Below are 288,358 nucleotides of genomic sequence, written 5' to 3' on the forward strand. Positions count from 1 at the left end.
CGATTTATTACAATTACTTGAACCTTTGCCTAAACCTGAGCCAAGTATAACCATTGACACCATTGACAACTGGTTGCTGAGCGTAAGTTTTGTAGATCAGCAGAAAAAACGCCGACAAAAGAAACGGAAACATGGTAGTTTATTTTCTCAGGCTTTGGCTGCTCGGGCCAAGCCGCCAGAATTCTTTTCACAAGCCAATCTCATCCGTCATCAACTCATTTCCGATTATCTATCTCGTCTAGCTGAAAATTATCGGGTACTCCACGCATTAAGCAACATCAATCCAATTTAGAATTTCATCATCACGCACATTCCATATTGTCAGATCAGAAGTGGAGGCATCAATCCAATTTCATCAGAAATCCGTCACGCACACATTCCATATTGTCACTGAGAGTCAGATTTGTTCTCAATTTCTCACATTCCTTTTGCAATTCCTCGTAAGCCTCTTTCAAGTCCAAGTTTTCCTTTTTGCATTCCAAATATGCAATCTCAGACTTTAAACACTTTATCCTATGTTCCATTTCGAGTTCTTCACTATCGACATATCGGTTCTTTTGCAAAAACTGCTCCTTGCAATAGATGGCATGGATGGTGTTGTACGATCTCTTTCCCATACAATACGGGCATCGTTGGATATGTAATCCGTGCACGCGATAAACGTGATGCGTATAAAAGTCTTTAAACCACATGAGTTTGTCACAAGTTGGACACGTTACGGGCAAGTAATCGTCAGACATGATGAGTAACAGTACGTGCTGTAGAACGTTCACTAATAGTTTGTAAAAGTGAAACTGAAAAGACAAGTACAAGAGTAAAGTTAAGAAGAGAAAGAAAAGAGTAAAAAAAAAAAAAAAAAAAAAAAAAAAAAAAAAAAAAAACACCGTTTTTTTTTTTTTTTTTTTTTTTTTTTTTTTTTTTTTTTTTTTTTTTTTTTAACTTTCTCTTCTTCTTCTTCTTTACACTAACGTGAAACAAAAATTTTCTTGCCCCTCTGAGGGTACATACTTTTACTTTTAACATGGCATGTTTAACAAAGAGATAAACAGTCATGAATGTCGAGAATTTTATAGATAATGCTGACAAAACCGTTCACGATGCCATTCGTGACATGTCCCAGGCTGACAAATACCAGTTGTGGTATCGGTTAAACACCCTTTCAAAAGTATTGGAGTTTGATATAAGATCCACCCAATTGGGTTGTGAAGTCAACCCCTGTTTGATATCTGACTGTGGGTGGCATTTATCCTCCTGTGTTTATCCAGACAAGAAAGATTGCAGTTGCAAGTTTCATCTTTCACATCCCACGCGTTACTTTTTACGTGAGAAAACGTTGGTCAATAACGTCTTGAACCGTGGACTTCATTGGGATTATTGTCCCTTGTCCAAAATTGCATGTGAAGATTTAATTATGCTGAATACCAGTCGGCCCTTTGAGTGTGAATGTCGCATCGCTATGAATTCTGTGAAAGATGAAAAGGTAAATGAAGAATCTCTGCAGGAAAATGTCATTATTTGCACAGGTACAAAATTTACATGTGATGTGTAGCATAAATTTTGGGTAAAGAAACATTTTAAGAGCAAAAAGAATCCAATAATGGTTATGTGAATTCATAATTAATAAAAATATGGACATAATTAATGAAATAATCTTTACGATAATCTTCATGTTTGGACGATAATTAATGAAATAATCCTAACGATAATCTTCATGCTTGGACGAAATGAATGAAATAATTTTTATGTCATGAAAATATTTTCATGCTTGGAACCGGTTTAGAAAATAGTTTCGGAAGAGTATAAAAGGCCGGCCCGAGTCGCTGTACTCTTCACTTTGCTGAAAGACATGGATTCGTACAACACTCAATACGATTGGACGCCCGTGATGTGTTCCCGGTGCCAGCAACTCATGTTTTTTAAGGATTTCTACCTGCACCACGTTCATCAGGTGCACGGTGTGGAGAATCGATGCCCGTTCTGCTTTGGAGAGCATGAATACACGATCGAACACGCCACCGATTGTTGGAGACTCTTCCTCCTGGCCCATTTTTATGAGATGCCTTCCTACCCCCGAGGATGGAAAGAGACCCGAATTTGGGAAAAGAGGGTGCTCCGTCATAGAAGAAACTACCTTCAGGTGGAAATAGATATGATGGAAGCTCGAAAGAAGCAATTGGAAAAGGAAAAAGTCAAGGTAAAGAGACTGTTGAATCATAAATTTGGAGAGAAGAGGCGTCGACACAGAACAATGTAATTGAAATAGAATGATGTGTATAAATAAGCAAAGTTTGTTTCTAAAAACTCTTTGTGTGTTTCTTGTAAACACTACTAACACTTAAAAAAAAAAAAAAAAAAAAAAAAAAAAAAAAAAAAAAAAAAAAAAAAAAAAAAAAAAACGTTTTTTTTTTTTTTTTTTTTTTTTTTTTTTTTTTTTTTTTTTAGTGTTTCTGTGTCAGTGGGAGTATTGAAAAATATTTTCGAGAGAGAATAAAAACTATGTACTTGCTATGCACTGACGGGATTTTGGCTCAATGAGCTTTCCCCGCTGGTTAGAGTAGACTTTTGTCATTTCCCAGCAGCATTTTCTTTTTATTGACGAGACCCCCTCAGTATTATATGACTGAGGTTCCTATAGTAGATGACGTTGTCCGGCTGATATGATAGCTCAGCAACCGCTCTCTCTATAGATGATTGGCTGTGTATGCAGTCGAATCCACAATTGGCCTTACCTCCCATCGAGCCTCGGTTCGGTGAATGTATGATTACGATCATCCATGGAGGGAACCCCAGTGGATTCACAGGTTTCTGAAAAAAAAAGAACATGCTGTTTACAGAATTTTATTGACGAGACCCCCTCAGTATTATATGACTGAGGTTCCTATAGTAGATGACGTTGTCCGGCTGATATGATAGCTCAGCAACCGCTCGCTCTATAGATGATTGGCTGTGTATGCAGTCGAATCCACATTGGCCTTACCTCCCATCGAGCCTCGGTTCGGTGAATGTATGATTACGATCATCCATGGAGGGAACCCCAGTGGATTCACAGGTTTCTGAAAATAAAATTCTGCCCTTAATGAAATTAACTTTAAATTTTCCCTTCACCAGGTGATAAATTTAAATAAATGAAATTAACTTTAAATTTTACCTTCATCAGGTGATAAATTTAAATAAATGAAATTAACTTTAAATTTTCCCTTCATCAAGTGATAAGCAAATCATTTAGGATATATTTCCTCTCATCCTTTTAAATATTTTTTTATATTTAGTGGAGCCAGTTTAATTAGATTATATTTTAGTTTTAGATGAGTTTAAGCAAATTAAATTGAATGGCTCTCAATTTAAATATTTTTTTATATCTAGTTGTAAGTTTAAATGATTCTATTTATCGGCTTCAATATCTAGTTGTTAGTTTAAACAATTTTTAAGTAAATAATATCAGTTTAAATATCTAGTTGTAAGTTTAGATAATCTCATTTTAAATATTTTTTTATATTAGTTTAAGTAAATTTTAATGACATGACATTAAATATTTTTTCTATATTTGTTTAAATATCTAGTTGTAAGTTTAGATTTAAGATGCATGGCTGCTTTGCATGTCCGCTTTGCATGTCCGCTTTGCATGTCCGCTTTGCATGTCTGCTTTGTATGTTCTAGTGTCTGCTTTGCATGTTCTAATCAAAGGTCTAAGGGAAATTTATTTTAATAAACATATCCAATTAAATAATTATGAATGTGTATCAATAAAAATATCAAATTGGTGTTTCAGTATAACTGTCATATAAATAAATAAATGTATATGTAGTTGTAAGTTTAGGTTAAAGATTGTTTACTTTCGCATGTCCCAAAGCAATTCTAAATGTTAAAGAAAAATGTAATTACTAAAACAAAGAATCAAATTCAACTAAGCAAATTAAATGCAACTAAGCCAATTAGATTAATATGTTTTGGACATGGAGGTAAAAGTGTTTTGGAGTAAAAAAAGGTCATGGAGTAAAAAAGGTAATGTTACTATGCAAGGAGGGTGGGCATAGTAACATGAAAGGTTATAAATGAAAAAAAAGGTTATTCATGGTTATAAAAGGTAAAAGGTTATGCATGCAAAAAAGGTTATTCATGGTTACAAAAGGTAAAAGGTTATGCATGGTTATAAATGAAAAAAAGGTTATTCATGGTTATAAAATAAAAAAAAGGTAATGTTACTATGCGTGGAGGGAGGGTGGGCATAGTAACATAAAAATAAAATTTTATTTATATTGTTAATCAGGTTATTCATGGTTATAAATGAAAAAAAGGTTATTCATGGTTATAAAATAAAAAAAGGTAATGTTACTATGCGTGGAGGGAGGGTGGGCATAGTAACATAAAAATAAAATTTTATTTATATTGTTAATCAAATTTATATAGATTGAAATGGTTATTTTGTAATGTATGTGATATTTACTTTGCTTTTTGCGAATCTTTGTGTTTTTTGGGGGAGTTAAATATTTTTATGTCTTTTGGGGGTGAAACATCTTTATGCTTTTTGGGGGTGAAACATCTTTATGCTTTTTGGGGGTGAAATATTTTTATGCTTTTTTGGGGGTGAAATATTTTTATGTTTTTTGGGGGTCTTTATATCTTTTGGGGGTGAAACATTTGTATGTCTTTTGGGGGTCTTTGAGTATTTTTGGGGGTGAAACATCTTTATGTCTTTTGGGGGTGAAACATCTTTATGCCTTTTGGGTGTGAAATATTTTTATATCTTTTGGGGGTGAAATATTTTTATGTCTTTTGGGGGTGAAATATTTTTATGTCTTTTGGGGGTCTTTAAGTATTTTTGGGGGGAAATGCGTTTTATGTCTTTTGGGGGTGAAATATTTTTATGTCTTTTGGGGGTCTTTAAGTATTTTTGGGGGGAAATGCGTTTTATGTCTTTTGGGGGTGAAACATCTTTATGTCTTTTGGGGGTGAAACATTTTTATATATTTAGGGGGGAAATTCGTTTTATATCTTTTGGGGGTGAAACATTTGCATGTCTTTTGGGGGGTGAAACATTTGTTATATCTTTTGGGGTGAAACATTTTTATATCTTTTAGGGGGTCTTTGATATGTTTTGGGGAAATGCGTTGGTGGATCTTTGAGTATTTAAATTGGAGAATGAAAAGGTTTCTTTACATAGCAAAAGATTTGGAAGTAGTATCCAAATCTTTTGAAATGTGAAAAAACCGTTTAAATATTTAAATGACCTTGACCTAGTTTTTTTTTTAAAAATATAAAAAGAATGTATTTAAATTGGGGAAATGAAAAGGTTTTTTTGCATAGCAAAAGATTTGGAAATAGTATCCAAATCTTTTGAAATGTAAAAAAATCGTTTAAATATTTAAATGACCTTGACCTAGTTTTTTTTATAAAAATATAGAAAGATAACATCATATTAAAAAATTTGGAAATCTAGTTTTTTTTTTAAAATATAGAAAACAATGACAAAAATTATTCTCCAAGCATGAAAATATTTTCGACCTAAAAATAAATGAGGATTATTCCAATTTCTGATAAAGTCTCTCTTCAAGGTTGGCATACTCTTCAATCCAAAAAAATGGGAGAGAGCCGATACGACTCAAATCGTATCGACTCTCTCCCATTTTTTTGGAATAAATAACGACACATGGGTTTACACATCAAACAAATTTATTAAATCTAATATTTAAGTACAAATACCAGCACGGGTGGAGAAGTAGATGCCGGCACAGGTGGGGGAATGTACTCTCCCGGGTCTTTCATCCAGTCGTCGCAGGCTTTACTCCAGTCGTCGCAGGCTAATTTTCTTTCCTCTTTTCTTCTCGATTCCAAAAATTCAGCGTATCCCACTGCAATTACTCTGCTGCACCGCCCGAGGATCAAATGTGCAAAGTGGTGGTTCTCACCAGTGGTGGACTTTAGCTCTCTCACCTTAGGGCAGTCTCCGGCAATCTGTGTTTTTATTTCTATGACTCTTGGGAGGCCAATACACTTAAAATATTTCTTGGCCTCCTCTCCCTTGACAGCCACCAGTTCCTGGCCCACAAATTGCCGGACCCGTCGATGCGCCTCCTCCATTGTCATCTCTCCCTGGAAATCAACCGGCAGCGTGGAGCTATTTGCACTCGCTACTCGGTTGACTCTCCTGTCTTGCCTCGTCATGTAGTTACTGTGATGAATGGTCAGGAGCAGGGTCTGGCGCTGGCTTTCCATCTGTCCGTCTTCAAGAACTTCAGCAATTCCAATCTCCACCGGGAGATGTATTAAACCGTTGAAATTGAACATATGCACATGGGCGACGTATCGCACAGCTTGTAAGTATTCAAGAGCCATCAGTAACAGTAGGGTACACGAGGCAAAGTGAGCTCTCGCTTCGACTGGAGCGATATTTATACTGTTCAGTCACGTGACAGAACCAGTTAAAACAACAAAAATGAATCTCTTGAGAAGAGACCTATAGCGATTTCGTTTGTTTCATATAACCATTATTGGATGCGAGGAGAAAATGATTCTCTATACCGATTTCGTTTGTTTCATATAACCATTATTGGATGCGAGGAATAAATATTCTCTTGAGAGGACCAAGAATGGAAATATTTCAATTAATTACCTATAGATATTTCGTTTGTTTCATATAACCATTATTGGATACGACATTAAAACATGAATAGGAAAAAATATTTTCTTGAAACTATTTTAGAGAACACAGAACAAAAAAAAAAAAAAAAAAAAAAAAAAAAAAAAAAAAAAAAAAAAAAAACCGTTTTTTTTTTTTTTTTTTTTTACTTTGTTCTGTGTTCTCTGAAATAGTTTCAAGAAAATATTTTCTGTCGGCTTTAAATTGGTAGTGTGTTCTAACTGCTCTATTCTCAACCATGTCTGACGAACTCATTCTGACTGTTACCCTTTCCGATGGAGAATTGGACGATGTTACCCCTGATGTTGTGCCGTCTTCCACTGAGGTCATGTCATCTCCTAATGCTGTGCCGCTGTCCACCAAGGTCCCTCCCATGCGAAAAAGACCATTTTTCCAGTGCCGACGTCGGCGAGGAATGACTCGTATTTCTCCTTGGAGATCTATTCAACAATACCATCACCGACATGCTATGGGAGTATTATGCTTCCGGAACCAATCGTATTGTCTGACGAATGGTATCACTTCCTACGTCGTAGAAAATGATCCAGATTTTGAGAGGAAGCTATTGCAACATGTGGCCGATATGAAGATAACAACCTTATACGTGACGGATACGGCGACCCAAGTTCGTTGGAGACTGGTAAACAAAACCAATGACATATCGGTCATTGTATTGAATAATGATGCTGGAGATTGCCCCACCTGTAAAAGGAATTGTGTGAGATGGGTGGCTGTTTGTGGACTGAATTTCATTAGAAAAATTCCAATTGAATGCATTCCACATCATTGATCCATGATATTCATGACTCTTTGTCTCTGTTAAACATGCCATGTTAAACAGTTAAAGTATGTACCTTCAGCGGGGCAAGAAAATTTTTGTTTAACGTTAGTGTGTAAAGAAGAAGAAGAAGAAAGTAAAAAAAAAAAAAAAAAAAAAAAAAAAAAAAAAAAAATTTTTTTTTTTTTTTTTTTTTTTTTTTTTTTTTTTTTAGTTGTTGTGTGTTGTCTTTTCATGTATATATATTTCTGAAGACACTTTCATCACAGCACTACTTGTTTCAAGAGTTTAACATTGAAATCAACCATGCTGTTGGATCTACCTATGCTCGTCGTTCCACCTCCTCTCTCTCCTATTCCGGAGCCATCTGCTAAGACCAACCAAGTGCTGAAGCCGGCTCATACTCAAGAGTATAAGCATCAAATGACTATGATGGTTCTATGCATTGATGAAAAGGGATACACTTTGACAGATGGACATGTCTCCCATTCGTCCGATAAGCTGCACCCTAAGCGCTTGAGAAAGACATTGGCACAGACCCATGGTACGCATCTCTTCTTTGCAGACTTGAAAACAAAACGGTACTACAAAAAATTCTTTGGCAGTTTAAAATTAAAGCATCAAACTTTTATTTTAAACAGCCGAAAGAAAATTGAAAAGTGCCTGTATTGCAAAAAGAAATGTCATCGTTGGCTGGCGGTAGTACGAGGTATTGAGAATTTTTATAGAATAAAAATGGATCCCATTCCTCACTGAACCAGCCTTGGAGCTTTGTGCAGATATTATTCAAAAGGGATCACACTGAGCATGCGCCAACTCACAGTATATATAAAAGCTCGTGCGACTGTCTCACTTCATTTCTAGCAAAATGTCTCTCTCTTTATACACACAATTGCTGCGAGCAGTGCTGGAACAGTTGCCGGAGCCAGCAGAGGTTCATGTGGGTGAGGCCTACAGGGAAGAGATGGTGAAGCTTGCAAAAGAGATGGTACCAACTATTGATCTGAAGTTGGTACCTATCATCAGCGAGGAGTTGAAATCGTTTGCACGGAAAAAGGATGGACTGCAATGGTTTTTGTGGAAGACAGAAGGGATCCCCCGTCTGATGGAATTTGCCATGACACTCTATTGCAATTACGATAAGCATATGAGTGAAATGGACAAATGGACCAGATTGGGGGAACTAACCATAGAGTCCATCTACTCTTCCCCAGGGCCAGAAAGTTGTTTCGGAGATTGTCCGATATGCACGGAGCCTCTGCATAGAAAAATAACAACTTCATGCGGGCACAACTTTCATGGAGAATGTTTAGAAATGTGGATGAGAGAGAACTTGTCTTGTCCAATGTGTAGAAAGAACCTCTGCGGGTATGCTTGGCATCGTTCATGAATGTCCTCTGAATGCCTCCAAAAAAATGGGAGAGAGTCGATACGATGCGAGTCGTATCGGCTCTCTCCCATTTTTTTGGGTTCAAGAGTGTACCAACCTTGAAGAGAGACTTTATCAAAAATTGTAATTCTAAAGTTAATTTTAGCAATAGACCAGCTTTGGGAAAATTTGAATAGACTAGCTTTGTGAGGGGGTAATGTTAATTTTAGAATATTGAATAAACCAACTTTGGATAATGTAAAAGTATAAGAAATAAACTGTAATCTAATGTAAAAGTAATTATATGTATATCTGTAAACTAATGTTAATAATGTAAAAGTAATTATAACAAATCTAAACACCATTTTTTTTTTTTTTTTTTTTTTTTTTTTTTTTTTCAACTTTTGAGTGAATATAACTTCACCCTAATATTGCAGTCTTTCAAAACTATATCATTATGTGGTTTCAAATCGCTTTAACTCCCTATCTTCCTCCGGTGGCCGTACTCATTAGCGAAAGTGGGCAGATGATGTTTCGACTTTTGGACATTGCACAGCTGTTGAAGAAGAAAAAACCATGCAGTTACAAAAATCAATTTAAATTCCTAGCAGTTCAAGCACATGAAATATTGCCTTTGAAAGGTTTCACCATCCCTCCTCAGACCCTCAACACCCATGTCGTCAACTTTCAAGTGGCTCAAAATTTGATCGCTGCAGAAAACCCGGAAATGGCTCAATTATTTGTAAAATGTCTATTTGATGGCTTTGCTTATAAATATGGCATGAGGAAATTTGTGACGACTGTTGGAAAATCACCCCTGCTTATATGTGTGGAAGAACCAGGTGAAAATGCCATCATTGTCACTGACTGGATTAAACATTTTATAACAGATTTGCAATTGTACCGATTAGAGGTACAAAAGAGTCTCTTACCACAAAAAAGATTGTCAACAGAAACTCGACAAGATTCAAAGAGGAACTCTGATGCTGGACCCTCTACTACCACCCCCGAGTCCGATGCTGGACCCTCTACCATCTCTGAATCTGATGCTGGACCCTCTACCGTCTCTGAATCTGATGTTGGACCCTCTACTACCATCCCCGAGTCCGATGTTGAACCCTCTACTACCCCCGAGTCCGATGTTGGACCCTCTACCATCCCCGAGTCTGATGCTGCACCCACTACTACCCACGAGTCTGATGTTGGATCCTCTACCACCCACGAGTCTCCTCCAATGATACAATTTTGCAAATTTCGAACATTTCCTGAACCTGGAGATTTAATCGTGAAATGCCATAATCCTCCAAAACGTGTTTGGTTTGTCCTTGGCGACTGTGATACCATGTACTGGGTAGGAAACCGGTTATAACTGGTTATAACTTCCGGGTAGGTTGAGTATAAAAAGGGATGCACGCCAAGCAGTCGGTACCAGTCATCAGCTTAGCAGTCAGCATGGACGTGTTTCCCGCAACAAAATCGTCAGCCTTGGTGTCCGTAGCCCATCCTGGAAAATGGGAACCCTTCGAGAGCCTCATGGTGCAAGATAGAGTGGAGGCGTTCATATCATATATGGATCTGAGCACTCTGAGGATATTTCAACATCCGATACCTGACTGGACGAAGAAAGGACTGTACGTCGACAATTTCAAGCGGGCCGTGCTAGAGTCCAAAAAAGTGAACTTTTTTGAGCCCCGGAAAGTGAGCTGGAAAAAAACAACAATGAAGCTAAAGAGGAACCCCATCAATGCAAAAAAGACTTCAGATCAACGCCTGGGGTTCAAAATGGACAATATAATGCTGGTAAAACAACATTTCTCGTTTGGATTAAGAAATGTGGCACAGGCGGAAGGCCACGTATACCAGACGTCCGATGCGCCCATCATGATTTACCACTTGCCTGCCAAGAGCCTTCAGTGCAAGGCAAAACCCTGCATAACACGGAGAAGTTTCTGTGAAATTGACCAGTTTCTGTACGACAGGTATGTACTCAAACCAAACTCTACATACGTCGTGCCTCCTGGAACAATGTACCTCATCCTAACGGTACAAAAAACTTTGTTTGCTGTCGACATTATGGAGTGGGATCTGGTGAAACATTACCAGAGCTTTAAAACACACAAGGAGTTTACACTCCAAGTGTATAATCTACCACCTCCAACACCTGCCCACGAGTGTGAACCGCCAAATAAGAAACTCAAAACCACCTTTGTGGAGCCTGCACCTGTGCATCAAACCTTTGTGGAGCCTGCACCTGTGCATCAAACCTTTGTGGAGCCTGCACCTGTGCCCGAGACCTTTGTGGAGCCTGCACCTGTGCATCAAACCTTTGTGGAGCCTGCACCTGTGCCCGAAATGGACTTTAGTTTAGAAAGAGAGGAGATAAACAATTTCTTGGAGATATTTGGGAGGGACTTGTTCAACGACTCTCCAGCAGCAGTATTGCCTCCTTCTCACGACTCTCCAGCAGCAGTATTGTCTCCTTCTCACGACTCTCCAGCAGCAGTATTGTCTCCTTCTCACGACTCTCCAGCAGCAGTATTGTCTCCTTCTCACGACTCTCCAGCAGCAGTATTAAATCCTCAGGATAATTTTTGGAATTTTAATATAAGTAATCAATGCATATTACCTCCTCCTACAATATTACTTCCTCCGGATAATGAGGAGGAAGGCCAACTTTTAAATTTGACTATAAAAAAGAAAGATGTGTATTGTGTGCCAATAAGAACTAGCATTTTTAACGAAGAAAACAATTGTCCATTAAATTTGAAAAGACTTTGTCCCCTATAAAAAAAAAACTTGTATATTTGTTTAAATGTAAATAAAATTTATTTATTTATTTATTTGAATGGTTTTGTTTTTTTTTCCAAAAAAAATAACCCTAGGAACTCTTCTTCGGAAGGGTTCCTAGGGTTATTTTTTTTGGGTTCTCTAAATGACCAATCTTGGACAAGGGCAATTTGAAACATTTCATTTTAAATTATTTAAATGGTTAGTTTCTAATATATATAATTGCTCTATTTGTTTTAATGTAAATAAAATTTATTTATTTCTTTGAATGGCTTCCAAAAAATAACCCTAGGATATAATACCATTCTTTTAAAAAGTCATCATTATTGGACAATTTGAAACATTTCATTTAAAAAATGTAACTCATGTTTAAGAATATAATACTAAATAACTCTAGGAATTCTTATCATTATTGGATAAGGGCAATTTGAAACATTTCATTTAATGTTTAAGAATATAATACCAAATAACCCTAGGAACTCTTATCATTATTGGACAAGGACATTTCATTTAAAAAATGTAACTCGTGTTTAAGAATATTATACAATTCTTTTAAAAAGTCATCATTATTGGACAAGGACATTTCATTTAAAAAATGTAACTCGTGTTTAAGAATATTATACAATTCTTTTAAAAAGTCATCATTATTGGACAAAGACATTTCATTTAAAAAAATGTAATTCATGTTTAAGAATATAATACCATTCTTTTAAAAAGTCATCATTATTTATTATAACTCATCTTTATTAAAAATAATGGCTTAAATCAACTCAAAATATTAAAAATAATGGCTTAATGTATTACAACTCATCTTTATTAAATAAATTATTTATTGTAACCCACACCATTCTTTCAAGTCATTTAAATTATTTATCAAACCACATCTTTATTAAATTATTTATTATAACCCAAAAATTGTCGTTTTCCATTTTTGAAAAATTTTTCATACTGTTACGGTGCTCATATATTTTTTCGAGCGACTGTAGAAGAAAGAACATGAAACTCAAATTAGTATATATTGAACAAATTATGTTTACAATTTCAAATTATGAAATATAAAAGGTATGAATACCTTTTTTTAAATCTATGCAACTTATGAAGAAATAATTTCATTTTAATTTGTAGAAATCATTAAAGGAAAACAAACAAAATCACGCTTTCATAATTTTTATTTACACATTACAAATATATATTTTGGACTAAGGCAAGGAGAAAGATGGATACAGCTAATGTGTTCTAATTGCTTTTGCCCTCAACGCTATTCATTAACGTTTTACTGGAGAGGCGGATGGGGGAGGGGTAAAAGAATGGTGCAAAAGAGAATTGTTTTGGATCATAGCAGGATATACAGAAAAAGCTAAGAACCCTCCTCAACGCTTCTACGACCTCTACCCTCTACCCTGCTTCTTCTTCCCCCTCAACAAATATACTCGGAACGGTGGAATTCTGGTGGGGTGAGGGGGGGCAACGGGGAGAACAGGAATAGCTAAATGTAAGTACTAAAATAATTTTCTTGGTTATTTTTGATTCCAGATACTGAAAATGCGAATGAAGCCAAATACAATGGATGAAGTTTTTCGCTACTCAGCGCTATTTCTTTGGGCTGTGACTCCAGTTTGTTTCCTGAAAAGACGTCATTTGTATATCTTCAAATGCGTAAAAAAATTGAACAACATATTTCCCAAAATTCTCGGCGCTCACAAAATGACTTGCTTTTGAACTGAGCAGGATGGATCTGTCCGTTAACATCACTTCTATAACTTCGAATTCCGCTTTTGAAATTGCATTGCGCTTTATTTCGGAGTGGAATCAACTATAACCGCAAGTAAATATCTTGTTACTTTTTAACCGTTTCCAGAAATGTGCATTGAAATGGTGTTTCCTTATTGTGGTTGAATTCAATTAAGTTGTAGCAATAAAGCTACAAAATAAATGAGGAAATTCATTTATAAAATTGCAAAATACCAATGCATATGAATATTAAAATGAGTTTTTGTAAAATCTTATAATACATTTTAAAAAAAAGTTCACTTTCATTGATTTTACTAATATATATAATTACTGTATATTTTAATGATTTCGACATTCCTTAACTTCATTTTTTATCGCATGACTGGATATTGATTGATTTCTGACTTATTCCATTAAACTATTTCATTATTACAATTTGAGACAAGTATCGATTTACATAAATAAAAATGTGTGAATTATATTGAACAGTAATTTATTTAAAACTGATGAATTATTAATGCAATTGAAACCTTCTAAAACACCATACTAATCAAAATTTATTCCTTCATAATGTACGTTTGATATATATGTATTAATTTATTTTTTATGAATTTCCTTTTCCTTTTTGTATCAAACATGCCTCTGCGGAGTTCAAAGCTGTCATTTGTTTTGGATTCATGTTAATTGTAATTACATTGAATGCATAGATTTTTTTTTTAATATCTTGATAGAAATGTTGCAAATGCAATTAGCATAACATAACTGATCTATCTGTTATAATTGCTTATTTCTGACATCCTATATTTACCAAGTATTTATTAATCTGAAACTTTTCCATTGGTTTGATAAAAAAAAAAATAATTTTTTTTGAACATAAATAATTTTTACAATTACTTTATGAAATGAATTTCCCTACTTGAAAACGAATGTTATTATCTTTATATGGACGCAAACAGTTATAATCAACATAAATATCTAAAATGTATTCTGATTTAGATCAAAGAATAGTATGTAATTCTAAGTATTGAATTTGAGTTTTATATTATTTTTTACCTACAAAAGTATTCTGAATTGAATATTTAACAGTGAAACAGTTTTGGCTACAATTCAGAACATGATAATGATTATAAATATAAAAAAGTTATGCAAAAAAAAAAAAAAATCAAATAATTTATGAGAAGGAAGATAGTAAAAATGCATAAAGAATATTTTTAATCTTAAAAAAGCTTTGTAAAGAAAGAAAAGAAGTAGAATGAAACTTTCAAATAGTATATTTGATAAATAAAGTTTTTGTATATTCTTAAGACAGATTTAATTGAAGACAAAGATACAGGAGTATTAAAAAAATTAATGGGTGTGATGGACTCATCAGCAATTTTTATTATAATCTCTTCATTGAAAATATATATTTTTTATTTCAGCCTTTAGCACTATTGGTTACAACAGAATTTTATATACAACTTGTTAATTTCTAGTAGAATTCTGATCATAATAAAAAGGTCAAATTATACATTTTAAACCTAATCTGTTTAATTGTATTCAAACCAAGGGATATTCCAAATAGGCATAATGTAGCTTTCAACAAATACATAACAATTTCTTTTTTTCAAATGAACATAATTTTTTTGAAATATAAAAAAAATACAATGAACTAACAAAATTGATATGTTTTTGATGAACTTTATATAGTAAAAATGTTGAGCATATTATTAAGTTTCAGCAACATTTTATTATTAACCAGTTTCCAGGAAACACTAGTAAAGAAATACTTCAAGAAGCTCTTCTAGTTATGTGTGGTTGGGTACATTTCATTTTAATATCATTCCTTTCAATACAGCTAATATAATTTATTCCTGAAAAAGAAAAATTCCAAAAATGTCCCTTCCTTTGCATAAATGTTTTCCCTTTCCTTTATCTCCAATTTGTCACACAAAAATTACCTTATTCTTCTTTCCACTAAACTCTACAAATACAAAATCATTTATTTCTAATATGAAATTTTTCATTTTCAAAATCCATAATTTCTCTGAATCCAATGTTACAAGAGAATTATAAATGAACTTCTTGTTTACTACTCTAAAATTCACCGAAGCTAAAACAGATTTTAATGAGTTATCACGAGGATCAACTGTTCTTATTTTCTTTTAATGTATAAATTAACATAATATAGTTATTTTGTACAAGTCTGAATTTTTTTAAGGACATGCTATCTTTTAACTACTTGCATGGTCTTTGCAATCTTTTTTCTTTTAATTTTGATTTATTGTGCTTCTTTATGTAGGTATGGTCTATTCTATCTACATTTGAAAAGAACCTAATTAAACTAAAACTTCCCTTATGTGAGAATTGTGTTTTAATTATGTTAAAAATATATTTCCAGAAATTTATTGAAATCACCACTTGCTATTAAGTTCACTTCATTTAAAATGAGGAGTCTGGTTTTCTTTAGAAAAGGAATTTTTAATTATTAATAATAATGTTAAATATAGAATTTCTTAATTAATTTGATGTATAAATACAACTTATCTCAATAAATAAGTTAGCAAAGAAATTCAGAGCTGAAAATTCATTTCATTTTTTTTTCCTTCTTTTTTTTCTTTTTCTTGGCAGGTCATGGAATTTTCAACAAATTTCAGTAGTGGTGAAACCTAAGTCCAGACATTTTTTTCGAAATTTACTTTTAATGTAACCATTAAATTAAGATTTTACTACACTCTTTAGAAAAGGAATTTCTGGTTAATAATATTTTAGATGTAGAAATTCATGACTAGTTTGATGAATAAATCCAACTTTCTTCAATGAATAAAAAGTAAGAAAAATTCAGTTATGAAAACAACTTTCAATTTTTATGTAAAAGGCAAATAAATAAATAATAAATAAATAAATTTTTTTAGCAGTAAAATGCATGTACTGAAAAATGAAGTGAAGCCATTGTCAGATGATTTTTTTTTCTAAAACTTGATTGATCATGTGTTAAATAATGATATAGCAATTCTGAGAAATTCTAACTGTTGTTATGTGTCTCATTTTGAAATGTATTGCCCCCTCTTACTTGTTCTTGATGTACATAAAATGCCACATCAATTTGATCATGGAATCCTGTATTTTTCAAGAACTGAATTAGTGTATCACAATGTATGCATTAAATGATATAATGTACATTTGCCATGCAAATTAACTCCATTAAAATCCATTTTATTTGCAAAAATCTACTAGTGTTGATAAAATTCTTTTATTTTAAGAAAGATATTCAGTTATAAGTATTTCATACTTTAATGGAAAATAAGAATATAATATATTTATAAAATTCAATAACTATATTATATTAATTCTTTTCAATTAAATTAATTAAAATTTTATTGTAGCAGTACGTATTGCTGTAGGACTTCCTTAATGCAACCTGAACTGCAATTAAACCATGCAAAATGGAACTTTGATATAATTATGGAAAGTAGAAATAAATGAAATTAACTTTGAGGATCTCTTTCTTTTGAGGAATACTAAAAAAGTTAATGGATAAAAGAGTAAAGAACATAACTGTACATCAAATATTGGAATTTAAAATTTTTTTCCTCTCAATTTATAGATAAAGAACAGTTTGCAGATACGAAATGGTTTTACTTGCAACTGTAAGAAAATATCAGCTGTGCAATCGACTACCATGTATGAAAAGGACAGCACAGACAATTTTACTTTCAACAATGCAATCAAAGAAGCTTGACAGTTTTCGAAACCTATCAACAATTGATGACTCTGATAAAACTCAGTTAAAGGAAGAAATATGCTCCATAAATAAGCCACCTGAAAGACCTGATATTGGTATGTGTTGCGAGAGTGGTTGCAAAAACTGTGTGTGGCTAGAATATGTGGTAGCAGTTAGGTTTTATTATGGAAATGATAAAAAGAAATTGCAGAATGCTTTGAACTCTATTCCCGAACCAGACATTAAAGCTTTTGTAGAAATGGAGCTAAAGAAAGCAATTAAATGTGATACTTGATAAAATAATAATCATATTTATGTACTTAGTATAACTTTATTTAGTGCCTACCTCACTTTAACTAACCATTTTTAGTACCTACTATTAAATATGATCTTGTGCTTTTAATTCCACAATAAATATAATATTTTGATAGAGGTACCTTCATTTGTTGTGGAAAATTTTGCTATTGTGCCATCTGTATTAAAATATAATTTTCTACTATTCATAAGCATGTAATTTATTGAGTGAAATTTTAAGGAAAATAATTGTAAAAAAAGGTGTTATTTCACTGTTAAAGGTGTTATTAAAAGCACTAAATATCTGAATGTCAAATTCTAAACTGTTTCTCAAGTATGAAAATTAATTAAATTTATCAGCATAACTAGAACAAAGGAAAGAAATTTCTTTACATTATTATTTGGAAGTTATTGAAATCTTTGTTTTGAAACATTATCCTTCTCCAATCTAAACTGCTGTTTGATAATAAAAAAAATATCCATGTTTAAAATTATTTATTTCATCTATATTAATTAATTTTATTCAGATTAATTTACATTATTTATTTATTATTTCTTAATCATGTCATCTAATAACATGAAAGTACAATGACGACATGTTGGTTATTAAAAATAGATTATTCTGGTAATGCACAATGGACTAAATACTTTTGAAAGTAATAGTAAAATATCAGTGGCTATATCTCTAACCAAAGAGTTTTTCAGTAGTAATAGAAAAATGTGTCAAAGGGGTAAACTATAATTGTGACTCGATAATTTTATCCTTTGCTTGTTTCCACATCATTTAATTTTTTTTTTAAATTTAACTTTTAGTAGTGACAGATATTCTTCTTATTAATTTCTTCTTTTTAGAAAAAAGAAAAAGAGAGAGAATGCTATGCTTTTCAAAAATTACATAGTAAACGTGTCTTGAGAAATTTAAATTTAAAATTACTGAAAAGTGCTAGTGTTTACAGTAACTTTTTAACCTGTGCATGAAAGTCATATTATTTGAATATCAGTTTTTTTTGTGTGATATCTTCATAAAATATACAAATGTAATTTTGTTGAATAAATAGTTTTTTAAAAGTGTATTTGCTTTCAATCAATTGATTAATTTTAAAACAATGTATTCAAAGTGCAGAATATTTTGTACCTAAAATTCTTATAGAAACATATTTATAATTTCAAAATAGATGCAAGAATATGTTATCATTATTAATATTTCAACAAATGCTTTATTTAGTTATTAGTAATGATGTAACTTGTATCTTGAGATATTTTGAAAATTGATGTTTACACAAAATTTGAATTAAAACTTCAGAGAAAATATTCTTTATCTCTGGATATTGTGCTATATATTTCTCTAATTTTAAATTAATATCTTTATACATTCAATTATATCAAAAAGCTGAAGCATGTTTAGAAATGGGCAGATTTAAAAAAAATAATTTTACTATTAATTACTATCTAGTTCTGAAATTAAACCTTAATTGTAAATATAACAAATTAAAAAAGCAAACATGCTATTTATAATGAAATCTACATTACATTGAAAAATAATACAAATCGTCTTATTTTGATTATCAACAAAAAATTCCTTGGCAAAATATTAGTATTGACAATAAAAATGTTTTGAGTTTCCTATAACAGTTAAATACATTGTTATAAAATAAGCTTAGAACATTAATTAAAAATAAAAATATACATAAAAAAAATTAATGTAATTTGATGAATAATTTTTTGAAGCAATACTTTCAAAAGTTATGTAGAATATAACATCAAAGTTTCACTTAATTTTGAATTAAAATTTCAAAGCAATTGATCCTTGTTATGTATTTCTGCCTTAAAAGTATATATAAACCACATTTTGTAGTTCTTGGTCAACAGTGTAGATGCAGACTGTCAACACTTGTACATATTTATCTTTATAATAAGTAGAGATTTCAGCTACTATATCACAAAAAAGTAAATTTGATAATATTAAAATTATGAAATTTGATAGAGAGAATAAGCAGTAAATTACTATTGGCCTTTTAAATAGTCTCCCAAATTATTTTGAAATTCATCTATCGTAAAGCATCTTAAACTATGAAGATAAAAGAAAAATTTTGAAATGCAAAAATCTGCAGCATTTTCTGTTTCAAATCTTTTAATATTAATGAGTAGAAATAATTTATAAAATAATCTTGACTTAAAATATTCCACATTCACTTTAATATTTTTTCCCTGTTCATAATCATAATAAATATTTCATTTTATTATATTAAATAATAAAAGGATAAATGAGTTCAATTTTGAAATCTTGAAATTTTTTCCCCATGAAAATAAGAGACTGAATAGAAAAAGTTTATGCACTGATTTATCCTATGTTTTAAATTGCATTAGACCGAAAATGTGTAATTTAGCTGCCTTTCAAAAGATATTTCCAAAAACTCTTCAAGATTTTAAGACGTGGTATGGTGAGCCATCATAAGATATTCAGAAGTTTTAAATTTAAAATTGGATATTTGTATACACATATATACATTCATCTTTATATGGTAGATAAAGCAAAGTCTTGCATTAGCCTCTAATTTGTAACAAATTAAGGTGATGTTAATATATCATTCCACATCAAATGCCTGTTGTAAAATAATTTCATTGTGAAATGTGATGTTATTAAAAATATTTTAATTGTGTGTAATACTTATAAAATTTATTTGAAAATCATAATTTTAAGACTTTATCTAATGATATAAAATAAATTAAGTAAATAACAAGGCATGAAAAAATTAGCAGCGAGAGATGAAGCTATTTATTTGCAAAGTGAAATATGAAACTTATACATTTATATAAATTCAGGCAGATTGCACATTGGCTTTTCTATGGTTCAATAGTCTTCAAAATGCCTACAAAAAAAAAAAAAAAAAAAAAAAAAAAATCAGAATCAAAACAATATTTAGTAATATGGACTCAATTATGAAATTATTATTTAATTACTTACTCTCTGAAATAGATTTTAAAATATCTTTTGCGATAAAATCACTTTCTTTGGTAAATAAACGACCTTCATCACAGCCTTTTCCTAAAAAAAGGAAATAATTTTACTTGATTATGAAGTAATCACTTTTTGGCATTGTATTCTCTCTATTACTATTATGTTTATAATATTATGAAACAAATATTGAAAAAAAAAATGATGTGGCACCAAAAATAAATGTTTTAAAGGGAATGCTTTTTAGGAAAGAAACCTTTATATAATTTTCTTAAAGTCATTTGTAGAATAGCGATATTTTTTTCAATAGAATGATTAATACAGAAAGTAAATCTATATATCATATGAGTACAATCTAGAATAATGCTCAAAATGTTGAGAATACAAAACATATAGAATTATAGAAATTTATATAGTTTCAAATGCATAAAATGTTGGTTTAACCGAAAAAATGCAAAATTTAATTCAAATTCTAGGTTTTCTGTCTGGTAAGTTTACAACAGATTGATTAGTCTGAATTTTCTGTACTTAATAAAAAAAGTGTCAAAATTTTCCAATTCACTATTTTCTTAAGCATTATAAAGAAAACTTTACAATGTTACTATCACATCTTGTAAAATTGAATGTTGGGATGACTGCAAATAAAAAATACAAGTATTATGAACCATGTATAATAGATCTATTATGTACAGAATTCTCAAAAAGGAAATACATCTTCTCTTGAATAGTAGGATCAATTAGCTATGCTCATTTATTACACAGCCAAGGGTATTGAGAATCTGCTTACTTATATAGCAACTTCTTGTGCTGAATGCACATCTTTTGAAATATATAATTTTGTTTGTTTATTTGCAGGATGGAGAATAATAGATCTTGAACTGATCACATCTGAGCAACTGCCAACACATAATATTTAATCATTCACATTTTGAGTATCAATGGCACTTTGCCCTTTAAGCCCATATTACTACTTTCAATAATTTATAAAATTTATTATTTTTTTTTACAATACCTGTTGGTTCATTACAATTTATATTTCAGTGGCAATTTGTATGTTGTTAGTATTTGTTAATAGCCCTTTATCCTGAATTAGGTATGAAAATCTTCATACAATACAAGCTACAGCTTGATATTGTATACACATGATACAATGTGCATACAATATGCATGACTAAATGCATTGATACATTCACTGAAATTTACTAGATTGTACTAGATATGAAAAGCAATTCAATTACTTCTGTTAAAATATCAAAAATTTAACATCTGATTCTAAATGTAAGACTTTTGGTTTAATAAAGGGACTATTTGAAGCAAAGTATAGTTCAATTCAAGAAATGTCTTTTGCAACATTGCTTTAAAAAAAATTCTTGTTCATCTTTAAAAGAAATCTCAGTTGATCAACAGGTGGCACTTGTTTTCTTTTCCCCTTTCCTTTGAAAATGGTATTTTCAACATTTTATCCTTTACTCAAGTACTTTGTACTGAAAATTGCCTCTCAAAAATGTTTGATAAATGTTAAAATTTACTTTCCGAATAATTTACTTGATTGATTTAAAGAATAGTATTAGTTTTGAAAACAATAATAGAGAAAGTAATAAGAACATCAATTTTTGCACTACAATTTTTCTTACAAAAGTGGTTAACGTGATCTGAAAAAGAACATTCCGTAGAATGATGAAGCCCCTATTTTTAATTCAACAATTGTGGGTGTTAAAATGACAAAACAATTGTCAAACAATGGAAAACACTCACAATATCCAGAAATAAACCTCATTCTGAAAAAATGACAACATTGTGTGATTTCATAGCTACTTTTATCATTGGACCATATATATTTTTTAAAGAGATAACTGCAAATGGAATCCGAACTTGTTCCATCACAGGACAAGGGTAAGGAGATATGATGAGGAATTTTGTAATTTCACAATTTTAACATTGTGGATGCCTACAAGACATTTTCATGCAGGATACTGCACCTTATATTCACTATCGTGTAAAGCAGTTCCAAGACAGCATTTCATAGATGTGCGGGCAATCAACCATTATTTTTCAATAAATGGCTTACTCATTCACCAGATTTCCCTCCCTATGACATAAGGTTGTGTGTAGTTTTTGTGCATTACTGCACCACCTATGCCTAGATTTTTATGCTAATTTTTCTTTAGTAAATTTTAGCACACATTATTCTTTAATAAATTTTAGCACACATTATTGTTCAATTAGTTCAAATTTTATCACATTTGGAGTTATAGAAAGTATTCATAGCTATCTGAAGAGGAATATTTATATACTGCTAATCAGCACATGCAGTATGTTAGGAAGTAATGCCAAAAGTACTTTCTTTTCACTCCTGCATTCTATATTAATGAGTTCATAAAGTAATATTCCCCTTTTAATGGTCTAACCTCATATGAAATTGTATAGATATTTTTATAAAATTAATAATCTCATTACATGGATTTCAAACATGTATTTTTTTTCAAGTGATTCAAGTAAAAATTGAAATAGATGGCATTAATTTATAAAGTTTCAATAAAAAAATTACATAAAAGATAATTCCTATTTAAGTTTTAATATATTAATTATCAGAAGTACACTAACCTATTTGAGAGTTTAAAGGAATTTTTCCCAAAAAAGGAACCTGCATTTCCTCTGCCATTTTCTGTCCACCGCCTGTGGTTGCAGGGAATATTTCTGATGAATGCTGAAAAAATATAAAATCCATAAATAAATTCAATTTTTACTAAATATCTTAAATAATTGAAATTTAATATTGTAATATAATAAGCTAGAATGGCTTCAGAATTAAAAGTACATTTAATTTTAAAAACAACATATATCATAAGCTTTAATAAAGATACAAATCAGCACTATAAATTCATGAATGCTATGGATTTTCTGATCCTCCTCCCCTTCTAAGACAGAAGAATTTTAACAATAAAAAAATCACTTAAGAAGTTTTTTTATTAAGAAATTTAGAATAAACAAAATATTTCCTGATTAGAAGATTTTATTATAAATCAAACATCAAAATACAGATACTCTTTAAAAACATCTGAAAACAATATGTTTCTAATAAATTATATCGGAAGCCTAGAAGAGAACTAAAATATTTGTATATTGAGAAGTTAATCATTACATTGTGCTGAAATTGGTAAATTGCAATTTTATGAATGTAGAAATAGCTTCTCATTCATGCAATATAATGAGAAAAAAAAAACTAAGTTGCACTTTCTGCATAAAAGATATCTGGTCTCACCAATTCAACAAGAAAGACAAAAATAGAATATTAAATTATTATGTTTTAAGCTTAAAGAAGTAATTTAATATATATATATATATATATATAAAATAAATTGAACAAATTTTGTTTACCTTGCACTTTGGACACACAAACATATTCATATTTTCTACTACACCTAGGATTTCTAGTTTCACCTTTTTGCAAAAATTTATTTCCTTACGTACATCTAATAGTGATGCTTCCTGTAAAGGGAATATTTAAAAAGAAAAAAAAAAATTATTTTTCTAATAATACATGGAAGTGTTCAAATTTTTATATAAAATATTCGTGTTTTGTGAACAAATTTCATTCAAACAGCTTGCACAATCCACTTAAGGAAGCAAAGTGGGGGGGAAAAAAGCCAAGGTTTACAAAAATACATTACAATTTTTATTTTCAAAAAAGCAAATTTTCTATAGAATTCCTTTTTAAAGATTTCAACTTTTTAAAGAAGAATGTTTAAAAACAGATATCCTTGTAGTAGAGAAAGTAAAAATAAATAAATTACCTGTGGTGTTGTAACAATGATAGCTCCTTTCAAATTAGTATCTTGGAGATACTGAGAAATTGAAAGGTGTTCATCTGATGTTCCAGGAGGTGTATCAATTAATAAATAATCCAATTCTCCCCAATCAACATCTTTTAGAAACTGTTTGATTAGACCTGTATAATAGAAATGCATTGATTTTTCAAATTTCATCTTCAAAAATTGGGCACAGTAAAAATAAAAGTGAAGAAGCAATTCATTTTTTAAAATTAAAAATGATCATACAGTGTCAACTTTACATACATTTTTAAAAAAAATATATACTCAAAGTAAATAAATAGAAATAAATTGAAAAAAAAATTTAATTATGAATGAAAAAAAAATTGCTAACTATAGTTACGCTAGCGTTATAGCATAGCTATATATGCTATAATAAAATTTCTAAAAAAAAAAGCATAATATTATTACAGGGTAATAATATTAGGTTAATAATATTACAGGTTATTACAGTATCATAAAATATAAATTAACAAAACAGTAATTAAAACTTTACATAAAAGGAAAAAAAAACAAAATATACAGTATCATAGCTCTATTACAATGTATATTAATTGCATTTTTTCAAAACTTTACATAAAAACGCAGTACAAAAATTTTATTTAGCAAGTTGAAGAACATTAAAATTCTATTTAATTGAATATATTTTGAAAACTGTAACAGTTTATGTTTCATCTACATGAAAGAATTCTCTAGAAAGCTCACCATTTTTTTTAGGTCCTCGCCATATAACAGCTTCTTCAGGACTTTTAAGTAGGAAACCAATTGACATCACACATAGATTCTCTTCAACAAACTAGAGAAAAACTGAATGTCAGTTTTACAATTAACTAGAAGTCAATATTTATTCCTAATTCTTTTATCATGCTTGTCCGTAAAGAAAAACAATTTAAGAAAATATAAAATTAATACATGACCAAAAACATTTTGTATTCAATAAAAATAACTGAATCAGTAAAGTTTAGAAAATTAAAAACAATTCTGAAATTTAATTTAAAAAACCATGTAAAATAAATCAGTTATAATAATAATAGAAAGAAAATTATTAGAATAAAAGAGTGACTTTAATTTGATTATTCTTAGGTAGTCCTTTTGATGACTATTTTAATTTTGTAAAGGTTACCTAAGCATAATATTTTTAAATTTCAAATTTTTGAAAGATACATTATTTTTTCTTCTTCTATTTTTCTTTTCATTGTACTAGGCATCCTATATACTATATTTATACATCCAATTAAATCACAGGAAAGAGAAACAGTATTTAAAGATGAGCATTCTTTAAAGGCTTCCTGCTACTACTTTCCATAACAATATGCTAATTATATTGAAATGTACTCAACATAGAAAAATAAGTCAAATTATCTGATCTTGATCATCAATAATGAGAAAACAAGTCATAATTTAGTCAGGATGACATATTAGTAACAAAAAGGAAAACAAATTGAATTCACTTCAACAATGAAATGGACTGTTGAGAAATATGCTTAAAACATTTCTTAAAATTTATTTTAAAAGAGAAAATAATTATACTGAAAAATAATTGGTATCATGGAAAAGACAATTTTTTTTTTTTAATTTTATGATAATGCACAAATTATTTTTACGGAGAAATATTTTCAGAAATTATCGCAGAAAAATGTCAAAATATCGCTTGATTTTTAATTGTAAGTAAATTTTTTAAAAAATCACAATAAGATGCATATTTCCATCCTTCAAAGTATATCTATGCCAATTTGATAGCTTAGATTGTTTAAAAATATACACTAAAAATTTATTTTTAAGAAACTGATTTTTGATTTCTTTTTGAAAACTTTTAATGGTTTTACTTAATATTGCATTAATTCATATTATGATAAAATCTAATATCCCAATAGTATATATTAAAATAAATCAATAAAATTGTGCTTCAAGAAAATGTTAAACAATATTAATAGAAATTAGAAAGGTTTATTATATACATATATATAACTTACTACAGGAGACCAACCAGAGCCACTTAGATGAACCTGAATAATAAAAAAATAAAATAATAATGTGCTAAATTTAATAGGGTATTTATAAAATATTTATGAGCAGTGATGCTCTCTCATTTAACAGCATCTGAGAATACTTATAAAATTAAAATATCGTCTAAATTAATTCTATGAGAACTGAAAAGAAATGGCAAATATCAACCAGGAGAAAATAATGTTTCTTTATTTTAAAATATCACTTAAATGTTGGTCATAAACAGCACTTCTGTACTTTACAAAATTTAATATTTTAAAGAATAATATGTGTCAATGAAAACTTATTTTGAAAAAATATTCGAAACATAATCATACCTTGAATTTATAAGTGATACAAAGGTGTCTTTATAATCGTAATTCTTTTCTTTGTTGCAAAAGAATAAAAGATACTATCGATATTTCTCAGTTACAACTAGTCATTAAAATCAGAATTTTACTGCACAAGGTCATTAATTATTCATTTTAATAAAAAAATAAACAGTTAAGAGGCAACAAAATAATCTTCTACTGTTTTTTGTAATGAAATTTCCCTTAAAGTAGTTCTGGCAGCATGATAGCATTTCTATTTCTTTAAAAACGAGTTATTGTGTATTTTTTAGAGTAAAAATATATTTTTCATAGGGATTTAAAGATAACGTTTAATTACAGTTCCGACATATTTTGAGAATATTGTTAATAATACATTTCCAAATGCTGAACATATCAATCATAGAGTATAATAAGTTTGCATTAAATAAGTAACTGATCTCTAAAAAGAATTCAGCAATTATAGAATTTTTTTATTAAGGAATCTTTAATTATTTCCAAACATTGGGTATAATTAGATGATTAATAGAATAAGTAATTTTAAAAATGTTGGTTATAAAATGTTTAGTTAATTATCAATGCATTTAGTGGCAAATGTTTGCAATTATGTATATATATATAAAAAAAAGGATTGGAAAAACAAATCTAAATTTGAAAAATTTCTGCCCTTTTTTAAACTGACAAGTAAGCAAATTTAAAATCATCTAATAAAAAATATTCTTAGCTCCCATTTAAAATTGGGAAGACAATGAAAGGTTCAAAGTTAATTCTTTATATGGTGAAACAAATAATTCGTAAAATATAATTATTAATAGAGGAAAATATTTTTCATTGAATTTTTTCATTTCTTAAAATCATATTTTGATAATGAGATAGAAAAAATAAGTTTTAAATATTTGTTTAAAATGATTTTGGAGTATTTATACATATAATTATTAATAAATATTATTAGCAATAACAATCAGATGTCTGTAACATAATTTTGATAAGAAAAGAATAAAATAGTACAATTAATAACATCTAAATAAAAACAAAATATCCTTCAATTAATTATTTCATTATTTAAATACCTGTTCTTGTTCTACTCCAAATATCCTAGGCATTGATGGTCCACATAAATCAATATCCATGACTCCAACCTAAAATGAAATATTATACAATTAATATTATAATGAACAATGATTTCATATTTAATAAGATAAAATAATAGATCATGCACTCTAATTTTATGTATAATAAAGCCAAGTCATAAATAAAGGCCGTGTTTTTACATTTCACACAATAAAATATCTTTAATAAAACTGTAACTTTCCAATTACTGCTATTCCTCAACATTTCTAGAATTTTTTTAAACACCGGAACTGCATTTTTATATTTACAAATAATTCAAATTATTCTTTACAGAACCGAAATTTTAGAACACATTCAAATAAAAAAAAATGGCTAAGATTAGTGGAAATTCTAGATGCAGATGACCTTGCTCAGTTTCAGAATAATCTTCAAAAAAAGTTTTTTAAAATATATTTATAAAAAAAAAAAAAAAAAAAAAAAAAAAACATGGTCAAATGCTAAAAATAATCAGGCACAAAATATATAGAAGAATATAAGCAAAAGAAATAGGATATACAAAAGGAAAGGAAGACATATACTTCAGAGGTATCTGTTAGAGTAAGAAAGATTTCTTAGTATTCAGAAGAAAGAGGTTTTCTTTATGCATACATTTCAGAAGATATGAACATATTACTGCATATAATGACTGCACATGTGTGCACATAAAGGGCTCAAATTACCCATTCAAATAAAATGAATATATTATTTGTTATTGTATTCACATCTGAATTCAATTATTTCTTTAAAAATAAATCTTTTATAAAATCTAAAATTTTTGAATAATATTTGGTCTCAATGAAGAGGCAGTAGAACTGAATATATACAACAACATCAAAAATTAGAAGATATAAATATTTAAAAATATTTGTATATAGATTTTTTTACTTAACTTATGCAAAACTATATAATGTATTTAAAAAAATGACAATCTACCGGCACACAGTGATTGAATTAACTGTGCAGATACTATCATTTCATAATAAAGAGTCATATGCTACATATTTAGATCTACGTTTAAAAAAATACTCCAAATAATTAGAAATTTCAAAATACAAGGGGCAAATACCTCAGTCTAAATCTAGCTAGATGGATACTAAATAATGTGTTGAGATTTAAAGAATAATGCACTGAGTTTTAAAGAAGCTTGTAAAGTATATAAAATAAGCATGCATACATACATATAACAATAACCTCAAGAAGGAACAAATGTTAAAATATAATATTAAAAATCAACAATTTCAAATTTTTTTTTTCATATTTAATTTGTTTCAAATTCATCACTTTAATAAAATTAAAACCACACAGTGTACAACAAAGCAATTTAAAAATTATCTTTATATTTAATATAACAAAAAAAAATGAACTTTATAAAATTTTTTCTTTACAATGAAAAACATAATATTTAAAGTGTAAAAGAAGATGAAGAAAAATTTTCTTCAATGGATTTTATATAAATTTAATATTTACTTACTGTTTTGGTATCATCCTCTGATAATATTTGAGCCAACATAGAAGTAAAAGTGCTTTTACCAACACCTCCTTTACCAGATAAAATTAAAATCACATTTTTAACTGAAGACATTTTTTGTTTTATGACATCAATGTCTGAAAAAAAAAAAAAAAAGGAATGTTAACAATTAAACACTAAAATGCAATGTTCAAAATGTTTACAATTTCATGATTGATTAAAAATTTCCTTTGAAATGAATATTGATTATCAAATTATATCACATTATTATTTCAAATCAAATCCCCAAGTTTTCCAAAGATAAATATATATTACATATCAGCCAACAGGCTTCATTTACAAACATTTGAATCAATCATGTATTTATTACATCAAAAAAGAAAATTATGGGAACCTAATATATATATACTATACAAATTCAGAGAATGTGAAAATTATATATATACATATAAAAAAATTAAGTTTTTTTTTTTCTATTACTGAATGCAAGTGAAATTATTAAAAGTTTCAATAGAGATACTAACATCTAAAATTTTTCTATTTTTAAATGTCTTTTCATTAAAAAAAAGCATCAATATTTAACACAGATATATCAATATTATACACAAAATGAAAAGGAATCAAATATTTTATCTTTTTAATTGGAAGCATATTATTTTAAGTGCAAGTTATATTGATTTCAATTCTAGGTACACACACACACACACACACACAAAAAAAAAATGTGGAGTTATCCAATACAAAAAGTTTTACCTCTGCTAAAAATTTTATACTGAAGACAGGCATCAGTGTATCATATTATAAAGAAAAATAACTTTTAATTTTTTTGAAGAAAAAAAGAATAATTTAAGTTGCTAAGAATTGGGGAAATAAAGGAAGATAAGAAAAATAATTTCAGATTAAAGAATGAATATTTAATACAAAAATAGGAATTTAATACCAGGATCAGGTTCACTAGGTTTTGCTGCTGAACATATCTTTTGGTTTGGGCAACCAGCACATGCTTCTGCTTTCCCAGCAATTTCACTCTCAACACCAGGACAATCTGTAAGGAAAAATAGAATATTTCTTATTTCCACAAATGCACTCTTTGGTTAATATATAATAATGAAAGTTCTTGTAGCTTATTTGCCCTTGTTATTACTTATTTTATATATATAAAAAAATCTTTTCTAATATGACATTTTAAAAATGTAAGCAAAAAAAAAGTAGTTTTTTTTTTTAAATTTGTTGTTAATTTTGATCTAAAAATTAATATTATGAGAATAAAGTCTAAAATAATTTCAAACAAATTGATGCAGAAGCAACCTATTTATATTTATTTACATATTTTTTAATTTCTCAGATAAAATATTTTTTTAGATTTTTAAAGCTCCGATAACAAATGCTTAAAAGCTTATTTCTTTAAGTTTAAAGTTATTCTATGAAAATAAGTGGCCACTTGGTAAATTAAAGTAAAAGAATTAATACTTATATATAAAAAATATACAAAATAAATTAGACAGCAGTGTTAAAAAGTTCCCAACCAAAACTAATGCTTCACATTGAAATTTGTCAAGAGCATACAAATCTGCAAATCCAGACCCTCTTAAAATTTCAAATTAAAAAAAAAATCGTAATAATTTTTAAATGAAAATTAAAACTTAATAGTTCCTGCTAAATAAGATATCACAGCAAAATAGGACTAATCTTCAATAGAAATTTATATAAAAATCCATTTTAATAAACTTTATATTTTTTTTTTGAAAACTCAGTGATCATAACTTTGAAAAATTATGGAATTTACTTCCTTCCACATAATATGAAAATTATGGCTAACTGCATTTATAGAATCTCTCTCTTTTTTTATCACAATTAAAATAGAAAAGCAACACATCTGCTAAAAAATTTTTTCAGATTATTTCATAAGAAAAATAAATTATAATCACAATATCAAAATTAATTTGTAACAGAAAATTTTAAGTTTCTATTGTTTTAAAAATCTTTATTTTTTTAATGTAATTAAAATAATAACTATCTTTTTCATATTACTTTGAAAATAATTCACATAATAAACTTCTCAATTGATAATATATATATAAGCAATGTATTATATTTGAAAGGCATCAAATATAAATCTATATGCATTGGTATGGATTTTTAATACTTTAAAACCTGTATACATTGATGTCCAAAATTAAGGATACAAATACAAAATATATATCTCGAATAATGATCAGCATATTATAATGAAATTTTTCAGAAACAATGAATTAACAATAATATAATGAAATGAATAGGAATAAAGAATTTTCATTCATACATTTTTCATTATTATCAATCAAAACCAGCAAAATACAACAATTTGTTTCTATAATATGAAATGTAGAGAAAAAAAAATGCTTCACAAGTTTTCATGCAAATAACGGATTAGATCAAATTTTATAGTGAAAAAATCTGAGACCTTTTAACAGGAAAAAGCCTAATGGGTAGTGTCAAAGTAGAAATTGAATAATGGCTTTTACTAGATCATTCAAATATACTCTATGGGATTTAAGTCCAAACACATTGATAGTAGTCACATTATTTTATGAACACTTTCTGCTTTGAGAAAAACCATTCACAGATTTAGCAAATAAGCAATGTTTCAAAATAATACAATTAAGGCTCCTAGAACTTTGTGTGATTTGCTGATATTGTTAAATAACAATAATAATAATACTAAAAAAACTCAAGCACCTCCCAGATAAAGCCTAACACAGAGTTTAGAATTTCATCCATGTAGTGCTATGCATTAACAGAATAGCGGCATCAAAGCCATGCAGTATTCAACATAATGTATTTTTATGCCAAAATGTCACTTCCATCAAAAGGATTACTTTTCCTCACGCTGATGGACTGATAGCAAACACCAATTTTTCATAGTATAAATATAAGTAATTGCATCTTCATTAATAGAAAAAAAATTTCTATAAATTGAATTTTGGTTCATCAGTGAAGATAACTTGATCATTAGGAATAAGGATACACACATTGCTGGTGTCCAAACCTAAAAATGCAAAGAGAAAAATTTCTATGCAAAGAGTCAGTTCATAGTTAATTAGGAAAATATTTGAAATTTAAATGCCAGTGCCCAACAAACCATTTCAATCATCAATTTCCAAGGCATTGTGCATTTAATGATTTTTTTGTTGCCAATATCTGAAGTTTGGAATTAGTTATATAGCTAGCATTCAAAATACTCCTAATCATCAATCATCATCTGTTTAAAATTGCTTTGCTTCAAGCCTATCGATGACAAATTTATCTCAACCAATTGATTAAATAATTCCAGTTTCTTTCTTTTTGTTGATAGAAAAACAATTTTCCAGATGAAATTCATAAATAAATTGTTTTTACAAAAACACATCATCACAAATGTCTATTCATTTACATTTTACAAATTGCCTATAGCTTCACTTTTTAAAACATTTAATAAATAATTTTAAAATTATTTGGAAAATGTAATTTTGGACACCAATGCATAGTAAACATCTGATATATAAAAATGCATTAAAAATCAACACATATATTTTAAAAAATTTATTATAATATATATCAAGAAAAATGAAACAACAGAATAAAGTTTACAGCTTAATATTTTTATTTCAGATAATAAAACTACAAATAAATAGTTCAAAAATAATACATTTAAAGTCCTTCATATACATTTATATTTGCATTATATCAATGTGTCATGGCAGATTTAATCTTTCAAACTTTTTTAAATAATAATTTTTTGCAATTTTAAAAAGATTCAAGGAACAAAATAGATAAGTAGATTAACATGATATTTAACAATAATAATGAATTTCAATAGCAATTACAAAAATAAACAATAACAATAAAGTTTTTCATTTAAAAAAATCCAAATGTATATCACCTTGTTAATATAATATTTTCAACTATAAAGAAAGAAATTACCAATAAACAATATTTGTTCACAACAAATGAACTAATTCATATTTGTGTAAAAACTTTGAAACATCACAATGAAAACAAATAGGAAACGCAATATAATCACAAGTTGAAAACTATTTAAAAAGAAAAGCATTATAATATAATAAAGAAAAAATTGGAAATTAACTAGTTAAGAAATGAATTTTAGCACAAATAGATGCTGCAATATTATAACATTCATAACAAGTAGATTTTCTAATTTTCCCAATTTTAATGATTTTTTTCACAATGTACAAAGATAAGCCTTAATGCAATTTTAATTTTGCATAATATTTCGTAAGCATACTCTCCAAAACTATCCTAGGCTTTATTTTAAAGATGTTAGAAAAATACTATGAGATTAAAGTTAAATCTCAGTTTGAGGAAGAAAAATTTTTAATAGGAAATTTGTATATTCTCTTAAAAAAATAGGTAAATTCTAAGCAGCTGCAAATTAATTATAGAAAGTATTCAAAGAAATGCTTATTTAATTAAATTATAAGTAATACATAAACTAATCTACCAATAAGGGTAAAAACTATTAGCCATCTTAACAATCCATATATTTTTGCAAGTTATTACAAAATATAAATTTTTTTTAAAGGCCTTAGTAATTAAGAATTTGTTGTATCCATAAAATCAAACACTGTTTTATGGCCTTTATTGAAAAATGAAAGATATAACTGAAATTCATTATGACTTTTCACGTTTCACAAATGAGATTCAATAAAATTTGTTTCATACATGCATTTAACATCAAACATGAAGGATGTTGTGAAAACTCAGAAAAGTACTTTTGATTGCTATACAAAATGACTTAAAAAGAAATAAAAACAATCAGGTTTCAAAAAGGTTCAGTTCAATACAAAACTATTTAGACAGAATAAATAATACAAGAAAATATAATCCAGAAAAATCATTTTGAATTCAGTAAATATTTTATTACATTGGTTCTATTGCTTAATGAAAATATAAAATTCATTTCCAAAATACATGCATTGTTATGACAAATAGATCATATAATTAGCTTTTTATATTAGTAAAATTGAAATGTTGTAAACTGCAATTATTAAATCTCTTGTTCTGATTTACCCCTAACTGTGATTCTCAAGCTCCACTCATGCATTGAATTATGACATTTTTAAACATATAATTTAAAATTAAGCCATTCACAAACATTACATTATTACTTGGATTAAAAACAGTTTTTAATCAAGGAACATTTGAAGTGACCAATGGATTATTAGTTAATCAAAACAATAATCTCCCAAAATAGAAGACATTTTATTAGACAACAAAGAAAACACATAGTTAAGGGATTCAATTACTGTTTTTTGTTCTACTTTTCTCCTATAGTTTATAAAATAAAGCAAAAACAAACATCAATAATTCTTAATGACATAAAAAAAAGGAGACAGAGTTATTTTAAACTTTTTAAACTTATAATAATTGAGCAAATACTATTAATTTCAGTCATCTTCTGATTTTTAAAAAACAATAACTAGCTTCATTTTCTTAAGATATCCTAAAATGCTTTTACATAACATCCAAGAGACCCTATTTCTTAATCACTGTCGGTGATGTTTACACAAGATTTTAATTTTATAAGTATTTATTTCTTAAATAATTTTTATCAGACAAACTTTATAAATTGATGAAATACTTCATTTTCTTCTTCTTTTTTTAGAAAGATGATCAGAGAATGATCACATTTAGAATGGATAAAAGGAATAAATACCTCGCACAATAAAGTTGATACATAAAAAAAAAAATGTTAATATTCTCTTTTTAATTAAGTTTTTAATAATATGGAATTTTTATACATAATACTAGGGATGGAATTTAAAATAACTCAAAATCTGCAGAAAGAAGTTGTAAGTATAAGAACAGTTGCTTTTGCAATCTTTCAAACACAATGACAAAAAGCAGATTTAATTAATTTGATTTATCTAAATTATGCCAATGTATCTTATAATATTCTTCATTTCTATTTAATTGCATATCTGCAATAGGATTGTTAAAAAAAGCAGAACATAATTAATCAGAATTGTTTGATATTGCATGATATTCTAAACCAGTACTTATATATAAAGTAAGACCTTAGTGTATATAAAAATCTTTTATATTTGATCAGATAAATACACCACTTATTGAATTTCTATTATTAATTAAAAAAAACTATTAGTATTACAAAAAAAAAAAAAAACCCCTTTAAACAACTATTTTTAAATAAGGCAAATTCACTTTATAAGCTAAAAATCCTTCAGAATATAAAAAAAAATTTTTAAAATTAGAATATTAATCAATCAGAAAAATAATTTTTTTTAATATTAAGATAGAAAATACAAATTTAAGATCACATTTGGAAAGGGAACAATGAAACACTTACAGCAAAAAATGCATTAAAAAAAAACTATTAAATTTAACTAAACTGCATTTGACACACTAAATAATTTTCTCCTGATAGTGGAATTCCTCTTCTCATAATTCATAAAAGACTTGTATCTATTAAAGCATGCTTTTTATTGGTAACAGTTAACAAATAATAATTAATGTTTTAATTTCATCTGAATGAAATAAAAAAAAAATTGTAAATTATATTAGACTGAATACAAAGGACCCACCATTCTGAAACTTGTCAATATTTTTTATCATAAAACTTTTCTATAAATTCTAGTATCCATTAGTGTAATTAATTATAAATTAAATATTAATTTCATCATGCTTTTGTCAATGATTAATGCAAACTATAAGAAATAGTTAGCAATTATTAAAAATTGTTATAACAATTAGCATGTACCATATATCCTCATCAAGAAATCTTTATAAGCTGCAAATGATTTGTATGCAAGAAACTATAATGCATCAAAAAATATGGAGTTTCCCAAATAATAAATAGAAGATTTATTCAGTTGCTATCAAAAAGTACACTGAAATTTTAGAATTATACATGTAAAGAGAGGACAATAATCCACAGATTATTTTTCCGCAATAAATATTCTTTCAGCTTTAATAGATAAAGTTTATTTAGGATTCAAATATCAGCAAATTCAAATCATAACATTTTTTTTTTTTTTTTTTGATTCCCCTCTCACTTTTTAATCCGATATTTTAAAAGCAAATAACTTTGAATGAATGAGCTTAAAAACAATAGCAGTAATTAAAAAATTATTATTTTTCAACATATAAGAAGGAATTTTCAAAATATGCTAACATGAATAAAAAATGGCCGATGGGGGGGGGAACTGCAATAAAATTCATGGGCTGAAATATAGAACATAATTTTAAGAAAACAAATAAAAAGGTATACAAATAAAAAAACAAAATATATAATTAATAAATCTTTGGTAACCTAAAAATAAAATCACATACATAAAAATATTGTAAAAGAACTTGCAATGTTTTAAACTACCCTTCTTTTCAGAATTTCCAGCGTTAGTACGAAAGCAATATCTTTTTCAGCAGCAGCTCTTGAATATCACAAAGAGTTAAAAATCCTTAAAATTTATAATGCATATTAAACATTCCAAGTAATAGACTTCTAAAGGCAACATATTATATGAATGAACTACTATTTGGCATTTTTATTCATTTCATCATGTAAAAATCATTTTTTTCTTGAAAGAATTTTACTGTTGTGTTTAGAATTTTTGAAAGCTGTTTCTGTTTGATGATCTAAATGTATATTTTACTTTTGAAATTTATTAATTCACTAATAAAAGTAAGTATGGTGTTTTTTTTTAATTATTGAGAAATAATTTATTTAAATATGCTTATTTCATTCTTATTTTGATCCCTATTAAAAACAAAATACAGCTAAATTACAAAATGAGTAGGAAAAAATCTGTAGAATTATCATATTTCTTTTGGATGAAAATTTGATTCCACACTGAAGGTTTTCCGAGATATTTTAACTAAACCATTATACCCATGTCATAAAAAGATAATATTAAATGTTTAAAATTTTAATAGATCCAATATTATAATTTTTTTTTCTTTTAAGTACCAAACAGACATAAATAAATTATTTACATTTAAAGTGAAACTATTCAATTACTGCTCAAACAACCACTATAAAAACAACAAATAATTCTTTCCTTTTTAATTACATTTTAAAATTTATCACATTAATTTAAAGTCCAAGGACAATAAAAGCAAAAGGTTGTTTGTTCTAAAGTCAGCAAAGCCCAATTAAAAAATTATTTATTAATCAATTCTTTATTATAGATATAAAGATCAATTCTTCCAATATAAGATCAATTCTTTATAATAGATATAAGAACAAAAAATAACTATTTTATAAAATACAATATATAAATGAAAAATCAAGAATTTTTTAAAAATCTAACAAATAAGTAAAAAAATTATGTCTTTCAAATGTTTATCCAATAGCAGGTTCGATGCAAAAAAAAAAAAAAAACCACTTTGGTGTATGTATGATCTGTTGATCATTTTAACTTCCCTCGAGGGTGCATTATAATTTGTTACCAAAGTCCTGAATAAAAATCTTATATATATAAATATAAACCATTAATGCATATCAATTGTAATAATTTTGCAATCAATTATTTACATTAGGGTAATAATGTTCTATATTTTAAATGAAAATGTTTACTTTCAATAGAAAAATTTCTACAGCCAAAAATTAGTACACACACATATATATATATGACTTCCAAAGGAGATCTGGAAAATTTAGCCTTTCCCCATATTATCAATTATTTTAATAATAGAAATGCCTATTCATTATAAATGAGGTGTGCCAAAATGCATATAAATGAATTAAAATAATAATAATAGGAGTTTAATAAATAATTCATATTGAAATATATTAGATATAACAGTAAAAGAAAAAAGTTCTTTTTCACTTCGGGAAATTTACTTTAATAATCTTTGAATTCAAAATAAATATTAAGGCATTTAAAAAATATTGAAATAACTCTGACCCCACATTAATGCATCATACATGTATATTACACTACATAATAAATGATATAATATGAACAGAGGATAAATATATTAGTAATCTTGTTTTACTTCGACATAGTTATCAGTATAAGCAGGATGTGGCATGTCGGGAATATGCCTACGGCTCAAAGTGTCACCAATCAAATTGGAAACCATCTCTTTATCCTCACGGTTAATAAATCCATGATAGACCAATTCTTCCGAAAGACCACATGAAGTATCTTGCTGAGTAACCTCACATGACAACTGTCTATTCATTTTATCATCCATTCTTAATAAAATAGTCATTACAAAGTTTTGGCCTTGTTCTTGGGGTTTAATGTTGCACATAATATTTACAATTCGTCGAGTTTCCACTTCTTGTGCCTCTGGTGATGTCGATTTTGCAGAATCAGTCATTTCGGGAGACGTAGTCCTTCGCTGAACAATGGGTGTATGAGTAGCAGCATATGCGGTCAATGGATAGATCCCAGTACGAACATCATCCAAAAATTTTTCTAGCTCAACCTTCTGCATTTCAGACATCTTGATTTGTGGGCCAGTCTTCTTCCCTTTCAATGGCACAAAAGCAACGATTTCCTCTTGAGGCTTGAACCTATTACGCAATGCTTCATCTGTGAGCTGATCTGACTGGTAAGAAGCAAAATTTATGACAGAATGAGCAGCAAGGAGCTTTAAAGAATGAACTTCAAAAATGATTGGATGAAACAACAGCTCACGGACACTAGGTCGATCAGCTGGATTTTTAGAAAGGCACTTTCTGATGAAATCCTTCTGTAAAGGATTCTCAAGAGATTCAATTGTTTTATTTATCACTTCATCTGTGACCTGATTTCCACTATCACCATTTACTGGTATCTCCAGAGCTGCCATTTCCAGAGCACACATCCCAAATGAATAAACGTCAACAGCATGACTTAGAAGAGGAAGAGTTTTGATACCATATTCAGGAGCTATAAAATGAACATTTTTCAAATCCTTTCGGTATGTCTTCACGTGATGATGTATGGCATCAGGAGCAACAGAACCAATTTTTATCAAGCCATTATGCTGAATAAATATAGTATCACATGTTAAATTTCCATGGATGATAGGAGGTGAACAAGAGTGCAAATAATTTAGAGCTGAAAGAATTTGAGAACACCAACGCTTCCATGACGGGAGAGGAAGCTTTATTACATTATGCTTTGTCTTCTTCAAAAATTGCTTTAGAGAGCCACTTGACATGTACTCGGTGATGAAAATTACTCTAGGTTTTTCTGATTCCATGTCAATCCAATATTTGTGGAGTTTAACAATATTTGGATGATCCAATTGGGTCAGACTATCAAAAACACCCCTTATTTTCCCCTCTTGATATTTAAAATTCTTTCTTTCTGAGAATTTCACTTCATTCCAGACAACTTCCACTCCTTCTTCAGTGTCCATTGCGAGATAAGCAGCATCGACGCCTGGTATATCTCTCTGCTGAACCTCTTCTCTTCTTTTTAACCATCGGCCACACGGACTTTCTTCTAAATTTTCGCTTTCATCTTCAGAATCATCACAACTTTCGCTCTTAGCTTTTATTTCTTTATCCTGATCCATACCAATATTAGTAGTAGTCATACTACACTTTTATATAAAAGTTTCAAGGCAATGTTAGATCAAAAATAGAAAGAGTAAACCTAGGCGATACTAAAGTTAGAAACGGAAAAACATTCAAAATAATAAAGCCGAATTAAAGAATCTTACGTTGTGGTACACTGTTTTCCATCTATAGTCCAACGTTCAAAAGTATTATTACAAATATTAAAACTAATTTGATTTCTTCGTCTCACAAGTTAACACAACGCAAACAAGACTAGTGCAGATATAGAAACTGAAAGAACTCTAACAGTTAGCGATTTCATTAGATAAAGAAAATTTCGATTATATTGAATATTATTATTCCCGTAATTTTAAGAAAAAAATTGTATTTATTTTAAAATATGAATAAATAGTATTTATTCTTTAGAATAAATGCAAGACATATATTTTTTAAAGATGTATCTAGACTGTTCACAAAGACATTTTAATTAAAATTTTAAGAAATAAAAGAACACATAAAGCATTTAATACATTAAACAATTTTAATTGATTGAAACTGAAATTTCAGAATTTAAAATAATCTGGACTAAAAAAAATTGTCTCTATTTTAATAAAAAAACTTTCTTGTGCTCGTAATTAATATTTTTTATTGGCAACATAAATTGTGTTTACTCTAATGTTTAGTTTTAGTTTAAGTTTATCGTTATATTTTTTCTACGGCATTAATTCCCGTAATTACAGGAAGTTGTATGAATGGTATTTAGGAAACTTTTTTCTTCAAGCTAAGCACTTCACCTCTATTTATTTCTGAGTTTTTTTCAATATATATATACAATGTATATGTATTTCCAAGAGTGATATAATGCCCGCGAATTTCAAAAACTTAAAAAATTGTAGAATTTTAAATCCCCATTGATATTTCTTAGTTAAATTAGAGAAGATTAAAAAAGATGGAGCAAATAACAGCTGATGATCCAATTAGGCGATTGCGAGAAGAAAATCGTGCTGAAGTTGTTGGTAGGAATTCACATGGTCTTTTAAAAACCATATATATATATTGCATACAGTATATTAATTTTTGTAATTTGTAAGAGTTTCTTATAAAAAAAATCTGTTTTTTATTAGGTTTTCAAAATTTTTTGCTCCTTAATAAATAAATTAAATTAAATATGAGGGGTATTTTGTGTGTGTCATCATTGGATCAAACTATTCTGTAATAATTGTTTTTATTTTTTAAGAGAAAATAGTCATTTAATATTTTTCATGTCTTTAATTTAATAAAAATTACATTATATAAAATATTATTTCATTATCATTTATAATCTACTTAACGAGTTCTTGGGCTTTTTTTCTAAAGTGTATGATTTTTTTTAGCTTTTTATGAGTTTTTTAACTCTATTATAATTTTTAAAAATTGTTTAAATGTTAGAAAAGTTTTATAAATTTGCATTATACTTTTTTGTAATAAATATTTAATAAAATTTCTGAACAGAATACTTTTTTTTTCTGCATTATTGCATGAAAAATATATTTATAAAATTATATAATAAAGATAATAAAAAAAAATTAAATTCTTTTAGTTTATCGGAAAGAAGATCGAGACGCACGTTTCAAGCAACAACGACTTTGCTTACAGGAAGTTAAAGAACTTATTGCTGACATTACTATTGATGAGGTTGCTAATTATTATTTACAAAATGCCTTATATAAACTTTGTTTTTATTTTAACAAATAGTTTAATTTTATTTCAAAATATATCCTTTGAACTGTATATTTTAATATTAATATTTTGTCAATTTTTAGTTATAAGCAATTATTTTTTATCTATGAAAAAAAGCAATTTTTTAAGAAACTTTTATTTTTTACAGATTATTTCATTACAGTTTAATCTTCAAATAGAATTTATATAGAGGTAAAATAAAATCATCTGCTAATTTTTAATTATTTTAAATAACATGTTTTTAATATCCTTTGTATTCAAATTCAATAGAAATGAAATATAAGTATAATAATATTTAATTTTTTCAATACATTATTCCATTGCTGTCTTATTGAATAGCTGAAATGGCATTTTTAGTGAAACATTTTATTTTGCTCTTTAAGTTATTTTTTATTATACTCAACTGTGCTATTATTTATATTTTCAGTTTAAAGAATTAGTTTTGCGATTTAAAGAAAAAAACCCAAGTTTGGATACAATAAAAGCTATAAAAAATAACTGTTGTACTTCAACTCGTGCAGAAGCATTTTTCAGGTTTGTTATTTAAATTTAATTTATCATCATTATTTATTGTCTTTAAGAAAAATGTGGCAGACAATACTAATCAGATTTGCATAAAATGCTAATCTCTCTCTCTCTCTCTCTCTCTCATTTAAAATTGTGTGAGCATTTTTGATAGTTCTTACTAATTCTAAAGTGTAATATATGAAAAAAGTCAAAATGCGTTTTTGTTTTAAAATCTGACTAAGACTTCAAGATTTGATCTTAAAATTTGACCTAGACTTTAAATGTAACTTCATGTTCAATATCTGATTTTTCTTATTGTATATATTTTTTGTCTTTAATGTATAAAGTATAATTTGTTATTTCTTCTGTTTTTACTTTTATATATAAATTTTTTTCTCATTATACTGTTGTAAAGGATAAAGATAATTAATATTGTCAGTATGATAAAAATCTGAATTGTTATATTACATTATATTCAAAAGTTTCTTTTTTTTTTTAATCAAAACAATTTTTTTTTCAAATCCATTGCATACAAAAATAATTAATTCAATGATTTTCCCAGCAATTAATATTTTAAACTCTAAAATTTGGCCTTAAATTATATGCAATAGAGATAAAAAGTTTTTTTTTAATAAACATTATTTTATTTAAAATCCTAGATACTTGGGAAATATTTTTACTTTTTTCCCCTATTGTTCTAGTTTTATTATTTTAAAGTATGATTTGTAATCCAATTTCTGTTGTGCTCAAAGCGTTTTAACTAATTATTGTTGATTCTTTACTCAGAACTGAAAATTTAATTGTTACTAAATTTCAACTTGAATGTAAATTGATACTTTTATTGTACATTGTATTAAATAAACATCTAATTTATGTATTAATACAAACATAATTTTTTGAAATGCTTTTTTTCATTTGAATGTATGCATTTTCAGTTGACTTTTAAGTTACTATAATTTTACATTGCTTGATAAAAATTGATATCAATTTTCTCTATATATTAATTTATTTTATAGAACAGATGGGGCTTTTGAAGCATTAATAAGTATCTTCATTGGAAAAAATGCTAATAAGCAATTGGAAGCAGCAGCTTGTTTGACAAATCTTGCCTGTGGTTCTCACAAAGCTGCACAGCGCATAATAAAAAGAGCTGGTCCATATTTAGTTTGCTTCATTGGTAGTGGAAGTTGCTATTTGCAGGTGAGAAGAATTTAATATTGCAATTTAATTGATTTGTGTCCTTTTATATTTTTATGAGAAATATTCACAAAATAAAAAAAATTATATATCCTCTACAATTATGCATAGTTTTTATAAATTATTATTATTATTATTTTTTTTTTTGTATTTTTTTTTTTTTTTTTTTTTTTTTTTCCTATTTCTACTAAAATAGAATTAGAATTTAAATGCAAACTTTTAATGAACTTATTCCTAAGAATTAAAGAAAATTTTTTGAAAACTTAATAATTAGTATTTTCAAACTAGTCATTTAGCTACAGATTTCTGTCTATTGCTATAGTTTTGTGATACATTTTGTAGACTTCATAATATGGTTTCAGTTTATTCCAAAATCTTTACGAGCAACATACTGATTTTCTTCAAACTGCAGATTTCAATATTATTTAGTGATGTGGCAGTAAATATAAATTATCAAAAAATACAGGACTGTTCTTATATATATTATCTGCATTTCCTTTAAATTAATTTGTACATGTAAGAAAAAAAGAAAACACACCTTAAAAGTTCATGATGATAAACAAAGAAAAAAAACCCACATCTCTTAAATGATAATCTATAATGAATTCTGGGAAGTAATGATCTATAAAAAGGGTTTAGAAATGGGAGGAGGAATGATAGTAAATTTCTCTTTTACTTGGAAATTCTTCTTTCAAGTTACTTGCTGAATCTGTTTGTCAAGATCAAAGCTTCATATTACTGATTACAACCTGGTTAAAAATGTAGAAATAATTTATTACTTAATGCTACAAACATTTTAAAAGAAAAAAATGCTGTATAAAAATTTTTTAATGTGGAGTAATTAAATTATGTTCAATCTTGATTTGAATGTAGGATCAATGTGCTTGGGCTGTTGGAAACTTAGCAGATGATTGTTTTGACTGTTTTTCCTTACTTAAAGTTCAAGGTATAATGCCTGTATTGTTTACTTTATTAAAGGTAAGCAGTTTATTATGTACATTAAAAGACACAGATGCAAAAATTTTGGTATATTCTATAAATATTTTTTAATTTAATTAAACACTAATATGTTTTATTTAAATGTGAAAAATAAAATGTGTTTGAATTATTGATTTCATTTTTTTTTTTTTTTTTTCTATTTGGTGTTTTAACTGAATGTCTGACATATAATTTAACAATGTTTTGTTGGCATAGTGCAATTAAACTTTTATGAAGAAAGAAAAATCTTTACTTCCGATTAAAAATTTTCATCACTGCATTTCATATTGTAATTATAAATAATTTTAATAATGTCTTTTCAAAGTGATAATATTTTGTACTTCTTTGTGAGAAAGCGTAAGTGATTGCCTGATAGAAATTTGCTTTATATTTTAAAATTTTTATATGATTTATTGTATCACTCTGGATAATGCATATTTTCTTTTAATTTTTAAGTCACCTTCAAAAGAAGTAATAAAATCAGCCGTTCATGCCTTACATGCTTGTACAAAATATGGAGATCCAGAATTGGGGTATGTTATTTTGGAGTGATTTTATACTCATATGTATATATTATTTGCAGTGCTTATTTTCTTTTTTATTATAGTCTTGTTTTGTATTAATTTATGTTCAATTTGCTAAATTTGTCAGTTTTTTTTTTTTTTTACTCCTCTAAATTAGAGAAGATATTTATTATTTTTATTCTAAAAAAGTTTTACAGTTTTTTAAGACAATTTTTGTAATTAAAAAAAACTTGTTAAGATAATTTTAATTTTGTATCAGTTATAACTAAATTATATTGAAATTAATTAGTATGTTTATTAAGCTATAATGGGATTATCTAAGAGCTGCAAGAAAACTCTGTGCAAAATAAATATATTATATTGAAAATAATACAAGATTTATTATTACAAGAATTATATATATGATATTATATGATAGTACTTAAGAATGAAATACAACATTTTCAGACATAAATAAAATTTATTGATGCAGGTGAAAACATAAAGATATTTATGATAAAATTTTTATTTTAGTAAAAGTTAAATCGAAATAAATATTTCAAATTAATCTACTTTATCCCTTTCATTATTTCTAGATCCATTATTTTTGCTGATTCTGAAAATTTGAAAAATTTGTTAAGTCTGTTACAACAAAATGATGTTGAAAAAATTATTCTCCATAATGCAGCCTTTACATTATCTAATATTTGTTATTTGTAAGTGAAATGATTTCTTTTTGATTTCAATAAGAGTGTTTCATTTTGTTTTTGTAATAAAAATTAAATAGTTACTTCATATTATGTTTTAATATAGAATCTTATTCATTAATGCATTTTGTTGTCTGAAACTTTTAATAATTATAAAGTTAAATTTTTGTTTTACTCATTTATTTGACTTTATTTGTAAAGATGTAATTTTTAATTAAATTTCTATTTCTTTATAATATTACCATAAATTAATTATCAGTATATGAATTAGTTTAATAAAATTTATTTCAATGAAAATTTTTTCCAGGTTATTATTGGTTAAACAAGATGTGCTTGTATTGAATACTGTTCAGGCATTTTTTTTCAATAATAAAACTAAATATTATTAATAAAAATAATCACATCCAATGACTGCTAAAAATAAAAATGAAAACAAATATCACAACATTAGAGTAAATATTTTAGTGAATGAAAAATATTCCATTACTTTTATATATCAATCTTAATTGACACTTTCTTCTTTTTTTTTGTAAGCTCCATCAAGTTCTTATTAACATTCTTATTAATAATAATAAATATTTAAATGTAGGAGCAAAAATGTAGATTTTTTAAAAATTATTAGAAAGTGCTTATTAAAACACTTAATGCATTAGTACTATGATGTTTTATTTTGAAAGAAGTAAAATGATTTTTTAATTACATTTGTTTCTTGTGTTGTTTAAAATAGTACACATCAAATATAACTTATATTGTAATTAATATTTTAAATAGTTTAAAAGTAAAATTTTGTTCTAAACTGATATCATTTGTTTTGAAAAAGTATATATTATGGCAGCCAAATTTGCTCTGATAAAATGTACATATTTTTAAAAGTCTTTTATATTTATCTTTTTAATGATGTGATAATTTCAAGGGTTTTCAAATATTATAGAAGTATTTTGTGACATTCTAATTGTTTCCATTAAGGATTAAGTTCTAAAATAAAGATGGTCAGTAGCAACAAACTGTTTTAATTAAATTTTTGGTTTGTCAAAACATTTTAATGATAGTTTGCTCTTTTATGTGCTAGATTTTATCTATCACATAATTTAAAAAATTATTTTTCAATTAAAAAATGTTATGTATTTTATTTTTTAGATCTTCTCAGCATTTTGAAGTTTCTAATGAAGAAATTCAAATCATTTTAAATTGTTTACATAAAAGTATTTCAAATTGTCCAGTTGATATTTCAGTAAGATTTTTTACTTTAGTCTTTTATATCTCTTGTATCATTTACTGTTTCTGTTTTAACTTTTACATATATTATTTGTATCTTTCTAGATTGCATTGCCAATGACTCGATGTTTAGGATTCATGACTACAAGATATGAAATTTGCCATTACCTTTCAGAGCATTCTATGTTTAATTTTTGTGCTACACAAATATTCCGTTGTGAATTTGACTGTTTAAAGGTTGAGTTTTTATGGATCTTAACGAACATTGCAGGTTAATATTATGTTTTAAACGTATTTTAAAGTTGACCTTATATAAACCTAAATCTAAAATCCCATTATATATGTGGTCAAAATGTTTTTAATTTGTTGTTTTTTAATAATTATTTTGCATTTATTCTTTTAGTGTCTGGAAAGATAGTTCTTGATGTTATAAATATGAATAGTTTACTGAAAATATTAGATACCTCATTATTTTTTTTGGATTGCTCAGGTGTGCAAGTGAGTAGTTTTATTGTTACTATAATTCCTTAAAATAATAATGATGATGTTAAAACACAAATCACTAACCAGTTAATTGAGATGGATAATTGGTTTGGATCATATAAATGGAAGGAAATTTAATTTGAAGTCATTATAAAAGCTAAGAAGATATATTCAAACAATGCTGTTACAGTGATTGGATGAATGCTAAAAAATAAAATTGATGGGTAAGGTTTTTAAGAAGTAGATAACTTCTTGGAAACTTCACAAATAAGGATTTGTATACTCATTTAGTTGGTGCATTGTTATTTTCCCACAATGGCATAGAATGCAATAAGAAATCAATTACAAAAAAAATATCTTAATGCTGCCTTTTTCCAATCCTGCATTTTAAACACTGTGCTGTATAATGGATAGTAATAGGTGAAATTTTCCATGGTAAGATACATATTATTTCATATTGTTTAAAAAATGCACTATAATTAATGATGAAATTTTTCGATTTACTAATTTCATATATTGTTCTATCTGTTTCAAAATTTCCTGCATTATCATTTGCAAAATATATATTAAGGAGAAATAATTTCCCCCTTCTTTTGTTCTTCATTTTCAAGAATTATACACTGTACTGATATAGAAACATTTTTACAAATTAAGTTATGTATCAGATTATTCTAAAAGCAGCAAGAATTATCAGAAAACTTGTAGTTTCTCACTTTTTGGTAGACATTTTTAAAATATGCAGTAAACATGTTATTTTTTTCAGTAATAAATATAGTTAAATGCCTAAAAGACAATCATACAATATCAGGGTGCTCGAATTAAAAAATAAAACACTTAATATTTATGAATAGAAATAGTTAAATGCCTATTTGCATATGCATAAAGAAAAAAATTTCAACCTTAAGATAGTTACAGAAATACGAAGTATTTGATAAGATTGCAATCTTTTAAAATAAAAACCGAGACTTTTTCAATATGAAAAAATTTAGGCTATCTGTTTTGATATATTTTAACTAAAATAATTGGGAACATCATAATAAATTTCTTAAGAATACTTCTAACATTTTGAATATCAGTTTTATGTTGATTATATGTCCTACTCCAGATCATAATTTTTAATTTTACAAATAAATATGGTTTTATTTGTGCATGAGAATCTTTATATACAACAGAAATGTATCTTTTTAATCCTACAGGTTTTATATTATTTATCTACTTTGGCTACTAAGAGTGAAGACATTATTAAAATTCTACAACAAGATGACATAATTCAAAGGATTTCACCATTTTTAATTTGTGGTGAAAAAACTCTGCAACAGGCTGCTAAAACATTCTTCTGTGTCATTAGGAAACAGGAATTCCTTCATAATATGTAATGTGATTAATGTATATAGAAAGTACGAAATAAATTTAATATGATTAATAAAAAAAAAGACTTTTCTTATGTAAACTTTAATAAATAGTATGAACAACCAGAAACTAGGTAAGAACATAAGGTATTTTCAATTTATTTTAATTACAACTGCTTTTTAAATAATCTCTCAATTACTTACAAACAGAACATTGATGAAATTTGCATAAAAGCAAGCAAACCTGTACATCACACTAATAAAGGTCTCATTCAGAACATGCATTTCCTATATATTACATTCATACCAGAAAATGATACATGGTTTTCCAACAGGCAAATTGTTTGAAAAAAATTAAATTAAAACAGCAACAAAAACTGGCCTACATATTTTATAAAATCTATTATAAAAAAGGATTGGAGTTACAAAATTGCAAATATATTGATCCTACTTAAGGTATTAAAAAAATCTTGGAACAGGTAAAATTATATCAAAGGCACAGTAAATTAAATATCAATACAAACATATTAATTATACAAATGATATAGCTGTAATTTTTCATATTTTTAAGAATGTTAAATGCATTAAGTTACTAATTATGACATAAAATTAAGTATTAAGCATGCTATTAATTCAGTAACATGGTTTATTTTCAAATCCAAAATTTACACTTGCTATAAAATCTTTCATTTGATACTTTCAGAGAAAAATATAAAAATTACTTCTGAAATATATAGACAATTACAGGCTAGATCACTTTAATCGGCACAAAAAGGCACTTTATAAAATTAAATTAATGTGCGCTACATAACTTTGCCACAATTAACTCAGATGAGCTAATACAATATCAACTTTTTTCAGATATTTACAATACAAAATTACAAATAGATAGCAAAATGGCCAAGAAAAAACATGCTCATAGAATGAATTTTCTATCAACTAAGAGGATAAAGTTGCATGTATTTCCATTGGATGTTTGATGTGCACCTGTGAATATGCATCAAAAGCTATCGGGAAGCTCTGATTATTCAGTTCTGTTATGAGAATTTTTTTTCTTATAATATTTTAATTATGTGTCCTCTTTTTGAATTATCAAAGCTATTTGATCATAAAAAATGCACGACTTTATTTTTTAGATAAAATATTTTATTAAAATTTTCACTTTTTCAAAACTCAACTCAACAATTAACAAATATTAAAATATACATGAAAAACTTTAAATGATTAATTTTTCAAACAAAATATAAGCACTGAAATTATTTTCGTTTCTATAAAAGCCGAGTCATTGTTTATCTTAACGGTTTGGTGTCATTAATTATGGTTTTTTTTTTCTTTTCCTTTTTGGTCTAGAACTAATGAATTGTTTGCATCTAGGCCTATATGTATGTAATACTATAACATTTAATGAATGCCGTTTAAGAGTTAAGTATGTATTTTTACAGAACTGATTTTGAACATATAAAATTTCATTTTACAAAAAAAGTTTATACAGTATTCAAATGGATGATTTCATATGATTTGAATATAATGCATATGCTTTTCATTTTTACATAGTATTATAAAGTGGATTTGGGTGCCTTTGTTTGATTAATTTACTTAGAGGATGGGTACTGCCCTGTTGTTTACGCATCTTTCTGGGCAATCCAATCGGTGGAATATCACTCATACATGTTTTGGCAAGGAGATCAGAAGAAGGGGTAGCAGAAGGTACATCACATGGAGCTTTGCATTCTACACTGAAAGTAGTCCGAGAATTTGGCTTCACATTAGGTACTGTTGGTTGAGAACCAAATTTGATATTGAGCGGAAACCTTTTCTGCATAAAGCTTAGATCCAGACTGGTTTTTCTGTGGGGCGTGGGAGGAGCTTTCTGTTCTTCCAATGTAGTTTTCTTTCCAGTAGAGGAACATGGGGATGTTCTTAATTTAGGAATTAGAGGATCTGAACCAGGAGGTAAATTATGTTTTTCTGCTGAAGAATATACATTAACATTAAATTTACTTCCACATTGTTCAGTGTCTTCTGCTTCCGGGAGACCTGCTCCCATGTTTCTCTCTTTCTTGCTAATGTCTGAAGTGGATTTTGCTTCCAGTTCTTTCTTTAGTCTTTTAACAATCCCACTCTCTTTGATAGCTTCACATTTTGATGCATCAGATATGACTAGGGAACTTCCTTGCTCAGAGGCGAGTAACTTTAATGCATCTTTTTTTTTGTTGCTTTCAGCACTAAACCTATCAATTAAAGGTTTGGTAGCCTTGTTTTCTAGTATTTCCCGCTGCAGCTTGACAAGACCAGGAACAGGACTCTCTCGATGTGTAGGAGGGCTCTTAGTTGGATCCCTGGAGTCAATGTCTGGCAGGGAACTGGCACTCCCAAAGTCAAAGTCAGAATCTGAGCTTGAGGATGCCTTTTTTTGGTGGGGCATAAAAGGAATGGCACTGGAGAGGACTTCCTGCGTTCCACAGATCACCCTGTTGACTGCTTCAACCACTGATGGAGTACTCACACTGAGATTCACAGTGTTGTTTTGCAGACATTGCGAGCTCCTCTTGAAAGATAATGGGGCATCAGATGCAAGAGCAGGAAGTGGATACCATTTGCCACAAAATGAAATGGTTGATCGGCAATCATTGCGGAGACTGTGAGAACGCCGGATGAGCTTTCCAGACTCGGATTCTGGAGGAGTGGACGGCGTGGAGCGAGTTTGTAAAGGAAACCCACTGTCGAAAGACATTGTTCGAGTTAAGTTCTTTTCTTCAATTTTCTGCTTGGTACGCAAAACTTTACCAGGAGTAAAAGGAATATCTTCTTTGTCATAAAAATAGTTAGGTTGAGGCAGCATATCACCATGATTGGCACAACACATTGCAGGCAAATGTGCTTGAGAAGAGGTGACCAATGAATTGTCCAGGTTTTTAAATGGGTTTTTGATGGGTGAAAGGGGCTCCAAAACTTTATTCACATCTTTCATATTAATAATTAAATTTTTTTCAGTATTTAGACAAGGAAGTTGCATCCCAGCAATTTTCTTATCACTTAGGCTAGAATAAGTTGCAGTAGGCTGACAAAGATCTGGCAAATTTTGCTGAATTTGACCTGGCCTTTTGTCCATTGAACCTCGTGAATAGGAGTTTGTGTAGGCATTCAAAGGCATGAAAGCCAAGTGACTAGTTTTAAGAGAGGATTCATCACCAACTTTTTGTGCAGAACTATCACAGGATTCATCTGATGACCTGCTGCTCATACTAGATTGGATATGTTGAGGCATTTTGGAATTAATTTTGACATTTTGAAGAAGTATACTATCACTAAGCTGGACAGATTCTGGCATTGGTCTACTGTCTTCAGGCCACTCAGGCTTCACAAGAACTGCATGGTGTTTGCAAACAGGTGGTTTCATTTGGGACATAACAGGCTGAACTATTGCATCCTCTAGAGATGTTTTCATAACTAAACCTTCATCAACAGGCGAGGAAGGCTTAGATCCAGACTCAAACTGATTTGCTAAACTAAACACAAGGCCTGAGCGATTCTGAGATGTTGGGGATTTCAGTTCACTTTTCACTAATTTATCACTGGTGGATGTCACTTGCAATTCCAATTCATTTATTCTATCCTTTATGGATGATACTCTGGGTAATGGTGCATTGCTATTTAGAAGTTCTTTATTACTTTCAGTACTCTGTTTTGCTTTGGATTGCACAAAGTCATTCAGAGAACTGGTAGTTTTTAAGTTATAATTTAAATTTTCAAGATGCTGTGAGCTAAAAGTTTGGCCACTAGAAAGTTTTTCATGATTACCTATAATGAGAAATTAAAAATCTTATTTTAAACTGCATACAATAACTAAATTAATAAAGAATCAAGGTATTAATTATATACATTTTGAAAAAAGTTCACAATGAACTTCACTGAAACACATTTAAATAGTAAAGAACCTGAAATGAAGGGAATTATTTCTGTTTGGTAGTTTCTACTAGATGAGGTAATTGACCGAAACATTTTCAAAGATGATAATAATAAATATATAAAAATTTCCCAAGTTAAGCAAATAAGATTGAGAAAGTTATCTTTTAAAAACTGCAGTATTTTTCCAAATTTACTACTTTTAATTGTTTTTATATCCAATTAACAATTTCTACTATTTAGGAAAGGAACCCCTGCTGAACTGGCACATTAAATTTGACTCAAATCTACAATTTGAAAACTTTAGAATATTTTGCAATTTTATTGAATTTTTTTCAAAAAAAGAAGGAACAAGAAAACCAAACAAGCATAAAAATCACTCTCATCACTTTCTTAAAATTCACCAAAAGAATAAATAATTTTTTTTTTTTTTTTTACATGGATAATTTAGAACAAGCAAAACCATATTTATTGATAAATTTCCTTAAAAAATCTTTTCAGGGACTATATCAAAAATAGTTTCTAAAATTTTAGTGGTAACTGCAGAAATTGAGAGTTATAAAATAAAATTAATTAAGTTAGGTTACAAAATTCAAACTGCTTCACAAAAATGACAAACAACAAAGAAAAATATGGCAATGACAGCAAATTATGTGCATACTTTTTGTAGGAAACAATATGTCTGCCACAGCTTCACTGGGTGACCAGGATTTGGGTCGGGGTGAAAAGCTACTGCTTATAGTCAGATGGTGAAGGGATTCACTTTTTTCAGGAACTTTTTGCTTCTTCTTATCATCATCATCTTCTTTTTTCTTTGATTTAGAAGCAGATTTCAGGTTTGTTTCAGACTTTGAACGCCACAGGCTATTATGACGTTGCTTGCTAAAAAACATTTAAAAGAAAATGGAAGTATGATTTGAATATAGAATAATGAGAGTTTTATGTATAATATAGGATGTGCCCACATTAAATTTTGTACAATTTTTAAAATGTGAAAAATTGCTCTTTTATAGATATAAATGATCCAAATCCTTATTTTGAAACAACACACCTAAAAAATACTGAATATGAGTGCATACGAAGTGAGCAACTTTTTTATATTCTAAAACTTACTTTTACACATGCTCTTTATAAAAATAGGCATGTTGTAAAAATTTGGGCATTTTTTGACAATAACTTTAAAAGTCTGAAAGTGATAATACTTTAAATTATTGTAATGAACATTCTTCCACTAAAATTAAAAACATAAATAATTTATATAGTTGAAAATTTAAAAGATTATTCATTTATTTTTAGACATTAAGCTGAAAGAATAAAATGCTATATACATATATAAGGATCAATGCAGTTTTTTTTTAAACAATAACTTTTACAATTAAATTTGTGTTAAATGGTGTAATGAATTAATTTTATTTGTTTTAAATATATTTGTTTTTTTTCCAAAACTTAATTTTTTTTTCTCATTTCAAATTTATATAATCTTTGTACTTCAAATACTTCTTAAATTTAGAAAAGTTTTGAAGATTTCTCTTTCATGAAGTAGTTCTCTTCCCTCAGAGAAAAGGCTCATAATTTTTTGAAAATAACATTTATGAACACACATTTTATGTTGAATGCGATCGATTATTATTAATAATAACAGGTTAATGTGATAAATCAATCATTTTACTGATTCTTACAGTAGTGGATGATTAATCACATTAACAGTAATTTTAGAACAGTTTATATTTTTGCTGTTACAATGATTAATCAAAAATGGCCACTGATTCTACAGCCTATAAATCATTTTACAGTTGTTCTAAAATATGTTAGTCCAACACAACATGGATTATAGACATCCATTTCAGATTTAAGTCCAGGTTGCCATTTGTTATAACAGGTTTCTCAAGTTATGAATAATTTAGTATGTGAGTAATATTTATTTTGTTCTAGAACATCAAAATATTCCTCAGAAAAATAAAAAATTTAATGTCTTTTCTTATTTTTATTTTAAAAATTTTATAAAAATATAATAATATCTGAAATAAAATTAAGGCTTATTCAGATCATTGCATCGAAGTTGAATTTTTGCTAGCATTCCAATTGCTGGCTAAAACACGACCAAAAATTACTAAACACAACCAACAATGAAGTCTGATCTCATTATTATATTATTTTTCATTAATATATTTATTGTCATCAGTTATTGAAATGAAATGGGATGAAATTGACAAGAGTAACAAAAGCTTTTAGAATTTAAAATAAGAGGTTTAAGTCAATTTAATCATCTGACATGTATTTTTTTTAATAACAGAGATAAATGTAACAAACACATTTTGATTAGTTTTTTTTTAATTTCTAAAACTATTATAATTCTACTATCATCTTATAGGCCTATAGCATTTTACAGGCTATAATAAAGCTCTGAGTTAGAACATATACAGAATAAATAAGCTTTCATAACAAATACCTGGCATCTAAAATTCCTTGATATATTTCTAGCTGTTTCAAAAAACCAGAATTTGGTTTGATGCAACCTCGTTTAGTTTTCACAAATTCCAAAGCTCTTTGTAAATCCCAGTCATATGCTTTCATGACATATGCAATCACAACTGATGCAGAACGACTGATTCCCATCTTACAATGCACTAATACTTTTGAGCCTTCATCCCTTGAAGCAAAATTTTAAAAAAAATTAACACAAAGTTAAAGTAAAGGATGACAATGATAAAAGAAATATAACAGATATATAATACTTTTAGATTTAAAACTTACTTCGCTCTCCTAATATATCGATAGGTCTTATCCCAATAATGTAATATTTCAGTGGATTCATCATCATATACCCGAATATTTTGATAATCAAACATACCAGGAAAAAAGTTATCAATTTCTCTTGTAACATTCAAAATGTGTCCAATACTGAAAAAAAGTTAAAAAATTTTATGAATTCAAATGAGAAAAAACTAGATAGAGAGATTACACAACTAATTAATTTAATCTCTTAATAACTAAGTTTTCATATGCAGTATAGAGAAAGTGTAGTAATCATCAAAAAATTCGAACTTGAGATTTTAATGAATCTCCACATTTTAAGACCTGACCGAGTTTGAAAAAAACATTTTTTTGAAATGGTCTACTTGTGACAAAGATAACTCAAAAACACTTTGAATTAGATAACAGAAATTTGAAATATGGTCTTTAAACCAAATTTGCAGATTTCTATCAAATTTTGAGTAAAATCTGTTTGGAGGAAGTTCATCTGTCTGAATATAATTTAACATGATAACTAAAAAATGAGGAGACATTTGGCACACAGATTTAATATCTATAGTGTAGTTACCTATTATATTTTCAGTGAAATCTAACAAACACAGTGCTGTTTATCTAAACTTTCAGAAACATGTAAATGTGATAATTCAAAATCACAGTGCAAAAAACAAATTTAGTATAGGATTTTGTTACTAGTGCAGTTTTGTGTCACATCTTTGTTCCTATTAGTTGAGAAAACATATCTAAAGTGAAAATTCGATTTTCAGATAATATTAATGGCATGCCAGGGATTAATAGCCAAAGATGGCAATCTAAATTCAGTGAAAATGCTAAATTTATACCAAAAGCTAATATTTCATAACTACTGTTCGCCAATACCATGCAAGCTGTTCTCTGGCAAAAATTTGTTACAGGGTATGTACGAAAGTTTCGGGGCGACCACTCTTGCTGCTTATTTTTAAATATTCTAAACTTCAGGATTTAGATCCTATAATTAAGCTTAGGAAGCCTATATACGATTCAGATACAGTTTAAACTGAAGCTGTATCTTTATATAGTATAAAACATATACAAACATTCATGTTTAATACACTTAGACTGATTATAATATGATTTTTTTTTTTGTAATTTTTACTTTATTTAAATTACAAAATTATTTTGTTTTTATTCTGCATTTGAATTTTTAAAAGAATTTTTTTAAATTTATTTTCTAAACCTATGTAGCTGAAAATTCCTTGCTCCTCCTTAAATTTGGAAGGAAAAATCATTAAAAAAAATCCATAGTTGTGTAATTTTTTTTTTTTTTTAGCAGTCTGGTACAAACGGCAATTGTAATTTCAATATTTACGTATTAAAAAAAAAAAAAAAATGAAATGTGAATTATGCAGTGTAACATTTTTTTCCCTGTTTAACAAATATTATGACATTTAGTTAATACTAAATTAATTTTTTATCATAATCATTGAATTAGTAAAAAATGGAATATTCAATGCAAATTTTACAAAAAATTACAATTATACAGAAGCTTACCCATTAACAACTAATTCTTCCAAGTTGGAGGCATTCCATTCAGATCCTAAGTAGAGATATTGGAAAATTTCAGTTGGAGAATCCATTTGACCCAATATTGTCAGCATTTCTTGGTCAATGAATGGTTTGTACTCTTTCAAATCCATGTCCAGAATTTCTTCAAGTCGAGTACGAATCTACAAATTTAAAACTTGATTTGCAAGCGTTCTTAACATTGAAATCTTATGAATGCATCCATCCAAAAAGACCCAGAATGTTGATCATAATTATTTTTTTTATTAATCTATCATATAGCCTCTAATTAACAGACAAATTTGCTGAAACACTGCTACAAAAGTGAAAGTGAAATTCATTTTGTGAATGTCATTAAGATCAATAAAATATTCTGAATGTTTTAAAAAATAAATAGGCTTGAAGGGAAATTAATATTAGACAAAAGTAACTGTTGGAGTATAAATTAAAATTAATTTCACAGAAAAAAATCCCCACCTGGTTTTATCAAGAACTTTCTTTTCCTCTCAGATGCTATTCTCTTCTGTGTTGTCAGTAGTAGTTAAATTCAATAATCAAATTGTTCTAACAAATAATTATATTCTGTGGAATTTTAGACCATTTTCTGTTCAATAAAGTTTTTCACTCACAGTTAAAAAAGTTATATTGACTATAGAGCTACATTGGATATCTGATCTTTTGCACTTAAAGCAATGATATAACAAGTTCTTTTAAAAATTTATTCTGTTTCTCTATTTGCATATTTTATATTTATATATATATATATATATATATATAGTAGATTGATTTTTGAATTTTTGGAAGAACATGATTAATTATAGAAAAGAAGCAAAGAAAATTGGAATATAAAAAAATTTCATTGGCAAGTAATATAAATTCTGGAGAATGATGCAATTTGAATGTTATGTTTATATATCATCTATTCTGGAAAGTAACTAAATTGCTCTTAAATATATTTAAAAAAATCAATAGCATTTCAGGTGAAATAAATTATGATTTGAATGCTTCATCTTAATCATTAAAATTTGCAAAGAACTACCAATAGCGACTTACATATTTACTAGTGACTTCATCCAAATCCACTGACATCATGATTTCTTTCAGTTTCATTCTGATATGTCTTTCTGTCTCTTCTCGCTCTGTAGGTCTACAGTAAAAAAAAAAAAAGAAATCAAATTAGAAGGGATAAAATTTATCAATAGTTGTATATTTAATATCCTATTTATTGCAAAGTATCTACAAATGTGATGTGTAATTTAAAATAGTTATAATTTTGTAAGCATCTGCAAAAACGGATCGATAAACTTGAACACAGTAAAAAAATTTTTTTTTTATAAGCCTTAAATTGATTATATATTTATCACAGTCACTGTTGATTTATGAATCCACTGGAAGTTATTTATTTTTGTTTAGTTGCCAGAAACTTTTTTAAACCCATTAGCATATGGGATTCCTATATGTTGTCTTTATGTGATATTGGATTGTAAAAACAGCAATAGGTTCAATAGTTTCTTAAGCTAAAAACAAAAACTAATGCACTAAGCTTTCTTGCCCTTTAATAAGATTATTTTATCATATAAATTTACATCATTACAGTATTGTAGATTACACAATATTGTAAACTCTAGGCTCTTTTAATATTCTTCTTGATGTACTGAAACGTTTGCACCAAACTAATAAGTTTTATATTTGTTTGGGATGCCTTGGTTGACATAACACCTTCATATTTGAAGGATATATATTTCAGTCAATAATGGAAAACTGATTGGTTCAATAACAAAAAATTCATAAAAGGGCTGCTAGATAAAATGTGGTTCCGTGATACATTTAAGATAATGAAAATGAAACATGATACCAACAATAAAGGATGGAATACATTGTAAAAATGTAATAAACTTTACTACACAACACAGATTTTCGTTACTAAAGAAATTTCAATGATAGTAACAAAAGAAAGATAGCAAACAGAAGTTTGCTTCAGGGCTGACATGTTACACCATGTTTTAACATGATTCACTGTGGCATGTAACAGATCAGGCTCAATGTTATGTATGTGCAAGAGAATGGTTCTTCAAATCTGCCAGATTTTCTATGGTTTTTCAATAAACAATCTTTGAGGAATCTCAAAGGTTTAGGTCAGGTGAACGTGGAGGAAATGCACAACTGATAATGCGATCCTCGGTAAAATGACGTTGCAGCAATTGTTGAACCATAAATTGAACATCAAAATGGTTGCGAAATCTATTGGGAAATTTTTCTGATTCATAAATATTTGTTTAAATATATATTCTATCATTTTGGTAGGAGTACCGATGTTGCATGCCATTTGTTTTAATAATTACTCCAAGACTTTTCAACTGATAAGAAAAATCATGTCATAAAATATAAGAAAATATCTAAAATATAATAAAAATCAGAATATTTACATTTTACACATCCTGCAAATATTATTTTATTGAAAACAAAACCCCATCAACTTCGTATAGAATTTAAGACTCTGAAAATTATATAAAAAATATTTTATCACTAAAAATAATTTAAATTTTAAAAATCTGCATCAAAATATTTCTGGCAGATAGATATGTTTTAAGAAGTTATTTACTTACTGTAAACGAATAGTGTCAGGAGAAGGTGGACGTCTGGATTCAATATCATCCATTGCATGCCTGGAAATGAAAGTAAATATCAAATTAATACTAGTTATGTAATTATTAAGATTGCATAATTATCTGTCGCTAATAGTGGCTTATTAGCAGTTATTTAAAAAATTTATATTTAAGCTCTATTTAGTAAATAGTTCATATTTCTTATTCTATATTGTCTTAAAAGGTAATTAAAATTGCTCTTAAGTCAATCATGTAATAAAAAAAATATAAATAAGCATTAGACTCATCTTTACCGCCCCCCCTCAATTTTTTTTCTTAATATATATATATATATATATACGCACACAAGTATTTGTTAGACATAGCATGATAAAGTTTTAAGGTAGAAAAAAAATTCATAAAATATAAAAAATTAAGTAAAAAATAATTCTGAAAAGTATAAAATAAGATTCATACCACTCATTGAGGCAGGACCTATCGGATGCAATTCTTTTCTCATAATATTCCAACCAGTGGTGTGTTCCACCGCCTTTAAAGTAATTATTTTCTCTAGCTTTGGAACTAGCTTTGTGGAGAGTCTGCAGAGCAGACCTATGGACAAAACAGATAAAGTTAATAACTATAAGAAATCAGGTGAAGAAAAATTAAATCTTAACAAATTACACTTTTTTATACTATAATACAATTATAAATCATACAATACAAGAATTTTTTTCTTTATGAGTTATGCCTTTTGAATTCTATATATATTTTTTGTACCATGCTAAGCATTTATATATCTAAATTCAAACATACTTAATAATTGTCAACCAATGTTCAAAATTTTTATTTTCCTTAAGCAAAGAGAAATGTTGAAACCAATTATTTCTAATGTTGTTGTATTTAAAATGAAAAGTGCAGAATATGCATTCCTCCTCCCCCATAATAGGAAATTAATGACAAAAAATTAAATAATTTCTTTAAATAAATGTTTTCTTTGAGATTATACATTTTACAATGCACCTATCAGAAGGGGGGTGGGGAGGAATGTTGAAATGTAATATTTTCTCCATGGTTTTTTTAAATTATGCATATCATTTTACTGTCAAGACAAATTCGTTCCTTATCTGATAGTAAGAAATTTTAAAATTTTGATGAGAGAACTATTTTTTCGCCATATTGACAATTTAGTTATGTCAAATAATAATGACAAACAACATCTTAGCACAATAAAAGAACATTTTATAATCTTACTTGCACTAAAGGCATGGATCATTCTGGTTTGTGAGCTCCATTTGCCAAATGGTAAAATTAACACCAATAGAAGAGATAGAATGGTTCAATTTGCTACGATTGGAGGCGCTGTCAAAGTTTAATTCTGCAATATCTTTTGAAACTTGAGGATGGTTGTGAGCAATCAAATACTGATGACATGTATAAAGGCTAAGAATTTTTATGTTAACAAATTGCCACAGCTGGTGCAGTGGTTGTGGGAAGGATGTTTGTGATTTTATTTTTATTCTCATACAGAATGTACAATCAATTAATATTTTTCAGATTACCCTTGAAAACGAAGATATGGAGGAGGACGGAAATCACTGATAACATGGAAGAGTCACGAGTTTCCATATGAAATGGATTTAATCAGATCAATGGTTAGGGATTGAGGGACCAGTTTTTTCAGTTCTACCAATTACTTTAAGTATGTAGAATGCCATCACATTTTTAATATAAAAAGCAGTGAGAGTGGTCTCCTAGCAAAATACCTTGCATGGCATTGGTATACAGCAGTCATGAAATAGTAACATTTGGTAATAATTTAGCATTTTAACTGAACATGCTGTATGATCCTTGATGATTAATCCCTGGTATGCAGTGAATGGTTTCTGTAAATCTGAATTTGTGCGTTTTAGATGCCTTTTTTCGAACTGATTTAAACAAAAATTTGACATAGAGCTACACTTGTAATCATAAAACATATACCAAAATTGATATATTCAAGTAATTGCCTTTTTGAATTATAAATGTTAAATCTGTGCACAGAATTTTATCTGTCTAGTTCTCATCATTTGGTAGTTATTGTATAACTTATAATTGAACAATTGAAAAGACATTCCTCTTAACAGTTTTTGCTCAATATTTGAAAGAAATCTATGAATTTAATTAAAGAACATATATCGGATTTAATCTATCTAGCTGAAAGTGTTCATGTTATCTTTGCCACATATATAAAGACAAAACTGTGTTGTGTTTAAAACTCAGAAAAGGTTAAAACATGCATCAAAATCATTAATTTTTTTTTGATGATTACAATACTTTTTCTATAATTCATATATGAGAAAGTAAAAATCTGAAGGAATATTTCACTGATTTCACTTCACCAAGAAAAGTTAAAAACTTTTTTTTTTGATTTAATTAGCTCAGATATTAGAGTAAATGTAAAAATCTTGAAATATTAAATATTATAGCTAATTCTATTGATAGGTAAAATTTTATTCTTATAACAAATGTAAATAACATGAAAATTTCTTTTTTTTAAATACATATAGTTTATTATCTAAAAAATATTAGCAAATGATCTTATTTAATAGTAAGTCGATGATCATATGAGACAAATTTTAAACTGCTATTTAGAGTTAATATACATATAAGATAGTTTTGCCATTCAAATTTCGATTTGTTTTTAAGTCATATATGGATTTTGCTTTATATGTATATTAATGAAAAGCAACAGTTCAAACACATTTTATAATCTAAAAGACATAATATGTAAAAAGCATACAAAATGTTAAAGATAGAATTTATATCACAAAAGTAACAATGTTTTTGTCTTAAATTACACACAATTTAAAAATGATAAATTAAACAATTCAAATTAAAAAAATCTAATATAATAAGGGAAGATCTTGTACTTTTAAAATGATACTTTGTAGCACATGAGAATTAATCTAAGATTTAATTTAACTTCATTTGCTAAAAGATAATTTGTTAGAACATTTAAAAAAAATTTAAAATGTAACTGGATCAAATTATTTAATTAAATTATATCGATTTTATTTATTAAATTATCATCTATATTCTTAATGGTTAAAAAAGAATGTTCTCAAATTTACAGAACAATTCAATTCCAAGAAGTCAACAAGCAAGTAGTTCACATTTTAAAACCATTTTAAAAGTGAAATGCCAAAAAATAGATTTAAAAAAATTACCACATAGCTTGGACAGATACAGGTTTAAATATATGATGATTTCCACTGGAAGTAACACTGAAACCCCTAAAAATAAATAATAAGCATTAGGTCTATGTTACATCCAGTAATCAAAATTTCAATTATGAAACTTACTTTAACATCAAAGTTCAAATTTCTGGAATACAAAAAGAGAAAAGATACACAGAATTAAAGAATCAACTCTTTGTAGCAGACTACCCTTTGAAGGTTCAATTTGACAAACAAAAATTGTAGAAAACTTATTTAGGACTAAAAAATATGCAGATTTCATGAAGACTGACTCCTCAGTGTTTGTGGATATTCCATCAGCTGCATCACTAGAGCTTTGAAAAGGGCAACTAAGGAAACACTGGAGTGAAGTGTGAAAATGAGCAAAATTTGTTGAATGAAAAAACACTATTTTGTACATGTGTAGCAGATTTAGCATGACACAGGAAGCAACACTAGGAAGCTTGCTCAATTTCCCTAATTGAGGGTAACTCTTGAAGTATTTTCAGCGCTTTGGAAAGACTTGATAGACTTCTCTGTGCAATATCCAATAAAAGTGATTTACAGTAAACTTTAACTTTAATTATATTAACAATAAAACATATACATATGTATGTGTGTAATTAAAAAAAACATTTATGTAATTTTATAGGACACACAGTAGTGAAATTCAAAATCAACTGCAAAAATTCCATGCAGCTCTTGGTAAAGATGACTGAAGATACAGATAAAAAAAATCCAGAACATTTCAGAGGCCCTGAGAAAGGGTCAGTCATTACCAATAATATTTTGCCTACCTCTACAATATTCTTTCAATTGAGTACACTTTCTCTGAAAAAAAGAAAAAACAAAAACAGGCATTCACATTCACCCATAACATACTGCCATATAACATGATTGGCAAGGTTCCAGTTGCTGAGACACCTAATTTTATTCAGCAGTTATACTTTTCTCTTTAAGAAAAAATAAAAACAGTGCAATCTCTAAAACTTTACAAGCAGAAAAAAATAGTTTAAAATACTGTGCATATGCAAATATGTTTCCATGCCTTCAGAGCCTTGCCTCATTAGTATGAGAAAAGAACCAGTAGCCTTTCCCAATTAGTATAGAAAAAGAAAGATATGAGGCAGAGGTATAAACTGTGAAACTGTATAAAAGAGTTTTTAATTGATAAAAAAAAACTATTTGGTTAATTATCATGAAACTTTATAGGGGTCTTCTTAGAGCTTCAATAAAATCTGTATCCAAAATTTGGGTAAAATCTGTCCAGTAGTCTTTTTAGTCCATAGAAAACACAAACAAACGAGCATTGCCTTTCATATTATATATATATATATATATATAACGAGAGAGTGGCAGACTTAATGGAAGAAGAAGAGAGTGAATTGTGGTATTCCATGTTGTGGAATACTGTAATGCAGAAGGTTAAATGGCATGTATATTTATAAAACAACACTATGGAATGGGTGGGAGAGGGGCATTATGCAGTTATATGGTACATTAAAAAAAAGAATTTTAAATAAAGAAATTTTTTTAATTTGAAAATAATAAAAATTAGGACTAAATTAAATACTGTTATCATTTTTATTTCTTCTTTTAAAAACAAATAAAACAGACTTTACCATTAATATTATATTATTTATATATATATCACATGCATGATTTAAATTCATTTTAATTTTCAGCATAAATGCCTCAAAACTATTAAATAAATGCTTATCAAATAAAATACAATGCCTTTACCCATGAAGGAATTGAAAGAATGAGATACAGCAATATTATGTATTTCTAGGTATATGTCAAATACAAAATTAAAAAACTAAATCCATGCGAGAAAAATAAATTAGAATTCTATCAATTCAATTTTTTAATTCAATAATGAAATCTGTGCATTAATAATAACTGTTGTTAAGAAATGTGAATAGTTTTTATAAGATGAACCAGGAAAGTTTATTTCATAAAAAACATAAGGAATTATAAATTTCAAAATTTTGATGAAAAAAATGATAATAAAAAAGCTTTTCTTACCCATCACCATCAAGAGTTATTCTTGTGTCAGCCCATACTGGAAGTAGTAGACCTATGGTGGTTTCTTTATTGCAATCAATACCCAATAAACAGCTCTCCTCCCCTTGATGTTCTCCAGCATTATGATAAACAACAACTAGGTATCGAGTGCGGCCACTATGGATGCTTTCAAGTTTAACCGCCTAAAATAAAATTGTGCACAACTTAAAAGAGTCATTTTAAAACTTGAGATGAACTTTATTGTTATGATGAAATTAATAAAATAATAATAACTTGATATGGTAATCATTTTAAACTTATTTCACTATTGTATCTCAATGTGACCTTATTTTTGTAAATTGTTAACAATGTTTTTTAATAATAAATTTTATAAAATGCCGGGCCTTTAACTATTAGCTAAATAAATGAAAAATAACTATGAAAGAATTGAAGTAATAATTTATTTCAAAAAATTGAGCATTCATATAGCATATTGCATTATTTATAAAATAATTTACTACGTACATTTTTACATTAAAAAAATAATAATAGATTAAATTTTAATTTTTTGCTTTTCTTTGTTACTTAAAAGTCCTAATTATGCATCAATAAATGAAAAAAACTCAAATAGTTTACATTTAACAATATCAGCTTCTCAGATTTAATCACAAAAAATGGCATTTAAATAAATCACATTTAAAATAGTTATAATTAAAAAAAAGCACCAATAAATGTTCTGAAAACCATTATAAAAAATTTATAATAATCACAGAAAAATTGAAAATTGTCATTTCAAAGCAATTACATAATTAAATTTAGTAAAAAAGTGAATGTTTTTTGTTATAATACTTTCTACTAGAGATGCTGTTTTTCCAGAGATTAAAAAAAATTAGCACACATATAAAAATTCTAAAAGTAAAAATTTCACTTAACAGACAATTTTTTTTTTGATACATGATTAAATATGAATGAAAAGTATTTTAGAAAAATAGTAATGCAAATAATATGGTTCTGCAATTAATAACAAATGTGTGAAAGTTACAGACTACGCATATAAATATTACACAGTCAAAAGGGGGGGGGGGGAAGCATGAACATAAAAATGCAATGTTTACCATTTTAAGAATGTCATCTGCATGAAGTAAGTAGAGCATTGATTGCAAATGTTGTTGAATATCACAGGCTGTAAAAAGCAATATATGTATAATTAATTAATGCATGAATTAAGAAGAGCATTGATTGCAAGTGCAATTGAATATTACATGCTATAAAAAGAAATATAAATATAATTAATTAATCTGAAAATATGTAATTCAAAATATTGATAAAAGAATTTTACCTCCATTTGCAATATTTTTTCTGTGGTGGACATGCAAACATTCATCATGAGGTAAGACAAGAGCAGCACCCTTCACAGCAAAATAACACTCACTGATCCTAAAACAATCCAAAAATTTAAATTAAGAAAAGAAATATTAATCCTATCAATCATTTGTAATTATATAATATTTAGGACTATTTCAAATGTTTGAGAGATTATTATTTTTAGAGTCTTATTAAAATCAGTAGTCCAATAAAAACTTAAAACTTCTAAGTTATATTCAATTGTTGATAATAGATAATAATTATGCTACTTCATCTTATTACTCATTTAAAAAAATGAAGGAATTAAGTTATTTTATTTACAAATTTACCCTTTCTTATCTGTACTTTCTTCATCCCCATCTGGTGAATCGGGACCGTCCACTTCGTTCTGAAATGAATAAAACATGTCAAACATTTTGTAGAAAACTGAAGTACTTTCTACAGAATAAATGTTTTATATTTAATACTGAATGCTTAGTTCTATTTTTTAAATATTTAATAAAAGCATTTCAAACATTTTAATTCAGTTAACAATTTTGCAGATTTTAGGATATTTTAATATATTGGCTAATTTTAATAAATATAAACAGTTTCTAAAGACATCCTTTTTTTAAAACTCAAATTGAAATCGACCATGATTAATAATGATAATGATCACTTTTTGTGATCAAAATTAACTGCAATATTTTATTTATTTATTTTGTATTAAGCTGAAATTAATTTTTGATTATTATCAATATTAACAGAAAAGAGAAATGTCAGAATAGGTAAATAAATCCTATTTCTTGATCATTGTTTATGATGAAATAACTAAATAATTATAGAAGATAGGCAAGGGAAAAATAAGGTGAAAATAACAGTATTTATATAGGATAGATGTCGAGACTGTAGCCATATTGAATTTTTAAATTATAGATGATTTTTTTTTTAATATCATCCATATAAATTGACATAATATTTCAAATTATTTCCAAAATGTTGTAAGTATTAAAATAGCTGCTGTCTGCATATAAATACCATGTTTTGCAATATTTTAAATCTGAATAAGTTTTTCAAGTAATAATTTAAACGATCATGATAAATGAATAACATTTATATTGATGAGGTTAGAAATACTTTGCTATATTGCACTGACAATGAGATTTCAAAATAATTAATAGAAGAAATATATTCTATATATTAAAAAAAAGTAAAATTTGTAAATAGTTTGCACACAACAGAAAAGAACATTTTCTTCAAATTTTACTCACTAACGCTATCAAATATAATAAAAGTCATATGACAGTTAAAAATTTTTATACTAATTAAAAAAATTTTCATGAGAAAAAGATTATTTTAATTTTTGTGCAACCATTCCTATTAAATTCAAGTATTGCAGACTTTTTAAATCTATTCAATCTATTTACTTCTAAAATTCTACTTGCAATGCTTGATTATATTTCATATCAGTCTTTAAAAATTATGTATGGAAAATTTAACTTTTGGAGGTTAAAGTAAAAAACTTGTATGTAGTAACTCGTTTTAATAAAATCAAAGTTGTAGTGATATTTAAATATTATACATTATGATAATTTAAATAAAATGAAAATGTTATACATATATATTTAAAAATTTCTTTATTTGCATGAGAACCACCATGTAGTGCTAACAAACATACCTTTACTTGTTTGTATATTGTCTAGTTTACACCACTTTATCATTAACAAATTATTTGATTAACAGTAACTTTTGCTATATTTCTAATTTCCAATATAAATACTGCAGAATAAGGACAATTTTAATGAGGATTTCAAAACAATTAAATTACTACAGTAAAAAAAAAAAAATATTTTCATTCTGAAAAATAGCAATTTTTTTTAGCTAACTATATATTAAAAGAAAATTATGTAAATTATTATTATTATTTTTTTTTGTAAGCCAGAATTTCTTATAATATTTTCCACATGTTTCCTTCCTGGTTGTAAAAAAACTTTATCTTAAGAAAAAAAAAAATTAATGACTGAAGAATTAATGACAAACAAAAAGAAACTGAGCAAAATATATTTAAATAGGAAACTACAATAAAATATTTCAAATGTAAATACTTTTCTAGAATGATTTATATTTTTTCAATCTGTTTTTTAATTTAGGATACAACATCAATAATGACTATATTTGATTAACCTCATCTACTGAAAATTACTTATTTAAATAAAAGAAAAGTAAGAAAAATAAAGAGGAGAACCTCATTTAGAAAGGAAGGATTAAAGAACACTCCAAGCAGGAGCCCAAGGTAACTTTACTAAGTGTGCTTTTCCTTTCCCTACACATATATTGTTTATTACAAAAGTCAAACTTAGATTTACACAAATTTTATATACATATATAAGTATTTGTATATGTATGTACGTAAACATATTTCTTTAGCAGTTGCATGTATGAATGGAAAAAACTTTTGAAATTTTAAACTTCAATTTATTCCACCTCTGGAGGAATAATTTATGTAGAAGAATAAGTGGCAAGAAATACCATATATTTTTTAGCAGTTGCATGTACGAATGGAAGAAACTTTTGAAATTTTAAACTTCAATTTATTCCCACCAGGAAGACATAATTTATGTACAATAAGTATTAAAAAATACCATTTATTCTTGAAATCTACATTGTGCCACAAGAGCAGAAAAGCAAAAGAGGCCAAAATTTTCCCTCTGATTTTTACAATAAGATTTTGATAGGGATTTCTTTGACATATCTGGATTTAGGGAAGGAAAATTTAGTATCTTTAAAAGAATGCGGTAAACAATACGGATTTTCATTCCTTCACTTGGATTCTGAAAACCTGCTGAATTCAGCAGTTTTACAGAATTAATTAAATAAAAAAATAGGTATTGGATCAAGAAATAAGAGAACATTTTAGAATGAAATTAATATGAAATTTACTTAATTACTTAAATTAAAATATAAGTAAAGAAATTAATTAGGATTTTAAATTAGATTAAAAACATCATTACATTTATTAACATATTTTAGCAGTTGCATGGACAATAAGAAGAAATTTTTGAAATTTTAACTTCATTTTATTTCATACAGGGAGGCATAATTTATACAAAGTGTTTAGCTATGAGTCAGTCTGCACTGTAACACAAGAGCAGAAGTGAGTGAAAATTTTCCCTTCAGCAATTTTACTATGAAATTTTGATAGGAATTTCTTTGACATGCATTGCTTTAGGAAAGGGAATCTTAAGTATCTTCGAAAGATTGTTATAAGCATTAATGAATTTTATCCCATCCCTTGTTTTTCACTTCAGAGTAATCACTCAGAACATAGAATAATGCTGAGACAAGAAGTTTTATAGAGAAAGTGTAGAGTTACATAAAAAGTGGGAATTGGATCAGGAAATAAGAGAACTACATTGTGTCTGTGTATAAATATATATATATAACCTTAAATAAAACATTCATTTATTAGACTACCAACATTTGTCAATATTGTAAAATCAAGATTGTTCTATAGTGCTTATCATAGGGAATAAATGATTATATTAAGATATACCTGCTTATTAAGATTAGCTGTAATGAGATTAGTATAAAGAATATTAATGTAATTAACACCTGTCAGATTAACTGTAATCACTGTTTGATGCATAGTAATAATGTGTAGAAACTTGTATCATTATTATAATCAACCACATGTAATTATTTCTGATAACAGATGGATTAAATCATTAGAGATAGGCATATATTTAACATGGAAAAAAACTTAAATAATAAATAGAAACATATTTTCTGCTATTCGATTGAATAAATAAACTGCTAAAAACATTGTGAAGTCTAAATTTTTATACAGTCTCTCAATCATATTAATCATTCTGTAAAATATTACTCGACACACTAATAATTTAAACAATGAAGTCCCATTCTCCTGTGATTGAAGCTGTTCAAATCACAAAACTTATCACCCCCCCCCCTTTTAAGATTATCAATGGTCATGTTGAGTAAGCATTGCTTCTTGAATGATCAGTTTTAAACTCTCTATTATAGAAATAATCTAAAATAGATATATACAAAATTTCATAAACTGATCAGTTTCAGTTACAGAAGAGTGAAACTTTCTTTCTTTAAAATGTTAGTATGTCAAGAAAATTTTATTAAACATGATTTATAGGATCAGGGAAATGTATAAATATTTAGATGATAATTTTTTAGAAGTATATTTATTGACTAACAACATAAAATATAAGTCATTGTGCCATTTAAAGCATATGAACTTATATTCTATCTCAAACATTTTAGAAAATAGTTATTGGACCATGAGTGAACACCTACATTTCTTACCCAAAGGATGCTAGCAATATTTGATGCACTTTTTTCATAAGAATTTGTATAATCTCTTCAGCTAAGAAACACAGAATGACAAAACATATCAACATAGACACTTGTAGAGTAAACATTTTTAACATTCAAGATTCCAAACACCAATTTTTACTTATTTTCTGTATATTTATCACTAGCTGCCTTTTGCAACTAGCTAATTAGGCAGGAATGTTGGTTTTATACCAATTCTAGTTAAATGATATATTTAATTAAGTTAAATCACAAATTGCCAGACATTAAAGTTATTTTAATTGTCCTTCTTACTCTTTGTTCAAAAAGAACATTACCTATCTAATAAAGATCAATCCTATTACATCATAGCTCTATTAAAAACATAAATGTCCAATTTATTCATTTTGTAACATTCATGATAATTAACAAAATTCTACTTCTTTAGCTTCAAAATGGAAGTAAATCATAAGATTCAATATTTGATGAAATAATGAAAACAGTTTGAATTTCAAAGCAGTAAAGTAATATATTAGTGAAAATTAAGCAAAATTTTTTTAAGAAGTAAAGGCAGCATTATTAGTATTTTTTTTTGTAAAGTTCGAAATCAGTTTCATCAATATGATCACTGTTGTTCAAAGTTAAATAAAGATTTTGGTAAATGTCTATAATATTTTTTGTTTTCTTGATGCTGGATTAAACCTCAAGTTTTTATTTACACCATTTAATTGTCTAAAGCATTCATGTAAACATTGATTGAGATATCTTGAATATTCTTTCCCATCACATTTAATGCTTAACCATTAAACATAATTTTTTTCCCCTGAAGAAAGTTCAATGAAGAGTTAAGAATACAAAGAAAGTGTAAATTCTGTGTAAATTACTAAAGAATTCCATTACTTCCAAACAGGATTGTATAGTATCATTAACAACTAAGATTTGAGAACATGTAAGGAATGGGACATCAAATGCTCTCAGTTTTAAAGTAAAAAATCTTTTTTTAGCCATCAGAATTTTTTGCTCCCACAATGGCCTTACTATAACAGCTTTGTCCACATATTTTTTGAAATTAATTTTCATCTCTTTCAGCTTTACTAAACATATTTATGTTAAAGGAAACTGGCTGGATATTCAATTAAAATAAATCCCAAAAAGAACTCCTTTATGCAAGGCTCTTTATCTGCAATGCACAATACATCTTACAAATTAGTGGATATAACTGCTTTGCTCACTGCTTTTCAATGTCTCTAGTCGATTTTTATTTGCTCTTTCATTTCATTTAACTCCTTGGCCAGCAGCTAAAATCTCTTTATCTTCATGGTTTGAATTACATAGAAAGAGTTTCGATATCCTATGAATTTCATGATTGCTACATCAAAACTACAATAAATGTAGTATCTTCATTAATGGTTTTAATTACAAAGACCTAAAATATTTTCTTTTTTGCATTCCTGAGTCTAAGAGGGGAAAAAAAAATACTGCAAGCACTTGTACTTCTCAGGCCCTTTCTCTTCAGTTTGAATGGGATTCAACAATCATGAATAATTTGATGCATATTATAAATAAGGAATATTTAAAAATTGGTGAAAATAAAATAAATTATTGTGAAGGAAGAGAAACTAATGTTTTGGAATTATTGGAAACTATGAAGTAAAATTTCTATTTTTTAGTAGTATTTAAAGAATATATTTTTTTTATCAAACTTTTTATGTTTTATAAATGGACGGATAAGGAATATTAAGAAACAATAAAATGTTTTAAAATTAAATTGCAACCTTAGAAAGCAATATTACAAAACAAGTTTAAAATGAATTTTGAAAATATATTTAAAAATTCTTATAATTATGGTATTTTTTAAAAATGTAAATTCATTCAAATTGCTTTCTATAAAATCACAGAAAAAGGACAAAATATAAATATTTGAAATGCTACAATCAAAGACAGCATTTAGTATATATTTATTTCTTGTAATGCTGATTTTTAATCCTATTTTATGTTTTTTCATCATTGTATTCTTTTCATAGAAGATCCATCTATGGAACTTCATAAAATGTTAATGTATAAATGATTTTAAATTTTTGAAACTAAAATTATATTAATAAATTTTCCAGTTTGTTTTGCAATAAGACAATGAATTTTTATTAGCAGCCAAATAAAGTTTTGTGCAAAACAATCTTTCAAATTTTTTTTATTTATTGTAGCCGTTTTTCATACAAAAGTATTATACAGTGAAAGAAATACAAGATAGATGAATTTATCACTGACTGATTCAAGCAAGTATACTCAAAACTAATAATGTATTTTCTTTTCAGGGAAAAAATTGATGGTTGCTATTTCATTATACTAATAGATAATTACACCAATTTATTTTAACAGAAGTGTCCAAAAAGCTTTTCCATTTTATTTAATAATTTGCTAAATAAGTGTGGAACTATACTACTTTCCAGTATTCTATAAATTACAAAAGATTTGAAAAATTGTATTTCATTAAATTTAGCTAAATACATTAGGTTTCACTTTCTATTTAAACACAATAGAAATATTTGCAAGTAAATTAGTTATGAAATCACTCACTGTTATCAAAAGAGATAAGAAAGCAGATACAATAACATTTTACAAAAGGCTTTATTTTTTTTTCGAAAAAAAAAAAAAGTCAAATGCAAATTGAACTGATGCACAAGTATACTATTAATCTTTTTAATAATGAAAAAATTCATACACAAAATTTACACTATTTATTTTTCTATATTAAGCTGACAAATTTTAGATACAATATAATTTTAAACAGAGTTTTTTATAGCACAAAAGATAGAGATAAAAACTATTTCAAAATGAAAATTCAAAACTGTAGTAAAGTCATATTTATACTGACAGTTCCTATTACCTCATCTCATTGGCAAATAAGAAAATTATGTTAATATTTCACATATTCTTGTTTCCCTTGCTTTATAACTGTTTGTTAAAAAAATAAGCAATTTTGCAACGAATTATAAAATACGATTATATGACAATAATTTGATTAATAACTATTTTACATTAGAATAAATACAAAAATCACAAACTGAAAAAGCATATAATATATTTAGCTAAAGTTTATATTCAAAAAAATATTACGATCAATCAATCCAAGATGTTTTAATTATAAATTAAATGCCACTAATTAATCTGCAAACTTATTAGGAAAAGTTATCACTAACATTTCCAAAAAAAGAAGTTTTACGATGCCTAAAACGGTAAATATGAAAAATAAAATCGAACCAAAAATTTGCTGTCAACATAAAATCTTTAACAGGCTACTATTTTAATAAGGCACGAAATTTTAATGAAAATATTAATTTAATATAAATAATTGCGTAATACTAATGGTATATTTACTTGTTTGTAAATCAAAACAAATCATTAAATGCAAATTATAAACAATGCAAACAATCATCTTTCTGATATTATCAAAGTTATGCATCATAAAAGAAAACTGCAATAAGAAAAATCATTTTTTAAGATTCTTCTGGACAAGAAACAGATATTTCAAAGCAATTTAAAAAATGTCAACAATCTCATTCAACTTACAGTGGATGCACCAGGGGAGTTAGTTCCGCACGGTGACCTCTGAACAGTGACTAAAGCCATATTCTCCCACAGCTATATATTCCTCATGAAATTCATGTTAATCACACTTACTCATCCAAAAATCCCATATTTTTATAAAATCCTTGTTAAAGAGTCGCTCCTACTTTGTTTACGTTATATATTTGTTATCCACCCAGCGAACCCATTGTAGCATCTCTTTAACAGAAATGCGCATGCGTAATTCGAAGGATCTTAAGGTACTTCCGTTTTCTTCTGCTTCTATTTCAGGAAATGGGAAAAGAGCAGAGAGCTGCATTTGGATTTAGCGAATCTCACAGGGTAATTAATTCATTTGCATTGTTTGAATTTAGTAAAAATAACATATTGAAGGAAAATTTATGCGGGATAAATTAACTTCTGTTATAGCACATTATAAACATGCAACAATTTGAGTCTTTCAACTTTCGATTTCTTTGTAATTAATTAAAAAAACAATTATTGTAGTCTTCCAAAATAATTGAAAAGCAAAAAGTTCTAAAACAACTTAATATCTTAAAATAAAGAAACAAGCCATGCTCTATTTATAAATGCATTATTTTAAAAGTTAAACTATTTTGTTTTCAAAGTAAGTTGAATTTCTACAGAGTTGACTTTAGTTTAAATTTGAATTGCTTTTATTATCGTTTACATAAAGCTAATGGATTAAAAACTTATATCTTATTTTTTAATAGGTTTTTGATAGCAAGCTCGGTTTATTTAATTTTTAAACCATGATTAATTTGACTGTATCCGTATCGGAATAAACAAAACACAGAAAGATGGCTGCTCCCATTCGCGATGTTAATCGCACTCTCAAGGATGCACTTTTTGAAACATTAACTTCTATTTTATCACCTATTCATGATGTTCGAATCAGTGCAGAACAACAAATTAGTGCCCTTGAAGTGACTGATGGTAATTTATTCTTTTTTCATATATTACTAGTTGATTTCTTCCATATTAACTATTTAGAATATAGGCGGGAAATACATACATTCCAAATGCGAATCGATTATTTATCTTTGTGTTATAGAAAATGGCAAGAGATATCCTCTAAACACAATAAAAAAATGTGCATTTCATAGAATGTATGTTATATTATAATCATTCTTTAAATGTTAAATTATGAACCGGCAAGATAACTATTTCTCGATCAGCAGCAAACCTTCCACATGTATCGATTGCTTGTTTTGCATATAATTCACAAATAAGTTTGGAAATCTTTTTTTTTTTTTTTTGTTGTTGTTGTTTGTTTAATTTCTATCGAGTAATTTTTTTTTCTTACCCTGATTATTTGTTCTCTTTCATATAAGACGTTCAAAAATTGGTTAATTTGTTAATTTCTTAACTCGGAAAACTTTTGAGAGTTATCTCCAAAAGCATGTCTTCTTGATTCTCATGTAAGTTTTCCAATTATAGATGGTAAGAACCGTCTGTGCAAAAATTCTGCTGGTCTCTTTCTACATGATTGGCATTATTCTTTTCTATTTCATTAAGTATTCAAAAAATTTTGATTTTTTTTTTTTTTTTTTTTTTTGATTTTGCATGGAAATCCTGCTGTTGAAGGAATATCAGAGAATCTTTTTATAATATTATGATCACTACTTTTATGTTTGAACTATATAAGAAATCTCAAACCATACCTCAATGTTATCTTTTGGTATGTTCTTGGCTTTTGGATTAGATTATTCCTATTCAGTTCCACCCTAGTTTTGTTGTATATGTGGGCCTATGGACATTTAAACTTTCTAGGAAGAGCCAAACATCTTTTTGTTTGTGTGATTTGAATATTTGAAGTTTTGGCCACATTTTTACTATTTTTTTGTTGTTGTAGTTAGTTGCTGTAGTACCATCTAACATAGTTTAAAATTATGAGGCCCTTATTTAATCCTTCAAAATAGAACTCTATTGCAGCAAATGAAAAGTGTTCATGTGATTTCTTTTTCTTTCTTTCTTTTTTTTTTTTCTTCTGGTAACGTGAATTCAAGCCATGTAAGTTATGGTTTAGAATTATTTGCATAATTTGTTCCAGTCTTCTTGTAAAGGTTCTTTTTTTATTTTATTTTTGTATGAAGTTTTATAATTTAAATAAATTCTTACACCAATATTGTATTAAATATTTGTATATTTTACTGTTTCTAGTTTTCAGTGATCACATTCCTTATTTGTATTTTAATTAATAACATCAATGACATAATGATTTCCAAAATTGATGAATATTTCTAACTTGATAAAAAAAAGTTCCAGCCTGTGATGCATTATTATATCATGAAAATAAATAATATGGGTAATAGTTTTCTTGTCATTTTTTAGTATATAATCTGTGAGATATCAAAATATTTAATGGTGAGTTAATGATTAAATATTCATATAAACCAGTGTCTTAGTTGTTTTTATAATTTCATGATTTTTATTCTTTAAATTTTTGTTGTTATAATTGTGAAGCTTTTTGATTCCTAATGTTAGCAAAACTATAGAATATTTTTATAAAGTTATAGAAAAATTTTTGACTACAATTTAGATGCTCTAACTTTGTATGCACAATTTTCACTCCAGAGCTTGCAATAAACTATCTCTAAATATTGTTAGTGTAGAATAATAACTTTCTATTTTTAGAAATCACAATAAGCATGACTGAAGGTTAAAGCAGTGGCAAATCTTTCCTGTTCTAAGAATACAAGAGTAAAGGCAGATAAAATTAGTGATCTTATTTCATTAAGATATCTAAAAAGATTTTAAAAACTTTCAAATATGTATTTAATATTATTAAAATCAAAAATTATTTTAATTATATGCTTTCTTTGTCCTTCTGTATTATTTAATTATCTGGAAACTGAATTATTTTGAGGTTTGGCTAAAAAAAAGAAAATAATTAACAAATTCTATTTAAATACTATGTCAGAACTACATTGCTGATGAATTGATAAAAATATTTCATTTAAAAGTATCACTGAGTATTTTTTAATTCTTGGTTATTGTTAAAACTCAGAATAAGTTGACAGTTATAAATGTCACATTGGTGCACTTACCTTCAATATAAGAAATGTTTTTGGCAAAATATTAATATAGAATCTGATCTGTAAGACACATAATTGAAAAATTAAGTTAATATCAATATGTTTTCTAGAAAGTTGTCAATTAAATATTTTATTTCTATACATTAGATACTAATTGCCTTATCACAAGCTGCCCACCCACCATAATAATAGCATTAATTTATTGATATCAACCAAGTTTGCTGAACTATTTCTTATAATAAAGGTAGAAAGTTTTATTTTAAATCATGCTTGTACAATAAACATTGTGCATTCTGATTAGTTAAATTATGTTTGTAAAAAGTTAAAATCACTATTTGTTGAGATGAAACTATCAAAGTTTTATTTTGTGATATACCTTAAGATTGGAGGGTGGTAAGGGCAGGAAACCACTAATGATATATCTAGAGATCATGTAAATTTACTATATGAGTACTGTAGTTGTAACTGGGGGCTAAAGTTCAACCCTCTCCCCCATTGAGAGTGTACATTAAAATAGTGTTGAGATTTTTTTCAAAAATTAGGTGGTTGTGATCATCAGGCAGCCATTATTGACATATCAATGAGCCATAAGCTTTCATATGAAGTAGAAATCGGCAAAATTGACCCTGCAGCTGGTAATTTGATTTTATCAATTTTATATATCAGCTACTTATGTTTCATAATTATGTTCAATAGTTAATAACAGTTTAAGTACTAAAAATTTTTATTCCCTCCTAAAGCTATCTGTTATTTTAATTCATGTTTCATTTTTATTTGATTAATTTTCTTTCAGAATTTGCTGTCCATTTGACAGAATTAATGTTAGATCAGCATGCACCTCTTGCAATACGACAGCTTGCTTCTGTTCTCCTACGGCAATATGTTGAGTCCCATTGGTCCAGAGCTGCTGAAAAGTTTAGACCACCTGAAACTACCGCAGAGGTATACAACAAATTAGAAATTTTGATTATTATTCATCGTAAAATATTTTACTCTACCATGGGAAAAGTCTTAGTTCATCCTTCTCTTTCACTTTCTCTTCCCTTTATAATTGTACTTTAAAATCCAATGCTCACTTCTTTGTATTATTATATAGAAAAATAACATGTGAAGCTTTTTGATATTCATCAAAATAATAAACTAAATTAAAAGTCGACTCAAGAAAAATTGATTTGTTTGAAATAATTTATTGATAATGCTATTTTGGACAATATTGCAAACCACACTATTACATATAAAATAAATGTCATTTCTGTTTTTGAATCCATTTGACTTTTTGCTTCGGATACCATTGGATTATCATAATTCACATCAATAGATTCTTCTAGGGCATTACAAGTTTGTTCAAACTGTATACTGTGCTTTAACTGAATCTATTTTGGCCTCCCAACAGGTGTCATATACTGGTTAAAAAGTAATGTTTAAATGCTTTTGTCGAATTTTCTTCTTTTTTAGATGCAAAAAATAAGTAATATAAAAGTTGCAATATCCTGAAATATTTTTATAATATATATTACTGGAAGCGACATCACAAATTCATAAATTAAGAGAGTGTGGTAGGCAAGGCACATAAATTCAATGAGGGTTTAGAGTAATTATTCGTGATTGTACATCTGTATATTTCCCTTTCATGCTAGCATTGTCGTATATCTGACCTCTACAATCCATAATATCTAAATGAAGTTAACTTAATATTTTCAATAGAGTTTTTTTGCTAGCCCTTCTCCAGTCACAATCAGTTACTTCTATAAATGACTCATTTAAAGTTCATCTTTTCCATATGAAATTTGCTTATCTAATAATGGCTTATTGTTCCTTATGGGAAATATCAGGGGTAGAATTCATTTGGATACTGTAGTACATGGCTGCTTTTATATTGCCTTTAATTTTGTTAAGAACTTCATTTTCTAATGCAGGCATAACTTGTACTTGTGCCTCATGTGTTAAATGATGCACAATTGTATTTTTTGAATTTGTTTTATTCTGTTGGTATATTCCATAAGCACAGAGTCATATTTACTTCATAATTCGACTAAAAATTTCCATTATTAGAGGTTCTTATTATTTAATGGTTTCCCAAAGTGGAAAATAATTACATGCTAAAAATAGAATCACATCTACAATTCTTTGAAATAGTAATTTAAATCATTCTGTTTCTTTGTTAATTTTAATTTGATTTGTTTTAGCAATAGTCAAACATAAAATTAGTCATTTTAGTAATTCTTTTCAAGCAATAAAGAACTTAAAGAAACAAATAGAACTCTCATGATCTTGAATTACAGTTGATAGGTGTCTCTAGTTATTATAGCCACCTATAGATTGTGCAGACTTTTCATTTCCTCTGGAAAATAATGTATGTAATTACAGTTGATAGTTGTCTCTAGTTATTATAGCCACCTATAGATCGTGCAGACTTTTCATTTCCTCTGGAAAATAATGTATGGCAAAAATAAAATATGGGGTCTCTGATATACAAAATCTTTTGAATAAATTAATTAGCTGCAAAGCAGAATTTCACATTTTGGCACTATTTTTAAAAGTAGTACTTAGTGGAAAATTATCTACCTTCAGCATTTTTGACAAAAACAACTTTGTGTTGTTCATGTCCAGTTTTAACACAAAACATTATAAACTTATCAATTATTATAATTGACTATAAACTTGGATCATTTATATTCACTTGATCATATTTGTTATATTCATTTGATTATATTTGTTATTTTCTCTTGATCATATTATTTTCATCGCTATTTTCTCATTCGATCATATTTGTATAAATATGCGGTTCTTCAAATAATTTCATAATTTTTACATTTTTACTGTAAGAGTGAGTAGTTTGTGGAGTAGTTTAACTTTCTTCTCCAGTTGAAGCTTGTAACTTCTGAAGTGAAAGCAATTTCATTGCCAGAATTACTTTGTAGACAAGAAAAAAGATCTACTTGTCACTTATTAAAAATTAACTTTTCTTTTTTCTTTTCTGCTAATTTTCTTTTTTGACACCCAGAGAGACATTTCCCTTGGCAGGACATGATTAGATCTAACAATATTAAACATTTTATATATGAATTATCATAGTATTATATGCAATTTAACTTAGTCTATCTGGTAATTGTGGTAAATCTACTTATTTTATGTTTATAAAATTTCACACATTTGCACCAGACTATAAAATATCTGTAAAAAAATTCAACTGTCCAGTTAAATTTCTTCCTCTCTTCTTTCCATCCCGCTATTATTTTTCAGAACTTTTAGTTCTTGATCACATTGGGTATCCCTCAATATCGGGGCGCCTGTGCAAAGCATCCACTGCACGTCCCAGATGGCCGGCCTTGTTGCCCACAGATATAATATATAGAATTTGCAGATACAGTATGCCAACAACCACCCATTGGGTCTCACTTAATCCCTGCAGCTGAGCATCTTCAGCATTAGTCAATATTTGAAAGGATTATCATTGAAGAACTCTGCATTTTTGTTTTAAATCCAGTTTGAAACAAATGCATTTTGACATCAGTTGATTTTGTTATGTCAGGAATCAGTATAAAATTCTATCCATTGATATCTTATTAGTCCCTGTAGGCCTTATATTAATTAAGTAAAAAGAAAGATGGCAAGGGATATATTAGATACAGAAACTGTAAATGTTTTTAATGAACATTGTACTATTATTTTAATATACCAAATATGAGATAAAATTTTACAACTCGCATCAGATAACATAAAGTTCAATTAAAAAAAAATTGATTTCATTTTAGAGCTGTAAAATTTTTGATAGAATTAAAAGCTTTGAAAACTATTTAATTTCTGATGGTTATTTGGTTTTCATTTACATAACATAAGTTCTAATTCTGTCATACTGTACTAAATATATTGAAAGAGTTCAAAACAAATAGAAAAACTCATGTATTTGTCAACATGAAACAAATCTTTAATCAACAGTATAAAACAAAAATTATTTTTAAAACGATCTTAATTGTAATTTAAATCAAATTTTCAAAGCAGAATCCAATTCAAAAATTCATAATCACTATGGATATAAAGTATAGATTCTTTTATTATTATTATTATTAAAACAAAAAAAACGATTATTATTTTTTCTTTCATGTAATTGATTTTGAATGGCTTTAAAATAGCAGTGTTATTTTAACATTATTTTGGTAAGAAATTCAAAGATGATAGTTTTAAATTGCCTATAATTTTAAATTAAATATGATACAATTTACCATGTTCTGTTTTATATATTGAAAGAAAAGGAGCAATTATGTTATGTGTATTTTAAGTACAAATGAAATTTTATGAAGATTTTTTAAGCTGATAATTTAAATTTATATACTTGTTCTTTTCAGTTTCTTTTTTTATTGTATCTAAATAATTTTTGCTCAATATATTTAATAATTTTATGTTTTAATCTTAGGCCAAAGTTGCTGTACGAAATATGTTGCCAATGGGCTTACTTGAATCTATTAGTAAGTTGAGATCAAGTGCTGCATATGCTATATCAGCCATAGCTCAATGGGATTGGCCAGAAGAATGGCCTGAACTGTTCGACATACTGCTTAGAAGCCTTGTTAGCGAAAATAGCTGTGCTGTGCATGGAGCCATGAGGGTGCTGAAAGGTGAGTTTTTTTTAAAAAAATTATTTAAAGTATAAGATTAAATAAAGATTTTTAAACTAAAGCGGGGAGGGAACTTAATTTTTTACTAGTATCTTTTATTATTGTAGATTTGTTTAACTTCTCAAGTTATATAAATTAAAAATATCAGGGGAAATAGATACAAATGTAATGCAATGAAGGTTGCTTCATGCCAGTCCCATAAATATGAAGCAAGCATGAATTTATATTTTAATTACATTGATTAAAATCTAAATAGTTTAAAATTAAGAAAATAAACTTATTTTGGCTCTATAAATGGGTAAACACATCCAATTAATAGTCCACAATTGCCATAATATCATCATACATCTGATCACAAATTTTTAGTGTTTGTAATTTCCTACCCAAGTATTTTAATTGATAAATTTGTACCTTTTTTATTTGTTTATTTTCATTCAGTTTACATTACAGTGCAAAAAAACCTTTCAGGTTTTCAAAATATTTTTCTTCCCTCAGTAAATTAGATTTTTGGTTTATAAATAATATGACTTTTTGGGTTTTTTCATATTGAGCTTGGCTCTGCCCTTTGTTCTGATGTGACAATGCCTATCTACATTTTGCCTCAGAAAAAAATCTGTACAAAAAAAGAATCTTAAACTTGTAATAAGCCAAATGAAAGGAAAACTCAGTTGGTATTTTATTCTTTTGTATCAGTTTTTTTTTCTTGTTTTAATTTCATTAAAATTATATTTTGTTCTTATATTTCAGAAATTTCCAATGAAGTGTCGGATTCACAAATGCCACAATTTGCTCCTGTTATTCTTCCAGAAATGTTGAAAATTTTCTTACATGATGAGGTAGCTAATAATTAAGATTTTCTTCTCTAAATATTTTATAATTCCATTTAATTGCTTCACATGTTAATACTTATGAATAATCCTACATTAATTTTACCTTCTTTTGAAATTTGCACATATTGCAGTTTATTGAAATTCCATTAACCATGAAATTTTCTACTACAAACTTGCTGAATTAGTGATTGAAATTTTTTAAATGTGTTCCTCAAGGTGGTTCAGAGCAATAAATGCATGATTAGTCATGGGATTGAATTTGGTCATGGATAGTGATATAAAATATCCAGATATTTATTTTTAAAGTTATTACTTTTAAATGTACCAAAAGCAGATATTTACCTGATTCTTATGTTTTTAGTTAATTTTATTCATGTAAAATACTCACATTGTTATTAATATATTATTGCTATAATATATATTGAATATTGGGTAACATAAATGAAAATTCAAACATACAAAGGAATTTTTTGCAGCTTTTTATTTTCATAAAAACTAAAAATCAGACCTATCAGACAGACAAATTCAATATTGCATTGAACATTTTACATTACATAGCAATTGAAGTATCAAATTTTTTAATTACAGTTAGTAAATACATATTAATATATTAGCAGAGTTTTTACTCCAGAAAAAAATAAACTTTTAATTTTTTTTTTTAAATGTTAGATTTGGTTTTAACATGATAATAATTAAAAGGCTGATAATGGAAATTAATATAAAAACATGTAATTGTTTACTATTCTTTTATAAATTTTAGCTTATGATTTAAATATTAATCTGAATCAATTTCAGTGTCAGAAGGTTGAACTTCCCAACAAATTGCACAAATTATCCTTTTCTTTATTGTTTCCTACATTGTAAATGATTATAATTTTTTTTTTATTTTGTTCTTTCATTCTCTTGTATCATATTTTCTTCATTCATTTAGTCTAAATTTTGTTTCTTTCATTTGATCACCGCAGCTTCCAATTATATGACTCGTATGTGAGCTTACTTGTTTTTTCAACTATCAAATAATTTTTTAATTTTTTTTTATGGTAGATCCAATTGTAAATGCCGAGAATTCATTTTTTAATTTATTTATTTTTGTAGTATCTGTATCAGTCCCGCTTAACATGCACAAAATCTCTTCATCTGTAACACTGGTGCCATATGAATTGTTCCTCTTATAACAGTGGTTTCATGCCTCTAATTTTTTCCATATTTCTTTCAGTTTTTGATAGCACATCCTTTGTAATGAACAAGATCTGTCTTTAGCTGAATACCATCTCACATTTGCTGCCTAATTTCATAAATGAAAGATAAGCTGTCAAATAGGTTAGATGGTTTTAAACTACCTCTTGGTGTCATTTTAAATTTTGAACTCCTTCATGGATTTAAAATTTCTGTTTTAAGGTGAATTGGACCTGAACTAAATTTTTTTCCTTATCTTAAACTTATTGAGAATTAGTTTTTTCTGAAGGAAACAACTCAAAAGTATTGTCCAAGTTGTTAAATTACCTATTTACCAGATGATGAATCTGTGGATTATTCAATTCTGAACATGTGATTAATTTTACTAGCATTATTCTGACTACTACAATTTTACTAACAATTTTTAACCATAACATAAAAAAGTGTTAAAGATTATTCTTAGTAAAATGGTAAAACATTGTATGTGTTGTTTTCAAACCAAAAATAGTAAATTATTATCTCATTCGTTATAAATTCTAAAACATTTATTTCAGAATCTAGCAATTTTTAATAGCTTTTTTTATAATTTGATCAAACTTTAATTTAAAATATTATAACTTATATATAATATTTATTCCTTTTAGTTTGAAACAATATGATCATCCTAAAAAATATTTTATTAAATGCTCATTTTTAGATATTTACCCTTATTTTCGGTAAATATACAGAAAATATTTACCTACTCAATGAGTATTTACCCAACCATCATCATTAGTCATGGGCAGAATACTTTTATGAGTAATATAGACATTTTTGTCTTGGATGGTAAGTCCTGTGTTATCTATTGGTGGTGCTATTATCTAGGGTTTTTTTTTTTTTTTTTTTTTTTTTTTTTGTCTGTAAATCTCTTTTAAACTTTGAAAGACTTATTGGGTGAAAAACTTTATTGTTTTCAGCCCATAACTGTAATGTTGTTTCTAGATTTTTGATGCAAGTTATGTCCTATTACATTTCAGTCTGTCTACTCATCAAATTTTACACCATTAAAAATGAATTTGATTCTTATATTTGAAGTGCATCCATTTTTTTAAAAAAAACTCCCCCCCCCCTTTAAAACAAAACCAAGGTATTATTTTTATTTTTGTCATAGTGTGTGTTCTTATATTAGTTTTTTTTTTTTTTACTATTAAACTGTAACATATCTCTATAATATTACAACTGTATTAATTCTCATAAAAATTACTGTGTGTAAAAAATATCAGAAGTTTGTAAAATGATTTAATAGAAAATGCCTAAATTAGTGCTTATTTTCTGTTTTTGCCATACAAAAATTATTTTTCTGCATGGTGAAAAGCAATTTATTTTTAAAAAATAGCTTTATTTCGGTTCCATTTGAAACATTAAATCATAATTCCATCATCTAAAACACTCTGTCCCTTTGACTGTTTATTAGGACAGAGGATATATGAATATTACATAATTTGTTTATAAATCTCCACATTTGTTAGTAACTTATAATTAATATACTTTTTATTTCTTATTTTTTAGAAATATGGAATTCGAACGAGAGGTAGATCTGTAGAAATCTTTTCTACTTGTGCTGAAATAATTGGGTCAATGGCTCCATACAATAAGGTAATTTTTATTCTGTAAATAAGTGGCAACTTAGGTAATTTATGTTGTCACATTAAAAATAAATTTGTGTAAGTGAATTTATTGGAAATTAATTAAAAAAATTTTAAAGAAAAATTCAAATTTTGAAAAGTTTTTAATGTAATAAACTGTTAATTTTTTAAAAAATGTGTCAACCAATCACAAAGCACTAATTAAAACTAAAATTTCTATAACCTTCCTATAAAAAGTTAAATTTGAAATCTATTCTTGCATTTAATTTGTTTTTATACTTTTTTATTATCAGCATTCTCATGAAGATGCATTAAAAGGAGCAATGCAATTGATTTTTCTAAACTTTTATTTCTCTCATTCTTCTGATAAAAATTATGCTAAAAAATGTACAACATCCCAAAAACACAAGATGCAAAAGTTGAAGTTTTAGAATTCAAATTAAGTATGAACATCAAAATTTCATTTTATTTATTTTGATTTTTTCTTATACACTTTTTTTTTAATTGAATGAAAACAAAACTTTAAAAACTCTGTTTTCTTTTTTAAAAACAGAGCAATCAGTGAAAAACATTAAACTCATTGCCTGATTGATTTTTTAAAAAAATTTTTTAATATAAACTTGTGATTTCCAAATCAATATTTGTTGTACTTGGATTTAATCTGTTCCAAAAGTTAGCAATAAAAGCAAAAATACAATAAATATATAGCTGAATCTCCAATAGATTTATAAATATGGTTGAATGTTTTTAAGTCTGATTTTTTAAAAATGTTAAATACTTTAAAGTAATTTATTTCCTTATCAGTTATTAATTGTATAACTGATTTTATCAAGCATTTTAATTTATATTAACTAAAGTTACTTTCAAATAATCTGACTCGTATATTTGCAGTCTGCTCCAAAGACTCTGCTGTTTCCTATTTTGACTCCATTCACAGAAGCCTTAGTAAGTGCCTTAAAAACACCTGATGGTCATACCTCTGATGGTGGCTTGAAAAAGGATATCTTAAATGTAAGTGTGATCTTCTTTGCTATGTTTTTATATAAAGTATATGCTATATTTGAAGACACACCAAAAGTAACATTTTTAACTGTCGAATTAAATTGGATAAAGGAATAAAAATCTTATTGAAGCTTTTGTCATCCATAAATTTTGCTGCTGCTTTTTTTAATTGTATTTTATGCATAATTTTTAGTTTTTTTATAATCCTCATAAAATTTACTAATTTTTAATTCATCTAAAATTTCTCTTTTATATTCAATACTTTTCACATCCTTTTTATAAATATTTTGTTTAGTTATTGACTCTTGTAGTGTCAAATTATTATTTTCTAATTTAAAAGTGATATAATGTAAATCATTTTCTTCTTTTCTTTTTAAAAAATTGTCAAGGAAATGCAGAAATTATCATTCTAGGCTTTGTTGTAGTATAAATCTTTTGTCATACACTATTGTAGTAAAATAAAAGATTAATAATTAGAAATTCAGGTAAAACCTTGAAATTGTATATATTTGAATACTTAATCATAAATACAATAACATTTGTTTGAGAGTATGCCTGACAGATATATGACTGTCCAGTAATATCTTTGATTATTCTAAAAATTGATAAATTTACACTGTAAAAAAAAACTTATTTTATGATGCTATTAAATATTACAAATTAATAATAATGCTATTAATAAATACAAATTCCATTATTTAAAAGATATCATTTACTCTCTGATTCAGAATTTATGGGGACAAAAAGGATGAATGATTGAATTAGAGATACAACTTTTCAATAAAGTAAAATACAAACATAGTATATTTCTGTTGATTTCAGTGCTTTTGGAATCAAATTTTATTAACCTTGACATCTTTTAATTTTCTTTGGTGTAGTATTGTACAATATTTTTTTATATCTCAACCACTTTCTGAATAAATTTATCTATTTTATTGTTCGATTAATCATTTTTATTTTACTTCTCTGTTTTTATATTTAGAACAACTCATTATTTTATGAAATTCGGTTTTTTTTTTTTTTTTTTTTGCTTTGCTTGAATTTTGTGTCATGTCTGAAAATGTTATTTACAATTCTGCTTTGGATATAATGGGGGAATTCAAAATTATACAAGGTTGCTACAACACCTCAACATCTAAAGAATAGGGAAAATAAAGAGAATTTTGAAATTTTCCTTAAAAACTGGAAATTTTTAATTTTTTAGTTTTTTTCATTTAAAAAAATGTTGATATTTTTAAACATTACAAATATAAAAAGATCCTTGCCATAGCTTTACAAATAAAAACAGTGCTATTTATGATTGTTAAACTGCAGAAGTTTGTGTCTTTTCTACTTCCTACCTTTTCTTCTGCATATATTAGTCCAATTTCCAAGTCTGAAAAAAAGTACGCTTACTGGATAGTGACTGCAAGTTACTATTCAAGTACACAATTTATGTTAATTCAACTATTTGAATTGAAAAAGTACACTTTTTAATAGAATATTTTATATTTTTTAAGAATACTATAAAAAATATTTGAATGCATGTCCTAAAATTTTGCTTTAAAAAATAACAAAAAGCATACAGTGTTGTGAAAAGTGAATAGTTAATTTGCTTTCACTTCTTTATTCCAGAACAAATTTTCATTGCATGTTCAAAATGTACAAAAATCCAATTTAAAATTTTCCTGAAAGAAACTGATAAGCAAATGCAAAGAACACTTCATTAATTTAATTTAATAAAGGAGTCTGTGTAGATGATTTGTGTTCTACTGTTTTATGGTCTAAAGAATTTTCTGATTTTTAGGAAACAATAAAAATAATTCTTGCATTGCCATGAGGTAATGCAGTTGTGGAAAGTGGTTTAGTATCAACAAGGATATACTTGTTGAGGATCTAAAAGGTTTTTTTTAAACGATTAATAAAATTGTATATGATGCCACTAAATTTTTATGAAAGTGTCTTCAATGCTCTGATCTCAATAGATTTGCTTCAATATGCAAAATTAGTTCATGTGATGTAATATGAAGCTTTAGAAAAGCAGAAGGAAGTTTGGGGAGGGGATCCTACAGATGGAAGGAATATATATATATATATATACTGCAAATTAAAATGTTGCAAAAAGGAATAATGGAACTAATGACTGAAAAATCTGCAGAAGTTGCAAAAATTGATGTTCAAATATATAAATTGGTTTTTAAAAAACTTTAATGTTTTTTTACTAAGTAATCATTAAATGATTTGTATCATGATATAGAAAGTTATAACTAACACGTGAGTGCTGTTTGAGCATTTCTTCTTATATAGGGAAAACATAGGGAATTATTTTTCAAGTGGCAGACTTGTGAAAGAATGTTGCAAAAATTCATCAAATTATTATGTTATTAGGAATATAATTATTAATATTGCATTAGTTTAAAAAATAAATAAATAAAACCATTACTTTTTATAACATGCTTATATTATATTATTGAAATATTGCACAGGTTGAATATATTATAAAATATTTTTAAGATCAGGTTTGTGTAGCAAATTATAATTCATTAATTCTCCTTTCTTTTTAGGCATTGCAAGTGTTGGTGAAATATTTTCCCAAACAAATGGGCCAATGGTTGCCTCACATATTAGCACCTGTATGGAATTCCCTCACATCAAGTGCAAATACGTATCCTTTTGTTGTGTGCATTATTTGAAGTTTTGAGGTATTATACATTTAAATGTATATATAATAACTACTTATATGTATTAAAAAATAATTTTGATAAAATGTGAAGTTATATATTATTTTAGACTAGTCGCCTCAGATGACCAGCTGGTTCACCAAGAGTATTATTTATATTTGATTTCAGATAAATTGTGTTTTAAAGCACCATGTTCATGACTCCACCAAATTATCTTATATTACAGCTATGCTATTTAAATTCTCTTATTTAAATTATTTTATGTTATTCTCTACAGAAATATTTGGTTAATCTCTTTTCTAAATTTTGTAATATTACAGCTTACTTTTTTTTCTTCTTTTATTATTATTATTATTATTTTTTTTTTTTTTTTTGTCTTACAGATTACACATATATGAAACAGAATCTTTTTTTATTTATTTATTTCCCAGCAATGGAAGAAAATCATGCAATTAAGCATTTGATGAAACAATGAAAATGGTTTGAACCTCAGGGTATCTATTGCTGGTAATTAGGTTTTAAAAAATTTCAATTGCAGAATTCAGGAAAACTTTGCACATCTATTAAATCAATATCATTAGAAATACAACTTTTTTAAAATAGTACAAATTTTACTTTTGTGTAATAACATTTTTAGAAGTTATTGTAGCAAAATGTCAAAATTCAGCTTTAACTTTTAATTAAAAAAATTAAAAAACTCTTTCTTGTGTGCACATTTTTATCCGCCTAGGTAATAAAAGTACCAAGTTTGATATCTGTTGGTTAAATGGTCTAGCCTGTAGAGAACCAACATACACATACATTTATCTTAGATAGAAAGATTAATTTTTGCAAAATTGCAATTTATTTTGATTGTAGATGCTGTTAATCACAGTAATTGAATATTTTATCTAAACTTTTATCAATTCATAATAAATGCAGTTAAAAGATGATAAATAATTTTGAAGTAATGTTTTTAAAGAGTGGAAAAATATAAAAAAAATTACATGGCGATTCTGATGTTGTTGTTTTTTTTTTTTATTTTCAATATTTTTTAAATTAATATTTCTATATAACCACATGTTTTATGACAAATTTTGATTATCTGTATGTTTTTGATTGCATTACAATCTTTGTCTTTCATTAACATTCTTAACTTATTTACTCAGTTATGTCCAGACTGTAGTTAATGTTTCTGAAGAAGCAGACAATCCTGTGGACTCAGATGGTAATGATATTTTTGTATTATATTTATTATAAAATTCTTCTAATAATAATTCTATACTGTGTGTTTTTTCCTCCCATTTATTATTGTGCTTAAGATTCAAATTTGTGTCATGGCCATTACTTTATGTGCACGGTCACTGTGGCTTAAAACATTTAAATAATTATTTGTGCTAAAATAGCATTTATAATTGGCAACAGCATTTCTCACTTTGTTCTGTCAGAAAAATAAATTATAGGCCATCTGTATGATTTTGTTGGTGTTTTAAATGTTGTTATTGTAACAGTTATCTTTTTAATACATTCAAGAATTAGTGATTATTTATAATTAAGTAATATTTCACAGTTCAAATCATTTTGTGGATTGTATAAAAATCAGTTTTTATAAACCTTTGTTTTGTAAATAAATCTGTAGCTTTTTTTTTTTTTTTTTTGCAGGTGAAGTTCTTGGTTTTGAAAATCTAGTATTTAGCATATTTGAATTTATAAATGTTTTAGTAGAGTCTTCCAAGTTCAGAAATTATATTAAAGATGGGATGACAGATTTAATTTACTACATTTTATTGTATACACAAATAACTGAGGAGCAGGTATGTTTTATTGAAGATAAAAGTTTAAATTTGTTTTACTATACTCTGTTTCACCCTAACTTGGCAGTATTGTAAAAGGTAGAAAATGTGACGCTCCGCGTTGGGAAAGAGTTCCCCATCAATTCTGACTTTAAAATAGTTAAAATGCGCAGAAATTTATCAAATAATATCATAAATTACAGAAATCCTTTTTCTATAAGTATGTATTTAAAATTATTCTCAAGTTAGAAGTGCTTATCTGTTAAGTATTTTGTAAATTAAGCGAACGAATAAAGCTAAAAGATTGAGATAATGAATTCCACTTTGGCTAGGACCGGTCTTCAAGGTCAAATATTTGGCGCGCTTTTCTTTTACGTCTCCGCCAACTCAGCTTCATTCAGTTCGCAACCATTATAATCTTTCGTACTTTTTTTATTCTCGCTTTTTTACCAGCTGATATTTTTGATACTATTAATCACATTTGTAGTTATTAGTTTTGATTGTTGAATATTTATTCGGTTCGTTATTTTTATTCTCTTCTAAAATCTCTGAAAAAGAGAAAGTGTTATCACCGACTGCGCTGCGTACACCTTCAAGATGAGTGAAACCAACAAAAAGTGCAGCATGCAGAAACATATTAAACGTTTACTCTCGACTCCGAGGAAACCCTCAAGATTCTATCAATCAAATTGTCGATAAAGTTTCGTACCCCTGGAAAGAAATGACCAGGCTCAGTAGGTAAACATTCAGGTCTTGTAAAATATGATGATTTTACATTATCCTATATTTGACGAAAAATCCATGCATATTTTCGTAGAAATGAGATCCCAACATTAGATAAAGTTTTAAAAGATGTGAACGATGATACAGATATCTTTTCGAAAAACATTAGCCGAACTATGCTTTACCGAATATTGAAAGATCTAGGGTTTTCTTTTGAGAAACGATGAAACGAAATGAAATAACATTAATGATTTATTAAAATAATGCATCAATAATATTGAAAAAATAATGAAAATAAGGAAACAATTAAATCTCCGATAAAGTGATAATATAATAAAGTAAATAAATATTTACTATTTGGCGAAAAATTTGCGAGATAAAGTTTCGCCAGCGATCTGCATTTCTAGTAACTTTGTACTTTAAAGTAACCCAGTTCCCCTGACAACGACTGTGATTCGGCATGCCTAGAATATACACTACTGTCAAGTTAGGGTGAAACAGAGTATAGTTGTAGTGGTTATTTTCTGTTATCAAATGTACTGTTAATTTATTTATGATAAATGCATGGATATTGCTCTGATTTGATTTTTTTTTCTTTTCTTTTTACTCAACTAATATATATATAGCAAGTACAATATATTGGAATTTTTACCAATGCAAGTGCAATTTTTGGCATTGTATAATGCAGTAAAAAATTTCTGAAATTGTTTTTATTATTATTATGAATGAACTGTCTTCAAACTATATAAAATCCAGTGAATTGGTAACTTGCTTTTTATGCTTAATTTAAAGATATGAGTGCACTCTTATAGAACTATTATATTCCAGAAAAAGATAAATTTTCTAAAATTATATATACAATATAGGATGCTTATCACCCCTTTCATTTAATGAGTATTTCAAAAATCTTATATATTTTTAATAATTTAATGACTAAAAATTAATTTAAAACATACAATCTTTATTATATTTTTATTCTATTAAATATAAAGTGTTTTAAATAAATTTATTGTGGGAGTCAATATATGTTATTGTACATATTAGTTAATATTTTAGAGCTTCTAAATTTAAAAAAAAAAAAACTAATTGGACAAATTTATATACAGTAATGAAGGAAAAAAATGTTCTTTTTAAACTGTTAATGGGCCATTATTTTTTCTAGTAATGGTAAACTAAAATAATTTTAGAGTTGAGACAGACTTAAAAAAAATTAATTTGTTCAGTTTACTAGATAAATATAGTTTGAATCATTAATTAATTAATAATTAAATAACAAATCAAGACACATCATTTTGTGTGAGATAAGAAACTGCATGCACTCCAATATCTATGGAATTTCTGTAGTTGCTATGGCAGTTAAGTGAAAACACCAGAGTTGCAGATATACAGAGAAAAACTATTAAAAATCTTTAAAAAATAAATTAAAAAAAAAAACATCAAAAATATCCTCTTTCTGAATCTTTGCTCACAGCATTGCTGGCAATAAACAAATTTTTAGCATGATTAGTGAAAACTAACTGAATCTTATTCTAGCATGAATACAAAAACACTGGAGTCACTCTTCATTACAAAAATGAATTTGGGATTTTGTTATGTTATTAAACTGAGCAATGATGACTTAAGAAAAGTAAAAGTGCTTACTATTTAATGAAATAAAATTGTTTATATCTAACAAATAGTATTGATTTATTTTATCAAAAAAACGTGTTGTGCGCGTGTGTGTGTTTTTAAAATAATTTTGAATATTTGTTTTATGTAATTAAAATTCTTCGGAAATATTTATTCTTCAATAATTTGTTGATATTAAGTAACATGTAAAATGACTGGGTAACCAATGTTGAAAGGTATGAAACTGTTTCTGTTTTTATTGAAAATATTTATGGGTATCTGTATGGGTAAATATACTTTCCGTGGCCATAGAAAGGGTTAATACTAAGTTTTATATTCTAGACCTTGTAATTTTTTAAAAATAAAACAAGATACACAAGTTTGGATATAGTAATGGAAGAATTTTTTTAAAAATAAATAATTGAATTAAATTTTTTTTCATTCAATAAATAATTGAATATATATAATATGATATGTGTGTGTGTGTGTGAATTCAAACATTTTAAATGCTGATTTGTATTTTGATCAACCACTTGTATTTTTATTATAATGGTAAAAATTTAGGTTGCAGTAGATTGAAATACTATATTCTTTTTAATAAATTTTATGTATTTAAAGATTTTTTTTATTGCCATGCAGTTATCTTATAATATACAGTACTTTGCTAATTTTTTTATAGATGAAATCTTGGAGTAGTAACCCAGATCAATTTGTTGAAGATGAAGATGATGATACTTATGCTTACTCTGTTAGAATATCAGCACAGGATTTACTCATGGTAAACAATAGGTTTTGATTATTCTTTTTGTTAGTTTTTTCTTTCATTAAATATATTATGTGCATTTTTTACTTAATATTTTTTTAAAAATATCCATGGAATTTATTGTTTGGAAAATTAAGCCTCATATTTATAATATACCTCAAATGTTTTTTTAATGAATAAATAGTGCCAATTTGCTACAATAATCAGAATCTCAAATTTTTTTCTTTGTATATACATGTGTATTACAATTCTTATACTCTTACTTTTTTCAAGTAGTTAAAGATGTGTTTATAAAAGATTATAAAATATTATTTTAAGAGATAATATTAAGATTATAAATCTAATAATATAATATTATGATTATAAAAGATGTATTGGAAATATATAAACTGTGTTTGTGCAAATTATTTGCTATCATTTAGAATGTATATCAAAATCATTTATCTTTTTTATATATAATAAGCTTTTGCAAGTAGTACATTATCTTTTTTATCCCCCCCCCCTTTTTTTTTCTTTTAATCTTTTTACAGTAATTAATATATTGTTTTTAATTGGAAAGTTTTATTTTTTATTAGAACAAAATGAAAAAATTGCAAAAAAAGAATTCTATCTGTAAGTAATTAAAATATTTACTTACTTTTAACTTTCCTTCATCCTTATTTTTTTAATCTTGGATTTGTAAATATAAACCATAATTTTATGAATTCTAATAACTAGTTAATCAATTTTTTTTATTTATTAAAATTTTTTTTAAGATTTGTTTTTATATTTTAGTTACTAGCCCAAGAGTTTGAAGACAAATGTTCTATGAGCTTATGTGCTGCTATAACTCGACATATACATGAAGCTAACAAGAATTCAAATCCTAATTGGTTAGTTTTATTATTTGTTTTATTATTTTTTTTTAAATTGAATCTTCAGAATTTATTATCTTTTATGAATCATATAAATATATTTCTACTACATTTTAGTTTTTGAATTAAAATTTTTTATGGCTTCAGAATATTAAATATAAAGAGAGGGAATGGAGGTAATTTCGATATGTAATTTAAACAAAATCTTGATTGAATTCTCTGATTCTGAATAAATTTTTGGAAATAAAGCAAATTCATAACCAAAATTAATATCGAAGAGAGCCTAGCTCTGCAAATGCATAGCATCTATACATGTATGTTTTTTTTTTCTTCTCTCTATTGAAAAGAGTTTATTTAATTCTTTATTAAGTTTATTACTTTTATTTTTTGTAAATATGTGGTTGGTTTAAGCACAAGCTGTGTGGCAGAATATTAAAAATATCAGGCTTAAATTTTATTTAGGTAGAAAACTTATTTTTGACTTTGATGACAAACTGAGTTTTCTTTTTCTCCTTCTCCTTCTTTTTTTATTTTTTTTATTTTAATAATAATATGTAAATATTTATTGCAATTTTTTTTTTTGTGTGTGAACATTTTTTGAAACATTTTTGTCCTGAGTGTGTTTGTGCAAAATCAAATAGATTTACAAGCATCACAATCCTTATTTTAATCCTGCAGGTTTTGATGCATATAATTGCTTATTATCAATGTTATATTCAATCTGTAGATCATGGATTTCACACTAATCTCAAATTACTCTGAAATTTCATGTGATACTGTAGCATCTTTATTATTTTTTAAAGATGATTCTAAAGTGAACTTTCAAATGCATTCCTTTATATTACTGCTACACAGTGATTTTATGCATTCCATCGTTAGTTCTTATGCATACTATCCACTTGTTGTCACATATTTTGATTTTGCCTATGATAGCAACACCGTTTTATTAGTGACCAGGCATTATGTCGAATTAAAAGTTTATTCTAAGTTCATCGTGTTCACCTTCACTTTTTTGCGTATACTTCTGGCATCCTGCTTTAGATAATGTTATCACCTGTAATATATTTTATTATTAAAGCAGCTGTGATTACTATAACTCCGATTATGTTTTTGAAGCCATAACTTTTTTATGATTACTGAGGCATCTACTAATATTAATATCATATAGATATTGTATGTCAGTGTTTTTTTTTTCTTTTGATCTAAATGCTTTCTGTTGTTCCAGGTGGAAAATACATGAATCCTGTATGCTTGCTTTAGGGAGTGTTAAAGACCTCATCATATGTGGGATTCAGGGAAACCACTTACAGTTTGATATGCAGGGATTTATTCATTCAGTTGTAGTAGAAGATCTTAATACTGCAGGTATTGTTTTCATTATTTATGTAAACCATTTTAGTTATTATTTTCTGTAATTGAAAGGAATTACATTTAAATAAACAGTACACTAAGCAAACAAAGGAAAAATCAATTTAAAGTTGAATGTTTTTCAATTTATAAAAATAACTTGCAGATAAACCGAATAATTTTTTACTGGATTGCAAAGATTAATTTTTATTTACTATCTATGTTGTCAGTGTGATATATTTAATAATGGCTATAATTATTTAATGTTAAAGTGAAAACTTTTTAAGTCTGAGCTGATTTCTAATTCATCTTAATGCTCACTTTTTGAAAAATTTGTTTAGAAAGCAGATTTTGTTTGTAAATTATAATTTTTTATATTGAATATTAAAAATTGAAATGCAATCCTTTATCTCCATCCTGTTTGTCATACTTCTGGTTTTGTGACAATTCCTGTTGCTGTTGAAATTTTAATATATATTTTTTAACTAAAGATACATTTTCAGAATCACCATTCTTATTTGGTAGATGCCTTTGGTTTGCTAGTAGATACAGTAAAATGATGACTGAAGATTTAATGAAGAGGTTAGTAATAATTATAATTTAATTGTGGTTTTTATTACATGAATTGTTAAAATTATCATATATATTATAATTATTCATTATATATTACAGATTTTTACAAGCCACTGTAAGTGGATTGCAACCTACACAACCCTCCACTGTTCGTGTTTGTGCTGTAAGAGCTGTTTGGGGGTATGTTTACATAAATGTGTGTGAAAATTATAGATTTGATTTAGTATTTATTATTTCATGTATTTTATTTTTCATGAAATTCAAAAAACTGAATTCTTTCTCTCAATTCTGATTTTGAACTATTAGAGGTGGGAGAGTGGAGATTAGAATTTATTTGTTTTAAGAACTTCTATTATAATATAGTTTCTTTCTTTTCACCCTCATTCTTTTTATAAAAAACAATGCTTCAGTAAAAGAAATGAAAAAAAAAGTAAATTATTTTGTAAAGTAGCAAAATAATATAAATTTATTAATTAATATCAAATTAAAGGTTTTGAAATTGAAAAAAAAAATATTCTTTACACCGGTTATCTATTGTTTTTAAAGTGTGAAATATTTCTGAATACTGAGAATGTTATTAAAAATATTTTAAACGATTGCAGTAAAGCATCTCACTTTTATATCGTTAAAACATGTGATTATTTTCAAAAGATATTTGAAAAGATAAATGCTTAATGTTTCTTAATCTATAAGGCATTTTTATTATGTTTTAGCTTTCAAATAAATGGTTCAATTAAATTTTCAGTATAAAAGCCAGCTTATGGAATTGAATTAATCATCACACTATTTGTCTGATTCTTGAAAATTTTTGAAGCTGGAATTTATTTTTATCCTTTTTGATGTAATTAAACTTTACTGTGAAGGTTGAAGGAAATTTTTTATTTAATGTAAATATTTGACATTTTTAATATGTATATTATCATGTTCAATTACTGCATCTGGTTTTGTACCATTAAAATCATTCTAAAAATACCTTACAAAAGTCTGTCATAAAAAAAAAATGTATTTATTTTATTACAGATTTTGTGACCACTTGAAAGGTACCGATCAAGTTAGCATATTGGGGCCTTATTTAGCTCCCATGTTAGAAGGTCTCATCTCTTTAGCAATTCAATTTTCTTCTGAAGTGCTTGCTTTGGTATTAGAAGCCATTTCCATTATCATTACAGTAAGTAATTTATTTGCATTTCTGAAAGAACAATAGCCTTCACAATTATTATTATTATTACAAAAACAATTTTTTTTTTTAATTAATTTTATAATTCTAAACAGACAAAATGAAAATGTGCAATATAACCATCTTTGATAATCATTTTTAAAATCTTTTCTCTGTAGAATCACTGAAATATATTTTTCTGTTATATCTAGTTAATTAATTAGTAAGGAATTTTTAAAAATATACAATTCTGATTTTCTTTTTTTTAAATGGAGATGATTCTAATATTGTAATTATTGTATCTATTAATAATTGTGTTTTTAGTTGAGTGTTCAATGAGCTTTAGAGTCTAAAAGGAAGGAGAAAAAAAATATTTCATTTCAGTTGATTTTTTTTTTTTTTTTCTTTCAGTTTGAAATTTGGAAATGAAAAATTTGTGAAAATTCATGACTAATAGATCACTTTTGTGTATTATAAGAATTCATATTCATGGATATTTTAATTTTAAAATGAAACAAATATTAAAAGAGTATGAAAACTTTGGTGTAACCAGAGCATATACTGTGTTCTTGTTGTTTATACATTTGAAACAAATTACATTTCATCTGAAAAGTATAGTTATGAAAAATGTACAAAAAATGTTTTATTATCATGAAAGCCTTCTCAATCTGATGTTGTTTTTATTAATTTTCCCTTTTGAAGGGATTTCAACTGTTATGTAGTTTTGTTTCATATCTTTTTATTATACAATTATAAAACATATAATGATAATTTTAAGGTTGTGTTTTTTAGCTGTTATATATATAGAGAGAGATAGAGACACAATTTATTAAATTAACTATATCTCATTTTAATTATTTAGATTGATCAGAATTTCACAGCTGAATATGAAAATAAAGTATCTCCAATTGCGATAGCTGTTTTCTTGAAGCATAATAGTGGTGAGAAATATTGGATTTTTGCATCAAATGTCTTCTTTTTCTTTTAATGAAATTTTATTTTATTTATATACTGCAATTTGTGAAAATTTGAAATGTGACAAAATTTTTAATGTATTTCTATTTTAAATTGTAAAAATTTTTTTTTTCTTATATGGGTATTGCATAAAGGTTATAAATTTCTGTTAATAAATGAAAGACTGATATATTTTCTAAAACTTAAATTTCTAAATCTAATTTTAGTATTGACGGGAAAGAATAAGGTTCCCACTCTCCCTTCCCCAAATTGTATGTGTCTTCCATTTTCAAGAAAATATATTTTAAATTATAAATGCTTGTATATGATACAAAAACATAGCCTTCAATTATTTTATTATAATTCTTCAGATCCTGTGTTAATAACAATTGCGGAGGAAATATTCAAGCAGTTGTGTAAAACTCCTGGAGCCAGAGATCACTTGCAGCATCGTCTTATTCCTACTCTCGTGTCAATACTGCAATCACCACCTAACAAAGTGCCTATCGGTTTGCAAGCTGTAAGTATTTACCAATCTTTTTTGTATATGAATTATACTAACTACTTATATTAATTATTATTATTATTATTTTTTGTCAGGCTTCCTTGGATGTATTAGAAACTATTGTCCGCAGTAGTCCTAGCCCTCTTGTTCCTGCTATCATCCAGCAAGCATTCCCTGCTGCTGTTCATTGTATTATGCATACAGATGATAACACAATATTACAGGTAAAAACATAATAATTTCTTAGAAATCCAAATTTTCTTTAAATATAATTCAATTGGAGAAATTGCAAAATTTCTTCTTTGAATTACTAACTTGAAATTTATTATGTATTCTCATCCCCTCCCCCATTCAAAATTAATAGGAAAATTGGGATAAAATATTTTAAAGAGCAAACTTAATCATGTCATTTTTTTTAAGCCATTTGGGACACTTAATTTTTGAATTCAAATTGCTATTGCACTATTTGATTTTATTTTTCATTAGTAAATAATAAATTCTATTTAATTGTTAGTTTCTTTTGTACAGTGCTCAATGTTTTTGCTGCAAAAGAATGTATTCTTATGCATTTATTCATTATTGTATTATATTTAAAAATAGTTAAAATGTTTTTTAATGTATTCTCAAGTCCCGGAATATTTATTTTACAGTTACATTGCATTTAATTCCTGTTAGATATCAATGCTCATTTTCTTCCCCTCAACCTCCCTTTATCCTAAAGTAGAAACTGCTATTATGTAAGCTACATATGCACCAATTGTTAAATGTTTAAGTCACATACATTCTATATGATTAAAGATCTTTCTGATGCTGTTCCTAATCTTCCTTCATGTTCTTAGTTAATTATTTACTGTAATGTCTTCGTGTTTGTATTGCTGTATAAATAAATACTTTTATCTCTTGTTTTTTTTTTTTTTTTTTTTTTTTTTTTGCAATATTGCTGCAAAAATCTCCAACAGTTCCTCTGCATGTAATAGATTCAAATTCAATCTCATAAAATATTTAAAAACTTTGACATGTATTATGTGTAATAATTTTTTTCCTTCTCTGTTTTAGAATGGTGGAGAGTGTTTACGAGGCTTTGTTTCTGTTGCTCTTGAACAAGTTACTACTTGGTGTGATGAATCTGGTAATAGTGGTTTAGACTACATCTTCAATGTAAGTTATAAAATAATTTCATTTTTATATTATTGTTATGCATAAAATCAAAACCTGTCATGTAATTTCAAATATAATATTACTAGAAAGAAACAAGCACTATTATACTTGAAATCACTTTTTAAAAGTATTGAAACAAAATTATGACACTTTTTTTTATACAAAACAATAAAAATAAATAACAAAACAATAACAAATTTTCATAATAAAAATATGATTATGTATTTATTATATTAATCCTAATCTTCCTTCTTATATCATAAGACTGATTTGTGAAACTCGGGCATTTCTAAAATAATTTTTTTTATATAATTTATTTATATTTGGTTGAAATGCTTAATTCAAGATAAACTGCAATTTAATGCAGTATTTAGATAAAGACAAGTAACCTGTTTTTAAATACTAGTGCTCATTCTTTTTGTTATACATTAACCAAATAAAATTTTTGTTATACATTAATTTTATGTACTGATAATTTCTTTTAATTTTTATAAAGATAACTAGGATTCCAAATATAAAAGAATTTTTCTATATTATTTAGCTATTCCATTATTTTGAAAAGATGGGGGGGGGAGAATTGATAATTGATCATTTAGCCTCTAATTGCTTGCCTGAGTCAGTTAGAGGTTGAAACGAAAACTTACCACAAAATGTATTTTTTATTGTTTCTATTTATCAGGTATATAATGCTTAATATTGAACAAATTGATAAAAATAAATCATTAGTGGTTATTCTTAAACAGGTTGCTCAACGACTTCTCGATCCCAAGACTCCTGAAAGTGCTTCTGCATTTGTTGGACGCCTTACTTCTTTGCTTATTGCCAAAGCTGGTTCAATGATTGGAGACAAAAGCGAGCTTCTCTTACGTGCAGTACTAAGTAAGATGCAACAGGTGGAAGCTCTAAGTGTCAATCAGGTAATTTTATATGTGCTTAGTAACCACAAGTCATCTTTTATTTGGTATTTGTTGCATTGAGAAACTCTAATTAATGATTATAATATTCTTTATTCTTTCTTTATTTATAATTCTTTTTATTATTGAATATTTTTTTCACACCATTGTTGTAATTATTTCTAAAATAATATGAAGTTCTCCTATGAAAATTCTTTTGTGAAAAAGAAATTGTAGAAAAATTTTTTATAATTTAATTGTTTTATAAGCACATCTGGGCGTTCGGGTTCGAGTCCTGGTTCGAGTATGATTGTTCTTCCCCTGTGTTCTATCTGTGAGATGTATGAATGTAAAAAGGGGTTGTGCGAACGAATGTGTGTATGTCATCTTCATTTGAGCTAGAAATCAGACTTCTGCCCTTGTGTGCTCAGGGGTCTTTATCCTCAGAAGCTACTGCATCCCCTTTCCGTGGTAATGCAGACACGAAATCATTAATTGTTTCATATATCAGTTAATTTTTTATACTTTTTAAATTGACGCATTGACTTTTAAAATGTAAACAAATTGATGGATTTTAGTAAATTTATGTCACTTTCAAAAATTGGTGTGCTTAATTTTTTATTTTAAAACTGAAATGTATCTATTTATATGCGTGATTACATTCAATTTAAAATGACACAGAAGCAGAAATTTTATTGAAAGATGGCTACGACCTTACTAATCCTTAAATAATTTAAGACAAGTATTGATTTCAGAAAATAATTTCTAAAGTATTTATGAAAGTAGCAATGGTACTATTAATAAAATTGTCGCAGCAGTAAAAATTGTTGAATAATAAAAATTGTCTTGAAAAAGTCTGTAAGGAATTAAAATAAGAAAGATATTTGATTTTAAACATTAACTATCATAGTAATATGTAATAAAGTTGTTAAATAATAAAATTTGTTTTTAAAAAGTATAAGGAATTAAAATAAAAAGAACGTAATTTTAAATTTTAATTGTTGTAGACTTATGACAAAATAATCTTGTTTTAATGGAAGTATAAGTTGATAAGAATTACCAAGATCTAATGTCAGTTTGTTTTTATTTTTTTCTTTTGGGCTTATATAATAATATGCATATTATTAATGAACCAAAACTAATAAAATAAAAAGTATTACTAACTCTTTCATTTGTAAAATTTATCTTTCCTGATTTCAAATAATTTTATGTAATTACTAGTACCTTCTAAATTGTACAATACTCTACTAATATATATGTAAATCAAAAAGGATTTTTTTGAAAAAATTCTTATTTACTTATTTTGTAACATTTAAAATATCTTTCGTATTAATTTGAGTTTTTAATGTTAAAATTTATATTCATCACTTCTCGTCGCAGGATTTTGTGTCAACTCTTAAATTTATCGTTTGTTTTAAGATTAGAATGCTCTATAATGCAAAAATATGTGATGAATATTTCTTTACAGAGCTTATTGATGGTGTTTGCTCATCTTATCAATCATCAAATTGATCCCGTGCTGGATTTCCTTAGTGGAGTGCCAGGCCCAGCAGGAGAATCAGCATTAGAATTTGTCATGTCTATCTGGTGTCAATGCCATCCTTTATTTTTTGGAGCTTATGAAAGAAAAGTCAGGTATATAATATAAACTTCTTTGCAAAATTTAAAATGTTGATCCCACATCCTTTGTCCACTTGTGTACAAATGAGAAGAAAGTGAAAATTCATCTATTTGCATTGAAAAGTTTGTACAATTATCCTCATTTTTTTATATTTATCAAGTTATTGATATTAATCTCATTACATTAAATCAACAAAAAATGAAGTTCCAAAATATCTGTGAATCCTAAATATTTGGAATCGAACATTTAATTTTGTCTTAAAAATGAATACCAATTCTTAATAATTTGGCTACATTAGTTACAAAGATGCACTATGGTTTATTTCCTTTCCAATGGAAGGCAAGTATCTCTTTACTTAAATAAGTGGAAATGAAGAAAAAGACATCCTTTCATACTGTTATCTTAAAATGTGTGTGTGTGATTTTAAAGCTACTATATGTACTGAGAAAGAGTGGGAAGTACTTTAATTTTTTTAAAAAATCAAAATCTCTTTTCAGTTAGGTTTTATCTTTTTATTCTGAAACATATCTGGTCAAACAACTTTTAAAGATGTTGGTAAATAATTTTTTGTTCATTTTACTTGTATTACACTTTCTGCTGCATTTTGAATAGACTGGAAAATTTATTTATCATTTGGGTTTCTATGATCATTTGAACTTTGATAAAAAGCATGACAAGAAAGAAATAAAGAAAAAGAAAAAAAAAATTTTTTTTTTTTTTTTTTTTTTTTACTTTGCTTTTTTAAGATCCAATTCAATGTAGTTTTCATATTTTACGGTATTCCATCTTTTTTTCTTATTTTGAATTTAGTACTGCACTTATGTTGTTTACTTTAGTAAGACTGAACATATTAACAATAAAGCATTTTATAAATTTGTCATTTGAAATATTGGTTTTTAATATAACAAGAATGTTAATACGAACCATAATTGTTCAAAGGTTGACACTAATTATTTAGAAACCTTTCAGAAAATGCTGAGTTTTTGAAATAATTCCTTTTTATTTTTTCCTGTTCCAGTGGTTTTGCTCTTTCTTTAATTCTCCAGCATGGCTTAAAAGGAAATGATCAGAGGTTACAAAACATTCAAGTCATGGGAGACCAAATATTTAATCATACTCAGGGACCCAAGACTCGCTCCAAAGCTCAGCAAGGTAAAGCTGTATGCTCAGTATACTTCACCATTATCTTCTGAATATGAATATCAAGATTTCATGCCAATTTTGGAAGTACCTACTTGATTTTGCATTTTTAAATTAGCAGCACTCAGTTCTTTCTTATAATAGCTACTAAATAAATTTGTGGGAATTTAAAAATAAGGGTTACAATTTGTAACAGTTTTAAAAGGGTTTCCAATTGAGAATAAATTGGAAATTATTAATTAATAATAATATAATACAAGGTAAAATAGAAGATGCAATCTGATAACAAATTCACTAGTGCTTCCTTCCATTTGGAAATTTTTTAATCAAGCAAAACAGGTAATGTATAGTCAGTGTCTTTAACTTAATATCAAAGTATAGATTTAGTTTTACACATAACATTCAAATGCATTATTTTCAATTGATTTTGAAATGTTTTGATGTGGTAAGATAGTGATTTATTACCACTATAATTCCTATAAAGTTAATATGTTGAGTAGCACAGATAAATTTTTTTTATAGTTTAGATATTGTTACAGCAGGAGACACTTCCAAATAGATCAAAACCTCTTTTTAAGCAGAAGTAGTATTCATAATTATAAGATATAAAAATAATTGAAAAATGTATTAATGATAAACAAAAAGTTATGTATTAAGTTTTTAATTATAACCTAATTTAAATTATATTTTTCATACAAATGATTTTTATAACCAAATGCAAAGAAAAGAAAATTTTCATGTCTACAGTTTTATTCTCTATGGCCCTGCTATGTGTTATGGTAATATGTAATAACTGATTTGGAATGAAACATTGGATGTTGAAACAGCAGAATAACAGTAAATGCATTTAAAAATATCACAATACACCAAAAAATCTGTACAATAGACTGAATTCTTCTTCTCTCACCCCCTCCATTTGGAAATTTCTACTGGGGGGGGGCATTCAAAACCTACATTCTGTTTCTCAGAATTTAAAAAATAAAGTATATTTTCAGATATATATCTGAATAAAAACCTACCCGGAAAAAAATTCCACTGGTTAAATTTAAATGTGCAAGAGAAGAAATTGTAAAAGATATTGATTTTTTTTTTTTTAACTGGAAAGAATTAAAAAATTAAAAGATGTTTTTTAAGTAATTTTTACCAGATCAATAAATTGCATTTAACAATGCTTATTTTTATTTTACTGGTACATAAGATTTTTCTGTTAAATGAATATGAAAATTGATAAATATTGAATGTTGATAAATATTGAAGAAAATAACCGAATCTTAACTTTAAATTTAAATTTTTAATCAAAATCAATTTATTAAAAACTTAACTGTGTTGAAAATATTTGTGAATTATTTCATTAACTAAATATTACACTATTAAAGATTTACTATAAAATATTGTAATGGTGTGAATTTAAATATAAAAAATATTTTTAAAATAGCAATTTTTACCAAAAGCACCAGTTGTTCCAAGAAACAACAGGAATTGGAGAATGTGATGTCAGGTAAATGATGCAAACATAGTCTTAAGTTCTCAGTGTGGTGTTTTCAAATATTGTTTTTATAGAGGTATAGTCGAACAAGTTTCTTTTCAGATCTACATTAATATGTTTGTCAATTTATCAGTAGAACTGAATATTAATACAGTTACAGTTATTTGATACTGAATTGTGAGTTTTAGCTCATTTGGCTCTTTATGTAAAAATATTTTTGATTCTGTAATTACATGATAATTAAAATTTTGTCATTGTATTTTAATAACACCTTCCTAATAGTTAGACTAGAAAAATAATTAAACATTATATTTTTGTTGTTAAACTATGTCTTCTTCTCTTTTTCTGTTTTTTATTCTTATTCTCAAAGTTAATTCCGATTAACCATGAGCAACTTGAAATATGTGTTTATATGTCTTTGTGCTATAGAAGAAACTTCTTAAATTAATTAACTCATTTTAAGAACTTCTTTCACTTTGTTTTCAAATTTGAGTTCCATCTAATATTCATATTCTCATTTTTTTTAACATATAAGAATCATATCTGGGACTAATTAATTGAATTCTGTGACACAGAATATGGTTTTCCTGTTATTTACAAATGAAATTGTCATTGATTCTGGTGATGTTTAATATTTTATTTTTATTATAAATATGTTTCAGTATTTCCCTTTTCATTTCTTAGCATATTGAAAGTCTATTTTTTATGTTTGCTTCCTTTTTAACCCGTGTTGTTTCCACTACTCCTTCGCTCTCTTTTTCCAAATAAGATCAAGCTAATATTTATATTTTTCATTTTTCAGAACCTGATCAGTGGACAAAAATACCACTTTTTGTCAAAATCTATAAACTATTAGTAAATGATCTGTCCAACTTGTGTGATCAAGGAATTGACCATGAGGAGGAAGATTCATCTGATGTGAGGATAATATTAAAATTTCTTTTTCATCCTTGAAATAATAATTTTTTTTTTAACTTGTTATATGGATACTTGAATTGCAAATTTGAAATTTTTATATGGCTTTTAAATATCAAATTGTAAATGACATGTATTTATTTTGTATATTTTTTTATAATCTATCATATGTATACTTTTAGTAATGATGCTTAAAAAATGTGTACCTTCTATGAATTGCTCACATTTTTCAAATAGAATCCAATATCTATCTTAAAGATGTATTCAGATAAAAATTCGATATGCATTCATAAGATAGCCATCGTTTATTTGCTTAAGATAATAGATTTGCAAAATACCAATTTTGAGATTTTTTTTATTTATTTTGATTTGAATATTTTATAGGATGAACTAATAGATGGCTGTGAAAATAATGGTGAAAGTTTGTTGGATAGCACTTCATCGGGAATTTCTTTTGGTGCCGCTTTTTCAGGTAAGCTTTTAAATTTCATAATAATATTTGACAGATTTAAAAGCACAAATGTGTCCTCTGATGCTATAGAGGACAAATGTGTCCTCTATATCTACTACTAAATACAATACGAATAGACTTTGTTAATTAAGTACTACTTGAAGGGAAGGAATCCCCCCCTCCCCCCACACACATTTTGTTGTATTTTCAATAAAACTGTTATCAGTCAAAAATCAAGCAAATTATATGTGTTTATATTAACTTCGTTTTGTTAAAAAAAATTCTGAAATAATTATCAAATGGAAGCAGTGTTTCTACCCTTTTATGATCTTAAAAATTACTGATATTAACAAATTAAAAGGCAGTTTTCTAATCTGTTAGTTTTAGCCTACCTGCAACAATATTATGCTACAGCAAAATTAAAAAAAAAAAAAAAAAATTATCAAAACAGCTAATACTGAAATGGGTTACCTGATCAAGAACAAAGAGTAAGAAAATTGAATATATTCTGTAGTTAAATATTATTGCTATTTATTTATATCATCATGTATTAAATAGATTGTATACTCATAATTACTTAACTAAAAGAAATATTGAAGGTAATTATGGGTTAGTTCTTTTATATATATGTGTGTGTGTGTGTGTGTGTGTGTGTGTGTGTGTGTGTGTGTGTGTGTGTGTGTGTGTGTGTGTGTGTGTGTGTGTGTGTGTGTGTGTGTGTGTGTGTGTGTGTGTGTGTGTGTGTGTGTGTGTGTGTGTGTGTGTGTGTGTGTGTGTGTGTGTGTGTGTGTGTGTGTGTGTGTGTGTGTGTGTGTGTGTGTGTGTGTGTGTGTGTGTGTGTGTGTGTGTGTGTGTGTGTGTGTGTGTGTGTGTGTGTGTGTGTGTGTGTGTGTGTGTGTGTGTGTGTGTGTGTGTGTGTGTGTGTGTGTGTGTGTGTGTGTGTGTGTGTGTGTGTGTGTGTGTGTGTGTGTGTGTGTGTGTGTGTGTGTGTGTGTGTGTGTGTGTGTGTGTGTGTGTGTGTGTGTGTGTGTGTGTGTGTGTGTGTGTGTGTGTGTGTGTGTGTGTGTGTGTGTGTGTGTGTGTGTGTGTGTGTGTGTGTGTGTGTGTGTGTGTGTGTGTGTGTGTGTGTGGGCTTTGATGCTTAAAAATGTAGCTAAATTGGTGTAACTTAATGCAGGAATTAATTGTTTTATTACTAAATTTTTAAATTTTCTAGATAAGCTAATCTGTCATTATAGTTTATGCTTACATATGGAGAAACATTTTAATATTTGGATTTGTTTATCATTTTTGAAGGTTTATTTATTTATTTTACTGCTGAGTAAGTGAACAGCTTTGTATTTAAATTTTGAATTGAAATGAATGAAATAAAATATTTTTAAAGTCTGTTAACTTATTTTATTTTAGATTACGAATTAGAGAGAGAAGAACTTGAGGAGGATCCTGATATTGCATCTGATCCTATTCATTCTGTCAATATGAAAGCGTACCTTATGGACTATTTACAGCAATTGATGCAGCTTCCTTTTTATTGCAGCTTCATCGAGCACCTCACTCCTTCAGAAAGGACTGCTCTCAGGGATTTAGGGCTGGTCCCTGCCTAAGTTTATTAGTGCTCAAAATATGTAAAGATTTATTTTTCTGTAAACAAAACAACATACCACAAAAAAAAAAGTCAGGTTTTCAAGTATAAAGAGCAGCCAACAGTGGTCCATTTGTTACATGTAATATAAATTGTGTACAAAATTATATTTTGTTGCACTTGAATGAAACATTCCTCTGAAACTTATTTGGAGTGAATAAATTGTTCAGGTATTTCTGTTTGTTGTTATATTATTTCTCAAAACAAATACTAAGTATTATTTATGTCTTTAGGTTCAAGGTTATTTCAAAGACCTTGTGCAGTGGCAAAATTTAATTCCGTATTAATATCTCAGTAAATGTTCAACTAACATGCCTACATTTTTGTGTAGGCAATTTACTAATTCCTATTAGAATTAAAGTTTAATTAAGTTTAGTTAAAGGTTCGACATATGAGCTGTGCATTTGGAGCAAAACAAGATGATATGTTCAATATTGATTTCAAGCTTACAAACTTGACAGTGAGACCAAATCCATTCAACAGAGCTGGAGTAATAATCATCAGGTTAAAAGATGTGCAGTTATGATATCTTCTCTTCCATTTTTGAGTAAGGTAAAACATGGTGGGAATATCGCAATAGATTCTTGATATTTGATGTTTTAGAAAATATGACTCCTTTTTTGTAGAGAGATTTCCTGATATTGTGAAATTAAATCTTCTGAAACAATTCACTCCAACAATGGGTGTAACTCAGTGACCATTTTTGCGAGTTTGTCTGCCTTTTCAGTCCAATGTATCTGTGAATCTCTTTTTTTATTTATTTATTTATTATTATTTACAGAATAATTAGGTACAAGTAGAGGTACACTGGCTAGTCTTTCATAAAATACTAAATATAAAAGAAATTTCAATATGCAATGAATAGTTTTGAAAGCAAAAGGTGGAATATTTCATAATGTAACAATTATTTTTTAAATATCTGCAAAATTGAATCTAAAAGCATTTGTGATTCATCATGTAAACTTTATAATTCCAAATAATCCATACTCGAGAAAAGTTAATGAATCATGTGCTATCGAAAGCTACAGGCATTGTGAATCAGCAGCGGCTACTTGTAAATGTTTTTTCCAGTGACAGCTTCTGACAATCAATATTGTCAATACAATTTTTTTTTCCATTGTAAAGAACCATTTGCTAATTTTAAATATTCTGCATTGTATGAAAACTTAAATCAGGTTTGACTTTTTTTTCCCCCTTCCTTGTTTATCTCAGAATATGTAAACGTATTTGGAAAAACATTCTGAAAGGAAAAAAGCTGCATTTGACTCAAAACCATACTTTTACCTCGTAATGAAATTCAAGGGAAGTGATTGAAAACTCACTTTTGAAATTATTTGAAATTAATTTTTTTTATTAGATTTTATATTAATTTAAATTTCTAATTATATTAAAAATAAGGTAAGTGAATGCAGATTTCCAAAATAAAAGCTCTCATTATCTTTTAATAGCAGCAACAATTTTTTTTTATCTCCCCCCCCCCCCCGAATGTTATCTTTCTCATATTTCAGAGAATATTATGATTGCACTTAATAATTATATATAAAGTTAACGGGGAAAAATTAACATTTGCAATACAGGTGATTGAGTGTAGAATGGGCTCAGATTACTATTTTACAAGAAAGATGTTTTGTTTGTAATACTTTTATAAATATAATAGATGATGAGATGCACTCCATAATTTTAAATGTCATATTTATCTTACTTTTTCCTGTTTTGTCCTGCCTGAGTTAAGAGTTAAGTTATTATTTTAAATGGTTTTATATTTCTAAGAAAAATTATTTAAAAAAACTTTTCAAAATCATTTTAAGATTTTGTTTAATAGCATTTAATTCTACAGAAATGAAGCTTACTTCAATTATAAAGCAATTTCAACCATCTCCAAAAAACTAATTATAAATTCAATATACAGCATTGTAGTACAAATGCAAAATGAACTAAAAATTTTGTTTGAGTTTTCAATATAAGGATAACATATTTGGAAATGATTGCCAAAGCAAAAATTTAATTATTACATTATTATGGCAATCTAACCTTTCATTTAAATTCATCAGTGGTTATAGAAATACTAATTAGCAATGAAAAGAAAAGAAGCTTTGAAATTTTATATTGGAAAACTGGATTTATAGTTATATTTATGCTCTTGATAATCACTTGGATAAAAGTGTTTTATTTCTTTAATTTTAGTGTCAAAACATACAAGTAATTTTTAATTATGTCCATTTACAAAACTTCTTCCAATTTTTGAGTAAATTAAGGTAAGGTTATTAAACGACCTAATGATTAGTTGTAGACACAAGGTATGGGCATGTTTAAATAACGACAGTAATTTAGAAATGCATACAATTCCCAATTTTGACATCTAATAAAACGAAATAATTAAAATTATAAATGATTGCTTAATATTATTTTAATTGATAATTCAAGAGAACTGAGAAGAAAGAATGGTGGACGATAGTGAATCAATAAGTTCTTGTAAACCAAGTTACATAATAAAGGAAAACCTTTGAATAATTTCTAAAAATCGAGATATATCTGGAAAGATTTTTAAAAATTCTAGAAAAATAGCAGGCTCTTCCCCCCCCCCCCCCCTCCCTAACAGCGATTTCCAAGATTAATGCCCAAGGCATAAGTTCCCTCTTTACCTTTCTCTTTTATTGATGCTAACCCCGTTAGAAGAGCTAATAGGTCAGTCTTTTTTTATTCAACAATTCATGTGAAAATCATCTCGTTTTATTGCTTTTCGCTTATCCTTATTTAGGTGATCAGTGAAAAGCAATAATCCTTCGTTAAAAATTATTCTTGAGAAGTTTCTAGACATGTGATTTCATTGCAGAGGACTTTACTTGATGAATGTAAGTTTGATTATCTAATCATCTTTGGTGATCTTTCAAGCCGCAACAGAAGGATGCTCATCAAACAGTATAGCTACGTTCGAGCCATAACATGCTTGTAAGTCTGTCTGATAACTCTTAGTTTTGACCTGAAATGTATGCTCTGTTGCCAAACAACCTATATCAAATTATCTTAATCCATCACTGCAAAATTATTAGGATCTGCCAAGCTCTAGATGAACGGACAGCCCCAAATAAAGATATCTTGATTCTTCCGGGCAGTTATTCTGTTTACTTAAACTCTTATTACACTTAAAACATCAATTTCCATTCGCCTAAAATTATTCAACGTCTAGCTTCAAAAATTTACACAAGGAAATATCTGAACCAAAAAACCTCCCTTTTATGGGTACCTGGTAACTCTGGTATTGTATGGAATGAAAAAGCTGATGCTCTTACAAAAGTAGTCAAAGAATCTATAACCATTCATAGAATGGATCCCCCCTGAGGATGTGATCTCCAATATGAGAAAGAACTACAGAACTCGGCTCAAATAATTATCACAAGAGCAAATATCTACTTTGACCCCATTTCCCAAACATCAGCGCAATCTCTAATTGATCTACTCTAGAAGTAGGGTTCAAGATAAACTTATTGCACGGGTGATTTGTAAAATGATCATTACTCCAAATCTTCTTCACAGGTTCAGTCTCTCAGAAACCCCTTGTACATCAAATGCAATGAAGACAACGACATTTCCCATATCTTGTTAAAATGTTCAAAATATACAGTCCACAGAAATGTGCTCTGGAAAAAACTCAACATCGAACACCCGCGCATTTCTTTTGTCTCAAACTCTCGCAAGCAAATATCATCTAAGCATCTTTGTTTATGCCTTCAAGTGTTTTGATATCCATTAACTGTAACTTTTTAGCTACTATGGGATAACAGCCTTTGTCACTATATCCCTCACTGTTTATATTCAAGACAACAAAATTATTTTTTCCTTTGGCAGTGTCAACTTTGGTTAATGTGAACATTAAAAACAATGGCGTGCCCGTTTGCTTCCTTTTTTTTTCACTTAACAATGACGAAGAGAAAGGTTACAGGTAATTTGAAAAACATTTTTGAATCTTCATCTGTCTGTTTGCACTGCATTAATTTTGAGAGAAAGATTGAGTGGATCCACAGTCATTTTTCTTTACCAACTTTAGCACTATTGTCAATAGAAGCAAGCGTGATCACTTGACTTTTGAATTTAATGCTCCTGAAGTTGACACCAACAATTCTGCATATCCCCCCCCCCCCCAAATTCTTAGGATAGGTGGTAACTACAAGCATCTCCGACCCTATTACATCATTGTTTATTAACATCCCTATATGATTGGTGGAAGGTTGTTTGTGTTGAGAAACCCTCTACGTAAATTTCCCAACATCGCCGTTCTCTTAAATAATGCGAAAGCCTAATAGCAGAAAATCTCTACATTATTATAATGATATCTTACCGATACTTTATGGCATTCAGAATATCGTAGAAATATTATATAGTATAAAGCTCACTAGTAACTTATGTGATATTGTAAAATTTTTCAATCACTTCAGATATTTTTCAAGGTGATCATCTCTAGGTCAACAGAATGAGAACACTGTGGTCCCATGGCTTTTAAGTTGTGTTGGAACTTTTCATTGCCTTCTAGAAGGTTTGTTCTATGGTCTAATTAGAGCATATTCTACATCATATTAATTTATAGCAAATTTACTTACCTTTAAAACTGTTCCAAATGAAGTTTGCTGTAAATATCTTCGTTTTTCATCAATTTTTGTTGAAAATCTTCTAAATCTCAAGCTTTGCAATTTTTTGAGAAACTTTTTTTTTGAAAAATGTCTGTATCTCATGATTATTATGTCTATGCCTATGCACTTGCCAATTGTATTCATAGGCAGAACATACAAAGCAACATATGATTCCTAAAATAGTCAGCTTGTAAAATTTCTGTCACATTTTGAAATATACATACAACTATGATAAGTAAAACTATGCATTCAAAAATAAATTGGAATGCAATGCAACTAATATTTCTGTGAGTTGTAATTCCAGTATTCGGTTGCTGTGTACATTATTCTCTAATAATGATGAAAGCGAATGCATCTGTGTTTCTGTATGTTGATATTCTGCAGATTAGACATTTAGAGCCAGAAATGTCAAAAATAAGAGAATGTAGATTTGAAAAGAAAGAAAGAAACATTATCAATCTTTTGTTCTGTTACGTAATTTTTAACGGAAAAAAAAATATTTTATTACTTTTTTAGTTTGATGATCCTATTTTCTTATCATCATTAACTGCTTTTTTTAAATAACTGTAAATAAATTATGAAATATTTAGGAATATTACAAAGGCGCTGTTCAGTTTATTATTATTATTTTCATAAGCTTACTGAGACTTAGCTAAAATAAGAAGCTTTTAAATAAATATTGCATCATTCTGGTTTTTGCATTGAAATTAAAATTTCAGTTGTGTTCGCAAACTGATAATTAGGAGAGTGCGCAGTCACTAATAACAGAAATAGCACGCAGTTCCTCAAATTGTTCGAAGTCAATATTTATTACATTTTTCGAACAAAGTACTTTGTAGATTAAATTATTAAGCTATATAGAAAAATTTAAAATGAAATGCAATTTATATTTTCGAAAATAAACTAGTCAACAACGGCAGCTTATCACCTATGAATACTGAAAACGCCCTAGTGGTATAATAAATTTACCACGAAATAAAACAGCCATGGGGCGTATTTAGTTATTTATTTGCGATTTCTTCTGTACCATTTATCGAAAATACGCAGGAAGTTTTCTCCCCGAACCACCTGCAATTACCTTCCCTTTCCCAACCAAAAATTTAAGATGCTTAAACACCTTGAAAATAAATCTGTTTAGTAAGTTGACAACAAAGCAAAGTTATCAGATCCTGCTGTAATCCTTTAAAATTTAAAACTGTTTTGCCTAGCTTATTGTTATCGGATCTTCATAAATCCCTTTACAGGGATTAGCGAGTCAACTTAACAACTGATAACCGATTTTCGCAAGAGGTTGCGAATTTTCTATACTCTTGTCCAAAAAATTTGTTTAAAAAGTGTTCTGCTGTGGTAAGTAAGAATTACCCCTTTTGGATACAGTTAATACGTATTCACAATACTGCGCCATCAAGGAACTTGTTGGTAAATTTTATTTTATTTGTTTTGATAATATCGTTTGTGTTTATTTACAACAGTATGTTATATATTTTATCTAAATATGCCTCTAATTTGTAGAGCAGTTGTAAAATGCCCAAAATGACCGTTTGCACAAGCATGATGAGATATTGCAAAATAATTATCTAATATGTATACGAGCAATAGATATATGGAAATAGCGGATTAGATTATTTTCCCCCCCTTCTAAAAGTTCAATCTTTCTTGTATACGATTGCTTTATTTCATTTTGTCAGTTCATTATGAATTTCTTTTATTTTAAAATGAAATTTTAATTATTTTCTTTTATTTATAATTCATACAGATTTAAATCGGGCTTCGTTTACTTAATTACTAGTTTATTATTCGCAAACTTTTTACTCGTGCTAATCTAAATAGCCATTTTTGTCTTCTTCCAGCAAACTTTTAAAATTTACACTACTTGATTGAAATTTTTTTATATAATTGAGATAAATTTATATTCCAAAATTTGTTTCATTTCTAAAAATTTTAGCATATTCATAGCAACTTTTTACTCGTGCTAATCTAAATAGCCATTTTTGTCTTCTTCCAGCAAACTTTTAAAATTTACACTACTTGATTGAAATTTTTTTATATAATTGAGATAAATTTATATTCCAAAATTTGTTTCATTTCTAAAAATTTTAGCATATTCATATTTTCTAAATCGATCTTCTAAAATAAAATTGAAAATATTTACATTAATCTCAATGGCGATCATAAAATAAAGCAAATCGAAAAATATGTTAGTTGTAAAATGAAATATTACTTATTCTGCTAAATTTTTTTTAATTATCATTTTTTTATAATGAAGTTTAATTTTGAAGTTTTTCCGGAATTAGAAACAGAAGGTTGAAACGCAAATTTATAGCGAAATTAATGTCGATTTGAATTTATTGAAATAAAAGTTAGTGACTCCATATTTTCCGTAACCAGTGAGTGTATTCATGTAATAAATCTAATTATTTAGCCTTTTTTTTTTTTTTTTTTTTTGCCTTTTTTCAAATTAGCCTTATGAATTTCTTCTCAATGGGTCTTAATTTTAAAATTTTCTTTCCATATTTAAATTGTAATATTTTGTATATACAAAATATTATTGTCGCCTTTTTGTAAAGGCGACAATAATATTTTGTCGCCTTTAGTAAAATCTCATTGTCCGCTACCTGCTTTTCAAAGTGATAAGTTGAATTTAAATTATTCAGTGTCGCTGTAATTCGATGAGAAAGTTCTACATAATCCACAAAGTTCTCAGGTATACTATGTATTCTTAATTCAATCAATATAAGACGAAATCTCATTGGGATAGTAAAAAAAAAAAAAAAAAGGTAAAGATGTGGAAACACCTTATTTTAATACCTAAACTCCTTGCATAAAATTATTTCCACAAACTATATAAAAATATTTTCCAATTTTAACATCTGATGTTCGGAAATGTGGTCTGATGAAAATGATACATTTTTCGACAATTCGGAAATGTAATTCGTTTTTTCTTATCATTCAATCATTTTATTATTCCTTACCAATTATACGATCACCAAAACATTCTTTTAATAACAGTGCTAATTCCTGAATAATTTCTGCCAATATTTCTTAAAATATAATTTTTTCAAAAATGAAATCGTAAAATAATTGAGACGAACTAAACGTAACCCTTAAGTCCAGTTGTTTTCATGTATTAATTTACTGCATTATACTTAAAAATATTGACAATCCCATTCTAACCTTTAAGCCTTTTGAGTTGGTGACGGGAGATTATAATCTATGCTTTTGTATTTTTTTCTTATTTCCTTCTGCAAGTTTATTGGACAACTGAAATAGAAAATTCTTTAGGAAACTTTTGATGTTGTACATTCTTGTACAAGATCTATGCGTTTAATGCCACTAAATATCAAATGTGAAAGACAGCTAGAGAGGCCATCGAAAAAATGCTGCCTTGAGGGTATATTTGCGCGTCATTTGGTATAATACTAAGTCGACTCCAAACTTTGTCTCATTGTAATATGCTATTGTTTTGTGGTATGTTTGTTATTGTCTTTTAACACTAGGTTTACGATCGTGTTAAATTGACACACATTCGTAAAGATAATATACCACATAGATGATTACAATATTTCAACACATTTGAAGAAAATAGACATTTATATATATATTTAATTCATTCAACGAATAAAAGTCAGTGCAAGAGATAAAATAAAAATGCGAACTTTGTAATTTTTCTTAAAATATTTGAAATGTGTCAAAATGAAGCGCTTCCGTAAATCTAGTGTTAAATAGTCTACCATTAAAGTAACAGTATTTATAAATGATTATATTTAAAGCAATAGTTATACTTTTAGGAGTTGACTTTAAAAGTATACTCTCTTAAGAAAAAGACTGTTAACCGTTTATTATGAAAAAGCCTCAGTTTTAACATCCAAAGGTTCTGAAACTATAAGCTTCGATCCTGATTAAGATTTCATTTTCCAAAATTTAACGGATCTTACTATATGTACTTGAAGGAAAAGACATAATGCGTTTGCTTATGTCAGTAGATAATTGTATCAATTAAAGATAAATGTAAAAATATGTATTGTGTATTCAGAATATACATCGCATTAACATTCTGAATTATTATGTTGGATTTTGATTTAACTACAGTTTTAATTACATGATCATATATCAAATTCTATCATTTATCAGTCATGATGTTTTTAAGTTTGGCTTTTACATGCATGCGAATATACAGATTTATAAATGGTGAACCCATTGACGGATTTGGTTTGAAATTTGATTCGGATTCACATTTTCAATGCTTAAAATCAAACTAAATTTTATTTACTCTTTTATTTATTTTTATTTGGCTCTTCATATTTTGCAGTTATCTTGCTCCCTTGGACAGACAAATTTCCTGTGAATGAATTTCTATAAGCATTTGATATAAATCTAATGTAATGACCATAGAAAGTAACTTCAGATTTCTATCCGGGTGGTGTGTCCCCCCCCCCTTCCTCTAAATGGGCAATATCATATCATAGAGGCAGAAATATTTTAGTTGTCTTGTTCACAGACAAAGAGATATAAAGCTGTGATTCCAAAAATTTGTTTTTCGGATTCATGATGATCGACGTTCTAATTCATCTAACTCTTGAAATCAATGTTTTGACGATTATAGTTTTCTTTGTATATTTCTTATACGAGAAATTAAAAAAGCACATTGGTAAAAATGTTTGAACATTTTTGTGTGCGTTGAGTAATACGTAAATTGAGTAGTAGCAATTTTGCACATTGGTAAAATTGTTTTAACATTTTTGTGTGCGTTCTTTCTTTCTCTGACATTTGGAATTTTTTCTCATCTGTCATTTTCCTAACATCTTATTTCTTTTTTCAACCATCACTGTCTGAGTTATTTTAAATTGAGCGGTAGCAATTTTGCACATTGGTAAAATTGTTTGAACATTTTCGTGCGCGTTGAGCGGTGCGTAAATAGAGCGGTAGTAATTTTGCAGATTGGTAAAACTGTTTGAATATTTTCGTGCGCGTTCTTTCTTTCTCTGACTTTTGGTATTTTTCCTGAGCTGACATTTTCCGAACATCTTATATATATATATATATATATATATATTCAACCATCACTGTCTGTTTGAGTTATTTTAAATTGAGCGATGGCAATTTTGCACTTCATTTAATTCATTTCATAAATGTAAATAGCAGTTAAAGCAATACACTTTCGAATCAAGGAAAACAATTCGTATAAGAATTTTTTATGTATTACCTAAATAGATAGTTAAACGGAAATTGAGCTTACAGAACAGCGTCTATTTTTTAAATACACTATTACACTAACAGAGCTGCGATAATTATTATTTCAATTCACCTTTGAAAAACTTGCTTATGTATATTTCTGTCAAGGTTTTCCATCTTACAAAGATGAATACGTTTCTTTTTAAATCTTTCTCATTACCTAAATAATTGAACTAATGGACATCATGCCATGACGATCATTATGATGAAAGGCGTGAGAATGGAAGGAGGGGGAGAGAGAGAGGAATAGAATCTAGAACAAGGCCGTCCGAATGATTCGGGACTTCCAAAATGTTTAATAAACTCTTGGTACATGCTAGAATTTCAGTAAATAAATTTAACCAGCTTAAATAAATTCGTGCTCTCGATTCCCATTTTTCTGTACACTCTGTTAGAATAAGCTTCATTCATTCAAAGGAGAGCAGATGACCTTCGAAGATGCCCTTTCAAAAATTTGTCTGATAACGCTGAATGCAGCTGCATAAGATGAAAACTGTTATGTAATAGAACGTATTTAATGTCAAAACGTTTTTATCAAATGGCCAAAAAGAGAGAGCGTATTAAAAATAATTGCCAAACATTTCTTACAAGTAATTTGACATTCGTCAGCTTTTGATTTGTTGAAAACAACTTTGATTGCTGCATTTAAAAACTTGATTAGATGCAAACAGTATTGTACAATAAATGTCTACTACTTTTAATAAAGAAGAAGAATTAGCATCTACAGCTACCAAATTTGGCACAAATTTGCTTTGGGCAATGAGATTGTGTGCTTCAAAGCAATTTTTTTGGAATTTTTTCTTTAAATTTAAATTAATTAAAACTAAATGATTTTTTAATTACTGCCACGGAAGTAATCTTACTACACAAAATTGAGATTTACACCATCTTAAAATTAAAAAAAAAAATCTTAAATGTCCAAAATGTTTCGATATAATTTTGATTTTTTTTAATTAATTTTTTAAAAAGTATTGTGATACTTATTCCATAATAATATATTATTTCAATGTTGTAAAGAAACTAATCATTTTCCTTTTTATAAATATTATCCACTGGAATTTCCTTCCATTGATGATGATAAAGATTTTGGAAGATCACGGATTATTTTTTTATTGGAAAGTATGGTTTTAACAAACTTTTTGAAAATTTGTTAATTAAGGTTTAGATTCATCATTAATTAGATCCATATTGATTAATGAAGGCTTAGATTCATCAACTACGAAATTATGAAAAATTGCTAAAGTATATGTGCATTTTTAAAAGGTTTTAGCAAGAAAGTTTTTTTGTGTGTGTGTGTTTTTGTATTAATTGAAGTTTAATCACTGTCATTCGAAATGAAATTTCCAATTCTAAATGAGATACTAAAACAATTAGTGAGATATAAAGCACATTGAACTAAACAGTATGAAGCTAATAGTAAGTATATGTTATATGTCTTTTAAATTTGAAATTTAAAAATACTTTTTTGAGGATTTAAAGCAAGTTGCGTAGAATATTTAATTGAAGATTTTAGCTTTCATTTATCTCAGCGAACTAGTTGGTCGTCAAAGATGATTATTGATTAATATTTGTAGATATGCAATTTCATGTATGTTACTGGACCGCTTGGCCTAGCAATAAAGTTTCGGTATCCAGGTCAATGGGCTCCAGGTTCGAAACCCGATTCCACCTAAGATCCACTGTATATGCGAGATTAATGCATGCTAAATCTGACGTCATGTGCCAAACATCCTCTCATTTATATGATTTGAAATTTTGGAGGGGGCGAATGCTAGCTCAGGTGTTGTCCTCATCAACTCAGTGGGGTTCAAAATGGCGAGCCTGGCCCAGAATAGGCTTAGAGTTCTCTCATACAAGATGTTAATATAACTAAATTGAATTAAATTTCATGCATGTTACTATTGCCAATGCAAATTTATATAAAAAAAATTTTTTACCAATGAAAATAAATGCACTTTCATCACGAATTGAATAACTTGCAGAGATTATGTCCAATTGAAGATGCTTTAACCCTTATAGTTTGCACTCAAAAATAGGATTTATCAAGTTATTTTTGGAAGAAAATATAATTATTAATAGATAAATAAATAAATAGTTTAAAAGAAATCTTGGGTAACTACATTTGTTCACTTACATGAAATATCTATCATTTATACCATGATCAGGCAGAAAATATTGTATTGAGCAAGATAGTGTAAATTTTCTTTATTATTCACTTGCCGCTTTTGAGGACTAATTACTTCTCCAAAATTAATACTTGCTAAAAAGGTTGAATTAAATTTTTATATATCATAACCTCCTCAACAAATTATTTTTGAATTTCAAATTTTGATAGACATGGAATTTGTGCTATTTAAGAAGCCTTATATCGTTTAGCCCTTATTTAACACAGTGAACTGAAGTATTTATCTCTAATTTTCTGTCATTCCACCTAAAATTAGAACGACATTCCAATTACTTCTGAAGATGCATATAAAGTTTGAGGACAAAAAATTTTTAATTTTTTTTTTAAAGTATGCCTTAAACAAAAGCATGCATAATATCAGGGAAAATCCGTATTTTCATATTTCCATTACCAACGAAAGAAAAATTCAGGATGAAACTGTTTGTAGCAACAATGAAAACGCTATGAGTTTTATAACAATAGAGTATAATATTGTAAAATTTGTTTGAAATATTTTTAAAAATTAATTAAACATACACAAAAAAATGTGGCAACAAAATTGATATGGCTGAAATTTTAAATATAAATATTACAAGATTTATTTTGTTCTATAATATTTCTGAAACCTACAATTTAAAAAAAACATCAAAATTTTACTTAATTTTTTTGTTAATCAGAACTGTAATTAAAATTTTTAAAAAAATCTATCGGTGTTGTACATTCTCTCTTCCAAAATTTATCTATGGCAGATTTCAGTTCTAGATCTAATTGTTTGTCCTGTACAGAGCACACATATTTATATGAGATTATTATCTCGTTTAATTCTTTTTCCTTCTTATTTTTAAAAAAAGAAGCGAGCATCTTAAAAAAAAAAAAAAAAGAGGGCACAAGGTAATAAAGACAAATTTTATTAAAAATAACTTTATACAAAAAATATATACAAAATAAACATTTTGAAAAATTGGAACTATTTCTCAACAAGTATTAAATATTATCTATTATAACAAAACACGTTAGGAAACTCGGTATTTAATAAATACTGGAACAATATTTTCAATTAATTGAATGTCAAGTTTAACCATACCAATAATTAATCCTCTTGCTGAAAATTTTTGTCTGAACTGATAATAAAATGATTATCTTTTCAGAATTTTTTTTATTACCTAATCTAGCTGGCGTAATCAAATTTGGTTAATTGATTTAATTTTACAAATTAAGTTTTGAATTGTTGTGTCCAATAATTTTACTATCAAGTTTTTCACATAGACAAAAAAAAAAAAATCATGCATGTTATAATTTTATAACGGAATTTTTTTTATACATTTTGTATTTTTTAAAGTAGTGTCATTTTTTTAAAACTAGAATCTGTTAATTTCATGAATATGAATTCGTTTGTTTTCATTGACTTTTATGCCCTTGCACCAATTTTGATTTATATTTTTCAGTTCATTAACGTAAACAAAATACCACAAAAAAATATGAAATATATATATATTAACTTCATAATACTCCATACCTACTTTTGTTTCAGGATGAGATATTTGAAAACATCAAAAAAAAAAAAAAAAAAAATTCAAACAAATACTAAAGAATCGTATTAAATGTCTGCTGAAAAATCTCAGTAACGAAAATTGCATTTCATCCTTAAAAAGTTTGAAAAAATTATAATGAAATGTATTTTTAAATTGAAATTTACAATACTAATGATATTTTGATTTCATAATGCTATAATTACTTTTTTTCATTTTAAGAATTTATCGAAAAACCAAGTAATGTCAAAATTTTAGAAAAAATGTTCCATGAATGTTTTTAATGAAACACTTTTCTAGCTAAGTAATAAAATCAGCTAAACTTTTCATTCACAATTTTCTTCCAAACACATCCTAAAAGAGCCATTTTTTTAATTCTGTCGCCTGATTTATTAATTTTTAATCAATTTAATGCTACGACTGTTTAAAAAGAAAGTCTCTGTGTGTACAGAATACACAGAGTATATACAAGATAATTTTTAATGCCCATTACTTTCTGGGGAAGTTAATTCCTGAAACATATGTGTATATTCTTAAAAGAAGTTTCTTGCAGAAGAGTGGAGCTTACATTTATGGAGGAAATTTCATAAACCCTGAAGAAAAGTAGAAGTCTATTTTTTGAAGCAATAAAAACATTAAAATAGTTCTAAAATATAACACACACAAAAAGTAAGTATTTCTAATACTGTAAGTCACGTATTGAGATTTCATTATACGTGTTAAGATGTTTTGATGGGCTATGTTAAAGAAGATTGTACATTTTGAAATACATTAGAAAATCGAACCAACTTATTTACAACCTCTAAATGTTCACGCTCTTAAAATGAGACATCATTGAACATAAAGTTCGAAATGAAAAAACCGCATTAAATATTCCATTAACATTCAGCATCATTGTGCAGTTCTAAAATGACGATACAACTGAGTTTTGACGATTTAACAGAAGACGAGGATCCAAAATATTAAAGTTTAGACAATTAATGGATCCCGATTAAAGCCAATTTTTAAAGATGCTAGGATGCTTCAAAGCTTTTGATCACAATATCGTCACTGAGTGCATCACTACGTACAACTAAATTCGCTCTAATTACGAAGTAAATGTCCTGGTGTACACAGTAAATAATCATCGAAGTTTCAACTACTTATAAATATCAGTTGTAACACAGAAACATGAATGATCTTCCGATAGAGTTCTTACAGCAACATTTTCATGAACTTAATCTTCAAGTAAGAATTCTTGCTGCTACCATCCAGCCACTTCTTAAAACCAACCAACATGACAGACGTTATAACAAGAACTGTTCCTCCAATGGTGTAAATATCCGGAGTATCTTGGAAGAAGGTCATGTCAAAAATGAAAGCCAGTATGATGTCTCCGGCTGCCATTAGAACAGATACTGGTCCAGCCTCTTCTATCTCCAAGGCCTTAGTGAGAGATAATTGACTGAGGAAGCTGAAGGCACCAACGGCCACCACAAATGCTTGTTGAGGTCCACAAGCCGTTAATGAAAATTCCCCGAATGATATCGTGAGAAGAGCATTGATGAAAGTAGCCACCACTCCAAAATTAAACAGGATGATGAACACATTGACATTATGGAGCTTTCTCAGAACCAGGTACACGCCACTTTCAGTGGCCATGGATCCTAAAGAAGCCAGTAGGCCTATAACACTCTCTCGAGTATACACATCTGTCCTGCTGGCCATCAAAAGAGGCACCTTGCTGACGAGGGCTACCCCTGCTACGGAAATAATAATTGCGAAAACTTGGAATGTGCCGCATTTCTCTTTAAGGAATATCCTGGCTGCGACAGTCACAAAAACGGGGATGCTGGAAGTGATAACGGTGGCATCTGATAACGGTAGGTACCTGAAGGACATGAAAGACAGATAGACGGTGAAAGCATCGAAGATACCACACAAAAGAAACCAGTACTTGGTGACTGATTTCGGTCCAAAAACATTACCACCATCCCTTATCACCATTGGCAAGGAGAAAACGGTGATGGCTATGTACTGGTAGAAAGCTACCTGACCGGGGTCGAGGTCACTGAGATACTTGACACTGGCGGCGCAACAGGCGAAGAAAAACCCAGAAAATAATCCGTAGGTGAGACCGATAATAATCGATTTAGTCCTTTTCTTTTTGTCCGGTTTGGATTTTTCTTTCATGCTGTTATTTGTCTGAGCAACTGACGGTTTTTCAACCCTGTTGTCCACGACAGGGTTTCCTAATCTCAGCGTGATCTCATCCCAAATGGACATTTTCCGAGGTTTTCTCTCGAGAGGTCCTAAAAGAGAGAGAGAGAGAAAAAAAAGAATAATCAAATTTCATCGTCGGAAGTAAATTTAAATTCTATCAAAAAAAAAACTTTAAAAAAAATGCATTAAACAAAAATGCTTTTGATAAAAAGCAAAAGAAAAATTTCGTCAAACAATCTATTTTTAAAATGAAAATATTAAATCCGAATTATTTAAATCATTAAAACGCAATATTTATTCGTTACAATGAGTAGTCTAACCCTAACACAGTCTTAATGTGCAGCTGCAATCAAAAAGTTGCAACTCCGAAAATACTGTTAATAAAGAGAAACAAATCGTATTAAGTACTTGCGTGAATGTCAGAGATTATACATATATTCTGTTTTATGTAATCCATTGGTAAGCTAGAAACATTTGCACGAGTTTTAAACTTAAAAAGAACTTAAGAATCCAAACCACGTTGGTTTTGCTATAAGAAACTAACTGACCAGATTCGATTCAAAGAGGTTCGTCGGATAGTCCCGAACCGTAATGGTGGCTGGGTAGGTGTTCCAGGCCCATAAAATAATTTTGCTTTCTCGGAGGCTCATATCTAACCTAATCAGATCCCTACACCGTCTCCAATGCCTTGTAGTAGAAATAGAAGAAAATTTGGTCGATTGGCATATAATCTTTCGGAAAACTGTCATTTTTAAAAAAAATTCAAATCGGAAAGTTTTCAGAAAAAAAAAATGGCAAGAATATTGATTGTAGTTTTGAATAAAATTTATCAATCCAGCAAATTTGGAATTGTGACTTGCAATTCTATGTAACATTCTAGAAGGATACAGTTGCCATTTAATATTTTAACATTTCATATTGTTTGCCAATGGATTCTAAAACCCTCCGGGCTTTTGCGCATACGTTAGGATGGGTTTGATTCGTCAAAATAGAGGCGAGAGGAAAGGAGAGGGCGTTCACATTTAACAATAAAGTAAATTCCGGAAATGCGCACATCCTTTCGCGTCTCACCCCTTAGTATGGTAGAACTGTCGAAAAGTGGTCGTCTCAGGATATTGAAACGAACAGTATTTATTGGAGTAATATTTTATAGAAAAAAGGAAATTATCTTTGATTAAATTAGAATCAGTTCATCCTTACATGGTATACATCTACAAATTATATCAATTTAATTTTGAAATCTGTTTTCACATCTGTTATTCACTGTTTAGAACACTGCATCAAAGCAAAATTAGCACGTGCATTTAGATGCTCTGTGATATTAGTTCGGCACGTGATTTCACAGAATTCCAGATAATAAAGAAAAGTAAACATTATGTAATCAGACAGCATGCTTCTGATTAGACGTTGAAAGGAAAGTTATTCGTCCAATGCCACGGACATAGTATCCGAGTGTCCGAAATTTTCTACTTAAAGCGATCAAGGCAAGATAGCTAACTGACCACTTCGGTTGGTAGAAACCGGTTAAAGAACCGGCATAAAGCTCTGAAAGAATTTAGATAGTTACTTGATGTTTTCAAGAGCTATCATCAGGCAATTTGTCAATAGTGACGTTAACACAGAAAAATTTGATCCATTATCTGGAAAAAGTGTTATATTCATTTTGTTTTTGTTTTTCTGTACAACAGGTCAAATTCTTCCATCCCTTTTCTACTTGACATTAAATTCAATACTCATATGTGAAATTAACCTATTTGAAATGATTCGGTTCCATTTATTATTTTGACTATCAAATCTGCAACTTTAGATAAATATCCATGAACTAAGTCTTTTAAAATATTGATATAAAACCTTCTACCTAATTTATTTATTTACTTATTATTATTATTTATTTATTTTTTGCTTTCTCATGTACGAAAATAAAGAAAGTATTGTAATCGTCAAAAAATTCAAACTCGTTAATTTGACGAATCTCCACGAGTTCTAAAAATACATTTTTGGCATTCTATCTGTCCGTCCGTTCGTCTATCTGGCCTCTGTTTGTGACAAACATAACTCAAAATTGTTCTGAGCTAGACGAATAAAATTTCGAATAGTATCTTTACACCAATTTTATAGATTTGTATCAAAGTTAGAGTGAAATCCATTCAGTGGAAGTTTTCTTTCCGACGTCCGAATATAAAGTAACACGATAACTGCAAAACGAAGTGAACTAGATGGATAAAATTTGGTACACAGCTTTAACATCTAAAGTATAGATAGCAGTCAAATTTAGAAACGTTCATCAATGGGTTACCACATGTCATCGATACTTTCACAAGCGTGTAAAAGCGTAAGCAAGCACGCGAGAACTTGAAAACGCAATGATTTAAATATATGAAATCTGATATGTGATTTTGTGGCTACAACTCTAATTCTAAGTCAAATTTTGATTTCAATCGGTTAGAAATAACGCATAGGAAAAACTAATTTGATTTTCGATACCTATTGGATTAATCGCCAAAAAATTCGCCAAGGATCAATATTTCTTAACTAATGTTCGCCAATGCCACGCAAAGCATTCACGGTCTTACTAAGGTCCTCAGTTTTAAGCGAGGGGCAAGCAGAGCCGGCCTTTTATTTAAAGGGGCCTAGGTGCAAGAAACTATTTTGTAAATTAAAAAAAAATGCAAACACTAACATATAATGCTTATTGCATGTTTATTTAATGCGAGATTTGATTTTTGTTATTAATTACTTCAGAAAAATCGCAATTTCTTTTCGAGGCTTAGTATGCAGATGCATTTAAACGTTCTACACACGTGCTTGACCAAAGAAAATTTTTTATTAATTTTAATCAACTAAAAGAGCACTCAGCATTTGCTAAGGTAACTGGCAACGTGAAAATTTCTTAACACAATTAGTACATTTAGAAATAACTCATTACAATTATTGTTTAATTTGTATTGAAATATATTGACATCCCTTTCGACGAATATGAATTTCATTTTATCATATTCAATGAATTTCGCAGTTTCTACATTTTCATCGCAAGATTGTGTATTTGTCCGGAACTTTCTTCTCCGATTGACGCTTGAATTCTAACTTCTTAAGTCGGAGCAATTTCAATGCCAGAATTACTTCATAGCCAAGAAAACAAATCTGCTTATGACTTCTTGAAATTTAACTTTTCTTCTTTTTTCTTTTCTGCAAATTTTCTTTTTTGATACTCAAAGGGGTATTTCCTTGCATGAATATGCTTAGATTTAACAATATTAAACATTTTATTGTATGAATTACCAGAATACTATATGCAATCTAACATGGTAAATGACCCTGAGTGTATTTACTTTATGTTTATAATATGTTACACTCCTGCACTATACTGTAAACTTAGAACATTTCCAAACCCGTCGATTGCTGCAGTTAAATGTTATTGTTTAGAACGTTATTTTAGTTTTTGATAAAATTGGGGGCCCCTCAATCGCGGTTCCTCCGTGCATAACATCCACCACACCCCCCAGACAGCCGGCCCTGGGGACAAGATTTATTAAATAGTATGCAAGAAGATTTGGGAGAGGCTATAACAGCTTTTTTTGTTTGTTTGTTTTTGAAATAGTAACTTTTTTTTAACTTCATATTTTAGCGGTTCTCCATCTTCAAATGGGCCACCCTCTCATATCGATACCTCTTGGATCATTCATAAAATTTTCGTTCTTTATTTGTGAGCGTGTGAGTGATTCTTTAATTGCTGAATTCTTGATATTTGTTATTTTATTTTATTTATAATTTTTTTTTTCAAAATTAGAATAATATATTTTCATTAATTTTTCCAAACACAATCTTCATATTCAAAGATTTTCCAAACATTTTTTTAATTCTAGTTTTTCTTGTTTGAATGTAGGAAGTACTTTCTATATTAATGAAATATGCATCACAACAGCATTATTATGAAGTCCAAGATTAAGATTGTGAAATTAAATTACATTTTAGTGATATTTCAACAATGAACTTGTTTTTACATTTGCGACATCAATCATGTAAACCATTGATACTTGTGATCCAGAAAAAAATTTTAATTCATTTTCAATACATAGAGGACCAGAGGAAATTCTTATTCACATTTTCAAAAAAAGGTAGGCAGGGAAGGTAATCGTTCCTGTTTAATAAGATAATGTAAATCTTCAAAGTTTGTATTCTTTATCTAGGTTATATTATATATATATATATATATATATATATATATATATATTCTTTTATTAAGTATAAATCATAAAAATTTCAGTTAAAAATTTTGAACGATTTAAGTGGAATATACATAATTTTTTTAAATAAATTTTCCAAAACTTGGATCACAATTCAAAATAAAAACGTTTCAAAATATTTTTATTTCCTTAGTCAATTGATATTTTTAATTTAAATTCTTTCTTGCGGTTCAAAAAACGATAGAAATCATTGACAGTCACAGCAGATTCAAGTTTGTATGGAGTTGTATCAACTGAAAAACTAACTAATAATTTCCGACAATTGCTGAAAATTTAATTCGTGTTTGAGACATTAAAATTTATGAAACTTTTTGACAATTTGTAGAAAAAAATCTTCCAGGTTTTAGATTGAAACTTTTTTTTTTCTCATTGAATTCTCAAATCTGTTTCGTTGAAGATGTTTTTGTTTGCTTTAACTGAAAAAAAAGTATATTAACTATAAACTATAAAAAACATTTAACTATAAACAAAAGTATATAATTACTTATAGTATTTCGAGTTAAAAATCTGCTTTTCAATTTTGTAAGAGTAAATAAGAAAGCTTAGGCCGGACTCGAACTTCTAATTAAACCTAACAAGTCGGATCAAGAGAATTACTTGCAATAATTTGGACCGGTATTGGGCAGAAAATAACAATTAAATAATGCATTATAACAATGCCGAATTAAATAATACGATTTAGAATCATATTTTCAGAATGTTGCATTTTATTGCATTTTCTCACTAGATAGGCGATATATAAAACAGAGCCAACAACAACAAAATATGACACCTAAAACTGGTTTGTGTCATTTTTCTTTTTGCAGAAAAATTCGAAGCATAATAAGCGAAAGTCAGTCTTGCGAAACTAAATAGAGAATAATTAGGGTACAAGATAGGTAGATCTTGAAGAATATACATCCATTGGATATTAATAAGTGACCATTAATCAGTCATCAGTCAACATCGGTGAATCATATTAACGATACTTGATTAACCTTATTAGATACAAATATTAGAATGTTCCAAATTTTCATCAATTTTAATAACTTGTTTTGGCAATACATTTTAGCAATACATTTTTCTTTTTTCTATAGTTAAGAGTTACTTCTGTTACTTTATAAAAATAGAAATAATTTAGATTTTACACAACTTTTAAAATACAGTACAATAATTTTTAATGATTTATATGGGAATAACCTAAGCCTGTTAAGTCAGGGCTTCTCAAACATTGTGATCCACTTCAAAAACCGAACCTATTGCGACCCATTTTTTCTTTCTCTCTTAAATACTTATGGAGATAAACAACATATATTCTTTTTGAAAAAATCTTTTATGGATCAAGAAAAAAAAATTGTGTGTGGAGGAAAACGCACTTTATTATTATTAAATATAATTTTACAAAAAAAAAAAGTGTTTCCATTATGAATTTTGACGATGATTTTAAGCTTACAGGACACTTTTGCAAACTGGGGAATGATATAAGTATATAAATTCTAGTTCTTGTCACAACTTATTAAAAGTTGACTTATGACTCTCACTTTGGAAAGCTCTTCTGCGGGTATATTATCTAAATGTTTACCAATTTAATCTTCGAAGAATTTTGGAAATTTCAAGATAAAAGTATAGTAACGCATAGCATCAATAAAAAAATTTCTCAGATAACATGCTTGATTAAAAACAAAATCTTTTACCTGTTAATCATACACAAATTCCTGAGCTCATCTATATAAAAGTTTCTCACGTAAAGATAATGCTATATTTTAATTTATCACCAGAAAAATTTATTATCAGCTAACTAAATGTAAACAAACTTGCTTTATAAATGCATAGCAAGAGCCGCTTGTGTTTATCTTAGGAATGTGCAATCAATTCTAGGAAGTATATTCCGTATCATAACAAATCCACAGTTCGGAGAAAACAGAGCCTATGAGGAATAGGTTCAAAACTTTTTTGAGAACACGTGTTAATGGGATGTTTTTCTAGAAAATTCCACACGGTTTTTATATAACTCTAGAAAATTCCACACGACTTTTTTATAACTCTAGAAAATTCCACACGACTTTTTTATAACTCTAGAAAATTCCACACTACGTTTTTATAACTCTAGAAAATTCCACACTACTTTTTTTATAACTCTAGAAAATTCCACACGACTTATATAATTAACATTTTTTCCCTTCTTAACACTGGGTTAATCAAGGGGTCATTTTGACTCCACTGAGGAAAATTTCAGTTACTTTTCTTCAAGAAAATTATTGCCTTATTTTATGAGAATATCTTAATTAATTTTTACTTATATTTATTAAGACATATAATCGCAAATCTTATCTTTTTCTTTTTTTCGTTTCGGAGGAATATATATTGTATACCCACTTTTACCGAAGGAGTCATTTTGACCATTCGAATAAATATTGTTGAGAATACATACATTTATATTTAAATATGCAACTGCGTGATACTGACACACATAGATATAGGTAAACATAGAAATAAGTAAAATGTTTAATATAAGAAGCAAGCAGATGAAGCCGAACGTCAGTCAGACAGATAGAAACTATTATAAGTTGTTAGTAAGAAGACGTGTGAGTCAATGGTCAAGAATAGATGGTATTTGAAAATAGACACTTTTTTTAGTAAATAATCACAGAGCAATTGCCTTTTCATCACATCATACCTCAACAAATATATTGAAAATATAAAAGTCTATTAACTTCATAATAGAAAGGTCAATTTATATTCTTCTAATTAAATACTGAAAGGGGTCATTTTGACCTGTTTGGTAGATATAGGTATATGCCAACTCATGGTACACCTAGTCAATAAAAGCATTTGTCAATATATCATTTATTTGTAAGGTAGTAAATTGAAGCCTTACAGGTTAACTACAATACGGAATGAATAAGGTCCGACAAATAAAAGACGATTTGATGGTATTTCTAAAAAAAATTGAAGTAATCCAAGCCAATGGATATTAAAAATCATTTAACGCAGTAATTTTTGCTTTCTGGTGTATACTGTACACAAGAAGAAAGTACTGAAACCGTCAAAAAATTGAGACTTTTACGTATCTCCACGTCTTCGGAGGTCCTTTATTCCGAAAAATATATTTTTTGAATTATATCTAATTGTGAACACAATAACTCAAAAACTGAGCCAGATGGATGAAATTTCGTATATGGAGTTAGCATCAAATTTATATATTTCTAACACATACTGAACGAAATTTATTCAGAGGAAGTTTATCCGTTCAACTGGCCAAATATAAGTGGACAACATATATGGGAGATAGGTTTAGCATCTAAAATGTAGATCCGCATACAATTTGGAATTAAATCCCCTCAAAGGCTTGACATCTATTGGTTTACTTTTGCATGCATGTAAGAACTATATTACAAATAGGTAACAATTTAGATAAATGAATTTAATTCACCGTCTTAGCATCTGGAGCATGGATCCTGGTCAAATTTTGAATGAAATCTGTTAAAATTTGATCATTATCAATCCGTACGTCTGCATGCACGCAAAAATCGATAACTCAGAAACACGATGACTTAAACTTGAATGCGATCTTGTATGCATGTAGATCTTGTAGTTCCGTGTTAAATTTCGGTTTTAATTGGTCAGAATAAAAGTATTCCAAATCACGCATTCGATTTTCTGCCACTTGCGTGTTAACGGCATGGCAGTGGTTAATCGCAAAAAAGAAAACTATCCGTCAAAGATCGCTCGTTAATAGGATCTTCCATAAACTATTATAAACCAATGACATGTATTTAATGCTATATTGGTATTACAATTTTCTACACTATATACTAAAGCACAGATCTCTTGTGAGCGGGATTCAAACTAAAAACCAGAGCAATCGTGACGTTCACGACTTTGACCAGGTTTAAAATTATCTGCAAGTGGATTAGAGAATTTTTTAGAGAATATGCGAGAATGTGGCAGGCACACCACTCCCGCTAATTTAATTTAAACAAAATAAGAAGTTTAATTTTTTTTTTTTTTAATCATGACTAAAAAGTCTTTCTTTTTTCAAATAATTTTTTGCACCCCCTCTCCAAACTTCCATACCACACCAGCCGGAAGAAGTTTGGTCCCGACGGATTGAACTAGACCCGCATACACGACGGTTCCTCATTGGAATCGGATCTCGAATCTGAAGCCGAGGCCATACCACCAGGTCACCCCAGCCCCGAGGTTTTATGAATTCTTAACTGTATCATTAAGACTGCACATTTCCGAAACGGAAGGTCTGGTGTAATTAGATAATTATAAAGCAAAAAAAAAAAAAAAAGTGAAAGGGCAAAAACTCACAGCACAACAGTGGGGGATTTATTATGAATTATTAATATTACATGACGTACAAAAATAATCAGCACTTCTTCGGAAAATTCGGAATATTATCTGTATTTTCTATCTTACACTTATAATAAAATGAAAAAAAATAATTCTACTCTTATAATTAAAATTTTTGTTGAACATTGCGATAGAAAAATCTTCATTGAAAAAAATTTTCAGTAACATCGAAAAAAAAGATAAACGAAATATGAACATTTAAAATTCAAGCAATTGCAGAATGACTAATATTTTACTTCAAAAGAATTGAGCGAAATGAGGTAAATATTTACTCTCGCTTCAGTTAATTTTTAATGCATTTAAAGCAGGAAAGGTGCATAATTTGCACATTTTGCATCGAAGTTAGCGAAGAATATATGCAAAATATTGAAAGATTTTCTGATTTTTACAATAATATTTATTCAGCCAGATCTAGAATAGAATATCACTTTTCCGTAAATTTGGACATTGCTTGTTTCCCGTGATTCTTGGATAGATAAATTTTGAAACGATTTGCGAAACTTTTGACAAGGTCTAAATGTTGACCCAATAATAATTAATACTGAGAAATATTTTACATGAATCATAACATATGGAGTACAATATTTACTATATACTTCTTCAATATCAGGAACAATTCTATATCGTAAATACCCCTAATGTTTGAAGTAATCGATTCTAAGAGCATCAAAACGTGTTAGGGAAATGCTAAAAAATCATTTTTTAGGAAATTAGTTTATCTATAGAAGAAGGAAATGAACTTTAGCTGTATCAAGTAATAATCGTGCATTAATTTTATATTTTTAGAATTATTTAAAAATCTAGAAGTGTATCCTATAAAGTGAGAAAATTTTAGTTAGAAACTTGCCTATTCTATTTGGTATTTATTTGGATTATCTGATAAAACTTGATATACGCAATAACTTGAATGTATTATTTGCATACTTTTGAAAGAGAACAAGAATGCATCTATAAACTTATAAAACTGAATAACCATTTATTAGTTTAAGCCTTAAAAATTCCCTACCCTCTGACAGCACCGAGCAATACTCTGTTTATATTAGCGCCCCGCTTTAAAGTAACAATAGGGCTATTTTGGGACGGACATCGAAATTTTGAACCACTATCAGATGACGAGGACGACACCTGAGTTCGCAGCCCCTCCCCTCTCCAAGCTTCCACACTACACCAGTGGGAGGACATTTGATCCCGTCGGATTTAACGTGTACCAGACCCGCTTAAATAACGGTTCATGAGTGGGAACCTGGTCCCGAACCTGAAACCCACCGGTTCTGGTAAGCCAAAATCTTACCACCGGGTTACGGCGGTAAACCGAGAAATACTCGGAACACGCTCCTTAACATTTAGAAGGATCAGCTATGTTATGAAAATAATTTCAATGGCCTCCTAAAGGCAGTGAAATGAAATAAAATGATTTTTCTTTTTCATTTTCATTTTCTTTTTCATTTCATTTCTTTTTAATTTTCATTTTCTTTTTCATAATTTTGGATCATACCATTGCACAGATTTTATTTCTACGTCATCCAAAAACATAAAAAAATTAGCTTTTCAATGAATTAAATTTCATTTCTGTACGGATATTTCTCTAATGTAAATCAGTTTTTCAAACTTTTCGTGTAATGATATTCTTTAAATTAGAAGTGAGAGATCAAAAATATTTTAAATGTTTGAATATAAGAACATAAATGCTGTTGATGTAAGATTTTATGAATTTTGCTTTTTCTTAAATACATGGAATAAACAAACACAGGCGGAGTCCCGGGTGCTGTGGCTAGTAAATATATAAATGTCAAGGAGTAGAAGAAAATTGTGCTTTTTATAAAACAAATTTTATATAAGAATTATATAAATGTGAAAAAAAAATTTGCTAAAGACTATTAAAGAATTATATATAGCAAGATAATCATCCAAGTACAAAATATTTTTTGGACTTGCTGGACCACTGGAAACAATTGAATTATTAAACATGCAAAGCCATAATAATATTGAGAAAAATATTTTTCACAAAAGTTGTTAAAAGTTATATTTTAAACGCGGAGCAAGTGTGACTCATGCAGTTTTCTGAACTAAAACAGTTGAGTAGACGATGAAATTGCTGATATTATAACCTTCGTTTCGATATATAATTCTTTATATTTTTTTAAAAAATTAAAAAAAAACGCAGTCATTAATACTAAGATCAAATTTATGCGTGTTAAAACCAATACAGAAATCAGAAAGAATGAAATTGCGAATATTAAGGCTAAAGAGGTCACAAGGAAAGAAAATATTAACTGCGAGTCGGAGTCCTAGCAAAATATGGTTTGAACAATATTTCAAAGAACATAATTAACAAACAATAGCGAGATAGTTGGAGAAATTCAGACAACTTTCGATTTTTATATGGAAGTATGCCAGAAGTTAACGTAGAGACATGTCTTGGTGATTTTTGTTTGAATTAAATACCTATATCACTCGGGGTTTCCCCAGTTTATAAAAATAGATTCAAAAAGAAAAACATGCAGATTTCGTTAGATAACAATACAGCAATGCACTATACTTGTGAGTGCACATGATTTATCACTTTCGCCAGTTTGATTAACTGGAATTGGTGGATTATCACCATGCCAAGAAGTGTCTTATAATTCCAGCCCTGTTAAAGACAGTTTACATTACTCGATTTGTATTGTTGCCAGTTTGTAGAATTAAAAATATTTATAAAATATTTAATGCTTCAGGCAATTAAATCAATTTATCTTCTTTGGGGATCTTGGGAATCAATTTTAGCAATGGAGGAAGTGTACATAGAGAGGAGCGGAGTTATTGTTTTTGTTTGTTTGTTTGTTTGTTTTTGTGGTGGTCTATACCGACTGACCAAAGTTGGAGGTTTCTCTTGAGAAGGTAACTTCAACATGTCCGTCCAGTGATCTCAATGGAGATTTGTTACTTAATAAGTCTTCAGAGAAGCCGGATGCCAAGGGCTTACCTTTATGAATATTTTTTTAAAGACGAAATATGGGTAGTTACACGATGGAACAACTACGTTTCCAGAAATATATTATTCGATGAAAAGGACTTATTTCAGGCTTTCAAGGAAGAATATACACCTGAATTTAACGATTTATCATCAAATAATTGAGCAAATGATGATAAACAGACATTGAAAAAGAAAAAAAAATATCAAGCATAAGAACAATAAGCTTTTTTTGCTCGGCAGGTACAGATAAAAAAGCAAAAGCTTGCAATCGAAACATTTGTGACTCATATGACCCGAACAAATACATTATTAAAGAGCAAGACAGATATGTTCCACACGATGATTAACGTGATATTAGTAAATATATTAAACCCCTTTTGGAATTTTACCCTTATATAATACATTGCCATTATAAAGTCATTAAATTAAATTTGTGAATGTGATATCTCGCTTTTTGAAGAACACATCATAACATTTTTTTATATGATCTGCATTTTGAAATGCCTCCTTTTCCAATTTAATAATTTGGAATCTCTGTTACTAATCGCTTTATCTCTTTTAATAATGCAGTGCGTGTGTGTGTTGGTAGCTTAACCACACTTGGAATATACAATAATATTAAATAACTCCTAAAAACAATATGCACAGAGCTTACTTTCAAACTAATTTTAAAAATTGTCCTTTTATGACTCTTTTTATAATGTAATGTTTCCCCAAATTTGAACAATTTCTTAATGTTTGGTGCAGAGTGATCAAATCTGGTCCTTGCGCCATAAAAACCAACTAACTAACTGAACAATTTCTTTTGCATAATGTTTTTTCATTACTGAAAACGTTTTCATTGCTTTCTCAAATATTTAATCGCGTAATTTTCTTCCATTTTTCTGTTTAATATTTACATAGTTTACGTGAGGAATAAGAAACTGAAATTACAGCACTGCAAAATTTAAAAGATAGAGAAACTAAATATGTTTTTAATAGCACTATGACGTCATGGGAGTTGGCTGTTATGAATTGTTCAAATTCAACACGAACAGAGCTGAAGTAAGATTAAAAATTACTCGCCTTTAATGTTGCCACAATTTGATGCTTAAAAATTCTTTGTTGAAGGAATCATCTGAACATAAGCTATACTTAAGAAATTTAAATGAAATTAAGCGCAATCAATAATCCCAATAAACCAGCTAGCCACCAATGGTCAAATAAGATATTTTGCAAGTCATTACATTTGATGTACCAATTATTTAACCTATGTTAGAGCGAAATTTGAAAATTTATAGCGAAACTCATAAAAGATACAGGATTTAGTCTGATGGGACAAACTTTGCTTTAAATTTCATGTTATTTGAATTCATTTTTCTCTTGACCAACTGAAATTCGGTTCGTTGCAGTATTAATACCTTTTTGAATATTTACCGATTTCATCTGGGATTTTTATAAAGGAATTGCTTTATATACCTGGCTTTGAAATTAAGGAAAAGTGTATTGCTCATATGCTCATTTGATAATCCTTTGCTTCAAGTATTACTCGTATTTCCTAGGATATTCAAAATATTTTAATTTTAAAATAATGTAGTGATGGCACATTACATATTCTGCAGGTTTTCTATGATTTTGTTCAAAACTTCGCATGTAATAATTAAAACTTGCGGAAATATTCGTTTTTTTTAAAAATAAATCCTTTATATTTTCTCGGGTATATATACGATTTTCATAAAAATGCACATATATTGCGAGCGGCATACAAAACAATTGATGAAAGTTTTAAATCATTATCAATTATCAGTAAAATCGGATGCGCCCAAAATCATTTACTTCACAAAATTCTGGTCGATCCCCTAATTGTTCATGAAACCGAATTTTCATTGTAAGATGCGAGTTTATGCTTAGTCTTTGCATGGTCAAAATTCAAATACAATTTTTCCAGCCTCTCGGTAGAAATTCGAAAAAAGAAAAAAAAATGCGTAAATATGAAAATGTCGGGATGCTTTTGATCAGATGGCGTTTCTAAAAATAAATACTAGTCATTTTAAGATGTGGCTAGAAAAAAACACTTAGCCACTCTTGTTAAGTGAGAGTTTTATTTCAATTGTAATGCGAAGTAAAATGCTTTGCATATTTTTTATAACTTAAAAAAAGTATTTATTGTTTTTTTATACTATTCATTATTTTAAATATATTATAAACGATGAAACCGCATTTATATGTTTAAATATTTAAGTTTCAGATGACGGTGGTATTTCCTTCAATAACTTATCATCAGATTTCATATTCCGTTTCTGTAACTGGCGTATTTTTAAATAGTATATCCAGCAATAATGATTGGCTTTCTGTAAGTAAAACTTTACTTTTATATAGGATATGCTGTATAAATGTGTCGATAAGCTGAAATCATTGCTCAAAAATGGCATGCGTCGATACAGTAAAAATATTAAATGGATACCCTAGTTATAAATTAAAAATTATAGAGACAAATGAAGAAATTTAGGTAGCTTTTCTACAAAAAAACATCCCTCGCCCATTTGGAAACTGTTGCTTAGAGTTCTAATTTAGTTATATTAACGTCCCGTTTTAAAGTAACACTAGAGCTATTTTGAAATGGACCACGAAATTTTAAACCCCGGTCAGATGATGAGGACGCTGGCACCAAACTTCCCCATCATACCAGTGGGAGGACATTTGGGCCCAACGTATTTAACATGCAGCAGACTCACTTACACGACGGTTCTTAGGTCAGGTTTCCAATATGAAACCCTCTGTTTCCGAAGCCGAGATTTTACTACCAGGCCCCCGCAGACCTTTGGAAACTATTGCAATCAGTTTTAGAGTTTATATTTGTTATTTGTTTTGTTATTTGTTGCAATTTTATAGATGGCTTAATTAGTTAAAAATTTTACTAAAAGATCTTGTATGCATGTTGTTCCTATGTGACCTTAGTAAATTCATTTGGTTGCCATAACTGGATTAATTAAAATTCTACTTCACAATTTTTATAAACACTGTAGAAAAATTTTCTCTTACGATCTTTTTAATTGCAATCTTTAGAAAGTAAGTTGTCCAATGTGAAACAACATCAATAAAAAAATGACTGGTTCAAATGGACTTGTAAGAAATACGGTTCAAAATATAATTTTTTAAATACTGAAATCTTTCCTATAATATTCGAATGCATTTATTTTATTAAATAATACTGTTTATTTATCATCAAAATATTTAAATATTGCTTTTATTTCTTCTTATTTTTTCAAGGCAAAAAAAGTTAAACGAAAGAAGAAGCAACTTAATATCTATATTGTTAATACAAAACCAAAAATAGACTTTTCAGAATAGTACATTTATCTTTTTTTCTATCTCTAATCTCTTTTAAATTTTAGGAAATCTAATTTCGTTCTTAGGAATCTCTTCAATTTTGATCTGTGGGAATATCGATATTTCTTACTGATTTTATGGATTCAAAATTTTTTAGTAAATAAAATATATGCTAAGTAGGTTGTTATACTTTGGAATTTTCTTCCGAACAAACATTTTTACAAAAATTACAAACTTTAAATATTACTAATTCCAGAATTTCTTTGCTTTTGAACTTTAAAGAATAAAATAAAAATTGAAAAAAATTAAATCTTTCTATAGATAAGGTTCTTAAAATCATAATAAAGACATTAGAAGGAACTAAGGACTCCTAAGGGATTCAAGAGAAGAAAAAAACGAAGTTTCATTCAAGTATAGAATATAAATTCTTATTCGGTTGTTTTTTTTAAAGAAAATTCCAAATTTAATCCAATGAAAGAATATTAAAGATTCAAGACGTCACTTGGATCTTTAAAATTAAAACAAGGATTTGAAATCCTTGAATCTCCTTTGAAAGGAGATACAAATATTTTCGAAGTGTCGATCTGCATAGTCATTAAATCGTCATCATGACTGGCATAGCCTCATATCCTTGATATGGCTAATAAATAAAACTCTCCGGACGATTTTTCACTTTGAATACACATAAAAGTTTAAGAATTCAGTTTTTCAACATTAAATTATTTTCTAAATAAGAACGGTAAGTGAATATTTTCATTCATCTGGTACTATTTTTTTTTTCTTTTGAAAAATAATTATTTTTCATTTCGTTTTATTTTATTAAGAATCATCATATTAATTTAATTGAAAGCAATAGTCAAAGACAGTTTTAATATCAAATATATCTTGAATAAAATATAGAAAATAATAGTTTCATCAATTATATTTAAACTAAGAATGTAATGAATGCATATATTTTTCAATACGTATTTTTTGTAAACATTCTATCGCATATCGTAAAATATGCTGATATATTAATTTTGAATATTATTAAAAAAATTGGTGCTTACATATTTATTTAAAACTCACACTGACCCAGCCTACATGACTGAATGTAGATTCCATAATGGGACATTTATGTACGGAGTTACCACCCCAACACCGTGCGCGAAGCACATCGTTGGTTCCATAATGGGACAGTGGGGAAAATATGTTTTTACATGCGACATCTAAAGATTCATCAAATACTGAATTGTAAAATAATATTTAAAACAAAAATAAATTGTTTGACGAAAACTAAAAACTTTCTCTTGCCATTTTCCTTAATTTTCATTTGTTAATACTGAATTAAATCGCGATAAAGATCTGAAAAATATTATTGCTATTTATTTAAAAATATTTTTATTCGCAAATAAATTAAGAGCAATGTTACTATCCATACTCGGCATGACTCAAATACAATTTTCATCGTAATTTAGATATTATGTTAATTATGTTTAAGGGAAAAAAAAGCTAAGATTTCTGTAACTATTTATAAACTGTTTTCTTTGATAAGCATTTCGCAAAATATAACTTAATAATACTGAATAATATATTCTTTTTCTTGGGGCTTGGTCCTCGCATGTTCTGATGATTAAAGAAATATTTGATGAATGTTAAATATACCATTGAAGTATTTTTGAAAAAGTAATATTCTTTTCTTTGTTTAAATTTCATTCCGATCTTATTTTAATTAACTGTCTTCCTGACCAGCAACCACGTATTGGATTATATTTGTATGCACTATAATACATTTAATTCATTATGCATATAATTATTTTCGTTTATTTTATTTATATTATGAATGTATATATGTTAAAGATGTAATCGATATATTCTTTTTATATCTTCGCTGTCGATCATTAAAACGCTCTATTATCTGTTTGTACTGAAAGATAAATTTCAACACTTCAAATGAATTTAAGTGAACTGATAAAATCTTCAATCATGAAAAATTCTCTGATAAGCAAAATAAATACTTTTTTCTTTCAAAATTCTTAAAATTTTGTTTACTTTTAAACTAGTTTTCAATCGTAAGATAAAGTTCTATGCACGTGATTGAAAAAACATCAACAGATTTAAAAATCCCTCAAAATATCCGTTCATGCCATTAAATCGCATAAAAAGTCTTCCAGAACTCTTTTAAATTTGAAAGTTAGTGAATGGAGATATACCGGTAGTAAGATATATAATTTTGTATTACATTTTGAAACTTTATTTCAATTAAAATCGTAATTCTGAATCTATGCTGTACATCATCTTATAGAGAAATATAAAATATTTTGAAAGTCTTAAATTTATGGGGGAAAATTAGAAAAAAATGTGTTTTGATAGCATCTCAACTAATTTTCTGTTTTTTATGCAAATAAAAATTAATTGTAAGAAGATGGTTTAAAGACGGTGAGCATATAAATAAAATGAAATGTGTTTTCAAATTATTCAAAATTCCAGAATCCACTGGTATGATATCAATTAATATAGAAATTTGAGTTAAAAATAACTTAAATGATGAAATCCTTTGCCATCCTTAGAAAATGAAAGAACTTTTGAGGAAACAGATATTTTTATGTTTATAAAAACAACTAAAACGTCTTTAACTCGTGTAAAAGTTAGAGGAATGTTTCTTGCGCTACAAAAAATTAAACAGTGTTTGTAATAGTAATAATAAAACGGTTTAAAAAACGGTTGACCTTCAATACGTAGCATTGAATGACTAATTCCATGATAAATGAGTGTAATAATAAAATGAAACCCCTTCCACGGTCTGGTGTTGTTATACGTGCTCAAGTGATAGAAAAATAATTATACTTAAAACTTCTGAGAACATTGTAATAATATTACGCCATGTAATTCAAAATCTGGTGTGATAAACTGAAAAGAAACTATCGTTAATTACGTTTTCTGAATCTAAAGGGTTTTCAAAGTCAAAATGTGCAATCTACAACTTTCAGCATTTATATGAATAAAGAAACATATTTTTTTTCTCTTTATTTTTTAGCCTAATTTAAAAGCGTTTATTTAATTCATTTGAAAGCGCTCTTTAGATTTTAAATTCCATGAGCTCGTCAAAGTTGGCAGTATTATTTCATAACACTGAATTAACTAATAGTGTAATAAACTATTTAAAATGAATCACGGCGAATAATAAAGATGAATGTAAGTATGTGTGTAAAGGGGGGGGGGCTCTACAGACCATCCATTTTACTTACAGCTATCAAATTTGGAACATATATTTCTGCGAAGGTGAGATTATGCATTGCAACTTTGAGACATTTTTTTCGATATTTTAATTGAATTTTAATTAATTAAAAATTAAGCTGAATTTTAGCATTCATTGGCGATATCTTCCGAAAATATTATTGCACAAAAATATTTTTTTATACTTAAATTATTGCTATTCAAAATTTCAATGCTATTTCAAAATTTCAAAAAAATGCCGTTTTAATGATGTTTAGTTTAGTTATATTAACGTCCCATTGTAAAGCAACACTAGGGCTATTTTGGCACGGACCTCGTCATTTTGAACCGCGGCACGAGGATGACGCCTGAGCTGGCACCCCCCTCTCCACGCCACACCACACCAGCGGGAGGACATTTGGCATGACAGATTTAACATGCAACAGAACCCGTTACACGACGGTTCTTCAGTAGAATCGGGTCTCGAACCTGAAATCTTACGGCTCACAAGCCAAGACCTTACCACCAGGCTACCGCGGCCCGCCGTTTTAATCATATCAATTTAATAGCCGTACGAATTTTTCTAGGATTTTGGAAATTAGTTTTATTTTTTTGCCTAATTTCCAAAAATATATTACGTTGTTGGTCTGAAATTCAAACCGTTTTCATTGTTACATCAAATATTTAATGGCTGGATTTTTTTTTCATTGTTGGAAACTTAAAAGAAGGTTTCTGTTTAATATTTGCGCAGTTTACAAGAACGAATAACCAGCAGGAGTTGTTTTCCCAAAATTTTCTCGTATACTTCCTAATAAAGTTGTTTTCCCAGAGAACTTCTTACATAACATTGGCGTACAATAGTTACGAAATATAAAACTTTGGCGTGAATATTGCATTTTTGCTGAAACTGTTGTGTCATCTTTGGCGAGTTATTTGTCGATTAATTCCTGGCATGTGATGAGCAGTATCCGAAAATCGAATGTGTGTTTTGGACGCGTTTTTCTCAACAAAATGATAGAAAAATTGAGCCGAACTACAATCCTAATCTCAAAATCCTGTACCAAATTTGATATATTTAAATTATTGTATTTTTGAGTTATCACCTTTAAGTGTTTTTGAATGATTGACTGACAGACGGTCAATCCCTTGTTGGATTTGGCTCGAAATTTCAATGACGTCTAAGATTATAAATATTAATTCTGTATACCAATTTTTACCTATCTAGCTCTCTTCGTTTTACAGTTATCGTGTTAAATTGTATTTAAAAAGACGGACATACCGACTCCTTCTGAACGGAACATGCTCACAATTTGATAGAAATCTACAAATTTGACCGCATACCGAATTTCACCCGTCTAGCTCAAAGCGTTTTCGTCTTTTTCAGGCAGGCAGACGGACGGATATTTTCGAAAACGGTGTTTTTTGAATTCAGGGAAGTCTAAAAACATAGAAATTCGTCAACATATACATGACATAAATACATTAAATACATTCTGCATTTTTTGACGATTGCTATACTTTCTCTATACTTTATACCTTTCTCCTATTCTTCCTACGTATTGGAGAAAGTAAAAAAGTGAAGTTACAATAACCCAATATTTAGAATATACAATAGTTGAACCGGATATTTACTTTTTTAATAGCGCAATAAAAGTAAAACTGGTGTACATTAGAAAGATCCTAATGCAAAATAAACAGAATTTTATCAAGACAATTAAAATAACAGGTTTTAATGTCAGACAATTTGGTGGAATCACAAATAGTTATATTTAAACGATTTATTTTAAATGAAATATAAATTAGTATTCCCGATGAATCAATAACCACTTGAGACGGCTAATATGGAATAATGGTTAAAAAACAATTATATAATCTATATTGTGGTTAATTGTTTGGTTTTATGAAATTTTTAAAATATTGATGGAAAGTAGGTTAACTGGATTTAGGCACAGCAAATACCAAATTATAATCTGCTAATATGAATGTGTGTCCGAACTCCGTATTAAAGTCTAATGCCATATTTGCCAATGGCTAACACAAAATAATATCACGTTAATTCTTAATAATAATATTAAAATAATTTAAGAGCAAAAAATAATCAAGGATAATCGCAGTAATTTCATGAAAATTCTTCTAGATCCATGTTTAATTACTACAATTAATTCTTTACTCTTTCTTTCCATAGTATCCAAATAATAAATTTAAACAGAAAATGTTATTTTTGTAATTAATATTGGGGAATTAGTTATTGTATTGTGGGATTTCAGAAATGAACATTTGATATAATTATAATCAATCTGAAAACTGCTTAGAGAAAATTATTTCTACCGAAACTGCATTTCTTTCTATGTTTGTTTGAAATACAATTGGTTTATAATTACATTATAAGCGATACATTTTTTATCAAAAGTCATTTATAAAGATCTTAGGAATTTGGTGAAAGAAATAGGTGAATGTATTCTTAGAAAACTTTTTTGTGTGTGTGTGATGAAAACGCTCTTTTAACATTCGAGCAATTTATGTTGATGAAAGCTGCTTTCTACACAAACGACTGATAACTTTCATTGATAATTTTAGAAAATGATTTGGGAGTTATTGAAGCTTTTCAGGGTGATAATGTTGCTGTATCAACCATATTATACAACTGCCTTGCTTCCTTGTGCAGTCACGTTCATTATGATTATTAAATGAAATAACGAAAATGAACGAAACGAAACATACAGAAATGTTTATCAAATCATTAATCATTTATTTTAATAAAATTAACAACTCAATCATTCAGAAGAGCTCTAGTAAATAAAAAAAAATTATCAATCTCTTAAGAATAAACTAACAATTTTTAATCAAAGACTATTCTCAAATATTCACATTTGAATGCAAATGCTTCAATTTAAAATATTTTTGAATTCAATTAAATACTAAAGAAATGCTGTTAAAGGTAACTTAAGGAAAGTCTTAGCATCATCATCAACAAAAATGAAATAGGAAAATTTGTTCACATATAATGAAGTGAAAATATTCTTCCATCTCCTAAATGACTCATAAAAGTTGAGAGAACACAACAATTTTTCTATAACCAATGAAATTCTAGACAGGATCTCGTTGAAACAGGCAATTGAATAAAATCGCGACTGAAAGCTTTTCATAATGCTGTAAAAGCCTTTCATTTAATTTTCACCAAAAGTATATTTTTTTAATGTAAAGTTCAGTAAGATTCCAGAGAGAAAGTTTTTGCTTTATATTCAGAAAGTTTATACTTCTGAGAATATATATATTAATTTCTTAGAATCTATAAGTTTTTAATTGCTGTGTTTTAAGTATTCGACAAAAGTTTTGTATCATACTAAAGAACAAGTGATATTAAAAAAAATTAAAGTCAATTCCTACTTTTGCAAGAATTGAACTCGCATTCTTCACCTTCAAGTGAAAAATACTGAAATCCTTGCATTTTACCGATTAAATTACTGCTTGTTGATTTCAATTTTCCTTACAAATTACTAAAACTCTTTTTAAAGTATTAAAAATTAATTAAATTTAATAATTAATTAATTAATATTTGAAAAAACTGTATTAACATCAAGTGTCATCCACTACAAGTTTTAAAAAATGTATTTGAACTTGAGTGGATGAATAAAATGTATTTTATTAACGATTGAAAATTTGAACAAGATATATAAATATATATAGGAAGAATGTGAATTAATAATAGGAAATGAAAGAGAAAATGTATCGAAATTGAAAAGAAATAAATATTGCAAAAAGGAAAAAAAAAGCAGAAAAAAAACATTAATTAAGTCATACAAAGCAATTTGGTGAGATTAATTAGGATGCCATCTGTTACGAAAGTGTTGACACTTCACATGATGCGATCAGTTAATATCAAAGCAAGGGTTAAGGTGTAGTTCTTTTGATAGCGCAGAAATTGAAACAAATTTATCTTTGATAGCACTAAATAAACTGTTACAGAACTTGAAAGATTTTCATCTTGTGAATGAACTGCCAATTAATCGAGAAGCTTAAATTAGATAAGGAAGGTTTTATGGTACTAACTTATGAATGAAGGATTTAAATGCAATTCAAAAACATATAAAGATAATAACTTCAAAATTTATTAAAATAATGTAAGACGTTCATAGTTTTACTTTACATTCAATGTACAGTATCGGTGTTTCTTTTTTTCTCTTTGCACAATAGTAACAATCTGTCCGCAAATAGCCATGACAATAATAAATTAATAAATATAGAGAAATGACGCAATCTAACCTGAAATAGATCCAGAAAATTTTACTCCAGTACGTCCTAAAACAGATTATTCTTCGACTTTCACCAACGGTATCCTTCTGAAGATATTTTGTGATATAAAATGTTCACTTGGGCAGGTCATAATTTCAGAGACTCTTCCTCCAGTTGCTGTACGTATCAAAGATTGGGTAAAAGCGGCGTCTAACCACACTTTTGGCGTGAACTTTGGCCGCAATACCACCGATCAATGGGGAGATAGAAGCAAAATAAACACGATGGAGAGGCGATTAGGACAGCGTCTGGACTACTTAAGCTTGGCCTTCAAAGAGCCATTCACTTGTCCGGTGCACTCCAAAGGACAAAAAGAGGACGTTTAGGATACATGCCTAATTTGGTTCTGGTTTCAAGCTGATGGGCTTCACTCTTTATAGTAATTAATTAACTAGATATCGGTCATCAAAGATCCCATTTGAGATAGATTCATATTACGCAAGTTTCTACCTTCAGAAAATTTACATAACTTTCATGCTATGTAAATTTGGGATGTTTAGGATCTGTTTGAAATTTTTCGCCAGAGAACGTTTAACCTGTGTGTTCCAAAAATGAAACGATGATTCACTTTTGAGAAAGTGGTCTATTTTTACTGTAAACGTTATCAAAGAATTGCATGTCTATCGAAAGCTGATAAAACTATTCATCGGTTTTTTTTTTCTGTCATTAAGTTTTAGTTTTAATTTTTTTTCTCATTAAAAAAGTTTATTTTATTTGGTTTTCTGTTATTCTTGGTAATTTGTACTATTCAAACATGAAATCAAATTTGAATATTTCATGCCAAATAAATAACTTCTAAATTGAATTGTTTGGAATAAATTTTTTGTTCAGTTTCTGTATTTGAAACAATATATTAATTTTAAATAATTAGAGAGGGCTTATATTCCGTTTCAGTTAGTTTAGATCTCGCCATTTTTTTTTATTCCAAAAAAGTTGATAATCAACGAAAAATACAACTTGAAAATGTCGGCAATTTCGATTTTTGGGATGTTCGGAAAATTTGGTAATTTCTGTGATAAACTAAAAGAAATCTTTTTTGTACTAATATTGCAATTTATTCAATACTACCTGATCTATTTTATTTGGTAATGATTTGCTATCTTTTATAAAGTTTTATTTTCCTTTAGTGTCATAAAATGCCTCTGTATTGCTTTAAGTTTCCTTCATACAATCCTCACACAAACTGAAATTTGTTTCCCAACAGCTAATTTTGCAAATAGCGACACAAATAATTGACCCATGATACCAAGTCAATATTATATTGAAGAAGAGAGCCTAGCTCTAATAGCTTTCATCGACTGGTCAAATATACATAACATAACGCCATCCTGTGCCCAGGTGCCTATAACACTAAGTTATCTAACCAGTTGGATGAGTACAAGATGGAAGGGAGAAAAAAAGAAAAAGAAAAAAAAATTTTAAAAGAAAGAAAGAGACTACAAACCATCCAGGTTTCTCCAGAGAGAACCCAATCGGTGTCAAATCTTACACAACTGTATTCAATTTTTGGTGAAGTAATAACTAAATGGAGGGGACAAGAATATTTAAATATGACTATGGGTTGAACTTACAGGGAAATGAGATTATTAACTGAAAAGGAAAAAATTGGTATATCACATTGTGAACATCATAAGCATCATGTATAAGCATATAAACAGACATTGTAGAGTCAGAAATCTGTAGCGTCCGTCTGGGTACCTGTATTTTGATTTCCTTCGTGAGAACTGCACTTTTGAGCATTTTTGAATGAATAATTTAAATGATTTTGACAAGTGGCATTTTGGTCTCAGTTATTGTGTAGTCTTGAAGAGGTCTTGGTATTTATGAATATGAATTACTATGGAGTGGATCTTGCCGCATGAAAGGGTATTCGATGCAATTCTCCTGTACCATTTTTTCTCGAGACTGGTTTCTAGCTTTCTGATGCGCCATGAGAGAGTCAGTAAGCATGAAGAATTGGGGTCAGTAAGAATTGGGGATCCTCTCCCCCATAGCTACAGCAAGAAGAGTTGGCTAGATGGAATCTGTGTCAGTATGTCGGGAATTGACCGTGTCCAGTGAAGAAAAGGACATTCGCTCTGTTTCAGTTGGCCGTGTAGAGAGAAACTTTTGGTATTTTATTGAATGTGAACCGGCCTGTTTCGTCTTCTCCCAATTCCTTTTGCCACCTAGTCATCATTTCGGTTTGGAGGATGTTCTTCAGATGACATCTTGGAAGCTTCATTACATTCCGATCTTGATTAGCCGCTATTTTGGCTAGTTTGTCCGCCGCTTCATTTCCGTCATAGCCTACATGTTCCTTGATCCATGAGATTTTAATGTGAGGACTTACAAGAAGAAGGGTGAATGTATCTCTTGCTAATTGGCTATTGGATTTTGGAGAACTTGAAGCTTGTATACTTGCTTTATTGTCGACGTAATAGTGATTAGATCTGATAAAGGGAGAGAGATTGCGCATTTGACTGCTCTATTGAGTGCTAGTAATTCAGCTTGAAAGACCGTGTTTTCTTTCGAAAGGCTGGTTGACCACTGGTGTATAGTGACTGCATTCTGCATGACACAAAATGCAATCCCAACTCCTGTTGAGGATTTTGATCCATCTGTATGGATTCCAAGTTCTAAATTCTGAGATCCACCGTCTTCCAACGAAATTTGCTGTGCCTGGAGATGTTTGAAAGGATGTGACATCCAGCGCGTAGTTCTGTGTTCATACTCGTATGGGCTGATATGTGGCATATCATGTACGATTCTACGGAGTCTGTACAGTTCAGTCATTCTTGCCATCATCTGGAGCTGCAGATGAAGTGGAGGCAAGCCAAGGATAACCTGAAATGCTGCAGTAGGTGTGGTCTTGTACGTTCCCGTAATTGCTAACAGAAAGTCTCTTTGAATGGAACAGAGCTTTCTTGCTAGTCTAACCTTTGGATGGAGGCATCAAACTCCTGCTCCGTGAGCAAGCATCCTTTCAATTACTATCCTGTGCAAGATTTTTCTGTATTGAAGAATTATTCCCCGGGATTTGTCTAGCTATTTTGGGAAAACTGAATTGTTGTTGCTGCGCTTCCAATGTTAAGTGTTTGAGATGGGTATTCCAATTCAATTTGTCATCAATGGTCAAATATACATGTTATCTAGCGTTATCCGGATTAAGAATCATCTAATCACAATTGGCCTATTCAGTGCATTTCTGGTCAGTTGCAAATTTCCCAGTTGATTAGTATTCGTAATCGAATAAATTCTTCGTTAAACGATAGCAGCTAGTAAAAACAAATGCCCTTATAATCTTATCTAGCAATAGAACATAATCTTTTAGGAATAGATACTGCCCTTCTTAATGGCGACTAATCTAATAATTTAATGATCATTTACGCTTTACTTCATTGCGTTCCTTCCCGTTATTAATCACTATAAAAACCAGCGGTAGTGATACCACAAAAACTTTCTCGCATACTCTAATAAAATTGTCATGGCAGAGAATACGTTATATGACATTGGCGTATAATAATTATGAAATATTAACTTTTGGCGCAAATTTAGCATTTTTACTGAATCTGCAGCGTCATCCTTGGCGGGTTATTTGGCGATAAATCCTTGAATAGTATCCAAAAATTAAATTTATGTTTTAGATAAATTTTTCTCAACTGATTGAAATAAAAATTTGATACACAACTACACTTACAGTCACAAAATTCCATACTAAATTTGATATATTTAAGTCACTAGATTTTTGAACTATCGCTTTTCTATGTTTCTGAAAGTATAGTCCAACAGATGGTCAACCTCTTGTTGGATTTCTCTCAAAATCTGAGGGGGGGGGGTCATATTATAGCCATTAAAATTCTACGTATCGAATTTTATCTATCTAACTCTCTGTAGTTTTGTAGGTATCGTGTTATGCTCAAAATTTGATAGAAATATAAAAATTTGTTATAAAGACCGTATACCAAATTCCATCCTTATAATTCAAAGCGCTTTTAAGTTATCTTTGTCACAGATAGACGGACCTGTTCCAAAATGTGTTTGCCGAACTCAGGAAGGTCTAAAGCGTGAAAATCCGTCAAGACCTCGTGTTCAAATTTTTTTTATTATTTTTATACTTTCTCTATGCTACATATACAAGAAAGTAAAAATAAGCTTTATAATTATGTTTGAGAAATAATTAGCACATAGAAATATCATACATATAAATTTTTTTCCTAATTTGCGGGATATCAAAATATCATGGCAATTACTGAAGCCAAATCGCATAAAATCCTCATAAATTGTAAAATTCGCGTCATAAATTGTAGAATCGCCATTTCGTGAGTATGATCAACACTATAAACTAATTAGCTGTCAACTAGGAATGACCAATAAAAGCATTGTTATTCTCTTAAATATGAAATTTATTCCTTCTGAATTGCGCAAACCATTTGTTGACTGTCCATTAACTTGCAACATCATCTCCGCTAACAGCTGGGAAAACATTCTTCTTTTTGAGGTATTAAATATCAAAAGCGAAAATTTCTCTTCTCCATGTTTACCTTGAAAAGTCATAAACACAATTAAACATATTTTAATGGTGAATAAACAAAAATAAGGTATGGCCGAAATATAAATATTGAAATTCACACATCTCGAACACGTGGTTGCGTTTGTCTAAGAGGCATAGCTCCAGCTACACGTGCTCGCAGTAGTGAAAAGGAAGTTGCGTTGTGCAATCGTTGTTGGAAATGGGTCTAGAAGAAGCATTATCTCCGCTCATACGGAAGCGGTCGAGAAGGTAGACTGAGTTTGAAAAAGGTGGCCGAACAATTCCAAGAGAAGTTTAATAAGACGCCACCAAGTAACACAGTTATACCGTCTATTGTTACGAAATTTCTCCGTTCTGGTAGAATACTGTGGCAACAGAAGTGGAAGTCAGGTCGACCGGTAACTGTTTAGAGAAATGAAAATTCCACACGTGTTCTCCAGCAGGTGCTTCATTCGCCCCAACGAAGTCTACGACGAACGTCCTTGAAACTGAACATCAGCGGTAAGCCCGTTCGCCGATTGTTTAAGGACATAGGTGGATTTCCGTACCGGATACAGATTGGACAACGCTTGACAAAGCTAGATATACGACTCAGGATGGTGTATTGTATACACATTTTTGGTCATAGTATACGAGGATTCTGATTCTTTGAATAATGTGTGGTTCTCCGATGAATGTCACATTCACTTGAATGGCTGCATCAATCGCCAGACAACTCGCTTCCATGGTTTTGGACGGCTAGATGTTATGGCCCAGAAACTGCTATATAGTGCACATGTGGCGATATGGTGCGCCATCTCAGCAAACGGTTATTTCGTTGAAGATGAGGAAGGCAGTGGACTCTTACCGTCACCCAGAACGCTACAAGAGTTTAGTAATCGAACTATTCCTTCGGGATTTGAAAGGTTCTGTCGTGCAAGGAACATTCAGATGAATAGACAGTGGTATCAACAGGACGGGGCGACACGCCATACCACTCGAGAATCTCTAGCCATGCTGCAGGAAAACTTTCCAGGACGAATCATTTCATGTGGTACTGACTTCACATACCCGTCCCATTCGCCCGATCTTACACCATCTGATGCCTACTTGTGGGAAATGTTAAAGCAGAGTGCGTTTAACTGTAATGATCCACTAATAACTGTGCCTGCATTACATGAAAAAATCATCTCTTTTTGCCGGAGTCTTTAGCAACCTTTGTTTCAGGATATGTTTGAGAATCTGGTTGCACGATATGAACACTGTCTATAGCGAGGTGGTGAACACTTTGAACACTTACATTATGCATACCGTGGTAAATCAACACGCTAATAGTTAATTTCTTTTGTGGAAAATAAACTCCCAGATGACAATAATGTAATTTTGTTCCTCTTTTCATTTCATTTCAGTACTGTATATTTTGGCGCTTACTGTATTTTTCAAAAATACATTTTTTTAAAGATATCCCGTTTCAAAAAGTGATATTACAACTTTTATGCAATGATTAGAGCAGACGAATGGAAGGTGGCAGATCAATGCAATAAAATCTGCCTTTTAGTATAGGAAATAAAATTAAATATTTTGTTTAAAAATTTTATGCATAAGGTCGTGTGCCTGATGTTTTTATTTATCGAATACGTCGGAATTCAAATCGAAGAGAGAATCTGATAAAAAGCATATCTTTACTAATACAAGTAATAAAATGAATCTATGTGTGTACGTGTTGTACAGAATAAACCGTTTGGAAACACTGCTCAATTTGGAGGAAGGGAATATACACAAAGGAAAAAAAAATTTCAGATATTTTAAATAGAATATAAAAATTGAGTTACATGTTGGTGTTTCCTTGCAAGAACTTCCAGAATTGTTATTGCATAAAAATGACATGAAATAGACTTTCTGAGAATGGATATTATTAAAAAAATGATAAAAAATCTACACATTTGGAGCAGAAACCATAAACCAAATTATATCTGTCTTGCTCAAAGCGTTTTTGAGTTGAGCGTTTCTTGTTGGCAGACTGATAGACGGACAGACGATAAATTGACAGACAGACAGGATTCCAAAAAATCGGGTTTTAGTTTGGACTTGGGGAGATCAGAAACTAAGACACTTGTCAAAATCACGAATTCGGATATTTTTTTTTATGGGTACAATAATTTCTCTTAAATTTCGCACGTGAGAAATTGAAAATTGTACTTTTTTTCGCACACAGTGGAGCTAGCCAAAAGACTGTTCCTATAATATTCTTAAAAAGGCGAACATAACTTGAAACTGTTTGAATGAAAACCTACTTTTATTAATTGTGTGAATTATGGTTTGAGTTTAATTATTTCTAATACATACAGGGTTGGAAATTTGAGGATGCTTGGCCTCAAAGAGATGCACTCCCTGACATTACAAGTTTAATAATTCTAAATTATTTCTGAAATCTTTATATTATATATATATATATATATATATATATAATATAAACTTCGAGAGTGGTCTCTACAAAACTTTCTCGCATATTCTCTAAAAAAGGTGCTATCCCAGAAAATGTCTCCCTCGGAAAAGGCGTACAATAACTACGAAATATTAACCTTTGGCGTGAATTTAGCATTTTTACTGGATCTATCATTTCACCTTTGGCGATTTTTTGGTGATTAATCCTTGATATGAGGTTAATAGTATCCACAAACTGAATTTTGTCTTAGATGCATTTTTTCTAACCGATTCAAACAAAAATTTGACACAAAACTACTCTTGCAGTTACAAATTCCTATACTCAAATTGATATATTTAAGTTACGGCGTTTTTGAGTTATCGCGATTGCATGTTTCTGAAAGTATAAACGGACAGACTGTCAATCCCTTGTTGTATTTGGCTCAAAATTTGATAAGTATCTTGACTATAGATGTTAATTCTGTGTATCAAATTTTATCTATCTAGCTCTCTTCGCTTTGTAATGAATTTGTTAAATTATATTCGAACAACCGAACAGACAGACTTTCTGAGACGAAATTACTCAAAATTTGATAGAAATCTACAAATTTGATGTTAAGACCATATACCAATACCCATCCATCTATTTCTAAGCGATTTTGAGTTATCTTTATCACAGGCAGACAGAGAGACAATTTTTTAAAATGTGTTTTTCGAACTCATGGCGAACTGTTACGTGGAAATTTGTCAAAAGCTTTGGGTTTTTTGACGATTACTATACTTTTTCAATACTAAGTAAACGAGAAAGTAATAAAAAAACCTATATGTTTATAATATACCTTTGTGAAAAGTAATTTATAGCAATTTGAACCAAGATCTGAAACACGTCGTTTTTGAAGTTCCTTGAAGAAATTTAACTAGTTCATTTTGTTTTAGATATTTTTAAACGCAACGCTCCTATTTAAAAATAGGAGATAAATATTTGACGGGACGTATCAATTATCAGTAACACATTTTATCAAAAAATAATGAGACCGCTTTGTTCTTTGAATTTTAATACGCAGTATTTAAATTAGATTTTTAGAGATAATAATGTTAACAGGTTTTGATCACTTTCAGAAAGAGCAAGGCCAGCCACTCTGGCGATTACCAATCAGATCTCTGGTGTCTTTGAAGTAGAGGTCAAGTGCTACAAATGTTTTAATAATAATGCTTCTCAGTTTTCAATCGATTGAAGTGGGTCCTCGTCCTCTTAAATTCATTCAACAAATTTCGAATACCAAATGTTCTTTCAACTCTAAAGTACAGATATTTGCATTTGATATCTTCCGAAGATGGGGTTCAAAAGATTAGAATGGCATTTTCTGTTTGACTAGTGCCAAAGATGGAAATAAATTCTTCCTTAATGGTATTTATTTTCCTTCCCAAGTACTTGGTTTTGGGATACTATTGTCAAAAAGTAAAACAAAGGCAAATTTTGGCTTTAACAATTTGTATCAAATACATAATTTATCATAATTGCATTTGTCGGAAGAATATATCAATATTTTTAGTTGTTGAAGTGACAACACACACATGTAAATAAACACAACAATTAGAAATTCATCATTTTCTTTGGTTGTGAATGTCAAAGAGCAGGAAATAAAAATTAACAGTTAAATTTATTAGGAATGTTTTAATGCAATGCTATTTGTAACTTATAAAAAGGATATTTTCAAAAATCTCTCCTTTATAAGTAATTTCTTTTGTATCATTAAGAAATTCGAGATGGCATGTTTTGGAAAAGTAGCTTTTCACGCGGAAGAAACTGGTTGAAAATGTGAGCTGACCCTTCTTTTGTATGATGATGGAGATCTCCATCATTAAATTTAGTGAACGAAAAATTGTACTCAAAACAGGTGTACTGTAAATTGATTGTTGCAGGCAACTTTTTTCACGTCTATTGTGTAATAAGGAACGTAGCTGTCAAAAAGAAACAAACGCCATAATCATTATAGCGGTTTTGAACTTGCCATTCTGCTGTTTGCTGTGGTTGGAAGAAACGTGCGATTTCTTGAATTTTTTAAATAATTAATCTGATAATTTTTTTGCTAATAAAAGCGATAATGATTGATGAAATTTAGAAGAGAGGGACATTGAAGATTTTGTGCTGGGCTTAACATGTAAATTTGCATGATTATGGGCATTTTTCTCATTCTGCTTCTTTTTAGATTATATATTTATACTAGGATTTTTAAGCATTTTTTTTTCTTTAATCTAGAACATGAATTATATCACTCTGATTTATTTCACAAAAAATCATGCAAAGATGGGTTAGCAAATTAAAATTTTGATTTTTTTTAAAAAGAACCTTATATCTCATTTTTTCCAATTAATTCACTGCACTCAGACATAATTTAGCATCACTTTTGTTTCGATTAAGGTGGAAGGGGGTTAGAAACTGTGCCATTAATCAAAATCTAGATGTAAAATGTGATGATTGCAAACTTTTCTTTGTATTTCTTCAGTATGTGAGAAGATGATGAGAAACTAATGAGAAGGGGTAATGAACTATCTCGTATATTTAGCACAATTTGGCGCCTTTTGAGATTCGAAGAAATCAGAACACGCATTTTAAATGTCTTCTTTTTCATCAACTGAGTCAAAATTTTGATGTACATCTGCAATTCTAGTATTATGACTATGCAGCAAATTTCATTTATCTAGGTAGTTGCTTTTGAGTTGTTGTGTTTAGATACACATAACTGTGGGGATTATATATATATATATATATATATATATATATATATATATATATATATACAGGTCTTGATAGGACATGGAAGAAAATTAGAATTTTTAGAATTTTATACTTTAATTAGAATATGTTTTGAAACATTCATTTGTTTCGGCGAAACGTTCTTTTTTTAAACTCGACAAAGAATTTATTTACAAATTGTTAAAAAGTTTTATAGCTATATTTATTAAGTTGACAGTTAATTTATAGTTAAACCCACTATATTTATTGGTTCAAATTCAAATTATAAAACAAAATCTATAATTCTTTGTATCAAAATCATTATGACCTGTTTGACAAAGAGATTTCAGCAATTGCATTTTAAGAAAGGCTATTTATTGCAGGCGGTTATCTGAGTGAAACTGTTTTGAACGCAATTTTCAAACTTTCAATAGTATGATTAAATGTTATGTTGCTATGGTAACACAATTCTAAAAAACGATTGCAGTGAGGAATAAAAATTGAGTCAATTAAATAATTTAAAAATATGTTTTGTTTAATAAACATTAAGAAAATATTAAAAATACTGTGAAAGGTAAAAAAAAACCCTTATTGCAAAATGTGTTTTGCGAGAAAAGAAAAACATTTTATAAAACAAAAAAATTTTTTAGAAAATTATCACTTCGTGCATTAACTTAAACGAATCTAATGAAATTTTAAATGCTCATAATGACAGAAAAAAAACCTCTGAAGATAATAACAGAGGATATAACAACAATAACATCATCCATCAAAATCTTGAAATTTAAATTTCGTAACTATTGATGATAAATGTATCCTTAAAATATCTAGAATTGAAATATCATTTCAAACAAATAAGATAAATGATGAAAAATAGAATGCGTCTTTTTATAATAGCGTATGTATGTTGCAAAATACTCTGTTCTGTCTTGTCATTGATTGTGATCCACGATAAATTGCTTCGTTACCTGACAGATATTTGAGTGTTCAGATGCGCTTCATCTTAATAAACGTAAAATTGAATGACATGAATTTTTCAAAATTTTGTAGCACATTTTAAACGAAACTAAAATGTTTTTCATTTTTATGCAGCTATTTTTCAGACATACTGGATTATTCTTTATGGAAATACCAAATTTTACTTTAGTAACTACTGACTAAAAATATGTCATAATTCCATAAAATCTTCTTCTAAATATTGGTACAAAATGTATAGTTCCAATACATAAAAACGAACGCTATACTGATTTCAAGTATAGATTTGGTCGTAAATTTTCTTAATTATGGTGATATGAAAATTAAAACCTCTATCACAAAACCTCTATCTGAATGCTGTGCCTCGACAAAATGGATTCCATAACTGTACTTCCCATTCTTTTCATTTCATCATTATTAAAAAAGGAGTGCTGATCTAAGAAGTATACTTTTAATTAGGTCCCTCATACTATAAGAACTAACAAGAAACCCAAGCGCTGAGCTGTTGATCCGTAATGAACTGTTAGCATTGTTAACCTTTCGAGAAATTGAGGGGGGTAGAAGACGAGTGGTGTACAAAAAAAGTAAGCAAAATTATATAATTTAATAAAAATTTAAATGATTTATCTAAAAATTGGGCTATGGAAAAAGATATTACTCAAAAAACAAAACAAATTTTATGTATTTTCTTTAACGCAATGAACTTAAAGGAGAATCTCTATCAAGCTATAATTATAACTATTAAACCAGGGGAAGTTTTCTCCCAAAAAATTTCTCTTATACATCCTAATAAAGTTATCCCAGTTAGCGCCTGGCATTAGTGAATAATAGTTACAAATTGGCGTGAATATAGCATATTTACTAAATCGATTGTGTCATTCTTGGCGATTTTTTTGGTGATTAATCTCTGGTCTGCGGTTAATAATATTAAAAAAAATCTAATTCGTATTTTAGACGTGTATTTCCCAACCGACTGAAAAAAATTTGACATGGAACAACAAATGTCGCAAAATCTAATATCAAATTTGATATGTTTAAGTCACTGCGTCTTTGAGTTATCACGTTTACATGTTTCTGAAAGTACAGACCGACAGACAGTCAATCCCTTGTTGTATTTGGTTCAAAATTTGATAGGTGTCTAGACTATAGATGTTACTTCTGTGTACCGATTTTATCTATCTAGCTTTCTTTGTTTTGTAATTAATTTGTTAAATTATATTCGAACAACCGGATAGACAGACTTTCTGAGTCTATTTTGCTCAAAATTTGATAGAAATCTACAAATTTGATATAAAGACCGTATACCAATACTCATCCATCTATTTCTAAGCGATTTTGAGTTATCTTTATCAAAGGCAGATAGAGAGACAGTTTTTAAAAATGTGTTTTTCGAACTCATGGAGAACTGAGTAGTAAAATCAGCAGACAAAAAATCTGAAAGTAAAAATCGACATACGATTAATCCTTTGTTAGATTTCACTCAAAATTTGAAAAATGTCTTAACTATAGGTATTAATTCTGTGCATTGAATTTCATCTATTTAGTTCTCTTTTTTTTTTTTTTTTTTGTAAATAATTTGTTAAATTATATTCAAACAACCAGACATGCAAACTTTCTCTGAGCCGATTTTGCTCAAACGTAGATAAAATTCTACATATTTGGTATAAAGACCGTACACCAAATTTTATCCATCTAGATCAAAGCATTTTTTTAGTTATTTTTGTTACAGATAAGCAGATATTTTCCAAAAAAGTGTTTTTCGAACACAGTGAGTTTTAAAACTTAGAGATTCGTCAAAATCTCGTGTTCAATTTTTTTTTTTATTATTATCGTTATACTTTCTCTATACTAAATATATTGTGGCGGTATGTGATGAGTGAGGATAGAACCTGGAACATTGTGGTTCGCAGTCCAGAAACATGACCATGATACAAAAGCAATTGCTCGTGCAGCGTAGCTGTTATCTGGATTATAAGCTATTCACCACAACGTGAAAAAGTAAATGTAATGAATCAATGTCAATCAGATTACAATCGATACAAGTAAAATTAACAAGTCATAAATTTATCTGATGATAGTGATGATTTGTAAATCACAAACACATAACGGAAAAAAAAAATGTTTGTTAAAAAAAATTCTATACTTTGTATTTTTTGTGCAGATTGGGATATCTTGTCGTATCATCACCTGCTACTTCAAAATGCAAACAGTATTAACTGTTGATGAACTTTTAGACTTTCCAAGTAATATCTCCTATCACGAAAGATAAAATTTGCTATTTCTAAACTATTCGTTAAGTTAGTAAGAAACAGAGCAAACAATGTAACGCTCTCTAGCAGTTTAAGCCTTTTCACATGATCACTAAATATCGAGTTTCCTTCATCTGTCCCTGCCAATGCTACTCTTCTCAAATTTTTAGTACAGTAAGTTTATGTCTAATATAAAATCCTTTCATTCCAATAATGAAAAAATGTGGTAAGTAAGTTTTCAAAAGTAGTCAATAAAATGTTTTCCCCTTTTTTTTAATTTTAAATATTTTTAAATATGTTTTACTGTGATTGTATGCATTCTTTTTTGGCTATAATTTCAAAAACCTATTCTTTTAAGCTATAAGTCAGAAACTTCTCACTTTCTCATATCCAAACTTGATTCGCATAATAGCTGATTAGATGTATAGAGAAAAATACTTAAAATGATTGAAGATAAATAACTACGGTATGCTTCTGATTAATATTGATGTTATTTTGTAACTGCACGATTAGCAATTAGATTTTATGAATTTTTATTTATCTTTAATTGATATCTCATTTTATTTATTTTTTTCTTTCTTGTATTCATAGTATAGAGAAAGTATAGTAATCGTCAAAGAATTAGAACTTGATATTTTGACTAGGGATTGCAATACCGGGATACCGAATACCGGTATTTGAGCCATTTGTACAATTTTGTAATACCGGTATTCACAAGTTTAAATACCGGTATTTTGGTATTTACTAGAAATTTTTAAAATTGGCTCCACTATAAGTTCAGGGATCGCGAACATAGCAAAACTGTATACGTTTTTGTTTCTGTCTCCCTAACGGGCGAAGTTAGCTAATTAATGGCTTAATTAATATCTTAAATCTAAATTAGCGAAACGTGGATTATCCCTGAAAGAAGATATTGTATCCATAACGACTGATGGAGCAACAATTATGAAAATAGTTGGAAAGTTGATTGGTGTAAATCAGCAATTGTGCTATGCACATGGAATTCAATTAGGAGTAATAAATGTATTATACCAAAAAAAATAAAGAACAGAAGAATCCAAATACTGTGGATATAGAAACTTCGGATTCCAACTTTGAAGAGAGTAAGAGTGAGAGTGATATTGACAATGAAGATAATGACGATGTAATTGTTGAAGAAGATATGCTAGTGAGGAGGAAATATTAACCCATCAATAATTGCTTCCTATAATTTATAAAGTTCGAAAAATTGTTAAGATACTTAAACTTTCTCCTATAAAAATGATATATTACTAAAATATATACTAACTGAAAATAAAACAGACTATATGTTAATATTAGATTCTAAAATACGTTGGAGCAGTTTACTCCTAATGATGAAACGACTTTTGAAACTGAGAAATCCAATCCAAAAAGCAATAATCGACTTAAACTTGTAAATTAATTTTTCAGATAGTGAATTCGACTTAATATCGAGAACTATATCAGTTCTATTTCCAATAAAACTGACTATTGAGGCATTATGTCGGAGAGATTCTAATTTATTAACAGCTAATGCAACAATAAATTTCATGTTGCAGTCACTGAAAAAACAGCACACATCACTATCTGCAGAATTATATATTACATTGAAAAATTGCACAAAAAGAAGGCATACCGGAATAGAAAATGTCTTAGGGTATTTACATAATTATAATGATTTTAAAAATGAAAAGGAAAAAGAAGAAAAGAAAATAACCAATTCAAATCTGATTAAGTTTAGAGTAAATTTTCTTAACATTTTGTACCCACAAACCTATCCACATTCAGAAGAATACGGTTCAGTTATCGAAGATTATGATGACACTAATGTCGATAGTGAAAAGGAATTGTCTCTTGAACAAAAATTAGAATTAGCGATATATAAAAAAAATTTCAACGAACCAAAATACAATACATAAATCGGCTATATCCAAATTATCCGACGAGAAATCGATTTATTTGAAGATGAGGGATTTAGAGGTAAATACTTGGAAAAAGTATAACGCGCATTGCTAACAGTACCACCAACTAGCGTAGATGCCAAAAGAGCGTTTTCAACAGCTGGTAATTTTTACCCAAAATTACTTTTCGGTCTTAATGACAGTACAATCGATGTATTATGTTTTTTAAGATCACATTTCAAAAATTTGTAATAGTACCACAAACTGAATAGCGATATTTGCACTTTTTTGTGATTTAAATAAATAAGATGTTCCTTTACTTTTTTGTGATTCTTTATATACGGTTATAATTTTTAAGTTACAAATTATTTTTTGTGATATTTACACTCTCTAATAAAACTGGCAAATAAAACAAAGAAACACCTGTGTTTTCTTTCTTTTTCTAAAATTTCTAATACCGGTATTAAAACCGATATCCCGGTATTAAGATTTAAAAAATACCGAATACCGGTATTGAAATTTTGGTCCGATATAGCAATCCCTAATTTTCACGAATCGCCACATTGTAGACCTTCTTAAGTTTCGAAAAACGCATTTTTAAAAAATGTTCGTCTGTCTGCCTGTCTGTCTGTGAAGAAATAAACTCAAAAACTCTTACAAATTGATGAATGAAATTTAGTATACGGTTTTTATACAAAATTTGTAGATTTCTTTCAAATGTTGAGTAAAATCCATTCAGAGGAAGTCTGTCAGTTGTTTGAATATAAATTAACATGAGATAGATAGACTATAACTACCTTTGTTTTATAGATAACAACTATAAAACAAAGATAGATAGATAGATAAAATTCAATGCCCATATTTAATAACTATGTAAACACCTATCAAATTTTGAGCCAAATCCAGTAAGAGGTAGACCATCTGTTGATTTGTAGTTTTAGAAACATGTAAACGCAACGAGTTAAAATATATTAAATTTGCTAAGAGTTTTTGTAACAACTAGAAGTGTAGTTTTTTAACACATTTTTGTTTTAATCTATTTGGAAAAACTCATGTAAAACACAGATTTGATTTTCGGATAACATTACACTTATACCAGGGATTAATCGCCAAATAAGTCGCCAAGGATCACACGATGGATTCAGTAAAAATGCTAAATCCACGCCAAAGGTTAATATTTCATAACTATTGTACGCCAATGCCATGCAAGGCGTTCTCTGGCATAACATCTTTATTAGAGAATATGTTGAGAAAATTTTGAGGAGGCTTCTCCCACTGGTTTAATTATAGGATCGTAATATAAAATGAGATTCCAAATAAATATGACATTAAATTTTTTTATCGCTTAAAAGCGTTATTCCTTGATAATAAAGTATTTGTGATGCAAATTCATTTTATATATTTAAATCCTATCATTTAAAAAATTATGTAAATATAACAGTTAGTCATTTCCCTATATTTTATCATCTAAGTTTCTTTCTTTGTTACTAAAGGGATTTCCAAAACTTCACCTAATAGTTATGAATTGTTTTCTTTAATATTTTCGCTCTTTTCCTGATTATTTTAGCATAAGAATGTTTTAAATAATATATTATTAAAACAACTTACCGGAATTAAACTTCGGCTTTTGAGCTAAACAATACATTTTTATAATTTTTGGTATTCGAACAGTAGAATTTCTTGTCTTCATCCAGAACAAATCTACCATGGTCATCCCCGTAAAGTTCTGATCGTGTTCTACCCGCTCCTTCATAAAGATGATTTGTTGATCAGCGCAGAATGTTCCAATCATAAATCATTCCCACGTGTAATTGTGCCTAGCTTATCGACGCCGTGTCATTTACAAATGTTGTTATGACATCTCGAATTTACGAGTGAAAAATTGTTCTGGTGTAATTTCCGTCTTAAAAATGTAGAATAGCCTTGTCACTGTTTTCATTTTAGTCTAGAGTTTGACTTATTCTTTTAATCCCACTTCTGTCAGAGAATATCTAAGAAATTGTATTTACGCATCACTGTTTTCATTCTTCTGATGAAAGAATAGTTCTCTGAAGTTTAGAGTACTCTGATGGCTAATTGATAAATTTAGTTTATTGCTAACAGCGTCATTGTTTTACAAAACGTCTGGTGCTTTGCAAGACAGTAAGACAGTTTACTTGTAAAATGATAGTTTTGGCAAGATGCGAAATTTTTCAAACAGCTACTTCGGTTAGTGTGTCAGATATGAAGGGGTTTTATTTATGTAGATTCCTGTAGGAAGACTACCTATTGCAATGGTTCTCATGATAAGACTTCGTAAAAAATTCTTCAGTTTTTCACCGATCGTGGTTCCTAGAACCCCAAACCACTCTTACTTCCAACGTCTGTTTGTTTATTTGTGCGTGCGTGTGTGTGTGTACTCGCGCGCTTTGCTCATGTTATCTTGAAAACAGGATAACTTGAGTAATTTTGTTTGGATTTTAACTGGCATAGAATATGTTGTTAGAAATATGAAAATCTCGGATCAGTTCGTGAATGGCACATCTAGCTGAAAGGGGGTAGAAATGGTGGGGAGGTTGAAATTTTCATTTCCCTATAACTTTCTTAATACTGAAGACAGAAAAATAAATCCAATTAGCCAAATTAGCACCTCATTAAAACGAACAACTTTTGTATTTAAAGTTTTCAATAACTGCTATATCTTGGAAATTAGGAATTGAACTTTCGCATGAATTTCAATTTCCACTAAATTCATGTTTTGTTTTATCAGATAACAGAAATAAAATTATAAATAAATTATTTTCATGTTAAAAAGTAGTTTTATGACCAGGAAAGACAATATTCTGCGCCAACAGATTTACAGCCAAAGTTGGTTTATTTTTGATAAAAATTAATATATTATCTAAGTGGAAAGGACAACATTAGCCTATTAATAAGGTCTGGATTTATGAGTCAGAGGGTTTCGGTTTCGAAGCCAGATTCCACTGAGTTCATCGTGTACATGGGCCTAGTGAATGCTAAATCTGACATTTTGTGACAACTCTGGAATCGTTCTCGTCATCTGACCACCGTTCAAAACTACAGTATGTATTCCTAAATAGACTTCGTTTTTCTAAACGAGGACATTAATATAAATAAATTAAAAGCTTGTTCATCTTTACTAGAGTCGCATATGGAGCTTGAAAATTAATCAATCGTTCTATTAAACTTTAACACACACACACAAAAAAAAGAAATGAAAAGAGATAATGATCATTTAGTAAATTTTCCATTCCTAAATTTGATAGAAATTAATGCATGTGTACACGACAAAGCGACTTTCAGAGGCTTGGGACTGTAAAAAACCAGATTAAAAAGGCACATACTATTCTGGTGTTCTATTGAAAATGTTTCCCTTTTCCAAACTATTTTCATAATGAAATCAATTGGTGCTCATGAAATACATACAAAATGGTTTACAAATTTTATTTTGGAATAAAATGCACATTTTGCAGCTGTTGTGACTTAACGGGAAACAATTTACACATAGATCTTCTAAGGTCAATATAATTATTCTGTAAGAAAGCCATGACTTGAAAACAGTTGTCATGATTTTACATAAAAACACATGGGATGAATTGCCATATATTTCCTGTTTAGATATTCTAATACTGATAAGGATAATGGTTTGTAAATATGTTGAAGGGAAAAAAACATTTATTATCACATGACTAAAAATTCAAAAGTTGTGAAAGTCATCAAAAATATCACATCTTATCGATCCAAAACATTTTCATTGATTCTTTTGCACTTACATCAAGATAATTAATTCGATAACAAAAAAACTGAAGTCATTATTTCTTTAAATCTCTAAAGGAACTATCAACAAACGCATTGTAAGAAACGCGAATAACTATCAATGAAGTGTAAAATGTCTTACCAATTGCAAAAAATAAACAAAATTATATTAAAATAGAAAATGCAATTATTTTAGCAAAAGCAGGGATATAAATAGTACAAGCCTTTTAACGATGGATCTGTCAAAAGCCAAAATATACAATAATAAGCAATAATTAAGATTGATCATTTCTATTTTCAAAGGATGTGTTTAAAAGAATAAGCTTTATAGACAGAAGTATGGAACTTCGCATAGATGAGTGCAAGAGAAATATTTTAATGTTTCGGAGGTCACATAAAATTTTTTTAAACATTTATATAACCAATCTTTTACAAATTTCAAAGTGTATTTATACAATTTCCTATCCTATTTAATGAAACTTTACAATTGAAAATATACGTCTAAATATAACATTTAGGAAATAAACGCTTGTTCCACTTTTTGGGGGCACACCTTGTGTTTGAGTATCATTGACTTAAGTCTGTATCTATCTACGTCTAAAACGCAGTTTTTGGTGAAAATTCATAATTTTTTTATTGTTTTATTTTAAAACTCATTTATTTGGGTTTCCAGATCTGTGTTTTAGTTCTACGATAAATAGAAACCGAAATATATGATTATTTATAAACCATTGTAGCTAAAAACAAAATCGGAAGTTGAATGTTTATCAATATTTTATCAAATACGCGTCTTTTAATTCGAATTATAATTTATAGGCCAGCCACATGTATTAGAATACGTTTTAATTAGTTTTTATGTCGAAAAGATCGGCAATTGCATCTGCTTTTGAACATTGTTTATGTTTACAAAGCATTTTCAGTATAAGACAAATGAAAACTTTAAATGAATTTTTTCAAAAACTTGGATTTCGTAAAAGGTTTCATACATAAAACATGATATCTTAAAAACTTATTAATATATTACCTGGAAATTTTGCGTATATGCTACCTTAAGTGTTCCAAAGGCAATAAAGTTGAGATATAATTTTGAACTTAATAATTTTTGTTTTAAAGCTGCCTAATGTAAATTTGAACAACGAATTTTGTGAAATTTTCAATACAGAAATACTCGATTGCTATACCTTTTTTGAAAATGCACATATTTCTTAGATTCTAGTTCATTCTCTTCACCACAGCTGTAGGGCCGCGGTGGCCTGGTGGTAAGGTCTAAGCTTCGGAACCGGAGAGTTTCAGGTTCGAGACCCGATGTCACCGAAGAACCGTCGTGTAAGGGGGTCTGTTGCACGTTAAATCCGTCATGACCAAACGTCCTCCCGCTGGTGTGGTGTGGTGTGGAGAGGGGGGTGCCAGCTCAGGTGTCGTCCTTGTCATCTGACCGCGGTTCAAAATGACGAGGTCCGTCCCAAAAGAGCTCTAGTGTTGCTTTAAATGGGACGTTAATATAACCAAACCAAACCAAAGCATCACAGCTGTAAGTATAATTGGAATATGTGCAATAGAATTTTTTGTAGAGTGTTTTGCTTTTTGTTGCAATTTTTACTATTTTTTACTTAAATTGACACATTTTATAGAATCTCATTTGGGATAGAATTTCCTGGTCAATATTTTTCATTATTTGCAATCACATTCATCCAGAAAACGAAATGAAATAGCTCATTAGAGGGATTTTTCAAAAATTTGTCTCCCTAGGATAGGCAGATACCTTAGCAGAGACTCATTATTCGTTCAGTTATCATTGATTTTCTGCTAGGGATTAAAATTAATTTGATTTGATTTGATTCTTCCACCAAAAGTGATTAATTCATTATGTCAACTTCATCACCCCAAAGGCAGAATGAATACAGGTTTAAGAAACAAAACTGCTTCGAGGTGAATCTAATAACGCTCTTCGCATTAGCTGATTGCTTCAAAAATGCGCTTTTACGATATTTTTGGTGTTATTACTGAAAAAAATCGGGCCATAGTGGGCCTGGTGGGAAGGTCTCGGTTTCGGAACTGGTGGGTTTCGGGTTTGAGACCCGATTACACCAAAAAAACGTCGTGTAAGCGGTTCTGGTGCACGTTAAATCCGTCGGGGCCAAACGTCTACCTGCTGGTGTGGCGTGGAAGTTTGGAGTGGGGGTAGCCAGTTCAGGTGTCATCCTTGTCATCTAACCACGATTCAAAATTAAGAGGTCCGTCCCAAACTAAACTTAAAGACTTATTGTTGCTTTAAAACGGGACGTTAATATAACTAAATTAAACTACTGAACAAATTTACACGATTCAAGCCGTATTCATCCTGAGCAATAACTTTTTCAATTTATTTCTTAGCTATTAACTCTTGTTTGTTTCATGCGATAAGCAAAGTTCAAAATTAGTAATTTAAAGAGCAGAAAACTTGTCTCAAGTTAAAAATTTATGAAAGCCTTTGACAGAGTCTTCCATAAATGCCCTAAATTTATAATTGCAAGTTTATATTTCTGGTCTTATCTTAGTCCAAACAATGCTGCCAGATAGAAACAACAGTAGATGTCTGCACAAAACTTTCTCGTAAGCATCCTAATAAAGGCATTTTCACTTTCCCCTTTTGTATGAAATTCGAGAATCTTAGGCAAAGCCATGAATACAAAGGACGCTTATGAGCATTTTGTACTTTGAAGTAAGGAAAAGAAAGTCTAATATATATTTTAAACTTTTTTCGATCTTTTGAGGCAGAAATTTAATACAAAATCTATAATATTAGCAAATAACATCATATATCAAATTTATTTAAATTATTGTGCTTTTGAATTATCACCTATATTTTCATACCAATGCACAGGTTAACAGATTTTAAATCCAGGAATAGGTTTAATTTAAAATTTGATACAAATTTACACTTTATGTTTTAAAACAATTCTACACCAAATTGTATTCATATAGATCTCTAAGTTTTGTAGTTATTATGCTCATTTGCATTCGAACAGACTTTCTTGTGAATGGTTTTTGTTCATAGTTGTATAGATATCTAAATATTTAGTATAAAAACCCACTTACCAAATTTCACCAGCTTGACTCAAAGCTGGTTTAAGTTATCGTGTTTTCACATACAGACATCATTCCAAAAATGTGTTTTTCGATTTTAAGTTTTCGTGGTCACACACAGATAGATATAATTCCAAAAATGTGTTTCTCGAATTCACGAATGTTTGAAACATGCCATTCGAATTTTTCTGACCTCTACAATGTTTTACATACTCATATAAGAAAAAGTAATAAGTTTTCGTCCTTTGATTTTCTAATATAATTACACAATAATTTTGTGCTTAGCTTCCTCGCAACTAATGTTAACCGAATGTCCATGACAGAGGAAGAGCAGCAACTTAGTTTAATTATATCAGCGTCCAGATTTAACGTAACACTAAGGCTATTTTGGAACAGACATCGTAATTTTGAACCTCAGTCAGATGACGATGATGACACCAGAACCAGTACACCCTCTTCTCCCCAAACTTCCACACTACACCAACGGGAGGACATTTGGTCCAGGGCACCAGACCCACTAAGACGACGGTTCATGAGTGGAATCGGGCCTCGAACCTGAAACCCTCCAATTTCGGAGCTGAGACCTTGCCACCAGGCCACCGTGGCCCGTCAAAAGTAGCAGCATCCCTTCCAATTGCTCGACCAGTAACTTGATAAAAAAATAATTTGATAATATATTCTCTATAATTTTGGTATAAAGACAACAATGCAAATTTCAACAATGTAGCTTTTTTTCTGTTTCTGGCAGAGAACGTTTAAAAAACAGTATAGCTGAGTTTCGTATTCACATAAATGAACAGAAAATCAAAATTACAATGTATATTTTTTGTGACTTTGATATGTCTTTAAAAAATAAATGAAGTTTTCTCCCCGAAACTTTCTCGCATACTTTCCAATAATGATTTTTTTTCCTTCTTTCCTCCGCATGAAATTGTGGAGTTTGCGTAAAGCCGCAAATACCTTGCAAGGCGTTGGTGAACTATGATTACAAAATATAGATATTTGATCTGAATCTAGCACTTTTACTGAAACTGTGGTGTGATATTTTGAACGCCTTTTTGCCGGCCGATTGATACTAAAATTGGATCCAAAATGTCTGTTGTAACTAAAAGATAACATACTGAATTTTATGGATTTAATGCATTGCATTTATGAGTTATTTCCTTCACATGCATGCGACCGATAGATTGCTAATCGTTTGACATGTTTCGTTCAAAATTTGAAAAGTATCTATATTTTAGATGCTCTACTGCGTATTAAATTTTATCTACCTAGGTCTTTGCATTTTGTAATTATTGAGGTCAATTGCACACGAACAGCCAGACAGATAAAATTTCTATGAATGGATTTCATTCAAACTTTGATAGAAAAATTTGATAGATTCATTTCGGACTCAGGGTGGACCGAAACTCGGAGATTTGTCAAAGTTTCTAGCTCAAATTTTTTGACAATTACAGCCCATCTTCTATATTTCGTATATGAGAAAGAAAAAACAGCGATTCTTCAAAACATCAGTATCAAACTTTTGGCGGTTACAATACAGTGAATAAGATTTAGATTTACCTCAAAATAAGATTTAGCATAATTTAATAAGCTCGGAACTTCTGAATTTTCTCTTATAATTAAAAATTCCTTTCAATCGGATTACTAGTGTATAATTCATTCAAACTAGAAATAATTGTTGTTATTGTATTATTTACAAGCCCGCTGACGCACTGTCTGCGATTTAAGCGGAGTGTGCAGTAGTTTCAGAGGGTAAATACTCCTGAGCACCCGAGAGCAGAAGTTTGACTTCTAGCTAATACAAAAATGACACAGACATTCGCTTGCACAACCCCTTTTTACAGAGGGGCTCTTTCACACACCTCACAGATAGAACAAAGGGTAGAGAACAACCATGTCCGAACCAGGGCTCGAACCCAGGACGATCAGATCATGGGAAGGTGTTCTGCCCTTAGGCCAGGTCGCCAGCAACTGAAAATAATAAATCAAGTGTAACGTATCTTTTGTGATGCAGCAATTTTTAAAAATAGTAATTTTTTTTTATTTATTTCGGAGATGTTTCCACAGTATTGTGAGGTTTGTTTTCCATTTCTTATCGCTGTTATCATCACGTGAATTGCAGTGCAAGGAGCAGGGTGAAAAATAACTCATAGAGACGAAAACAAAGCCCTAAAAGCAACGAAAAAGAAAAACAAAGCGAAAATCTTTTTTTCTTACTTTCACTTGCCGTATTTTGCACCTATTTATGCTGATAACTAACTCTGATGCAAATATAGGATTTTCAGTTATTTTTCCATATACCTTCGCAGGTGCATTTTATATTCTTTTATTTACTTTTTTTTCCTTCGTGAGTCAACAAAAATGAAATACAGACAAACTTACTATTAAACGAAATCTTACTACAATATAAATAATGTTACCAAATTAGCATCAATTTAGTTTTATTCAAATCTCTAGTAACTTTAGAATTTGAACTTGAAAGAAGTAATATATTGGGATTTATAGCATCAATGGCTGTTATCCCATGTTTCCATATGTAGAGAACAGAAAAGAAGAAAAAAAAGATTTTATCTATAAACTCAAGTGAGCACGCACACAAAAATAAATTGAAGTTTCAATCAGTTAACAGTTACAAAGCAGTTACGCTGATGCGATTTAGTACATATTCGGGAATTCCAGTGGAAATAGTATGTTTAGGAACAACAAATTCAAAAATTCGATAACATATCACTGCTGCCAATCTGAGTTAACAACTATTCACAAAATAATATTTATAATTATCTAATTACTTGTGAGTTACTTTTAAAATGAAATATTTTTATGTCGCAATATGTACTCCCCTACCAGTAACGAACGTTACATTAGAAAGTAGGAAATCAATATCGACAAAATTTAAATTTTGAATCTCTATGATGTCTGAATAATTCTACCAGTTCGAGATTGTCTTAAAGTTGACTTAAGATCAGGTTAAGACACTTTATAATGTAAGAGGTATACAAATAGAAAGTACTGTAATCGTCAAACATTCACTCGACATTTTGATGAACCTCAAAGTACCATAGTTCTCCCAGTCCAACGGTTCTTCGTTGGAATCAGGTCTCGAACCTGAAACCCCTGATTCCGAAGCCAAGACCTTACCACCAGGCCACCGCGGCCCTTCTTAGTATATTGAAGAAAATCGGGCGCATATTTAAAGTGAAAGTAAGATGATGCAGAACTAGAATTTTAGTAAAAAGATCACATTCAAACGTCATTTATCTAAATTGTTACGATTTTTTGTGCTATTGCGTTTACATTCGTGCAAATATATAAATCAACAGATGACCACAACTTGCTGATGGATGTAGTTAGATATCTGTCATCAAGTTGGTGGTTATCTGTTAATTAATCTAATCTAATCTAATTAATTAATCCGCAGATATCTGATACGAATCTGTGATTAATGGGCTAAAACTGCATACTAAAATTTTGTTTCTTAATCTTCGCATTTTGTAATTATTGTGTTTGTTCACTTGCATTCGGACAGACAAACATCCTGCGAATAAATTTCGTTCAAAATATTCTGCCTAAATACCATATGTTGAATTTCATTTGTCTAATTCAAAGCGGTTTTGTGAGCCATAGGCAGACAGACATACTTCAAAAATGTGTTTTCTGGCGCAGAGAAGTCTGAAAGGGGAGAAATGTTAACACATTGCGTACGGCGCTCTGCGCGCTCCCATAGCCGGCATATTTTTGAATGCTCTAGAAGCATGCTTGGCAAGCAATAGGATTCATATACGCCCAATTTTTATTGCATTTGGTATTATATTTACATAAAATATTTTTAAATATTACAATTTATTTCATACATGTATTTATTATATAAAGTTTTTTACATTTTAATTTGCTCCATAGACTTGAATAATGCTTTAGCGTGTGATATTTGGTAAAGTAAATTCCCTTGTGCCATGGTGTTCGGCACGATTTGCAGCAGTATCTTGTTTTAAGACATTGAGGACCGCTCACGAGTTTCGCGTCCCATCTGTGTGTTCGCGTCCCATCTGTCATGGACCGCTCACGAGTTTCTCGTGTTGCTTGTCCCGTCTGTTACGGATCGCTCGAGTTTTCTCGTGTCGCGTCTGTTATTGCTCCATAAATAACAAAGTTATGATGATTTTAGAACGAACAAGATTGTCCCAAAACGTGCTGTCTCAGGAGTATGTCTTACAGATTTTTTTGCTGTACTTAATGTGCTAAATATTTGTCTCTGTTGGATGTGCATCGATTTCGTTGTAGAAACATGAAAACGAGATATCTCGTGACTCTGCCGCAGCGTTCGGCTTGCTAAAAACGAGAAATCTCGTGACCAGAACACAATGTGTTAAAATCTTGAATTCGAATTTTTTGACAATTATATGATAATAATTTCACCTAATTTACTTCATATACGAGAAAAAAAATTAAGCGGAATGATTAAGTGAATAATCTAAATGAGATGAAAGAGATATAGAAAGTTAATTTGTGATTCAATATTTAAATAGTAAGCTGTTTGTAATAATTTATGTCTTCTCTTTTCGACGTAATTAAAAAAAAATCAATATTTACAAGAATTATTTCTGTCATAATGAGTATTTGAATGTTAGCTTCTTACCCAACTTTGCTTCTCACTAAGTAACGTTACATAATTTTAATAAAGTACTTTGCAATTATTGAAGCAGTGAATGGTTAAACAAATGTATTTAATTCATTTGCTTTGGTGCAGAGTAGATACTGCACTCCTGATTCAATATCCTCCAAGGATGGTGTTCACAACGTTTAAATACTGTTCAGATTTGTAACAGACGTTTCTTTTGCCCATGAATCTATCGGTAAGAATCTATTTTATCTGCTACTTATATTGGCCAGTTTTAAGGCATAAACATATATAACACATACGGTTCTACGACAAACTTTGAATGCATTAGCGGTAGAATTTTATATAAATAATTTCTGTATCACTCAGTTTACATAGAGAATGCCAGGCTAAAAATATTATGTTAATACAAGCGAACAACCTGTTGGGCAAATAATGCACAGGTAAATAAATTCTTGTTTATGATAATGATAACATTGCAAAAAATACGTACGCGAAAAAGTTAATGAAATGAGTTTGAATTTCTCTACAATAAAGTGTATCTGTAAAAAATTAATTTTGAAATTTATTAATATTAAAGGAAACTTTGTACGAAAAAGAGATCAGCTCATTGAAAAACTAATGTTTTGATTTTTAAAGTAATGTTTTATTAATTGAAAATCTTATTGAAATTTTTAAAACCCTTTCTTTATTGAACACTTATTACCTGAGCTGTAATTACTTGCCAAATATGATAACTGAAGGGTTAATGAAATGTTGCGTTCTGTGTTTAGTAATATCCACATCACGCAATTTATAGATAGTAGGCTATTTTAAAATCATTTTGAATTTAACCTTTTGTCATACATTATTAACTTTCCGGAGAAATTCCTCTTAATACTATTATATATATATTTTTATAGTAATAAACAAATCCTTGCATTAGGTGTACAATTATACCTAGAATTTTTTTCTAAGAGGAAAGGGTTAATACTCCACTCTGAAGGTATGCACATATAATGCAATTTTACTTTCCTATTTCGCTTTTAGCATTCGACAAAAACCGACGCTAAACACCTCCTAACATAGTTGTAGTACTGTGATGCGGGTTTAGATTAGATCAGTTATATTAACGTCTCGTTTGAAAGCAACACTCCTGGGTATATTGGGGCGGACCTTGTAATTTTGAACCGCGGCCAGATGACGAGGACGATACCTGAGTTGGTACTCCCTCTCCAAACTTCCGCATCACACCAACGGGAAGACGTTTGGCCCCAAGCCAAACGACGAAGCCGAGATCTTACCACCAAGCTAATAGCGGTAAATCGCTGCGACGTAGGAATTTAATATATGCGTTTAGATTATCAAGCATGGAATGTTCGCTGTGGAATATGTTTCGCTGGTTGTCAGTTCTTTACACTCGAGTCAAAGGAAGTCACGAACATTTATTTCAAGACATTCGCTTATGCGAGTGCATGTCTTCACGGCGCGTATCACTTTGCCGCCATTAATCAGACAAATAAGCATTTTTTCGAAAGCAACAACTGTTTCTTCCGCCATCAATTTACCCACTTAGACAGATATACAACTCTCTTTGAATGGAATTCAATCAGCATTTGAATTCTATTCAAAGAATTCAATAGAAATTACAAATCTGATGTAAATTGCCAAGTTTCATCCATCAATTTCCCGACGAGTTTCAGTCGTTATGCTAACAGACATTTAGGCCTAATTTCAACAACTATGAAATATCAGATCATATTTAACTGTATCAAGCATTCACCATACGATTAATGCTTGGTCTTAACTTTGTAACAAAAGCACTTGTCTCAGAAACTGATGAATCATTTGGGCCTAATGTTGAGTCAAGGTTCAAGACATTGTGTAATGCCTGTTTGGCTAAAATTGTTCAGCCCATGTTTAATCACCAATTTGAAAGTTTTTGCTTGTCTAAATCTATTTTATTTCTCTGTTATCTAATGAGATAATACTTTCTATTTAGAGAATTTCTTGTAGTTCTGAATACTAATTTCAGTAGTTGTAAAAGATCAGATCACATTTAATTGGATCACAAATTCCCCGTACGATGAATGCTTGATTCTTGCATTGAAGCAAATCACTTCTGTCAGCAACTGATGAATCATTTGAGAATGATGTCAAGGTTTAAAACATCGTGCAACTCCGGCATGACTGAAATCGTTCAGTCTCTTATGTTTGGTCACCAATTTGAAGAAATTTTTTTATCTTATCCGATTTGATCTCTCTGTTATTTAATGATACAATACTTTCTATTTGCAGAATTTTTTTGTAATTCTGAATGCAATGAAAATCCAAAGAATCCTTGAAATATTTGTATATTTTATGCAATTTTTGTAACATTTATGAATGGCTTGATTGTTATTTAAAAGTGCAAAAATGAGATAAATCGATGCACACAGCGTACAACCAAGCCACTTAAGGGGTTAAATAGATGTAAAATCATCCAAGAAATTCAATCAAGCCCGCATCTTAAAAGATCATCGGTTCTTAAGCAAAAATTGCTTTCCGCTCGATTGATCAGAGCTGTGAATTAAATATGAAATCTACAACCTAGTAAATTAAATACGAGATCTATTGTTTAGATGAAGAAATTGATGAAAACCAAGATGCCATTTTGTTATCTATAAAACTCAACGTTATTTATAATTTCATTCGTATAAAAAGAATTACTTCCATTTACTCAGATCATGGAAGAAATATTCAATCCCTTTGTTTAGCAAATGCAAAAACTTGTATATGTCAAGTACAGAGATTTAATACCAAAATTTTAAAATGCAAAACCAAAGTTTCGACAGTAATATATCGAACTGTAATTCTTCCATCAGCTTCTCTGATTTTAGAAATAAAATTAATTTTAAGATAGGTAACTATATAAAAAAGTCGATTTTTTGCTAAATTATGAAATTTTTTATTTAATATATTTATATTTAAGTAGGGATTTTTTTATATAAAGCCGTTAGAATTTTATTTCTGTCTATTTTTATATCCTGATTTTTTGTCCTGATTGTCCCTGATTTTTATATTTGCATTTACACTCGTTTTAATGCTATTTTACATCTTTAGATGTTTTTCCCCCTCAAATTCTAAGCTTTGGTAGAATTTTATTACGAAAAACGTTAAATTAAAATCAAATGCATAATTTTTGTTCAAATTTCGTATCATAAATTCTCAATATTTTCTGCAGTTCCTGGACTAGAGAATAAATAATCTATTCATTTAGAAATATTTTATAGTTGCCTTCACAATGAGGAAAAAATTGAAAATTTCATATTTATTTATGAGTCGAACCCCAATATTTAAAGAATGGATAGAAATACAGAGTACTTTTATGTTCAGGAACTAGATAATATATTTCTTAAACTATCTACAATATTTTAAGCAAATCATTTGCTAAACATCTAAACTAGAAAATTTTAGCTATATACCTCTTTTTCGCCCCCCAAAAAAGTTCTTTTTCTAATTTTGAAAACACTTTTGCCTCTCAAATGGTATATTATGGTTCCATAGATATTTTTACAATCATTTTTATGCAAATATTCGAAAAAAAAAATAATAATAATAACTATTTTCTAACATTTTTCAAAAAAAAGTCCTCCCGAACTTAATCATACACCTTAACAATTCTGTGATCGCGTGGAAAAATATTTTATATCTAACCTCCTTAAAGTAATAATCTTATAATATAAGGAATACTGAGAATTCTAAAACTGATACTGCACTTCACTTGGATTGTTTTATTTACAGATTTCAGATGGACTTAAATATTAATATTGTAATGAAGTATAAATAAAAAAATTAATGTTAAAATTGTTGTTTATGAAAAGATCTACTGTATAATCATAAGCAGAAAACGAGCTTTAATCGAAACATTAAAAAATAAGAAATCAAAAACTTTTTACTCTCGATTATGTAATATGCAAGACAAGAACAAATTAAGCATGGCAATGGATATATCAAAGGACATAAATATTTCATAGATCACTTAACTTACCTGTAAACAGAAGATCAATATTTGCAGAAGTTCACACATTGATAGCATCTCTGTTGATGAACAATTATTTCATATTAAAAAGAAAACAAAGTTTACATTTTTCCATAACATTTTCGGAGCTAAAGTTTTCTTCCTCTTGAGAATGACAAAGCGGTCTTTTTTCAATTGATCCGTTACAGTTGTATGTCGGTACTGCAGAATCTAATTAAAAAGTGAAAAGTGGCACCTTTGAATTTTATTGTCAGGACTTTCACATTTCTTACAGCTGAGAACTGTAGTTAAACAGGGTGGCAGAGCAAATACTTCCGTTGAGATTTATAATATATAATGTCGCATATATATATTTCGGTAATAAACTTCAGAAAACAGCAAGAAGATATCAATTTCAAAAAATCGTTATCCAATTTCTATGAATAGAGATGGGCAACTATACAGCTGTTGACAAAACAAGATTAAAACTTAAGGTCATGCAGTGTTATGATTCCACATTTTCCTTCTATAAATCCCGAAATAAATTTATTTTCTTGTTCAGCTATACTTCTCTGGGATTTAAGTCCGGTGGAAGATATCATGGATTGGGGCAAGAGTGTGTTTGCTTTATGGTCGTACTTTATTCCATTAGAGACAATATTTTCACCTAATTTTACAAAGTATGGCAACATGGTTCATGTTGGCCAAGCTTTCTCATTCCGAGTTAACATTCGGTCAGTTATAAGGCGGCAGTAAGCCAGTGCATGCGCAGAAAGAGACTGATTTATGTTTGTCACAATTTCATAAGATAGATTCAGGAATTCCATGCTTGACTATAAATTGCTATTTTGGCGTCCCTGAATTTTTCTTTTTCACTGCGTATCGTATTAAAATGATGGATATTTACACAAAGAAACATGGAAAATCATCATAAAATCGTGGTAAAAAAAAAAAGAAAATAAAGGTCAACATAATTAAATTTGGTAAACTCTAGAAAAAAAATTACGAATGATGATGATGTCGTGTCCGCGTTACCACGGAAAGGGGGTGCAGTAGCTTCTGAGGTTAAAGACCCCTGAGCACCCAAGGGCAAAAGTCTGACTTCTAGCTCATATGAAAATGAAACTCACATATTCGCTTGCACAACCCCTTTTTACAGGGGGGGGGCACATTCACACACCTCACAGATAAAACGCAGATGAAGAACAACCATACCCGAATCGGGATTCGAACCCTGGACGCCCATATCACGGAGAAGATGCGCTACCCCTATGCTAGGACGCCGGCAAAAGTGACAAATAAAATGGGGAAAAAAGAACACAACCTCGCATCAGAAAGAACAAAGAACAAAAAATGTCGGAATTAATCCATAATAAGTGATTTTTTTTTTTCGTGCCAAAAAAAAAAAAAAAATCACCAAATTCTACAGAAAAGAAAATTCGAATACAGCGGCATGTTGTAGTCCCGTCGGGACAATTACTTGCCATCGATCGAACAATATTTTTCAGTCGTTCTATTCACGCGTTGCTTACTGGCCGTCTTAGAACTGGTCGAGTGTAAACCCGTCATCCAACTAATATGATATCTTGAAGACTACCATATGATCTGTGTGTAAAGCTCGCTATTAGGTCATGAATAATAATGCCAAAGCATATATCAAATTGAGACGTAAAAGAAACAGAGTGAAACAAGCAAAACCCTATCATCTAAATTGTAAGTTCATCCTAAGCCTTTGTGAAATTTCGTCAGAAAGCGATGCCGTTGGTTAGAATTGGACAGAGGCTAATCGCTGCAAATAATTGCATCACTTTCATGTGTATCCCCTTCGATCAAATCTAGCACTGAACCCAACTCTTCCCACAGTCGATTAGATAAATAAAATCATTGCATAATCAGAAATGCGACTCAATTAACTTAACTAATTAATAAGTAAAGTTTTAATCAATATAGTTTATTTCTTCTGAAAATTAAGTACTTTTGATTCGATTAGACTATTCAAACAGCGAAAGTGTGTTATACAGAACTAATATCTAATGCCGACCAGTTATAAGACGGCCAGTAGGCAGAGCATGCTAGAAAGGCTGAAAAATGCTGTTCAGTCGATGGCGAATTGTCCCGAGGGGACAACAACATACCGCTGCATTGTATTTTTTTTTTTTTTTTTTTTCCTTTCTTATTGAGCATGGGTTTGTAGAATTTGGCGGGTTTTTTTGGGGTGGTGGTGAAAAAATTGATCACGTATCATAGATTAACTCCGACATTTTTTGCCCTTTGTTCTTTCTGATGCGTGATTGTGTGTGTGTGTGTGTGTGTGTGTGTGTGTGTGTGTGTGTGTGTGTGTGTGTGTGTGTGTGTGTGTGTGTGTGTGTGTGTGTGTGTGTGTGTGTGTGTGTGTGTGTGTGTTTCATTTGCCATTGATTTCTTTAGATTTCCAAATTGAAGAATGTTGACCGTTTTTATTATTTTACCTGTTTCGTTGTGTAAATATCCATCCAAAAACGGCAATTTATAGCCAAGCATGGAATACCTGAACACATCTTATGAAATTGTGACAAATATAAAGCAGTCCCATTCTGAGCATGCGCTGTCTACTGGCCGAAAGTAAACCCGGCATATTATTCCAGAGAACCGCTTGCTTTACATTGGTTTGCAATTGTTACAAATTATTGATCTTTGGCGTGAATCTAGCCTTTTTACTAAATTTATTATGTGATTCTTGGCAAATTTTTGGCGATTATTGACTGGCATACAGTTAATAATATCCGAAAATCGAATTTGTGTTTTAGATGCATTTGAACCGATTTAAACAAAAAATTAACTCATTTTTAAGCACAAAATCGCATACCAAATATGATATATTTTAGTCATTTCGCCTTTGAGTTATCACGTTTATATTTTTGAAAGTACAGACCGGAAGACGATCAACCTCTACGTGATTTTAATTAAAAATTTGGTAGATATCTACAAATATCTCTTTGATATGTAAAAGTATTAACTTATTGCATTGTTATTCATTGCATTAATTTATATTCGAATAGCCAGACAGACAGACTTTAACCTGCCCTGTAAAAGAATTTTGAGTAAAACTTTATTGAAATCTACAAATTACCTGCATAGACCATATATCAAACTTCATTCCTCTAGGAAAAGCGTCTTTGAGTTACCTTTGTCACAGGCAAACCGAAAGACACAAATAACCTATGCCAGTAATGTGTTTTTCAAATTCAGGAAAGTCTAAGACTAGGGATTCGTCAAAGTCTCAATTCAGAAAATGTTTGATGATCGAAATATTTTCTCTATACTCCATGTGCGAGAGATTAAAAAATGTTATATAATTTCAAAATATACATTCAATAAGCAAAATAATCGCTCAAGTCAGCTACTCAATATACAATTTATCGGATAGCTTTGATTTTGCTTCAAACGTAAGGAATGTCAAACATTTGAATTTAATAACAAGAAAATAAAACCAGAAAATTGCAATGGTTAATACAGATACAAAAAAAATTATTTTCATGACTTTTTGATGTTTTTTAAGTATTTATTATTATTGAAATTCTTATTCAAAATCGATGCATAGAGAAGACACTAATAATTAAAGAAAGAAGAAGAAGAAAAAGAACGAAAGAATGAAATCCTTAAATTAATCGCATTTTAAACGTAATGAAGTGCTTATTTAATTTTTTAGTTTTCCTTTTTATACCGATGCAGCGACACAATCAAAATTTATCTATTTCCACAAATGATTTTCCTTACTTAATCTGTCAACTATATATATATATTGTGGAAAAAAGACATTTCGGTTTTCAATTCGACAGAAAATCGTAAAAATTGCTAGCACAGAACGTTAAATTTTAGTCACTGCAAACACAACAGTAGCAAATGCCATAATCACAGCTGATATTTTCAAGTGCTGTGTGTAGTAAGTTCTATCTCTCTCAAGAGAAAACTTGTCTCTCGAAGTGTCTGGGAAACAAATTGGATTTTAACTTTTATCCCTCTTCTTTTTGATTGGAATTGAATGGAGACTGGAGATTTTTCTTATCAAAGAATTAATCAATTGAATGCATTATGGATTATAAAAATTTAGAAATATTTAAAATTGTCTGAAGAAGCTAGTCCATAGGAAGAATATATTCTGGATTTCTGAAAAGATGGATTCCTTTCAAAACTGGCAACATGAAAGACCGATATTAAATTTCAGAAGTGACGTGTGTAATCATGAGACATTTTAATGTCCCGAAATGTGTTTTATTCGTAAGTATTTGCGCTTATATCTCTTAGATATTAAGAAATTTCAAATCTTATCACTTTAAACGAGAAATTTTTGTATATATAAATTTATTGCGTGTATCTCGGAAACGGTTCTAATGATTTGGACCAAATTTTATATTTAGATATGGTTTTTGCTTTTTAAGCTATATAGCTGTCTTCTCTGAAGGAACGTGATTTCATACACACAAAAAAAACTTTTTTATAACTAATTGACAAACAGTTATACATGACCTGCATAAGCGGATCGGAGTTGGAATTGAGGTTAGGGCTTTGGACTCACATGCATTTTTCTCATGTTCGATCCCACTTTTGAAATTCAATTAGATTTCGCTTACAGCCCTAGGATAGGATTTTATTTACGAATTTACAACAAAGAAAACTGCCGAGTGAAGCTTAGTTTTCCCGATACTATTATTAATTCACAAAACATATTTTATTAAAGTATGAAGTGTAATATTATCCAAGGACAAAATGTGGAATTTTGAGATCGCAAAAAATCTACTTACACTTCGAATATGATGTTAGCTGAATTCTGATTGAATTTGTTTTATTATATAATACAAAATATTTAGAAGATGGAATGAAATATAAAAAGTGATTTAAAACTCTTTATATTAATGTTAACGATGATAGTCCAAGAATCCAGCAACTAGTAAGTTTTATTATAAATCACGAGATGCAGAATCAAAAAGCAAACGCTGCAGGTTACTCTTTCCCAATGAATTAAGTAAAAAAAAAAAAATACATATATAAAAAAAAAATTTAAGTCAATTTCTACTTAGGTAAACAATTTTTTTTATTTTAATTACTTTTTATTAAATAATTACAATTAATATAAATATGCATATACACATGATATAATCACAATATTAAGTGGCAAAATAGAGCTTGGCGACAAACTTGGCGACCATTTGGCGACATGGCAACGGATTTGGCAACTTTGGCAACCAAATAGAAATACTGGAAAAATTTATTTAATTAATTAATATTAGAAAAAAACTGTATTAACATCAAGTGTCATCCACTAAAAGTTTTAAAAAAATGTATTTGAATTTGAGTGGATGAATAAAAAGTATGTTATTAACGACTGAAAATTTGAACAAGATATATATATAGAGAGAGAGTGTGAGCTAATGGTAGGATTTGAAAAAATTATATATTAAATATTTTACTTAGCTTATAATACACATTTAATGCAACTAAAAATTCGCAATAACATATCGATAAATAGTATGCAAAAAACCATCATATCACATAACAAACTGAACTGCAAAAGCAGTTTAATTACAAGTTCCGTTGTGACAGTTTCGTTCTTACTTTTTCTCTAGTGTAATGAACTTCAAATCATTGACTGACGGAACATTTTAGAACTAATCTGATAAAAGTACGAACCGATTCAATTATGTGAATCTTTATAAATTATAATAATGGATACAAAAAAAATCAAATTTTAAAAATTGTTTTAAATTTAGATTTTTAATTTATTAAATATTATTAGTTCTATTGATATTCCTTATTAAAAATTTCTCATATTCTAATCAGAAGTGTCAAATATTTATTTTATGCATTAATCATTAATTTCTTAAAAACTTAATGTTAAAAAGACAAAATGTAAATTATGCAGACGTATTTTTGCATAGTGTACATTTAAATAAAGATAGTCTGCATAACAAAATGATCCCATATTTTATTTTAATTTTAAAAATACTTCTCGGAATCTTTATCTTGGATTCTTTTTGAGAGCAAATTTAATTTTCTCTTTGTTGATATTAATAAGAACACAATCTTATTGTTCTTCTCAAAGTTAATGTCGTTATAAATCGCTTTACTGTAATCTTAAATACACAAATTTACAGTAAAAATCAGCAATTCTCTAAATGAATTTCATTTCTTTTAATTCGTTACTTTCTTTCAGAATTTACTGGAGGAAAAAAAATGGAAAATCAGAACATTTAGTTACTTTATACAAAAATTTTAAAGCAAATTCTTTTTTTCTTAGTAGTATTAATTTGTGATTGAAATTTCCTAATACAGTCTTGGGGTATTGAGAATTTTAAGAACTGTACACTATCAGACTTAAGAACTGTACACTATTAAGCTTAAGAACTGTACACTATTAAGCTTAAGAACTGTACACTATTAAGCTTAAGAACTGTACACTATTAAGCTTAAGAACTGTACACTATTAAGCTTAAGAACTGTACACTATTAGACTTAAGAACTGTACACTATTAAGCTTAAGAACTGTACACTATTAAGCTTAAGAACTGTACACTATTAGACTTAAGAACTGTACACTATTAAGCTTAAGAACTGTACACTATTAAGCTTAAGAACTGTACACTATTAGACTTAAGAACTGTACACTATTAAGCTTAAGAACTGTACACTATTAAGCTTAAGAACTGTACACTATTAAGCTTAAGAACTGTACACTATTAGACTTAAGAACTGTACACTATTAAGCTTAAGAACTGTACACTATTAAGCTTAAGAACTGTACACTATTAGACTTAAGAACTGTACACTATTAAGCTTAAGAACTGTACACTATTAAGCTTAAGAACTGTACACTATTAGACTTAAGAACTGTACACTATTAAGCTTAAGAACTGTACACTATTAGACTTAAGAACTGTACACTATTAAGCTTAAGAACTGTACACTATTAAGCTTAAGAACTGTACACTATTAGACTTAAGAACTGTACACTATTAAGCTTAAGAACTGTACACTATTAAGCTTAAGAACTGTACACTATTAAGCTTAAGAACTGTACACTATTAAGCTTAAGAACTGTACACTATTAAGCTTAAGAACTGTACACTATTAGACTTAAGAACTGTACACTATTAAGCTTAAGAACTGTACACTATTAAGCTTAAGAACTGTACACTATTAAGCTTAAGAACTGTACACTATTAGACTTAAGAACTGTACACTATTAAGCTTAAGAACTGTACACTATTAAGCTTAAGAACTGTACACTATTAAGCTTAAGAACTGTACACTATTAGACTTAAGAACTGTACACTATTAAGCTTAAGAACTGTACACTATTAAGCTTAAGAACTGTACACTATTAAGCTTAAGAACTGTACACTATTAGACTTAAGAACTGTACACTATTAAGCTTAAGAACTGTACACTATTAAGCTTAAGAACTGTACACTATTAAGCTTAAGAACTGTACACTATTAGACTTAAGAACTGTACACTATTAAGCTTAAGAACTGTACACTATGAAGCTTAAGAACTGTACACTATTAAGCTTAAGAACTGTACACTATTAGACTTAAGAACTGTACACTATTAAGCTTAAGAACTGTACACTATTAAGCTTAAGAACTGTACACTATTAAGCTTAAGAACTGTACACTATTAGACTTAAGAACTGTACACTATTAAGCTTAAGAACTGTACACTATTAAGCTTAAGAACTGTACACTATTAAGCTTAAGAACTGTACACTATTAAGCTTAAGAACTGTACACTATTAGACTTAAGAACTGTACACTATTAAGCTTAAGAACTGTACACTATTAAGCTTAAGAACTGTACACTATTAAGCTTAAGAACTGTACACTATTAGACTTAAGAACTGTACACTATTAAGCTTAAGAACTGTACACTATTAAGCTTAAGAACTGTACACTATTAAGCTTAAGAACTGTACACTATTAAGCTTAAGAACTGTACACTATTAAACTTAAGAACTGTACACTATTAAGCTTAAGAACTGTACACTATTAAGCTTAAGAACTGTACACTATTAAGCTTAAGAACTGTACACTATTAGACTTAAGAACTGTACACTATTAAGCTTAAGAACTGTACACTATTAAGCTTAAGAACTGTACACTATTAAGCTTAAGAACTGTACACTATTAGACTTAAGAACTGTACACTATTAAGCTTAAGAACTGTACACTATTAAGCTTAAGAACTGTACACTATTAAGCTTAAGAACTGTACACTATTAGACTTAAGAACTGTACACTATTAAGCTTAAGAACTGTACACTATTAAGCTTAAGAACTGTACACTATTAAGCTTAAGAACTGTACACTATTAAGCTTAAGAACTGTACACTATTAGACTTAAGAACTGTACACTATTAAGCGTAAGAACTGTACACTATTAAGCTTAAGAACTGTACACTATTAAGCTTAAGAACTGTACACTATTAAGCTTAAGAACTGTACACTATTAGACTTAAGAACTGTACACTATTAAGCTTAAGAACTGTACACTATTAAGCTTAAGAACTGTACACTATTAAGCTTAAGAACTGTACACTATTAGACTTAAGAACTGTACACTATTAAGCTTAAGAACTGTACACTATTAAGCTTAAGAACTGTACACTATTAAGCTTAAGAACTGTACACTATTAGACTTAAGAACTGTACACTATTAAGCTTAAGAACTGTACACTATTAAGCTTAAGAACTGTACACTATTAAGCTTAAGAACTGTACACTATTAAGCTTAAGAACTGTACACTATTAGACTTAAGAACTGTACACTATTAAGCTTAAGAACTGTACACTATTAAGCTTAAGAACTGTACACTATTAAGCTTAAGAACTGTACACTATTAAGCTTAAGAACTGTACACTATTAGACTTAAGAACTGTACACTATTAAGCTTAAGAACTGTACACTATTAGACTTAAGAACTGTACACTATTAAGCTTAAGAACTGTACACTATTAGACTTAAGAACTGTACACTATTAAGCTTAAGAACTGTACACTATTAAGCTTAAGAACTGTACACTATTAAGCTTAAGAACTGTACACTATTAGACTTAAGAACTGTACACTATTAAGCTTAAGAACTGTACACTATTAAGCTTAAGAACTGTACACTATTAGACTTAAGAACTGTACACTATTAGACTTAAGAACTGTACACTATTAAGCTTAAGAACTGTACACTATTAAGCTTAAGAACTGTACACTATTAAGCTTAAGAACTGTACACTATTAGACTTAAGAACTGTACACTATTAAGCTTAAGAACTGTACACTATTAAGCTTAAGAACTGTACACTATTAGACTTAAGAACTGTACACTATTAAGCTTAAGAACTGTACACTATTAAGCTTAAGAACTGTACACTATTAGACTTAAGAACTGTACACTATTAAGCTTAAGAACTGTACACTATTAAGCTTAAGAACTGTACACTATTAAGCTTAAGAACTGTACACTATTAGACTTAAGAACTGTACACTATTAAGCTTAAGAACTGTACACTATTAAGCTTAAGAACTGTACACTATTAAGCTTAAGAACTGTACACTATTAGACTTAAGAACTGTACACTATTAAGCTTAAGAACTGTACACTATTAGACTGAACACATAAACCGCTAAACCATCATTTTTTTAAATAAAGGAATAATGATATAAGTTAGGTGAATAAATTTCTGAAAAACTTGCAACTGTAGATCCTCAACATCTGACAAATTTTGAGAGAAATGGGGGTCTTGAATATTATTCGTTTGATTTTTTTTTCAAAAATTCAATTTCAAAATTCAAAAATTCAAAAAAATTTTTTTAAAAAAGCAGGATTTTTTTCAAAAAAAAATTCAGAAATTGGTTTGATTAACGTTTTAAACATCACAAATTTTAAAAATATAAGGAAAAAGATTTAAAAATTTTTATTTGAGGAAATAATATAAAAATCAATATATGAATACTCGAATTGGTATCTCTCATTGACGACTGCGGGGATTCATGTATAGCCCTAAAGCACTGGAATTGGCGGTCGCAGTTGTTCGAAGTTTTAGGAGAATCTGATGCCGAAATTGTATTTGAAATTTATCTTTTGAGAGTTTTAAAGTCTTAGGGTATTGAGAATTTTAAGATTTTAAAGTATTGAGTGTTTTTAAGGTTTTATTTTATTGAGTGATATATTTTGAAGTGGATTGGAATTTTTAATTATATCTTTCTTTGTTATCATTTCGGGGGGGGGTCCTTTTTTGTTGTTGTTGTTGTTGCCAATCCATGGATACAAAAACAATAATAACAATAGAAAAATCTCAAAATCTCTGAAATGCACAGCTGGAAGCAGTTTTCTGAGAGAATCAAAACTTAAATTGTAGGTGTTTTTCTAGGATGGGAATTTCAGATTCTACGAGCAGCTGCTTGACCGAAATTTCTTTTTCGCTAAATGAATTTCTTATACAAAATAAAATTATGTTTTTATCAAAGGAATATTGACATTTTCATTGTAATAGGAGTGAAGTAATAATCGCACAAAGCTAAAAGGTAAAATGATTTGTTTCCGCTGAGTAAATTATGGTAAGAATCCTCTTTGTTCACATTTATTTTTCCCTTTCTTAAGTTCGTAAATTGTTTCTTTGTTTTACTATATTCTATTAATTAACCACAGAATTAATAAATTCGTTTGTTATGAACTTCTTTTTTAAAAATTAAAATAATTTACAATTTTTTTTCTGATGATTATTAATCATTGAAGCCATTTTAGCCACTTTCTTATGTTTCTTTATTATTTGTATTATTATATTGGCAACATGAATATTAGCAGTTTCAGTTTTGAAAGATTTAATCATAGCTTCATAATCGTTACTTTTTTTTTTTTTTTTTTTTTTTTGCTATATTTGATGAGCACATACATTCTTTTATTAGAAGAAAATAATTTAGATTGACAGATCCGTTTTATGAATCTAAATACCATTTGTTTACTTTCAAAATAATTCATTAACATTATAATTAATGATAATTAATATTATAACACCCATTAATATTATAATTCAATTAAAAACATTGAGGGTAATTCGTAAATATCTCTAGGATCGTTATCCCTTCTTAGTAGAATCTTGGCATTTTACGGGTACAATCTTGTGGCAATCTATTCCACAAAAAAAAAAAAAAAAAACTATTTTGTTTCATGGACTTAATGCAAGTTATATCTGATAAGATTAAAGTTTCCTCTTACTGGTATACTACGGAAGTTTGGAGTTTCAAGGGTACCAGCTCTGGAATAGTCCTCGTCAATCGAACATGGTTAAAAATTAAAAGTTTCGTGTTGTTTTTAAGTGAAGCATCAATTTGAAGAGAATTAGAAACATCTTAAATGCCTTATGGGCTTTTATTTCAAACAAAACAGTACTTTCTTGCAATACAGGATGGCCATAGAGTCGTTCCCAGGTGACAAAAAATTGTTACGGAAGAACTATTGAATATAATATTGTAAAATTTATATTAAGAAATTGTCATGTTTTTTTTTTTTTTTTGTTTTTTTTTATTTTTGTTTTTTTTTTAATTCAATAGATCGTACAGTTAATGCAGAGATGGTAATACATTTATATTCGACTTTTATCATATCGCATCAATATTTAATACGCATAAAGTTCTATGTATTCTTCGGTTCCATAAATTCAAATCGCCCGTTATTGTTTTAATTATCAGTTTTGAGATTACATAAAGAACCAAATATTTGCAACTCCACATGAAGATATTGATACGCTCAAAGTTAGGATCACAGATTGTGACAACCGAAATATTGGACAATATCCGTCAAGAATCGGAATGCACACTTGACATTCACTCAAATACCAAGCACAATCACATTGAAATTTCTGATGCAAGTGGTTTTATTAAAAACTTTATAAATTCAATCATATGCTAAGTTATGATATGTTTTATGTAATATTTTGTTTATTCAGAAATATATAGAATATATATGTTTTTATGCAGAAAACAATAATTACATTTCAACGTGCGTTAATTTTTTGTCAAAATTTTGAAAAAACTTTACAATTTTTTTTTAATGTAGACAATATATAAAATTGTTTTAAAATATTTTCTGTCACAAAATAAGCCTCAGTTTTCATTGATCTATCTTTATTGTTTCCTTCAAACCACAAAAGGAACATAAACTACAAAATAGCCATTTGCAGTTAACTACAAATATAAACAGCAGAATTACAACAGTTTCATGCTCAGTGTTTGTAAAAGAAACAGGTGCATCTGTCGGTGTAAAAACAAGCAACTGAACCTCTTTCACATTGAAAGAGTTTCAATAATATGAAACTGAAAAATAGATTTTACTGTTTCCTGTACTCAAAACACATGTAAAAAATTACCAGTGCCTTTTTCTCTCACTTTTTTAAAATATCATAATTTGAGTTTTAATATACAGTCATTTGGCGCTTTGCTAGATTGACAATTTTTCGGTGGCGCTTTTGCTACCGTTACGCTATTGCTGCCGTTCGCGCCACACTTGGCCATTTTGCTGAAATTTGGCGATAAACTATATTTTTGACGAAAATGACTGCATATCAAAGCTGTTCTATATCATATTTCTGTAATGATTAATCGAAAAAAAGATTTGACGTAGACAGTGACTTGAGATTTATTTTAAGATTGAACTATCAATTGATATATAGATAACATCAAATGCTGTTCGTTCTTTATAATCTTTTGCTCTTATTGTTTTTATTCTTGTTTTTAGAGTTTTTTCTGAAACATTTATCGTTCATTGGTTTAGTTATTAAAGAATTGTTCGCGCTGACATCCTGATCTAGTGGTAGCGTGTCTTCTGCTTGATCTGGGCGTCCCGGGTTCGTGTCCTGGTTTGGGCATGGTTGTTCTTCCTCTGTGTTCTATCTGTGAGATGTGCGAAAGAGCCGCCCTGTTGAAAGGGGCTGTGCAAGCGAGCTTGTGAATGTCATCTTCAAGCCGTATTCCAACGAACCGTGAATATTCAGACAGGGCACACTTTCCCCTGTTTCCCCTTTCTTGCGGTTTTCTAGGGTTCTTTGATGTCTGTCCAGTTTACCAACACATTGTCGGCATGAGCATAGTCATATGAGAATATCATATGAACTAGAAGGCAGACTTCTGCTCTCGGTTTCTCAGTGGCCTTTACCCTCAGAAGCTACTGCACAAACTCGGCTAAAATCGATGACGTAGTCAGCGGGCTTTGCACAAGTGCCATAAGTAACCACAAAAACAGAATTCCTAACCCCATATACGAGTCGGTTGAGCTCTAAAAGCCCTTTAAATATAAACTAATTGACTTTGGCTATCATATTGGCTGCCCAGAATATTGATCTTTAGATTTCCATAATAAACATAAAACATTTTTATTGGGTAGTTATTTTTGTAAGAATGGAAGAAATGGCTGAAATCGGTCCAGTTGTCATTATTTTCGAATATTTCCTAAGTTTTTCCACATGGAGACTACAGAGGGAAATTATGCTTTGTGATTACTTATAAAAAATGGTGACTCTGGGTGGGGGGAGCGACCTTTATTGAAGTATCTAGGAGTTATAAGCTTTCATATAAAATTGGAAATTGGCGAAATCCAATAAGGAGATCTATCAAAGTTTTCCTCCATAAAAAATATATAATTAAGTAATGAAATTTAAATTTCTCTCGAAAACGGAGGATGGGGATGGAATGGAGGAAGGCGACTATTAATGAGGTATAAAAAGGTCATAAATTTTTATATAATATTAAAAAAAAATTGCAAAAATCGGTTCTGTGGTTGTAGTTGAAGAAATGATTATTAGTTTTCCCTATTCTTTAAATATGAAGATATAGAATTTTATGATTTATTTCGTTGATAATTATTAATTGTTTTAATTCAGCTTGTGACAAGAATAGCCAAATCCCCAGGAACGGAGATCACTAGAGACTATCTCTCTTCAGTTCTTCGTCTCCATTCTTTTACTTTTTTCCATAATTAGTTTACTAAAGTTTAATGTTGAGTGAGCTGGAGTTGTAACAATAGCAAACAATCTTTTTCACATAAACTTAATTGATTAATTTCCCGCACTCGGTGCTGCAATCACGGCAGCTTTCATGATAGCGAAAGGTATCTAATTATCTAGGGCTATCCTGCCTTCTGACGTTTAGTTTTTAGTTTAAAGACAATATCTTAAGTCTGTTCCAATTTGGAATAAAATATCAAAAAGCTGGATGACTATAATTAAATAAAAGAAAATTCATATTGAACATTTTTGAAACTTTATTTTATTTTAAAAAGTAGACTTTTTATTTATTGTTCATCTCCAATTTTAAGCATGTGTTTTATTTTGCTATTATTACTTTACTTCATGTATAGGCTCGTTCTATGCTTATATTCAATGGTATTATGGTATTAAATGGAATCAGCTTGTGCCCATTTTACAGAAAATCACATCAAATGGGCAGTTCGAATTTAATATTGGAATACATTGCGCATCTTGCATTTAGGAGACAGAGGACTTTGAATATGAAATTTTATTATTTCATCATTAAAATATAAGCTTATTTCAACAAAAAGTAAAGCTCTACCGAAGAAGCACCGTGTAAGCGGGTTTGGTTTATGTTAAATCTGTCGGGATCAAATGTCCTCCTTTGGGCGGAAGTTTAGAGAGCAAAAGGCAACAGCGCAGGTGTCGTCCTCATCACCTGACCGTAGTTCAAAATTATGAGATTGGTCCCAAAACAGCCTTACTGTTACTTTAAAATTGGACGTTAATATAGCTAAACTAAACCTGGTTTTCCTTGGATTGAAATTCAGGAATTTTAATCATTTTACATTAATATAAGATTAATTATTTACTATAATTATATAAGATAAATTTTCTCTTGTTTCATAAGCTGACTTATCTTTACATCTCAGAGCTTCATCGCTGTCTCAAGAGAACATGTGAATCCTGTACAATTTATTACAATATAAATAAATTTCACTCAAAAATACATAACGCATCATTGAAAATAGAACAGTTGTATAACATATAGATATGAAAGCAAGATGGTTGTAAAGAAAAAAATAATTCGATGTTTCAACTTAAGGTATATAAATAAAATTCAGAACGTGTATGAATATAAATTATATGACATTGCACTATGTTTAAAGTATATAAATACAATACAGTCAATCAAAATAATGATGTCAAAAATATAGTCGTTAATATGATATTCAGATACGATAGTAGGTAGGTATTATATTCCAAATTACTATAATTAAAATGCTCACAATATATGAAATGTAAGAGCATAAGAAGCATTGCACAGTATGAAATTGCCGTCAATAAAATGAAATGCTGCGCAAACTGTTACTCTCATGGATAAATAATATTAAAGTAAATATTTAATTATTACAAAATATGTTTTCTTTTTAAATTTTCCAATGTTATCAAAATACTCAGTCACCGATTTTTCCACTCTACGGGTTATTCATCAGAACGGATTCAAGTGTTAAGTGGGAATTTCCGGTAAATAAACTCTAATCCATATTTTGAACAGTGTCCAATTTCCTTTAAAAAAAATAAGCTATTTTCTAAATGTGGATAATTACTTTCTTCCTCGAAAGTGTCGTTGGCCCCACAAAAGATAAAATATTCAAGATAAGAAGACCTTCGAGACATGTACGATGCACGTGCAGATAAACGTCAATCTAAGCGACGAAATTTCTAATCGCTTCTATCGGTCCAATTACGGAAATATTAAAAACAGATTTCAAAATCTGTAAAACAAGAGTATGGAATCCAAGTTAGAGATTTTAAGTTGTCAGAACTCTCTAAAAAATGAAAGGAGAAATAAAAAAAAATTAAGAGGAATAGAAACCTCTCCTCGTTATTTGTAACATGATAAGATTCAGGCCTTATTCTTCAATCTTTTATGTTATTTTTAATTAGCAACTTTTGGCGACCAGCTGATTTGCCCAGATTAATCGATTATAAAATTTTCCAATTCAAAATTTTATATATTTTGATCTGTTAATAGTTTCCTCAGCAAAATAATTTTAAGCTTCAAATTTTTATTATTATATAATTTCTATTATTAAAAAAGTTTTATGCTGTTTTGTTCATTGCACTATGTATGTCTCTCATTTTCTGCCAGCTCCCGTAAAACATAAACTGCAAATCAAGTGACAAGTTTTTAAAGTACATAAAACAGAATCATTTATCATTGACTTCTTATGTGCATTACAATATTTTTTTATAATTTATGCATAATCTCAAAAAACTTATTCAATAAAAATGTATCTGATTAATCATAAAAATCAGTTTTTAGTTTTACTTTCAAAAGGATTTAAGTGACGTAAATGATAACATTTTATTTTATTTCAGTCAATAAATATATTTCTGAAAAAAAATTATGAAATCTAAATTTTATAAATCTTTTGGTCATAAGGAATTATATTCTGTAAAATTGGAATTATGTTCAAGTTAAGGAATTATATTCAATTTTATATTCTATAAAATTGGCACTCCAACTTTTGAATAAAAAAAAATATAAACGTTTCTATTTTCTGTGGTCAAATCCGACCAAATTATGAAGTTTTGAACATCACTCATTTAAGACAATCAACATTTTCATACTTTTGGATAACCAGCCTTGGAGAAACTCTGGACGCTTGGTATATTTTCTTCGAGACGACCTTTGGAATGTTCTAAATATCGTGGATTTTTATAAGATGATAATACTCAAATTTTCATAACTTACTAAGTTTTAATCGCAATAGAACAGAATCTTTTCTTTTTATTTGAAAAGTTAGTGGTTCGAGAATATTTCACAAAGATACATATAGGTCTGCATAAAAGTGCAAAATTCGTTCTTCATTAGAGCATATATAGGTTCAAACAACATAAATATAATAATTTATTTCATTTAGATCACTTTTCTAATTAGATGTGTATCCATTTTACTCTCAGTTCAAAAATTAGCTATTGAGCCCCAATTAAGATGGATATACAGTAGACTCCCGATTATCCGCGGTGCGGATTATCCGCGCCTGCCGCACAAAGATTTTTTTTTTTTTACTGATTTTTTCAAAAAGGTGCAGTTTTACAGTTATGCTTTTGTAATTACATAATACATTACAGTATTAAAACAGTACATATGTATTCATTTTTCTGTGCATCCTTGACGGCTCTCGTAAATACAAAGCACTTTTCTGTTTTCATTAACAAAATGCAATTTAGGTTAGTTTTGAGTGATATACTAAAATATGAAGCGTTAGTTAAACATCCTGCTGTTTATTTTACGTTTTATTGTACATAAAACTATTTTTCAAAGTTGGAATGACTGCTTTCTTTTTTGCTATACCCGTTTTTAGCTTTTTTCGGATTATCCGCGATTTTTGTTATCCGCGGCGTCCGCGCCACCCAATTCCGCGGATAATCGGGATTGTACTGTATATCAAACCATGTTTGCCTTAAATAACACAGAGTTATTGAATCAATAATGCAGATATTTCAAGATTCACAGAAACCTCTTTTTGTATTTATTTTTCTAGGAAATGCCATGCTTCATATTTATTTGATTTCATACAAGAACGTGCTAAAAATTACACTTTTCTAGGTTTATTTACAGAGAGATTTAACTTAATTTTTTAATTTGAACTTTTTTCAGTGAAGTAGCAATACGTTAATAAAAGCTATTTTTTTCATGCAAGAATAACGTGTTACGCAAGTTTAATTTTATTTTTATTTTGTGTGTGTTTGAAATATATTGTTAAAAAATAGTGTTAAAATATTTAAAAAGACTGAAATAGAAACTTAATTTATAAATTAAAAATTGATATTATTAAAACGATAATTTTTTGAATTTTAAATTCATATGCAAATCATCTTTGTATCGTAATATTTTTGGAATTTATGGTGGGAAAATATCGAAATTCTGTTTAATTTATAATAAATTAAAATTCTAATTAAAAATTCAAAAAAATCTCTCCGAGGTGCACATTTCTACCTTTCAAAGTATGTACGTGTCAAATTTGGCTAGCCTATAGAAAACCATCAATCATACACGCACAAATACACATTCATCTTTATTATAAGTAGAGATTAGATAACAACAATAGCGTATGCATTAAAAAATTTATTTAATATCGTCATAATATGAAGTAAATATTCCTAAAACAATTACATAAAATATTGTTACAAAATACGTTTAAAACTAGATGAAAAAGCTTAGGAAACTTAGAAAAAGAATTATACTGAAATAAAATTGATATCACTTAAAAGCTATATTTCTTAATTTTAAAAAAGGGTTTTTCTGATGCATTATCTTCAGAAACTCGAATAAAAATTTAAAAATACCCACTAAAATTATAATTATTAGTTGAAATTAATTAAAATTTTGAAATCCCTCTCTTAGTCAGCACCTATAACTCAAAAAGCAATTATCTGCTAAAGTTGGTAATCTGGTTCGACTAATCTGCCTTGCAGACCGTTTTGAACAATTTTTGTTCTATGCATATCGGGTCAGTTGATTTCTAAATATTATCCAATCAATAAAATTGTCATTTAAAAGTATACTTAATTTTTCCGATTTTACAAATTTGCCATGGTAACATAACAGTACAGAAAATCTTTAATCAAACCGCCAAATTGGGACGAAAAAATGTCCATAAATTCGAAAGTTCATTACGAAGTAAATTGTTATGAACAATATTTAAAACAGAATAATACACATGAAATAATTTTTCAAAGTATTAAATATGAAAGGATGTTTAAACAATATTGGTTATGAAACAACACCTCAAGAAGATTAAAATTATTATTCAGATTTCATTATATTAGATTCCTATCGTAGCGGTTACCGTTAAATAGATGGGTTTTTTTAACCTAAAAAATCAAAATAACCTGAAGCCATGGTCAAGTGATAAACATCAAATGCACTTGGATGGTTCATTTTAATGTTCAAAGTTGTTTCACCCAAGATACAAAAGAATATCATATGGAAGCTCAGAGTATGATAACGTGCATTTTAAAATCAAATTACATGAGCGATTATGTTTGTTATGGGTTATCGATGCCAGTAATACTCAAAATAAGGATACGTACTGCAAGTGCCAGCTACGAGATATCTGACATTTAATTCTATTAGTCTGAATTAATTATCACTCATCCTATGGAATAAGTGCACAGCTATATAATGCAAAGTAATTTATGGAGGATTTTAATAAAATTTCGTTAAAAAGCAACAACTAAGTATTATTTTACTGAACAAATAGCATCCTTCCGCAAATTTATCTATATGGTATCAGTCATTGGAAACGGATTAACCTATTGCTGTTGACAAATTGTTTAAGTGATCAAGTATCTATCTCACATTAATTTTAATTAATGATCAATTAACCCTTTAATTACTGAACCGACCTAATAGGCCGTACAAATTCTATCATGACAGGCCACTTTCCATTTCAAAAGAAGGATGCGAAGGTGTTCCCATTTCGCATCCTTCATTTCTCATTTGAAAGAGAAACAGACTCTCAAGGATAAAATTTGCACGGCCGGTTGGATCGGGAATTACTAAAAGAGTTAAAAATTAGAATATTTACATATCGTTCCCTTGATACGTTCAGTACGAAAAATTAGAATTTTACCTAGGAATATATTTGCAACTTGCGTATTTAGCCCATATGATAATGAAACATTGATTTTATTGTAAGATTGTTCTGATTGAAGAAATATATGCTGTATTTACTTTTGCAGGCAAAGAAAAACAAACATTTCGTATTCTGTCACACTTCTTTTAAGTAAACAATATCATTGCATTGCTGGCGTCCTGGCCTAGGGGTAGCGCGTCTTCCCCGTGATCTCGGGTTCGAGTCCTGGATCGGGCATGGTTGTTCTTCCCCCTTTGTTCTATCCGTGAGGTGTGTGAAAGTGTCCCCTGTGAAAAGGGGTTGTGCAAGCGAACGTGTGAGTGCCATCTTCATATGAGCTAGAAGTCACACTTCTGCCTTCGGGTGCTCAGGGGTCTTTGTCTTCAGAAACTACTGCACCCCTTTTCCATGGTAAAGCGGACACGACATCGATTATATTATTGTATTGTGTATTTATGAGTATATTAAACTAATTTCTAATCTATTTAAAATAATCTTCAATTAAAAAGAAATTTTTTTAAAAAATCCTAAAATTAGATTTAAACGTGTTTTTTTTTTTTTTTTTTTTTTTTTCATCGCCTAGATAGAAAGAAGCTACAGTAAAATACTGGCCCTAATTCAGAACTGGTAAATCATAGATAGTTAACATGTTTAAAAAAATATCATAATATTTAAGAAAAGTTTATAACTAATCTAGAAGAATTTTAGAATCGACTGATATTGTGTGGCGGAAATGAAAAGAGATTCTGCCCTCAAAACATCCAAACGTATCATGACTGCCCGATTATAGTTTATAGGTAAAATTAATTAGTATTACTTGTATTTATCTTCTTTTTTTTGTAGAGGACTGATTCTTTGAATGTAACAATGTTGTCAAGGCAACCGCGTTACAGTTTTCATGTTATATTTTTTTCCAATATTGGACCGAACTATAAATGTGTTACTCTGAAGTAGCTTTTAAAATGGAAATAAAGATTCTGAAACTTATATTAGATTTTAATAAACAATTGACAGTAAAACAATTAATATCACTGTTGTTTCTTTTAAAAGATTCGATATTTTTTACCAGTTAAAACTTTTGCATTTATGATACGGTTTAATGAATGGTATGATTCACATTATGAGATTATGTAAATTTAGGCCAATGTGATTTAGTTTCAAAATAATTGCCGTATATTTGATAAAAAATTATGAAAAAAATAATCGACATAAAAAATACAAATATTTTAAAGATAAATATTTAATTTATAATATATAATTATTAATATATATATAAGAATATTTAAAGATAAATTCCAGGGAAAGAAAATTTAGAAATATATTTTCAAATCAGATCGAATTTTAAAACTCCAATTTATTATTTTAGAAAAATACAGCAATAAAAATTATATATAAGCACATTTAAAATATAGATTTACCGCTTAACTGTTTCGTCCGAGTGCCATACGCGCCTCTAACTATCGAATTTTGATAGTTGTAAGCAAAAAATAAACCATTCATAACGATTATAATTCAAAATTAAAACTACTTCGAACACATAGATATGTCAAGTATTCAATAGATTTCCATTTGAATCAAAATAAGAAAATATTCCCAAAATAGAAGGTGTCATCTTATTAGATAGTAAAGAAAATAAAACAGTTAAGTGCTTAACCAATTCCACTCGTACGGCATAATATCATATATATACATAAAGTACGTCATATAATTTTTCAACTTTTCTTTTTAAAGAGAATCTTTATATTTAGAAGATTTACTTACATTATAAACAAAAGTTTGGATCAATATCCGACTGCAACTTAACTTGATTCTCATATAACACAACCTAAAAAGCGTTTGACAACAATGCTATCTACGTGTATGGAAGTAGATTTAGAGATTTCTGGCGGATTCATGGATGATATGATTATACGTTCCTTGTTCTTATGTTGTAAATTGTTTTTCCGAATTTTTTTTTCAACAAATAATACAGTAGACCTTTATTTAGATAGCTAAAAAAATTTGATATCATAATTATATATGATGATTAATGTTTTATGTAATAAATAATAGAAGATCAGAGATTTTTTTTAATTGCGTCATTATAAAAGATTTTTTAAAAAGCGTAATCATCTACGTTGCTACCCATTTCAAAATCGAATTCGGATATTTTTAGAACTTTTTCTTGTGTTTCTTAGAAAAATCCTGAAGAAATTCCATTGTTTTTCTTATCTTTACACAAGAAATAAACAAGTGTTATCTGGCTACCATAAAGTTTTTCTCGTGATTAAAATTAAATACTTTTGAAACAAACCAAAATGTTCAGAATTTAATAGTTGTCATAGTGGTCAGGTAGTGAAGTGTTAGTTAAGGGACCTAATTCTGTACAGTAAATCCATGTTTCCCTCTTTTTTAAGTAAGATGGTGATGTTTGATGAGACTAGATGGTTATTAATTATCTGACGTGATTTAGAACTGATATGTGAAAGGTTAATCTCATTTCCGATTCCTGTAGAATAGAACTTTTAGTCCAGTCAAATTTATATTCGCATGGCAAATTAAAAAATACCTAACAGTACTTTTTTCTTGTTGTTTACAATTGTTGGGTTGGTCATCCAAAACAGTCTATTATATTTACAACCTGGGGAAAAATTACAAGGGGGGAAAAACAGAGCGGGGGAAATTTGTAAATATCGATATTGACGTTTCAATAAAAGAGAAGAAATTTAAATAGTAAAATTATAAATACTAAGAAAAAAAACCAGATAAAATAAGCAGTCGAATGTTGAAATGGTTCAATTAAATCGGAAATAAATTTTTAAAATCGTAAATTTAAAAAAAAAATATTTTTAATATATTTTTTACTTGAGCAAAAATTTTGGAATTCCTAACAAATAAAGTTAATCTATACTTATAATAAAGCTCAATGTGTGTGTGTGTTGGCGCTCTACAGGCCAGACCGTTTGACCTACAGCTACCAAATTTGGTGCATGTATACCTTGGAGGTCGGGAATGTGCACCTGGGGTTCCGTTTTTCGAATTTTTAATTAGAATTTTAATTATTAATTAAAAACTAACTTTCCCGCCAAAAAAATCTTCCATTTTCCCCACCGCCAACTTTTCCGCCAAAAAAATCTTCCATTTTCTCCACCGCCAAATGAGTAGGGCTTCAGTGTTTTTTTTCTCCCAACAGTAATGAGGCTAGGGTTAATATTTTTCGACGGATTATTTCAAACGATTCTGTTTATTTTCTTAATGTTTGATGCATTTAAAATTAAACATTGTTAATCAATCCATGTTTCAGATTCATTCTGAAGTACTTTTGACTTAAAATAACACAGAATAAAAGAAATTAAAAATGTATAATCTGCATAGCGTTACCCCAACTGGCGTAGAAAAATTCACGCATTTGCGTCAACGTAACTGGCGAAGAAAATTCACGCATGCGCACTGTGTTCTGATTGTTGCCATGACAACCGCTATCAACGGATGATTTAAATTATTTTTAGGTTAGTTGCATGCGTTTGTAAGTAAATTGTATTTATGTTAGTTATATATTTTTTGTATATGCTTATAGTTTTAAGTACATCGTTTTTTAAGTAGTTTTTTTAAACCTGTTTTCGACCGATTATTTTAAACGATTCATTTTATTTTCTTAAAGTTTGATGCATTTAAAATGAAACATTGTTAATGAATCGATCTGTTCATGATGAATCTGAGAAAATTTTGTTGACAAATTCTTGAGATATTACATAACTTAAGAAAGATATTCTTTAGTGCCCAGAAATGTTTAAACGCTCAGTGACTCTATTATCAGTAATCATATTATTAAAAAAAATGCTTTGTTTCACTAAAAAATATTATTATATTAATTGCAGTTTAGTCATTTCCATTTTAATTTTAAGCATAAATTCTACCGAAACTAACAGAAAATTAGAGAGATACATATTATGTTATGGCTGAAGGACTTTATATTATTTAGAGTGAATTACATGACTATCAAAATTTGAAGCTTTAAAATATTTGATGAAGAAGATATTAAAGTAGGAATTACATAAAATATTTCATTATTAAAATTTTAACGAGCAATAAGATTGGCGAACCGGCTGGTCGCCAAAGGCGGCTAGTAAATAATAAGGCAGAGAATATTGCAGTGTTATAAAGGGGATTGGGTTAACCTTTTCTCAACAATTTTCACGGGGTCGAAAATTGACATCACCCTTTCGAAAATGACATGGAACGGCGAAGTCTTCAAGGGAAGAATACGAATTTCTCTTTTCAAGAAAATTTCATTACATATGTTGTGAAATTTTGGAGAAGATTAAAAAAATAATCAAGTCTAAATAAACTGTCATTTTTCGTAATATTGTCTTGTTTCCTGTTAACACCATTCAACAAATAACTAACGCAAAAAACGAGGTACTTTCAAACGTGAAATTTTGAACCATTCCCCCTCATAATCCAGATATGTATCCATATTATTTCCAAATCTTCAGTACTCAGAAACATTACGAAGACAACGGTTTCAGTTGGTTGATACATTCATGGAGTATGTACGTTAATACTTAACAAAGGATTTCTTTTAAAAAGATGTTTTACATCTAATGTCAGAATCTTATAAATGTCTAAATAATAGCTAACAATACTTTGGAGTTTCGGGGAATAATTACCGTGAAATATTGCCTGCTTTATTATTTATTGAATACTCGCAATTCCACGTAATACGTGCAGAAGGGAATGCATTATAAAAATTTTAGATCGATATGTTCATCAAAAAATTTAGCCTCGTCAAAAAACTTTACCATCAATCTGAATTCGCGGATCAAAAAATATCCTATTCTAAAATTATTGTTTTTCGATTTCAGATGGTATTTTAATTATCGATTTTCAAAATAAAAGTACTAAAAATTGAATTGAAAAAAATCTTACTCTGTTACACTTGGTTCTTGTGAAACATAGAATGGTAGTATTCAAAAAAATAGAGGTGATTGACTTGGACCATCGGAAAATGCTTTCAGACATATATATATAAAGACAAAATTTGATTTTCATCACTTTTTCAGAAAGTTAATCATTATAATGCCGTACGAAATCATAGAATAATACTTTTAAAATAGGAATTTTTCTGATATTCGAATCGGAAGGGTAAAAAAAACAAATATTTATAAGTAATTTTCGACGTCACAAGTCATCCACCCCCCTTTTTTTCAGACAAAGTTGAATTTTTTGAAAAATTATTCAGATGTCGATCTGAAAATTTATGATATTCTTCCCTATGTAGCGCTTATATAAGAAAGATGCCAAATATTTCGCTTAAATTTAAAAATATTTCTCCAAATTTACACATTTTTAAAAAATTTATCCCTGATCTAATTAATTCGATTATCAGCAATTAATTTTATAAGATTTTCTTATGCCTATATTTTCCCGATTTAAATTTTTTCTCTGGGATAACTAGAAGGCCGCGGTGATCTGGTGGTAAGTTCTTGGCTTCGGAACCGAAGGGTTTTAGGTTCGAGACTCGATTCCATCGAAGAACCGTCATATAAGTGAGTCTGGTGCACCCTAAATCAACCGGGGTCAAATGCCCTCCCCCTGTTTTGGTGTGGAAGCTTGGGGAGGGGGTGCCAGTTCAGATGTCGTCCTCGTCATCTGACTGCTGTAGAAAATTACGAGGTCCGTCCCAAAATATCCCTAGTGTTGCTTTAAAACTGGACGTTAATATAGCTAAGCTAAACTAAAACGAGGATAATTAGAGCTTTATTTAAACTCGAAAATCTAATGTTTCAAATTTCTCTCCTTCATTATCATACACCATATCCAATCCTATACCCAGAAGCAAATATAATGGTGAGTTTTAAAAGTCCAACTCAACAAAACTTAAAACAATAAAATTGCTGTCATGTATTTACTTAACATTATAATTCTTGTCATTAAATTTCGATTGGACTGTTAGGTAAATATCTCCGCGATACGATCGTGTTCATAATTGTGAGAACTGTCTGTGTCTAATAATAAAAGAATGACAAGTTTATTCAGGAGACGACTCTTGGTTTTGTTAAAGTCAAAAAGTTTACACAGGAGAATGCTTTAGAGATTCGTGTGCTTTAGAGATCAGGGAGTCTACTTCTTCCGAGTTTCTAGAGGTGTTGAGAAGCAGTGAATATCTCAAAGCCGGATTTTCTTCTTATCAAACAATATTAAAATTAAGGCAATTATTATTTTAAGTTATGTTTAAATTATTTCGGGGTTTTAAATCGGAACATGAAAAGTATCATTAATGTCGGTAAGTATTTTATAATTAATTAATTCTTCATTTGTAATGCAGAATCTTTATAATCAAATTTCACTATTTTAATTATTTTAGTATAAATGATAATCTAATTGCTATCTATTTATTATTTACATAATGCTTGTAATTCTCAATTTAGTGGGAATTTTCGACAGGTAGTTATTTAGGGCTCTGATATTAAAAGGGCTTGTAGGCAGATCGATTTAAAAAAATTTTATTAGCGCATTTTTTATATAAAAAAATTTTTTAAATACAAATTTCTAATTATAAATATTAATATAACAGTGTGTATAATATAAAATTATTAATTAAAGTAAAAGTACTAATTGCTTTTTATAATATACTGAAAATATTAATTATTAGTTAACTGATTATGCTATATGTTACTTGCTAGGATCTGTAAAATAATAATTTTTAGTTTGATAATTGTTTAAAATTCATTATTTCTTTATATCCTTCATGATAATTTAAAGATACATTTGTAAGATAGGAAATCATAACCTAATAATTACGATTAATTTTCTTGTGTTATAACTTTAATTACTTTTGGTGAGATATTCATTTTAGAAAATAAATAAAAACATGTATTTTTTAAAAAGTTATAAGAAATTCACAGTTATATAGATGAATTGAAATTGGTCTGTTTTTGTTAAGTTGGATTGCCTGGATCTGCCACTGCCTTGTTTGTTTCGTCATTTTACATCATTCGAGGTTTAAGTTTCTTTTTTGAATTCTTTATAGTTCTTATTCTTCTAACCTAATGGAACCGCCAAATGGAAAAGAGTGCAAATTGCGTCCAAGTATGAAATGGAACTAAACACATGAAAATGAAACAAATGTGTTGATATGAAATATTATAAATAAAAAATAATTGCAAAGGATTCAAAAATTCCTGACTACTTTTATATTTTTAATGTCCCTCTTCGTTAATGATAAACAATCTAGAATAAACTAGAAAATAAATTTTTGCTCGTTAAAAACTACTATAAAATTCATTTAAAGGCATTATTTTATGCATGCTATAACAAAATTTCAAGATTTTAATGCTTTTTTTTCGAGATGTTGAATTTTTATTTGTATAATGACCATTTTTCTTTTTTTATTTTAGTAAAATGCTTTTGTAATTCGTCTCAAAGATACTCCCAGCATGAACCGATGGAAGAAAACCTACACTATAACCGAACATTTCAATGTCACCAATGCTTCTACAGAAAACATCCTCTCAAAAGAACCACTGGAGTACAAGCCGTGGTACAAGAGGATCTCTTTCAAGCCCTTTCTGGGGATGTTTTATGTCTTCATCACTAGCTTTTGCATTCTTTTCACTTCAGTTATCGTCAAGAAGCTGACGTATGTCAGCCCAGGACAGCTATCTATGATCAGAAATTTAGGTGTCCTGGCTTTCAGTCTTCCTATAGCCGTCCTCAAAACCAAAGATGTATTGGGACCCAGGAAGCACTGGTTTATGCTTTTCATGAGGTCATTTTTAGGATCAACAGCCCTTTACCTCAACCTGATGGCTTATCGCTTTCTACCACTGGCTGTTGCATCTATTATAATGTCTTCTGTACCTGCTTTAGTTATGATCACAGCAAGATTGTATCTAAAAGAACCTTGTGGATTGACCTCGTCTCTAGCTCTTGTAGTGACTATTATAGGAGTTTTAGTATCCATTCGTCTGCCCGAGATCATAAGTGATCCAGAAAGCCTCATCGAGTCAAACTCCACGTATTACATTGGGTTGGGCTGCTCTTTCAGCTGCATCATTATTCTATCTATGACATTCGTGTCACTCCGAAAAATGCTAGACGTTCATTTTTCTACCATACTGGTGTATTTTGGAGTAATAGGCGCGATTGAGAACGCCGTTTTGATTCATTTCATGTCTTTTTATAGCATTCCTCGATGTGGCTGGGATGCTCTCCTCATGATGATGATGGGAGTCTTTGGATTCGGTGGCCACTGTTTCCTCACCATGGCTTTCCAGGTGGAAGAGGCAGGTTTAGTGTCCGTCATGAAGTCATCCTCGGACATCGTGGTGTCAATTGTGCTTCAAGTCATTTTCTTTGATTTGATCCCAGATTTCTACGATATAGGAGGAGCGTTGCTAGTCATTATGTCGGTATCTATCATTGGATTTCGTAAGTGGTTAATCAATCTCCCGAAAGACCACCATCTCAGAAAAACATTAAGGTGCCTCATGCTGTAACCAATGGCCAAGTGTGTCAGGCCACATTTATTTTTAGAGCTTCAAGATCAGTATTCAATTGGACACATTTACTTTTAGAGTTTCAAGATCAGTATTCAACAGGATACATTTACTTTTAAGCTTGAACATCAGTATTGTTGCTGAATAATTTCGTCGCAGTACCCTATATTCTGGTTTTCATATTATTAAAGATCCAAATACACCATATATACTTTCGCGTAAATATATATCTTATTTTAGATACATTTTTTAAAAAGAGTTGGCGACTTCTTTCTATTAAATAAATTCTACATCATAATAGAATATTGTAGAAAGCAGTTGATTAAATAGAAGTGCTTATTGAAGTAGAAGACTGCATTTATTTTCTTTGTGATCGCTATACTGTTACTATTAATTAAAGGATACTTGTCAGAATTTGAATTCCTAAGGGAATAATTGTTTTCAGATATAATATATATCCTTTGATTCTGCCGAATATGTATTCAATTCTGTTGAAAATTATTTATTATTATATTCATGTAAAATTAAAAGTTTTGTTTTTATTGACAAAAATATTAAATATTTTAGTGTTCTTATCATTCACATATAAAAAAAATATAGTGCCCAGATTTATTACAATGAGTTTCTGGTGGCAACATTCTATAGAAATCGATAATAATGTATTATAAGCTTTATAATAGCATATTATTCAAATTTGTAATATATTTTACAAATAGTACAATCACTACACTCCTAGGTTCATTGCTATTAAAATTTTGAATCGATTTTTTAAAGATTTAAAAAAATATTTTTTGGTAATTATAAGATTTATAAAAGTATGAAGTCCTCTTGTTTTGATAGCAATATATAATTGATTCTTATTATATTGTCTATTATCATAAAAATTATAATACTTTTTAACGAGAGGACTCAAAATGAATTTTTACGTACAATCATCAGTATTTTAAAAATATATTTACTATCAATAATTATTTTAACTTTTTTATCAATATTAGCTCAAGGAAATCTCATACATGAAAAGTAAATTGATTGAATTTTAAAAGAAATGTCAAAAATAATTAAAATTGCGATATTATAGATTTACTGTGCATAATATTTATAAAACAATGCATGTGTTTTTATCTGGTGTTAATTTAAAAAATTGTTTCTATGATGAATTAAGACTAATATTGTGATTTATACATTTTTATATTTTAATTTAAGACACAATATCTCTATAATTAATTTACATGTAACATTTTTTTTTATTATCTTAGAGTAGATATTTCAAAATATTATATAATTTATTTTGGAAATAAAATATATAATGTTTTCTGCAGCAGAAATAAATTAATATTTTGGTAGGTACTTTGGAGGTGTTATAAAAATTCATACTCTATAGATCAATTTTAAGATAAAATGAATCAAAGAGAGCATGATTTCCTTTGATTTAGAATAAAAAATAGCAAAATTCTGAAAGAAATAGTATTTCTTCTTTTACATTTCTTTTTTTTAATAGCATTGTGATGGAATGAAGATCATTATGGTCCGTGCAGTGGAAGCAAGAGGATCTATATTTTTGGGAACATTTCTTTAATGATCCCATTTCACACAAACACGAAGACAAGACAAAACATTAACGTGCGCACATCTCACAGAACAGCATCTCATCTCATTATCATAACAATCGCAATGCACTGTAAGATGTGTATAAAAAACAGGCATCGCCATCTATTATCCAAAAGAGAAGATAGAGTAATGTAACTGCTACAACATAATTTTCGATATATGGCTATATTTCCAAAGCATATTTTCCTTTCTGTAGCCCTTTAAATTAATACCATGTTTACCAACCTGCATAAAACTCTAAGTTTAAAGCATATTTTTTTATATTCATAATTTTAAAAAATAATAATTAAGAAAAGTCCCAACTCATTACGGATAACATTTTTGTGAAAATATTTCTGATATTCTTAGGTTTAATTTTACTTCATAAGTAATAATTTCGATGTGATTCTGACGTGTAACTTTATAAAATATTATTGACGCATGGAGTTATTTTAAGTAACTTTCTATTAAAGTATTATAATAAAGAGATTTCAATTGGAATTTGATCTTTGAAGAAACCTTATCACTACAGCTCAATATCTTTGTTTCGATTTATTGCTGTGTTTTTTTCTTCAATTCAATTTCACCTCGTTTCCTTTTTACTTTATTTTTTTTATTCGAAACTATAAAGTATCTGTTTCAATTTTATTCATTGTGCAACTTATTGTCCTATTAATAGTTTATGTCGCAAACGTTGATGCAATACACTTTTTCCAACGTTCATGCAATTTCGATGAAGTCAGAGTTCTGAAAGGAGCAAAGGTTTCAAAGGAAAATGCCTTATTTATTTAGTTTTATCTATTTTATTAACAGAAAGTGTAATCTTAAAATTTCATTTTTTTTTTTTTTTTTTTTTTTTACAGTTTGAAATTCTACATTTAACATGTGCAGGAAATTATAATTTTGCAATATAAGAATGAGACGAGGAAATAATGCTGTCGTTTTTATATTTCATTTTCCAAGTGTAAAAGTCATTTTTCTTATTTATTTATGAAAAAAGACTTTAAGAGTTTACAAAAAAATAAAAAAATAATTATTCATTACAATATAAGGGTGTTTATCTGATCTCAATCCCTGTGATTTTTGGAGCAGAATTTACTTAAACGTACCAAAAGCATTGATGAATTTTTATTTTCTATTGTTGAATGTGTTTCAATTTTCGAAAAAAGATACAAGAGAAATATATCAAACATAATTACTCATAAATGATCATCGGTAAAGCTTTCCCATCTATTAATAGCAGAAATTGTAGTTGCAGCACTAGATTTAACACTAATGGTTACTATCAAAATCATATTGTTTTTAAAGGAGTCAAATTTAAGCGTTAACTGTATACTTACACAGTTTGGTTTTATTAGCCATAATAATTTTCTAGTTATTGAACTCCAAGCACCTCTTTATTTAATTATTTAATTAAATGCCTGGAATACCTCGCGCAAACAGAATTTTAAAAATTCATGTGCTATCTATACTTATAATAAAGCTCAGAGTGTGTGTGTGTGTGTGTGTGTGTGTGTGTGTGTGTGTGTGTGTGTGTGTGTGTGTGTGTGTGTGTGTGTGTGTGTGTGTTGTGTGTGTGTGTGTGTGTGTGTTGACACTCTGAAGGTCAGTCTGTTTGACCTACAGCTACCAAATTTGGCACATATGTATTTTGAAAATCGGGAATATGTACCTCTGAATGATTTTTTTGAATTTTCAATTAGAATTTTAATTAATTAAAAATTAAGCAAAATTTCGATTTTTTTTCCGCTATAACTTCCAAAACTATTATCGCACAAAAATGATTTTTGCATCAAGTTAAGGTTCAAAAAATAATAATTTACAACTTAATATGTTAATTTGTAAATTGGCATATTTTAGATTTTTTTAAAAGGAAATATTGAAAACGTAATTAAAACAACCCCTTTTCCAGTTCTCTATCTATTCATCTTTTTTATTTTACATCATAAATTTTAATTCAAAATGTTAAATTATGTATAAAATAGAATACATGATTTCTCAACCTCCAAAAAAACCCGAATTACTTCATCTAATTTTATGTTTCAGTTTTAAAATGAATTTTTGCCTTTTTTAGAAAAGAAAACAATTGTTGTTCATCATATTAAAACAAGAATTATAATATCTTCATGCTTTATTTACATAGTGAAAAGTATGCAGAGTTACGATCAGTTATCTGATTTGTTATGCCCAACAATCTACCAACCTATTTTCTAATCTCCAGTACGTGTGAACGATGCTCATGACAACAGAACTAATGTATGCCCACACGGAATAGACGAGTATTTGGTGGAATCAGATATAGAGTTCATACCTCCTAACGGGGAATGTCATTGGACTATCAAGAGCCACTTTTATTTATTTTTAAGTTAAACTTCACATTGAACTTCAGCTATTTTTCTAGCTTTTGATTTTGCTATTGCAGAGCTAGAAAAATGGCTGAAATTCAAAATAAATTTTGCTAGCTGTCAATTTTTTAATACCAACTAATATTTAAATTCTGCTGCATAATCTGTAATTTCAAGTAAATGTGCCTGAAGTTGAATGATATACAATAAATTATTTCAAGAATAAAGCCATCCCTACTAAAACTGGAACAAAAATTTTTTTTTTAATTTTATGCTACACTTTTCAAAAAGTGAATAAGGAAATTTCCTCATTAAAACTATATTAATCATCAATAAAATAATTAGATTTTTTTTAAAAATCTAAGAATTATCTCCTTCATTTCGTTTTACGAAGTCAAAAGTTTAAATAATTAGAATTCTTTTATTCTCAACTTTATCTCCCTTCATTTTTTATGAAGTATAAAGTTTTTGCGTTAGCATTCCTTCTTTTTTACATTCTCATATACGTAGTATAGATAAAATACTACGTATATGAGAATGTAAAAACTCTCGAATTCGATTTCGAGAGTTTCCTGAGTTCGTTTTGGAAAATGTCCGTCCATCCGTCTGTCTGTGTGACAAAGATAATCCAAAGACGCTTTGAGCTAGACGGTTGATATTTACACTAAATTTGCAGGTTACTGTCAAATTTTGAGTCATATATGTTCAGAGAAAATTCATCTGTCCAGCTATTACAATATAATACGATAACTGCAAAATGAAGAGAGCTAGCTAGATAAATCTCAGTAGACTCATTGAACATCGATAATGTTGACACTTTTTTAACATCTATAATGTCCAATTTTGAGTTAAATTCAACAAAGGGTCGTCTTTCTGTACTTTCAGAAACATATAAACGTGATAATTGAAAAACGCATTGACTGAAACATATCAAATTACTTATAGGATTTTTGACTACAAGTGCAGTTTTGTGTCAAATCTTTGTTCCAATTGTTCTGAAAAACGTATCTAAACCACTCAATTCAATTTCGGATAATATTAATGGAATGGCAGGGATTAATCACCAAAATACTCGCCAAGGATGACATGATAGGTGGAGTGAAAATGCTAAATTCATGCAAAAAATTGATATTTCGTAACTATTGTACGCCAGTGCCATGCAATGCGTTTTCTGGCATGACAACTTTATAAAACAGTATGCGAAAAAGTTTTGGGTTTGATTTTATGAACCTTTTTTAGAGAATATTTTCAAATAATTTTTTTAAATTAAATGTTTTTATATCAAAATTAAATTTTGTTAAGAAATTTTTAATTGATTATCTTAATTAAATACTAATTATAATTTTTTGCCATCAAAACAATCTTCAGATTAGAGAAAAAAAATCAAAAGAGAAAGTTCTACTCGAGTCCTTACTGTTTATCCAGGGGAAAAAATGACAAAATTATTCTCGAATCGTTTTTTATTTGAAATAGACTTTATCCTTATCAATAATCGGAATCTTTGTAAGTTCTTATCGTTAGAAGTTTCAAAATATCACAAAGAAAAGAGAATTGAGTATGGCACTTGTGCTCATCTGTCGGCTTGTCTTCTGAAAGGCCAAACTCGAGAAGAAAACATTTTCATGAATGAAATCACGAGATAAAAAAACTCTTTTCCAAAATATAAATAGATAAAAATGTAGAATAGGGGAAAAAAAGATATGACTTCTTGGTACTGAATCAAACGAGATTTTTTTATTATTATTATCAGCGCATGTGCGAGAAATTGTTTGTTTATTTTAGTTTTGGAAATTCCACAACTTTCTTCTTCCGTTCGAGAACAGCAATCATACATAGTTTAAGCGATAAAAAGTGGCATCTTTAACCCCTTTGGGCTGATGCACGTTTTTCAGTTTGACGTCCTTGTCATCAAACGTGTGGTTTTGAAATCTAACCAGAAATTCTCTTCAAAAACATGCAACACATCGTGATGAACTCATTGGACTAGGAACCGAACTTTAACCGCTCTTTTCTTCGCACATCAAAACACGTTGTTTCGTTCAACTCCGTCGAAAAAAAAATTGGTGTTTTTAAGTAATTTTTAAACAAACTTTTCATTATAATGAGAGAAATTTTCTGAAATGTTGGTTTAAGGGAAGAACAGGCAATTTACGTACGATAATTGCTCAAATGATACTAATAAAAAGCATCAAGTCAAGTAATTTTTAAACAGTTTTGTAACAAATATTGAGATACAGTCAAATCTCACTTAACGTGCACCTCTCTTAACGAATTATTTACATAAAAAACAAGCAAAATGCAAAAAGTAACTCGCTTAACGAGCACCTCTCTTAACGAATGATTTGCATAACAAACAAACACAAATGCAAAAAGGTAACTCTCTTAACGAGATAAGTCAAATCTCACTTACTGAATGATTTGCATAACAAACAAACCAAAATGCAAAAAAAAATAACTCTCTTAATGAGTGATGTTTCGTAGAACTAATGATCAGGAAACACCATGATATCACGTGATATATTGGTCTGTATCAATCTATATTAAGAACTTGTTTGAAGAATAACTTAATACCTACATGGAAGTAATTTTGGCCGGATAAGCATTGTCGAATGCGACTCTGAGTGATTTGAGCAAGTATTTATGGAGCTTCAATCGATGAGATTGTGTCTCTAGCTAAAATCATGGAGCTAGAAATGGACAACGACATCAATGAATTGGTGGAAGAATATAGTTAGAACAAACGAAGAACGTATGGATCTACATTATATATCATTCTTATTACTAATTGTAGAATGGCAACATTCAAATATCAACAAACCGTCATACAAATTTCATTTATTGATTATTTTTACAGGGGCATTAAATCCAAAGTTTCCCTCGACTTATTAATGGAGCTGCAAAATATTATTAGAAATAATCTGGAGACGTTTCGCAATTTCACAAAAAAATACATTCAATAAGAGGAAACAAGATATTAATGAAATAAAGAAATCTTCAAACAAAAAGTTTAGTCGAGCGTAAAAATAGGCTTAACTCGCTGCCAGATAAGTAATCGTAGTAAAGTTTTATATTAATTAACATATTAATTAATATTAATAACGGCTTCTTGACCAGCACATCAAAATCGTGCAAATTGTTTAAAAACGCGCCTAAAAACTGCTATTCTGGATGGATACCAAAAATGGTAACAAAAGGCTTTTAGAGATAATAAAAAAAGGGCGATAAATCGCTACAAAATATTTCAGTTTTGGTGACCGTACATTAATTTTAAGTCTAGCTATATTGCTATGACTTCCCTACTGAAAAAGATATTCATATATTCTAAGACAATTATCTTACAAAAGATAATCTTTATATTAGCTTAAGAAACAAAAAAACATATCTTCTTAATGATATCAAATTCATTTCCACCCAACTTCTTCTTTAATTAAATTTGATACATTATCTGAAAATATGTTTTTAAATGCTACGAAGGAATTCAAACTACACAGCATAACACTTAGTCGCATGTTTTTACCTGTCATTAACTCAATAGTAGGGTTTTCACTTCTGCTTTTATTTCGTAATGTAATATATATATATATATATATATATATATATATATATATATATATATATATATATATATATATAAATATATATATATATATATATATATATATATATATATATATATATATATATATATATATATATATATATATATATATATATATATATATATATATATATATATTGATTGATTGATTGATTGATTGATAAATTGAATTCATGTTTTTCAGTCGTATTAAATAACAAATTAATTATTTAACAACCTAAAATGTCGCGAAAGTGGGCGAACGAACTGGTCATCAAAGACGGCTAGTTTTTTTAAATTTCAACATTTTGTTAAAATTATTTTTAACCATAATATTTTAAGGATTTATTGCGGAAAAGAGGTCAAAATTTCATTTAAATTTTATTAAATGAAACATCAATTAAGAGTTCAAAAAATTGCTTTGAATTGCCTGCTCACATGCTCCAAAGTATGGATATTCCAAATTTGGTTGCTCTAGGTCAATTGTCTGATCTGTAAAGTGCCTGTTCATACAAACACATTCATCTTTATTATTAACTAATCGCCTTTGGTGACCATATTGTCTGCTGAAATCAAGGGTTGCTAAAAATTTCAATTGAATGCTTTCTGTAACTATGTTTTAATGACTTCCTCAATGGTTTATCGCAATTTTGATGGGTATACAATTTATATCACGACATCCATTCAGTAAAATATATCTGAACTCTTTTCCTTACAAAGAAACGGGTCTCCCAGGGAAGCTGTATTGCAGATTCATAACTATATTTTTTCCTTGATAATAAAAATAATTGGACTTCAAACTAAATATTTTTGAATTTGGACGACAGTAAGCCCTTTAAAAGAATTGTATATTTCCAATTAAATTATATTTCATGAGCATTGATAATATATAAAATGCAATAATAAACATTTTTCATTAATATATAATCAAATTCTAAAGCTCTACTATTGCAAAAAAAAACCAAATAAAGACGAGAAAATGAAAAATTATGTAATCTAAAACTATAGAATTGCACATTTCTTAAATAGTTGAATAAAATATTTATTTTTTTAGTATATTTCATTTTTTCTCTTATAATAATAATATAAATACCAAATATTACAAAATATTCGAGTGCAAAAAGCAGATAAATTATATCACAGTAAAAAGGAAGGAGCGAGTCTTAAAAAAAATACATAATGAAATCATCAAGTGATATGGAAACATGAATAACGCAATTTCCTATAAATTTCCTTTAATTTGTTCAACAACATTGGCAACATTCAGTATACATTTCAATGCACAATGAATTTCTTTCACATATTTCGGCATTTAAAAATATTTGAAAAATTCATCGGAATTTTAGTTAACACCTCCTGAACCTTTTCACCATAATCAGGAAAAATAACCTTTTGATTTCTTTAAATAAATGACTCTCTGTACATCCAATAAAATATGAAGGAGAAAATGTTCTTTCTTTAATTTTTTATGATAAACTATTTCTTTAGAAGCAAAAATCAATAATTTCGAATGTTTTATGAAAAAATCGGGATAAATCCATTTTATATTCTAAATCCAGAAAGTGGCGTCAAAAATGGTTGCAACTACCTTAGAATCTCTGCACATTTTACTATCAAAAAATTAGTAAAGTAATTATTATTAATCTGATTAATGTTAGTAATGAAATTTCAATAAGGAGAAAGCATTTAACATGGAAATCACCTGGATTAATGGCACAGTTTATAGCAATGATAATTAAAGACTTAAACAAAGTTCATGGATCATTTTGAAATTTTATTTAAACAGAAAAGCACATTTTAACTTACTTTCATTGTGAAAATTCCTTTCCAAATTGAGATTGAAACAAATTCTGTGAAAAATTCTACAGGTAAAGAAAATTTAACCAGGAAGACTGCTCATTTTATACGCAAATTAATCACCCTAGTGACGAAAAGAAACCACATACACACACAATTCTTCGAATTACAATACCGAATGTGAAATAAAAAAAAAAATACTTGATATTAGCTCTTGGAGGAAAATGTTTAAATCACGCCTTGCGTGTTGTTCAGAGAAAAAAAAATAGCCCAGCTTAATCATTAAATATGAAAAACTCTCAAGCACACGCAAGAACAGTTCAAAATATTCAAAGAAACCTGTCATAAAAACTGACTGGTCAATGCCAAGCTGATGAGACTGGTTATTGAAGCAATACGAAAGAATTACAAATAATCATATACAAGTAGTGCTTTATCGTTCGTTTCCATATACCATAAAAAAGTTAAAAGATGTGTTCAGGAACTAATCGTCGATAATTATTTGTTTGTAGTGGAAGTCGAAGGTAACAGTTCTTTACTGTACATTGTAAAACCTGATTTTGAATGGTGTTAACTCAATCTGGTTTTCTTTCTCTCGCAATGGTGATTTTTTTGCTTGAATTTTAGTGCTTTGTCCTTCGTTTCTTTTTATATGTATGGATGGGTTGTTCATTTTCATTTGCGCAGATGCCTATTCAACCATTCGTCTGATGTGAAAAATAATAACTGCAGACAAAAAATAATGATTAACGCTAAAACTACCTCATTTGCTGATGATTATTCATTTATTAATGATAGATTCTCAAATAAACGTTATATTCTTTTCCAGTTGTTTATAAATAATACAAAATTTAGTATCGGCAATAAAACACAAAATAAATTTCTGTAAAAATAAAAATAAAAACTTTTGTTTTTTGAGTTTAAGACATATCGAATTTTTGAAAAAAGGTTAGAAATTGTAAAATTCTATTTTACTTCAGTATTATATATATATATATATATATATATATATATATATATATATATATATATATATATATATATATATATATATATATATATATATATATATATATATATATATATATATCGTTATTCAAATTAAATAAAAATTTATTCGACGCCGCACTTTTTACAGCTGGAATATCTTTCACGTAAAATATGTTCACAAACGTATTTTATATATGTAGAACAAATGTCTACACTTTCATTTTTTTATTAATTAATTTATTTATTTACTGCTGTTGTTGTTGCTTATGGCCCTTGTCATTGACAACCCTTCTGTCAAAGTCAGTGATTTTAAGCCGAGTTTTAGCGCCTCTGGTTTTCAGTAGCGCCATCTAGGGCCAAGAATGCACCTCATCCTTTTCACGGGATGGATTTCATTCATACATTCATTCACTCATGCACAGATCGTAATTTAGACCTGAATCAGAGAATAATCACCTCCGATCCAGTACCCCCATCGGTCTCGACTTAGATGATTTTGTGGATACAACAGATTTATACGTGCACCAGCCGTATAAATCTTGAACTACATATATAAATCTTGAACACGGGATAACAATATAAATCTTGAACACGGGAATCCAATCAAGCTATCCGAACCTCATTTATTTACCTATTTACTTATTTTGAAATATCCAATTTGACATGTCTTTCGTGTTTCTGAAATAGAAGTGGAATCTGCTGAAATTCTCCCCATACTATTCGGTATTCAATTTGCCAAAAAATTTTCTTACCGTTCTCTTCACATTTTTCTTCAGAATTAGTGAACAGTCTCATTCTTTTTCATCATCTACGCGTATCCACAATGCTCTTTTCCTCATTATCCGAGTCTAACAATTCTGAGTCAGTATCCAGTAGATCATATATACTATTCTCACTTCTAGGATTTTCTTTTTTATCTATTTCGGAGCATAGCTTGCTTATGTTATTTAAAACTAGCAATAATTCCCTTTGTTTTACAATTTAAAGGCAAATTTATGAATTTTTGTTTGAATAATTTATTTTATTATCACTATTTTTATTTATTTATTATTCAAAGTGTGTAGCCTATTATTAATACAAAAAACTGGATCGCGTCATAAATATTTGTAACACCGCGTCCAGAGCGAAAGGTCGAATTTGAGTTATCATTAGTTTGACTCGTAGGTAACCACCAGCCTACACTCTGTGCCCCGCATAAAACCACCTGTAAACGATCATGTACGTATTCCTAAAACACAATCAGAAGACATTTTTTGGGGGGGAAATGTCATCAGAAATAGTAATACGTAAGAAATTTTAATGCAGACAACTTTATAAAAATTCATACATTTTCCAGCAATCAAAAGTCCGCTCACGGTAATTAACGGTAGAATACAAATGATTATCAGAGAAAATGAAAAAGGAACGATAGATTATGAAAAATTAAAAACTTATATATTATAGAGCAAATCGTGCAATGAGTTCAAGAAAAATGAAAACCTGGAATTTAACAATTTTGATTAGTCTCAAAAGCGATCATTTGGCCGCTTTGGTATAATTAGTATTAAATGCTTATGTTGTGTCTGCAAGGTTATGAAATGGGTGTTTTATGACAGAATGTCTTCTTTTCTTAAGAAGGGATGAAGTAAATTAATTGTTTTTTAATAATATAATGATTTTAGTTCTATTCTATTCAATAATTATATTTTATTAAATTGTCTATTTAAAAATTCTATTTTACTCATTCAGTTTCTAAAATTTCACCGATGAGATTCAAGTCATTCCTGACTTCATCACTCTAGAGCATATCTGAAATATTTATAATTTTTTAAGAAATTTGAATTCAAAATAGAATATTTAAATTATTTATAAAATCTGCTTAATTTTGGATGTACTAAATACAGGGTGTCCCAAAAAAATGTATACACATTTTAGCAGCTGATAACTAAGTTATTTCTTCTTTCTTTACAAACTGAACCCATTGAACCGAGTTCCCCCCCCCCCGAGCAGACTTGAATTTGAAGAAAGGAAATTTTTTCTAAAATGCTACTGGAAGTATGAAAATGCAGTAGAAGTGCAAAGACAATTTAAGAGGGAGTTTAACAAAGAACCACCTACACGAATTACCATCACTCGAATTAGGGATAAGTTTGAAGCTGATGGAACTGTTCAGGACGTCCATAAACCTGCAACAGTTGTTCAATTGAGGGCAACCATTGAACATGAATGTACGAATATCCCAAGGGAATTGTTCCATCATGTGTGCTATTCCATCGCTTCGCGTTGTGAGCAGTGTCTGGAGCAGAACGGACATCAGTTTGAGAACATGCGATAACAAGACAATAGAATGATATTTGTAGAATCTTTTAAATGTTGAAAATTATTCGAATTATAATAAACCCCGAATTTACAATTATTTAAAGTGTGTATACATTTTTTTGGGACACCCTGTATATAAAAAGAAAATGCTGTAACCACCAATAATTCATATGGAGATTTTAGAAGAATCTCAACGACAAAATCCTTCTGAGTTTGTAAAAAAAAATTTCCTATTCTGAATTTTGGCTTTTCTATGAACATAATAACTCAGAAACTGAAGATTAAGAAGAAAAAAAAGATTTTTTATATGGTTCTTTATTTCAAAGTTTCAAAATTATGAAAATCCATATAAAAATTAATTTTCCGTTGGTTTGTTTATTAGTGTGTACTAATCTTATCTGATTTCAATAAAAAAAATTTTAATATGTTTTTCACTCATAGACACGACAGATTACCATAAATACAAAAATAATAATATTTTCAAAGTATAAACGAGTAAGGCATAACAACTGAAACTACATTTAATATTTTCTTTGAATTTGAGGGTAATATATAGGTAAATAAATAGAATAACTAAAAACGAACATAATATGTTCATTTAATGTTAATTTTAATATATATCTTTTTTTATTAGTTTTATAGAACTGTGAAGGAGACTCCTGTACATTATTTTCAAGAAACTTCCCTCTTCTCTTTAATAAATGTAATACAAAATATGGAACCTGTTTGCAATGTCGTTCGAAAGGCAAAATGCCAAAGTCCATGCATCTGAAATTTTTGAATTTTGAAATTATCATATTTAGAACCATATGTAAGCCAACACATAGACGCAGTATTATTCCACAAATTATCAACCCATTTTTAATTTAGAGATATTTAAACTTTTGAAATTAATCAAAATCTTAGAACTCAATTTTTTTATGATTATAATGTTTGACTGTAATATATACTAAAAGAATACTAAAAATTAAATGGAATACTAAAAAAACGAAAAAAAAAGCAACAAATTATTAAAACGGAAATAAATGACTCATTTTCCAGTAATAGCAATAAAATTTGACAACAACAAAAAAAGAATTTTGATTTTATTTTTTTTTGAAATTCTAAAACACATGTAGTTAAAACTGTTAGCATTTCGAAATATCGAAATGCTAAGAATATTTGCTTTTTTCAAACTGGATCATTTCTAGATACTTCATTTTCATTAAAAATCTATTTTTATAAATTAATTTTCAAACCACCAAAAATGCTTGCAAAATTCTATAATTTCAGTGAAAATAATGTCTGGTTTAATTATTTTAGGTATTTATTTTTTAGGGATCTTTTATAAGAAAAGAATTAAGTAATGGGAAATATTAAAGTCTTGAAAAGAAAATATAGAAAATAATCTGAAGCGGCAACTTCAAACATTTGGAGAGACATGAAAAATATACAAAGCGTATCAAAATTTGCTTTAATTAATTTTGGAATAATAACTTCAAATATAGTTCAATTTGATTTTTGAATTCTGAGTGAAACAATATGTGGGTTAATTTTCAAACCTTTAAAGTAATGAAAGAAAAAAAGTAATCGAATAAGGCAACCGAACGGCACAGACATTTAAAGATCACATGTGAAAAGCAATATTATATTTTTAGTAGTAACCAAATATGTTTAACTTCATTATTATATTCAAAACTAAAACCTAATTTAATTTTTATGAAATTTATTTAACTTCATTTTTATATTCAAAACTAAAATTTAATTTAATTTTTATAAAATTTATTTAATTTCATTTTTATATTCAAAACTAAAACCTAATTTAATTTTTACAAAATTTATTTAATTTCATTTTTATATTCAAAACTAAAACCTAATTTAATTTTTATGAAATTTATTTAACTTCATTTTTATATTCAAAACTAAAATTTAATTTAATTTTTATAAAATTTATTTAATTTTATTTTTATATTCAAAACTAAAACCTAATTTAATTTTTATGAAATTTATTTAACTTCATTTTTATATTCAAAACTAAAACCTAATTTAATTTTTATGAAATTTAAGGATATTTTCGTTTTTGGGAGTATTCTGAAAAATAAAGGAAAAAGTAATCATATGCGGCAATCATACATTGAAACACCACGAATAAAAAACACCAAAACAGGCCACATTATTTCATACCAAATAACTTAGTATCACATCAAAATAAAAAAATTTTACTTACTATACATTATTTTTTTACTCATTTTGGCGCTATTAGTCCACCTGTTAATATACACTATGGGCTGATGTGTTGGCAGATAAATTATATAAATCGAACTGACTCCAGCTCGCACCTGAATTCTGGTCGTGACGTCACCTGCAACTGGGGTTTCTTGTGGGGGGAAGTTAAAAAGTTTCGATGCTCTTTAAAGATTCCTCCTCTCTATCTGTTTGTTTTCGATAAACATTCGTTTCATGGGCAGCCTATTGTTATCACTTCAACACACTTAACCTTAATTTCAACTTCGTCGGTCGGTGCATCAAAAAGATTCGTCTTTAACATTAATAAAACACGGTGAAAAGAAATGAAAAAGAAAAGATAAAGTTTCTTGAATCTTAAAGTTGTTTGAATCTTATAAAGTTTCTTCAAATAAAATTAAAAATGATAAATTGTATAGTCGTCAGTTACATATTGAAATATTATAGTCAATAACGAAACATATTTAGAAACAAATGAAACAAAAGAACTTCGAAGATATGAAAGTAAATATCTTCGTTCTCGTTTCTCCACAGTTCCGATGCGTCAGTTTAGAAAAACCGAGAATAACTCCACTTGAAAAGAACCTTAAGAAAACGGGTATTATGTATTTAGATTTACGTCACAGAACCATATAATCTGTTCAAAAACGGCAAGAAGAAAAGAACTTAAGAAAACAAGAACGACGATTTAAATTGCCACCGCAAAAACCCATGAGTCAGTCCAGAAAAGACGAGAATAAAAGAACTTGAACAAAAAAAACAAAGAAAAAAAACAGGTATTCTTCATTTATATTTACTACACAAAATAGAATATGAGTCCAGAAACGGCGAGAACAAAATGTGTGGATTTATAAAAACATATATTTCCATCAATATTTGGGCGCCTTTTTACCGATTGATTAAAACCAAAACCTGACATAGGATAACAATTGTTGTTATTGTTTCTAATGGCACTTGTCATAGACAAGTCCACTGATTTTAGAAGTCGGTGATTTTAAGCCAAGGGTGTGTCTTTTTCAGTAGCGCCATCTAGGTTGAAGAGTACGACTTAGCTACACACACGTCACAACCCTTTTTACGGAGCAGTCTTCATTCAAGCATTTCATTCACAGATCGTAATTTAGACCTGAATTAGAGAACGATCGCCCCTGATCCAGTACCCCTAGTGGTATTACTCTCGACATGGAGGACTTTGTAACCACGACAGATTTATACTTGCGCCAGCCACCATACACACGGAGAGTTTTCGGCCGGCGGGATTCGAACTCGCAACCCAAGGGACGCGAATCCAACGCCCTAACAATAAGGCGATCCCAAATTGTAATCGAAAGATCACATGACCCATTTTCGTTTATGAAGTCCCTGCGGTTTTCTGTTGATGTGTTTACATTCACGTGAAAGTACACGTTGACAGACGGATAAGCCTTTGCCATATTTAATTTAAAATCTGATAAACATCTATACCTGCGCACCTTGAATACTAAACTTGCGTACCAAATTTTATCTATCTAACTCATAACGTTTTGTAGCTATTGTGTTTAATTGTACTCGATCAGCTAGACATTCTCTGAATGGCTTTTATTCAAAATTTTGGTAGAAATCTACTATTAGATGCTACATCTATGCTAAATTTCCTCCAGCTAGTTTAAAAAAGTTCTGAATTATTTTGTTCTCGTATAGAGAGATGGATGGACGATCAGACATAATTTTTAAAAATATGATTTTTGAGATAGGTCTAAGACATGGAGATTCATAGAAATCTGGAGTTACAATTGTTTGATGATTACAATATTTAATCTTCATGTAACTTCGCATACATGAAAATGGCCAACGGGTGTATCTCGTAAACTCTTCAATAAAAGCCTTATCTCCTTCTCCGGTGTAAAAATGTAAGCCTTTGGTAAGGCCACAAATAACTTGATGGCATCGGTGAACGATAAATCTCCGGCGTGAATATGACATTTTTACTGAATCTATTGAGAGAATATGCATTTTGGACACCTTTTTGCTGACAATTGAAGACAAAATTTGAATCGAAACAATTGTAATCGCAATATAACACACCGAATTTCGTTGATTTAAGGTCATTGCATTTACGAGTTATTACGTTACAAGCATGCGAAAATGCAGATTAATAGGTGAAATCTTACTAAATATTTATATTTTAGATACTAAACTTGTGTATCAAATTTTGTATACCTAGATTTTTTTTTTTTTTTTTTTTTTTTTCGTTTTGTAGTCACTGAGTTCGCTAGTAGTACTTGAACAACCAGACACAGACTTCATCTGAATGGATTTCGTTCAACAAAAAATAAAACGTCTAAATTTGTATGCATTTTCCCAGACCTAATGGTCGATTTAATAAAATATTTTTATTACGATAACTTTTATGCAAAATAACAGTCCCGCTCTTCTTAATCAAAATTGATCAATCCTTAAAAAGTGCTTTATCTTTGAAAACGGTATCTGGCATGGTAAGTATCGTGTTCTTTTATATCCCCTTTTCCCCATTAAACTTAATTCACCATCACTGTTTTTTTCCCTCTCTCTCTTCGGGTGCTAATATATTCTCATCTAGATCAATCAACAATCACCAAGAAGTAATGTTCTGTATTAATTCTCGAATCTTCCTCTTATCAACTATTGAAACTATCTAAAATATCGATACTTAAAAGCTTCATTTAGGCAATGGAAACTTCGAGATCCCTTCTGTTTCCCCAACTTTTAAAACTGTGCATTTTTCGTTGGTTTTAATTTAATCTTTATTTATCAGCTTTCAATTAAAAATATTGCGAAAAACTAAAATAACAACAAATTGGAATCTAATTTGTTTTCAAGAAATACACTTTTAGTATCTCGCGCATAAAAAAACTAAATTTAAAAATGATATGAAAGAAAACAGGAAACCGACTGGAGTTGTCACCCCGTATTTTTCTCGCATACTTTGAATAAAAGTACTATCCCCTTTCTCCCACCACATATAAAATTGTGGACCTTGGGACTCTGAACGTTATAAGTGCTTAGAATTTTATTTTCAAGAGATTCCAGAGATCTTCTTATGATTCGAAGTATAGAAAAGAAAACCGGTACTTGTGTGTTAATGCATTAGCGAACAATGTGTCCTATCAGTACCTTTCAGTTAGCCGGGCGCAAAAGAAAAATCACCAAATAATTTAGGCCTTCGCCAAATAAAAAAAAAAAAAAAACGCTAAAAAAAGAATGTAGCCTTAAGTTTCTACGCAAACTGGCGCAGGTTTAAATTATTTTGGCGACCTTTCCCTTGCACCCAGTTAACCGAAAAGTATCGATATATCTTAATCAAGTTTGCGATTTTTTTTTTCGATGATCAATGGCTGGAATGTAGTTAGAACATAAATACCAAAAATCGAATATGTATTTTGGTTGCAATTTTTCCAATCGAAAAAAAGTGGAAATTAAAATTTAAAATAGATAATAATAATTTTAGAAACCAAAATTAAAAAAGCAAATTTTCTTTATTTAAATCATTGCATTTTTATCATGCAATGTCGCATATATGTTTACATATATGCGAAAATACAGACCGACAAATGCTCAGCCTTTAAATAGATTTGGTTCAAAATTTAATAAAAATCTCCACCTGGAATGCTAAAAATGTGAACCAAATATCATTTACCGAAGCATTGGCGTTTTTGAGTTATCGTATTAACATACAGAAATACAGAATGTCAGCCGATCTACCTTTAAATAGATTTGGTTCCAAATTAAATACAGATCTACTCTTTAGATGTGTATGAAATTTTATGCATCTAATTATTAACGTTTTGTAATTACTTTATTCACTTGTATTCGGATAGCCGGACACACAGATTTCCTCTAAATGAATTTTCCTCTCATCTAAAATTTAACAGAAGACTACAAATTCGGTGTAAAGATCATATACCAAATTTCATTCATCCACCTCAAAGCGGTTTTTTTTTTAAGTTATTGTATTCTCAGACAGGCAGATTTAATTCCTAAAATAAAATGCTTTTTGGTTTAGTTTAGTTTAGTTATATTAATGTCCCATTGTAAAACAACACTAGGGCTATTTTGGGATGAACGTCGTAATTTTGAACTGCGATCAGATGACGAGGACGACACCTGAGCTGGCACCCCCTCCCCTTTCAAAATACTTTTTGGATTCAGGGAAATCTGAAGCATAGAAATTTATCAAAATATCGAGTTGAGAACTTTTGATGATTACGGTACCTTCTCTTTTTAGACTTCTTATACGATATTGTAAAAAAAAGGTGCAAAAGTTTTTTCATTCCTTAATGCAAAGTTTTGCAGAAAATCAACCAATCAACTACAAAAAGAAAGAAATCAAATTATATTGATCTTTGAATGTGAAGAAAATCCTAAGGGTTACACTCTTTCATTTAAATTATGATTCATTTTAAATTGAATAAATTTGGTCACATGTTACATGGTTCGAATACATGACCCTTAAATAGTAAAATGAAATTAAATAACCCTGAAAATATCGCAAAACAAATCTTGAGGTCTCGGTGCATCCAAAAGCTATGGGAATCTCTTGTCAGTTGCCTACTTTGACTATTTCATAAATGGTAACTTTCAAAAATAATGTAATAACTATTTTATAAATGATAAATGATTAATTATTCGATAAGAAATATTCTCTTAAACATTATAAAAGATTAGCTATTTGAAAAATGATAACTTTCTCGTAAACATTATAAAGGATTAGCTATTTGATAAATGATAACATTCTCGTAAATATTATAAAGGATTAGCTATTTGATAAATGATAACTTTCTCGTAGACATTATAAAGGATTAGCTATTTGATAAATAATAACATTCTATTAATAACGAAAAAAAATAACTAACTACAGGCTGGGTTTTTTTTTTCATGCGATTACATTATTCTTCTGTCTAATATTAAATATTAGTCCCCTTTGTAATCAGCTTATATTTTAAGTTATTCAAATTCTTGAAACATAACTTCATGGCCATGATGCTGCCAAACTATCAGACATTAAAATTGAGTTATTTTAAATGTCTTACCTCCATTTATTATGCACATGAATCTTTCTAAAGAGCAATCCCATAACATCCAAGTCCCATAACATATTAAAAATTTAAATATCCGTTCCGTCTATCTTCTGAATTTCTCAATGTTGTAACTTCAACTTTTTATTTGTCTCATAAATGACACAGATATTTAACAGAATCCTTCTTTTTTAGCTTTTAACAATGAAAGAAAACCACGCTCATAAAAGAATTCATTATATTTCATTGTTTCACCAATTAATTATTTGATTAAACAATGAAAATAGTTTAATTTTCAAGACAACTATGCAATATATTGTCAGAAATCAGAAAAAAAAATATTTTAAAGAAATTTCTAAAAAAAAAAATAGAAAGAAAAATCGCACGACTATTAAATTGATATCTTGAAAAATATAACTTAAAATTTTAAAAAGGTGGGAAATTTATTGTTGTGCAATAATATTACTCCGAAGTGCACATTCTCACCCTCCGAGGTGAATTTGTGAAATCTGGTAACTGGAGATCAAATGGCTGGCATGTAGAGTACCAATATACACACGCCACACTCATTCGTCTTTATTATTAGTACAGATGTATAGATGCAAATATGAACGTTTATTATTTAACATTCTTACCCATCTGTGGCCAGTAAGTAAAAAAAATCACTCAGAATGTTCAGACCACAAGCTGTTTTTCATAAGGATCATTTAAAAGCTAGAAAACTTATGCGCACTTCGGCAGCAAATTTATTGTGACATCTAGGTCAGTTATTGGAAGTTATCGTGGTATTCAGTCAAGCAAAACAAAAATATGGGCCAGCTTCCGCTATTTTAGATTTATCTAAATCTACTCTAGTGGAGTAGATTATTCCTTCAAGAGGACAATCTATATTCATATAAAAGAGTAAACTTCTATTTCAAGTGATATCAAGGCGGTCCGAGGATATATTGACCAACAGAAACTGCCATCTGTCACACAAATCTGTCATTCGCGAATTAGTTATTCTAAGCCAAGCGGTTTAAATCACAACACTATCTTAAACAGCATTAAAATGTTTTTTAAATGCTATCAGTAACTGACACACACAATTAGCATTTCTTGAAAATATTATTAAATAGAAAAAAACACCCTTCTTCATTGTTTTCTATTATAACAATTTCACCAGTTAATACGAAATTTTTAGAGTGTTTAAATAGAATACCCATTTTAAATGTTTATTTTATAGAAAAAGAAGAAATTAAAATAGGAACAATAGCTCATCTCTTAAGGCGAATAGTTTCAGATAATGCAAGCATATTTACATAATCTCTCTTAAAATAACATCAGTTTTTTTTTAATGCAATTAGTAAAATAACAGCAATTCCAATGGACAAAGATTAATGCAAAATTTAAAACTTACTTTTAAATGCTTCAGCTTATCAGGAGTATATAAATATTGCTTTTAATTTCCGTTACCGTTTAGTAAAAGTCTTATTTTTCCAATGGAGCAGATTTTTATGAAGCAGAATTCATTAAAAACATGAATTATGAATCAGGAAATCATTAAAAAATTAATTTATCATCATCATCTTCCTTCTAACTAAAATCACTATGAATTTCCTTTTGTTTAAAGCTCAAATTTTCGACAATTTACATATCAAATGCGTTTATAAAATGACGTATTTTTAAAATCAAATGTTTTGGTTGAAACCGGATTTTTTCGTTTGTTTATTTTGATTTCTTAGTGAACATAGGATTGCTTTTTTTCGCGAGAACAAATGACGCATTCGTCAGAAATTACGTAATCTACATTTCTAGGTAATTTAAAATAGTGAGGTTTTCAAGTTAATAAAATCTAATTTAATATCAATTACAGAAGTTTTAAGATTTCCACTAATGTGCTTTTTCAGAATCACAGGAAAAAAAGAACTCATAGATTTATAATTATGCGTTCTTTAAACGCAATAAAAGTCACAAAGAAGTGACGCAATGTTTTGAAAAATGCCAAAAATATCACGTCAAACAAATCCACCGTTCAAGAAATCTTACGAAATCTATTTAGAGTTGCAATGTTGTTGCTTTGGAGTAAAAACAATATTTTCTGCGTAGTTAATATAAAATAGAGAGCAGTTTAAAAGTGTTTTAACTTTGTCGAATGATCGAAAGAATTTCTGAAAAAGAATTAAGAAGTTTTATTCATATAGATAGATATTTTTGTTATTAGAATTTTTAGATAAATAAAATTTTGAAATCACTTATTACACGCTTTTATTTATCTACACTTCTTCCATGTTCATAAAATGGAATTTTTTTATTGATTTTTTAGTCGGTTCATGGTTAGGATATTTTATATAACCCGATGTTTTGAATGGCTATTATATAAATAATTTTAAAAATCACTTTCTAATTAGTCACCGAGTTCAGTTATATTAACGTTCCGTTTTAAAGCAACACTAGGGCTATTTAAAGACGGACCTCGTGATTTTGAATCCCGGTCAGATGACGAAGACAGCACCTGAGTTGGCACCCCCTCCCCTCCAAACTTCCAGACTAATCCAGTGGGAGAACGTTTGGCGCAAACGGATTTAACGTGCACCAGATCCGCTTGCACGACGGTTCTTCGGTGTAAGCGGTCTCGAACCTAAAACCCTCCGATGTATCTCTCTAATTTTCTGTCAGCCCTCGTGAAATGTGAACTTTAAATTAAAATTCAATTAATACAAAAAAAAATTTTGGTGTTATTGTCATGGCTGGCTCCTGAGTGCTTTGAATAAATAGGCAAATAGAAAACTTAACAGATTTATTTCAGATTCGTTCGAGTTACTCTGTTCAGTAACTCCTTCTCCTCCAAGAGCAAACACTCGAATCACCTCACTCCTTTAATTACACTCGTGCTAGTTGCCTAGCGCCATCTATGAACGTTTATTTCCTAACGCTTCAAAATCCAATCACTACAGTTATCAAATATGTTTTTTTTTTTTTTTTTTGAATACGAGTACAGAAAACAGAATTGTTTAGCAATAAAGTCTTACGCGCTCTACAGAATATTTTTTTAAATATAATTTATGCAATATCTCAAAGAATTGTTCTACAAAAAAAATTCTCTGATTCATCGTAAGATTCAGTTTTAGTTTTACTTTCAAAGGGATTTAAATCACTTAAATAATAATGTTTCATTTTGTTTCAAACAATAAATGTATTTCTGAAGAAATTATGAACCCTAAAATTTAAAGTGTCCGTAGGTCCTAAAGAATCCTAATCAGTGAAATATTCACAACACTTTGAAACATAACACCGTTTATAGTGTAAAACTAAATACACTAAACGAAAAAAACTATTTATATCTTATATGAAAAAAATCTGACTATGAAAATCTAGATAGGAGTCACCAGTTTTCATATGAAATAAAATTTTTCAAAATTGATATAGCATTTAGGAACACATTGTTTCTATGAAGAATATGCAGTGAAATTTTATAGTATATCTTTTAGGAAGTTTGAATGTTTTAGATAAATATTTTGAAATTTTTTTAACTCAGGACGTTTGTATACGGCCATATGCAAATACGGTCAATTTTAAATCAGAATTTTGTTTATTTTATTTTTTCAGATCGAATGATAGCAGGTTTTCAGCTTTTAGACTGGAGGGTTATGGGTTCGATTTCGTTAAAGATACATCATATGCCATGGCCAGAATCATGTTAAATAGTTAGAATTTGGAAATGTTGTTTCGGTGTGATATTACAAGAAATCGGAAAATATCAAAGTTTCTAAGGGTGAAAAAATAATCAGGTTAAAGTAATTCATTAATTAATTTCCATTTTTATTCTAATAATATTTACAAATCAAAGGAAGTTGCCACCGAAATTGCTCGGATATTCATTAAATACTATCCCATCTGTCTGGTATAAAAGTTATCGGCCACAGGCAAGATTGTGAACGCTATGATTATTTTGTGCTTCTTAGTAGATTGGAGAATTAAATGTCTTTTTTTGAGCATCTTCTTTTCTACAAATTGCAACCAAAATTTCACACCGAACTACCACTTTAATAACAATATCATGTATCAAATTTTATTTATCAAAGTCATTGCTCTTTTGAATTAGAGCGATTCAATGCAGGTGATTGTACAAGTCAACATATAATCAAGCCATGAAGGATTTGCTTGCAAATTTGATACTTGATCTACATTATAGATGTTAAGACTGCAGACCAAATTTTATCTATCTAACATGTACGCTTGTACTCAGGACAGACTTCTTCTGAATGGATTTTTCAAAATTTTCCAGAAATCTACAAATTTGATTATATATCAAATTCATCCTTTTGGCTCAAAGCATTTTTAAATTATCGCGTTCACAGACAAAAAGGCATATATAACTCCAAAAACACGTCCGGACTGCGGTGGCCTGGTGATAAGATTTCAGGTTCGAGACCCGATTCCACCGAAGAACCGTCGTGTAAGCGGAGTCTGGTGCGCGTTAAATCCGTCGGGGCCAAGCATCCTCTCGCTGGCGTGGTGTGGAAATTTGAAGAGGGGGTGCCAGCTCAGATGTCATCCTCGTCCTCTGAAAGCGGTTCAAAAGTAGGAGATCTGCCCCAAAATAACTCTAGCGTTGCTTTAAAATGGTACGTTAATATAACTAAACTAAACCAAACCAAAAATGTGTTCTTCGAATTCAAGGAGGTCTAAAATTTTGAGCTTTGTCAAATTCTCGAATTCGAATTTTTTGACGATTTCTGTTTATGTACCCGAATACTAAAAATTAAAAAAAGCATTCGAAAATATAACACGATGCACAGAGTCAACCACCATAATTGGAAATTCTATAAAACTACAATTTTAAAAAGCAGGTAGAAGTTATTTAAATTGATAGGTACTCAAGATAATAATAGATACATCTTATTTTTTTAAAGGGGAAATTGCATAGCGTGAGAAAATAGCACTCTTGCGGTATTTTCCAAGCAATAATGAACGCCTTTCATGTTATTGCCATTTCATTGAGAAAAAAAAATCTTTAAATTGCTGTATAAAAACCCAAAAATATTTTTTTCCATCATTTTTTCTGCACTTTTTATAATAAATCTTGATCCTGTGATAAGTTTCAATGCTTCTGTCATTCACGGACATTTTTCTTTCTTAAATCTGGGATAAATTGAAGATAATTTTAAACGATGTGAAAAATATCAGGTTGATTGTACAACTTTTCAATGCAATTACTTGAAAAGTCATGGTGATGCAATGAAGTTAAGGAGGCGACATGAACAGATTTTGAAAGTGTCAAGTAAAACTTATGCACATTTTGGAGAATAAATAAGCACATTTTATTTTTAATTGTTTTTTATTGATTTTATTTTTAAACAAATTCTAAGCCTAAAATGTTATAGAATCCTATCATCTTAAATCAGGCGAGTTTGCAGAAAACATCTAGAACTGATATCCGATCTTGAATAATTTCGATAAAAAATAAAGTCATCGATAAAATGTTTTTACCCTTGCATTTTTGTCTGAATTTTTTTTTCTACAACCATGTCTATGGGAAAGCCATAATTCAAAAAAGCAAGTAGCTAGATGGTTAATAATTTAAATAAATGAAATATGGTATGCAGTCTTGGAACCAATATTGTCAATTTGTATCAAATGTGGGATGCAATAGATTCAAAGAAAAGCATCAAAATTTTATATTAAGTATTCCTCATAGTAGATACTATGAGAGAGAATATTTATTGACTGACTAAACAGAGTGTATTGACGCACTGACTACACAGCGAATGTTTACATATTTTGAAACGATTTCAATAAAGAATTTAAAAACAAACAAATGTTGAGAAATTAAAATGTCTGGCAACAGTTTATTATTTCAAAATAGAAATATCATCTACTATTTTAAACTTATACTTCTTTCAAACTGTCGCATGTAAACAAGTTATGAATTGTAATGCCTGGTTTACACTCGGCCGGTTATAAGATGGCCAGTAGACAGCGCATACTCATAAAGGGACTGATTTATGTTTGCCACAATTTCATAAGATAGATTCAGTCATTCCATGTTTGACTATAAATTGCTGTTTTGGAGTCCCTCAATTTTTCTGTTTCACTGCGTATCGTAATAAAATAATGAATATTTACACAAAGAAACATGGTAAAATAAAAAAAGGATAAGATACCTAAATTTGGAAAACTGTAGAAAAAAATGGCAAATAAAATGAAAAAAAAATTGCATCAGATAGAACAAAGAGCAAAAAATGTCGGAATTATTCTATGATAAGTAATCAATTTTTTCACGCCAAAAAAACCCGCCAAATTCTACAAGCGCATCCGCAGTAAGAAAAAATACAATAAAACGGCACGTTGTTGTCCCGTCGAGACAATTACTTGCCATGGACCAAACAGCATTTTTCAGCTTTTGTACGCATGTGCTGTCTACTGGCCGTCTTATAACTGCCCGAGTTTAAATTCGGCATAAGAAAAAATACAATGCATCGGCATGTTGTTGTGCCGACGGAGCAATTACTTGCCATCGACCGAACAGCATTTTTCAGCCTTGCTACGAATGCGCTGCCTACTTGCCATTTTATAACTGGCCCAGTGTAAACCTGGTATAAGGTACGTTTTTACGCTTTTCGAAGCGAAATACTCCTATTTTTCATACATCATAAATTTTCTGATATGCTTGGTATTAAAATTTCTGAGAGTAAAAATAAATAACATAAAATAAGTAAAAAATAAGTAAACGTAAAATTTCATCAAACTATAATTCATACTTCGAAAAGTATCAATACAATATTTTCGTTTTGCGTATATTCCATTACCTCTAGATTATTTTGTTTTTGGAATGCTTTTTTTTTTTGGAAGGATTATTTTTCTAAGAGCAAACCCAGCACAATTAAGGAATTCTGGAAACCAAAGAAAGAGAAGTGGAAATCAAATCAACACCCTTGGATATTTTACGAAAGGATTTTCTATCATAGAAATCAAGATGCAGACTTACAGTCCAGGAAAAAAGATCAAACATTAAAAAAATAAACTTGCATTTCGAACATTAAATAAACGAACTCAATCGTTCTAAAAATGTGTAGATCGTTCTGGAATCAGAAAGTGAAAAAATCGAACACAAAGGATTCTATGATAACATAACGAAATCCCATGTATCGTGTAGCTGTTTATCATTTAAATTTTTATGAATCAAATCTCCTGAATTGGAGTATAAAAATATAACATAAAAACTTTCGTGGCATGAAGATTTAAACAGATCTGTGTATTATAGTGATTGTGATTTTGTGTCGTCGCCATTTAACCTTGAACTTCTAAATGTAGCACAAATATGCTTTGGAGTGTAGGGATGTACATTTCGGATTTTTTTTAATTTAATTAAATTTTTAACTAATTATTGTAAAAATTATGCAAGATTTTAACATCTTTCTGTGACAGCTTTCAGAAATATAATAGCACAAAATTTATTTTTATACATCATAAAATTTAATAAATCGTGATGTTAATGGACTAAATAATAATTTTCGTTGCTGCTCTGGAATTCAAATCAATTTTGTTGTTTCATCAAATATTAATCACATGAATTTTCTTCCATTATTGAGAAATAAAGAAGAAAGAAGCTGTTTATTATTTACACAGATCACAAGAGGAATAAGAAAGCAATGTTGCAATACCACGAAAGAAATTAAAAAGCAACTTACCAAAGTAGTTATATTTTTAATGTCATTGTTACTGAACTTCATTAGGAAGTCCATGTACGCAATATACTAATTAGAGAAACAAAACTTTAAAATATTTAAAAATATCTTGACAAACATTTTATTAAAGTAATTAGGGACAACAGGCTATACTAAATGATTTAATAGTAATTAAATAAAACAATGTTCCAGGTGAATCATCTGCTACATCAGTCGAAGCTGACTAGTAAATAATAGTTTTCTCAAATCAATTTTTACCAGAGTATTGTTATGTAAGAAAATATGAATTTCTTTTTCTGAAGTATCCTAATATGATAATGTTTTCGGTTCGATTTATCTGCCTTTATAATTAAAAAAAAATTTACTATGAATGCACACAAAAGAAGAACACAACGTGCGAGTGCATAAAAGCAATAAATAAGACAATGAAACGAAAAATGAAATGAAAGAAAAACTATATGAAAAAAGATGTCTTATTCGAAGACTAATTATTTTCATGCAATGCAATATAATGGTGTAAAGGCAGATTGTCAAATATTAGATAGGACTAAGTTAAAATAGTAGATAGTTTTGTGAGATAATATTGTCAGTAGTTATTCAGAAAAAAAATCCTGACTTAGAATAATTTTTAATTTATTAAAATTCAAAAAACTTTTTCCTTAATTATCATTTATTTCCCAAGAAATAATTACATACTAAATTTCTCAACTGTAGGTCCAAAGTTTAGTTTTGTAGATCTGTGGAACTTTTTTATTTATTTTGCATGCCATATCATGCCATTTATAGATAGTACGCCAACATACAATCATCATCCTTTTATACTATTGCCTTTGAAAGAAATTGGCGCGAAAATAGTGAAATTGAGAAACTAAGTTACTTTTCAAATGGAAAACATATATTGTCACTTTCGGCCAAAAACTTAATCGCAAAGGATTTTTAGGGCATATCAACAAATCCATGAAATGCAATCAGTATATGCATTTAAGAATTAAATAGTTTAAATTATTGGTCCTTATTGGTTTTGGTCCTTATTATTGGTTTTATTGGTCCTTTCAACATTGAAAGGACCAATAATAATAAAAAAATTATTTTCTGGTTATTTTTATTTTCGGCTATATTTTGCCCTTCAAGGGGAAAAAAGGAAAATGGCTTTCCAATTTTTTTATTATTCAATTTGCAGATTCCTATTTAAGTAATTTTTAGTTGGTTTATTTAAATAATGCTGTAAATTATAAAAAAGATGTTTATATCTTATTGAATAATAAAAACTCATTCATTTTGAAAAAAAATAACACCAGCATACTAATATAAATATTTATCTATGAAGGAAAACTCAAATCTTTATTGTGGCGCTAGCTCGCCACGTGATTCGAAATTCAATCATAATAAATAACATGCCTGCCTCCTGCTTACTTTTTCATTATCAGTTATTTCACTTGCATCATTATTTTTAAATTAACTATAACTGAGTATCAAAATTTCACATTTTAATAGATAGTTAAAATAAAAGTATATCATAAAAAAAATTTCTCGATAAATCATAAAATATTACACTCTTTACAAAATACTTATATTACTAAGAATTTGTAATATCGTTTCTTTTCAGATAAGTCTCCGGTTAAGGAAGATAGTTTTAAAGGTGTAATAATGGTTTTTAAATAGATACTGCGTTAATTACCTCTGGCCCTGGCGGCCATTTGGCGATATAGAGGTGCATTCGAGGCAAAAATGAAGGAAAAAGAATATTCTAGAATCTTAGAGATAGCTTTATTAGAACTCGAGTTCTAGCGTTTGTTCTAGAGCCTTCGACGTCCTATCACAAGACCTATTAAAAGAGACACAGAAACACAGACGTAGAGACACAGAAAAGAGTGGTAAGTAGTAGAAGAGTCAATAGATGTCAATAATTCAGAGAAGTCTCTCTCTGATCGGAGTGTTGATCTCCTGCGAGTCTTTCTGAGCGTTTTGTACTGTCACGGATGTTTATCACTGATTTTCTGTTTATATTCTGCTACTTATTGCAAATGCTGTTTTGTTATAAGCTTCTTCTGGGTTGTATTACCTGTGTGCTCGGGGTGTTTTCGTGTAGATAAAAGTGTCGTCATTTGATATTAAGCTGTTGGACTTTCTGCCGTACAACCCAAAGGTGCATTTTGATTTTTTACAATAATATACATAATTATCAGTTTAATAATGCTTAACAGGAAACCACAGCCGCGTCAAAGTGATTTTATAGAAAAGAAAATATTAAAAGCTCTGATTTGTACATTTATTTTTGAAAGTGCAGCATACTCGTTTTTTGACATATTAACTGCATAGCAATGGCTATGTTAAAAATTACATGAATATCAACGATTTATTCATTAGTAGTTATCAGTTATTTTCAGAAGATTGCAGAGCATTCTTTATTTAACAATTTTTAAAGAGCTGATACGATAGATAAAGGTATATATTATACAACATATTTACCCAAAATAGATTTTATAACGAGTGTCTTCTGTATCAATTCCTCTAAATAAATACTGTCCGTCAACGACGATGGGGCCACTTATTAGATTCACTATCACTACTAATTGATAGGCAGCTAAATACTTGTTTACTTATACAGTAACTTATCATAATGATATTCGACGTAATTCCTCAATGGGCTTCAAATGCATAAAGAAAATCCTGATCTTCTGAATTTGTTTCTAACTGAGTTAATCTGATAAATTATTTTATGTTATTCAAAGGCAACAGATATTTGTCATGGAAATATTTAATTAATAATTTCTGAGTTAATTTATAGAATTTGTTAGAATAAATTTAAACTATTCGGTTATATTTCGACAAACGTTTGACAACGGCTGAATCATAAATTCCGAGTCTAAAATATGAATAGCTTCTATCATTTTCACCACTTAATATGGAGTGAAAACAACACCGTAATAATTAGATGATTAATAAATTCCTTTAAACCTTTTAAATTCAAAACGGCATCTTGTATAAGGTAATGTGAGAACTATGGACGTAAAGTGTATCCTATAGTAACCAAGTTGAATTTATTGAAACATTTTACAGCGCTCTTAGAAATGAAGTAAGGAAATCACAAAACAACTCAAAAATGAAAGAACGGCTAAAAAGACCAATTAGGAAAATGTATTGTCTAACATAATAAAAAAACAAGAACACGTTTCATTGATTATCTATAAAATTAGCACAGATATTTGCGATTAAAATTATGAACTTTCCACTATTTGAAAAAGAGTTCGTCTAAAATTGAAAAATGTATTATTCGATGTTATATAGTTTTTACCGTATTAAACCAGAGCGAAATGAAATTTAAGCAATGAAGGAAGTAAAAAGAATCACGAAAAAAATCTGAAGAACACATTCAAGAGGGGAAGAGTCTAAGTATACATTTTTCAATTTTGCGACGATCCCTCGCAATTTTTTATACAAGGCCGCCTCGTATAAGCTAACTACTCCCTCAATTTTATAGATAACTCCATGAAACTTTTTCCTGTGTTTTTAATTATGATATAGCGAACATTTTTCTAACTGGACCTTTCGGTAGATCACCTTTATTTTTTGTGTTATTTTTGTAACTTCCTTATTTCTTCTTCTTCCTTATTTTGCACTGTAGCCTGTCTCAATGAATTCCGCATAATCACTTTGCTGTAGCTATAGGTTACTTCCATACTATACGAGATCCTGCTGCAGCTATACGTTACTTCCATACTATACGAGATCCAATTTTGAATTTGGGCCGCGGTGGCCTGGTGGCAAGGTCTTGGCCTCGGAACCGGAGGGTTTCTGGTTAGAGACCCGATTCCACCGAAGAACCGTCGTGTAAGGGGGTCTGTCGCACGTTAAATCCGTCATGACCAAACGTCCTCCCGCTGGTGGTGGTGTGGTGTGGAGAGGGGGCTGCCAGCTCAGGTGTCGTCCTCGTCATCTGACCGTGGTTCAAAATTAAAAGATCCGTCCCAAAATAGCCCTAGTGTTGCTTCAACGTTAATATAACTAAACTAAACCAATTTTGAATTTAAAGAATTTAAAAAGACTTTACTTTCGTCAACTTTTTATACCATGATAAATTTATGTTTTATAAAATTTCTGATCAAGTTTTTATTAATAACCTCTCACTGAAAATTAGATCTTTTATTGGCATAAGGCTGAAATAGTAAGATTAGTGAAAACTGAAATATGAACAGATTGTAAGCTTCATTTTATAACTTGGGAACCAGATGGCTCGCCAGAAATATTGATTGTGCTCAATTTCAATTAAATCTTTTATGCATGACTTAATGCTCTCTCAACAATGTATTAAGAATTAAAACATAGCAAGATTTATAGTCCATTCGAATGAAAAATATCAAAATGTGAAAAAAATGCATAATAATAATTTTATCCATTTAAAAAGTGCTTAAATTTGCACTGAATATGTACTAGATAAATGGGGAGAGGGGAGAGAAAACAACTTTTCTCAGTGTATAAATAAAACGTTATTAATTTGAGTGTAAAAATTTAATACTTAAATTAATTAATTAAATTTTGAGTAAAAAATTTAAGAAAATTATACTTGTTTAAAAGATCTATAAAATGAAGTGTCAAACGTTAAGAAACGATTTCAGAAAAAAGTAATGAAAATTAAATTTTAATATATTAAATATTAATTTGTATCAGTTATTAAACTTGAACACGTTGTTTTCTGCTGACCGTTAAGCTATTTAATGTTTTTAAAAAAAAACTATTGCCACAAATTAAAGGGTTTTTTTTTCTTTTTTTGAATTTAATAGCCTCCTCTCTTTTTTATTTATTTATTTTTTTACTCATTTATTTGAAAACTGACATCATTATCATTTGAAATCGAATAACAACATTTTTAGAATAGTTGTTTTTCTGCTTGTAAATTCTGATTAAACAAATTTGTTGACGACTCTGTTTTTTATCATGTGAGAATATGATATTATTTTGGTTTTTTGAAGTTTCAAAATTCACGCGATTTATGGCTTTTAAGACACCAATTTTTCACTTTTCCGGTTATTAGAAGATGATTATGGTTATTTGAAGAAGAAGACTGTCACATTTGACGACTTATTGCCAGCAAAAAAGTTGCTTTTTGGCTCAAATGTCTGCCATATACCCGATTTCCCTGTCTGAATTATAAAGGGCAGGGTCGTAAGAAGTTATTACCCGAAGAAGCACAAAAAAGAAAATGGGAATGAACGCGAAACAGGATGAAGGTATCGAAAGTTACATGCACGCGTGTGTGTGTGTGTGATTTTTTTTTTTAATTTATAAATTACAAAAAAAGTTTTGGAACTCGAACGATTTTGAAATGGAAAAAAAGCATCATTTTCTAAATACCAACGCATGTATAATCTGATAGTCACGTGATTGCTTAAAACCCATTGAAGCTGGTTTTTCACAAAAAAAATTCTGGTCTCGAGAAAAAAATTTTTAGAACTCAGTTGATTTTGAGATGGTCAAAAACCATCGCTTTTCTAAATATCGGTTATTGCGAAATATGAGTCATACGAGAACATGGTGTTTTCTGTCGGATTGAATCCACGTGACTTAACAAAATAATATTATCACGTGATTATTTGAAATATGCTGTGGTGACGCTTTATAAGCCAGATAACAGCTACAAGACATGAGAAATTTCTTTTGTCTAGTGGTCTTGTTACTCGGCTACGAACCCAAAGGTTGAGAGTTCGATCCTCGCCTATCGCCAATAGCAACATTGGTGACCCGATGACGTGATACGCAAAAAACCTTCATACAACTGTTGTAGCGCCCTCTACCAGAAATAAATAAAATCAAAGCTGATAAATAATCAGCCAAAAAAAAAATGAAGCTGATAAACAATCGGCCAATAAATAAAATATGAGGCTGATAAATAATCAGCCAAAAAAAAATTGATAAGACGCTACAGCCAATATATCACCACTAATAACAGCAAAAACAGGACAAAAAATCGTTCGTCTCATCTCCGACGAACTGAAGGGAGAGTAATGTGGTGACGCTTTATAAGCCAGATAACAGCTACGAGACATGAGAAATTTCTTTTGTCTAGTGGTCTTGTTACTCGGCTACGAACCCAAAGGTTGCGAGTTCGATCCTCGCCTATCGCCAATAGCAACATTGGTGACCCGATGACGTGATACGCAAAAAACCTTCATACAACTGTTGTAGCGCCCTCTACCAGAAATAAATAAAATCGAAGCTGATAAATAATCAGCCAATAAAAAATGAAAAAAAAAATGAAGCTGATAAACAATCGGCCAATAAATAAAATATGAAGCTGATAAATAATCAGCCAAAAAAAAAAATTAATAAGACGCTACAGCCAATATATCACCACTAATAACAGCAAAAACAGGACAAAAAATCGTTCGTCTCATCTCCGACGAACTGAAGGGAGAGTAATGTGGTGACGCTTTATAAGCCAGATAACAGCTACGAGACATGAGAAATTTCTTTTGTCTAGTGGTCTTGTTACTCGGCTACGAACCCAAAGGTTGCGAGTTCGATCCTCGCCTATCGCCAATAGCAACATTGGTGACCCGATGACGTGATACGCAAAAAACCTTCATACAACTGTTGTAGCGCCCTCTACCAGAAATAAATAAAATCGAAGCTGATAAATAATCAGCCAATAAAAGATGAAAAAAAAATGAAGCTGATAAACAATCGGCCAATAAATAAAATATGAAGCTGATAAATAATCAGCCAAAAAAAAAAATTCATAAGACGCTACAGCCAATATATCACCACTAATAACAGCAAAAACAGGACAAAAAATCGTTCGTCTCATCTCCGACGAACTGAAGGGAGAGTAATGTGGTGACGCTTTATAAGCCAGATAACAGCTACGAGACATGAGAAATTTCTTTTGTCTAGTGGTCTTGTTACTCGGCTACGAACCCAAAGGTTGCGAGTTCGATCCTCGCCTATCGCCAGCAGCAACAATGCCATAGCAGATTTCAATTTTTTAATTTTTTTATTATTGTTATTTTTTAATAAAGTCAATTTTCTACAGATGAAATAAGGCAGATATCCATCAGAAATTTTTATCTATTGTCCCTTTCTATTAAACATTTTAAATTCCTCAAATTCCAAATTCCTTAATTCCAAAATTTCCTCAAATAAAAAATTAATTAAATTTATTTTTCAAATTTCCACGTTTTCAAAATTTACTCGCGATCTAATTAAGCAACCATAACACTCTGTCGCCTCGTTTTATGATCCTATAAACAATAATAAGTTCCTTATTTAAACTTTTCCACATATATTAATAACTTCTTATCTATCGATATTTCAACTTTCCACTTCCTCTCGAAATTAGAGGCATGTTTTAGATACCTAATTCAACAATTAAAAGCAATAAAATTGCTGTTATGCATTTTTCTATCACAAAATACAATTTCACTGCACTATTAAAAACTTGTACTGAATACGAGACAAAAAATGTTCAATTAGTCTACAAGATGATGATGATAAAAGCAGATCCATCATCTAGAAAAACCATGACCTAAAAAGAAACTTTACGTAACGGAAAAAAAAAAAAGTTAAAAATTATTTCAGACTTCAGATGTCTTTTCACAATCGATCACATCCGTAACGGAATCCGTCGCATAGCAACCGACTTGATGTTTATATGAAACGAAAGAAGGATATAAAATCCAACTAAGACAGAAAGCACCGAACCGGTAGGAAAAGGGAACTGCGGGGGAAATTTTTGGGCGAAAATTTAGGAAAATTCGTAATGAGAGAAGCGCACAAATCCATATACACCCAAGCAATCCCTGGTATCAACAGACTTGATGACCATGTTCGCTTTACACAAGGAGAGAAATGCATTCAACATTTTGGAGACGGTAAGCAAAAATTTTGATATAAGCTTTTCTTTCAATACCAACAGCATATATTATCTTATTTAAGACGATAACTCAACATTCATTGCTCAGAAAAAGAAAGAATTTAAAACATAAGTGAAATTTGTGAAATCATTTGAGGTTTATCTATTTCTAATATAAAAGACGTTTGATTTCAAATCCCAGATTAGAAATTATTTTATATATGTACATATTGGTAAATAAGATTTTTGCTATTAGAAAGCATTTCCTATCTAAACAGCGCTATATTTATTTTTAATGAAAAAATATATTGACTCAATATGTTAATGAATTAAATGCATATAAATTCAATTAAATGCATGTATTCAATAAGAATCTACATTATTTTATGAATTTCGTAGTTCATTATTGTAAAGTAAGGCCTAAACGTAATTAATTTAGTACTTAAAATTGAACCTACTCCAGCCCATTGTACGGCAGAATACTTATAAAACAGTTTATCTTTTCTTTCAAAAGTTAGTGTCATGTAAAGTAAGAAGAGATAGTTAAGATTCGAAGACCTATTGGAGAAAATTATTTGACCAAACTATTGCTAGTTTCCAATTCAGTTTATTGAACAATTTGGTACAATACCCCCTAATTGAAAAGTCACGGTTTAACTACTTTGTACATTAACCTATACGAAGTATACAGAGAAAATATTGTAATCATCAACAAAATTCGAATTCAAATTTTGACGAAAGCTCCCGTTTTAGACCTGGTTGAGTCCGAAAATTGCATTTTTGGAATTGCGTCTGTCTACCTGTGAACATGAGAACTCAAAACTGCTTTGAGCTTCATGAAATTTTGGTAATCTTTTTGACCAGATCTATAGATTTCTATCAAATTTCGAAAGAAATCCTTTCCAAGAATGTCGCCAGCTGGCTGTCTGAGCATAAGTGAATGCTATGACTCCAAAATATTACGAATTAGATTAATAAAACACTGGTTTAGAATCGAAAATGGTAAAAGTGACTTTTAGTGTGCACCCAGCTGCGCCAACAATGCCAAGTCGCCAATAAAGATGGCGGACAAAATAAACAAATATTTCCGCGGAACAGTTACGGTTACCATTTCCCGCCATCTACTTAGGACTTTTTACTGATAAGTATTTTTTTTTTTTTTCATACTGCCCGGTGCCTTCTACAGATGCCTTCGGCATCTGTAGAAGGCACCGGGCAAAATGTTTTAACTTAAAAAAAACATCCTACGGCTTCGCTAGCAGCGGGAGCGGGAACCTAGTAGCTTCGCTAGCACACTGAACATAAGAACTGTGTGGATAACATGAACTGTACATAATCAATAGAAAAGAAAGAATGAAGGATGTTGTACGAACGGATTTCAGAGGGAATTCTGCCCGATGCCTTCTACAGATGCCTTCGGCATCTGTAGAAGGCACCGGGCAGAATTTTTTTTTAACTTAAAAAAAACATCCTACGGCTTCGCTAGCAGCGGGAGCGGGAACCTAGTAGCTTCGCTACCACATTGAACATAAAGACCGTGTGGATAACAGAAACAGTACATAACCGAAAGAAAAGAAAAAATGAAGAAATAAGCAATCGGAACATTCTCCATACAAAATTTCAAACAAACATACTTTTCCCAACTTCATAAACTCGTAAAAAAAATATATTCCATTCACCCTACATCCATTCTGCCCGTTCGATATCAAAGTATTCTCAATACAAAATTTCAAACAAGCATCCTTTCCTAACTTTATCAACTCGTAAAATATATATATATGCATATTTAACTCACCCTTCATCCATTCTACAGGTTCGAAATACTCCCGACATAACAAATTATGAAGGTAACCAACCGAAATTAACACCAAAAGAATTACGAGAACTGCGAAGAATTCTATTGCAGCTGTCTTTTAAAGTGAGAATGCAGACGATTGTTTAAAGCGCATACTAACAATTAAAAATTGCAAAAGAATAAATATTTTCTGTTCGTATTCACATTAAAAAAAAGAAAGAAGAAAATAACTTTTAATTATAAGCTTAACTTTCTTTATTTAATAAAATTTTAATTATAATAAAGAACAAAATTAAAATGTTTATTCGATATTTTTTTAATATTTTTTACTTAACATTTTTCATAATGTAATTGTACTTTATGTACAACTCAACCATTGCAAAAAGTAGTAAACAAAACAGCAGTACGGTTGCTATAAGATGGATCCGATGGGTTGCAATATTGGCGACAAACAGCTGGTGCACACTAATCTTCACTTAGGCCTCGAAAATATAGATCCATATCAAATTTGAAACCAACAGGGATAAACTGTCTGTCTGTCTGCACTTTTTCTCTTATACCCATTTAATAAGATAAAAGAACGTTCAAAATGTATATTCGATTTTTCTTTTTTTACTATACTACGAAACACAGACCGCTCATTTGCAAAAGACTCATTCAAAAGCACTAAATAAATACTAATTCAAACTAAAACTTAAACTTCTAATAAGCACTAATTCAAACACTCGTTTCGAAAAATCATCCAATCTATCTGTGCACTCGTGGCGCTCAAGGCCTTGCCCAAGGTCCACAATTTTATATAGGAGGGAAGAAAGATAACACTTTTATTAGAGAGCATGAGTCTCAAAGTTACGGAGACATAATTTCCGCAAATTTTATCGATGACTTTTTTTATTCAGTCTAACCCCACTGGCTTGATAAGATTGATAGGGATGTTAACTTATGGAAAAATTCGGTAAACTAAATTTTTGGCGAGAAAACTAGCAGACTGTTTAGTTTTTATTTTCGCGTATGCGTATTATAGAGAAAGCATAGTAATCATTCAACTCGAGATTTTGACGAATCTCCCAGATTTGCACCTTTCTGAATTTAAAAAAAAAATAACACATTTCTGGAAAATGTCTATCTGTCCATCTGTGACAAAGGTAATTCAAAAACGCTTTGATCAAGAAGATTGAAATTTAATCCAAAGTCTTAACACCAAATTTGCAAATTTCTGTCAAATTTTAAGTAAAATCCGTTCAGAAGAATTCTCTCTAAAAATAAGAAGATACCATCCACTGATAATTCAAATTATATCAGGACATGGGAGATTTCCTGCATATTTCCAAAGATTTGGAAGAATGCAGAAAAAATAAATGCATTTGTGGAGGAATCGGTACTGTTTACCACTATTTAAAGGAATATATTGAAATCTGGGAGTTAAGAAAAAATGTGAAAATTGTAAATAATGACTTAAGTACAGTACCGATGGTACCAGGTAATCTTAAAACTCTGAAGGACAGGATATCAAAAATTGTCAGTTTTTTATCAACTATTTGAGAGTTTGAAAGTATTCAGTTTTCTGTTTGTTGTTTAACGAGAATTTGAAGAGATATTTTGAATTTCGCGGAGATTTTCTCTTAGTGGTGGCCATTTCATTGTTTTATGGGTAGATAAGGAAGAAGGACAGTAATTGACCACTTCGGGGCCAATTACCTGGAAGAGAATGTCAGTTTGACAAATCGGTTAATGCAAGGATGGACAATGCTAAAGATAGCAGTCGGCAGCAACAAATCCTGTCGATACTGCCACGTTCAGTGGTGACGGGGTGGTCAGCTGTACGCAAGAAGAAGAAATCTCTCTGTCCGGCTGCCCGAATATAAGTTAACACGATAACCACAAAACGAACAGAACTAGACAGATAAGATTCGGTACGCATATTTAATATCCATAGTGTAAACACCAGTCAAATTTTGAGCCAAATCCAACAAAGGGTTCAACGTATGTCGGACTGTATTTTCAGAAACATGAAAACACGATAATTCCAAAAAGCAATGACTTAAATCTATCAAATTGTGTATACTATTTTGTGACTACAAATACAGTTTTGTGTCGAATCTTTGCTCCATTCGGTTGAGAAAAACGCGTTTAAAGCTCAGATTTGATTTCTAGATACTGTTAAACGCATTTCAGGGATTATTTGCCAAAACACTTTCCAAGGATTATAGATTCAGTAAAAATGCTAAATTCACTCGAAAATTCAATATTCTGTACTATTGTACGCCAATGCCATTCACGGCGTTCCGTGGCATGACAAGTTTATTCAAGAGTATGTAAGAAGTTTTGGGATGACCTCCTCCCGCTGGTTTATTTTAAGTCAGTCTAATCCCACTGGTGGGATAAGATTGATACTCATGTTCACTTATGGAAAATTTGATAATCTAAACTTTCAGCAAAAAAAATTAGCAGACAGTTTAATTTGTATATGATATTTTAAGAATACAAATACTCTAACGAATTTCTCAAGTAAAGTCGTCTTCTCCCCCCGCTCCCCTGCAGCTCTCGTGGACCCTACCAAGACCCTTCATACACTGGATCTACTCTTCTCCTTTCTTTGAGTTTGAAAATGCATCATTGCAATTCAAACAATCAGCGCCTGATGTGTTTTTACTGCCTTCATTGGAAGAACAATCAATCGATGACTCAGGTGTTATTTTAGTTTATATATTTTTAATTGTATAATATATAAATTTAATTTATCCCCATTTTTATATATTTTCTATATTATTTATTTTTTAATCATTCGAATTCAAGCTTCACTTTAATTTCTGAATTGAGCGGACTCTTTTTTTTTTTTTTTTTTGTCTGGACTGAATCTAACAGGGGCCCAATCCAAAATGCTGCTTCAAATAAATTTTTTGAAATTATTAAAGGGCAAAATGCTTTCCCATACTTTTGCCTGTGTCTTCCTCTGGTCATGGTTCCTATAAAAAAACTTTTTAAACTTTGTAAACTTTTAAAAACGTTTTTTCAGGAAACTTGATGTGTCTCCCATAATATTTAAGAAGAAGAATAAAATAATGATTTTCATATGCTCTCTTTTCCCAAATATACCATCTCATATGCATATATTACTGGACAACTACAAAATATAGACATTTTTTTCATGCATGTCCTTTATAAATGTATATTTTTTAAAGAAAAGTGTTATTCTTAAGTTTTAAAATTCGGCTTAGTATTTATATAATTTAGTTTTAAATTGGGGTCAATTATTATCCAAAGTGGAGAAGTAATTAAAATGAAACAAGACCCTGTTGATAAGCCTTAAAATTTATTCAAAGTATATTTTAGGTGAACAACTGTTTAGAGAAAGTTTTAGAAATAGAGTTTTTTTATAACTTGAATGACTATTAAATAAAATAATTTAATAAAGGTGAGATAGCCGACATTGCAAAATGAACTCACCTACACATATTGATTAAATTCAACAGTAATAATAAAGTCCATATAGACATTCCTTTTTCTGAAATATGTATCTATCCACTTGTCAGAAGTACTAATAATGCCAGAATCAAAATATTCAATTTTATCTTTCTCCACGAAATTTGTTAAATTGATATAATAAATTAAAAAATATCTTCGCATTTCGAAAATTCTTAAATCACTTCACTTCTAAATGAGTACTATTGTAAGCTAAATTGTAATCATTTTTTTTTTCGCTACTATCTGCATAGAATGTAATGCTTCCAATAATGTGCTTGTTCTTATTAAATAAAATAACTTATTTTTAAATTAATTTTCTCAAAAAATTGCATAATTTTTAATAAATAAAATTGTTAGTAAATAAATAAGTAAATAACTAATAAAGTTTTTAATAATTAAATTATTGAATAATTGGTATTAAAATAAATAATAAATTAATTATTAATTAAAAAATAACTACATTTTAATAATAGATAAGTAGTAAAGTAAATATTATATCTTAATAATTAAGTAATCTGTAAATAAATAAATTTGTAAGTAATTATATATGTACAAATGTATGCGTGTAAATTTTAAGAATACGTTAAATTCATAATCATTCATATATTAAATTCATTCATTTTGACTCATCTTTTGATATTGAGAGATTCGATAGAGAAAAGTGAAGTGTGCGTTAAAAAAATTTCTCATTAATGTTTCAAATTTCACCTGACTTATTGCAGCAAAAATACGGTGTAGCTGCAGTACATAACAGAGATGAAAGTTTTCCCTATAAAGTATTTCGCATTTATATAGAATAGAACAAAACATCGCCAAAAATGCTAAAAAAATAGAAAATATTATCTTATTAGAATACTAAAAATAAAATAATGATGGAAAAAAGAAAAGAAAAAAATCTCATTCTAAAAATGAGCGAGCAGGTTCTGCACTTCCTGTATACAATCAAAGATCAGATAATAGGGTAAATATGAAAAATAATGTTTATTTTTGACACTTTAATGTTTACATTTTTTGTTTTTACTTATGGCTCTTGCCATTGACAAGCCCTCTGACTAAGTCAGCGATTTGATCCGAATTTATGCAGTAGCTTCTGAGTATAAAGGCCCCTGAACACCTGAGGTCAGAAGTCTGACTTCTAGCTCATATGAAGATGACACTCACACACTCGCTTGCACAACCTCTTTTTACAAGGGGAATCTTTCACTCGCCTCACAGATAGGACACAGGGTAAAGAACAACCATGCCCAAACCAGGACTAGAACTCGGGAAGCCCAGATCACGGATAAGATGCGCTACCCCAGGCCAGTACAACGGCTTACAATTTTTAGAAACAGATAAATGAAGGTGTGCTTTTCCTGACACTTGTTACGTGAAAAGAAAATGCTGCGCGATATAATCTCATGCTTTTTAGATCCTTAACATTTGCTTACCTACGGTATTTCATAAATCAGTGGTAATAGCGATATTCTTGTTCTAAAAGTTTTCTTTAAGTCGGTTATTTACTATATTGACTTTGAATCGTTGAGGCAGTCATTTTCTTGCTATTCTGCTGAGAGTGACTTGAATAAAATGAGTTCTCATCTGTTACAGCTCTTCCCCCGTCGGAAAAGCTGCTGTTGGACGCCACCAATGCCCAGCAGAGAGGAAGGCACACGAAGTACTGGTGCGAAACCACCACCAAGATTGGTGAAAGCAGCATCAGAGACACATTCGCTTCACGTGACGCCAAGGTGCGACAGTGGAAGGAGCACCTCAATAAAGAAGTCGATAAGTAAGGGATTCTGACTAAATCCAAAACTGAAAGGCGAGATGCCGAAACAAATTACTAAACATAATCATGTTATGATAAGTTTCTATATTTAGGTTTCATTTTACAGCCTTAAAATCCTACTGTTATAGATATTTCACTGCATTAATGTCCTACCTATAGGACATTTAAATTTCATTTCTATGGAAGGAATTCCTTCATTGTTTCGCATGTTCGATCTCATTTCATTATTTCTTTTTTTTACCTAGCAAATTAATATGTATTCCTAAACTCCAAAAGATGTTCAACCAGCATTTATCAATGTGACATACTGAAAGCAAAATTTAATTTACTCAAAAATGCGTAGTTAATAAATCTAGGTCAAATGTTCTATTTACACAATTGACATAAAAAATGTATGAACCTCCTTTTACAAGGTTCACTCTATCTAGAGATTAAAGATGAAATCAAAATCTGGACAAAAATGAGGTTAGTTGGATCGAATAAAAAAAAAAAAAAAAAAAAAAAACTAGAAGACTAGTCGTCCGCTTGCCCGAGTTTTGTTAAATGATGTATAATCTTAAGTAGCGGAAGGCTAGAACACACAGGTTTGTTATATTCTTGAGTAAAAAGCATGTCTAACCTCAGAATTCCTTCTAAGTAAACAACACGTTTCTTCAGAACTTTCCGAAGAACATGTTCTAAGAGCGATTTGGTCTGCACCACATAACGTTTCATTGCCTCTGAAACCCCACTTATGCTTCTTCAGATTTCTGATCTCACACATCACTGTTAGATGAACTGCCTTACAAGTATGATAGTGCTATCATGTCTTTAAGGTAGGCCATCTAACATCTGTTATCCAGACTTTTCGTAATTTCGCAATTATAACAAATGCTCTACCTTTCGGAGTGCTTGTCCTTACTTTTCTTCTGCTGTCCACAGATGATATACGCGTTTCTTATAACTAACGGTTTATTTACTCAGATGAGAGAATAGGCACATCTTCAACGAAATGATATACTTGAAGCCTTAAAGAATCAAAGCACATGTTACCCATGCACCTTCCACCACGATTACTATTTAGTGCTCATGTCCTTGCGGTACACCACCCATTAACCAGATTTTGAAATCAAAATGACGTCACTTTTTCCCCTTCAATTTATTTTAGAGTTAATGCAAAGAATTCGAAAGCAATTTCTGTTATATATATACATATATCAAATGTGCTTGATGTATGCTGTGCTTAAAATAATTTTCTATTGATTTTTGACGATTTTTTAGGAAAAAGATTGGCATGAAATTTTATGATCATCTTGATAATAGTATTTTGAACCAAATTTTATAAAATAAATTACTAAATTTATGCTTTAACTTGAGTTGGATGTTAACAAATTAAAGAATCTGAAATTTCCAACTTGATTTCTATATGAGAAGCCAATTGGGAGTGTACAATCAACAGGAGAAAGTGGTGATAATCTATATCATTAGAGTAATATTCATTCTCCCCTATATGTTTCTTTTTCTGTTATTATTATTTTTCTACTTTCCAACCTTAATTGTTCAAATCGACATGAATGAATTATACGAATATGGGAAAAAAATGTTTTAGATACTATATTGTAATTATAATCAATTTAAAAGATTCTCTTTATTTGATTAGTGCCTTTACTAAAAGTTTCTTTTTATAAAATCAAAAACTTAATTGGCGAATTGTTTTGATCAGTTAATTGCCAAATTATGCATAATTAATTTTTTAAATGTATATATATATAAGGTACATAAATATGAACCCCTATGCAATGTAAGGCTAAGTGTGAAATCAACAGCCATTCCAAACAATGCCAAAAAAATAGGAAATTTTCAAAATGTAATTAATGCGTGAAAAATCTATTGTATTATTGATGCCAATTAACCACAAGTGCAAGCGAATAAGGTCAAATATTTTTTTAAGAGAGTTTTATCTGTATATTTAAAATTAAATAATAGCATCGAATAATTTATTGCATATGGAGGCATTGGTAGAACAAGGAATATTATATTCGAAAACAATCAGAAAATATTCAATCAATCAATAATAATCACCATGAAGTACAAATTCAAAATATATGAGTCATTTTATTGTCATTACATCAGTGGGATATTGGCTAACAATTAGAAAAATACTAAAACTTGCAATGAATGAATGTTGTCTTTTAGAATTTGCAAAGGTAAACTGAAATATACGAGAGTACACGGAAAACGATGTTAAAGAGGGATATTTGTTGAAATTTGACGAGGAATATACAGTAATAAATATAAATACATCCCTTTAAGATCAAAAATTGGATCGAAATTTAAAACAACACTTTTCTCAATTTTGAAACAACAATACTGAACAATACTGATTCAAGTGAATAAATATTTGTCCAAATAATTGAAAGAAATTTAAATTTTTGATAAGAAAAAAGATTTAATAGCTATCCACTTATCATCGTGCAATTTCGACCAACAAGGTACTCATCAAACAACAAATAAGTCATCGTAGGAATCAATTAATGCTCATTCGATGCATGTCAAAAGTGCTGCGAATTCCAGGGTTTCTAGTAGCAATTTCCGAATTCTCAGGGATTCTTGTAATAGGAAAAAGGACTTGATGCCACAGCTTAGAGAAATAAATACGTATTTAGATGTTAAATGATTTGAGAGGCTACATTTGCAATACTATTATCACGTTAAGTGAACTGATTCTATTCATCAACTCTATCAAAAACAATGAGGTATTACAAAATACAAAATAATCATCGGAACATTATAGTATTCAACTGAGTCAAATGTTTCGATAAAAGCACAGTTGATGGTACTCAGGAAAAGATATTATGCCTCTTGCCATTTCAATTTGTCTGCTTCGGAATTGGAAATTCCATCTTCTCTAAACAGTTGCTGAATTGAATAGAAGCTTCTGACAATTATTGCATCTATAGGCTTGCTAAAGAAATCGAACGGGTGGAAGCTCACCAGCGAGAAGTGTTCAGACGCCGTCAGTACCTCTCAGACGTGACCAGGGTGTCCGAAATGACAGCAGAATTTCGAAAACGAAGGCCTGACAGAGAGGAAGATGATATCGATAGACTTCAATTAGAGGTAAGTTAACTGCAAAACTCTCTCCTAGTGGAATCATCTGAAAAGACTTGTTCAGGCTCTAAACATTCGTGTTTCTCGGGAAATAGAAAGGTTATAAGTGGATAATTTAAGAAAATATAGTAAAAAATATTCATTATATAAAAAATATATTCATTTCACTGTTATATAAAAAAATATTCATTTGAATCACAAAACCGCATAATTACAATCTTGCCGAACTGTATGTTTTGATCCGATTTGGAGATCTACTGCAGGCTGTAAACATTATCCTAAAAAATATCGTAAAGTAACATATTATATATCTATACAGATCAGTCAAATATTGCAGTACTTCTTCGTAAAAAGTTTCGGTGAAAATTGATTTGATGAAATTTTGAGCAATAATTCAGATATTTATTTGTTTCTCTTGAGTAGCGGCTTTCACGGTATAGTTTTAGTTTGTCTAATAATCAGAAAAAAAATATGAATATATTTTCATCTGAAATGAAAAGTGGCTACCTTGTGTGAAAACATTTAAATTCTCCATCTCGAATGAAATATCAAACTGTTCCATCTGCGGGAAAGATGAAGCTGATGCTGTTTTTCGACAAATAAGGTTTGGTGCATACAGAGTTCAAAGCAAAAGGTGTCCCGATTACTGCATTTTCTGTGCAACAATAAAAAGATTGCGAAAATCACTTAGAGTATGTGACTAAGTTCGGGATGAATTTATTTGAAAAATGTTCTAAAATAATTTTTTTTTAATTTTTGCATAAAAAAGATTAAAATACACATGCATGAAACCAAAATATACCAGTTAAACAACATCATTTTTTAAAGTTGGAAAAAGGGCATTTTTTCTTAACTAAAAAGAGGTACACATATTTTTTGATTTAGTCTCATCAAGTAATTTGCTTAAAATTTTATAGTTTGCAGATTATAGATAACTTAAAAAATATATTATCTAATTTCTGAATTAAAAAATAAGTCGTATTCCCACCCATTCTTAGAATGGAATATATTCAGAAATTACTATATCAAATTTGAGCAAAAAATATAAATTAGATTTAAATTTAAGAGTCTTTTCGTAAGAAAACTCTACCAAAGATAAGAATTTAATAAAATAATTTTTAAGATTAAAATAACGTTAAAATGCATATACCAATACAAAAATCAGAGTAACTTCCTAAAACATGGACTTAAAAACAAAATTCGAAACAGTTTTATAAATAAAGTTGATGAATTATTAAGAATATTAAATAAAAACTCGTTTCATGTTTTGTCAAAAAATAGACTTTTCAACGTATTCACTTATCTTAAAACTCGATGGCCAAGTAAACTGTCGAAAGACATTTTGAATCCTACATAACAATGCAGGACTGTGCATATTAAAACAAATATGGAAATTTCTGAAAAGGCGGGAAGTATGTAATCACTTTCTTGTATCCCACACCTTTCACCTTGTGACTTTCATATTTTTAGTCCCATGAAATAAAAAATTTCAACGCGACGATATCATTCATATGACTTGGTGAAAATTTCAATCTAAGAATGTTATCGGATGTTGAGCAGGATTCTTTGCAATAGGCACTGAAAATGTTGTGCTACTCCTCGATACATAACGGAGTTAAGTTCATCAAAAAGTAGACTTTGTATGAAATTTGGTATAAAATAAACTTAATGTAAAATTACAATCCTATTTTGTTTTCTTAAACAGTACAGCTAACTTTTTAACTGACCCTCGTAAAATCCATTATGCTTCTATTATTATTAAACTTTAAATTCTAGAATATTTCTAAATTCTTTTTATGGAATATATACGTATGTATTTATTATTTCATCTACATATGTAAAGTAAAATCAAAAATAAATTAATGACAGTTATACCATTCTTAGTTTGAAATCAAAACTGAAACTATTGTTAATTACGCGAAGAGAATTTCATCCTGATGCAAAAAAAAGAATAGATAAAAATTAAGATGCATGATAAGTTCGTGTCTGAAATCGACGTCATCATAACAAAATTCGCTTAGGATCGTTTTTATGTGTCAATTTAAAACTTACTAATGAATCTCTATTCCTTTTCTACTTCAGGAGCTCCACGCAGCCCTCAAAACAGATGGCGACTTACAACAATGCTTCAGGGATCTAAAAGAATGTCAAAGGTGGGTGCCATACTTTTCTCTTAAGAAGAAATTCTTAACGATGTAGCTCATATTGCAAAGACAGGACACAAGTCAAACAAGATAAGATTTTTTAAATAACCATAGATATTCAGTGTGATACCTGAACATCTTGTGTTTGCCTTCTTAATAATTAGAGAATCTGTACTTCAGATTGAAAATTATTTTTTTTTTGGCAGCAATAAAAATTAATAATGAAATACTCGAAGTATGAAATTTCAAACTATTGTTTCGGCAACACACAATCATTGAAATAACAGTTTTCAGATCCTTTTTCAGTACTCAAGTGATATTTTCAAGAATATAACTGAATGTGCAAGTTTTGTAGATTCTGAAATTCGTATAACATTTCCAATATAGTTTAGGAAATAATATAACTTCTTTTGTAATTATAAGCATACAAATATTATTTTTATATTCCACGCGGTTTATCTGTATATTTAAAATTAAATGCTCCATTCTCATCTTGTTGGATAAGAAAACGACTTAATTGGGTTTTTTTTAAAAATAATCTTGGAATAATTTTGCTCAAATATTTTTAAATGACGATGAAATCATTAAATTATAGGGATGGAGTTAAAGGAAAAAAGATTTATTTCTTAATAATTTTATTATTTCGTAATTCTTCTTGTAAAATTGAATGTGATGAAAGATCGCGAAAATAGCGTTTTTTTTTATCTTTTGTATGTGCCATTGATCTTTTCTGAACTGCAAAAAAAAATAATAACAAAAAAATAAATTTAATTATTACGGTTTAGAATGATAATTTGTAATCGATTTAGGCTAGCAATTCTGGAATAAATCTGCAAATAAAAAATAAGTAAAGAAAACCTTCCATTCATAATTTTTTATAATACTATAGAGGTATGGAATGGGTTTTTAAAAAGTTTCATTAGCAAAGTCATTCGTTAAAACTTTATTAAATACATTAGGATTTTCTACTCGGTAATTATTAAGAGATAACCCTCAGAAAAGTAAGCTTTTTATGGAACAATATGAAGAACGATTATTAAAAAAATCCGATAGATTCTATATACGGTTAGAGGGAACAAAATAAAGTTTTGAATGCTGATTTTATATGTTTTGCCCTCAAAACTGATGTAAATATAATCTACTTCACACAAGATTACATAATTTCGAAATCTTCAAATAGCAATATCTTTTTTTTTTCACGGAAACGTGACTCTTATAATAAAAATTTTTAAATGCAGTTAGAACCTATTTATAATTCCAAAACTAGCGTTCTAAGACAGCAATGAAGAGAAAAAGCAAAAAATAAACTTTAAAAGATAGAGAAACAACAGTACCTCATACATTTTTACTTTCTAGTATACGTAACATAGTCAAAAGATTCGAACTCGAGATTTTGAAGAGCCTCCGCGTTTTAGATCCCCCCCCCCTCCGAGTTCGAAAAATACATTTCTAAAAAATGCCTGTCTGTCTATTTGCGACAAAGATAACTCTAAAGCGCTTTCAGCTAGACGGATTAAATTTGGTGACAGGCTTAAAAACAAATATTTAGATTTCTGTCATATTTTGAGCTAACTCCATTCAGAGGAAGTGTGTCTGTCCTTCAGTTCGAATATAAATTGACACGATAACTACAAAACGAAGATAGCTAGACAGATAAAATTCGGTACACAGATCTTATATATATACAGTAGACATCAACCAAATTTTGAACCAAATCCAATAGAGGGTTGACTGCCTGTCGGTTTGCACCCTCAGAAACATGTAAACGCGATAGTTCAAAAACCCAATGATTTAAATATATCAAATTTTGTATGGGATTTTGTGACTACAAATGTAGTTTTGTGACATTTTTTTTTTCAGTCGATTGGGAAAAATGTGTTTAAAATACTAATTAGAGTTGCGTATACCATTAGCCGCATACCAATTTGAGATCAATCGTCAAAAATTCGCCAAAGATACCACAATATATTCAATAAAAATGCTAAATTCAAGCCAGAGATTGACATTTCGTGACTATTGAAAACCAAAGCCATTCAAGGCTTTTCTGGGATAGCACCTTTATTACAGAATATGCGAGAAAGTTTTGAGAAGACTACTCCTGTTGGTTATACAAAGGCCCTCACAGATTTTCACACATTTTTAAAATGTCCGCCATTTTGAACGATGGCACTTCGCATGGTACTTGATATTTCAGCACGTTTCATGAAAACACATAATTTATTTACTTGCAGTCATAAAGTTCGAAAATAAAATGTATACGTAGAAGTTTAGTATTTTTTTTATTTATTTATTTTGAGAATTTCGTATATCTATTATTCGCTTAAATTATACTTTTCATAAAATGCTCAATATTTTTTTTCATTGTAAAGATCTTCAATTAAGAAATTTACTCCCAACAATTCTGCTTAGCCTAGACATTTTTTTTTTAACTTTCCCGCCAATCTAGTACACAAAAGAAAGAATTTTAATCGTCAAAAAATTCGGGTTCGAACACTTAGAAAATCTTTATGTTTCAGACTTTTCTGAATACTAAAAACACATTTTTAAAATTATGCCAGTCTGTCCGTCTATTTGTAAACAAAAATAACTCAAAAATGCACTGAATTGAAGAGAGCAAATTTGATATCTAGTCCTAACACTAAACTTGCAGATTTTTATTGTTTTGAACGAAATTCTTCAAAGACGCAGAGTGTTTTTAACGAATTCCTATCTGTTCTGTCTGTTCCATAGGCATTTGAAAATGTTAACTCAAAAGCACAGTGAGCTGGATATTTGAAATTTAATTCATTATATTATTATCAAATTTTTTGATGTACATTAAATATTGGACCATATACGTCATTGGAAGGACCATCTTTCAGACGATTTATTCATAAGCATATGAATGTGGTACTCAAAACTGCAATTACTTAAACAGATGAAATTTGGTATATTGTTTTGTGACCAAAATTATAGCATTAAATTTTGGATCCAATCGATTGAAAAGTAGGCGTCCAAAATTCCAAAATACATAATTCGTAGAATAAACTAACCAACTTCATTGGAAACTTCATTGGAAATCGATTATCTTTATAGACTGTTTGAACATAAAAAAATCTTAAACTTTAAATCGCTTAATACTTTTTGCAACTTCAAAATAAAACTTTTACTAATAGTAAATAAACAATGTAAAAATATTTATAAAAATGAGATATAAATATAAGTTAATTTCATAAGAAAATTACAATAAAAAAAGAATTTTATTTAAAAAAGAACAAAAAAAAAACTTTTGCTTACTTTTTGTTGCAAAATAACATATGCAAGCACATATGTTCCCTCCTATCTAACGAGTTCAGATGCACGGCAAAACTATTTAATACTGTTGCAACAAAGTCCTAATTAAAGATATTTTTAGAAAAGATATTTTAGAAAACTGTCGGTTCCTTGTCACTGTGCTAAATAATTGTCAATTCTGCTAAAATATCTTCATCACTTACGCTGCAGAAAACTTGCACATCATTATTTACGTTTAAGAAATCTTCAGCGTTAAATGGAAAATAAAGGTGTGCGATGATTCACTAACAGACGTAAATCTTCTGTAAGGTTAAAACTCGCATTTTCATTGTTTTTTTTTTGTTTTTTTCCCTTCAAAGAATGGAGCTTTTTTACTAATTTTGGATCTCGAATATCGTTACTGAATTGCATTTTTACATCAATTGCGTAAGTATATGGGAGATTGTAAACAAAGCCAGATTATAAACAAAGTTCTGTACTAATCTTTTTCTGTAGTATCTCTTTATATACTTAATGAAGCTTAAATTTAAAAGCTGCAGTTCGACGAACAGTTTGGTGGAAAGTAAAAGGCTTTTATGTTATTTAGATGTCATTTGGTGTTCAGTAATCAACTATGGGAATGAGAAAAAAAAAAGAATATATTTTCTTCTTTTTCTTCATCTTTTTATAAACGTCAAGCAACTAGTTATTGAAGTTTCTTCCTCCTTTATTCAAGTCTTCTTATTTGTTTGGCTTCGCATACTTGCCAATGACTAATAGACCAATTTGCCAGTACTAATACTCTTTGAAAATTGCAGGGCTATCAATCTCTGCTTCGATTTCTTCCTATTTTTATAGTTTTCTACTTTAAAGAAATTGTTTTGTTTGGTGTCAAATGATAGAACAAATCAATTTCATCTGTAATATGCACATCATCAGGAGAATACAATTTTTTTCAATAATATCTTTTTCTTACCTTATCCAGGAAGATATCTTTTTTCTTTTTCTTACCATTTTGTAGGAAGCGTCATCATTAACTGGAGTAGAATTTCTTCACCAGCGATAGTTTTAAAAACTATCCAATGAAGTTCCCGAAAAGGATATAAGCCTTCCATTATTAACCTTGAAATCGTTATTGCCACTAAAAAAAATCTAACTTTCTCGAATAGAGAAAGTATTGTAATCTTCAAAAAATTCAAACTCGAGATTTTGACGAATTTCCACGTTTTATATCTTTCCGAGTTCGAAGAACACGTTTTCAGGAAATGTCTGTCTGTGATAAAAGCAACTCAAAAATGCTTTGAACTTAACGAATGAAATTTGGTATACAGTCTTTACACCAAATTTGCAGATTTCTATCAAATTTTGAGAAAATCTATTCAGAGGAAGGCTGTGTATCCGGCTGTTTGAATATAGGCTAACGCGATAAGACGAAACGAAGAGAGCTAGATGATAAAGTTCGACACAGATTGAATACCTATAGAGTAGACAGCTTTCAAATTTTGAGCTGTAATTTCTTGATCCTGACCGATTAAATAAGAGAGTAAAGTAACAAAACAATTCTTTTATTTACAGCCTTATATAAGTGCACAAAAACAACTTATTCTCACCTAGGTTAATATTATTTACAAAATTCACACGACAGTTGAAAGTTTAATCATGAAATAGTTCCTCAATCAAATTGGAGAAAAGACACAAAAAACGCTAACAGGCTGTTACCTCAAACGGCTACTCAAGAGGCCGCTTAGGTAATCCATCGATCTTTATCGGGGGGATCCTAACACACAGAGCTTCTCACAAAATCAGGAACACTTTCTTCGAACACCGACGTCTCTCCGAATCTCCTTCGACACCTCTCACTGGTCTCTTCTCTTCTCGCCTTTCTCTCTCTCTTCAAACAAAAAAAATGCATTTTATTTCCATCAGGTCTCAGCTTGTGACTTTCTCATTGATGTACTTGAGTTCCTTATCATCCAATCGCTGCTCAGCAATGATTCCTCAATGATCTCCAGTCGATCGTGGAAATATCTGTTAATGAACCATCTTAGCAGATGACCCCTCCCGAACACATGTTAATTATAATCAATTCGCAGCTAACACCGGCTGAAACTCACCTGATTTAGACACTTAATGACAACGAATGTTGGTGATTAATCGTTTCTTGAAGATTTGAGGAGTGTCTTCATAATGGAAAAGAAGTTTAACATCTGGATGTTTTGACGTTCTTCTCCCTTGAAGACATGATGGATCTATTTGAAACGATGAAACACACATCTACGACTCTTTATCTGGATACAACAAATGATGAGACACAATGACTCTACAAGTGAAGAGGATCCCCATCTGATGGTCCGTAGGCACTTAACTATTTGTGGAGAAACGGGTGATGTTACATCTGGCCGGAATGCCAATTATCATGTGTGGAAAAATGGGAAATATTACAGGTCAAAATCCAACAGTGGGTTAACTGTCTGTCGGTCTGTACTTTCAGAAACATGTAAACATGATTATTCATAAACGCAGGGACTTAAATATATCAAATTAGGTATAGTATTTTGTGACTGTAAGTGAAATTTTGAAAGTATGTTTTGTGTCCAATCTTTGTTTTAATCGTTTAGGAAAAGCGTGTCTATAACACAAATTCAATTTTCGGATGCTATTATTCTTCCGTCAGGGATTAATTGCTAATTAACTCGCCAAGAATGATACGATAGATTCAGCAGAAAGGCTAAATTCTCGCCAACGGTTAATATTTAGCAACTATTGAACGCCAATGCCAGGCAAGGGGTTCTCTGGCATTATAAGTTTATTAGAGAATATTCGAGGAATTTTGGAAAGACCACTCTCACTGATCACTGACACTAACTATTTTTATCGATTAATCTTTGACACAACTACCATAAAAACTGGATATGTATTTTCGCCCTTTTTTCCAACCGACTGAAATCAAAATTTGAAGCAGAATTGCAATTGCAATTGCACATAGCAAATTTCATTCATTTAAGTCTTTGCGCTTTTGAATTATTTCATTTACTTGCATTGTCAAACTACAAACCGACAGACGGTCAAATTTTTGACAGATTCGGTTCCAAATTCAAAGATAGCATACTACAGCTCGTTTATAAATTTTTAACGTAAAATCTGTCATTTCATTTTCATTTTAATCTTCCGTCCGTTAAATTATTAAGAAATTTTCCTAATTACAAATAAAAAGTTTTTTTTTTTTTACTTAAAACATGTAGCACGCCTTGAGTTGTTCGAAGTGGTTCCAATTTCTCTCATAATATTTTTTAAAAAATATAATAAGACAGTAGTTATAAATACTTATAGTATTTTTAAAAATTTTATATGTTATTATTTATGGCACTTGTCAATCACAAGCCTTTTGACAAAGTCAGCGATTTTACACCGAGTTTTAGCGTCACTTGTTTCAGTACCACCATCTAGGACCAAGAGTGCAACTTGGCTTCACAGCCTTTTTTTCGAGGCGGAGTTCATTCATACATTTCATTCACATATCATAATTTAGACCTGAATCAAAGAACGATCACCTCTGATCCAGTACCCCCCAGTGGTATTGTCTCATCTTGGAGGACTTTGTGGCTACGACGGATTTATAGGTGCACCGGCCGCTATGTACACGGAGAACCTTCGGCCTGAGGAGTTCAAACTCACAACCGAGGGCATGCGAATCCAACGCACTATTTATCAGATTCTCCCGGCCTGAAAATTTTATATGGCAATCTGAAACAGATTTCATTGAAAAGAAGTAGATTTATGATTATTTCTTTTGGCCCTAAGAAAAGTGCATCTACTGAAATGAAACTACAAATTGAGGAGATACAATGGAATTGTGGTTTGCTTTTCTTGCAGGCAAATGGAAAGTGCCCGTCGAGCTCTCATGTCCGAAGTGGAACTCAAAGCCTTCAGTCTCAACATCAGTCGACGAACTCAGCATGCAGAACCCATTCTCAGCTTCCCTTACAAGCCCGAAGACCATCCCTCGGATCAAATTTACCACCCTAAGTGAGTAGGTCATTGATAAGATTTATTTCACTTTCCGAATTGAACAGGGGAAAAAATGGCCCCATAAAGCAATCGTTATATTTCCTTCACCAGTAATTCAAGATCTTGTTTTAGGTTAAAAGTGTTCAGATATTACAGTAAACTTCTAATGTAATAAAACTTCAACAAAATCAATTGATAGGATATCGAAATTTGATTCGTCATTTAAATCCAATCAAATTAAGAAAATAAAATAACTAATATAATGCAATGTTTAATTCAATCACGTTTATTGATATCGTCATCATTGCGACTCACTTTCAGTAGCAATTTATTGTTTTTTTTATTATTATTATTATTATTTGAATTACCTTTCTATTCTGTTGTTTTTTATCGGTTTTGATAAAAAAAATATATATATAATTCAGTAAAATTCTATGTAAAACAAAGAAATAAACATAAAAGAATAATTAATCTAAGCTTGGAAATAAATTATTGAGGAAAAATTATATTACTTTTATACTATTTACATCTTAATTTTAAGACTACTTTTGGTTTGAAACTTTCAAAACATTTTATTTCCCTATCATCACTTAAACAATAAAAAAAGTTTAAAATTTCAAAATTACACATTTTTTAATGCACATAAAAATTTTATGATCTGTAGTTAAACATTTTTGAAGCATGTAAAAATATCTAACAAAGTAAAAGTTAATCAAATTAAAATGATAAATACTAGCAGGCGAGAAACATTTAATAAAAATCTGATAGTAAGAAATTTGATAAATATATAAATTTAGATTTTAAAAAATTTTGAATAAATAATATATTTTCTTCCTATTTTGTGATTCTCATTTTATTATTAATCTGCTTTCTGATGACAGCTAAAAATTCTGAAAGAAACCATAAATTCCTTTTCAAAATTGATAAGCTACTTTGACATTTCAAAAATGTTGCAATAAATCATTTACTCATTTCAGTTTAAAAATTACTTTAACTCCTGAACATGGAACTATAAAATTTACTTGTTAGGTCTTAAACCTTAAATTGAATTGAAGTAAAAATGAAGCATATTATATAAGCAAAGTGTATCCAGGTGATTAAAGTACAATCACTCAAGTAGATGAATAACCCACTTGAAAATGCTTTGAACTCCATACTTAGTTGAAATTAAATTGCGTTTTAAAGTCAATGATTGCTCCATTTTTGAATCGAAATCTTATCGCTAAATTATCTGTTGAGAAATAGCAACAAAGTTCAAACAGAAAGTTTAAAACTCAAAGCGAATCTGGAAAAGTAAAGCGTAGAAAAGTATTTTTTTAAATATTAAAATCATTACTTCTGTTTGGTTTACTATTTAAAATTATGTTCTTTTAATAATTTATAATGACGAAGCAATGTAAATAGTACCAAAGGCCTAATTTTTCTCTAATATTCTGTTATTCTTACTAATCTTTTAAAAAATCAAAAAAAGATTGTCTTTATACATTTGTCTTTATTATTCTTACAAAAAAAATTGTAACCAATGCCATCAATGGCCGCTTGTTCTCCGTTCATATACATCTAATTAATTAATGGAAAGTGCTTTTTAAATGTACTTTTTAAAAGGAGGGTTTGATTCTTTCTCACAAATATAAGATAAATCTGACAAATATAAAAAAATGTGTCCGAATATTTTCAGATCAAATATGTGTTATTCTGTACAATTGTAAATGATTGCTTCCATTCGTTTTATTCAGGCTAATTTCATTTTCTTTTAAAATAACTTATGCTGTTTTCTAGCACAGAAGAAGACTGGGAAAAAGATCTGGCAGATAAAATCCAGAAATCAGTGGCAACTCGCCAGGAGGCCTCCACTTGCTGCCTGAGGACAGCGGCCACTGTGAAAGATGGGCTCAGTCGAGTGGCTGATGCGTGGTTCCGGACTAGCAAAGCTCTGCAGGAGGCTGTGCAGAGAGATGAGAGGGCGCTTTTTAATGTTCAGAACCGCCTTCAAACGGTACGTCGTCTTTCCTCTTTCTTGTCTACTTAAAAACAGAGAAAGCATTGCAATCGTCAAAAAATTCGAACTCGAGATTTGGACAAATCACCCCGAGTTCGAAAAACACATTTTTGGAAAATATCCGTCTGTCTGTTTGGGACAAAGATCATTCAAAAATGATTTAAGCTAGACTGTTGAAATTTGGTATAAGGTCTTTACATCAAATTGGCAGATTTAAATCAAATTTTGAATAAAATCCGTTTAGGAGAAATCCATCTATCCGGTTGTCCGAATATAATTTAACACGATAATTACAAAATGAAGAGAGCTAGATAGTTTCTCTACACGTATTTAACATCTGTTGTGTAGACATTTATCAAAGCTTGAGACAAAACTAACAACGGTTTAGTTGCCTGTCTGTCTGTCTGTACTTTCAGAAACATGTAAAAGCGATTGCTCAAAAATGCAATGACTTAAGCTTGTTATGGGATTTTGTGACTACAGTTGCAATTGCACCCTTATCCACGGTCAATAATTTTATACGGAAGGGGGGGGAGGACCTTTATTGAGAATATGCGAAAAATTTGGGGGAAATCATTACCGCTGGTTTTTAATTTTTATGGTCTTTCTTTATGTCGCTCTTTACTCGATGTCCTTGCTTTCAGTTTGTCATTATCAATGTCTTTCTCACTCTCTATTTGTCATAATGGCCGTTTAGAGCCCTATATTCACACTACCAAACCTGATGACCAGTCAAATAATTCCTCTGCTCAGGTGGGAGAAAACATCACATCCACAAAGCAACGTCTGGCTTCCCTGAACGATGACATGCGCATGCAGAACAGAGGCAAAAATCTTCAGCTATGGCGCCTGCAGACGCTCACCTACCGTCCAGGGGCGGATCACATAAGGGACGCCCCAGTTAGAAGGTAAGATTTGTACACGTAATTACTATAAATTATTTAAAAAAATTTGAAATAGAATCTTTTCGCTTGACGTCACTGTCTTATAGAAAATTAATGGCGCTTGCTATCTTATATCAAGCTAATTGTGTTTTGGCATCAAGCCATGCTGCACATTCCTTTTTTATTTTCTTAAAAAAGGCGAAATTTAGAGTTAAATTTGCGAGGCTTATTTAACGTGTGTCGTGCGTTGAAGAGCTGATTGATGACTGGTCGTTTAAAGTGAAAGAAATGAAAATAGCATATAAGTTATTCAAAATGGTTATAGTTTCCTGGTAAATAGTGATAAGAAGACAAAATTTAACCACAATACACAAAGAATCAAAAAAATTTGTTTGGATACATAATGATAATTCTCTGCGTGACTTTTAAGGGTCACAGTGACCTGATGGTAAGGTCTCGGATTCGGAGCCGGAGGTTTTCAGGTTTGAGATCCGATTCCACCGAAATACCATCGTGTAGGCGGGTCTGGAGCACATTAAATCCGTCCGGGGCAAACATCCTCCCGCTGGTGAGAAAGTTTGGAAGAAGGGATGCCAGTTCAGGTTTCATCCTCGTCATGTGATCGTGGTTCAAAATAGCGAGGTCTGTCCCAAAATAAGCCTATTTTAAAACGGGACATTAATATAACTAAACTAAACTAAAACTTCTTGTGTGATTTTTTTTTGGTTGTCCGAACAACAATTATTCTTTAGTCCATTTCATGCCATACATAGTAGAATATGTTCACAGCTATTGTATTATCTATTTAATAATCATACACATATTTTATATATGGCTCTATTCTATAGCTTTTCAGATTACTTCTTTTGTATTTTCTTTAGATTGTGTTAAATTCTGTCTTAACCCCTTTTCTGCATGAAACAGTAAAATGAATTGAAGGGATGCCCAAAGAATACTTCGTTAGACCATATGCGATCAAAAAGCAGTCACTTGCGGAAATTGTTCGATTTAGGTTCAAAGGTTAAAAACTCTCTAACAAAACCTTTAAATTTTGTCTTTGAACCATTATTTACAAGGAAACCTTACCATTTGTAATTAATGTAAATACGGTGAATAAGCCTACATATCTAATTAATTATTAATTGGCTAATTTTCATACAAATATGCTACAGTAAATTTACTTGCTGAGAGCATTACAATTATTAATTCAACATTATTTATTGTCCATCATAGTTTTTTCACTTTCTAAAACTGGTTTGACTTTTGAAATTTCTAAACATTTCAATAAATTAATTTTATACAATAAGTATCTTTATTTTATTTTCTCTAAAAAGTTATATTCATTTTGTTTTATGAAATATGCATCTTTGTGGTGGAATGAAGATCATTATGATCCATGCAGTGGAAGCAAGAGGATGTATGTTTTCGGGACCATTTCTTTAATGATCATATTTCACACAAAGCAAACACAAACACGAAAGACAAGACAAGACATTAACGCGCGCCCATCTTAAAAGAACAGCATCTCATCTTATTATAATAACAATCGCTGTGCACCATCGGATGCTTTCCTGATCAGTCATTGCCGTCTATTATCCAAAAGAGAAGATAGAGTAACGCAGCTGCTACATCTTTTAATACATTCTTATGGCCAAAATCGCATTAATGGTATTGTGCTGTGTAAAATACAGAGAGTGAGCTTAATATCTTCGCTCATTTTACCCTTCACACAAATTCATGTTTTACATTAGATTTCGTAAATTTTTTATCATTCTTATACACCGTGTCGAAATATGTCTGGTATTACGCCACCTACTTTCATTTTAATAAACTCAAAATAAAGGAGGAACAATAAATTAATTGCATTCAGTATGTTCAGTGTATTGCATTCAGTTCGCACTTCTGTACTTTATTCTTTCAAACAGTATCTAACATTTTTTTTGAGTAATCGAATTTAAATCTGAATTAGTGGCATTTTTTTTAATTACTCACATAATGTTTTAAATAAAAATTTCATAACCATCAAAAATTTTGGTTCCATTAATTTGACATATTTCCAAATAGTAATTAGCCCTGAAAGCCCCATCTACTCATAATCCATATAATGAAGAATACATTATAAGGATTATGAAGGGATGTATCCGATGATGATATAAAATGGGTATGTCTGCAGGTATTATCTCAGTTAACTCAAAAACACAACAAGCCAAATGAATAAAATTCAGCACGTAGTTCCAATACTCAGATTTTAAATTCGTATCAAAATCTAAGCTTAAACTTCCAATGGAGAAAGTAACTTTTCGTAAATAAACTCTGCTTTGTAAATTGCTAACCGCCTTCGGCGACCAAATGTTTCGCTGGGAATACAGATTTTATTTATTTTCAGTTGAATCTCGATGGAAAATGCGATATCTATTATTCCCTTAAGTAAAGTAAATTTAATCTTCAAATTGTGATGGGCATTTATGCCGTGCTTTTCGGTAACCTTGCACATGTTCTGACTATTAACTACATTAACATTCATAATGAAAAAACATTAAAACAGCTCATTTTACACCCAGCAGCATGTTAAATGGATAAAATAAAAAATAACGAAGTTCCAGCAGGTATATGTATAGAAAAATCATAATGAAAGAAAAAAATTATTCTTTTTAAGAAGCATATTCTGAATTGTTTATATGGGCCTCCCATATTACCCTTTCTCCATCAATTGCTCTGAAAAAAAAAGCTTAAATCCATAGGATCGGGTGAAAGAAGAGGGTAAAGTTAAGGAGAAAAAGATAAAATTTTCAGAATCTCTGTAGTAAATGTTTTTATATAACATCGACTAGTGTAATATCCAAATTTCAGCGAAAATGTTTATTGCAGTATTGGCTTATTCATGAACTAGTCACCTTTGCACCAGTCGTTTTACCAGCTAGTTCATAGAGGATATTTTCTATTTTGAATTTCAGTTATATATATTTTCATGTTTGTGATTCCACTATATTGTCAGGCATTAAAGCCGAGTAATTGCTCTGCATATGCTTCGTTCATTGAGTATATGAACCTTCCTAATGGAGACTAGTCCTATGACGTCATAGCTCAATTAAAAATGTAAATTTCCGATTCATTCGCCTTCTAACTCTCACGATACTGTCATTTTACTCTTTCATTCGTCTTGTAAGCTGCATAGAGAATTAAATGAATCGTTCTTCTTTAGATTTTAACAATGGAAAGAAATCATATGATTAATTATTAGATGAAATAATGAAAAAGAAGGTTGAATTTTAGAGCAACAATGTAACCTATTGAGAAAATTTAGCAAAAATACTCTTTAAAAATGACCAAAATTCTGGCGTAATTTATACGACTATCAAATTAATATCATTTAAAAAGACAAATTATTTAAATTTTAAGATGGTGTAATAATAATTTTGTATTATAATATTTTCGGAAGCTGTAATAGAAAAACATTCAAAATTTCGCTTAATTTTTAATTAAAACTCTGATTAATATTTTAAAAAATCACTTTGAATAACACATTCCCACCCTGCAAAGTACATATGCCAATGTAGTAGCTAGGTCAAATGGTCAGGCATGAATCAGGCATGACTAGGTCAAATGGTCAAGCATGTAGAGGATTAGCACACACATTCATCTTTATTATTAGTAGAGATACCACGAGGCATTAACTCAGAAATACATTTTCAAAAATATGTCTGTATTCTTTTTTTAGAAAATTATGCATTGAATTAATGACAAACATTTTTACCACTCCCCAGGCTAGAAAAAGAACTGGGAAACATCGAAAAAAGAGGGGCATTTGTCACAGAAGGTATTACACGCAACAAGGAACTGCTGAGTCGACTGGAGGAGGAGAAACTGGAACAAACTTTGTTGATGGAAAAGCTCACGAAGAAGCTGTTCATAGAACGGGAGAATTGCTTGGGCCTTCGAAGAACCGTTGCCGTCGAAGGGGTGGGCCTGCAGGACTACGTCACCGATCTTTAAAACCGCCATCGTCTCTCCATGATCTCTCACCATTGAATTTCTTTCAGAAACCGCAATGAGTTGTGAAACTCTGAACGTAACGTTAATTAAAATGAATTTGAATAAAATTCGCAGGTCATAATGAATGTGACGAATTTGTTTTAAAAATACAAAATAATTCGTTAATAACAAAGGAAAAACCTTGCAATGAAAATAAATTTCGGTTGCCTTAGAAATAAATTTCCAAATCATATCATTCATTCTATTTTGTGTATATTTCTTTTTTATTCGATTGCGACAGTTGAGACTCTGTAATAACTGTGTACGCCAGACAGGAATACTTTCCCATTTTCCTCCTAGAGTTTATTATTGAAGGTATATACATGTGATTGAATATGAAATATATTATTTACAATTGTGGATTACTTATCAGGTTATTAATAATTAATAATGACTCAGAGCTCTACTCAGAACCCCTACTAAACACGCACACACTCTCTGCGTCCAGACTCCCTAATATTACTCGTGGCCTCTAGTAGGCATGAGGAATATTTCAAGAGCGGTTATTACGTCACCAATATCAAAAAGTCACAAATACCAATGATCAATACTTTCCAAAGAGGGGTGTGATTCAAATCCTTGACATGATCGTACTGGTGATATTTCGATTAAAGGTTTTGGATCACGATAGAAAGTAACAATCGATACGATTATTATGGAATGGAAGCTCTCAAACAAAAATTCAATCATGCCATCTGTGAATGGGTTGAAAAGTGAACGGACCGGTTATTCCTAGAATTATCGTATTATTGAATCGCATATCACTGAAAGTGGAGCTATCACAGGAAAGTGCTCATAATTGTGAAGTCACCGCTCAGCTTGACTTTCCGATATTCGCATTTCAGATATTTAAAATCATCTGCAGAATGAATGTATGCATAGTTGAAAGTAGCTTCATAATCAAAGTTCTTGCCCGCTAACACATTTGTTGCAAATTCTGCCGATTTAATTTTTAGCACCTACTTGGAATTCATTTCATTCATAATTTTTAAATCTCTATCAATTAGCTCTGTTCAATTTTTAAAAAAAATAATGAAGTTAAATTAATTTTATCATTTTATTTCAGTTATATTTAAGAAGTTAGGATTTTTGGTCTGAGCACCTGAAAAAGGAAATTTTTTCTGATAGTAGTAAAACTATGCTGTTATCAAAAGCTTAACTATGTTTTGCTGTTTGTTAGGTATGTTATATAGAAGTATCTTCTGGACGATTTATTTATTATTCAGTTTGAAATATTAAATTATCCATTATTTCTGTAGTTTGTTATTTAGATAAGAGAGAGACAACACAGAAAATAGCATTAGACTTTTTTATTTTTTTAACTGAAACATTCAATAGACATCAACAAGATATTTAAACAAGAATAACACTCTATAGAAAATGGTTGAAAAACTAGTTAAAGTTGGATATAACATAATAAAAAATGTAGAACTGAACTATAGAAGTATTAATTCTATAACACTATGAACATTTCTATCTTTCAAGGATAATAAAATGGTCCGGGTATTGTTTACTTGTTGATGATGATGATGTCGTGTCCGCGTTAACACGGAAAGGGGGGCAGTAGCTCCTGAGGACAAAGACCCCTCAGCACCCAAGGGGGAAAGCCTGACTTCTAGCTCATGAAACTCACACGCATTCGCTTGCACAACCCCTTTTTATAGGGGGGAACATTCACACACCTCACAGATAGAACATATATGAAGAACAACCATGCCCGACCCGGGATTCGAACCTAGGACGCCCAGATCACGAGGAAGACAAGCTACTCCTATGCCAGAACGCCGGCGCATTGTTTACTTGTTAATAGTAAATCTATTTAATTCTGGAAATTTAATAACTAAATTTGTCGACTTTTTTTTTATATAACTTGAGGAGTATATTTATGTGTCAAATGCATATTTCGAGCAGAATATAAAGAAAAGAGATCATTAAAATGTAAAACAGTTTGGGTAATTATTATTCAAATAATTAAATGGAAAAACACAGTTAGTCAGTTGAAAAGAAATAAGAATAAAAAATTAGCATAAAATTGATAACAAATTTCAACATAATAATAGCTTTCTTTTTTCACTTACATCCTTGATACGAAAACTTCATTTCAAAAACATATCAATTAAATTCTTCCATTATTTCTCTGACATATATTTCCAAGCTTTCCTCCGTATTTTAGATGGTGAGATGAACTCTCTGCTTTAAAATTACCTGCAGGATAATTGAGGATGGACATCTTAATCTTGAATTCTAATTGGAAGAAGGCAGTGACACCTTATGCTTGCACTCTCTGTACAAATTTTACGGTTTGTGAGCATTTGAAATATTATGATCAATTTAATATGAACCACAATCCCACTAGCACTGTAAATCCGTATTGAAATCAAGTATTGGTCTTCTAACCTCGAATTATAGATTCGATTATTAGGAACAAAGGGACCCTTAATCTCCTTAAGAGAAACATTCATTCACTTGTACAGTTGCTCTTTCCTTAATTGTACAACGAATATTGGCCCAGTGATTGACAAAAATAAATGGAACTGGGTGTGTGGCATTATTTTTTATCCTCTTCACTCTTTCCTTATCATAGCTAGCCCTAAAAGCACGAATATTCTTATATTCCGAGTAAAACTCAAGAAATCGATTGCCTTAAATAGCAGCTCGCAAACTTTTTCCCTTCTGTAGTTTTCCTCCTCTATAATTAGTATTTTTTACTTTCTCGGATACGTAGTATAGAGAAAGTATAGAAATCGTCAAAGAATTCGAACTCGAGATTTTGACGAATCTCCACGTTTTAGAATTCCCTGAGTTCGAAAGACACATTTTTGGAAAATGTCCGTCTGTCTGTCTGTGTGACAAAGATAACCTAAAAAAAGCTTTGAACTAGACGGTTGATGTTTACACTAAATTTTCAGATTTCTATCAAATTTTGTGTCAGATCTGATCAGAGGAAGTCTATCTATCCGGCTGTTCAAATATAAGTTAACACAATAATTACAAAACGAAGAGAGCTAAATAGAGAAAATTCGGTACACATTTTTAGCATTTATAGTGTAGAAGATACCTGTCACTTTGAGACAAAACCAAACTCAACAACGGGTTGACTGTCTGTCTGTCTGTACTTTCAGAAACTTGCTATCGCGATAATTCAAAAACGCGATCACTTAAATATGTCAAATTAAGTATGGGATTTTGGGACTACAAGTGAAGTTTTGTGTCAAGTCTTTGTTTCAGTCGATTGACAAAAACACATCTAAAACACAAATTTTATTTTCAATACTAACATTATGCCAGGGACTTATCGCCAAAAAACTTGCCAAGAATGACACGATAGATTCAGTAAAAACTCTAAATTCACGCCACAAAAGTTCGTATCTCGTAACTATTGTATGTCAATGCCATGCAAGGTGTTCTCTGGCATGACGTTTGTTAGAGAACATGCGAGAAAGTTTTATGAAGACAACTCCCAGTATTGTTGTTTCTTTAAGTAGTACATATTCTTCCTCAACCATTTCTCCGCTCAAAGAAGTTTTGTTTGTAATATTGAGGGATTAAGTTAGCACGAGCATAATTATGATGAAAACTAATCTGGGGGCACGGCAGTGCCCCCGCCAAGTCGAGCAAAACCAAGCGGCACGGCCGTACCATCCTTTTCTCGAAACAGTTCAGGCCATTTTCGACCCCCTATAACTGCGTTGGGGATAAAACTAGAAGCCAGAATTTTCAGTAACCAAGCATCCATTATATAAACACGATATATTTCAAATTTCATTAAATTTGAACCAGTAGTTTAAGAATTGTAATTAGTCAAAGTTTGTGAATTTTGTCACTGACTGACTGACCGATCATCAAAATTCTAAAGCACTTCTAGCAGACATAGAAGCTTCAAATTTAGAATACAGTTAGTGTTTAGTGTATAAATCAAGGAAAAACTAAAATATGCGTGTAATAATGGCCGGATCGATAAATTTCTCGAAGTTTCGAGCATTATCCATTTTGTTGGCAAATTCGTCGCCAAGTTTGTCACCAAGCTCTGGGATCACTGGCTCGGCATCCGACAGCATCCAATACAGATTACTGTAAAACGGTCTTTCTTATGATGACAGCATTGGAAGCAAAATTACAGGTCTGTAACAATATCTAATTTGCAATAATTCAATTTGAAGCTGTGAAAGCTGCAAACGTAATGGGTGAATTTCAGAGAATCAACCTGGCAGAAGAATATAAATATAACTTGTAATATAAATATATATTACAAAATATGTAATATAAATACATATACAAGTTATAATACATATGATAGAAGATTATAAATATAAAGTCTGGACGGCTTACATTAAGTATTAAAGCGCAGAAATCCTCAATTTGTGAATACAACAGACTAAGAAGCATTTACCGTCCAGACTTGTCAGAAATTGTAACATCAACGCTTACGAGAAAAACCCATACAGACAGGGAGTGGGCTTTGAGAAAAACTGTAGATGAAGCTCAAGAAGTAGTACCGGAAAAGAAAAAGTGGAAGACTACATACAAAAATAAGAAAAGGACTATCTACAAAAAGAAATGAGATGCCATCAAAGACATAACTTGTAAAAAAAACCAAGTCTTGCAACTCAGTTCTTCTATCGTAAAAAGTTATGAGATCCATGTAATACCAAGTCAGTCCATTTATTCAGTCCCTACTTAAGGGTCCTTCTGTCTTAAGTTATTACGTAATTAGTTAATCTAACAATCGCATGAAAACACAATGTATCTTTACATTAAATTAGATTACATTAACATATTATATAAAATTAGATTGTTTAGTGCGATTGCCAAGTCAATCTATTTATTTAAACCATAAAAGATTTTTAATATTGATATGGTCACTATAAGATGTTGTTAGGTTAGCTAATTACGTAATAACTTAAGACAGAAGGACCCTTAAGTAGGGACTGAATAAATGGACCGACTTGGTATTACATGGATCTCACAACTTTTTACGATAGAAGAACTTAGTTGCAAGACTTGGTTTTTTTTTACAAGTTATGTCTTTGATGGCTAATTATTATACATGTGATCCTTGAACTGTGTGTGTGTGTGTGTGCGCGCGCGCGCTATATTTCGATTATAGATATTGGACATGTGAAGATAGAGAATCAGAAAAATATATCACCATGAACAAAAGAGTGTAAAGCTTCAAAAATAGCTTTGATAAACATTATAATAGAACATTTAGATATAATGACACAAAATATTTAACTGAAGTTTTACTAACCCTTACTTCCACTCACCAAGTCGCCGAAGGTAACTAGTTACTTGCATTAATAAAAATATTTTCGAAAGAGAATTTCAACAACTGATCTGAAATGTATAGAAAATCATTTTTTTTAATCAAAAATAATGATTGTCAGAGCAAAACTCATAAAAGCACGATTCGCAGAGAGAAATATTCTAAATAAGCAGCAATTTTAATCGTATGCATAATGTATTTCAATTTTTATGATGTTTAATAATTTATTCCTATCTTATAATTGGATGTGTAAAAATATGTTATATTTTGAAAATTGCCTCTTACTGTCGTGCACTAAATTTTCTTGTTGTTGGTTAATAAAAGAAAAAGTTCATTGAATAATTCTATACTTCGCAAATTATGAATTATATTTTGTAATACAAACAAAATTTCAATTGTGAATGATCATACTTTCTGTTCTTATATTTTTTATGAACCTAATTCGATTCCACATTCATGCCATTGGTTTGTTTGATACTTAAATCAATCGTTTCCCTATTGAAATTAAAGCCCAAATTTTAGAAGAAATGATAGTAAATAGAGGATGCATAGCACAATAAACAGAACGATATAAGTCTTCTAAAATATAACGAATTCCTTGTTTGTCAAGATTTGAAGTTATGAAATTCTCTGTTGGGGAGGTCATTAAGACTACTTCATAAATAATTTAAATGAAATGTTTAGCAATTATTCACTTCAAAAAATTACGCGATTGCCAGAAGTGATTATTATAAATATTATGGAAGCTTACAATCCATTTTTCTTAGATTTTCTACCAGATGGCGCCCCCACATATGAAATAATAATCTCATTGCAATTAATCGATTTATTATTAATTAAATTCTGGACATATTAAAAAAGTAATCGATATTAAAAAATTAATCGATTTATTATTAATTAAACTCTGGACATATTTAAAAAGTATATTGCTATCGAAAATAATCGGAAAAATTTCAGAATTCTAATATATCAGGAATATTTTTAAAAAATGGTTTACAAATGTCTATCTTTACAAGCAAGAAACAAGTCAAATTAAATAAGAGCGTGTAAAAAAGATAAAGTAAAGGCTTTATTTCAAGAGTTTGGAACCGGAGATTTTCCCTTTTAACACAAAATATTGTATCCCCAGGTGTTATTGGATATTTCGTATGCCTACAATATTGTGCTGATATCGTAGCAATATTGTTGGACATCTTGTGCTAATAAAAATAGCACAAAATAATAATTCCATTTTATGAGGTCATATTAACTTTTATTGCTATTCAAATAGTCCTCATATTTGTATGCCCTGGATTTCTAAAAAGAGTACAAATATATCCTTCTTTTCATCTGGTCTATATAAAATTACGAATCTTTTTCGATAGGCTCTTTACTATTGAATTAGAATGTTAATCTGGTAAACTAAACAAATGGGAGTGGTCTTCCTAAAAGTTTCTCGCATACTCTCTAATAAACTTGTCATGCCAGATAACGTCTTACATGGCATAAAACAGCGACATAATAAGCGGCATGGCATAAAACAGCGACTAAATATTAACTTTAGGTGTGGATTTAACATTTTCACTTTATGTCACACTTGGGAGTTGTTGTTGTTGTTGTTTTTTGGTGATAAATCACTGGCATGCGGTTAACGGTATCCAAAAATCGAATTTCTGTTTTAGACACGCTTTTCCCACCAATTGAAACAAAAATTTGACACAAAATTACGCTTGTAAAAACAAAATCCCATACCAAACTTGATATATTTAACTCATTACGTTTTTGAGTTAACGCGTTTATATGTTTCTGAAACAATCGACCCTTTGTTAGTTTTGGCGCAAACTTTAACAAGTGTCTACACTATAGATGTTAAATCTATGTACCGAATTTTATCTATCTTATTCGTGCTGGACGGTCAGACTTCCTCTGAACAGATTTTGCTCAACATTTGATAGAATTCTGTAAATTTGGTATAAAGACCATATACGAAATTTCAAACATCTAGCTCAAAACGTTTTTGAGTTATATTTGTCACAGACAGATAGATGGACGTTTTCTAAAAATGAGTTTTTCGAACTCAATAAGAATTAAAACGTGGAAATTCGTCAAAATTTTTGTTCGAGTTTTTTGACGATTATTATATTTTCTCTATGCTACTACGTATACGAAAAAGCCAAAAAGTTCATAAGTTTGGATAAAATTCAAAGAATAATTAAAACAGGCAGTTCGTTACCTTTTATTTGAACAAATTATTTTAACTATTTGATAATGCAATTTATATTGATTAAACTTTCAAAAAATTCGCTTAGATCAAAGGTTTATAAATTGTTGGGGAAAACATAAGTTGGCAGCAAGCTTTATCTTCAGATCCTTTAAAATTTATAAGCAAAGAAAATGAAAACAATCATCACAATTTATAAGATTTCAATAAAACGTTTTTAATATTTACATTTAAAAGAATAAAAGGGTCCATACTGCTAATTAATTTTTCAGTTTTTTTTTTTGTTTTTTTTTTAAGATAAAAGAATTTTAAGAAACGAATATATGTCACAAATAATATAAATTCTAAAACCATTATTTTAGATATAAAAATTTATCCCAGTTTTTAACCAATCCTTTTATTGCTTTCAAATATATTAAGTCACTTATCTATCTCCGCTGATAAACTAATGGTCTAATACCAATAAAAAATTTGAGGCTGTTTAGCTTCTGTGTGTCATTAAACATTCCGAACGTAGAACCTTCAGAAAAAAGATTTAGATTTAAAAATTCTTGCTAACCTCAGTAGATGGCAGCAGGAAATACTCTCGAGAAATTCCACATTACTTCTACATTTTTTTCGTTATAATATAAAAGTTTTTGCAATGTGTCCCCAGTGGCGCAATTGGTTAGCGCGCGGTACTTATATAGCAGTATCTGCGAGTAATGCCGAGGCTGTGAGTTCGAGCCTCACCTGGGGAAGGGCCTTTTTTTTTATATATAACACCTCCTTCGGAAGCCTACATGACAGAGAAATTAAAATCACAAAATCTAACATTTAAACAGGTTTTTCATTCATCGAAATTCGAGTAAAACTAAATATAGCACATAAATTTTTCGCCAATGTTATCTACATCATAACAAGTATTAAGATACTCAACGAATATCAAGTAAGTATCACAGTAAAGTTATCACATTTAATGATAATCATACCTAAATTGGTCCCATTTCATTGCTGTTCCATTTTCTCCTTTCATAAAAGAAATAAAAAAAAAATCTCATTTTATTTAAATTCTGTTTATTCTAACCTTTCTTATTCCTTATCAACTATAACGTCAAACTAAATAATTTCCCTGCGTAAATTACAATACTATTTTTTTCAATGTAAATTTAATTATTTTTTCAATGAGTAAGCGATTATTAGAGTTGTAAATTTAATGAAAAACTAATCTGAATTCCAAAATTATGAATTATCAGTTACTTTTATATTTTAAAGAGGAATCAAAATATTTTTATTCTTTGTTATAGATACTTGTAAGCATCTTTACGTATTAATATGTGAAATAATTTAAAGACGAGTCAACTTTCCATACGTATCTAGTGCTGACAACTAGTTAATAAAAACACAGCGGTGCGTGGCCCATTAGCTCAGTTGGTTAGAGCGTCGTGCTAATAACGCGAAGTTCGTGCGTGAGTTCGATCCTCCCATGGGCCAAGTTTTTGTATTGTCTAACCAACCTTATGTACTTTTAAAAGGTGTGATTTTCTCGACTGAAAAAGACGTTGAATCGCAGCAAGTTCCACGATTCTGCATTCTGTTTTTTTTCTTATGATTTTATTACAAATATACCAAACCTAAAATAAGATTAAAACAAAAATTGATTTATAATGTAAAAAATAATTTTTATCAAAGTGCTTATTTAGTTTATGTTAGGTAGATTGATATTCTACTTGATTACATATTAGTAATAGTCAGAGCAACCATCTTTGATTGATTTGCGTGCATCTAATTTACAGAAAAAAACTTCCAAAATCGACACCAAGAGAATTTCCATGAATATTCATAATATTACACGAAACTTATTCCTTCATAACAATAAAATATACCAGAATACAAATATAATTTCTCATGTGAATTTTGATATAAACAATTGTTAAGAAAATGTTCCAACATCAGAAGATAATCCATCCTAATGCTATCAAATTTAATATACTTTGGAGGTTACAAATGGGTACTTTTTTTCTTTTAATTTTAAGATATTTAAAGGCTACGCATGTATCTCGGACCTTTTTATGAAATTGTAATTAATTTTAAGACTGTTGCGGGAAAGGAAGATTAAATATAAAAATTCTAATAAAATTCAGCAATGATATACATATCAATAAACAACATTTGCCTCCCAGTTCTATTTAATTGACCGGGTCTTTTAAAAATCGACACTTTCTTTTAAACACCCTAATATAAAAGACATTATAAAGCTAAATCGTAAAAAGCAAAATATTATTGTTACGGAATTTCCGGGGTTTGTTTGGATAGTGGGAGTTATATGGTGTGGAGAACACTCAATCAGCAGTAGAAAATAAAACAACGACGTTTATTTACACGAAGACACACAGGACAGCACAAAGACGACAACTATATACAGCACAGAAGACGATTATCTTCAGCCGAGACGTGCAGCATACAACAGTATACACAGCAGCTCTACTCCGCTAGTCCCTGGAAGACGATTTCTTCACCGTCGCTTCCGACTACTCAATTCACCACTCGACTCACCACCGCCTGGCAGCTGCGGGTGCTTCCTTTTATAGGTCTCAGGAGGCGGGGCTAGAAGCCTCTCAACCAATCAGGAACGTTCGAGGCGTATCTCCGTTTCTACTGGACGGATCGGGGAAATTCTCGATGTTTCGGGTATAATCCATTCTTTAAAAACTCTTAATGAAATTTTTACTAAACACAACCAGATAATCTCACATTTTAGTTTTTGCTTAAAAAAGACTTGAATAAAATGTTCGAACAATTATTTCTGTGAACGCTGTCACATTATAAAAAATAAAACAAATAGGCATTTCAATAGTGCCGAACTTAGAAAACTTCAGATAAAAATTATAGTAGTACAGGATGTTTCATGAACAACCCACAGCTTTGGAAGGAAATAAACGGAAACCTGATATATAGAAGCATGAAAGAAGTGATACGTTTATTAAAAAAAACATTGTGGGTGAAGTAATCACATTGTATTCACATCAAAAGCGATGCAAAATGAATTCCTACCGCCCGACATTGAAACAGAACAAACAATATGTCGCGAATGAAATTATTATTGTCTCAGCTATGCTAGCCAGAGTCTCCTCCAACTTATCGAGTGTTAAGGAATTGCTGCAGTATGCAATGCGCATTATTCGGTATGCAGTTATGCGGTGTCCAAATAAAACAATCTATAATTATTTTTACTATCTTTATTTTAGTCCGATTCTCTTAGTTGTTCAAATTGAAGTGACACTGTTCTATATGTATTAAAAAATGTTAATGAGAATTAAACTTTTTTTTAAAATATGAATGTATATTCTGAACTGAAAACCGAAAAAAACACATAAACATTAATTCTAATTCAGAACAATTTTGGGGCTCGGGGCATTAGCACAATTGCACATACTTCCGTGCCCTCCTCATGCTTAGAAAAAGGAAATTCAGGTGTCCATTTCTTGTCTCTCCAATAGTTTTATATACACTCATGTCCATAAATTAAGGATAATTCAGAGTCACGCGGAAATCTTACTCTAAAATACATATATCACCCGTAAAATGACTACACACATCTTCAAAAATCATATGCAAATTGCAGGAAGCCACCAGATTACATTATTCGTCACAATAACGAGAGTGTAAGAGAGTGATGTATAAGGAATACAGTCAAGGAAGTAAAATTGTTCGCAATCGCTTTATAAACCTTTCATATAAACCGCATAATTATGATACACAGGAATCATTTGGATGATTTTTTACGTGTTAGAATTATCGGCCGTCTGGAATGTGGGCATACCCAGCTGGAAGTATCCGAGGAACTTGGAATCGCCCAGAGTGTCATCTCCAGGCTTTGGCAACAATTCCAAGATGATGGTAATGTGAGTAGAGCACAGGTTACACGTTACAGCACAGGTCGCCCCCGAATTACAACGCCGAATGAGGACCGGTATTTGGCGGTTACTGCCAAAAGAAACAGACGAAGCACAGCATCAGACCTGACTCGTCAGCTCTCTTCAAACACTGGTACAACAGTTTCAAGGCAGACCGTGTACAGACGGTTAAGGCAGATTTGTCTATATGCTCGTAGGCCTGACAGATGTGTTCCACTTACTGCAACTCATTGTCGCCTGCAGTTAGCCTGGAGTAGAGGGCATGCATTGTGGACACCGCAACAGTGGGTTTGTGTGCTGTTTTCCGACGAGTCCCGGTTTAGCTTGCAGTCTGATTCTCGCCGGACTTTCATATGGAGAGTACTAGGTACCCGTTACCACCAAGAGAACACCGAGACCGTTACGGTGGTGCAGGATTGCTCGTTTGGGAAGGAATTACTCTGGGTTCCAGAACTGACCTGCATGTTCAAATTGGAATCATGACAGGCCAAATCTATCTATTTTGGCTTTTGAATCAATATAGATCAATCAATATATCAATCAGGGTTAGAAAGAAATAAGTTATCCACTCCAGAGGACTCTAAAATGCGTTCTATTGGTCAAAATAAGATAAAATTTGAACTACAGATTATTCAGATGATGCGCTTTATATTTATTAAAAAAAATTAGCACAAAAAATCACCAATAGATAGCGCTATAACACAAATGGCATTTATTTGCATATATTGAAAATGTGAAACATAATTTGAGTTACAGCGCATGTCTATTACCATTTTTCTTTGGATAAAAAGAAGGTGAATTCTGCACGAACATTAGTTTCTTCTCTGTTCGTCATGCCTACGTTACAAGAAAAAGTGCTACCAATAAAACTCCGCTGCAGCTTTAAAAGAATTTCGTCGTGTGAAGCAGATAAGAAGAGGTTCAATGTCTCCAGGTGCCCTAGGCAAGATGATGCAGAAATTTGAAAAAACTGGGCAACTTGGCATTCTTCCAGGTAGAGGACGGAAAAAAAAATCTCGTCTTCCAGGTTCGAAAATGTTGCGTCCGCTCTCGTTGAAGCCAGCAGTTAGTCACTGTATAATAGTGTGAGTTTGCCAGTTGTTTCCCGTGTCCTGGATATGCCGTATTCAACTGTACGAAAAATCGTACGGCATATTTTGCATTTTTATCCATACAAAATCAAGTCTGTGTATCTGTTGCAGGTTGAGGATTTAGAGGTCTGTAAGACATTTGTACTTCAATTCCTGCTCGCATGGGTTGACACAACTTGGCCATGGAACATTCTGTGGAGTGATGAGGCCCACTTTTGCCTCAATGGGGAAGTTAACACCTACAACTGTCGAATTTGGACAGAGGAAAACCCTCACGTTATCCAGGAACAACCTTTGCATCCTGAAAAAGTGACAATATGGTGTGATTTTACAGCTACTTTTATCATTGGACGGTATTTCTTTAAAGAGATAACTTCAAATGGAATCCAAACCTGTTCCGTCACAGGACAACGGTATCATGATATGCTGAGGGATTTTGTAATCCCAACTCTTCTACAGTGTGGATGCCTTCAAGACATCTTTTTCATGCAGGATAGTGCACCACCTCATATTGATTGTCGTGTAAAGCGATTGTTAATACAGCATTTCACAGAAGCACGAGTTATCAGTCGTCATTTCCAATAGTATAGCCTCCTCGCTTGCCGGACATCACCCCTTGCGAATTTTGGTTGTGGGGTTATTTGAAGGACAATATCTACCGTCAAAGACCGTCATCTCTACCAGATCTGAAGGACAATATTCGGCGCCATTTTCTTAATATTCCGGCAGACTTACTCTAGTCATCTATAGAAAATATGGTTATCCGATTAGAGCATGTTGTTGAAAATGAAATATTGTTGAAATTCGGTATATTATAAACAGGTTTATAAATTTTTAATAAAACTCGTCAATGTTCAGCATCCTTGAAAGTTCGAAGAATGTCAAAGTAATTTTTCAATTTTCGCCAAGTATTGTCCAACATCTCGGCTGTCACTCTAGGCAGACAAATGGTCCTATCTTTATACTAATATCTACATACAAGTGGCATTGTAAAGAATATTTTCTTTATCTAAACCTAAAAGAAAAAAAAATTACAAGAGTAATATAGATTGTGCATGGAGACCATTCTGTTGATCTTCCAATTCATCTGTCAAGAAATATATCATACAGGAACTCACGACCGATGATGCTTTAGTGAAACGTTGTAATAGTTTTCAGTAAATTCGTTGTAATAGTTTTCGAGTAAAGAAAGATATATACATAATCCTCTTATACATAAGGTCGCACCAAATGTTCTCTTTATCGCCCCCATAGAAACAAGTGGATTCACAAATTTCCAAATGCATTATTCAGATTCGTTTTACCAGAATTATGAAATGTCAACTCATAGGAAAAGCAAATATGACTTAAGTAATTGTTGTCGGCAAAAACTTCGTCTAGAATCTCAATTTCATATTCAACATGTTTATGATAATCATTTGGCTTCAGAGCTTGAACAAGTTGTACTTTATAAACTAGGAAATTAAGACGGTGAAAAGAAATGTCATAACTATTATCCGAGGTATTTGTTGCTCACATGAAGCACTCCCTGTAGCCTTCCTAGGACCTTGGTGGTATGCCGACGAACACGAACCACTTTGGCTTCAATCACAGCTTACCATTCCTGGGAAGGTCATAAATGCTACGTTTCATTGAATTTTGCAAAGTATTTCTTCAAATCCGGAGTTTTTCGACCATAATACTAACGAAATTGACATTAAACAATAATGGCCGATTTGAGTTTACGGAACTAAGAACATGTTGGGATTTTTATTATTATTATTATTGGCGCTATTTTAATAGCAATCCAATTCAAAATTATTATTTCGGCATCAGTTGCGAAAAAAATTAGCATAACTATTCGGTCGTAAAAATGTTATAGTATTATATTCAATGGTTCTTGCATAATAATTTTTTTTGTAATCGGGGAAAAGATATGATCACACTATATTCAAGATCTGAAATTGATAGAATAATCCACGAAGGAAAAAAAATCGAGAACCTTCCAAAAGTTTCCCTCATGGTAATCTTACATAAACGGATAATTATTTCGGTAAGAAATAATTCATTAATATATCTCGCAAAGGAGTATATTTCTCCTTCTGTAACTTCGATATGTGACAGATAACTATTGAAGATACATCTTACAGACATGCTCGCTTTGCTTTCATTACCTAGATGCCGGAATGTTAATAAGAGCTTTTTTTTTTTCCCTTATTATTCCTTTGCCTGTTAAATGCTATTTTTTATTAGACTTATAGACCCAATTTCTTTATAAGATCCATTGACAGCTAACATTTTTATATCAAAAAAGATCGATTCTTTATATTGTAGGTCAATAAACAGAAAATATAATTGCGAGTCTAACTTTTAGAAATAGGCTTGCTACATGCATTAAATAATATTTTTACAAGTCTTTCTTTTTTTTAAGCCTTCTTATATTCTACTTAAAATAGGTAAAACCAACGGGGGAAAACTTTCGTATTTGAGAGGCATCTCGTATATTAGAAGAATCCGTTTCAACTTTTCAGGTCTACAGCTAATAGAATCAAAAGGGGAAAAAATATTTAAGCCGATGATCATTTACTGGCTATAATTCTGAATATAAAAATCTTTTTATGAGTTTCCTGGTCTTACAAAGAAACATAAAAGGCATCTTCATCATTTCTCTCCCTAAAATTTGAAACTACTTTACTACAGCCGCTTATATAGAAATCTTATGAAATGGTAAAAAAACCCTGGATTGCTCTTCAAGTTTTCTTTATAGAAGAGAACATTTTTTTTTTTTTAATTAAGTATCTGCTCAAACTCGAAAGTTATCCATTTTCTTTAGGCAACACCTCAAAATAAAGCAATTCACAGAAATTAGTTTTGATTACAAATTCATTTATTCCTATAAGAAATTTAATTATATTCATTCATTTCCTATGTTTAACGAATAAATACCATACAAGTATATCCAGAAAATCAAAAATAAATCTAAAAAGTTTATAAACCATATAATGATTTTAGATTCTTAATCATGTTGGCTTAATGTTTTATGAAATAAAATCTAACATTGATTCATTTACTACGTCAAATTTCACAAGCGAAGTATCAAGCAACTGCAAAGCGTCACATATCATTCGACATAATTTAAAATTTCCAGAAAAAATATGGACACTACCATTTTCTACATAAAGATGAATGGAATAAAAAGCATCTGCAGAACACCATGAATAATCAGAGCCATCCTGCTGATACTGCCTTCATACATCAATTCAACATTCAGTGAAATAAGCAACCTCAAGACCTCTTCCACATTCAGATCTTAAGTCTGATTGTGAAAAGGTCTTGTGAAGAGCAGTAATCGGACATATTATTGATTCATAACAGCGCAAAACCTATGTTTCAATAAAGCGGCATCCTACCATTTAAATAAAACCATCTTTACACAATATAAAAGGCACCTAAAATAATGTGAATTTTCATTTTATTATTAAAATGTGTTCCCAGTTCTTAAGCATGTTGATGGCAAGAAATATAAATGGGTATCTAAATTTGTCTGATTTTTTTTTTTTTTTTTTTTAGAATTTGAGGATTGACGGGAGGTTAGGGGTCTGAAATGACATTTCCACAAAGAAAGTGTACCTTTGAGGAAATAGAGATTAGAAAAATTACTATTAAACTAACAGGCTCAATTAAATGTTTTAAATATTATTTGATGAAGCACTTTCACCTATTAGATACATACTAAATTATATAGTAAAAGAAGTAGCACATGGCATCATATCTTTCGAAAGCATTACCTTTAGCACAAAACCAATGTAGAAAGTTGAGCAATGTGGGGGAAAATGGAATTTATCAAGGAAATCGAAAACAAATAATCATGAAACAGGTAGAAAAAAGCTTATGAAAATCAAAAAATTTAGAAAATACAATTGAAGTGAAATTCGCTATAGAAAGCAGTTAAAGGCTGCCCCAGCGTGAAATAGAAGGAAACGAAAATATTTCCAGTATCTTGGATAGTGTCCACATGACACCTCTTGCTTAGCATTAAAATTAATCTTGTTAAAAGTTTAGCAATCGTCCTGCACATGGAAATACAAAACAGATGGTAAAAAATCGTTACCAATATACACCTTGGATGAAAAAATTGTGCAATATTTTGTAGATATTGTATTGCATTCACTTGTACAGTCAAAGAGGATAAAAACTTTCCTATAAATAAAATTCATTAAACAATTTCAAATCTACAAATTTAGTAAAAAGATAACCTATGAAATTTCATCCATCTCGCACACTGCATTTTTGAATTATGTTTATAGAGAAATATTATAATCCCTAACATGTGTTTTTCGGACATCAGAATCATAATGATGGGGCAAAATCTCGAAATCAAATTTGTTGACAATTACAATTATTTCTCATTGATTACTTCACATATCAGAAAGGAAAAGAGTAGCACATTCATTTCATTTTAACATCTCGGACAAGAGTAACACAAATGGCTTACAAGTAACTTTGGATCAATTAGCATTTAGCTTTACTTTTGCTTCTGTACACTTGGAACCATTCAATGATTACATTTTTGAGTGTTCATAATCAATTAATTGCACATTCTTATAACAAATTGTTTAAAAGTTTAAAGTATTTTTTGCACAAAAATTTCTTACATCAAAATTACTATTAATGAATTATTAAATGAAAAAAAAAAACAAATGCCCCACATAAAAATAAGCAGTGCATATAACGGCAACAATGAGCTGAAGTCAATGTTAAAAACCATTTCAAATGATTTTCATGAATATATAAGATTATCCTTAAAAAGAAACGATTTTTTTTCTTATCTATGCAGGAAAAGGAAATGAAAGAAGGATCAAGTAAATGTCAGAAATATTTTCCTCATTTTATCAGTATTTCCCTTAACCAAGATACAGTTTTAGGGCAAACTACCAGATTCATTGAGACCCTGAGAAAAAAAAAAAAGACATTGCAAAGAAAATGCAATCATATAATGGAGCAGATTTAGTGTGGTTTCGTAAATAATAAAATTGTTTGTTTTTCCCCCCTCGGAAAGAAAAGCACTTTTAAAGACTACATCAAGTACTAATCTGTAACAGCTGAACCACATGTTTGTTTTTTGACAATAGATATTGCACAAAACATTCTTTACAATTTTTTTTATTTAACAGTTCATTGCTCTTAGAATTTCATATTATGTGGATACATCTTATTTTGCAAATAGAACAGAGCTTTCAAGTAGTGGAGCATGGTGTTTTTCTCTGGATGAGCTTTGATTACATCCAAAATCTGCTTATCTACTTCAACTTGGTCCTTCTTACGCTGCTCAGTTACAACATATTCCTGAAATGGACAAGTAATATTAGTTAAATATTCAATATGTGAGAAATACTATTTTCACAAGCATCAAATGAAGTGCACACTTGAGCAATCAGGTAATCTACTTAAAATGCATGTAGTTTACTACATAAAATTGAATCAAGTATAATCTGCTATGCAACATGCTCCTTGCAAATAGACGATAAATTGTAAAAGAATATAATAATTTTTTACTATGTTTAGCAGGCAACTAATTCTCTAAAGTTATAGAGTTGGTTCTTCCATTACATAAAATATCTAAATCATCACTAACTACATCTTAAAATATTAGATGCTAAAAAGTGCAGTTTAAGTCATAACATATTAATACAATTAAACAAAATTTTAAACCAAATTCATCTGAGAGTTTAATTAAACAATCCAGTATGTATAACGAGAACAACCTGAGATTCACTTCTCCAACGTGAAAAATAAATGCTGACATATTGTATTAGATAAGAATAACTCATGTACCAGGTTGTTCAAGAAAACTGAATAGCTTTTAAAGAAATTAAAACAAAAATCTTAAAAATTATATGCATCATAGCAACAATTAAAAATTTTCTTTATATCATTCAAGTATTAATATATTTTCAGATTTTACTTTATCCCTGCATTCAAAAATTTAATATCTTCAACTATTTTAATATCATGGTATTATTTACAAGATATTTTGCAAAGAAAAGAATGTTCCATATATCTTATTCTAGCATTAATAATTACAGAATAAAATATTGCAGGTTAAGGATAACACTATGAAAAAGTTCCAAGATCCTTACTATATTAAAATAATATTCCACACATACACTACAAGAAACATGGCAATTCAAACTGTACCACATAAAAAACATGTAATACAGCAACAGTATTTCAAAATCAACATTCTACCATGACATAAAAAAAAATCATAAAAAGGTTAACTCAATGGAATACCATCTTACTTCAGAAATGATTTTGGACATAACATCAAATATAACAAAATCACATCTAAATTCAGTTCTCCAAGGTGAAAAAGTGTTTAATCATTATATATCATTTTCATAAGAAGTCATCATGATCTAGATAAGATTTTGTTATATTACAATAACATTCTAAAGATAACTAATATATTATTAGTTTATAATATATTAAGCATTAATAAATAAATATCAATCACTTGCAGGGTTATATAATATGCTTTTTTATTTATTTCAATATATTTTCATTTTATATCAACACAAAACTATTAAACTGCCTTGAAAGGTTTTAAGTGCACATTTTTTTTTTATTTATTTGTAACTGATCATTAATGAAGAACAAAATGAAAATGTTAAATTCATGTTCAAATTTATTGTCACCAAATTTTTAAAAGCAAATACTAGGTTTCGTTTTATAAATTATGTTTGAACTGTTTGTAATTAAAAACACTAAATAATGCTTTACAGGAAAGTAGATTCATAAATAAAATACAATTAATAAAATTATTCTGGAATTTAATTACTTCAGTATATTTTTCAAGAAAGATTATCACAAATCAAAACATTTGTAATAAACTATATTGATTATTATTATATATTTTAAATTCAGTTCACCAAGGTGAAAAATTTTCATGAGAAAGCACCGATTGAATAAAATTTCTAATATAACATTCATGATAATAAAATTACATCAAATTTAAACTCAGTTCTCCAAAGTAAAGAAATGTGTTTAATCATAATACATTTTCACGAGAAGTCAACATGTTTTAAAAGATTTTTTACGTAATATTAAATAAAGCCATATGGCATCAATTGCATCAGTTCTCCAAGGTGAAAAAATATGTTTAATCATAGCATATCATTTTCATGAGAAGTCATCATAATATTAAATATAGCCATACGGTATTGAATGCATCAGTTCTCCAAGGTGAAAAAATATGTTTAATCATAGAATATCATTTTCATGAGAAGTCATCATAATAATATTAAATAAAGCCATATGGTATTGAATGCATCAGTTCTCCAAGGTGAAAAAATATGTTTAATCATAGCATATCATTTTCATGAGAAGTCATAATATTAAATATAGCCATACGGTATTGAATGCATCAGTTCTCCAAGGTGAAAAAATATGTTTAATCATAGAATATCATTTTCATGAGAAGTCATCATAATAATATTAAATAAAGCCATATGGTATTGAATGCATCAGTTCTCCAAGGTGAAAAAATATGTTTAATCATAGCATATCATTTTCATGAGAAGTCATCATAATATTAAATATAGCCATACGGTATTGAATGCATCAGTTCTCCAAGGTGAAAAAATATGTTTAATCATAGAATATCATTTTCATGAGAAGTCATCATAATATTAAATAAAGCCATATGGTATTGAATGCATCAGTTCTCCAAGGTGAAAAAATATGTTTAATCATAGAATATCATTTTCATGAGAAGTCATCATAATAATATTAAATAAAGCCATACGGTATTGAATGCATCAGTTCTCCAAGGTGAAAAAATATGTTTAATCATAGAATATCATTTTCATGAGAAGTCATCATAATAATATTAAATAAAGCCATATGGTATTGAATGCATCAGTTCTCCAAGGTGAAAAAATATGTTTAATCATAGAATATCATTTTCATGAGAAGTCATCATAATATTAAATAAAGCCATATGGTATTGAATGCATCAGGTGAAAACAAATGTCTAATCATAGCTTATCATTTTCATGGGAAGTCATGTTTTAAAAGATTTTTAATGTAATATATTAAATACGACTTGGTATTGAATGCATATCAATTCTCCAAGGTGAAAATTTTTTAATCACCTTAAATCATAATTTGAAAGCATTATCTATTGCATTAATTACACATGGTGGCTTAAAATATATAAAACATTTAAACATTAAGCATAACAAGATGACAATAAATCTAAATTTTTCAAAAATTATGTTAATCAAATCAAGCCAATTTTTGTCTAATGTACAAAAAATATTAAAATCATATTTAACCCCCTATGAACTTTATTTTGGAAGCTGGTAATAAAATTAATGTTTTCAAAATACTAAACAAGCTTATCAATAAAGAATACTGCCAGCTGATAATAGCATAGCTTTTAGTTTTAAAAAAAATTCTTTTTTAAAGCTTAAACTCAGGAATGTAATAATACAAAACAAGCTACATTCATCTGAATATGGACAATTACATTAGGAATGAAATTACAAGGATGAACACATCCTAATAATAAGATAACAGGTGAAACCATATTCAATCATTGTAGCAGAAACTTATACATCAGGTTTCATTGAACTTATTCAAAAAATAACGCTTCGACATTCAGAATCATAATGTAAAGTGATCTAATAAAATAATAAATACCATAAGATACAGCTATTATATAAAATCAGAGAATTTTCATCATTAATAAATATTAAGCTGATTTGCCATTCCTGAAAGTTAAATAACAATCAAAATAATTTATTCAACTATTAAAATATCAACTATCAATGTGACCTTTTAATTCAATGCTTTTATTAAGAATATGGTATTATGGTAAAATATAAATACTGAATAAATAAAATTTCAAAATTCTCAGATTCTTTTATAATCTAATTGATATGTGAAGGCCTAACAATAGAAGTTTCATAGAAGGCATAATTTCAAAAGGAAAACGAAATAGTATTTAGTAAATATAGAGCTATAAACAAGTATATAAGAAGTATTAGGATAAAGAATTCAAATGAAATAAAAGAATAAAACAGGAATAATATTGTATCTTAATATCTAGACTATAATATCATACAAAAAAGAAAAAATAAATACATATATTAAAAGTATATTTAGAAGTACACTGCATTTTTTGCAACTTTTTTTTTCATTCATTAGTTTTAGTTCATTACTATTAAGAAAAAAGAATGCATACTTCTTTTTTAGTCTCAAAGATTTCTTCTTCATCTTTCTTGGACTTTTTCTGTGGCTTCTTCCTACGGAAATATTTATCATCCAAATGTTCAGGAATTTTTACTTTACTAATGTCCAATTTAGTGCTGGTGGCGATAGTGTAGATTTGATTAACCCGCCTTAGAGGACAGCCATTTACTTGGTAAGGACCTAGAAAAGGTAGAATTAATAATGAGGAAATTTAAAGACTTCATGGGTTTTTTTCAAACATCCGACTATCATTGAAATAAACACAGCAGAAAACAAAACAAAATGAAATATTTGCACATCACTCTTGACCCCCATCTCCAGTGATATAAAATTATAAAGGAGAATTATGACAAATTCTTTAAAAAAAAAATTGTTTAAGTAAGACTTAAAATTATACGAAAAAGTTTGTATTCTATAATTTCCAAGGTAGACTTTTAAAAGAATGCAAAATTTTACCAGGACCATCAGATAATAAAATTTCTCATTTTAGACAAAAAGTTCCTTAATCAAGTACCATGAAAGAAATGCTCAAACTGCAAGACACTTTC

The 288,358-nt window shown here is 29.3% G+C and overlaps 10 protein-coding genes and 2 non-coding genes across 19 annotated transcripts in view; 7 read left to right on the forward strand and 5 right to left on the reverse strand.

Moving 5' to 3' along the window:
* Positions 1–8,283: 8,283 nt before the first annotated feature.
* On the forward strand, positions 8,284–8,805 carry LOC129968360 (E3 ubiquitin-protein ligase RNF126-B-like). The gene has a single exon (XM_056082217.1). The coding sequence runs from the start codon at positions 8,284–8,286 to the stop codon at positions 8,803–8,805; it is 522 nt and encodes a 173-aa protein (XP_055938192.1).
* An 11,247-nt stretch (positions 8,806–20,052) lies between these two features.
* LOC129968606 (cytosolic Fe-S cluster assembly factor NUBP1 homolog) lies at positions 20,053–39,775 on the reverse strand. The gene is made up of 11 exons (XM_056082668.1): positions 39,638–39,775; positions 29,919–30,023; positions 28,982–29,115; positions 27,471–27,539; positions 26,059–26,091; positions 24,791–24,881; positions 24,050–24,204; positions 23,634–23,744; positions 22,860–22,962; positions 20,265–20,345; positions 20,053–20,169 (listed from the first exon to the last, which is right to left on the reverse strand). The coding sequence occupies exons 1-11, from the start codon at positions 39,657–39,659 to the stop codon at positions 20,144–20,146; spliced, it is 930 nt and encodes a 309-aa protein (XP_055938643.1). The 5' UTR covers positions 39,660–39,775; the 3' UTR covers positions 20,053–20,143.
* LOC129968605 (nuclear receptor-binding protein-like) lies at positions 32,893–39,631 on the reverse strand. The gene has a single exon (XM_056082667.1). The coding sequence runs from the start codon at positions 39,509–39,511 to the stop codon at positions 37,955–37,957; it is 1,557 nt and encodes a 518-aa protein (XP_055938642.1). The 5' UTR covers positions 39,512–39,631; the 3' UTR covers positions 32,893–37,954.
* A 365-nt stretch (positions 39,776–40,140) lies between the features above and the next one.
* On the forward strand, positions 40,141–48,178 carry LOC129968608 (uncharacterized). 2 transcript variants are annotated; one of them, XM_056082671.1, is made up of 11 exons: positions 40,141–40,489; positions 41,053–41,147; positions 41,620–41,726; positions 42,716–42,899; positions 43,770–43,874; positions 44,331–44,407; positions 44,974–45,093; positions 46,222–46,315; positions 46,405–46,570; positions 46,703–46,797; positions 47,979–48,178. In XM_056082671.1, exons 1-11 carry the CDS (start codon positions 40,423–40,425, stop codon positions 48,156–48,158), a joined length of 1,290 nt encoding a protein of 429 aa, XP_055938646.1. In that variant the 5' UTR covers positions 40,141–40,422; the 3' UTR covers positions 48,159–48,178. The 2 variants fall into 2 exon arrangements, with proteins under 2 accessions (XP_055938646.1, XP_055938647.1); XM_056082672.1 differs by having other exon boundaries at positions 40,146–40,228.
* Positions 48,179–48,274: 96 nt separating this feature from the next.
* LOC129968607 (uncharacterized) lies at positions 48,275–73,627 on the reverse strand. Its single transcript, XM_056082669.1, has 14 exons — positions 73,375–73,627; positions 65,835–65,893; positions 65,480–65,577; positions 65,256–65,323; positions 64,162–64,343; positions 62,125–62,190; positions 59,393–59,527; positions 58,937–58,996; positions 57,384–57,477; positions 56,319–56,494; positions 54,792–54,938; positions 54,487–54,687; positions 52,699–52,919; positions 48,275–51,932 (listed from the first exon to the last, which is right to left on the reverse strand). The coding sequence occupies exons 1-14, from the start codon at positions 73,432–73,434 to the stop codon at positions 49,678–49,680; spliced, it is 3,822 nt and encodes a 1,273-aa protein (XP_055938644.1). The 5' UTR covers positions 73,435–73,627; the 3' UTR covers positions 48,275–49,677.
* Positions 73,628–74,190: 563 nt separating this feature from the next.
* On the forward strand, positions 74,191–108,077 carry LOC129968609 (importin-9-like). Its single transcript, XM_056082673.1, has 25 exons — positions 74,191–74,328; positions 77,224–77,372; positions 80,845–81,046; positions 81,794–81,882; positions 84,601–84,687; positions 85,569–85,688; positions 88,223–88,323; positions 89,488–89,546; positions 89,981–90,132; positions 93,122–93,220; positions 93,980–94,077; positions 95,285–95,424; positions 95,910–95,988; positions 96,079–96,159; positions 97,000–97,147; positions 97,998–98,076; positions 98,461–98,609; positions 98,690–98,818; positions 99,651–99,752; positions 100,496–100,669; positions 102,114–102,280; positions 103,285–103,418; positions 105,695–105,810; positions 106,192–106,279; positions 107,666–108,077. The coding sequence occupies exons 1-25, from the start codon at positions 74,193–74,195 to the stop codon at positions 107,860–107,862; spliced, it is 3,075 nt and encodes a 1,024-aa protein (XP_055938648.1). The 5' UTR covers positions 74,191–74,192; the 3' UTR covers positions 107,863–108,077.
* A 5,764-nt stretch (positions 108,078–113,841) lies between these two features.
* On the forward strand, positions 113,842–204,899 carry LOC129968951 (solute carrier family 35 member G1-like). 3 transcript variants are annotated; one of them, XM_056083320.1, is made up of 2 exons: positions 113,842–113,944; positions 203,211–204,897. In XM_056083320.1, exon 2 carries the CDS (start codon positions 203,250–203,252, stop codon positions 204,309–204,311), a length of 1,062 nt encoding a protein of 353 aa, XP_055939295.1. In that variant the 5' UTR covers positions 113,842–113,944; positions 203,211–203,249; the 3' UTR covers positions 204,312–204,897. The 3 variants fall into 3 exon arrangements, with proteins under 3 accessions (XP_055939295.1, XP_055939296.1, XP_055939297.1); XM_056083321.1 differs by lacking the exon at positions 113,842–113,944 and adding an exon at positions 137,422–137,525 and having other exon boundaries at positions 203,211–204,898; XM_056083322.1 differs by lacking the exon at positions 113,842–113,944 and adding an exon at positions 139,190–139,241 and having other exon boundaries at positions 203,211–204,899.
* On the reverse strand, positions 120,874–225,675 carry LOC129968950 (solute carrier family 35 member G1-like). 4 transcript variants are annotated; one of them, XM_056083318.1, is made up of 2 exons: positions 225,561–225,675; positions 120,874–123,741 (listed from the first exon to the last, which is right to left on the reverse strand). In XM_056083318.1, exon 2 carries the CDS (start codon positions 123,713–123,715, stop codon positions 122,645–122,647), a length of 1,071 nt encoding a protein of 356 aa, XP_055939293.1. In that variant the 5' UTR covers positions 123,716–123,741; positions 225,561–225,675; the 3' UTR covers positions 120,874–122,644. The 4 variants fall into 4 exon arrangements, with proteins under 4 accessions (XP_055939293.1, XP_055939291.1, XP_055939290.1 ...); XM_056083316.1 differs by lacking the exon at positions 225,561–225,675 and adding an exon at positions 219,112–219,234; XM_056083315.1 differs by lacking the exon at positions 225,561–225,675 and adding an exon at positions 162,377–162,505.
* A 13,890-nt stretch (positions 225,676–239,565) lies between these two features.
* Positions 239,566–266,238, forward strand: LOC129968948 (tektin-5-like). Its single transcript, XM_056083314.1, has 8 exons — positions 239,566–239,699; positions 246,531–246,711; positions 249,651–249,810; positions 251,884–251,954; positions 259,071–259,223; positions 260,985–261,201; positions 261,958–262,112; positions 265,853–266,238. The coding sequence occupies exons 1-8, from the start codon at positions 239,588–239,590 to the stop codon at positions 266,079–266,081; spliced, it is 1,278 nt and encodes a 425-aa protein (XP_055939289.1). The 5' UTR covers positions 239,566–239,587; the 3' UTR covers positions 266,082–266,238.
* Positions 266,239–274,234: 7,996 nt separating this feature from the next.
* Positions 274,235–274,326, forward strand: Trnai-uau (transfer RNA isoleucine (anticodon UAU)). Its single transcript is given in 2 exon segments — positions 274,235–274,272; positions 274,291–274,326. It is a non-coding gene; the product is annotated as a tRNA-Ile (tRNA).
* Positions 274,327–274,981: 655 nt separating this feature from the next.
* Trnai-aau (transfer RNA isoleucine (anticodon AAU)) lies at positions 274,982–275,059 on the forward strand. Its single transcript has one exon. It is a non-coding gene; the product is annotated as a tRNA-Ile (tRNA).
* An 8,640-nt stretch (positions 275,060–283,699) lies between these two features.
* The window catches only part of LOC129969383 (60S ribosomal protein L6-like), an 8,682-nt gene continuing 4,023 nt past the window's right edge, over positions 283,700–288,358 (reverse strand). For both annotated transcript variants that reach the window (XM_056083942.1, XM_056083941.1), the window contains exons 5-6: positions 287,803–287,990; positions 283,700–283,898 (exon numbers count right to left, since the gene is read on the reverse strand). In XM_056083942.1, coding sequence (XP_055939917.1) covers positions 283,737–283,898; positions 287,803–287,990 — 350 coding nt within the window. In that variant the 3' untranslated portion in view covers positions 283,700–283,736. The remainder of the gene's footprint in view (positions 283,899–287,802; positions 287,991–288,358) is intronic.

The sequence above is a fragment of the Argiope bruennichi genome, chromosome 5 (genome assembly GCF_947563725.1).
Source record: "Argiope bruennichi chromosome 5, qqArgBrue1.1, whole genome shotgun sequence".
Taxonomy (NCBI): domain Eukaryota; kingdom Metazoa; phylum Arthropoda; class Arachnida; order Araneae; family Araneidae; genus Argiope; species Argiope bruennichi.

What these genes read in the sequence shown, in the direction of transcription:
- LOC129968360 (XM_056082217.1), top strand. Translation starts at nt 8,284, where the DNA reads ATGTCTCTCTCTTTATACACACAATTGCTGCGAGCAGTGCTGGAACAG.
- LOC129968605 (XM_056082667.1), bottom strand. Translation starts at nt 39,511, where the DNA reads ATGACTACTACTAATATTGGTATGGATCAGGATAAAGAAATAAAAGCT.
- LOC129968606 (XM_056082668.1), bottom strand. Translation starts at nt 39,659, where the DNA reads ATGGAAAACAGTGTACCACAAC. An exon ending in GGAAAACAGTGTACCACAAC is followed by an intron (nt 30,024 to 39,637) that starts GTAAGATTCTTT and finishes TTTTCCTTACAG; the next exon opens with ATTGTCCTGGTGTTGAGAGT. An exon ending in GCGAGGACCTAAAAAAAATG is followed by an intron (nt 24,205 to 24,790) that starts GTGAGCTTTCTA and finishes TCTATTATACAG; the next exon opens with GTCTAATCAAACAGTTTCTA.
- LOC129968608 (XM_056082671.1), top strand. Translation starts at nt 40,423, where the DNA reads ATGGAGCAAATAACAGCTGATGATCCAATTAGGCGATTGCGAGAAGAA. An exon ending in CTGACATTACTATTGATGAG is followed by an intron (nt 41,148 to 41,619) that starts GTTGCTAATTAT and finishes TTATATTTTCAG; the next exon opens with TTTAAAGAATTAGTTTTGCG. An exon ending in GATCTTAACGAACATTGCAG is followed by an intron (nt 46,571 to 46,702) that starts GTTAATATTATG and finishes TTATTCTTTTAG; the next exon opens with TGTCTGGAAAGATAGTTCTT.
- LOC129968607 (XM_056082669.1), bottom strand. Translation starts at nt 73,434, where the DNA reads ATGGCTTTAGTCACTGTTCAGAGGTCACCGTGCGGAACTAACTCCCCT. An exon ending in ACTCCCCTGGTGCATCCACT is followed by an intron (nt 65,894 to 73,374) that starts GTAAGTTGAATG and finishes TATTCATTTCAG; the next exon opens with AACGAAGTGGACGGTCCCGA. An exon ending in CCTGACACTATTCGTTTACA is followed by an intron (nt 57,478 to 58,936) that starts GTAAGTAAATAA and finishes TTTTTACTGTAG; the next exon opens with ACCTACAGAGCGAGAAGAGA.
- LOC129968609 (XM_056082673.1), top strand. Translation starts at nt 74,193, where the DNA reads ATGGCTGCTCCCATTCGCGATGTTAATCGCACTCTCAAGGATGCACTT. An exon ending in AAGAATTCAAATCCTAATTG is followed by an intron (nt 94,078 to 95,284) that starts GTTAGTTTTATT and finishes CTGTTGTTCCAG; the next exon opens with GTGGAAAATACATGAATCCT. An exon ending in TGCCTATCGGTTTGCAAGCT is followed by an intron (nt 98,610 to 98,689) that starts GTAAGTATTTAC and finishes ATTTTTTGTCAG; the next exon opens with GCTTCCTTGGATGTATTAGA.
- LOC129968950 (XM_056083315.1), bottom strand. Translation starts at nt 162,482, where the DNA reads ATGACCATGGTAGATTTGTTCTGGATGAAGACAAGAAATTCTACTGTT. An exon ending in AAAGCCGAAGTTTAATTCCG is followed by an intron (nt 123,742 to 162,376) that starts GTAAGTTGTTTT and finishes TCTCTCTTTTAG; the next exon opens with GACCTCTCGAGAGAAAACCT.
- LOC129968951 (XM_056083320.1), top strand. Translation starts at nt 203,250, where the DNA reads ATGAACCGATGGAAGAAAACCTACACTATAACCGAACATTTCAATGTC.
- LOC129968948 (XM_056083314.1), top strand. Translation starts at nt 239,588, where the DNA reads ATGAGAGAAGCGCACAAATCCATATACACCCAAGCAATCCCTGGTATC. An exon ending in GATCTAAAAGAATGTCAAAG is followed by an intron (nt 251,955 to 259,070) that starts GTGGGTGCCATA and finishes CTTTTCTTGCAG; the next exon opens with GCAAATGGAAAGTGCCCGTC. An exon ending in AGGGACGCCCCAGTTAGAAG is followed by an intron (nt 262,113 to 265,852) that starts GTAAGATTTGTA and finishes ACCACTCCCCAG; the next exon opens with GCTAGAAAAAGAACTGGGAA.